This window comes from Nuphar pumila, chromosome 15, assembly GCF_984573655.1.
Source record: "Nuphar pumila chromosome 15, dmNupPumi1.hap1.1, whole genome shotgun sequence".
Taxonomy (NCBI): Eukaryota; Viridiplantae; Streptophyta; class Magnoliopsida; order Nymphaeales; family Nymphaeaceae; genus Nuphar; species Nuphar pumila.
Window position 1 is genome coordinate 24900801 of NC_143263.1, and position 275951 is coordinate 25176751.

The 275951-nt window shown below is 37.2% G+C and overlaps 5 protein-coding genes across 13 annotated transcripts; 2 read left to right on the forward strand and 3 right to left on the reverse strand.

Moving 5' to 3' along the window:
• Window positions 1-35601: 35601 nt before the first annotated feature.
• Window positions 35602-99305, reverse strand: LOC149814856 (Putative eukaryotic LigT). 2 transcript variants are annotated; one of them, XM_089988651.1, is made up of 14 exons: window positions 99222-99303; window positions 97862-97928; window positions 85352-85493; window positions 60776-61161; window positions 60313-60350; window positions 59142-59221; window positions 39845-39912; window positions 39171-39492; window positions 37009-37121; window positions 36861-36926; window positions 36705-36795; window positions 36520-36587; window positions 36082-36119; window positions 35602-35980 (listed from the first exon to the last, which is right to left on the reverse strand). In XM_089988651.1, exons 1-14 carry the CDS (start codon window positions 99245-99247, stop codon window positions 35752-35754), a joined length of 1734 nt encoding a protein of 577 aa, XP_089844777.1. In that variant the 5' UTR covers window positions 99248-99303; the 3' UTR covers window positions 35602-35751. The 2 variants fall into 2 exon arrangements, with proteins under 2 accessions (XP_089844777.1, XP_089844778.1); XM_089988652.1 differs by lacking the exons at window positions 59142-59221; window positions 60313-60350 and having other exon boundaries at window positions 60835-61161; window positions 99222-99305.
• A 14936-nt stretch (window positions 99306-114241) lies between these two features.
• On the forward strand, window positions 114242-120893 carry LOC149814857 (putative lactoylglutathione lyase, chloroplastic). Of its 2 annotated transcripts, XM_089989894.1 has the most exons (10): window positions 114272-114510; window positions 115131-115193; window positions 115400-115604; window positions 115684-115808; window positions 115939-116003; window positions 117764-117976; window positions 118087-118134; window positions 118283-118390; window positions 119313-119453; window positions 120604-120893. In XM_089989894.1, exons 1-10 carry the CDS (start codon window positions 114342-114344, stop codon window positions 120643-120645), a joined length of 1179 nt encoding a protein of 392 aa, XP_089846020.1. In that variant the 5' UTR covers window positions 114272-114341; the 3' UTR covers window positions 120646-120893. The 2 variants fall into 2 exon arrangements, with proteins under 2 accessions (XP_089846021.1, XP_089846020.1); XM_089989895.1 differs by lacking the exon at window positions 115131-115193 and having other exon boundaries at window positions 114242-114510.
• Window positions 120894-135575: 14682 nt separating this feature from the next.
• LOC149814858 (S-adenosyl-L-methionine-dependent methyltransferases superfamily protein) lies at window positions 135576-151078 on the forward strand. The gene is made up of 8 exons (XM_089990434.1): window positions 135576-135665; window positions 136664-136778; window positions 144523-144570; window positions 145800-146040; window positions 146198-146285; window positions 146459-146524; window positions 150770-150838; window positions 150970-151078. The coding sequence occupies exons 1-8, from the start codon at window positions 135576-135578 to the stop codon at window positions 151057-151059; spliced, it is 807 nt and encodes a 268-aa protein (XP_089846560.1). The 3' UTR covers window positions 151060-151078.
• A 24184-nt stretch (window positions 151079-175262) lies between these two features.
• Window positions 175263-251118, reverse strand: LOC149814859 (casein kinase 1-like protein 3). 7 transcript variants are annotated; one of them, XR_016427884.1, is made up of 18 exons: window positions 250695-251117; window positions 250549-250589; window positions 249349-249418; window positions 249113-249261; window positions 248487-248582; window positions 248314-248384; window positions 247399-247460; window positions 247244-247307; window positions 245030-245114; window positions 244812-244938; window positions 218291-218373; window positions 218120-218177; window positions 217798-217943; window positions 216763-216945; window positions 216528-216641; window positions 216112-216197; window positions 215945-216025; window positions 175263-176183 (listed from the first exon to the last, which is right to left on the reverse strand). XR_016427884.1 is itself a non-coding variant. In XM_089988848.1 (15 exons), exons 1-15 carry the CDS (start codon window positions 250768-250770, stop codon window positions 216636-216638), a joined length of 1317 nt encoding a protein of 438 aa, XP_089844974.1. In that variant the 5' UTR covers window positions 250771-251118; the 3' UTR covers window positions 216336-216635. The 7 variants fall into 7 exon arrangements, 1 of the variants encoding a protein (XP_089844974.1); XR_016427885.1 differs by lacking the exons at window positions 175263-176183; window positions 215945-216025 and adding an exon at window positions 177599-177844 and having other exon boundaries at window positions 216112-216247; XR_016427883.1 differs by lacking the exon at window positions 175263-176183 and having other exon boundaries at window positions 204066-216025; window positions 216112-216189.
• A 15083-nt stretch (window positions 251119-266201) lies between these two features.
• On the reverse strand, window positions 266202-267416 carry XTH26 (xyloglucan endotransglucosylase/hydrolase 26). Its single transcript, XM_089989796.1, has 4 exons — window positions 267248-267416; window positions 267011-267111; window positions 266754-266947; window positions 266202-266604 (listed from the first exon to the last, which is right to left on the reverse strand). Exons 1-4 carry the CDS (start codon window positions 267414-267416, stop codon window positions 266202-266204), a joined length of 867 nt encoding a protein of 288 aa, XP_089845922.1.
• Window positions 267417-275951: the final 8535 nt, after the last annotated feature.

Consider the following 275951-nt stretch of genomic DNA (forward strand, 5'->3'; position numbering starts at 1 on the left):
TTAAGCGTAAGTCGCTATTGCCTCGATATTATGCCTGTGTCGCCAATATTCTAACTTAGTGTGTGTCGTTGGTTGGTCGAGGTTCGCGGGTTCTAACTCAATTAATAAAACATAATGTGAATAAGATACATGTTGAGTTGTGTACGTGAATGCTCATGATCTGGCTTGACTTAGTATCATCAGGCAATAGTCAAGATTAACAACTAATTGTTTGCATTTAATCATGTTTATGCATTCAAAAGCAATGGTCATGTATAAGATAAAAGTTATTCATGCATCATGTAGTGTGTTAGCTCATACATAAAATATATGATTGATATCTATGTTAGTTCATGCATGGAATATAAGTCATGCATCTGATATGCATTGTTATATGCTTTGTGTAAGCGTTGAGAAATGAATCATGTTAGCTTTGCAAGTATGAATGAATGGATTGTTGCAAGCATGTTAGATTAATTTGATATTCAAGTATAATAAGTTTGTGTTATGTTGTTAATCATGTTACATATTTAAGGTTTTCAAATAAGGTATTTGGTAAACTTATACTTTATTCTCTACTATTGTTAAATCTATGATTTTGTACAAAGAACTGTGAGTTCTCACCCATATTTATATTTTCATATGGTGGAGCTCAAACTTAACTCATGCATGGTGGCGAGAACTGGTTGGCTGACGTGGAGAGGATGGTGGTTTTATGGGGCCAGGATTTCTAAATGTGTGAATGGTGTTTAGAATTCATAGACTTGACATTTAAAGTTTGAATTTTGGACTTCATTATTTGGAATTGTGTTTTGAACTATTTATTTTACATTATGGTTTGAAATAAATGGTTTGAATGGTGATATTAAATATGTGATAGATCCCAGATCCTTAGGTTATATTTCGCATTTGAAAAATAAATATAATGGTTTGATTTTTGACAAAAGGTCTTGTCTTTGGTGTCTCCTTTTCCAATTCAGTTATAGTAGGTTATTAAACACTAGCGTTTGCATACAAACTAAATCCCTAGACTTTAGTTTAATTGGAGCATGACCATAGATAGTCTTGGAGTCAATTCACTTCTTAAAAAAAAAAAAAATCTTAAATTTTTGGAGATGAATTTGAGGTTGTTACAATGACTAGTTTGACAACCACTCTTGAATCTTGCTCTTGTCAGTCACCCCTGGGAGGACGACGATTCATCTGGTGACTCCTTTTGGCTCAGCCCACTCCACTGTGACAGAGACACTGCCGCTAGGCACCAGCTTCGTTATGCAGCTGGCATTTGCCACTTGGCCCACTCCACCTGCATGCCCAGGCAACACTTCAGCCGGCTTTCACCGCTCCACCACCATCACCAAGGGTTTCTTGGAGGTCAGATTGTCCATGTTTTGATGCCACCACACTCTTTTTTCTCGAAATGAGCTTATGACCCGGGTCGAGCCAAGCTCGGTGCTGGGCTCAAGCCGAGCTGAACATTCAGGTAATTGGGCGAACCGAGATTGTAGGCTCGAACCCCGCTAGTGTGCATCCGTACGTATGATAGCCAGGACCCAAGCCCAAGCCTAACACCGTTCCGCCAATCCCTTTGGGGCTTTCCCGATTTAAACTTCTGTTGCTATATATATATGATCATGAGAAACATTAATGGCCATGATTGGTCTGTATTGCTTCGATTGGATGGACCAGATTAACGCTGGGCTAGCTCATCCTAAATATACGAGGCTTGTGCTCGTCTAAGCACCCCTCATTGAAAAAGGCGTAAATTACGAAAAAAGCCCTCGTTTGTTTTTTCTAAACGTTGGACAACAAAGAAAAGCAGCTTTTTAAATTTACGAAACAAAAATGACGTTAGCATGAAATGCTGGCCAACAAAGAAAAGACACACCGTTGAGGACACAAAAAATATAATAAGAAACTATTTTGTACATGTCTGCTTGTCTCATATGATCATGGCCCTTTACCATGCATTAGATGACCCTACGATATAGGCCGTCCATATTGAAAATCTGACGGTCCAGACCTGCCCATCTTCGTGGGAAGTTGAGCTTATTTTTGGTGGTCAAGATGATGATGAGATCATAGCCATACATTGGTGCATACCGTATTTCCATAAGCACACTGCTAATTTCCAAAGCTGATGGCCCCACATGGTGAGCTCATGATGGCATATAATATCAGCAGATGCCTCATGCCATGCTTGAAAGGGACATGATGAGATGGATCAGACATCAAGACTAAATCGAAGGGCATGATGTACTGCTATTGGCCATGTCCAACACGGGCCGGGCTTGACAGAGTCATGGTGTATTTGGTCTCCTCTCTACACTTAATTTACACATGACAAGTGATGTGTTGGTATGACATAGATGACCATCGTGTGCACGATGGAGTCACCCTGTCTGGTGAAATATGCTCTCATATGACTTCATATTTTTTTTTTTTTTTTGTGGTTGAAAGCAATCTCATTTTTCATTGTCTGGACTTACTACAATAATCTTGAGCCAGTGGTATCATTTCTCCCCCAGAAGTGACCCCACAGCTACATTTGAAAAACTTCCTCCCCTCTCTCACTTGAAGCCTAAAAGGTCGGCTAACAATCACCCCTCATGACGAGAGGAGATTACAATCGTGGAAAAACTGCTGTCACCACCTCCAAAATTTATTGCCTTTACAGGTCACAACAGAGAGAGAATAAAGGTGTTGTTACAATCTGGGTGCATGAATGAACCCCCTCACATAATCCTCACAAACTTTGACATTAAAAGAAATGATATATATATATATATATATAAATAAAAAGAGAGAGAAAGACTAACTATAACCATCAACATTACCATACGAAAACAGGTTCAACCAACATTGAATCTACCGGATAACCAAACACGGGCTCAAGACATGCCAAGGAGCCCCAAAAAAAAGGAAAAAAAGAGAAAATGAGAGATGAAAGGAGAAAAGGAAAAAAAAAGAAACAAGAAACAAATACAGTTAGGCGACGAGCATCACCCTGGATCATGAATGGTCCCTGGAGGCAGATGGTGATGCAGATCAGGGATGCTGATGCGGAGAATGGTAAAAAACGCAAGCTGAATATATTTTTCAGGCATTTTTTATTTTATTTTTAAATTTTAACAGTATAGATGCAATTTATGTTTTTGATTTTATAAGGATAAGCTCTTGAAGAGTTTGATTCCAATACATGGGTGGGTTTTTATAAAGTTCAAAAAATCAAGGGTTCAAAATCTTTGTAAAATTTAGAGGCTCCAAACATCATTTTTTTCATCTAAAACACATGATCCAGGTGTGGATTCTTAGTAAATAGACTATGCCCAACACATTTATGGAGCCAGAACCACATAAAAAGCACTGGAGAAGCCCGAAAAACCCATTTAGCACATGGTTTAACACCAAATGGGTTTAGCCCAGACCCATTTTCCTATATATATTTATATATATTTGTAGATTGTTTTCTTCTACCTGTTTCATTGGTAGGTAAACTACTAAAAAATCAAGGTCAATTTAGATGACACGGTATCAGTCTCCAGAGCAATACATGTGCAACCGCATATTATGGGAATGTACAGTACTGACAATGTTGGACAGGTAGCACATAGAAAATGCATATGCGATGAGAGTATGGTCTGTATCTATAATAAAACCATACCTTTTAACTTGGTATTGGTACTTGGGCTCGCAATGGACTAATGGAGTCTTTATCATGGTAGGCACGCTTTCATGGAACACAACCAAAATGTTGCCAGCGTGCGTTGATCAGTTGCGCTAGTCCATGAAAGATTTACCTTCTTACCAGGCTAGGCCGGGTCAGATGAGCAACGATAGATTGAAGTCTTAGGGCTTTATGAACCAATATACACCAACCAAAGAATTAGACAGATGTGATGATCTATGCACTTGGTTTTATAGGGATCAGCTCTTAAAGTGTTAGATTCGGACACATGGGTGGGTTTTTATAACATTCTAAAAATCAAGTCTAAAATCTTTGTAAAATTTTGAGGCTTCAAATATAATTTTTTATTGAAAATACATGATCCGGGTGTGGATTCCTCGTAAATCGACCATGCCCAACACATTTATGGGGTTGAAACTGCAAAAAAACGCAGAAAGAGCAGAAAACCCCATTTAGCAGATTTCATTTAGCTCAAACTCATATATATATATATATATATATAGGTGCTAAATGAGTTTTTAAGTGTTTTTTGTTTTACTTTTAAATTCTGACCATACAGATGTGATCTACGTTATTGATTTCATAGGGGTAAGCTCTTGAAATGTTCGATTCAGATATTTGGGTGAGTTTTTATAAGGTTCAAAAAATCAATGGCCCAAAATCTTTATAAATTTTTGAGGCTCTAAATATCATTTCTTTCACTGAAAACACATGATCCAGGTGTGAATTCCTTGTAAACCGACCATGCCCAACACATTTATGAGGTCAAAACTACAAAAAAACCCATTTAGCACGCATTTCTCACATATCCATTACTCTATATCTATATCTATATATATAGTCACTAGAATATGAGAACTATAAATATGGGCATTTCCAACACTTTTTTTGCAAATTCAACCATGCGAATGTGCTTGGCATGGTGAATTTGCTAAGAATCAACCATTGGATCGTGTATTTTCGATGAAAAATGCAATTTTTGAATGCTTGAATATTTATGAAGATTATAAGCTATTGATTTTAAAGTCTTAAAAAAATCTCGTTTATGCATCAAAGTCGAATGATTCAAGAGCGGGTTCTTAGATTCAAGAAAAATAAACAAAAAATCCATAAAAATCATGGTTCACACATTAGTTCTCATATTTTTAGTTCTCATATTCTAGTGATTATATATATAAGGTGGTAACTTATGAACGTGCTAATTGGGCTTTCGAAGAGTTTTTCTCATGTATTACTTAAATTTGGCCATGCATATGTGTTCGGCACAATCAATTTACAAAGAAACTACACCTGGATCACGTTTTTTTCAATGGAAAACATGATTTTTTAGCCTTGAATATTTAAAAATCTTAGATTGTCGATTTATTAAACTTTATAAAAACCTACCTGCATATCGAAATCGGATGATCCAAGTCTATTCCTATAAAATCAAGCATGTAGAATGCATATGTATGGTCAGATTTAAGGAAAAAATGAAAAAACCCTTCAAAAGCTTGGTTAGCATAACGGTTAGCTAAAAAATGGTTAGCAGCTACCGCCTTCTCTCTCTCTTTATATATATATATATACTTATTTCATACTAAACAAACCTTGTAAGTCACATCCATAAGGTCTCTATAAAAAATGCTTTTACAATATGAAAAAAATGTGATCATACCTAATAGTTCCATGCCTTCAATAGCAGCAAATATTAACTCATACTAAACAGTTCCATGCCTTTAATAGCAGCAAAAATTAACTTATATACAAGGAAAAATATTTGGTGCTATTAAAGGCATAGAACTATTGAGCTGGAAATTAATTTGACCAAATAGATGTCTTCAACAATGTTTGTTTGCTAATGATCATACCTTGAATCATGTTATTTCAATAAAAAAATATGGTTTTTTGAACTGTGAAATTTTAGTGCATTATAGGCCATTGATTTTTTAAGCCCTTAAAAGACTTGCTTACTTGCCACAATCACATTGTTCAAAACTCATTTCCTACTAAAAAAAACCTTGTTGATCACATCCATAAGGTCCAAACTTCAAGAAAAAAAAATTTAAATATAAAAAAATGTGATTCATACACAATAGTTTCATGCCTTCAATAACACAAAATATTAACTCATATATAAGGAGGAGAGAGAGAGAAAATGTGATGGGTAGCTCTTAAACTGTCCAAAGGACAAAGTTTTGATTACTTGCTTTATTGAAACTAATAGATTCATTCTCTATAACGTACTTAGCAGAAAACATATATTAAATTAGGCATTTTTCGTATTTAGAGTGAAGAAAAATCGATGGTTTATATTGTGCCAAAAATTGTTGAAATAGAAATCAAGGTTTCTCCTCAAATCAATTCAATCCAAACTATGGTTTTTGGTGAATAAGCAATAATGAAGGCATCTACAAGTTAGGAATAAGTAAAAAACTTGCAACTTTATTTTTTTGGAGGTGCTATGGATAGTTTAGGAGATAAACTATTTAGGAGCTACTCTGTCTCTCTCTCTCTTATGAGCATGTTCTTAAGGTTTTAAAAATCAATGATCCGAAACTTTCATAAGTTTTAAAGCCTCGTAAAATTATATTTTTTATCGGTCACTATCCAACAATCAATTTTTAGCAAATAAAATATGTTGAACACATCAATGAGGTTGAATTTGCAAAACATGAAACATTAAAAATAAATATTGTCCACATTGTATAAATTGTAAGAGTAACCAATTTTTCTCTTTCTAAGAGATAGTTGCCCCACTTAGAAATTAGTTATTGGTGCAATGGTATTAGTGCAACTTTATTGTCATAATACAATTGTCGCATGCTATGGGTGAGATTAAGTGATTCGATAGAGACCACCTTGAATAACCTCTTGACTTGATTTAGGCTCTATTGGACAAACTTCTTAGCTAAATCAAGGCTAATAAAAAGATCACTAGGGATAAGAAGAGTGAAAGCAAGGTTGTTAAATGCGATGAGGCGAAGCGAGGCGTTGAGCATGTTATGAAGCAAGGCGTTGAAGCGTAAGCATCATGATCAGAATAATAAAATATATAATATTAATAAAATGTTTCTTTCTAAATTATTTATTATAACTAAATTAATCATATAACTATAACTTTTTTTTTAAAGGCAAGCTGGGTTAGGCGGACCCCTATCAGATCCCATGTGGGGGATTTGATCCTGGGCCTTCGTCTTGACACTGGGCCCTCCAATGGTAATCGTATAACTATAATTGTTTTATATATTACAAATTATTATTCGAGTCCAATTCAATACAAAATTATAATATATAGTCTCTCTCTCATATGATTTGGAGCTTGACCCACCAAAGTGGTCAGATAGGTTTACTTGGTTCAGCCGTAGAACTTGGGTTCCATCCCATTGCGCCAAACCCTTTTGGGGCGGATCCTGGGTAGGTTGGGTGATCATGCATATAATTCAGGGTTTATTAACATTTAAATATGCATGATTTTATAAAATAATGTTTCAAAAACCCAATTTTATGTTAGTTTTCGAGTAAATGTGCTAAAATGATTTAAAAATAGAAAATGCATGAAAAATAGTTTTATTTTACATTTTTATACATATTTTAGTTTTTGTTATATTCATAGTAGTTTAGTTTTAGTTTTCAATTAAAAATAAAATAAAAAAATAGAGAAAATAGTTTTTAAAATCATTTTAAATGTTTGTTTTTTTTAGAAAAGAAGAAAAAATTAGTAGAATAATTTTTATTTTCCTTATAAATGAAATAAAGTTTTGTTTATAACTTTTTTGAAATTTTTTTTTCTAATAAACCGGTTTACACGGTTTGGTTTTTGAATTTTAAAAACTAAAAAAAAAATAATAGCAAACCGGCTGGAACCGGTTTGCGTTTTTTTTAAACTGAAAAAATCGGTTTCAAACCGGTTCCAGCCGGTTTGGGGGTTTTAAAACCCACGAAGAAAAAAAAATCATTTGTCTCCCCTGTACGCTTGAACCTTCCCTCTTTCCCCTCTTTCCCTCTCTTCCCTCTTTTCTCAATCTCTTCCACCATCGCTGGTGGCTGCTTCTTACCCTAACTTCCCCTTCTCCCTTTTTCCTCTATTGAAACTCCAGCAGCCGGTGGTGATGGATCCTCATTCCGGCGATGGCGCACGGTGGATGACCGACTTCTTTTCTAACCATTCCAGGTGTGATTCACGGTAAGTCTGGTTCTTCTCTTCTGATATCTTCTTCTTCTTCTTCTTATCCCGATTTTTCCTCTTATTCTTCTTCTTCTTCTTCTTTATTTCTTCTTCATCCGATTTCTTCTTTCTTCTTCTCCTTCAGATTTTCTTCTTCTTTTTCCAATCCGATCTTCATCTTCTATTTCTTCTTCTTCTTCCTCCGATTTTCAGTTCTTCTTCTTCTTCATCATCTTCTTCAGCTTCTTCCGATTTCTTCTTAATCTTCTTCTCTTCTTCTTCTTCTTTTTCAGCTTTGTTAATGTTTTTTCTTCAGCTGTATTGATTATGAAAAACAGAATAAAAAAAATTTAAAACAAAAGAAAAGAAAAAACCGATAGTTATGTTTCATATTTTTTTCCTTTTTCTGTTCATTTTCTGATTTGTATTTTGTTAAGTAGTTACTTAGATCTGTATTTTAGTTTCATAAGTAGTTCATTATTTGTTATTGAATTCTGTTTTTCATTCATCACATAGAGTAGATTTCTGTTTGAATTTCCTGTTTTTAAATTTCTGTTTGAAGCATAGCATGTTCTTATTTTCCTGAATGTTGTAATTTTCTGTTTTTCTTGCTTTTACATTCATTATATGCTTTCGTTAAATTCATTTTCCAAGTTTTCCATTTCATATTTTTCCTGAATTGTTAGTAATGTTACAGTATTTTTCATTGCATTAAGTTCCTGTTTGTTTGTTTTTTTTATATGTCTTGCATTGCATTAACATTCGGTTTTATTGTTCACTTGTTAAATTTCTGTTTCATTTACTTTCTTTTCTGAAATTCATGTCCTGATTTTCCTGTTTTTTCTCTCATATTTTGTTTTCTGAAATTTTTAAGTTTCTTTACCTTCATTCAGCAAATTCCTGTTTTACAAATCCTTGAATTCATGTTTTAGTCATTTAGTAATTTTCTATTTTCTGTTTTTTTTCTAACTTCCTGTTTTGTTTTTACATTCATCTTTTGTTAAGTAATCATTAGTTAGTAGTTAAGTAATTGTTAGTTAAATGTTTTCTAATTAGTTGGTTAGTAGATTTAATTAGAATTAGTTTTTCAATTGTAATTAGTCATTTAGATGTCTTTTATCATTTCTTTTATGTTCTAGATCTGGTACTGCTCGTGTTCTTTCTATTTGTGCAGGATAGCACAGGATTGGAGCGGAATTGATTACATGACACGAAGTACGAAGAATAAAGCTTCGTTTTACTTTTTAGTTTAGAATTAGAAATTTGAAATTGGGTTTGTAAATATTGCACTTTACGCCCTCTGCGAAGGGTATTCATTTGTTGTAATAGTTAGTTGTTTTTACTTTTCTGAACATTTTATATTTCAATAATTCGGCAATAAAGAATAGTTTAGACTTGTTTGTTTGAATACAACATATTCCCGTTCCCTGAGTTCGACCCGGTCTCATCCACTAGTGAGAACCGGTTTTTATTATTTGATGTCTGGTTTTCACATGTTTTTCATATAAAAATCTTTTCAAAATTACAACGATTGCATAAAGACATCAAATTTTTGGCGCCGTTGCCGGGGAACGGCGTAATATTAGTATTCGCTTTATTGCCTAGTGTTTGTGTGCATTTAGGTTTAGAACCACGTATGTGCATATCTTAGAGACGAGCTTACTTTTCTGCACAGCCCACCTATTAGGATCCCCTTAGAGGTGACTGTGTATGATTGGTACCGTACACATAGATTTTATATTTCTCATGCATAATCTCTGTTATGTGTAACTGCGTGGTGTTTTGTTTAGTTTTTGTTGTTTTTAGTTAACTCGCTTTGTGGTTTGCGTGGTTTGGCCGCTTAGTGCGTTAGTTAGGTAGAAAACCAAAGTTAGGACGTGTGCTACACCGGTCTACTCTAAGGTGTAAGCAATGGCTGATGATCATCATTTGATCCATCCTTTGAGGGAGTACTTCATGCCAAATACGTATACTCCCACCTTCTGCATCACAAGACCTGATGTAGGAGCGAGCCATTTTGAGATTAAGGCCAGTGTGATTCAAATGTTACCTTCGTTTTATGGCCTTAGCAATGAGGACCCATATCGTCATCTCGACGAATTCCTTGAGATTTGCTCGACTGTGCGAATCAATAACTTTGGAGATGATGCTATGAGGTTAACTTTGTTTCCGTTCTCTCTCAAAGATAAAGCCAAGCACTGGTTAAAATCTCTTGAGACGGTTTGTATTACTACTTGGGAAGGAATGCAAAAAGAATTTTTAAAAAAATATTTCCCGATTAGTAAAACGAATCAGTTTCGTAAAGCTATAATCAGTTTTTCTCAAATTGAGGGAGAACAATTTCACGAGTCTTGCGAGAGATTGAAAGATCTTCTCCGCAAGTGTCCCCATCACCAGGTGCCTCGTTGGCAGTTGGTGCAGTATTTTTATGACGGGCTTACCGAAAAGCATCGTCAAATGGTTGATTCGTCTTGTGGGGGCACTTTTATGCTCAAGAGTGAAGATGAGGCGTGGTCTCTATTTGAGACCTTGAGTGAAAACACGATGCATCATAATTTGTCTTCACGGTTCGATAGGACTACATCTCTGCCTAGTGGTCCTAGGAAAGTTGGGATTTCTGAAGTTGGGTCCGAGTTAGAATTGCGTACCAAGGTTGACCAATTGACTAGGAAGTTAGATCAATTCCTAGCCAATTCTTCGAGAAATCCAATAGAAAGAGTGTGCGAGATATGTGATAGCCCTGCACACTGTGTTGCGGATTGTCCGGCAGCGCCATTATATCCTGAATTCGTTCAAGAACAGGTGAATGTTGCCCAAGGTTTAGCTAAACCCATGCCCGATTCATTTACATCTTCATATAACACAGGTTGGCGAAACCAGTTCAGTTCCCCATTCCATCAGCCCTCCCAGACACAGTATAGACCTAGTAACCCTTCACAAGGTTACTCGCATCCTATATTTCCACAGGTTCATTCCCAGTATTGTTTACCTTCTCCTCAGGAGCCCATTCCAAGTTCATCATTTCAAGAAAAGATGTTAGATGCCTTTTCTGATATCAAGGCCACTCTTTGTTCCCATACGCAGTCAATAGCCAAGCTAGAGACTCAAATGGGACAATTAGCTCAGACATTGAGTAGACAAAGTCAGGGGAACCTTCATAGTCAATCTGTTGTCCCTAAGGGAGAGGATTCTATGTCATTTGACTTACAACCCACTGATTCACATCATGAACAAGTCAAATCTATTACATCCCTTCAGTATGGGAAGGCGTGTCACTCCACTCAAGAATCGACTCATGAACCTCATATCATTTCTACTGACGAGTCGATCTCCATGATACCTCAGCAGAAGGGGCCTTACTCACAACATACATTTTCATCATATAAAGCCTCATTTTCTCAGCCTTTAGGATCACCAATCGTTTTGAGTAAGCAAGAGGTGCAGATGCAGAAGGTGCTTGACCAAGTCAAGCCTGATCATATTCACTACTTGTCTGAAGTTGCATTAATTGAGACTCGGTCGGTCCTAGACTCTCGATTCTTGACCAGTCTCTCAGATGAGACTAATCTCCATTCTTCATGTCAAGAGAGTCATGGTGCTACATTTGGAGGTAGAAGGGATGGAAACACAGTGCGTAGTGTCACAGATGACACTCTTTTCTTCATAGAGCCCGGTTCCATTGATCTCATGGACGATGAAGGTTTTTCCAGGGATCCGTCTGGCTGGGGACGTGAAACTTAGCGCTTTATGGGAGGCAACCCATATCTTGTACATTATTCGGTTTACTTAGAATTTATAGATTTTATTATGTTTTTACTTTTTAGTTTTCTTCATGAGTTTTTCATATTCTTTTTGTTTCATTCATGGTTTCATGTTTTGTCATGTGTACATTGCATTCATTACATTCATAGAACGTGCATTTTTAATTCATGTTAGGTTATTCTACTCTTTTCCCTCATTTATTTTTCTCATGAGCAGTCACGTAGTTTCATTCAAGCATGGGGGAGTGCCACTGGGACAGTGTCATTCAAGCATGGGGGAGGGTGTAGTTTGTACACCTGGATATTTCTGTTTACGTTCTTGCACATGTTTACACATCTCTCATAAAAAGTAGATTTTTAAAGAAAAAGTTTGAACTTATATGAATGTTATTTCAAATCTGATGTTTTTAGAGGATTTTTAAGCCCCACGAAAAATTTTTTCTGACATAAATCTAAAAATTATGGTTGTTTATGTGGATTTCGAGGAAATGATGATAGATACATGTTAGAGTTTATTTTGAATCATAAATATGAATATGCATAGTTTTATTTTTGAAAAACTAAGCAAATGAACAAAAGCGTAAAAATGAGCTCAAAAAGTGAGAAAAAGCATGCGTTAGGTTGTTTGGATAATTCCACAATCCTTAGTAGATGGAACTTAGATGTAAGTTGAAACTTTTAATTCCATTTTCGAAAAGGAGAGTGAAAAACTTTGTGACCCTAAGTAACTGAGAACAGATACAAGTTGAAATATTTGACTCTCATGTTATAAAGGTGAATGAAGGAAGTCACTTTTATGTCTTAGTTGATATCTTTTGGTATGTATTGAAAAAATATAGAAGATATTGACATTGCACAAAGCATAAAAGCAGACCACACGCAAGCTATATGAGAAAAATAAGTGCGCAAAATGAAAAAGCGTGAAAAGAAAAAAAGAGATAAAAGAGCTTAAAGAGAAAGAAAAGTTCAATGCTTAGAAGTGTGATTGAGAAAACCTGTGCAGAAAACATGAGTGAGGATAAGTAAATAATAATATGTTTTTATTGGATTTTCTAAGAATAAAACATAAATAATTGTGATAATTTAGAAAAGTGAAAGAAATTCTTTTTCTGTGGTGGTACATAAAAGATTCTAATTATATTGTGATTTTGAAATAACAGGAAATATTTGTGAAAATAATGTCTTTAATTACCTACTGCTTATGAGGATGTGTAATATTATGCATACATGATAGAGATGTTTGTGGGTAGCATCACTGCAAACCCTCACGAGACCTTACTCGTCCACTGGGGTAACCCAGGGGTTGAAAGGGCTTGTTGCATGAGCTAAATGCAACCGTGATTCCTACGAAAGTGAGTTAGGTGATAGTTTGATTTCTTGCATTTTTCTAGTTTACTCGAGGACTAGCAAAACATAAGCATGGGGGTATTTGATCATGCATATAATTCAGGGTTTATTAACATTTAAATATGCATGATTTTATAAAATAATGTTTCAAAAACCCAATTTTATGTTAGTTTTCGAGTAAATGTGCTAAAATGATTTAAAAATAGAAAATGCATGAAAAATAGTTTTATTTTACATTTTTATACATATTTTAGTTTTTGTTATATTCATAGTAGTTTAGTTTTAGTTTTCAATTAAAAATAAAATGAAAAAATAGAGAAAATAGTTTTTAAAATCATTTTAAATGGTTGTTTTTTTTAGAAAAGAAGAAAAAATTAGTAGAATAATTTTTATTTTCCTTATAAATGAAATAAAGTTTTGTTTATAACTTTTTTGAAATTTTTTTTTCTAATAAACCGGTTTACACGGTTTGGTTTTTGAATTTTAAAAACTAAAAAAAAAATAATAGCAAACCGGCTGGAACCGGTTTGCGTTTTTTTTAAACTGAAAAAATCGGTTTCAAACCGGTTCCAGCCGGTTTGGGGGTTTTAAAACCCACGAAGAAAAAAAAATTCATTTGTCTCCCCTGTACGCTTGAACCTTCCCTCTTTCCCCTCTTTCCCTCTCTTCCCTCTTTTCTCAATCTCTTCCACCATCGCTGGTGGCTGCTTCTTACCCTAACTTCCCCTTCTCCCTTTTTCCTCTATTGAAACTCCAGCAGCCGGTGGTGATGGATCCTCATTCCGGCGATGGCGCACGGTGGATGACCGACTTCTTTTCTAACCATTCCAGGTGTGATTCACGGTAAGTCTGGTTCTTCTCTTCTGATATCTTCTTCTTCTTCTTCTTATCCCGATTTTTCCTCTTATTCTTCTTCTTCTTCTTCTTTATTTCTTCTTCATCCGATTTCTTCTTTCTTCTTCTCCTTCAGATTTTCTTCTTCTTTTTCCAATACGATCTTCATCTTCTATTTCTTCTTCTTCTTCCTCCGATTTTCAGTTCTTCTTCTTCTTCATCATCTTCTTCAGCTTCTTCCGATTTCTTCTTAATCTTCTTCTCTTCTTCTTCTTCTTTTTCAGCTTTGTTAATGTTTTTTCTTCAGCTGTATTGATTATGAAAAACAGAATAAAAAAAATTTAAAACAAAAGAAAAGAAAAAACCGATAGTTATGTTTCATATTTTTTTCCTTTTTCTGTTCATTTTCTGATTTGTATTTTGTTAAGTAGTTACTTAGATCTGTATTTTAGTTTCATAAGTAGTTCATTATTTGTTATTGAATTCTGTTTTTCATTCATCACATAGAGTAGATTTCTGTTTGAATTTCCTGTTTTTAAATTTCTGTTTGAAGCATAGCATGTTCTTATTTTCCTGAATGTTGTAATTTTCTGTTTTTCTTGCTTTTACATTCATTATATGCTTTCGTTAAATTCATTTTCCAAGTTTTCCATTTCATATTTTTCCTGAATTGTTAGTAATGTTACAGTATTTTTCATTGCATTAAGTTCCTGTTTGTTTGTTTTTTTTATATGTCTTGCATTGCATTAACATTCGGTTTTATTGTTCACTTGTTAAATTTCTGTTTCATTTACTTTCTTTTCTGAAATTCATGTCCTGATTTTCCTGTTTTTTCTCTCATATTTTGTTTTCTGAAATTTTTAAGTTTCTTTACCTTCATTCAGCAAATTCCTGTTTTACAAATCCTTGAATTCATGTTTTAGTCATTTAGTAATTTTCTATTTTCTGTTTTTTTTCTAACTTCCTGTTTTGTTTTTACATTCATCTTTTGTTAAGTAATCATTAGTTAGTAGTTAAGTAATTGTTAGTTAAATGTTTTCTAATTAGTTGGTTAGTAGATTTAATTAGAATTAGTTTTTCAATTGTAATTAGTCATTTAGATGTCTTTTATCATTTCTTTTATGTTCTAGATCTGGTACTGCTCGTGTTCTTTCTATTTGTGCAGGATAGCACAGGATTGGAGCGGAATTGATTACATGACACGAAGTACGAAGAATAAAGCTTCGTTTTACTTTTTAGTTTAGAATTAGAAATTTGAAATTGGGTTTGTAAATATTGCACTTTACGCCCTCTGCGAAGGGTATTCATTTGTTGTAATAGTTAGTTGTTTTTACTTTTCTGAACATTTTATATTTCAATAATTCGGCAATAAAGAATAGTTTAGACTTGTTTGTTTGAATACAACATATTCCCGTTCCCTGAGTTCGACCCGGTCTCATCCACTAGTGAGAACCGGTTTTTATTATTTGATGTCTGGTTTTCACATGTTTTTCATATAAAAATCTTTTCAAAATTACAACGATTGCATAAAGACATCAAATTTTTGGCGCCGTTGCTGGGGAACGGCGTAATATTAGTATTCGCTTTATTGCCTAGTGTTTGTGTGCATTTAGGTTTAGAACCACGTATGTGCATATCTTAGAGACGAGCTTACTTTTCTGCACAGCCCACCTATTAGGATCCCCTTAGAGGTGACTGTGTATGATTGGTACCGTACACATAGATTTTATATTTCTCATGCATAATCTCTGTTATGTGTAACTGCGTGGTGTTTTGTTTAGTTTTTGTTGTTTTTAGTTAACTCGCTTTGTGGTTTGCGTGGTTTGGCCGCTTAGTGCGTTAGTTAGGTAGAAAACCAAAGTTAGGACGTGTGCTACACCGGTCTACTCTAAGGTGTAAGCAATGGCTGATGATCATCATTTGATCCGTCCTTTGAGGGAGTACTTCATGCCAAATACGTATACTCCCACCTTCTGCATCACAAGACCTGATGTAGGAGCGAGCCATTTTGAGATTAAGGCCAGTGTGATTCAAATGTTACCTTCGTTTTATGGCCTTAGCAATGAGGACCCATATCGTCATCTCGACGAATTCCTTGAGATTTGCTCGACTGTGCGAATCAATAACTTTGGAGATGATGCTATGAGGTTAACTTTGTTTCCGTTCTCTCTCAAAGATAAAGCCAAGCACTGGTTAAAATCTCTTGAGACGGTTTGTATTACTACTTGGGAAGGAATGCAAAAAGAATTTTTAAAAAAATATTTCCCGATTAGTAAAACGAATCAGTTTCGTAAAGCTATAATCAGTTTTTCTCAAATTGAGGGAGAACAATTTCACGAGTCTTGGGAGAGATTGAAAGATCTTCTCCGCAAGTGTCCCCATCACCAGGTGCCTCGTTGGCAGTTGGTGCAGTATTTTTATGACGGGCTTACCGAAAAGCATCGTCAAATGGTTGATTCGTCTTGTGGGGGCACTTTTATGCTCAAGAGTGAAGATGAGGTGTGGTCTCTATTTGAGACCTTGAGTGAAAACACGATGCATCATAATTTGTCTTCACAGTTCGATAGGACTATATCTCTGCCTAGTGGTCCTAGGAAAGTTGGGATTTCTGAAGTTGGGTCCGAGTTAGAATTGCGTACCAAGGTTGACCAATTGACTAGGAAGTTAGATCAATTCCTAGCCAATTCTTCGAGAAATCCAATAGAAAGAGTGTGCGAGATATGTGATAGCCCTGCACACTGTGTTGCGGATTGTCCGGCAGCGCCATTATATCCTGAATTCGTTCAGGAACAGGTGAATGTTGCCCAAGGTTTAGCTAAACCCATGCCCGATTCATTTACATCTTCATATAACACAGGTTGGCGAAACCAGTTCAGTTCCCCATTCCATCAGCCCTCCCAGACACAGTATAGACCCAGTAACCCTTCACAAGGTTACTCGCATCCTATATTTCCACAGGTTCATTCCCAGTATTGTTTACCTTCTCCTCAGGAGCCCATTCCAAGTTCATCATTTCAAGAAAAGATGTTAGATGCCTTTTCTGATATCAAGGCCACTCTTTGTTCCCATACGCAGTCAATAGCCAAGCTAGAGACTCAAATGGGACAATTAGCTCAGACATTGAGTAGACAAAATCAGGGGAACCTTCATAGTCAATCTGTTGTCCCTAAGGGAGAGGATTCCATGTCATTTGACTTACAACCCACTGATTCACATCATGAACAAGTCAAATCTATTACATCCCTTCAGTATGGGAAGGCGTGTCACTCCACTCAGGAATCGACTCATGAACCTCATATCATTTCCAGAAGTGTTCCTGAGGAGATGAATGCTCATGGACAAACATTAATCTATGCTCTTCACAAACTCATGAGAAGCATGAATATTGATTTGGATGGATTTATGTCCTCTGTACATAGATTTGCGGTGAAAGAAAATTATGTTTCTCTCCAATACAATCCATATACACGTGCAGAGTTCAAATTCTTCAGCAGTGCTAATTGTTGCTATAAGAAAATGATACTTTGCTGAGTACAAAGAATTAAAAAAAAAAGATTCACTACAAAATACACTAATCGCATCTTCTTGGGTGATTCATCCCATAAGATCCTCCGCCACTTTTTCCCTAAATTTCCAATAATACTGTCCTCATTTGACCTCTTTACGAAAGATGGAACTGCTGACTTCCACTTCATATAACTTCTTGTGCTTCCAACATGATTCCCTCTAGCTATTCCCAGATTTCTGTTGAAGTTTGACTCGTGTCACTGGTCCTCTGCTTGAGAGTCAATGATGACTTCTACCTATGTATGGTGTCCATATTCCCTTCCTGCTCTACCAGCTTTGGTTAGAAGAACAACAAATAATCATGGGAAAGGTAGGGTCAAAATGATCATGAAAAACAAGTAACATGATGTAAAAGAAGGTGCCTGAGTCCAGACACTGGAATCTCAGTATCAACAGAGAAATTCTTCCTTCAAGTGGAGCCTAGCTGATAGCATGGCAATGAGTTCCATATCAATAGAAACCAAAAGGCATATTTAAGGACTTTAATTTGGACTTCATTTAAGTTGCATTTTATAGGCCATCTAATTTTTCGAACTTGAGTACTGGGCTGATATCTCAGAGCTTTATACATAGTCTAGGTTCTCAAACTGCAACCTGATTCAGTCAGAGTTTAGAGTCTTCATGACCTAGAACTTTGAGTACCAAGTTGAGATATTCAGTTCAAATATCAGGATTATGAGCCAGTACCATTTACATCAATAACACATAATAGATTTATGTCTATTTGTATCATGTAGCGCATAAGGTGCAAGTACCCATGCTCAGATATTCAAACAATATATGACTAGCATGGGAAACCTCCTATGAAGTTAAACTTAGTTTGTGGAAGTGGAAATCAAAGAGTCTTTCAAATTTTGATGTTTACAGATTCCTCCAAGAATGTTAACTAATTTAATTAGAAATAGGACAGTATGCCGAATCGATCGAACACAGGCGGCAGGGGGCATTGCCCCTCCCTTGCGAGCCTAACACAGAGTGAGAGAGGGGGAGAGGTCACCTGAGAGGAATGGATGCGCAGGGTTCTTCGGCGAGGGTCGTCGACGAGGTTGCCTGTGTCGATCTCGGCAAACAGAAGAAGGGGATGAAGGAGAGGAAGAACGAGAAGAAGAAGAAAAGACAACACAGAAAGAGGGGGTTACCTGCGAGGTGACCGGCGAGGGGGAGCCCAGGGACGGATGGGGTGTCAGGCGAGGGAGGTGGAAGCAGGGACTCGGGGAGGTGCTCGTCGGATTGAGCCTACCGGCGAGACGGGGCTTCGGCGAGGGCTCGAGGCAGAGTGGGCTCGAGAGTGAGGAGGTTCAGGCAAACAACGAGAGAGAAAGGCAGCGGGGATTCGGAGGGTACCTAGGGGTTGCCCAGGGGTGTCCCCGGCGACGGATTTTGGCAGGAAAGGGGTGGTCTACACAGATGCGTACGCTCTAAAGCGAAGCGCGTTTCGACTTGAGGTGTGCGCTTCACATGAGTGAAGCGTGTGTTTCAAGCCTGAAACGCCTCAATGCAACGCCTCAATACCTTGAGCGTGCGCTTCGCCTATGAGGCGTACGCTTCAGGTATTGAGGTGTACGCCTCTCACAACACTGAGTGAAAGCTCAAGAGCTTGAAAAAACAAAAGAGAGATTATGGTAGAGAGAAAAGAGAGGATAGGAGAGCTTGAGAGAGCAATGAAGAGAATGGGAGAGGGCTGTGGTATATATAGGCCCTAGCCCAACCATTAGTAATAAATGGTTTAGGCTGGCCAAACGGATTGGAGAAGGAGAATTACTGGTTGGGCTAAGTCCAAAGGCTAAAAGGGCAGTCAACATGTTAGAAATAACCCTGTTGGGTCTAAAAGAGTTCAAAAAAAAATAGTGTGACCAATGGTCATTAAGGTTGGGCAGTTCTAGAACATTGGGTCATTAATGGGATGCATGCAGGAACATTCGATATGTAGGTCATGGTTAAAGGTGACTTGGAACGATCCATTATGAGTAGGTTAAGGCCCTAAAATAGTTAGTCAATGGTTGATCAAAGACTTGGAGATAAAACTCATTCCAAGTACCAAAAAGAATGGTCAAAGGTTAGTCAAGACCAAACGGAGTTGATCCAAACCGAACCTAAGCCTAATCCTAAACTCAAACTCAAATTCAAATCCAAAGTTCAAGGTCAAAGCTCAAAGTTCAATTAACATGCCCCCTAATGTGCCTTGTCCATAAAAGCAAATCTAACCCTTATAAACCTATGTGTTGTTCTCTCATCTCTTCAATCTAATACTAAACTTTTTCCAAGAAGGTACAGGTTCCCTCCAAAACCTAAGTTACCCAAATGGTGGAAAATAGATAAAAAGCTAGGTTGGTTCCCACAATTTTGAGACAAAACCTCAACACTCCTTTGAGGAGGAGGGTGTGAACAACCTTAAATTTTCATTTACATATGTGATCTACATGTTTTGTTTAGTAAGAATCGACTTTTGAATCATTTGATTGTGATGTGTGAGCAGGTTTTTAAATATATTAAAAAAGCAATTGCTCAAAATTTTTATAAATTTAAAAGTTCATAAAATCATATTTTTATAAAAAAAATGTAATCCAAAAATTAATTCCTATCAAATGAATCATGTTTCACATGTCTGTAGGGTCTAATTTATCAAACATGGCTTGAAACACTGAAATTATATATTTATATATATATATATATATATATATAGAGAGAGAGAGAGAGAGAGAGAGAGAGAGACAGAGACAGAGAGAGATGATAACCTGCTAAATGGGAAATATACAAATCTCCTAAATGAATATGGACTCTCATCCTAAGATGATCAGATAGTCCATATAAGATCCTTTTATACCCCTTTTAACCATGCCCTAGTGGCCTCTTGGGTTGTGTATTTGGCTGGTCATAGCCGACTACTCACCCTGGATACGTTGAAAGGGTTTAGGGTAACGCTTCTTAACAGATGCCCTCTTTGTTTCAAGCAAGAAGAATCAGAGACTCACCTGTTGTTCACGTGTTCTACTGCTCAGCTGATTTGGAAATATGTTTGCAGCATTTTCGGGAAGAAGCGTGCGCCTCACGCTGATTTCATTTCAGAGCTGAAATGGTGGATGACGTCCTGCTCTTATCCTCCTTGGATAAAAGCTTGATAAGTTATTACATTCCACACTATCTGCTGAAACATTTGGTAGTTGCATATCATGAAGAGGTGCTGCCGATTTGATCGGTTTTAGCTGGCATTGTTTGGTCTTCATGTACGTAATTGCCCTATGGCTCATCAGAATTTTATTTTTCTGTTTGTGAAGAGTGGACTGATAACTGATAATTTCTGGATGGCTGAATTGACTATGTTAGTGATCAGATTTGTCCTTAAGAGGCCACAACCTTGTCTCCAATTTCTATGCATAGGGGGTACAAAGAGAGTTCAAAACTCATCATTCTTTGAAGGTGAGTGTACATGTTCTCTGGGATATTCAGCAGGGTTCACATGTTTCCATGGTTTCCAATAATCAAAAGTGGTACAAACCAATAAGGGATGTTGTTGATGGACATTGGACTTCTCCTTTGGTGCATGCCTTGTCAAGTTACTTTGTCAAAAAATGATGTTTTTTCGTAAGGGTCTTTTGTTGGGTCCGTCTGGGGGTTTTCCGGCAAGGCCTTATTCGGCATCCCTGTATGGCGGTGGCCCTGCAAAAACAGAACAAAAAAAACAGACAGCGTACCTGAGGCTGCCATTGACGGAGGGCGGAGGTCGCCGGAATTTTTCTGCTCAGTCGGACTGCAACCCTTCATGAGCCCAGGCTACCAGATGCAGTCGGTGAGTAGACCTTCGATTTCCTTCACACAGGGTCGCTCATGATACCCTGTTCTTATACGCATAGGGTGGGAACGGTTTGCATAACCGTTCCCCTTCATCCTATGCTGATTTATCGACAGGATCACCCCTCAATGGGGATGTATCCACATTGTGGATAACCATCACATTAATCATGGTGGTTAATCCAACATTCTCCCACTTGATCCGACGATAAATCTTTTTAACCAGAAAACCTTATGGAAATAACTTGATGAATAGATTGGCCTTTATAATCTATTCTAAAGGTCCTTAGTTGAATCTCTGATCCTTAGGAGATTGACAACAACCATAATGAGAATCAAAACTGAAAGTGATCACTTTATTTATATGCATATGTCAAAAAGAGTTTAACAATCACATCCTCATTACATGTTCGGAATATAATCCCGGTGCTAGCCCTTTAGTAAGAGGATCAGCGATCATCTTTTTTGTACCAATATTGACAATATGCACTAAATGATTCTTCGTCCTTTCTTTTACAACAAAATACTTCAATTCCATATGCTTGCATAACATAATACTTTTGTTGTTGTTCGAAAAGGACACCGCAGCTTCATTATCACAGTAGACCTTCAGTGGCTTCCCAATGGAATCGACCACCATTAACTATGATATGAAGTTCTTTAACCATATAGCCTGCGAAGTAGTCTCGTAAAATGCAATGAATTCTGCCTCCATGATGTGGGCAGCAGTGGTCGTCTGCTTTCCACTCCTCCAAGAGATCGCTCCCCCAGCAAGTAAGAAGACGTACCCAATAGTAGACTTTCTACTATCAAGGCATCCTCCTAAATCCACATCTGAGTAGCCAATGACCTCGAGGTGATGAACTTTATGATACGTTAGCATATAGTCTTTTGTCCCTTGCAAGTACCGCAAGACTTTCTTGGCAGCCTTCCAATGGGGTAAACCTGAGTTAGACTGAAATCTGCCAAGTACTCCTACTGCAAAAAAAATATCTGGTCGAGAACATGTCTGTGCGTACTGCAAGCTACCAACAACTGATGCATATGGATAAGCACTCATCTGTGCTTTGTCAATATCGTTCTGTGGACAATCCTTTAGGCTCAGCTTGTCACCTTTTGATATGGGTGTAGAAGTAGGAGAATAATTCTCCATCCCATATCGCTTTAACATCTTTTCTATATAGGATCTTTGGGAGAGGCCTAGAAACCCTTTTGCTCGGTCTTGAAGAATCTCAATGCCAAGAACGTAAGCAGCCTCACCCATATCTTTCATATCAAAAAGTGATGCAAGAAATTGTTTTGTCTCTGAAAGCAACTTTATATCGTTGGTTGCAAGTAAGATGTCATCCACATACAACATCAATATATTGAACTTACTCCCACTTTCCTTAAGGTATATACATTGATCAATAATGTTTTCTGTAAACCCGAAAGTCACAATGACTTGGGAAAATTTAATATACCACTGTCGAGAGGCCTGTTTAAGTCCATATATTGATTTGTTAAGCTTACAAACCAAACAATCATTTTCAGAGAAACCAAGAGGTTGTTCCATGTATACCTCTTCATTCAGATCCCCGTTGAAGAACATTGTTTTCACATCCATCTGATGTAGCTCTAAGTCATAATGAGCTATGAGGGCCAGAATAATCCTCATTGACTCCTTAGTTGAGACAGGAGAGAATGTCTCATTATAGTCAATGCCCTCCATTTGGGTGAATCTTTTAGCAACCAATCTTGCTTTATGTCTCTCTATGTTACCTTTGGAGTCCTTCTTGGTTTTAAAGACCCATTTACACCCTACGGGCTTTACTCCTTTAGGTAACATGACAAGATCCCACACTTGATTTTTAGCCATAGAGTCTAACTCTTCTTTCATGGCTTCAATCTAGTGCGAAGATTGTTTGCTTTCAACAACTTCCATAAAATTCAACGGGTCATCATCCATATCTATGAAATCACCAGGCTCTTGAAGGTACACCACATAATCAGGATGTATGACAGATCTCCTAATCCTTGTGGATCTCCAAACAGGTCGTTCCTCAGGCTCAGATGGAACCTGATCATCCTGTTCGTGCTCTTCCGCACTGTCCACAATAGGTTCACTTTGAATTTGTGCATTAACAATCGGATGATCAACCACACCATCATTAGGAATAACAATGTGGTATCTTTTGATGTTTTCCTTAACAAGTGATGAAACTGGATCCTGTATTTCCTCAAAACCAATGCTTTGAAGTGCACTCAATCCTACTAAACCATCTTCTAGGAATTTAGCCTTATCTGTTTCAACAATCTGTGGTGAGTGAGATGGGCAATAAAACATGTATCCTTTTGATCTTTCTGGATAACCAATGAAATATCCATTGGTTGTTCTTGGATCAAAGGCTTTAATGTGGGGGTTATACAGTTTAGCCTCTGCAGGACATCCCCATATGTGCATATAAAACAGTGATGGTTTTCTACCTGTCCACAGCTCGTAAGGAGTTTTAGGCATAGATTTCGTAGAAACCTTATTCAAAATATGTACAGTTGTCCTTAAGGCTTCACCCCACAACTTTATGGGAAGTGTTAAATAATTCAACATGGCCCTGACCATTTCTTTAAGCGTATGATTTCTCATTTCAGCTACACCATTCTTATAGGCACTACCAGGCATGGTATATTGAGGCACAATGTCTTCCTCTTTAAGAAATCGCGCTAATGGTTCTTCCCTTTGCCCCATCTCAGTAAATCTACCATAATATTCGCCACCTCTATCAGATCTGACTATTTTAATAACCTTATCGGTTTGTTTCTCTACTTCTTTCTTAAATTCCTTAAACATCTGAAAAACATCAGATTTTTTGAAAATCAAGTAGAGATACATATACCGAGAATAGTCATCAATAAAGGTGACGAAATATTTTTAGCCTATGTAACAGGGAGAAAACGATCCACATACATCCGTATGGACTATTTCTAATATCTCACTACTGCGTTTGACACCCTCTCTATATGTGTTTGTATGCTTAGCCTTTATGCAATCAACACATGAGTCATTGTCAGTAAAATCTAGAGATTGCAAGATCCCTTCATTTACCAGTCTCTTTATTCTCTTTTCAGAGATATGACCCAACCTTCGATGCCAAAGCATGTAAGATTTATCATCTGTCATGCTACGTTTATTTCCAATCAATGCGTATTCAGAAGTCAAAGACTCCTGAGTTTGGATCTTCACATTTAATCTATATAAACCATCATAAACTGATGCATAACCAATTTCAATTGAATTTCTGAATATGAACAATTTGGAATTTTCAAACTTAAAACAATATCCAAATTTATCTAACTTTGAAATTGAAATTAAGTTTCTACTATATGATGGAATATAAAAGACATCATGAAGATCTAAAACTACGCCTGTATCCAGAGTAATCCTGCAGGTTCCAACACCCTTCACATGTGAACACATCTTGTTTCCCGAATAGATGTTTTTCTCATGCATTGTTGGTTCCCTTCTGCTCAGGAACAACTGTAGACAGTTGGAAATATGAACAGTAGCACCAGAATCAATCCACCAGCTATTTTCAGGAATTTGTAATAAATTACATTCATGAGAAACAAATGACAAATTACCTCTCTTTTTCAACAACTTCTTGTACTTTATGCAATCTCCTTTATGTGTCCATTCTTCTTGCAAAAGAAGCACTTTATGGGAGCAGAGTTAGATTGTTTGTCTTGGGATGACTTATCCCCAGTTGGCTTCTTCCTAGCATTTCTCTTAAATGCATTCTTCCTTGGTCCTACCTTGGACGTATGAGAAGCCATATGTGCACTCTGCACCTTCTCACCTTTCATCCTCTCTTCTTCTTCAACACACTTGGACATGAGTTCATTAAATGTCCATTCATCATTATGTGTGTTGTACGAGATTTTGAAAGGTCCGTATTCCAAGGGTAAGGATGTTAGGACTAAATGCACTAGAAAAAAATTAGAGATGGTGAGATTCATATCATTCAGCTGAGACACAATGTTTCTCATCTCCAAAATGTGTTGGTGAATGTTTCCCCCTCCAGTATATTTCATAGATATCAGTTTTGACATCAGGGTACTGGCTCTGGCCTTGTTTGAACTCACAAACTGTGCCTCAATGGCATTCATGAATTCTCTCACTGTTCTGCATTGTGGGATAACACTTCGAATGTTCTTAGCTACTTTAGATTGCAAAAGCAACAAGCTAAGTCTGTTCGAGCGCTCCCACTTCTCAAAAGCAATCTTTTGATCGGCAGTGCTCTGATCTGTGAGGGCAGCAGGTTCATCTATCCTTAGGGCCAGATCTAGATCCATATACCCTAATGCAAAAAGAACAGTTTCTTTCCAATCATTAAAATTAGATCCATCTAGAAAAGGTATAGAGCTAGAGCCATCTAAAATCACAGAACTAGAAACTGCATGACAAAAGACATGTATCAGGAAGCATTCATACGAGACTAAAACTTTAGTGGAAAAAGCAAAATAATAAAAGCCCTTGATATGCTTCTTTCCAGGCGAGTGAAGGGGGTCATCGGAGTCCTATTTTGGTAAGAGCTCTGACACGCAAAATTACTTCGCCTACCGACCATATTTGGTAAAACTAAGGTTCTTGTGAAGTTAGACCATCAACACAAAGTACCTTTGGATACTCATGTGTGATGTATCTCGACACATTTACCTTATTCTACTCTACTTAAATTTCAAACACGATAAAACTACATTTGGGTCGTTTATCGTTTCATGAATATAAGTACAACATTAATATTGACTAAAACCATATGATAGTACAACATTTTGACAACATACGTGTATTCAGTCACTTTGGTGACATGAATACACTAAGTTATCTGACTATCCTTAATGCCAATATTATATATAAAATAATATCTTAAAATAGTCCGTAAACCGAATGGACTAGACATATGACTCTCGAAATGGTTCTAAAATTGAATGAACTTGTCATATGTTTGACGAACCGGTCTTAAAGCACTCTGAACCGCTCTGAAACAGCCCTGAACCGGTCATCCAAGGGTCTGAACTGGTTCTGAACCAGGTCAAATATGAACAAAAGTTTATTAAAACCCTATAACCGTATGCCAAAACCCCTGTATTTTCTTATATTTAAGAAAACAGAGTCTTAGCATCTCGGAACCGGTGAGAAACTGGAAGGAACCGGCCAAAAACGGCTCCGAATCGGTCCCGAAAAAGAGCTGAGTCAGTCCCTGATCCGGTTCAGGATAAATAGTGCCTGGACTATCCTGGATCCGGGTCAGACCTGGGGTTATCTGGATCCGGGTCGGACCCGGTGCAGGCTAGATCCGGTACAGGCTGGATCCGGGTCGGACTCGGAGTTATCTAGATCTGGGTCAGACCCGGTTAAGACCTGGATCCGGGCCAGACCCGGTACAAACCAGATCCGAGTATAATCCGGCTCGGATTGGATCTGGGCCAAACCCGGTAATACCTGGATCCGGTAACCGTTGGATCCGGGTCTTACCCATGGTTTACCTTATCCGGGTCGGACCCGAGCGGGTCCCCAACCGAATCCCGGATCCGATCCGAATCAACTTTATGGATCGGATTCGGGTGGGCGGGTCCGGTTCATAAAATGAACCTGACCCGAAACAAAAAAAATTTGAAAAAAGGGCAGAAAACCCGATCTTTTTAGAAAAGAGGGGTTTTCCCCTTCTTTTCATTGCCGGCGACCAATGTCGCCGGTCGGCGACCAATGTCGCCGGTCGGCGACCAATGTCGCCGGTCGGCGTTGCCCTCTGCTGTTGACCAACACCGCCGCTCTAGATAGTGTTTCTCCTCCGGCGAAAACAACCATCCATCCGCCGGCCAAAACAGATGCCGCAGAAGCCTTTTCAGAAATCCGGTGACTCAATAGTCGCCGGCAACAGTCCCAACAGCGCTTTAATGGCGGATGAAGGAGTGAAACACTGGCTGTGTTCTCGCAGACAGAAAACCCCGAAAACAGAGGTAACAGATTTTTTTTCTTTTTAATAAGTCTGTCGCCCAACGACGACAGTCGCTGGTGACCAGCAGCAGTGTCACCCCACGGTGACCTGCTTTGCTGGTCGACCCAGAGCACACCCCACAGTGGAAGCGAGGTGTGGGCCCATAACCCAATGTTGGGTCCGTCTGGGGGTTTTTCGGCAAGGCCTTATTCGGCATCCCTGTATGGCGGTGGCCCTGCAAAAACAGAACAGAAAAACAGACAACGTACCTGAGGCTGCCATTGACGGAGGGCGGAGGTCGCCGGAGTTGGTCGCTGGAATTTTTCTGCTCAGCCGGACTGCAGCCCTTCATGAGCCCAGGCTACCAGATGCAGTCGGTGAGTAGACCTTCGATTTCCTTCACACAGGGTCGCTCATGATACCCTGTTCTTATACGCATAGGGTGGGAACGGTTTGCATAACCGTTCCCCTTCATCCTATGCTGATTTATCGGCAGGATCAGCCCTCAATGGGGATGTATCCACATTGTGGATAACCACCACGTTAATCGTGGTGGTTAATCCAACATCTTTTGTTGGCTATGTAATATTTGAGATTTTTTTATGATTATTAAAAAAATAAAAGTAAAATTTTGCCCAAAATATGGTTTAAAATTTAAATTTATATTTAAAGTGTATTTAAATTTTGAGTGAAAATTTATTTGCCAATTTGATTTGAATTAGCATTTAGTTTTAGTTATATTTAAATTAGCATTTAATTTCAAAATTAGATGGCATTTAAATTATAATTTATGTTTAATTTATATTTTTAATTTAATTGGAGTTTTTATTAAGCATTAAAAATTTTGGTCTAAGTAATTGTATTTGAACCTAGATGGGGATCCAAGTAAGGGTCCACTCATAGGAGTTGGATTTGAACCCACTTGGAAGAGGATCCAAGTGAGAGAGGCGTATAAGGGCAGTGGAGTAGTGGAGGGGACAACCAATTAAGGTAACCCAAGTGAGAAGAGAAGAAAAAACTTCTTCTTTTCTCCATGATCTCTCTAGCCACCCCCCCCCCCCCCTATCCCTCTCTTCAAAGGCCGAGTTTTTCTCTATCTCCCTCCCTCATTTAATCCAAACCCTAGTCCTAATTTTCTCCTATTTCTAGCCCCAACTCTCTCTCTCTTCCATCTCATCTCTAGGCTCTCTCCCTCACATTGGAACAACCTTATAGTCTGCCCACCTTAAAATATCAGATATTTGTGACTATGATTTTACATCATAGTGGCATAAAGTTGCCCTCAACCAACTTAGCACATGTAGGCTAAACTTTTGCCGGATTTGATTGCTTGAAGAAACTAGAAGAAAACCAACACACTCTTAAGAAAGATAAGGACACATCCCTACAAAAGGAATTATTTTACAACCTCCGGAGATACATCTTTCTATCTATGTTAGTTGCATATTCTCGTGATATGTGAAGTTATAATGAGGGGGTGACCCTTGAAGGCGGGGTGGATCTTTTAGGTATAACATCACTAAACTTTAACAGATTAAAGTTGTTAAAATGAACTTTTAATTTGCCTTTGAGATGTATCTCTAAAGCACTTATAGTTGAAATTATCCTACTTCTATTTGTGACATTATCCTACTTTATTTGTTTCTCAGCAATGCACAAGATGTTCCTTCCAGTGAAATATCCCTTGGCTTTTTCCCCTTGTCAAAGCCCCAACTTGACTAGGAAAAAAGTGAAACCTTTGATATAAATAAACAATTCAAGTGGTTGTGACAAGAAGTGCTACTTTATCCTTTATTGCTAAAGCTAGCATCAAGACAACCAAGTAAGACTGTCAACTTAATTAGTTTAGCAACATTACCCTTTGGTTTTTTAATATCTGACCAGTTTGGTCTACCTCAGCTATTTGCGCAGTCGAAAAAGTTTGTGGCAATGAATTTAAAAGTTGTGGAATAAACTCAAGATATAGATTATTAAATATAATATGTTATCATGCCAAATATAAGACTATCTATTTAACAATTCAAGGTCTATATGTTTTATATCTGCATGTAACTATTACTGTATTTTGTTATATATTATCAATGCCTAGACAGGTTCTCACTGTCATTAAATGTTTATCAACTAGAGCTTGTGATATATTGAAAGTCAAACAAAGCTTAATTGTTCAAATTAATCTTTCTATAGGTTTCTGGGGAAACCATATGGTGGTTCAAAGCAGAAGATATTAATCTCTACTATGCGTTACTGTTTCATATGTAGTAAGACAACTTATCAGCTTGATTCATTGCTTACTTGAAATGTGCAAGACGACCATATTGTTTATTCCAATTTGTGGTGCTATAAAAAAAATCAAGATGTAATGATACATTGTAAGCAATATTTCAAAGAGACACGTGTCATGGGTCTTTAGTACAACAAAATAATTCAAAGAAACCCATGAACCAGCACTAAAGTGATCTGTACTTGTCCCATCTTGGAAACCATGTTCATCTAGATAAGCGACCCCATTAGAAGGATGATGTGCATCCATGCATAAAGTTATTTGGAAAAAAATACAACTGCTTTGAATTATTTGAGAATCATTAAAGCAGTGGGAACCTAGAAAAAAATGCAGAAAAAAGAATTGCCAAAATATGTTAAACTTAAATAGTTGGTGAAGCACCTAACTTCGGTTAGAAAGCTTATGCCTTCTTCGTTTCATAATGCGTGATTGTCAAGCATTAGATTTTATTTTGTTTAATCATGAGTTTGATGAAATAAAAAATTGTAAGTTTTACTTGGGATAATGCTAATATATAATGTCATGAAGGTGATCGAGACAGTATGATGCCATCGAAATCGACTTATTATTGAATACACACTATATATATAATGTCACGAAGGTGATGAGACCGCGTGTCATGCAATGTCATAAAGGTATTCTTGAATGGGAGCTAAGGGCTGAAACGCCATGTAAAAAATTTAAGTTTTACTTGTAATTAATGCCGTTGCATTAGTCAGGGTTAAATTTTCTTCTTTTTTTGAGGTAAGAAAGAATATTATTAACAAGAAAAGAATAGGACGAAGAACATTCGCCCGAGATACACAATTTTTTTTTTTTTGAGGGAGAATGAAAATCGACTTATTATTAATAATATTAATGGATTACAAGCTAGCCGGGTGATGAGATATCAGCCCTTAGATGAGCAAAAAGTTCAGGAAAATCAGAAAAGCGAGGGTGCAAAAGAGAGAGATCCAAGTTCGGCCATCGGATCATTGTCATAAGAAAAACGTTATTGAGGATGCTTTTGATCAAAACGCGAGCAAGAGTGTGGGATGCTTCGAAGGTCCTCACGTTCCTTTCCTTCCAGACCAGCTACCAAGCAGTCAGTAACCAACATCTTTAGATGAAATAAGTTCTTTGGACCTTGAAACGCTGCCTAGGCTTTAGTAACTTGGTAATGGATTGCTCATCAAAACATGGCTTGTAAGCCCTTAGTAATCATCTCGAAGACCAGCCAGCACCTTGAAGACTTTGTCTTCCTCAATGCACTGTTTATAGGTATTTGGATCGGAGGTGGATGGCATGTATTGCACAAGTTCGTTCAACGTGCTCAGGTAAACATGTATAGGCTTGTCATCCCTTGTGCATTTGGAGATTTCTTGTTGAAGCTGATAAACTCTTGCATTGGTATTTTGTTCACCTTAAAGTTTTTTAAGGGAGTCTCATACTTCTTTGGCAGTCCCCTGGAACAGAAAAGAGTCGGCAATATGTGGCTCCATAAAATTTAGAAGACAGCCCATAACTTGGTCATTATTCGACACCCAATCATCGTAGTTCAAATCTGTTGCTGCAAGTTGTTTGAGCTTTGGTTGACATAGCCAAACTTGGATCTGCCACTGAGAAAGAGATGGGCAGCCTTTGCCCAACTTAGGTAATTTGAGCCATTCAACAGATGGGTGGTGATCTTCAATGTGTTGTTGTTATTGTTATATTGATGATCATTTTTGCAGGAGCCTTAGTTGTTGTTGGAGTTCCCATTGCCAAGCTCTGAGGGATTCAAATCGTTGTCCATGGATGTGAGATGCAAGAACAAGGAACAAGAGACGAACACAAAGATCACAGGTTCAACCTAGCTCTAATACCATGTTAATGAACATAATAGAAACAAAACATGGCACAAAAGGTAACGTGGTTCAGCATTATGCTTACATCCACGGTAAAGGGAGCTTGTTGCTCTATTTTATGTTAATTGATTTTTTGATGAGATTACATTGCATTTTTATATAGGATCTCATAACAACCAGACCCAAGAAAATAGGAGTAAATGCAGTAACAGATTTCAAAAAAAAAAGAAACGAGAACCACCACCGGCTAAGAGGATCAACGTGAGATGAGAAACCGCCCAATAATGCAATATAATCTCAATCAACTTTGAATTGCAGAAATTACGCAGGCCACCTTGTCAATCATAACAATCTCTCTCTCAAGTTGGTGCGTAGATATCACATGGCCGACCCGATTGATGGCAGCAGCACTCACCTAAACTGAAATCAAATGTTATACACGATCTAAATTGCATCCAAACCTTGAACCATTGCACCCCCACCGGTGTACTCGAAGACCTCGACTCCCACTCACACGGATTTGCGGTTAAGCGATATTTAGAGTGAAAGTATACAACAATTTCACCTTCACTGGTACACAAAGACCACCACCATTTTGACACAAGTGTTGACGCAAACATTGAATGCCCAAGCCCCCCCCCCCCCCCCCAAGAAACGTGGGGCATCACCAGACAAGTGCTAGTTGATGAGCATTGCCAACAGAATCCCACAAAAAATATTTCAAGCATTTCTTTACGTATACAAGGTAGACATGAAGTAGGTTGGAATAGAGAACAACACTGATTTGATGAGTCCAGATCGGGTGCAATCACATGCACAGAATTTGTGCATTAAGCACCTGATTGACCTTCATCAGGCCTTGGCCCCTGACAGGCCCTATCCCCAAGATTGAGGGTGAGGTGCTTAATGCAAAATATTTGTGTATTCGTATTGCAACTGATCTTTGGGCATGCTTGGGAGCTGGAAAGATGTGGAAAAGTGACGCAAAATGAATAATCCTTCCTTTCAAACGAGAGACTTTTTGGCTGAAACAGTTTTTTTTTAAAGTATATTCTTTTAATAAAAGTGGAAGATTTTTTTTCTACTAGAAAATTTATTTTTACTCATCTCACCACCACCAACACCCACCATCACCACCACCCTCCGCTCTCTCATTTTTTCATATTTTCTCACTGTTTTTCGTGCTACACAAACAAGCAAAAAACTTTCTTTTGAAAAACTTCTCTTATAAAAAACTCTTATAGGCAAAACTTTCTTTTCCTATGAAAGTTTTTCTCTTCCAAACGTGCCCTTTGTGTTACTGCTCTCGATACTTTGCTTGCCATGCACATACGGGTTTGTTGTGTAGAGGAAGATCCAAATACGTTGCCGACCCTACAACCGAACAAATGAGCAGCAATGGTTGTTGCGATGTGGTCCGTATTGAAAAGAAAAAGCTTCTTAGCCTCATTTATACGCATCCCGAACATGTAAGCAAAGGTCTTAATAATGCAAAGAATTCTGGTCATTTGCTCGGTGGTGGCATCTTCAAAAATAACAATATCATCAACAAACATAAGCAACCTGAAATCGTAACCATGAAAGCACATAAGGGTTAGAAATCCAATTTCAACCGTCTTATGTTCAATCCCTCTGATGAGCAAATCAATAAGAAGAGGAGAGAAGGGGCAGCCCTGGCTGAGTGCTCTATGCACATTAAAAAAAATGACCATTATAGGGACATTTATATTAATGGAGGCCGAGGCGGACACCAATACAAACTAGATCCAACGACACCATTCACCAAATCCCTGCATTAGGAAAGACCACCACACTATGTCAAAAGCCTTGGAGAGATCGAGCTTAAGCATGAAAGCTGGCCTGTGAGATGCACTAGGTCTGAAGAGGAGCAACAAAGTCCAACCTCTTACCTTGCAGGCATTTTACCCTTGATAATTGTGCTCAGGTTAGTCAAACCTTTTTTTTTATGTATTTGTGCCATCCTCTTGTTGTTGCCCTCTTAGAGAATTTGTTTTTTCCTAGGGTTGGATTCTGAAAGTGGTATCAAAGCGGTATTTTTTGAAAGCCAATTGATTTTGCTCTGATGACATAGCAAGGGCTAATGCCCTTCTTGAATCCGTTCAGGTTCCTATCATCACATTGATTAAAACGTCAGGAAGTTTGAAATTCATTCAAGCAATGGAAAAGATTAAGGAGCCCTTCAACAATCTTAAGAGTTGCATAAATCGTCTCAAGAACACTGTAGATGAAGAATTCAACAGAATAAAATGAGTGTTGTAGAGGTTCCTGCCGGAGTGCCCATCTCTCTCCATCTCTCTCTCTCTCGACTCTTTACTATCGCCGCCGCCCGATCCCGTTCTCCCTCTCTTCAGACGAAGCCCGCTCGACACCTCTCCCTTCCTCTTACTTTACCAGCGACTGATAGTGCGTCCAGCCTGTGCTTGTCTAGTGTCCTTCCACCAGTCGGACCTAGTCAAACAACGGCCCCGCTAGTGGTCAAGCCTGAAGACTTAGGTGGGAAGGTGACAAACACCGCCTCCTCTCTCTCTCTTCTTCCCCTTCCCAATCGGGTGGGACATCTTGCGAGCGGGAGAGAGAGAAACAGTTTCAATTGAAACCAGTTCTTTTCAAATGGGGACAAAAAAACTGGTTTATACTCGTCCATAATCAGTTTAGACTCATTATTGATTGGTTCTGAGGTGGCCTAGACCGGTTCTTGCTGGTTCTCATACCCCGAATCATTTGCCACCGGTTTTGGACCTGGATTCACCTTTCCCTTACTTAAATTGGATCTAAAAGTCATTATAATTGGATCTTTTTACTTTGGATCATAAATTACAAGTAGATCCATTTTGAATTGTTTTGCACCCACCACTATCTATTTGGATTATCAACAAACTACATCCTTCCACTGCCAGTTTCTTTAAATTAGTGTTTGATCTGCATCTAATCGATCTACATCCATTGCAGATTGTGTTTCCTTCATAGCTTTTAGAAGTCAAGCAAAACTAGAAGAAACGAAAGCGGATCATACTCCAGGTTGAGCTGCGCACTAGGTCTGAAGAGGAGCAACAAAGTCAAAGGTTGAGGATGAATTATTGCAGTAGTACTCAAAGTCATCACCTTGAGGGCAACGAGTTTGAAAGAAGCGCATTGTTATGAACTACCCCAAATTTGACCCAACCCGAAGAGCCCCAACCGGCTAGCCCTGGGGGACGTCCAACCATATCTAGCTTCTACATCCTTTCCTTGGTTTCTTGAAGTTATTTAATTAGGAGTGTTACTTTAAGTTTCTTGGGTTAGGATTTTTGGTTTCTTTATATTTCTTGGTTGAGTTCTATAAATATGTATTTTTATCTTGATTAGAATCAATGAAATTTATTGAGAGTTCCTCTATTCTTCATTCTTGATCTTAGTTTCTAGCTTGAGGGATTGATATTCTCTCCACAAGTTCCAACATAACTCACAGATTAAGCGGAATTGAGTTTCTCCCTCCTACCCTAATGGCATCCTATCCTTGAAAATCATTCCCCAAGCCAGTTGACCCTCATTTTTCTTTACCAATTTGTGTTTAAGATGCGTTCTCTTTTTGCTCTCTAAAGACCTTTTTGTAGAATCTATTCCTCCCTAGGACCATATTCGAACAATAAACTAGAATTATTATAATATCTAATCAGAAATATTGGTAGGACTGCGGCAACAAGGATGAAAGGAAATAAAAGAGCATTCAGTAGCATCTTTTCCTCTGGAACACTGCAAAAGACAAGCATGAGAAAAAAGAGGCAATTTGAGGATTGAAAAGTTTTCCTTTTTTTTCCTAAAGGAAGCGGATCGGATGGTAATGAATGGTAAGAGGGTAATTTCAGGATCAGAATGTAATGAACAGTTCATCATACAGCATGTAGAACCCAAAGCTCGGATCAAAGACATGGTTTAGAAGCATTGAAGGAAATGGAATGTTGCAGAAACATATTCTTTATGAGAAACTTGGAAGAGTAAATTGATGTAAACTTGAGGAAGATTTGCCTATTCAGATAGGAACCAATTGGCTGTAGATCTTCCATCAGTGCATTAGGTTCCAACAGGCTAAAACCAGTCCAATAAGCAAAAGCAATCGTGGTCAGCAAATTATCCCTAGGTCATTTCACTAAATGAGTGTCAAACCCCTTACATTAATATTAATGAGGGCAAGGGATAAAAGTCAAGGGGTAAGCCCTTGCTTATCCCTTGCTCAGCTGAAGCTTGGAGACTCCCTGGGGGCAAGGGGTCACGGGTTTACTTACACCGTCAGGAAAGAGACTGTAAGTACAGCAGGCTTAGCCAGAGAGACTAGGTCAATGACCCCGAGGGTGGTTTCCCTGTCCTTCATGGAAAAAAAAAGATCACATCCAAAGTCGAGACAACCCATTGAGGAAGCAAGAATTGAACAGCCACAGTTTAGAAAAACCAGAAGGATGTACATCTCAAATCGAGTATAACGTGATACATTAAGATTGAATGCAAATCATATTATAGGCCACCAGTGCATTGGTAACACTTGCAGAAAGAAGGCAGTTGCTAAGACTCGGCTGAAGCCATACGCATAGCATCATCTCCTATGGCATCATCTCCGACAATTTCAGGAAAAGGTATCGAGGCACAACAATGATAATACCCGTTATCATCAAACACAAATCTCTGTGACAAGTGTGCTTCCCGAATCAGATATTCACCCCAGTCTTCAGATCCATATTGCTTGATTATTGTGCGTGCATCAAATGAATCATATTTCCTGCTTCTCTTCTTCCTGGATAGTTCAGTCACATGCTCAATGACAGGCTCAACTGCTGGTCAAGAATTTAAATGAAAAGAATAACATTCAAGATGGAAGCTACAGATGAAGTTTACCCTTTACTATGCCTTACATTCATCACAGTTGCATGCATCTGAAATTAAAAGGGAAAAAATGGTCAAACTTAATATAATAGATAACGGTCACAAATGTACAAAACAACATGAATTACAAATTGATGACTAAGGAGCACATACGCATGGAAGCATGTGCTGATGCATACACACATGCATGTACAAGCAAAAAGAAGGTAAAGAAACAGAGTCTGAAACATGCCCAAAAAAACATGAGATGAGAAGCAAATATGCAACCGAAATTTTTTCTTAGCTGAAATGGATCAAGTAGTTTAATATACAAACAGTAAACTAGTTCACCAGTTCCAGCTCTCAAACAGAATACTTGCAACATAGAATTTCCAAGTCACAGAGTTCAGTCAGAATAGAAGGTGAGTGAAAAACTACCAAAAAATTAAGCAAGGGATCTAGCAAAAATACCTTTAACTTTCGAAGACTATCCTTCTCAACAACAAGACCAGCTTCCGTGTATGCATCAATAATGACTTCTAGAAAAGCTCAGGAATCCATCAGATTTTCTAAGTTGCTAATTTGGAAGTAAATCTCTTAGAATGTTTATCTACATGTGCTATCTGCAAAATTTTGTTTTTAAATATTTTGGATACGACAGGCACGTAGCAAGCGGTCCTCTCCATCAATTACCTCGACTGGTGCATACAAAACACAAGCTTTTGATGGTGAACCTTTCATGCAATCCTGCAAACATGACTCATCACTATATCCATGTGTTTGTGTGCATGTCAAAATGACAAAAAACTTACCAGGCCTTTTAGTCGTATACAAATAGGGCGGCCTTCCAAGGCATCCCATACATTTGAGGACACCTTCTGCACATATGAGGATAAAGTATCAGAAAATCAAAATACATTCAGTAAATTCCCTATGTATTGAGATCACCAGGGCTCAAACCTGCAAAACTTCTGAAGCTGTAGCAACACGCTCCTTGTTCCACAATTTCAGCATAAGAACAGTTAAGTGAAATGTTTTTGGCTTAATAAATATGGATCTGTCAATGCCCAAGTCTGCAGAAACAAAACAGTACATTTGCATTGGTAATTTGAGCATGACAGGCAAACCTAAAAAAAAGGAATCTAGACTACATACATCAAAAAAGAAACCCACGAAAACAAAACAATACATAAACTCATACGTCATAGGGGATATTTAGCTTCATAGGAAAAATACACTTTGGAGAAAACTTATTTCATAGACGACAATGTTCACCATCACTTTGGGGAAAATCTATTTCATAGACCACAACAGTTATGCTCATCATTTGGTAGGACTTTTGCATGTGAGCTGCAATGATTTTTACGGGATCTTTGTTTAATTTCATCCAACATGAATTTCAGCCCTTTTCTCAATGCTTTCTTTACAAAAACATATGCAGAGAGACACTCAGAGAAATATTCAACAAACATTCCCCTTCAAGATCACTAACTTTTTACATCTTAAAAAAAAAATGGATACACAATTCTATTTTCACCCATCCTAGTGGAGAAACAGACAAAGGTTCAATTCCATCTTGTACCCTTCCAAGCTCCGTTTCTTGCAAATTTATTTCAAGATATGCCATAATTCCTGCAATCTTTCACACCTTGAAGTAGATTTCTTTTCATTGGTAGACTCCCAAACCTTCTCACTGCACCATTATGTTTCTGTTTCTATATCCCTTCAAAACAGCTTCTCCCCACCATGCTTGATCATCCATCCATTAGCATAGCCAAACTCCAATTAGGCCTCCATTTAGGAATGCTCGTCCAGTGCTATACTCTAAACTGTAATGGTCTTCAATTGTGCCCCATATTTTCACACTCAGACGTAATCTTCAGGCATCTTTTGCCTTCAGATGTTTCAAAATCAATAATTAGAGCTGCCAAGCAAGTGAATGTTCAAGAATCAAATTGAGCTTTGAAGTTGAAAATTTTCCATTGCTTTCCAACAGTAAAAGAACATTTAACTTATGATCCAACTAACCCACCTCTTGGTGCTATAAATTTGCAGTAAAACACATTCAGTGCATGACAGAATTAATCCAATCCTAAATGCTAAATAGTTAGCCTTCTTAAAGTAGGTATTTTCTATTGCAAGGATAAAGACCATTATATAATCAACACTAGCTTAATCCAATCCCCTTCTTTTTCCACAAAGCCACAGTGGTGTACCATCTTGTGCTGGGTTCTTATCTTTCCTATATCCCACTAATAGAATTTTGCTTACACTGTTTATTAGAACTACTCTTCTGTCCATGCCAAGTATTAAAATCACCTCCAAGATCCTTGGTTTTCTTGATTTTTCACATCATTGCTTACAATCATGATATAGCCTATGTCACATGGGTGCGGGTGCAGTTGCTGGTGCAGGGGTGCGGCACTTTCAAAAAACTTGGGTGCGGGGGTGCGGCAAAATATATATATATATATATATATATATATATATATATATATATATATATATATATATATATATATAAAGTCCAAAAAATGGACATAAATGACCCTGGGTGCGTTGACTGCACCCAGGGTCAGGTTGACCGCATCGGGTGCGGGTGCGGGTGCGACGCAGGTGCGGCACCTAGTTGAAGAGTCCCTGTGACATAGGATATAGCTCTTTATTATCCACTCATGTGGGGTCTTCCATGCCAATGCGTCCAAATTCCAACAGCAACATTTGGTGGTTGCAAACAGGCAGGTCCTTGCACTGAGGAGTAAATTTTTAAAAAAGGAAAAGTTGAAAATTTACACAAAATGATGTAAAGCATGATCATACTCATATCCCAATAGAAATTGCCAACTTTTTGCAAAAATAGACCTACATCCTTGCACTTACATTGGTGGGTGGGGGAGAATTATTCTGGTTAATCGTAATAAAGTTCCAACCTAATTTCACCACAAGTGATTTTTCTGAAGAAATTTATTCTATAAAGATAAGCAAGAGAAATGTCATAAAATAAAAAAGCAATGGCTTTGAAAGAACAATATGAACTCCTTTCAACAGTATGGTAGACAACTAACATTAATGACATGCCCATATAAAAAACTTGGCTATATATAAGCCTGATGGCCATTTACCAGATAAGGCACAGGATGACTTTGCTGATTGAGTTTTGTTCTTTTCAATATGTAAATTGCCTATCGCCACTTTGACATGTTCACTATCATCTTGAACCTTGAGATTAACAGAAACCGTAGAACTTTCTTCCAAAGGATAACTTTTATCTTCTTCTTCTGATACCTCTTCATTTAAATCACTCACTGTGTTCCCATCTAGTTGACAATTTGATACTCCCAAGATAGAGTTCTGAAAATTGATTAGCTTGTCGACAAGGCTTGGATAAATAGCCAATGGGAGAGAAACAAAATGGGAGTAGTCAAGTCTTGGGCTCTTAACTGCCTGCAACAGAAAGATTAGTGAGGTTTGGGCTAGATACCAATGTATCAATTAGATTAATTTAAAACTTTCACATGCCTTCGATAATTCAAAAGCTCCAGACAATTATTTACAGAACATCAAAGCATACAAGTTTAAAAGTAACATCACTTTAAGAAAGTTAGACTGAACCACCATATAACACAACAAAAACAATAGATGAAATTATCAAAAACCAACTTCAAAATATTAATTTAACAAAAAAAATACATTAACTATGCTTATTGTAATGAAAACACAATTTGCAGATATTACACAGCAATAGAACTGCAAACAAATGATTTTTTCATAGAAATAGCACCAGAATGTCACAGACCTCATCAAGTACATCTTTAATTCTTTCCACTGCTTTAGTTACATTCTCAACAGAAGCACCTTGAACAGCTGCAAGAAAAACAGTTCAATGATGATTGATTAAATCAAACTGCAAGAAAGAGACTAAATCAACTAATATTAGGGCGAGGTCAATAGTTGCATATTCCAGATGGTGCCCCGTTAGAGAGCCAATATAAAGCACCACTGAAGTTATAGTTTTACATATAATAGCATCAATCAACCACCTAAATCTAAGATGGGTCGTTTCCATAATCACCCCTAGCTTATGGGCCTATAGACAAATCCATCCTGACTTCCCTGCATTTCCTAAGAAACTCCCTAACTTTTCATTAACCATTCCAAAAAGTTGAAAAACGTAGGGATCTTTTTGAGAAATGCAAAAGGCAGGGATGGATTTGTCTATAGGCCCACAAGTAGGGATGATTATGAAAAAAACCTAATTAAGAACAAATATGAGAAGCAATGAAAAATTTGAAAGAATAGCTATAACGACCCCCCAACTTATCCTCATAAAAAGTGTTTTTTTTTAAACAATTGCGAAAACAAAACCCAAGGATCTGGAGTCTCACAAAATTAATATATACCAAACCACAACAGATAGTACATTGAATCAACAAAGAAATAATCAACTTTATTAATCAATAAATAATATGAATGTCAAGTAAGCTGAAATAGAAAATCGTCTATGTCAAGGAGCCACTCTGTCAAGAACACAGAACATGTCAAGCAAAGCTCGCAGTCTTCAGCTAGCAAGTCACCCCATCACTGAGCTTCCGGTCCTTTAAAACAGTTTTTTTGAAAACGGGAGTAATGAAATAGCATAAACCAAATTCAAGTATAATTCAGACGAATATCGCAACAACAATTTTCATAATCAACTTACCATTTAAGCATTTAAACAGGTATCATTCAATAACAATTATCATGTGAAACAGAATAAGCATGAATGCATGAACTAATGCAGAACAGTAAAGATGCATGATTCAATGCACATGCATAAAGTTGCTTTTGCATGCATGTCCTTATTAAATGCATACAATTTTAGTTTTTCTTTTTCCTTAAACCCGTTGATATTCAAAATGGTCACAAGTTTCCGAAGTCCAAGTTAGGTTCTCAGTTGTAGCTTAGCACACAATTTGTATTTTATTATTGTGTTTCGTACTTGTTCCTCGACCGATATCAGGAATCAACACCATCTATCTGAATATTAGAAATCAACATATAATGTTGGAGCCTGAGACATCAGGAAAATCAGCATCCACTGACGCTACTACTAATAACTACACTTGAGTCAACACCACCCCTAGGCAAAGCAGTTAAATCTCCCAAAAATCGTGGCTAAGAGGTGAACCACCATATTGAGTTCAGGAGCATAATCACACACGAAGTTTTAGTATCCTCACGGTCCCCAAAATTGTCATCCAAGATTCTCACACTATGGAAGGGACATCAAGGAAGAGATTAATAAAACGGTTTGGACTCTTTTACCCTTTTAAATAATTTCAGGTTCTATACACAAGAATCACTTTGCAAATCAACATGCAAAGCCAAATTCTGAGCCCTGGCCCGCATAATTTAACAGTGCAATTAACTTTGAAAAATCAATAATTTTCAGAAATAAATTTTGTAATGCATAAATTAAAATCAACATTAGAGCAACACATGCTCCTAACCCACACGGCCTGCAGTGGGTTACATCTGACCACAAAAGCATATCAAAGTGATTTATGTTCTTTTTGCAAAATTTATGTCACATGGACACTTCATTTTGCTCTTCGCACCCATGTCAACACGCGTGTCCCGTGTCGACACATGTCGACACCTGGACATGCCATTTTACCATCTGTACATAAAATTTTGTATTCAATTTATAATTTATAATTTATAAAAATATTTTCAGTATATAATATATATTTTAGATATAGCATACATATTTATGTTATATTCAGTTTATTTTGTATTTATGTGATATTTAATATATATAACCATGTCCCAGTACCCACATTTTTTGGAATTGTCGTGTCTACCCTCCGTACCCGTACCCGCACTCCATACCCAGGTGACAGCATGGGATCTTAGATCCTTGAATATGAGATTCAGAAATAACCTCACATGGCTATATCCATGAGAAGGGACGTGTCAGTTAGGTTTCCAACTATGTCGCATAGGTGTGGGTGAGGATACGGGTGAGGATGCGGCGATGAGGCACTTTAAAAAAACTTGGATGCAGAGAGGGTATATATATAATTTTTAACAGTTTTAAGTTAACACTAATGAAATAAAAACAATTATCATATTTATCATGCATAAATTCATGCAATAAATCAAATTAACAATCTACAATTGCTATTTCTCATCAATAACAAATAACACCACACTAGTGCAGAGGTGCGGATATATATATATATATATATATGTGTGTGTGTGTGTGTGTGTGTGTGTGTGTGCATTTGTGTATTTATATATATATAATATAGATAAAACTCGACTCGGTTAGGGTTAACTGAATCTACTTTTGGACAAAAATGTACCTCAGTGTGGTTGACTTCACCTGACATAAAGGAAATCGTGTCCAAGTGTCGCACCTGCATGGGTGCGGGTGCGGGTGCGGGTGTGGTGTCCTGTTAGAAGAGTCTGTGTTACATAGGTTGGCAACAATTGGATAGGGGTGGGTATGCACCATTTGATGGTATAAACAATATTTTAAGTATAACATTTGAGAATTGGAATCTCATGAGACTCAAAATCATATTATATGGAATCTTATGTGATTTTGTTTCGCATGTTTGTTTAGTGAGAGAAAGGAATCCCATTTGCATGAGATTCCACCTCACAAAAAGAAAAATAATAATAATAACAGTACACCCCTTTGAGCCCATCAGAGAGGGGATAGTGGAGCTCGCCAATGGTGATTTTTGGCAAGCTCCCTCGTGCCTTAGATGAATCAGATAAGCAAAGGGAGGGAGGGGACAGGAGCTCACTGGCTGGTGGGAGAGCCAACAAAAAAGGAAAACAACATAGGGGGACTGGAGCTCGTTGGTGATGATTTTTGGCGAGCTCCACTTTGCAAAAATAAAAAAAGGAAACGAAGGGGCTCCAAGAGCCCTTACATCGATTGTTATAGGGTTGTGGAGCACGTCAATGTTGATTTTCGACGAGCTCCACATCGCAAAAAAATTAAAAAAGGAAACGAAGGCGAAGAGCCCCTACATCGATTGGTATAGGTGATAAAGTTCGCTCTCATACACAAGAATAAGCAAAGAGGGGAGAATACGTGAGAGCTGCTGCAGAATCCTCAATAGCCGACTGTGGTATTGGGCTTCCCATTAAATACACGTTACAATTACTAGGGTACGAAAATACCCATAACACAACAAAGGTAATTTACAATATGCCATTAATGCCTTTAATGAACATGTGCTTAAATATGTAATTAGATGAACTTGAATTGGGTTTGGATAAGATCCAAACCCAGTCGTGAATACACGCTTCTTTTCATCCTCCCTCAAGTTGTACATGGTTTTGAACCATGAACAACTTGCCTTTCAACATCCAAAATTTGTCCTTGATGAGCCCTTTGGTAAACAAGTCAACAACTTGATCAGTAGTCCGAACAAATTCTTGTTCAATTTCCTTCTCTTCGACTTTCTATCTTACAAAATATTGATCAATTTCAATATGCTCAGCATGACTGTGGTAGATAGGATTGAATGACATGTTGATGGCACTTTGATTGTCGCATAAGAGAATACATTTAGATATCGATTCTCCTACTTCTGTCAACAGATGTCTGATCCATGTTACTTCAGTTGTAGCAGCTGCCATTGATCTATATTCAGTGTTTGTGCTCGACCTGGTAATAGCTCTTTGTTTTCTACTGCTCCAAGAGACAAGATTTAGGCCAACGAAAACACAGTATCCTAAGACTGACCTACGCTCATCTGGATCTCCTACCCAGTCTGCATCTGTGTAAACAAGGAGTTCATGCATGTGATGTTCACTCGTACTCTTTCTGTACAAAAGACCATCCCCAATAGTTCCCTTCAAATATCGGAGAATGTGTTTAACAGCTTCCATATGTCCAATACGCGGTTCATGCATGAACTGAGATACCTGATTGACTGAATAGACAATGTCAGGGCGAGTAAAGGCGAGATATTGAAGCATCCCCACTATCCTGCGATATTCTGTAGGATCCTCATACAAATCTCCATCTTGGGAACTGAGTTTCTGATGAAGTACACTGGGCATGCTTAGAGGCTTGCAATCTTTCATATATGCCTTGCTGAGAACATCAATAGTATACTTATGTTGGGTAAATGTCATGCCTTCAATAGTTCTATCAGCTTTCACTCCAAGAAAATATCACAGTTTACCAGAGTCCTTCATCTTGAACCTGTGGTAAAGATCGACTAAAACCATATTTGTCTATTTCAAGAGAAAAACTGTCAAACCAAGATCTAGAGGCTTGCTTCAAACCATATATAGCTCTCTTTAATCGACACACATATTCTTTGGAATTCCCTTCTGCATACCCTGTGGGTTGCTCCATGTACACTTCCTCCTTTAGAGTTCCATGTAGGAATGCATTTTTAAAATCCAGTTGACTAATAATCCACTTATGCTCAATAGCCAATGATAGGATGATGCAAATAGTACCCATTTTCACAACCGAACTGAAGGTCTCATCATAGTCTTGTCCTTGCTCTTGGGTGAATCCCTTGGCAACCAGTCTAGCCTTATATCGCTCAATAGTACCGTCCGACTTATACTTTATTTTATACACCCACTTGGACCCAACGACATTTCGATCATGTGGTCTAGGAACAATCTCCCAAGTGCCACATTCATGAAGAGTTTCTTCATTCATAGCTTCAATCCATCGCTTAGAATTTGCGACTTGATAAAATATTGTGGGTTGATTTTCCTTACTTAAAGAGGTTAAGAAGAGTAGAAAATCCATAGTGAAATTCTCATAACTTACCCATCTATCAATAGGATGTCGAGGTCGAGTGGATCTTCTGGGAACAGAAGAATGCATCTCCTGATCAGAATTGGGGAGAATTCCTTTCTCACGTCGAGAGTAAACAATGCCTTTATATCTTTCGGAAGGCAAGAGAGGATCGAAAATCACACTTTCCTGAGTCCTTTGTGCAGCATCAGACATGTTTCCCTCATCTCTTCGATTACATTCTAAAGGACAAACATCATTAATACTAGAAAAGAGATCAGAGTTCAACCAGGGATGATAAACTTCAATTTCAGAAAGAGTGTTAGCATTGTGGTCAAAATTCAATTCGTCAAATACAATATTTCTGGATATTTTGATATGCTTGTTCATGGGATCATAACATTTGTACCCTTTATAATCATCAACATACCCCACAAATCTGCACTTCAAGGCCTTATCCTGAAACTTGTGTTGCATTGATCAGTCAGTATGAACATAACATACACACCTGAATACTCGCAAATCATGATAATTTGGATAAAGACCATGTAAAGAAAAGTAGGGTGATTTGTTTTCCAGGATATTCATGGGCAATTGGTTTATGATATGAACTGCTGAATGAAACGCCTCTGCCCAGAAAGTAACTGGAAGGTTACTATCATGCATCATGATCATTGCACTCTCGACAATATGGCGATGCTTTCGTTCAGCAATCCCATTCTATTGAGGTGTATGAGGGCAAGACACCTGCCTACGTATTCCATTTTTCTAAAAAAAATTAATAAAGTCATTTGAGGAGAATTCACCTCCTCCATCACATTGGAAACAAAGGATATTATCAGAGAATTGATTTTGAACAAAGGAATGAAAATTCTAAAATAACTTGAATGTTTCACATTTATATTTCATAAAGAAAATCCATGTATACCGAGAATAGCTATCAACAAAAATAAGATAATATCTGATGCCAAACATGGAGGGAACTAGAGCCGGACCTCAAACATCAGAACAAATAATTTCAAATGGTCTTGAAGCTCTTTTATTAATAGAATGAAATGGAAGAACATGACTCTTACATTGAAGACAACTAGAACATTTTTTGTCATTGACATTTAAACTTAGACTTGACTTGAGAATAAGACTACTTGAAACAAGCTTTTCAATAAAAGGACTACTACAGTGACCCAGGCGACCATGCCAAAGATTCGGCTTATTACACTCAGAAAGACAAAACATTCTCAGAAGAAATTGAAGAAGATGGTGTGAGCTTCAAGGTGAAAGGATTCTCTTGAAACATGTACATATTCCCTTGTTGTTTTCCTTCAGCGAACGTTTCCCTCGTGTGAAGGTCCTTGACACGAATAAAAAAAAAAAGTAAACTCAACTAAAGCATTGATGTCATCTACAAGCTTAGAGACAGAAACAATGTTTTTCTTGATATTCGGAGCACAAGTGACATTTGAAAGAGCAAGAGAAGTAGACATAGGAATGACAAAGTTTCCAATGTGAGAAATACGATGGTGAGATCCATCGCCAGTGACTACACTATTTCTACCAGCATAAGGAACAAGAGTTAGAAGCTTACCAACATCACCAGTGACACGAGTGTTAAAATATAACTTGCGTATGGATCTGGATCCAGATCCATACGCATGGTATGTTAATGAAACACATGTTTACTTTCATTAATGGCATCCTTGTAATATCTCTGATATTACAAGGATAGTTGTATACTTGCTGTTTTATATAACATGGTTAGGGCTTGGTGGTCGTGCATAGTGAGCCGCCCCAGCCATTGAGTTCTCTCTCTCTCTCTCTCTCTCTCTCTCTCTCTCTCTCTCTCTCTCTCTCTCTCTCTCTCTCTCTCTCTCTCTCGCGCGCGCGCCCTGTTTCCTGCAGATCGCATGGTATGTTATAAAATCTGATATGGTATCAGAGCACAGGCCATCCTGTGCGTGAAGAATCTTCTGAAACAGCGTATCCTCTTTCAGTGTGTTCATCGAGATGGGGTCAGCGTGAACAGCAGAACTCCCTGTGCGTGAAGAAGTTCTGAAACAGCAGCAGCATATCTCCCTCTTCTGAAATTTCTGAAACAGCAGCAGCGTATCTTCCTCTTCTGAAATCTCTGGAACAGCAGCAGCGTGTTCCTCCTTCAGCGTAGAGCAGTGTCTCCCTCTTCTGAAACAGCAACAGCGTATCTCCCTCTTCTGAAATCTCTGGAACAGCAGCAGCGTGTTCCTCCTTCAGCGTGCCCATCGATCATCTTCCGTTCATCCTAAGTTTTCTCTTTTCTGTTACTCTATCATCTATGTTGGTTCCCATTTTTTTTTTTAACACATCACCGACTACTGTTTCCCTTTTTATTTCAAACCAGTTTTGATTCCACAAGTTTTCTTTCCTTCCTTCATTGCTGTTTTAGTGTTCTTTGTGCTGTTTTAGTGTTCCTTCATTCCACAAGTTTTTTTTTTGGTCGTACAAGTATCTGCCTTATTACAGTTTTCTGATTGATTAAGTGATCTCAAATCTGTTTATTTCTTTTCATTCATCTTGTTTGCTTATTCATTATTCTACTGATATGGATTACTCTTCGTCTTCATCATCCGGTCCCTCTGCCAATTTCTTGAGTCAGCTTGTTACAGAAAAACTTACTCATTCTAATTTTTTGACGTGGAAAAGGCAAATCCTTCCTTTTATACGGAGTCAGGATCTCGATGAACATTTGGATGGTTTAGTTCCTATACCACCACGGCTTCTTTTGCAGGAAACCAAGGATGAGAAAGGTGACACAATTACCATTTCCATTAAGAATCCAGAGTATACAGTTTGGAGGAAGCGGGATCAGTCTTTAGTTGCTTATATTACGTCAACACTCTCTCAAGAAGTGTTGGTTACTATTTCAGATGATTGCACTGCGGCGGATCTGTGGAGTAAGCTGTCACAGACTTACTCTCAGATATCAGAATCCCGAGTTATGTTCTTAAAAAATGAATTTCAAAGTTTAAAGAAAGGCTCCATGACAGTCATGGAATACATAGGCCGCTTGAAGAGTATTACTGATCAATTGGCTGTTGTTGGAAGTGCTATTGCAGATAAAGATAAAGTTCAACAACTCCTCAATGGATTGGGTCCTGATTTTGACATGTTTACTACAGCTTTATCATGTCTTCCTCACTTGCCCACTTTTGACGACCTCCAAGCGAAACTTCTCCAGCATGAGATGATTATGAAGCAAAGGGCAGAAGGACATGAATCAGCTCGTCCTCATTCAGTTTTGGCCATGGACACTTCTGTAGGTTTTGGACGATGGAATGGAGGGCATTAAGGAGGCAGAGGCCGCGGACGTTTTGGGCAGGGAGGACGGGGTATCTTGCCTACACCTAATATCTCAGGGGGTTTTAACACAGGGAATCAGAGGAGAGTACCCACTTGTTTCTTATGTAACAAAAGAGGACATGTAAAAGCTGATTGTTGGTTCAATCTACAGAATAGAGGAAAATTAAACAAAATTGAAAATAAATCCACTACTGTTGTGGACACAAAAGGGCCATCCACAGATGTGCAACAACTTTTGTTATGAGCATTGTCACAGATGACGATCAAGCAAAATGAACAAGGCGAATGGTATGTTGATTCAGGTGCCGCCACGCATGTTACGGGTAATGCGGGTAAGTTATCTCACTTATTGCCTTATTTTGAAAAAGGTAGTATAGTTACGGGAGATGGAACTTATCACTCCATTAGTCATACTGGCAATGCACATATCCCTATGTCAAAGTCCTCACTTCACTTGTCCAATGTCCTTCTTGCTCCTAATATTAAAAAGAACATTGTTTCTGTAGCTAAACTTGTTGACGATATGAATTCTTCTGTCGAATTTACTCCCTCTTCTGTTTATGTTAAGGATCTACGAACGAAGGAGACGTTCGCTAAGGGGGAGCGACAAGGAAACATGTACGTCTTCAAGGAGATTCTTTCAATGTCTTCGTCTTCAGTCCCAGTTCTCCAGTCGAAGTCGTCCAAGCATTCTTCAGTGTCTTCGCCTTCAGAGTCTTTGTTTTTTCCTTCATTGGCAGTTTTTAATTCATCTCATTGTAATAAGCCAGATATTTGGCATAGTCGTTTGGGACATTGTAATCGAGGTTTCGTTGAAAACCTTGTATCTGATGGTCTCCTTCCAGAGTCTAGTTTATGCTCATTTTCTGATAATAATCATAAATGTTCCTCATGCGAACTCTGCAAAAGTCATGTTCTTCCTTTTCATATTATAAATAAAAGAGCTTCAAAGCCATTTGAGATTATTTGTTCTGATGTTTGGGGACCCGCACCTATTCCTTCTCTTTCTGGCAGTCGTTACTATGTTATCCTTATTGATTCCTATTCCCGTTATACTTGGATATATTTCTTAAAACACAAGCATGAAGTTTTTCAAATATTTCGAGAATTCCATTCGATGGTCAAAACAAAGTTTGCTTGTGATATTGTGCATTTATAATGTGATGGTGGAGGAGAGTATTCATCGAACGATTTTATTGCCTTTCTTCAGGATAAAGGAATAAGTCGACAGGTTTCTTGCCCTCATACTCCTCAACAAAATGGGGTTGCAGAGCGGAAACACAGGCATATTGTTGAGAGCGCGATGAGCATGTTACATGATAGCAATGTGCCCGTTAGTCTCTGGACAGAAGTTTTTCACACATCTGTTCATATCATAAATCTTCTTCCTATGGCACTTTTGGATCGTAAATCTCCCTATTATACTTTATTCGGGCAACATCCCTCTTACGATGAGCTGCGTGTTTTTGGTTGTGTATGTTATGTACATATTGATTCATCTCTGCGAAATAAGTTTCAGGACAAGGCTGTCAAGTGCAGATTTGTTGGGTATGCAGATGAATACAAAGGTTATCGATGCTATGATCCTACTACAAAACGTATTAGGACTTCTAGAAATGTTGTTTTTGACGAACGAAATTTTCAGGCCAATGACTCTGCAGCGGTGCCATCTCGAGAATTAGAAGTATATGATCCATGGATGAGCGCAAATCTTTTTGCTAATACAGGAGAAACATGTCAGACAAATTGTTCTTCGGCTTGAGTAGGGAGTTGAATGACTCACAAATACATTTTGAATCATCTCCAGTTGAGACACCCCCAGTAGAACGCTTCTCTGGGCAGGTATACACTAGACGGGACAAAAATACAGAGCCGAGGAATGTGGAAAGCATCGCCAATGATCCGGCTCAAAGGCCGTCACGCATTAAGCATCCTATTCAACGATGGGTAAGTTATGAGACCTTCTCTCTTGATTTCCAGTTGTTTATGTCTCAGCTCACAAAACAGGCTGAACCCACTTGTTTTAACCAAGCTCTTCAATCTCGTCATTGGACTGAAGCTATGAATGAAGAAATGGAAGCCCTTCATGAATGCCAGACTTGGGAAATAGTCCCTCGGCCAGAAGGAAAGAATGTAGTTGGCTCAAAATGGGTTTATAAAACCAAGTATAAGCCTGAAGGAAGCATTGACAGATATAAGGCACGACTTGTTGCTCGAGGATTCACACAACAATATGGTGAAGACTACGATGAAACTTTTAGTCCGGTAGTCAAAATGGGTACTATTCGTGTCATCATATCTCTAGCAGTCGATCGAGGTTGGAGCCTTAGCCAGATGGATGTTAAAAATGCATTTTTGCATGGAATTTTAAAGGAAGAAGTGTATATGGAGCAACCTCCTGGTTATGCCGAGAAGGATCCTACTGCCTGGGTGTGCAAACTGAGGAAATCTCTGTATGGGTTGAAACAGGCGTCCCGTTCCTGGTTTGAAAGTTTCTCTATGCAAATTCAGAGTTATGGTTTTAGAAGATGCTCTCTGGATCATTCACTCTTTATTTGCCAAAAGGCAGACATTGTTATACTTCTTCTTATATATGTTGATGACATTGCGATCACTGAGAGTTCAGATAATCATGTGCAAGACGTGAAGCAGTTTTTAATGAAAACTTTCAAAATGAAAGATTTAGGGGAGTTGAGGTACTTTCTTGGTGTGGAAGTTGACAGACAACAAGACACATTGACACTCATGCAACAAAAATACACTCTTGATCTTCTGGAAAGAGCCGGGATGACGAATTGCAAACCAGTCAGTACTCCTAGTGTATTACATCAAAGGCTGAGCTCTGAAGATGGTCATCTTTGTGTCAACCCTACAATGTATAGAAGTCTCGTGGGAATGTTACAGTACTTGACCTTTACCAGACCTGATATAGTTTATGCTGTCAATCAGGTATCCCAGTTTATGCATGCTCCAACGGAGGGTCATATGGAAGCTGTGAAGCGCATTCTACGTTATTTAAAAGGAACTATAGGAGACGGACTTGTTTATCGCAAGAACGATAATTTGCATAGAGGACATGAACTCATCACTTATACAGACGCAGATTGGGCAGGGGATCCAGATGAGAGACGATCTGTCTCTGGATATTGTGCATATATTGGACACAATTTAGTGTCCTGGAGCAGCAGAAAACAAAAGGCAGTGGCACGATCGAGTACAGAGGCTGAATACAGATCGATGGCTGCAGGCACGGCAGAAGCCACATGGATTAGACACTTATTGAGTGATCTTGGGGAGACAATTATTCGATCTTTTCTTCTATGTGACAATCAAAGCGCAATAAACATTGCATGTAATCCTATCCAGCATAGCAGAACGAAGCACATTGAGATTGATCAACATTTCATACGGCAGAAAGTCGAGATGAAGGAGATAGAACTACGTCATGTTCGAACAGAAGATCAAGTGGCAGACTTGTTTACCAAGGGGTTAACAGGACGTCAATTTTGGCTATTGAAGAGCAAGTTGTACATGATCCAAAATCACGTACAACTTGAGGGAGGGTGTTAAAATATAACTTGCGTATGGATCTGGATCCAGATCCATACGCATGGTATGTTAATGAAACACATGCTGTTTACTTTCATTAATGGCATCCTTGTAATATCTCTGATATTACAAAGATAGTTGTATACTTGCTGTTTTATATAACATGGTTAGGGCTTGGTGGTCGTGCATAGTGAGCCGCCCCAGCCATTGAGTTCTCTCTCTCTCTCTCTCCCTCTCTCTCTCTCGCCCTGTTTCCTGCAGATCGCATGGTATGTTATAAAATCTGATAACGAGTGGTTGCACCAGAATCGACATACCAAGTGCCCTGATCATTTTGTTTTAAATTCAATTCAGCTAGAGCAGATAGTAACAACTCCTTGACTTCGTCACTGCTCTTCAATTTATCTGACCACTTTCTTGGCTCTGGTTGTTTGCCTCTATTTTGAGGATTAAACCAACAATTAGCTTTGATATGCCTCTTTTTATTGCATAGAAAATAGGTGGGTATTGATCTTTGTCTCTGACCATTTGGAGGAATACTGGGTGTAGGTAATATTCCACGACTTTCTTGTTCATTTCTTTCTTGACCCCCTCTTTCCCGAAAATCATACCTACCACGTCCTCGCCCATAACCAACTCCTGTGGCAAGGACATTGTGTGCTCCGGCTTGGACTTAAGTATTTTCAGAAAAGCCCTTCAAGGTCATCTCATACTATAAAAGCTTGGCACGAAGATCTTGAAATGTAGGTAAATCTGGCAAACACAATAAGAAAGTAACCATCACATAATAATCTGATCCCAGTCCACTCAAAGTTTGTTGCACCATATCTTTGTCACTAACATTGCATCCCACGACGACCAACTGATCTGTAATGGTCTTCATTTTGTTCAAGTATTCCATGATGGTCATGGAGTCCTTCCTCAGCATTTGAAACTCTTTCTTTAAAAACAATACTCTGGCCTGAGAAACTTGAGAATATGTCTGAATCAGTCGGTGCCATAATTGCATGGCAGAGCAGTCAACTGGAATTGCCACGAGTACTTCCTGTGACAGTGTAGAAGTGATATAGGTAACCAGTGTCTGATCTCGCTTCATCTAGGATACGTACTCTGGATTTCTAACATAAGTAATCGAAAGATCTCCCTCACCATTCTTTTCTTCTTGTGGTATAAACTCTGAAGGAACAGGGACAGAACCATCTAGATGTCCAGAAAGGTCTTGACTTCTTATAAATGGTATGATTTGTCACTTCCAAGTTAGGAAATTGGAATTGTTCAGTTTTTCAGACATGAGTTGACTAAGGAAGTTTGAGGAAAGACCAGACTCAGAGTGAGGAAATGAGTCCATACTCTATCGAAGCCAAAAATAAGGAGAGTTGCCAAAAATAAGGAATAAGAAGGTTCAATTACTATTGAATTCTAACAAAATTCAGAACAGAAACTCAAGATCAACGATTTCTGCTTCCACTGCCTTTTTTTTTTATAAACCCGAGGCAGAAAATCAGAACTACGTAGTAAAGATCTGTTCTGAATTAAAAATTCAATCAAAGGAGCACGTTATTTGAAAATAGCGTGTTTTCTTTCAAAATATGAGAGAATATAGATAAGCAGTATAAAACAAAAAACATATAGAATGAGTTCAAATATTAACCAAGACAGATCTGGGATAATCTAATGTATCGTCAACATGCAAAAGAATTTGACGTGATCCTATTCAAGCTTTCTAATCACGTGCAACAATATGGCAATATGAAGACGTGAACAAAGAATCAGCAATATGTTATTTAAGCCTTGAAAAGAAGAATATTAGGCAAACAGAAAATCAGAAATGTGCTATCGTGAACAAATACAACTTTGGGAAGAGAAATACATTGGATTTTGATACCTAGAGATAAGAAGAATGTAGGAGAAAAAAGAAGGATACCTTATCGGATGATACGTGACAGATTGAAGAAGGGGTAAGAGGAAAGAAGAAGATGTTGGAGAAGAAAGAAGAAGATCTGGAGATGAAGAAACCTTACCGGATGAAGAGGCATTACCGGATGTTCATAAGAAGATCACGATCCTTCTTGTTGCTCTGATACCATGATAAAATTCACTCTCATACACAAGAAAAAGCAAAGAAGGGAGAATACGTGAGAGCTGTTGCAGAATCCTCAATAGCCGACTGTGGTATTGGGCTTCCCATTAAATACACGTTGTTACAATTACTAGGGTACGAAAATACCCATCACACAACAAAGGTAATTTACAATATGCCATTAATGCCTTTAATGAACATGTGCTTAAATATGTAATTAGATGAACTTGAATTGGGTTTGGATAAGATCCAAACCCAGTCGTGAATACATGCTTCTTTTCAATAGGGTGTTGTGGAGCTCGCCAATGGTGATTTCCAGCAAGCTCTACCTCACCAAAAAAAACTAAGGGGCTCTTGCAAGGGTTCCTACATCAATTGGTATAGGGGGTTGTGGAGCTCATCGGTTTGACAAACTCCACCTCGACTCAATGCCAGTACCAGCCAACAAGGGAGGCAGAGCGGTTGTCTCAACGATTCCAACCAACCAAAAAAAAGGCTATAGCTGATCAACACCTGTTCCCCACGATTGTGCTTTCGACAGGCTTCTCCAACATTTTTTGAGGCATCTCTGACTACTTGGTTGGATGAAAACCCCAACCCTCTGCAACCTCCTTTATGCACAAAAAAGAAGAGAAGAAAGACGTTGGGGCTTGCCCCAAAGTTCACATGCTTTTTGCAGATGTGATTTCAAACCATTAGATTTGAAATCACACATGAACCCATGAAATTTCTAATCTCACGGGTTGAGAGAAACAGAATCAAATATGATTTGGTTTCTCATGGCTAACAAAAGTTTTTGTTTGGTTATTGGGTTAAATGAGATTCAAAATCTTATTTGGATCAGATTTCTAATCGCATGAGGCTCAACTAAACATACCCTAATTATTCTTGATATTTTCCATCATTTTTTAAAATGCTATAAAGGAGAAGAATGTTTAGTCATGACTAACTATGCTTCTCCTTTTATATTATATAGCCATATAACAGAAATGCAAATCCTTAGATCAATTCAAATTGGCAACCAAGACAAATGTTTTTAGAACAATTATCTAAACCAATGTTGTAAGTATCATACGATACGATACATATCGTTACTAAGGGAAATAAGGATACGATACACACTCGTATCATGGTAAGAGTGTATATCGTATTTGTATTGTATGTATTGTATGTATTGTATGATACAACCTTGTATCGTACCATATCGTACGATCCAAGGTGTATCATATAATACACCTTTGACGCACTTTAAAAATGGCCGAATCATAATTTTTTCTTTTTGGGTTTTAAAGACCTCATGAGGGCCAACTCCCTCATTTGTTTAGAGGACATTAAAAGGGTATCCACGCACCTTAAGAGTCGTTAGAGTAATTTGGAGGTTGATTCGTGTGCATGGGAGAGGGCTTTTGTGGTTTGCTCAAGTAAGAGTGCATTTTCACCATTTTTTCACTCAAGAAAGTGAGTTAAGGTAAAAAAAAAACATATTCTTTGATTCTTATTGAGCTTTTTTAGGGAAAGATGGCATCAAATAATCTGGCATGACAATAAGGCACTCATGTAATGAGTGAAAACAGATTGAAAATCTAGTGCAACTATTGTTACGATATTTTTTCGGGTAGTATCTTTCGGTTGAAGCATTATTTAGCTGGGACACATCTCAATGTTGCTCTTTGCATGTCAAGAAATTTGTCGGATGCCGTGAAATGGCAATGCTAGCAATTACTCACTGGTCTAAGAGAAAATAAATAAGAAAAAAAGATGAGTGAGGCAAAAATGGGGCATACACAGCCTTAAGAGGACGAAGATGAGCTCCCTAATCTTACAACCCCTAGTATAGCATCAGAAGTAGGAAGTTCTGTAACGAAGGAGAAAGGTGTGGCTGGTGCTAGTAGTAGTGTCACGGACAAAAAAATAAGAGGATAAGAGAGTTCTTTAAGAGGAGGTAGAGCTAGAGGCTCTATTAGGAGTTTTTTCCCTCCTAAGAATACCTCTTGGGTGCAACTCGACATTCATACGACTATAACTCCATTTAGTCAAGCAAGCGATGTCACAGTTGGGAGAGGCGATATCACAGTTGGGAGATGGTTTTATGATGCATGCATTCCTTTTAACGTGGCAAATTCTTTTTATTTTCAGGCAATGGCAGATACCATAACCAGTATCGAGTCTGGATATAAAATGCCTTCCTATCATGCTTTGAGAAAAATTTTAAATACTAATATGAATAAAGTGAAGGCATATATTTTGATGAGACGAGGCAATTATGAAGAGAAATTGGGTGTAGCATCATGACAAATGAGTGGACGGATAGAAAGTCCAGGACCTTGATAAATTTTCTTGTTTATTGCCCCCAAAGAAATTATGTTTTTGAAGGCAATTGATATGCCTGATACGCCAAAAACAACAGATGTATTGCTCAAGGTATTTGATCAGGTTGTGGAAGAGGCTCAACCTCAAAATATTGTCCAATTCATTACTGACAATGCAACAAATTATAGGGCAATAAGTAAAGAATTGACATAAAATTATGGGTCATTCTTTTGGACCTCGTGTGCTACCCATTGTATAGACCTCATGCTTGAGGACATCGACGAGATAAAACACAGTTAAATGCTGGCAAAAAGTTAATAAATGTATTTATAAGCATGCATGGATTTTGAGCCTAATAAGAAAGTACAATAGTGGTGATGAGTTGATTCGTAGTATAGTTACTAGATTTGCTAGTAATGTTTTAGTAATGCAAAATCTAGTAAAGAATAGAACTGCACTAAAAAACTTATTTTCATCAGATGAGGGGAATGCATATATCCCCATGCACATAAAAGAAAGTCAAGAGAAATTGTAGATATTGTATTTAGAAGTGAATTTTGGGATTCATGCATGAAGTTTTTGAGAATAATTATACCTTTGGTGAAAGTATTTCGATTGGTTGACAGTGAAAACAAAACAGCTATGAGTTATCTCTATGAAGCCATAAAGTGGTCATTAGAGATAATTTGAATGGAAAGAAAAAAATTTAGATGCCTATATGGAACATCATTGATCATAGATGGATTGGCCAACTTCATCAACCTCTTCATGTTGCAACATATTATTTAAATTCTTCATTTAGATATTTCTCTACGTTTAAAATGGACAGGGAACTCAACAAGGAACTTTTGGATTGCATCGAGAGGTTGAACCCTAATTATGGCATTCAAGATCAAATTCATAAAGAAATGAAAATTTATGATAATACATTGTATGATATTGGGAGACCTAAAGCAGTGTTAAATTGTGCCACGATGCCTCCAAGTAATTTATTTTCTATTTTAATTTTAATTTCATATTGTTATTTAGTTATGATGTTTTGTATGATTGTATTTGTTATTGTCTTATTGATTTCTCATTTTTTTGTTTTTTTTTCAGACATATAGTGGACCAAGTTTGGAAGTAATGTTTCAAATTTTAGAGTTTTTGCCATTTATATTCTTAATCAAACGTGTAGTGCAAGTGGATGCGAAAGAAACTGGAGCATCTTTAAGCAAATCCATACAAAAAGAAGAAATAGATTGGAGCACAAAAAACTCGATGACTTTGTCTACGTTCGCTACAACTTATGACTGAGACAGAGATATATAAAATTATAAAGTTTTATTTGTCATTTTCATGTGTTTATTTTAAAAAAATATATATCATACAAAACCAATCTAATTTTAATCTTCTCATGTCAGCATTTTAGGCAAATAGAAAAGTTGTCATCAAGAAGGCACAAAGAGCAATTTGATCCCATTAGTTTGAAAAAACTTTGATGTCTTAGATGCATGGATTAAAGAAGAAGCATGCATTTTGAATGAAGAGGACATTCAGTGGATCAACGTAGAAGGAGCACAGAAGGTAGATGATGAAGAGTCCACGTATATTAGAGACGATGTGAATGTCAAAGGAGAAGAAGAATAAGATGATTGAGGTTATATTTTTAAAAAAACTAGGTTATTTAATAACACTTAAGTATTCACAAATTTTGTTATTTTGTTTTTTGTTTATGTAATATGAAAGTACGAGTCTTGTGGCATGTTCTTAATTGCAAGATATTTAATATTTTGCATTGTTCTTGTGAGATAGTTGATGTTTTATGCAGCTCATAGATACATAAATGATTTATATGTGATTTTATGGTTGTATTTTGTGCAATTCATCATTGTTTCATGTGTTATATTTTTTTAAAAATTTTTGCTAATTTTTTTATTTTTTTGAAATTTTTGAAAAAAATTATTAAAAAGTTATGATTTTTTATGATCTGTATCTTATTTTGTGCCCGACCGATACAGGTAACGATACGATACTTACAACCTTGATCTAGACATCACTTTTTTTCTAAATAGTTATCAAGGCCTACGTAGTCAAAAGTTTAGTCGGCACCTATACACAAGTCCCCTAAAAGGCCTAGTTGACACCCAAGCAAGACTAGTCAAGTCCAAAAAAATAAAAAAATAAAAAATAAAAATATATAATATATTTTTAAAATTAATAGAAAATACATATTCAACACCTAAAACTGAAAAAAAAAACATAATTCATGAATGAAGCTAAACAATTAAAATACAACTACATTTTTGACATTCAAATCAAACAAATATTTGTTTGGCTGCATCGCCTGGACACCCACAAAAGAATATAGTTATTTAAAATAAAAATAAAAAACTGAAAAACTTAAATGTCTCAAAATACATAACCAAAACATGAATACAATGTTTTAAACATTATAAAAAAACAAATATAAAATACCAACCTCGGTGCCTCACTACCTAGGTGCTCCCAGGTGATAGGCTTGCACCTAGGTAGTCTAGGAAGCTTAGGTAAGATTTTGACTATTAAGTGCAAGACAGTTTGTGCACTGAAGAATCACTGTGTAGTTTCTTAAAAAAACAAAAGAAGAATTGCACTATATCATTAGATGGTTCGAAGGAAAAAGATGATGTGTAGAGATTTGTTCATACAATGGTCATAATGGTGCAGAGTTCTCAACTGATTCCCATCTTGAACTTTTGGAATTATCCTCCCTCTTCCCTGGCGCCCACCAACAGGGTAATTCTTTTCTTTTTTTTTCATGAAAAGGAAACTCAAATTTTTATAGTTTATGAAGATGAAGTACAAAACATGATTCACCTATATGAACAAACCAAGCATGGACTTCATACAAAACAAAGAAATAAACGAACATGGTCAGACACTGCACCATTCCACAAGTTATTTTTGTTTTGTCATAAAGATTAACATTTAACTTCTTTTTGCCGAAGGAAATATAAAAATGACATACTAGCTGCACCACTAAATTAAGCAAGTTCCAAACAAGATTAACCACTTCAATTTTCAAACACCTACTGATTTCCAAGTCCTTCTTAGACGAGGGAAAAGTGATTCTCACTCCTGTCTCCATCTCAATTTTCTTTTGTGTGATTCCTCTATGGAAAGAAAATATTTATTTTATAATTGCGAAATAAGAATACAACAACAACAACAACTACGCCTTCATCCCAAAACAATTGGGGTCAGCGATATGAACCAAAAAAGAAATTCATTTTGGGTCTTCCACATGAATCATATTCCTCCAATCATTTCTATCCAACGCCATGTCCTCGGTGAGGTTCAAAGCATTCATATCCTTTCCTATCATCTCCATCCAAGTCTTCCTAGGCCTACCCCGACCTCTTTTAACTAATATATTTTCCCATTTCTCCAACCTTCTAACTGGAGCATCATTAGGCCTTCGCCGAATATGTCCAAACCACCGTAAACGATTCTCTCGCATCTTATTTTCAATGGGTGCAACACCTACCTTCTTACGTATCTCTTCGTTCCGAATCTTATCTTTTATTGTATTTCCACACATCCATCTAAGCATCCGCATCTCAGCTACACTCATTTTTTGAATATGATGTCTCTTGGCAGCCCAACATTCCGTACCATATAGTAAAGCGGGTCTAATAGTCGTCCTATAAAACTTTCCCTTCAACCGCAATGGCATTCTACGATCGCACAGCACTCCAGTAGCACTTTTCCATTTCATCCACCCAACCTTTATCCTATGATTTACATCTCCATCAATTTCTCCATACTTTTGAATGATGGATCCCAAATATTTGAAATAATCATTCACCGGTATATCTTGCTCACCAAGCTTCACTACACTCCCATCACTACTTCGTTGCTTACTAAACCGACATTCCATATATTCAGTCTTACTCTTACTCAACTTAAAACCTCTAGCTTCCAATGTCTGTCTCCATAATTCTAACTTAGCATTAACCCCAGCTCTAGACTCATCAATCAAAACAATATCATCAGCAAACAACATACACCACGGTACATTTTCTTGAATTGATCTCGTAAGCTCATCCATCACTATTGCAAATAGGAAAGGGCTTAAAGCAGATAAGAATAATATTTTAAAATTACCAAAGGCTTGCACTAATAATCATTAGTCATTTACATGCTGATGTTATTGAAAGGAATTTATCTTATGTACAAGAAAAAAAGCTAGTAATGTAGGCACCCTTTTCCTTTGATGAAGCGAATCAAAGAAGCATCAACCTGCCCAAACATACACCCAAATGAGAAAAGCATAAAGCAGAGAAAATTTATCTATTTTACAACAATTGATGATTTTTTTCTAAGAACAAGAGCAGTTACTTCCAGGTGCTTTGATACAAAAGACAACTTTGAAGTGTTTATGCTAGTTGACACTTGTTTTTTGCTAATACTTTTGTGCTGTATATTCATCATGAATTTTAATCTACACAAGGAATATATCTCATTAATCATTATCCTATTCATTACCAAGAGTGAGAAGTGACAATTAAACCAGTTATGATGTTGCTGAACATATTTTCCAGTAGCAGACAGTCCAAGCATGAAAAAGGAAAAGAGAAATAGCTTTTCAGAAGAGGATGTATGCATCCAAGAAACTTGAATAAATGCTTGCTCCATAGCTAAGCATCAGAACTTCTTGTAAATACCTCAATAGAGGTTGAATGTTGTAAGCCGCCAGTGACTGGATAAGCTGACAATGCAGTACCTGAGTCATTGGAAATTGCCTCACTAATTTGACCTTGAGAACTGCTGTCTGGAAACCTGGATTTTCTTGGATAGTACGTAACAACTATTTCTTGAGAAACAGTTGATTTTTCTGAAGCTGCAGCCTCGACATTATTATTCAGAGGACTGGACCCCAAAGCTACTGATTCAGAAATTTCAGTGTGTGTTTCTGCAGCCTGAACGAGATTACTAATAACACAAGAGACTTCATGATGGTCTCCTTGACCTCCAACATCAAGCTCTGAATTAAACTGAGCTCCCACAGGAAGATTTCCACTGTGGATGTTTGCATCCTTAATCAACCTTCCTGCAATTCATAGAGAAAGTATCTGGGGTAAAAGAAAGCCTAGCAATTATCAACACCAGGAACACAAAAAGAAGAATTTGATATCTTCCACATACAAAATCTGTGGCAAAATTCTAAAAGAATTAATTGGTTATGTCACTAAAGAATAGATATCAACAGTGAGTCATAAATCGACCAATATTTATGTTGCCCATTTACTTCACTGAAACTAAGAACAAGCAGGGGATGACACCGGCTGCAGGAAGTATGTCTGTTAAAATATGGGTTGTATAAGCATATATACATATGGTTGTAATATGTATTACCCTACAAGGGTATTTTGGTCTTTTTAACCATTGTACTTTTCTGTAATAGGTGTCGCCCAATAGGGGCTGTTTTATTTTTATTTGTAATATGTTATATTGTCAAAGGCATTTCTGTCCCTGACAATATAACAGTAATATAGTTCTTGGAGCTCCCAACAGCTAGATTTCTAGCCGTTGGGGAGCCCCAACAGCTACATTTTGGGGAGCCTCTCACTCCCCTTTTAGCCTATAAATATGGGGTTTTGACCTCTTGTAATGCAATGCATTTTGTGTGCATTGTGTATGAAATAAAAATTATTTTTTAAGTGTTGTGTGTTTATCTAAGCCCTAAGTGGCTATTGTGTTTTTTTCCCTTTGCATGGGCTTTGTATTGGCATCTTGTTTGAGGTGTGTGGAGAACACTTGGTTTCATTACATAGTGGCAGAGCCATTGCAACCTTGATCGTGGTAAAGCTTGCTCGTGTGGACGTGAGATAGTGGATCGTATGATCGTGGACTTATGGTGCCCAAAACTCTTCTGCTTCCATATCTTCCTTCTTCCTATCTATCTCTCTATCTTTCTTTTCTTGTATCTATGGAGGATGAACGAGAAGTAGTTGTCACCATAGCCGTGAGAACTCAATGACACAAATTATGTGATGTGGACATCCATAGTGAAGCACAAAAATTGGGAAAAGGGTCTATGGGGTTTGGTGGATGGATCCGAGAAAGAACCAAAGTTTACACTTACTAAAAGTAAAAACGACAAACAAATTGCACTTTAAGGAGAAGAGATGAATAAAGTCATTGCCGACTATGAAAAGAGATGGAAGGAGTGGAGAATGAGTCATTCCAAAATCATGAGATGGCTCATTAATTGTAACGCCCCAAAATCATGGACTTGAAACCTTTTATGAAAAAGGTTGAAAGCTTTGAAATCAATCATTTATCAGAGTTTAAAACAGAAGTTCAGCGGAAGATCAGGTTCAAAACAACAAGTCCCTAGACCTTGAGCACATTACAACCAAAAACAGCTTCCCCCTTACAAACCGATTTGCAGTTCAAATATTTATTTTATTGAAATGAAAAGAAGAACCACATTTTGTAATACAGTTTTAGAAATCCAGAGTTGAAATCAAAAGAGATGTTTTCAAAGAAACCTTATACCGCATCTATCAAAAGTATCCCCAGGAGCGCAATGTCAGGAAAGGGCATTGCCTTGATTGCATCGCGTCATCATGCCATCGCAAGCTGTCTCAACCTGTTCACCACCTGCCTATGAAAATGGGTCAGTCACACAACAGACTAATAGAGGTGCAAAGGACAAGAAAAAGCAGAAACTGCAATAAGTAAGATAAACGCTAGCTCAAGCAGAAACAAGCAAGACTAACAGATCTAACCAAAAGTGCTGTGGAGTAAGCAAAGCTCCAGTAAAGCAAACAGCTACGTAAAAGAGCAGGAAGGATGAGAGTGCTGAACAGACAACTATAGCAATCTCACAAATATAATAGGTGAAGAGTAATTAACTCTATCCACCAGCCAAGCAAAGCAATTGCATAAGACAGGTATTCATAACAACACTCGTAATACACACAAGTACCATAAGATGGCTCAGTCCATCGACAAGTGATTACATTAATTGTGAGGCACAAGTTATTGCATCACAAGCAATTCATAAGCAATACAAGATAAGCAATCAACTAGTATGAGAAGCTAGTTATTACCAAGTAAGGAACTGCATAAGCAGTTTAACCAACAAGGGTAACGCCTCAACGGGCGTACCTAGCTCAACGAATAGCATACCGAACTACCGAGCTAACAAGCAAGCGAGCAAAGCACGTCACAACATGTGTATCTCACGATCATGTGTATAAGTTATATCTTGTCTCATTACTGAGCAGGCCGTTGTGGGTACGCACAAGGCAAAACGTAGAAACAGCCGAGATCGATTCGGGGGTCCATTATGCTATGTATTTTATTATACCCCGAATGACTGACTGAGTCTGCTTCCTAAGGGGACGGTCTGTGACCAAGAGAGTAAATCCCCAAAGGCAAACAAAGGCCCAATGGATGCGCATCCGTACTTCTGCAGAAGTGGCCCAAAGGATTTCCCCTAACCTCCGATGACTGGGAAAGGTCGGATCTTTGCCCGAGATTGCCATATATGACTGTCCATCGGAGTTTTGTACCATCCATCCTCTCTCTTGATGAACCGTCCCGAATGAGCACGACGGAGGGTTTCTTAACCGCCGTCCCATTCTCATGCTCTGGTCTTTCAACCCAAACGAGCATCTTGCTTGTGAAGGCGCATGATTATTATTTAGGTGAGTTATACGCGTCATTGCGCGTTCAAGGCAAGCACACAATTCACATCTTACTCACAACAGTACGCATCGTAACTATTCACATATACAATCACGATAAAAAGGGGGGTCAATCCTCAGTGAGGGTAGAAACATCACTCTTGTGATCTCAAACACATGCCATTGCATGTTCGAGGCAGACATAGGCCTCTCATCCTACTCATCGTAGTACGCAGCGTACATGTTCAAAAGTACAACCACGATAAGAGGGGTATGGATCTCTCGCAGTAAATCCCAATACTTCTGCTTTATAGAAGCCCGCAGTGAACTCATTAAGTTCCAACTGATCGTGCTCGGATCCTATAAACAATCGCGAGCAATCTGCCTATTAGGTGAAAATTAATATAATAGGATTAGCTTAATGTGTCAATGCACGCTTAGAAGTTACTATAGACCTCTTGATCTACTCTCGTAGTCCAAACATATCGTACGTGACTAAGGGTACAACTACTAGAGGAGGAATATAGATCCCTCGTAAAAGATCCAATAATACCTTCACGAAGGAAGGCGCTACAATCATGGTTGAACCAGAAAGCCCAGAAACTAGGTCTCGTATCAGAGGTGAGGTAACGTCGATCTAGTGATGGCGCAAGTACATCGCTAGGATCCCTGCCTTACTCGTGCACAGGATCCTACACAAGATTATCTGAGTCATATCGAAGAGGCAACTAAAGTTGTAACACATCTATCAAAAATACACCAATTTGGGAGGTCCGACCGCTACCTCTGTTTTACAAGATATACATCTTGAAAATAGGTTTGCACCTAAGACAATGTCTTTTGAGAACTTAAGTGCATAAGTGCGTGTCGTGGCCTGTAAGCCAAGTGAAACGATATATACTATACATTCGAAGCTGCACTCAGGGAGTGCAAGCTGACAAGAGGCAAACTCATGCACATACTAATACAAAGGCAAAACGAGGGACAAGACTCGGTGGGCGAAGCCGCACCGCGAGAGTAGAACGCTAAAGCTCCACATGAGGTATGAAATCATACCTCGATAATCGTAACGCACAAGCAGGCAAACACGTAAGCAACTCGTGAGGTAAGAGATCCTATACTGACCACGCGAGTGTAAAGGACGACTCACGAGGCATGGGGTTGCACCTCGACAGATCAATAAGCGCAAGTAAGAAAAGGAGCATGCGACAAAGATAGGATACATGCACGAACAAGGCATATGCACGAACAAGGCATATGCACGAAGCGCAGCAACAAGATAAAGACGAATACATACAAAAGGTAAGTGCAAGAGCAAGCACGACAGCACAGGAAAGTAAAATACGAAGAGTAAAGCAGAAGCAAAGTCATGGCGCATAAAGTGCAGGGCAACAAGTAAAAACAAGAAGTAAAGTGCAAGAACGTAAAGAAGGACCAGGCATCCTGGAGAACAAGGCAAGCATAAGCAAGTAAATGCCAAGGCGCAAAGCGCGGGGCAGCAGGAAAGTAAAGTGCAAGAAAGTAGGGAGGACAAGAATCGCGAAACCGCGTCCTTGAAGGTAAAGACATACGTATATATATTATACGTATACATATATCATCCTCTTTTAGTTATCTTTCTTATTTTAGCATTTATCAGTTCATTGTCCTTTCACGCAAGAATCCCCTACCTTAAGGGGTTGCGGGTCCTCGTACGCATGCAGCGTAGGCAAGCAAGAGCTCGAGCCACAGAGGGCGAGCTGGATCCACCGTTCAACCTGGAGATCTTAGAACATTAGTGTATGCCGCAAAAATAAACGAGAAGCAATAGAGGCAGCAAGGCCTCTCGCAGGCGAGAGTGCCAGAGGCAGGGGCCTCAGCCCTGCCTGGCAACAGCAGCAGAGGCAGGGAGCAGGAGCTCCCTGTCTGCCATACCTGTCGCACCAGGGGAAGGCAGGGGAGGAAGCAGAGGCTCCCTGCCACACCTGCCGCAACCAGGTAGAGGGGAAACACCCCCCCCCCCCCCCGACAGAACAGGAGACAGGGGGCAGCCCCCTGCCGGCGGCAAGAACAAGGCAAGGGGGGCAAAGCCCCTTGCCGGAGAACAAAGAGATGCAGGGGGCAAGCCCCTGCTCGAAAACAAGAAAGCAGGGGGGCTTCGCCCCCTGCTGGCACAACGCAGGAGGCAGGGGGCCTCGCCCCCTGCCGGCACAATGCAAGAGGCAGGGGGAAAGAACCCCCTGCCGAGGAACAACAAAGAGTGCAGGGGGGCTCCGCCCCATGCAGGGGAAAAACTCAAGGCAGGGGGGCTAACCCCCTGTCGGCAAGCAAAACAGCGACAGGGGGCAAGCCCCCTGTCGACAACCCAAACAATGGCAGGGGAGGCTCCGCCCACTGCCGGCCAACAGACAGCGACAGGGGGCCAAGCTGCCTGCCGACACACCAACGGTCGACAGGGGGCCGAACCCCCTGCCGACACACTGCCGACGACATAGGGCTGAACCCCCTGCCGACGAACCGCTGGTGACAGGGGGGGCAAACCCCCTGTCAGCACACCGACGGTTGACAGGGGGGGCGAACCCCCTGCCGACACAAGGGTGGCAAGGGGGCAGAGCCCCCTACCGGCAAAGCGGAAAGGCAGGAGAGGCTGAACCCCCTGCCGGCAAAGCAAAATGGCAGGGGAGGCAAGCCCCCTGCCGGCAAAGCAACGACGACCGGGGGCTCAGTCCCCCTGTCCACCGATACAAAGAGGAAGGCAGGGGGTTTAACCCCCTGCCGACAGGGGCTCATCCCCCCCCCCCAGACGTCTAACGGCAAAAAGAATGACAGGGGGCGGAACCCCCTGCCAAGAAGAGCCAACGACAGGGGGCTCAGCCCCCTGTCGACCAACAACAAAGGGTGGCAGGGGGGTTTAGCCCCCTGCCAACAAATGGTGACGACAGGGGGCTCAGCCCCCCTGTCGATCCACCCAACACACAGGAGAAGGAGGGGAGGGTCTATACCTCCTAAGACCGCAACGACCGGGGGAGGAGCGACCGACGACTCCAGTGTCGGGGTCAACAGCGTCAGCCTCCCACGAAGGGGAGCCGAGAGAAAAGGTGGTCGCCGGAGCTGAGAGGTCGACGGGGAACGAGATCGTCAGTGGTCGGCGCAGTCGACAGCAGACAGGAGGGTGGCGACGACCGTCGGCGGCTGCTGTCAACCGAGGTCACCGAACGGAGGGGGGCGCTGCTGAGGCTCAAGGGTTGCCGGAGTGTCTGCGGCTGAAGGGGAGACAGCGAACGGGCGGCCGACGCTGCCGGCTGCCGAAGACCACCCAGAGGGGAGACGAGGGGCGAATCACCGGCGCTCGGCGACTGCAGGGAGGAACGCAGGTCGTCGGCGGCTGAGGATGCCGGCTGCGAGGGATCCCTGGAGCAGCCGCTAGCCAAGCAGGGAGGTCGGCAGCGAGGATCGTCGGGGAGGCGTCCTGACGGGAACGCTCGTCAGCGTCTCTGATCGCCGACGGCAGCGTGAGGAGGGGGAGATCGGAGCAGAGGAGAGAGAGAAGGGGCGAGGGTTTTGCCCCTCGCCCGAGACACCTGTGTCTTTTTTAAAAGACGCAGGTTCTCGAGAGTTCGAGAACCCGGGGCGCGGGTCGGCTCGAGCTCGGGTCCAGCCCGGATCCGGGCCCGACACAAGAGTTCAGACCCTGACTCGTGTCCGACACGTGCCGAGCACGTGTCTGACACGAGTCGGACACGATTTTTTTTTTTCACGGGCTTTACATTAATAGTGTTGAAATAAAAAAATGTTCTAGCTTAGCAAAGTTCGAATTTGCTAATGATGCCATAAAATATCTCCAAGATATGTATTCTCTAAAGGATGTAGCACATGTACATAAGCTTCAAAAGAAAGAAAGAACTACGACCCAAGGAGATATGAGAATAAGAGACAATGCTTTTTATCTTTCCTTTGGGATGAATTAGCTCTCTTAGAGCCTAAGCGGCATTATCCACTTGACATTTAACTTCAAAAAAAAACAAATCAATACGGAGCATTTCTATCATTTCATAAATGGGCTTAAGCCCGAATTTGAAGAGACAAAATTGGCACTTCTTCATAGAATAGAGGTTGTATTCCTTTCATAGTAGAAACTTTGGAAGAACTAACTATGAAAGAGAATAGATTAAAGAAATCCTCTCCTAGCAAAGATTAGGAATCGATACTTGTTATTTCAAGACCCAAAAATCATACCAAAGCATATAGGCCTCCTCACTTTGAAAGAGGCCAAAATAACTATGAAAGAAATCTAAGTATGCAAAAAAAAATGTGGTAAGATAACATGTCACTTTTGCAAAGAGTCGGGTCACATCAAGCCATTTTGCCCAAAAAGAAGAAATGAAAAGAAAGTGGCCTTTATGAGATCATCAAGTGAAAGAGGTGATGTACATAAAGGATCCAAGAATATTTTGTTTGCTTAACTCATGAAAATCCTCCAACCACTAATCAAAGGCCAATCTTCCTCTCTCTCCAGTGCAGCCATATCAACATGTGTAGACCCCGGTAAGAACTCTTTAATTCTTGATTCTGGTGCTTCTTTTCATATGACTCTTAATGAGTCCATACTATCCAAATGTCTCATTAACTCCAATGATTCTTATGTTTCAACCGCCGATGGAACGTCTTTAAAAATTAATAGCTTGGGTACTTTACAAAATTCTTTCAAAAATAATCAAATTTTTTATGTCCCAAATATTAGAGTAGTACACAAACTTAATCTCAACCTTTTATCCGTTTCTCAAATTATCGACCATGGATGTAAGGTTAATGTTTCATCTAATGATTGTTTGGTACAGGATCTTCAATCCAAGAAGTTGATTGGGTCTGACTGGGTGAGGCCATAGAAGAGGTGACCTCTGCTACATGGACAATTTGGAACTATCAAATCAAAAAAATTGTAATTTTGTTGATAAGAAAAGTATTGAACATTGGCATAGGAGATTAGGACATCCAAGTATATCAAAAATGTATTTATTCCCTTTTCTTGAAAGTTGTAATGAAAAGGATTTTGTTTGTGAAGATTGTATACTTGAAAAAATGAAATTGTTACCTTTTGAAAATAGTAAATTTATATCTAAAGAACCTTTTAAGTTAATACATTCGGATGTATGGGAACCGACACCGGTTATGTCTAAAGAAGGAGTCTCTTATTATGTGAATTTTGTGGATGATTATAGTAGACACACATGGATTTATTTTCTTAGACATAAATCCAAAGTATTTGAGTATTTTCAAAAATTTCATAGTTATGTTAAAAAATCAATTCAAAACCTCCATCAAGATATTTAGATATGATTCATAAGGAGAGTTTTTTGTCAAAAGATTTTAAAAGTTTTCTTGATCAGATGGTATACCTATCGAGGCTTGGAAATGCTTGGGAGAGAAAGGTTTAGAATGGTTGACAAATCTTTTTAAATTGATTTGGCGAACAAATAAGATGCCTAATGAGTGGAGGAAGAGTACTTTGGTGCCTTTATATAAGAATAAGGGTGATATACAAGATTGCACAAACTATCGTGGTATAAAACTCATGAGTCATACTATGAAACTTTGGGAGAGGGTGATTGAGTCTAGGTTGAGGAAGGTTGTCATGATATCGGAGAATCAATTTGGTTTTATGCCTGGAAGATCAACTATGGAAGCTATACATCTTCTTAGACAACTTATTGAAAGATATAGAGAGATGAACAAAGATTTGCATATGGTTTTTATTGATTTAGAGAAGGCATACGATAGAGTACCTAGGGACGTTCTCTGGTGGACAATGATGAAGAAAGGTGTTTCTCTCAAGTACATTAGTATAATTAAAGATATGTATGAAGGAGTAGTAACCAATGTCCGCACTTGTGGAGGGGTGACAACCAATTTCCCGATTACGGTTGGGTTACATCAAGGATCTGCTTTAAGCCCTTTCCTATTTGCGATAGTGATGGATGAGCTTACGAGATCAATTCAAGAAAATGTACCGTGGTGTATGTTGTTTGCTGATGATATTGTTTTGATTGATGAGTCTAGAGCTGGGGTTAATGCTAAGTTAGAATTATGGAGACAGACATTGGAAGCTAGAGGTTTTAAGTTGAGTAAGAGTAAGACTGAATATATGGAATGTCGGTTTAGTAAGCAACGAAGTAGTGATGGGAGTGTAGTGAAGCTTGGTGAGCAAGATATACCGGTGAATGATTATTTCAAATATTTGGGATCCATCATTCAAAAGTATGGAGAAATTGATGGAGATGTAAATCATAGGATAAAGGTTGGGTGGATGAAATGGAAAAGTGCTACTGGAGTGCTCTGCGATCGTAGAATGCCATTGCGGTTGAAGGGAAAGTTTTATAGGACGACTATTAGACCCGCTTTACTATATGGTACGGAATGTTGGGCTGCCAAGAGACATCATATTCAAAAAATGAGTGTAGCTGAGATGCGGATGCTTAGATGGATGTGTGGAAATACAATAAAAGATAAGATTCGGAACGAAGAGATACGTAAGAAGGTAGGTGTTGCACCCATTGAAAATAAGATGCGAGAGAATCGTTTACGGTGGTTTGGACATATTCGGCGAAGGCCTAATGATGCTCCAGTTAGAAGGTTGGAGAAATGGGAAAATATATTAGTTAAAAGAGGTCGGGGTAGGCCTAGGAAGACTTGGATGGAGATGATAGGAAAGGATATGAATGCTTTGAACCTCACCGAGGACATGGCGTTGGATAGAAATGATTGGAGGAAAAGGATTCATGTGGAAGACCCAAAATGAATTTCTTTTTGGTTCATATCGCTGACCCCAATTGTTTTGGGATGAAGGCGTAGTTGTTGTTGTTGTTTTGTTGTTGTTCTTGATCAATAAGGGATTAACCATAAAAATCTTGCCCTTACACCCCACAACAAAATGGGTTGACCAAAAGAAAACATTGACATATTATTGAAACCACTAAGACTCTTCTAATATCCAAAAAATGTTCCAAAAAAGTTTTGGGCCAAAGACGCTCTTACGACGGTTTATTTAATTAATAGAATGCCTTCTACTATTTTTGAAAATATGTCTCCCATTGAAAATTTATTTAAAATCTCTTCCGATTATTCAAGATTAAGAATTTTTTGTTGTAAATGTTTTGTTCTTTCCAACAAAACGATAAGCTTTCTGCTAAGATCATTCCTTGTGTTTTCTTAGGATATGCCGAAAATCAAAAAGAGTTTAAGTGTTATGATATAGAGAAAGACAAACTTTATGTTTCAAGGAATGTAACTTCTCTTGAAAAAGAAAGTGGTTTTGGAAAAATTGAGTCAAAGAAACTATGTGAGTATCATTTTTTGTTTGATCTTATGCATGAGCATAATGATGATAATATTAATGGGAATGAATGGCATTCATGATATGCATGAGAGTGTTGATGGTAACACGTGATGCACATGAAGGTGATATGACTAATGTTGAACCTCACAATGAACTTCAAACATACTCTCATCGTACACAAGGCCAACCACCATGTACATTAGAAAGGTATATACAAAGTCAATACATAGATCAATCTAGTGTTAGAAGATCTACAAGAATATCCCAAGCAGCTAGTAGGTTTGTATCCTATGAATCGTTTGAACCCCACTATAGAGCTTGTTTTATGTCCATACACTCCTACGTCGAACCTACCTCTTATAATGAGGCCAAAAATCATCATGAATGGATTAAGACCATGAATAATGAATTAGAAGCCTTAGAAAAAGCCAAAACTTGAGAAATTCAATCATTACCTAAAGGAAAGAAAACCATAGGATGTCGATGGATTTATAAAGTTAAAACCAAAAGTGATGAAACATTAGAAAGATACAAAGTTAGGTTAGTCGTCAAAGGGTATAGACAAGAATATGAGATGGATTATGAGGAAACCTTTGCCCCAATAGCTAGGATGACCAGAGTTTGAACTCTCGTCACCATCGCATGTATCAGAAAATGACCTATCTTTCAAATGGATGTTAAAATTGTCTTTTTAAATGGAATGCTTAATGAAAAAGTCTATATGGAACCTCCACCCAGGTTAGGTTTGGCATATGGAAAAAAAAATCTTTTACTAAAGGCTTTGTATGGTCTAAAACAAGCTCCTAAGGCTTGGTATGATTATTTTAGTAATGTCATGATTCAACTAGGATTTAGATGTTATATTGATATTGCCTTGTTTGTTAAGTTCTTTGATGCATGTATGCTTATTTTGCTCCTCTATGTGAACGATATGATTATCACAGAAGGTGATAAACATTGAGTTAATCATATCAAGGATGTTCTCAAAAAACACTTTGATATGACAGATATTGGCTTTCTTCGATATTTTCTTGGGATAGGAGTTGCTTACTCACCCCGAGGGTATTTTTTTGTCTCAAATTAAGTATGCAGCCGAGATAATTGAAAGGTCGAGCCATACAGATGAAAATAGAGTGGACACACCAGAGGTCATCAATGCAAAATTGAAGAAAGATGATGGAGAACCTCTGAAAGATCTAACTCCATATCGCCAAATGATTGGCGCCTTAACTTAGCTTTTTATTACTCATCCTTATATTGCTCATGTTATTCATACTGCTAGTCAATTTCAGCATTCTTCCACTACAGTATATACGAGCATTGTAATAAGAATAGTTGGATATGTTAAAAATACTATCAATCATGGTTTGTTTTTATCATTTTCATCCTCATTAGATGTTATTGCATATACTGACTCTGATTGGGGAGGAAATATAAATGATCGTCGCTCAACCACTGGTTTTTATGTTTTTGTAGATGATTCCTTGATATATTAAAAATGTAATAAACAACTGAAGGTGTCCTTGTCTTCCATAGAAGTCGAGAATCGTGCGACTTTTGAATTGGTGTAGTTGCAACAGTTACTCGAAGACTTGGGGGTTTTCATATCTGCACCCTCAAGATTATGTTGTGATAACAAGAGTGTTGTCTATATCGCGAGCAACTATACATTTCATGAGCGAACAAAGCACATCGAAATGGATTGTCATTATGTCCGCAAAGAGTTCCTGAAGAAAACCATCACTCTACCATATGTGTTATCTGAGTATCAACTGACGGACTTATTCACTAAGGCGCTACCATCTCACAGATTCCACTTTCTTCTTGGCAAACTCTCGATTGTCATTCTGTGAGTTTGAGGGGGGGTGTTAATATATATATATATATATATATGGTTGTAATATATATTACCCGCAAGGGGTATTTTGCTCTTTTTAACCATTGTACTTTTTTGTAATAGGTGTCGCCTAATAGGGGCTGTTTTATTTTTTATTTGTAATATGTTATATTGTCAAGGGCATTTTTGCCCTTCACAATATAACAGTAATATAGCTGTTGGAGCTCCCAACAGCTAGATTTCTAGCCATTGGGGAGCCTCTCACACCCCTTTTAGCCTATAAACATGAGGGTTGGACCTCTTGTAATGCAATGCATTTTGTGTGTGCGTGTGTGAAATAAATATTATATTTTTTAAGTGGTGTGTTTCTCTAAGCCCCCAAGTGACTATTGTGTTTTTTCCCTTTGTGTGGGCTTTGTATTGGCCTCTTGTTTGAGGTGTGTAGAGAACACTCGGTTTCATTACAATGTCAACCTAATGGGCTCTTTCTAGGTTTTTGAAATTTTACACATCTTTGTAGCAGCAAAACCAACAAAGAATGCAGTGGTTATACCTGATTCTATTGATTGTTGCAGTCTGACATGCCCTCATATAGATGTTAAAATGTAAAACTGTACATATATGTATATATAATAATATTATATTATTATATATATATATATAAATACATTTTTCATTTCTTTCTTTTCTGTAATTTTTTTTTCTTTATTTTTATTTTTTGTCTTTATGTCATCTAGTTCAGCTTGAACTAGAATGACTGTTGCTAGTCAAGTCCTGTCCAGACTTGACTAGCAATAGAGCTGTTGGACTGACACATTCCAACAGCTCTATTGAGTCATCTTTCAGCTGTGTATATAAAGGGGTGCAGCCCCTCTTGTATTTCATTCCAATGCTTCTTAAGCAATTGGTTTTTCATATCAATAAAGAATACATTTTTTATTTTTATTTTATTTTCAGTTATACCCTTTTTAAGGGTTATGCTTTAGTGTCATTCTTGACACTTGCCCTTGTTAATCTAAGCTCGTGTTTCGAAGATCCCCATTTCATTTCAATAGATTCTCTCTTAATCAACAAGTAAAAGAGAAGGTTTTAGAAAGAAAAAAACATGCAAGTTTTATGTTTTTCTTCAGATAGGCAAAGTTCATCCATGAGAAACAAGAAGGATAACCTCCAGGAAGATACATAAACACCATCTACAAACATTAATCTTGTTGAGAAGTGTAATATGCTGATGTATAATATGTAGTATTACGTGTACATGGTTTCTTTTGTGATACCCTCTCAATGTTGCATATAGATTATTTAGTGTAGGGTATTTCTGTATTTTAGTAGGTGGTTAGAGTCAACAGTTTTTGTCTTGTAGTGTAACCATTAGGGGGGTCGTCCCTTTAAGTTGTATGGCTCTTCTTCTTTAGTGAATGAATGAAGTTCCTCTTTGAAAGACACTTCTCATCTTCTTCCTTAAGCTTCCTTTCTTCTTTGATATGGTATCATAGCCATATCACAATTGAGAGAGGTCTGGTATTGCTGAGAAGAGTGAGGAGGCTTCATCCTAAACCAGAGTTGCAGACACATTGGGAGATGTGCAGGGGGAGAGCTGACATCAGCAATAGCCAGGTACGGGTGACTGGTTTTCTTGCAATCAATTCAAGGATTTTGTAGCCCTAGATTTTAGAAGATTATCAAATCAAGAATCTATTAGGAATGACATATCTTGTAATTTACTGTTTATGTCATATTTAAGGGTATCCAGGAAATTATTTGTAATTTAGTCTTATCATATTGTTATAGGGTAGACAGGTCTTTTGTCTAACCCTAGGGTGTTGTATATTATGTCATTGAATAGAATAGAGCACCACAGAAAATCAGATGCTGGGATTGACTGCTCTCTCTCTCTCTCTCTCTCTCTCTCTCTCTCTCTCTCTCTCTCTCTCTCACACACACACACACACACACACACACACTAGAACTCGTGGAGATTGATCTTGTTATGGTATCAGAGCAGGGTTTCTCATTCAAGTATGTCCTTCATTCCAGCTCTCAATCCATTCATTATCCCTCTCCCTCTCTATTCCCTCTTCATCTATTCTTTCTTTCTTCTCTCTTATCATCCCACTGTTCCTCTTTCTTCCCGTCAGATCTGATCATCTCTGAATCATATCTGAGTTGATTATCTTTTATTTCAGACCTGATTCGAACAGATCTGTATCTGCAGTCTATATGTTGCATTAGCCCTGAACCCACATTAACCCAACCATAGGACTATCGATTGGGTGTACTCCTTTCCTGTTTGTGTCCGCCCCCTTTGTGTTTGGCAGCATAAAGTCATTTACATATATTGTTTTGTCCATCAAATCTGTGTGAATCAAGCTGTTAGACAGATTAGAATTTTGCTCTTATTGGTCTTCAACATCATTGTTGATTCAATATTCATTGTTTTAAAACATCTGGCATTCAAAGAAAACATATCATTGTTCATGTGACCGTATTGATCACGTTCTGATTGTTGCCCAAAAAAAAAGGGCACCAAATTGTATTTTGTTTATTGCGCGTGAGTATTTATTCTTCTATTCTTATTCCATATTTTTTTGCCCTATGCCTGCTTATTTTCTGTTATTTAATATGTTCTTCTTCCTCTTCTTGTCCTTTGATGGCTGCCAATATGTCTTTCCCTTTACCTATCAATTTGTCCTTTTCACAACTTGTTCCAGAAAAACTGACCTCTAATTTCCTGATATGGAAGTGCCAAATTACACCCTTTATTGAGAGCTTGGATTTAATGGAGCATCTGGACAACTCTGATCCTGCTCCTCCAAAGTATATCCTACAGACTAAGGGAGAAGGAGAGAGTGCTACGACAAAGCATTTACACCCAAATACACTTAATCTAGAATAATCTGAAGTTTGTTTATAAAGCTTTTCAGTGGGAGAAATATTGTTTATCAAGGATAAGGGCATTCTATTAATAAGATATACAACAGTTAAAATAGCTTCGGCCCAAAAAACTTTGAGAACTTGATGTGTAATGAGTAATGTCTTTTTTGTTTCTACAATGTGTCTGTGTTTTCTTTCAGCTAACCCATTCTGTTGAGGGGTATTTAGACAAGATTTTTTATGAAATCCCATATGAATTCAAATATTCTTTAAATTCTTTTGATAAGAATTCTCTTCCTGGATCAGTGTGAAATATTGAAATATCATTCTTAAATTGATTTTTGATCATATTGTGAAATATTTGAAAAAACAAAAACACTTCGGACTTATGTTTACGAAAATAAATCCAAGTATGTCGTGTAAAGTCATCTACAAAGATCACATAATACAGAAAACCACCTTTTAATATAACCGGTGCAGGACCCCAAACATCAAAATGTATCAACTCAAGTGGTCGTGTAGAAACAAAGGTTCTTTCCTGAAAAGGTAGTCTTTTCATTTTTCCAAGAATACATTTTTCACATGTAAAAGTTTCAAAATTTTAAAAAAAAAATCATGTTTGGAAAAAACTGAAACTTGGACATACAAGGATGACCAAACCTTTGGTGCAAAAGATCCAAGACTAATTTTTTAACATTGCAGCATAATGTATTCTTGGGTATTTCCAAAAAATCCATATAGTACAAGCCTCCTTCTCTATTGCCTTCCTCAATCAGTTTCCCTGACTGGTGATCCTATACTGAACAATCACGAGAAGAGAAGAAAACATTACACCCATGGTCAGTTAATTGAGAAACAGATAAAAGATTCAAATTAAGCTTAGGAATATATCTAATTTTTGGAACACAAAAACCTTTTGAGTTTTGAGAAATATTTTCAAAATTCCCTATTCCTTTTATCTCAAGAGACATTCCATCCACAGTAAAAACACGTGATCCACTTGAGGCATAACATTGTGATAGTAATTTTATGTTTGGTGTCATATGAAAGGAAGCACCTGAGTCAAGAAGCCAGAGAGATTAAACGGGATCGGAAACGTCAACGAAAGAAACAACGGCTCGAGCAGAGGAAGAAGCTCCTTTGAGAAGTGGTTGCAGTGCCTCCACCAATTGAGTTAGAGACATGTTTCCAATAGATGTCTCACGTGATTCCCTTGAAGATTCGACTGAAGCTACCTCATTTTCATAAGGCCTTTTTAGCTTTGGACAGTAAGTCTTAACATGTCCCGGTTCACAACAATAATAGCAAATGACTTTTCTTTTTTCAAAGTCGCTTTCTTGTCTTTCATCATTTGTCCTCCCAACATGTGGAGGTCTGAATGAGTGAATATGATTTTTTGGTCTAGATACGGCTAAAACTGTATCATCATCACTTTTGGAGACTCGTTTTTTGAGTTTATTCTCTTCCATACTTAGTTCTTCAATTGTGTCTTCAATAGAAGGGACTTTTCCCTGATGTAGAAGAGCAGATTTGGTTGATTCAAATTCTGATCTCAACCCACTAATAAATTGAAAGAAATGCTCCGCATTTACTTGATTTTGGTGAAGCTCAATGTCTTGTGGACAATGCCACTTTGGTTCAAGGAGAGTTAATTCTTCACATAGCTCGGACAAACTATTGTAGTATTCTCTAATACTTTTATCCCCTTGAACCATATTGCGGACCTTTTCTTGAAGATTACATATGTGGGCAATATCTTTAAGAGAGTACATTCTCTTGAGATAATCCCACGCATTATTGGCATGTTCAAATTTTGCAAGACTTGAACACTTCTTTATATCAACACTAGATATAAGCCAAGATATGATTTTGACGTGGCCCATTCTCCATTCTTTCCACTTTTTCTCATATGTGGATATGGCTTTGGCTTTCTACCTCCGAAAGAGGTACTTCTCTTCCTCCTTCTTTGGTGAGAATTAGTTTAGGTTCATCATCGGTTTCATCCACTAATCTCCATAGACCTTTTCCCCAAATAAGGTGCTTCATGATAGAAGCCCATGTTACATAATTTGAATCGTTGAGTTTTATGGGCTTAATGGTGACATTATCATTGTCATCCATTTTACAAACTTGAGAAGGAAAAAATAAATGAGTAAAAGAGGAGAATACTCTATCACAAAGAGCAAGAATAAGTAGCCCTCCAAGCTTTCAAGGTTACACACGACCACTCCTTTAAAGAGGCTTCACTCTCTTGAAGAAAACTTGAATGGCATGTTTCCCAATGCACGAAAAGAATTTGTATCGATTGCTTCAACCTCGTTTTGATACCATGAAAGAAAGAATAACCCACAATAAAAGTATTTCTCAACAAATACTCACAAGGAGATCACAAGGACCGAAAGGCTCCTCAAAGAAGGCTCAAACACAAAACCACACAAAATACCCCAAAAAGGGTATACACGAAAAAAGGAGAGGAAAAACTTCATTAAAGTGTGAGAAATCCCAACTAAAAGAATAATTACAAAGGGGAATAGGACCCCATATTTATAGAGGAAGTAGAGAAGCCTTTAAGGGAGTCATTGGGCTCCCAACGACTCTATTTAGAGTTGTTGGGACAAGGGAGTCCAACGACTCTCTTGAGGAGTGCTTTTTGACTATAGTCAAAAAGCACCTTTTTGATTAGTCAAAAAGCACCTTTTTGACTAGTCAAAAAAGGTAGAGGCTATGGATGTCTAAAAATGAAATCTAACCTAATTTCTAGTTAAGTTCTAACTAAGGCTAACTAAAAATTAACTAAGAAAAGAAAAAAGTGCATGCCTATGAGATTACATATTTTAACAATGTGGATATGGCCGCACTGAAGAGGAAAGAGGCTTGATTTTTTAGCATTGATTGTAGTGCCTCTATGAGTTGTACTAGTGACATTGAGCCAACGCTTTTGGAGCTTTCATGTACACCATTTCTTTCAAAAGATGGCCCTACGGAGGCTACTTTCTTTTCATTTCTTTGATCTTCTCTTCTCTTTGGAAAATTGGCTTGATGTGACCCGACTCATTGCAAAAATGGCATATTATCTCTTCTTGTATTCATAGTCATTTGAACTTCTTCCAAAGTGAGGAGGCTTGTAAGTTCTTGTGTGATTTTCGAGTCTTGACATAGTAATAATTGATTCTTCATCTTTGGAGGAGGTGGGTTTCTTTAACATATTCTCTTTCATAATCAATTCTTCTAGAGTTTCAAGTATGGTAGGAACACCCCCTCCATAGAGGAGAGCCAATTTAGTCCCCTCAAACTCGGGTCTAAGTCCATTAACAAATTGGTAGAAATGTCCTGTTTTGATTTGCTTTTCACAGATCTCTATGTCATGGGGGCAATGCCACTTAGGCTCTAAAAGAGCAAATTCAACCCAAAGAAGATAAAGAAAATTATAGTATTCGCTTATGCTCATGTCTCTTTAGGTATGGTCCTCACTTTATTTTGGAGGTTATATCTTTAAGACAATACATATCCTGGAGATACTTCTAAACATCACTAGCAAAATCGAATTTTGTCAAACTAGAAAATTTCTTGATGCCAACACTATTAATGAATTATCTCATGATTTTGAAATGACTCATTTGCCACTCTTTTCATCTCATTTCGTAATCAACGACTTTATTCATTTCTTCTTCTTGAAGTGTCAACTCTTTGCCATTTTCATTCTTTGAGAGAACAGATTTTTGTTCTTTTTCGGAACCATCCATTAAATCTCATAGACCCTTTTCCCAAATTTTATATTTTACTATGGATGCCCACATCAAATAGTTAGTGTCATTAAGTCTTACGAGAAGAAAGACGATGACTTCTCGTTCATCCTTCATTGATACAATAGAAGAGAGAGAGAAAGAGAGAAAGAAGCAATAGAAGCAAGGTTCTTTAGGACACCAGGCACCCACGATCCCACGTTCACACGAACAAGCTTTACACGATCGTCAATATTGATGGCTCTGATACCATATAATGAAACAAGGTGTGCACAAATACAATGCCACTAAATGGCTACAAGGTGCACAATCACAAAAGTCACTTATGGGCAAAATACACAACCGCAAAGTGCTATCACACAAAAGATAAAAAATATAATCTTTATTTAAGATTAAATGCACACAAAATGCATAAAAGAACAAGAGGAAAAATCCCCCTTTTTTATAGAGTACACAACAGAGACAGATACCAGACTTGTAGCCACCGGGGAGCTCCCAACGGCTACATGGCCAAGGACAAAAATACCATTGGCCAAAACCTAAAAACCTTAAAGCATAAAAATAAAAATAAATAAATATAAAAAAAGTAAATCTGTCCCCAGGATTCCTATTACAAAGGAAAATTACAGAAATACCCCTAGAGGGTCTGCCTATTACAAAGATGATATATATATATAGGAAATACATATATTCTTACAAAGGCGAAGGACCAAAAGAAAGTAATAGACTTTCTCATGGTGTTATGTCCTAAATTCGATAGTGTCTGCAACAATATTTTGTATCAATCCTTTCTTTCTACATTGATTCAGACCTTAGGTCAGCATCTTGAAGAGAAGACCAAGTTCTCAGACTGGTGTGTCTCCTATACAAAGTTCTACTGCTTATGAGCAGAAATCAGCATCAGTTATTGGAGCAGATGCAACAGCAGATTCAACAACTCCAGCTTCTCGTGCAGCCTGACACTGCCCCCTCCACCTTGACTACTTATGCAGGTATTCTTGGTAGTCCCCATGGTTGGTTGATAGATTGAGGATCATCTTGTCATATAATAGCCCATAAGTCTATCATAACTAATCGTCATCCCTGCAGTAGTGTTTTTTGCTCTATGTCAATTTTTAAAGCTGGTATTGTTTCTTCTAGTTTCTTTTCTAGAAGTAAACTTAATATCTCACAAGTTTACCATGTTCTATCCTTAGCCATGAATCTTATTTTTATTGGTCAAATAACCAAACTTAATTGCAATGTTATAATTCTCTCTTGTGGACTGTCAGGATCAACTATCAGAAAGGAGGATTGGATTTGGCCATAGGAAGGGTGACTTGTATTATTTGGATCGGCTAGACATGAGCAGACAAAAAAGGTGTGAAGTTGGCTTGGGAGCAACTAGTCTAGATGAGTACTTTTGTAACATCAGAGAGGATCATATCACCAGCTCTAGGTTGTAATACTTAGTTATTTCATGATGTTTAGAAAGTTTGAAGTTTAGGGTTTCTGGTCATGTTCAGAATTGTGAAAATTGTAGGTTGGCAAAGGGTCATGCCTTGCCATTTGGGTTGAGGAAAAGGGAACCAGAGAATTCATTTGAACTTGTACTCAGATGTATGGGGACCACCTCCTATCTTGTCTAAGGGTGGTTCGTCATATTCTGTTACCTTCATAGATTATTGTACTAGGTTTACTCGGATTTACTTTATGAGAAATAAAAATGAACTTTTTGACATTTAAAAAAAAATTGTGCTATGGTGGAGAATCAGTTTCTATTGCAATTAAAGCTATTTGTACCGACTCTAGTGAAGAGTATATTAGTGATATGTTTGAGAGTCTCTTGCAGGACAAAGGAATTGAACATCATAAATCTTGTCCATATATACATGAGAAAAATAGCGTGGTAGAGAGGAATAACAGACATATTTTGGAAACTACTAGAGCATGCTTTTTTATGGAAGTGCACCTAAAGAGTATTGCATATATGTAGTTTGTATGGCATTGTATATCAGATCAATTGCATTCCATCAAGTGTCCTTAAAGGTATATCGTCATTACAAAAATTATATGGATTTATGCCTAACTATAGTAAGTTGAAGGTTTTTGGGTGCACATGTTTTGTTCCATTGTCTAGTAGATACAAAGACAAACTTTCACCACGCATTATAAATTGTTGCTTCTTGGGGTTCTCTCATGGACAAAAAGGATATAAGTATTATGACCCAGTGAAAAAGCATGTATGGATTTCTAGACATGTAGTATTTCATGAGGACATGCCTTACTTCAGTAAGGATGAACTTAAGGAAAAGGACATTGGTGATTTCTCTTTCCTAATACCCTTTCACGTGGAAAAAGAAGTTGAAAAGAGTGTGGGAGTTCAGGGGGAGATAACTCAAAGGGAGCATAGTAGGTTTGGTCTATCCTGTTCCAGAAAGCAAGACAATGTGGTGGAAATATCATTTTTGGATCAAATAGAATTAGTGAAAGTAAGAAATCTAGAGGCCAATTTTGATCCCCTTCCAACTGATTCAGAGCACAAAAGTGAAGAATCTTCTCCTCCTACACCTCCTCCTCAGGTACATTATAAGCACTAGAATTTCTGTTGCTTTCACTTGTTTGTGTCCTATGATTCTTTCTGTCCTCAGCATCGTGATTTTCTTACTTTAATCTACTCTTATGTTGGGCCTAGTTCCTATGCAGAGACAACTTCAAAAGAGGAGCCGGAAGCTCTTGAAAGGATGCATACATGGGATTTTGTAGATCTTCCACTTGGCAAGAATGTAGTAGGGTGCAAGTGAGTATACAAGATTAAGACTAAGGTAGATGGTCGATTGAGAGATAAAAGGCAAGGCTTGTGGCTAAAGGTTACAACCAACAATTTGGTATTGATTTTACTGAGGCCCATGTCAAATAGGTTCGGGTGCAGATGTGGCGATGTGTCACTTTAAAAAAACTTGGGTGAGGGGTTGCGGGGAGGGTATATATATAATTTTTAACAGTTTTAAGTTAATACTAAGTGTATGTGTGTGCATTTATGTATTTATATATATAATATGGATAAAACTAGACTTGGTTAGGGTTAATTGAATCTACTTTTAGACAGAAATAGACCTCTGTGTGGTTGACTTCACCTGACACAAAGGAAGCCGTGTCCAAGTATCACGCCCGCATGGGTGCGGGTGCGAGGCAGGTGCGGTGCCCTGTTAGAAGAGTCCATGTTACATAGACTGAGACCTTTGCTCCAGTGATGTATATGACAATTATAAGGACTTTGCTTGAAGTTGTTGCAATTTGTCAGTGGAATCTTTGGCAACTAGATATGAAAAATTCAGAATGTGGACTTGAAAGAGGAGGTTTATATGGAGTTGCCTCAAGAGTATTCAGACTCTCAAGGTCGAGTATGCAGGTTGAGGAGAGCTCTATATGGGCTCAAAGAAGCACCACCTGCATGGTTTGAGAAGTTTAGCAAAGCGGTAAAGTCCCTGCTTTGTTTATTTCCTTTATGAGAAATGTATATTGCTTTTATATGTCAATGATATGGTCCTCATGAGAGATCATGTGCAGAATATTGTAGACACCAAAAAAGATTTGAAGTATTTCCTAGGTTTTGAAGTTGAATACTCAAGAAGAGGACTCTACTTGTCTCAACATAAGTATGAAACAGATCTAATGATGAAGGCTAGACTAGCAAATGATTGCAAGAGAGTTGCTAATCCTATGGAGGCAAAGGTCGGGTTGGAAGCTACGGATGGTGAGAAACTTGAAGACCCTGTGGTTTATAGGCATCTTGTGGGTAGTTTAATAAAATAGACTATCACTAGACCTGGCATCACATATGCAGTCCATGCAGTTGGAAAGTTTATGCACCAACTTCAGTTTATCTTACAGTTGTGCTCAGAATAATTTGGTATATGAGAGACACTGCATTTTGGCATGTTCTTTTCAGCTTCATCCTCTACAGATATAGAGCATATTGTAATTCTGATTTTGGAGGGTCAACTAGAGATCATCTCTCAACTATTAGATTTTGTGTTTTTCTTAGTAGTTACTTGATATCTTGAAAGAGCAAGAAGCAACGTGTTGCAGCTGAAACGGAGTATAGAACCATGGCACATGTTACAACAGAAATCATTTAGATAAGATGGCTTCTTAAAGAGCTTGGTATGAAAGTTTGCAGAAGAACCTCCTTGTATTGCAACAATATGAATGTCATTCATATTGCCAAGAATAATGAATCCATGAGAAAATTAAGCATATTGAGATTGATTCACTTTACAAGGAGGGCTTATGAAGATGGAATTATCTCAGCAGAGCATATGAGCTCAAAGGAGAAGGTTGCAGATGTATTAACTAAAAGTTTGTCTCCTTCACACTTTCAGCCCTTTCTTTCCAAATTTGGGATGATTCCTTTAGCATCATCTCAAGTTTGAGGGGGAGTGTTGAGAAGTGTAATATGTTGATGTATCATATGTAGTATTATGTGTATATGTTTTCTTTTGTGCTTTCCTCTCAATGTTGTATATAGATTATTTAGTGAGCAGCATTTCTGTATTTTAGTAGGTGGCTAGTGAGTCAACAGTTTTTGTCTTTTAGTGTAACCAAAAGGGCGTCGTCCCTTTAAGTTGTATGGTTCTTATTCTTTACTGAATGAATGAAGTTCCTCTTTGAAAGACTCTTTCCATCTTCTTCCTTAAGCTTCCTCTTTCTTCTTTGATAGATCTCGCATTGGTCTAATCAAGTGAGACCTCCATGAGCTAACTGACATGAGATAGACAGCTATGTCACAAATGCCATGATTCAGTGGCCAAGAGAATAAGATTTGTTTCATCTTTGGATAGCCAGAAGAAGGTGTAAGAGAGAAAGAACTCTCACATGTGCTCTTTCTCAAATGTATCTAAGATAAAATTTCATATTTTCCAAAAAAAGATAATAATATTACAACAGTAATTGTTTTGCATAAAAAACTTCAAGAACTTTCCAAAATTGTCTTTCTTGATGAAATTTAAAAACTATTTCAAATGAATTTGATTCTAGTAAAAATGGAATTTAATAAGACTATAGTTTTCAAAGTTCTAGGAACATCCCAGGGAGATCTTGTGAAACCATCACGTTAATAACACAATAAATATGATCTTTAAAATATTTTAAGATCCTTGCAGATACTTGATGGGATTTTCCATTTTGAGAGATCATGCCAATAAAGTCAGGAAAAGTTTTCTCACAGATACTTGAAAACCCAGGTACTTTTTAATACTTGCCATAATCTCTCTCTCTCTCTCTCTCTCTCTCTCTCTCTCTCTCTCTCTCTCTCTCTCTCTCTCTCTCTCTCTCTCTCTCTCTCTCTCTCTCTGTGTGTGTGTGTGTGTTTGTGTGAGTGTGTGTGTGCTGCCGAAGAGAAGAGAGGAGTTGCAGGGGATGGTTTAAAAAAAAGAACAGTCTGGGCATCGGGTCTAGGTCGGGATTGACCCAGATGTGACCCACAACATACCAAGTTTGTACCCAATACCCGTAACCATGTCAAGTGGTGTCAACACAGATATGGTGGCCCGGGCACATACCCATGAGACATAGCCCATTTCAAAAGCCCCTTTAAATAGTTGCCCATGCAATTTTCTCCACTGTTAAAGGAACGCCATGTAACGGTCGAGAATCCAACTCCAAATGAAATACTTCCATCTTCCAGTTGAAAAGACATACTTAAAGAAGCTTTAGGAGTTATCTCTAACTATCAATTAAAAGTTAAAACCAAGACTTTGAACCATATCTGTAAATAATTTAATCGAAAAACATAATAAAAGAAGTTTTTATTCTCTCCTTTTGAGTCTAGTAAGCCCAATGTAATTGAAGCAAACCTTCAACAGAGCGTGACTGCAAATTGACTGGCCTCCATATGGAAGTCGTTGTCTTCCTCTTCTTGTTCCCATCCATTTCATTTAGCCTAGGCTTCCATCCAGCGACTCCTTTAGCAGAAGAAAAGGTAGAAAAGCAGCATCCCTACCATATATTTAACAATTTGATCAAAATTCAATTTCTTAAGAACATATAAAGCATTGACACTTACGTAAGCCAAGACACAGTTTCAAGATCTAATGGAATTGGTCAAAAAGTTAAACTATACAAAGAATGTAAAGCAAAAGATAGGTTAAGAACAACTTGAACAACCATGTTACCTAGGCAAAGGTGCACGTATGTACAGTGCACGACACAGGTACAAAGGCTACAACAAGGGAATTTTTAAAGAGGAACTTCTGACCTTGAAAACTTGGTATTCTTTTTATCTTGGTAGATTATCATCTTGCATGTGAAACATCTAGGATGTTAAGCTTGAGGATGAAGATCTACTGGCTTACCAACAGACGCTGTTCTCTTTGAGGTCCTGTGCTCAAGGGCTGATTTGTCCCTTTTTAGGGTGCCATGTGTAATCACTGTTTTTCTGTTTCAGGTCCCTGAACCATTTCCTTTCCTTATTTGTGATTTGTCATAGAAAACAAGATGGATTTTTCCTGTACTATGATGAAGCTCAGGCAAAACTCAACAACCAGGTAGTGAAATTTGATCCGCCAAATGTCCATGTTTCCATTGTTTTCTGAATAGTTTGAATCAGGATCTGTCACAGACTTCACCAGAAGGCATATCGCATCTTTAATTACTTAGCTTAAGTCCAATCTACAATTGTGTTATCATTGCTAAATAAGTCTATTAACAACCAACACAGGCTTTCAAGTCCCCGTTCTTAGTCTACTTAATGTTGCATGGTTTCTGTCAGTGTGAGCTAAAAGGGATTATCTCCTATGTTTATGAAGTGTATGGATTCTCAATAGATGATAAAAAATCTGTAGCTACAAAATGGATTGTTCTAGACCATTGCTTTCAAGAAACTCAATCATAATGGATTGTTTATTCTGTTGGTTTGCAGTATTAAACAAAACAAAGAATTCCTATTTTTTTAGTGTGTCCTTTTTAGTAACACAGAGTGAAGACTTTGAAACACAGAAACAGCTCAATTTCAAAGCCATGGGCTTTTTGATTGCCAGAATTTGATGGGTCTACAGATTCTTCCAGTGATGAAAAACTAGACGGCTGTAAATGCACCAAACTTTGTTCTAAGGACATCATATATTGCTCAAACACAAGTTGCGGCTTCCAAGTTGTTAAACCATGCCTATCTGTCATCAGTAGGTCATACTCTTCTCTCCACTGTAAGGTTTTGATCTGACAACAGGTTTATAAGGTCCAGATAATATTTCACTTTGACACACACACACACACACATAAGGCCACTAGAATATGAGAACTGGAAACTTCTTCTTCCACACATGCACACACACACACACATAAGGCCACTAGAATAACTGGAAACTTCTTCTTCACACATAAGGCCACTATTCTTTACATGTATGCATGTGTTTTTCACACACACACACATATATATATATATAATGTTTTATGTTTAATGTTATGTAATTTTATGAATTTTGCGATCTGTTACACTGAATTACATACTTCATTCATAGTTACAATCATATGTTTGTTACTAAAGTTAATTATTTATTATAATAATTTTGCTTTTTTTGGTGTTTTTTTTTGTCCTGCCTAGGCCCCGACTAGTCCTTTTAGGGGTCTTCCGCCTAGGCCCTGACTAGTCCTTTTAGGGGTTTTACGCCTAGACTCAGACTAGCATTTTTGACAACTAAGTTTATATATCACGATAATATTGTGATATATATGCACAAAAACAGTTCTTTTTAGCTTTTGATTAAAACATCTAATATTTTTATAAAAAATAAAAAAATATCAAAAGGAACTAAAGTGAAAAAGAAAGAGCAAAGAAGAGGAGCCAGAGAAGGAAGAAAGACAAGAAAGGAGGAAGAAAGGGAAGGAAAGAGAAAAAGAAAGAGGAAAGAAGAGCTAGAGAAGGAAAGGAGGATGAAAGAGGAGAAAGAAAAAAAGGAAGAGCAAAAGAGCAAAAAGAGGAGCACTAGAGACGGAAGGAAGTGAGGAACGAATGGAAAGGAAGGAAGAAAGAAAGAGAAAAAAGAAGAAGAAGATGATGAAGAAAAGAAGAAAAAAAAGATGGTAGGAAGAATTTTTCTATTTTTATCATATTTTTTATTTTTATATTTTTAGAATTTTTATGTGAATTTATAAATTTTTGATATTTTCCCAATATTTTCTAAAGAAAAATCAATTTTAGAAAAAATTTACAAGAAAATGCTCGGCGAGAAATTGCTCAGACTGGCACTGGTGACTATGATATATATATATATATATATATATATATATATATATATATATATAGTAGGGTGCATCATCGAACAGAAAATGAGACGTGCGCATGTGTAGTTAAAAAAAGACCTTTAGCAGCAGTCACAACCACCGCTTTTTTGCCTACACTTGGTGTTGCGATCTCCCTGAATGCAACCTACTCAAGATCTCAATGTCGCGGGACACCACAAAGCAACCTATGCTAATAGATGCAGGTGACTTCTGGTGCAGTAATTCGCTCAACGAATACAACACAATACAACACAATGGAAAAGCTCTCGGCAACACGCTCGAGGTACTCACACAATCTGTGACTAACCTAATTGAAGCAGCAAGCATGCAGACATCGTTGAGCCTCGTTCAAGCCTCGCGGCACACAGATCATGAACAAACAGGAATGTGTAAGGAAAAAACTCTCACAACAGCACAGGAAATGAAGCATTTGATTATGCACTTAACTAGAGTTGAGATAAACGACGAATCTGAGCTAATGCAGCTCAATCGCACGTCGGATGTTGTAATGTCGCATATTTTTTATACTTAGTCATTTTACGATTTTGTCAAAAATTTGGCTAAGTCTAGGAGAAAAATTGTTTGAGCCTCGATTTTAGACCGATACTTTTGAGTCTAGGCTTGGCTCAGGTCTCATCGACAAGGTCGAGGCGAGCCAATCGAAGCGTAAGAAAGAGTTTCATTTTCGACCTTTAAATTCAAGCGAAATTCAAGCAAAATACGGGTTATTTTCAGACAAAATTCAGAATTTGATATTTGTGTAATATGTCGTTGGATGCGTCTCAGAATTCTGAGCGCAATGATATTTTACTTTTATGAATTCGAGTTTCAGTTGGCCCGAAAATCACATTTTTTCCAAAAAATAAGCATTTTGTCGAACTGGATCCGAAGTTGGATCGGATTGGATCCAATGCTTATGATCTGAATTAATATGGATTTGGATCTTATTTAAGACCCATTTTAATCTGGATTTAATCCAAATCATGATCCCAATTTCGTTTTGGATATGGATTCGGATTCAGACCCAAATCCATGTCCAATAAAAATTTAGCTTTAAATTCAGTTTAAAGCTTTAAATTAAAGCTAGCTGGAGTTAAGAAGACTCCTAAAGTAATTAAACTAACTTTGGAATTTCGAAAATATTTAATTAATTATTAAATAATTAATAATTATTTAATTAAATTTTATTAATTCAGAAATTTTATTTTAGGGTTGATTAAGACTTCTTAAAAGAGTCATTATTCTTACCTAAAGAGAGCTAAGAGAGATTAAGAAGGGACTTTTAAAATAATTAGAAAGCTTTAAAAAGTCAACTTAGTGGAGTTTTTAAAATTTTGGAAACAAGAGAGAGAGTTTCAAATTTTGGAAACTCTCCTTCTCCAGCCCATTTAGAGAGGGCGGGAGAAAGGGGGGGGGGGGGGGGGGGGGAGGCGTCACTCCCCTCTCACTCTATATATATATATATATATATATTAAAAAAGGGGAGGAAGGAAAGAAAGAAAAGAGAAAGGGGAAAAAGAGAAGAAAAAAAAAAAGGAAGAAGGAGATCAGTGGATCTCCAGCCATCCGGTTTTCCACCATTGTTTTTCCTTGATCTTTCAATCTTTGCAAAGGTATGGGTCTCCTCTTTTGGATACAAATGAGAAATCGAATGCTGATTTGATTTCTATGCAATATCTTGGATGGAAATCCATGAAAAAACATTTATGTGTTTGTTCTCTCAAAAACCCATGGAGGATGATTCATGGATCTTCCTCCATGGCTGTATTTTTTATTTCTTTCATCCTTTCCATGAAAAAAAAATTATGTACATGAATAACAGAATTTTTATTGGTGATAGGAGTGGTTCTTTTAGAATCCCCTTTGATGGATATTGATTTCTATGGATGGATCATGATATGGACTGAGTATATGCATGAAAATATATGTTGAAACCATGTGTTATGCATGTATTTTTTCAAAAAACGTGTGTAATGGTGTTATCATTGAAAAACATTGAATATGCATGCATTCTTGAATAGGTAATCACAAGTAGGCTAAATGTCCATGTTACATTTTTGAACATGCACATGGTTTGATTCGTTTGTAACCTTATGTGAATGAGATCATTGTTTAAACATGCATATTTGAGCCATGAATCTGTAAATGCATGCATGTACAAATCTGATAATGTGTAATACACATTTTTCATTCATAAAGATATGCATAGTTCATGCACAGTTTTAAAGAAGAAAAAGTTGGGTCGTTAGTGGACCCACTGTTTTTTTTTCTTTTGTTGGGACCTCACGGTCTGGCCGAACAGACCAGCCAAGCATGGCTCTACTGGCCAGACCTGTCAATGTATGGATAGATCTGCCAGGCCCAGCTGGCCTGACAGAGTCTGCCGAGCTGCAGGGCTCAGCCGAGCGCCTCAGATCAAAAAAAAAAATGTGTATTTTGTTTCTGTTTGGGGGACTGTCCGGCCCTGATAGCACACACACAAGCCCGGACTGGGCCTGTGCATGAGCTGTTAGGCTCGGCTGGGCTGGCTCGGCTAGCCCGGGCTGGCAGGGTCTTGCCAGGCCCAGTCCAGCCTTTGGGCAGGACTGGGACAGATCTGGCAATCCACTGCCAGGTCCGACCTGGGGTCTGTCAAGCATAGACCCAGCCAACCAAGGACGGCTGGGCCTGTTTGGGACCCCAACCGATTGGGTCGGCTAGGTGTGACCCCTTTAGAAAAAAAATGTATATATATATATATATATGAATCTAACACAGTGTGTGGGTGTTTTCAATCCAGGGAGTTGAATCAAACATGTATACAGATTTTTCTTGATCTTGTTATGAAAGCATGCACTTTGATGTTGATCCATATTATGAGCTTAATCTCTTACGTGCCTTGGTGGGATGTGACATGCTTATGTATTATGCTAAATACAAAGTTTGTGTATGGTGCATGAGTATACACAAGATTTATGTGGGTTTACAACTTTACATGTATGCAATTGCATGAATATTCACATGTGTGAATCGTGAATGGCGAGTGCATTTGACATGAATATGTACACTATAAGAAAACATGCATTGACGTGAATATTAGTAGCAATGACAGTATGCAATCGACATGATTGTGCGTAATGAATGGAAGCATGCAGTTGACTTGAATATGTGCATAAGATAAAAGCGTGCACTTGTCACTATCATATGAATTGAATAAAAACATGCTTATAAATATCCTTGTTTCATGCGCATAGTTAAAATTTGCATATATGAATGTGCATTTGGAAAGCATGTGATTTATTTCATATATGGTATATTGTTATAGTTTTTGCATATGGTGCATCGGTGATCATAATGAATCATCGTAGGCCTGGTGAGCCTTCAGCTTTGGTTTACTTATTTCAAATGCATCGCAAAAATCCCATTATTGTTGCACTGTATTGTACTGTTCTATGTTTTTCCGCGGGTGGTGGTCCCGTGCTAGTTCTCGCAGGGAAATATGCGAACTTGTGCATTTGCTTTTGCATGCTGAATTGCAAACTAAATAATTGGCCTTTAATAACAAGATAAAGAAAAAGAACAGTGTAATATACGTTCTAAGATCTCCTGTCGTTAGAATGAGAATCTTAGAGCTTCGGTTTTGAGAGACCACGAGGATACAAAAACTCTGTGTGCATTATTGATTACTCCCGAACCCGATATTAAGGTTTTTTCTCCTGGCAACGGTTTTAAGGAGAGTCCATCATTTTACCTGGGAGTGGTGTATAGACAGTTGTTATTTTGGTATATCAAGAAAGTGACACTATTGGATATGGAGGTCCTTAGTGTCCCGACATTAGATGTGGAGATCTAATGTTCCGAAGATAATTCGGTCGAAAGCTAAGTTTAGAACCCAGTAATAAAATACAACTTGTGTGCTAAGTTACCCTGAAAACCCTACTTGACCTCGAGAATTTCTACCTGCGGGCAACGGTAATAAAAATAGGAACTTAAATTGTGTGCATAATAATAGGGGCATGCATATACTAAGAGAACTTGATCAAAGATAATAAAGTATTCATGCATGTGCACAGACATCATGCATTTTCCTGTTATGCATTAGATCATCATATTAACTTGTTTCTCTACTTGCCTTGTATGATTGAATGCATGATATTATATCTTATTGCATGTTGAATGTTCTAAATGCTTATTTGAACTGTGTTCTTATTGCAATAGTATTCCTCTAAATTATTGCATGAATTCTTATTTGTATTCTTTATGCTCATTTATTTCACTAGAGGGATTCGTACACAGAATTATTTGGAATTCTGACACCCCTACTTTTGTGATTTTCGGAGCATTAGATCGGAAGTGACTGGCTTCTGGGATATGTTACGAGTGCTACACGTTTGCTAGACAGCTTCACAGATGGACAGTGTGACTCTGCTTTTCTTTCATTTTCTTTACATTAAATTGTTCATGTACTCTGATTCTTCTTATGCAATTGTCTCGAGACTATTCTTACTTATTTAATAAAATTTGGCTTTATATGGTGTTGATGATAAATGTAAGATCCCTAGTGGTTTGTTTAGATATACAATTGTGAGTGGAACTGTAAAGGCCCTGAGTCTCTGAAAATATTTCCGCAATGGTTTTAAAAAAAATCGTGTTTTTAAGGGGTATGAGTTAGGATCGTTATAGATGCACTTTAATCAACTCAGCTACAGATCTGAACACTATCAATGCGACTAAACAGCAGCTCGAACGGTCCTGACATGGCAATTACAAGAGTATGTTGTAATCAGATATACAGGAATGCGAAATACAAAATTGAGTGTGTGAATGCACTTAGCTGAAACTCGATCAAGACAATCTGGAGCTGCAAAAGCTCATCCAAATCATCTGAGCCGAATGTGTGATCAGACGCACATGAATGTCACACAATCCATTGTTGCAGCGACGAACGACTGCAGTTCTCCTCGCAGGAGTGTTGCAGACGCAACACGAACTCACGCTCCTTTGTCCTTCTTTAACGCACAATCTGGCATCTCCAAAACAAGTTGTGGTTACTGAAGCTTCAGACAGCGTCAAATTCCTCATATCTGGTGTGCATCACGTTCAGGCAATCAAGAGGCGTCGTTCCTTGGATAGAAGATGTCTGATTGACTGGAATCCTCCGACACTAGCACAATCTGTAATTGACTAGGGATTTCCTAATTGAAGTGAAGAGCTTCAAGAAGAAGAGAGGATTCCTCAAAGAGGAGAATTCTCCAAATCTGGAGGGAATTCAAATTCAGAATTGTATTAGACAAAAGATCCTTACAAAGATGGCTTAAGACTGTACTTATAGTCTTAGCCTAGCTTGCCCTGTTGGCAGCTGACATGGACCGAGTCCAGATGTTGCCCTTCAGGCGTGTGGTCCCTCTCCCATTGTTGACTTCTCAGCTGAGCTGGCGTGAATGGTCGTGACGTCCTTCAAGTAGCTATGTTCAGCGTCAAACGATCTGACTATGTGGAGCCTGGGTGTGATGCAGTGTGTGTCTGTGTTGTGCTCAGCATAGGCGAGGGGCAACAGTTCTCCTCCCCTTGAAATCTTCCTAGTCCTCTAGGAAATAACTTGGGATACTTCCTGCGCATGTTGTGCTCAAACTCTCAAGTAGTCGATGCTTCACCTGCTCCGTACCATTCAATCAGATATTTCTTCAACATACGTCCTTTCACCTTGACCTTTCACACCTTGAGGATACAAGTGGGGTGCTGCCTGTGCATGGTTGGTTCCTCGATCGGTGTTGGGCCATAGTATGGATTTAATCAAGAGACTAGATGTGCGTAGACTGATGGAGGTAGTTGTAGTTTGTAGGTTGTTGTTATCAGCTAGTCAGCTTTGTGACAGGGCCTTTTGCTCAAGGAAAACTATCCCTTTGGGATTCGCTGGAGCCAAACCTAGTCCCCTTTGGCAAACCCATGATCCTTCCTTTGTCGGTTGTAAATCTATCTCATGCATGTTTGTGCCTTCTCAAGGTTGTGTTTCAGCACCCTCAATATCTCATCATGTTGCCTCACGTGTTGGTCCACAAGAGGGGACTTCGCGCTACCATTTTCGTAGAACAGTGGTTGCGGTGGTGGCACGCCATAGAGCACCTCGTATGGTATCATTTAAATGGCTAAGTGGAATGACATATTATACGATCACTCTACTCACATCAAAAACTCAGACCAGCTCTTTTGCCTCTCACTCGCAAAATAGCATAAATAGGTCTCTGGGTACCGGTTGACCACTTCGGTTTGTGGATGATGCACTGTGCAATAGCATATCTTTATACCCATGAGCATGAAGAGCCCTTTCCAAAATTTACTGACAAAGACGAGGTCTCGATCGCACACGATCGCCTTCGGCATCCCATAGAGTTTAGCAACATTTTGCTGAAATGCCTTAGATACAAGGTGTATGGTATAGCAGGTTGGTAGAGCAATAAAGTGTGCGTAATTTGTAAAGCGATCGACAACAACGAATATGACCTTTTGGCTAGAGGAGGGTAAGGACTCGATGAAGTCCATGCTAATATCCGCCAGGTTGTTGACGTGGAAGACTGGATGTGCTTGAAAGTGCGGAGGAACTTCGAGCTTGTAGGCGAGGTTGCCTACTCGCTTGATGATAAGAAAGAAACCTTCGTATTTGCGGACCAGGCCCTGATGGAGACCCCAGAAGATCATGGTTATCTCGGGGTACAACTTGACAAATATTAGGTCTCCGACTTTGAGCTCCGCAGGGCGGCGCTTCTGATATAGCTGATAGAGGCTTCAAACATTGTAGCATTCATCTCCTGCATATCTCACAGGAGTCTTTCCACCAATCTCTCTAACTTGGTGGATTCTGCCAAAGGAATTTCCCAGGCTTCTTCGGCGGCGGACATCTCAGTCCCCTTTCCTTTCTTGCTCTTTGGCTTCGATAGTATCACCACACCAGAATCTTCAGAATCCATGATCAACGATTGTTGCTTGGTCGAGCGAGACTCAACAGACTTCACCTTGCCCAGGATGAAGTAAGCTCTAGTAGCACTTGTCACGGACTAAACTTCAAAGGCCTGTGCGGCATTGGGCGAACCTTGAACCAACAAGCCTTAACAAGTTCCAAAAGCGAACGCAGCGGATCTTTTCGAAAGCAACAAGTGCACAAGCAGTATTGCATGCAAACATACAATTATAAGGAGGCAACAATCGCATAGAATAGACAGAGAGTAGAGAGAGAAGGAGAAAATAGAGGGAGAGAGAGGAACGTTCAACAATAATTAATTCATTGAACACGGAGAATATACAATAGTGTCACGCACCACAATCTCATTAAGGAAAATGCAAAAATACAGGTATATAAATCTATACAAAGGGTTACAAGGACGATAGGCCGTTATGAGCCATGCAGGGCTTTCAGTAGGCTATTACAAGGCAAAACTTTACGCAAAAAGTTTTGGGCCTAACAGCACGATCCCGCAATCGCAGCGATGAACGACAACAGTTCTCCTCGCAGGAGTGTTGCAGAGGCTCAACACAAACTCAAGCTCCTCTGCACTTCTTTAACGCACGATCTGGCATCTCCAAAACAAGATGTGGCTACTAAAACTTCGGACGACGTCGGATTCCTCAGATCAGGTGTGTGTCAGGTTCAGGCGATCAGGAGGCGTTGTTCCTTGGATAGAAGATGTCCGGTCAACTGGAATCCTCTGGCACTAGCACAATCTGCAATTGACTAGGGATCTCCTAATTTAAGTGAAGAGCTTCAAGAAGAAGAGAGGATTCCTCAAAGAGGAGAATTCTCCAAATCTGGAGGGAATTCAAATTCAGAATTGTATTAGACAAAAGATCCTTACAAAGAGGGCTTAAGACTGTACTTATAGTCTTAGCCTAGCTTGCCCTGTTGGCAGCTGACATGGACTGAGTCCAGATGTCGCCCTTCAGGCGTGTGGTCCCTCTCCCATCGTTGACTTCTCAGTTGAGCTGGCGTGAATGGCCTTGACGTCCTTCAAGTAGCTCTGTTCAGCGTCAAACGATCTGACTATGTCGAGACTGGGTGCGATGCGGTGTGTGCGTATGTTGTGCTCAGCATAGGTGAGGCACAAGCACAACACTTGGTGTGCAATGGGTGCATCTGATTTCTAGCCAATTTTTTTTTTTTGGGGGGGGGGGGGGGGGGGGGTTGATTATACTCATATAATCAGTTTCTCAGTTATATAATCAGTTTCTCAATTATACATTTTATATATTTAATTAATTATATAATTCTGTGTGTATTTGTGTAGAAAACAGATATACATACACGTTAGGACAATGTAGTTTTTTTCAAATCTATATGATTTGTTTCTAAGTTATATAATTAGTTTTTAAATTATATAATTAGTTTCGCAATTATATAATCAATTTCTTAGTTACTTTTTATAGTTTTTTTAATCCTGCTATGCTGTGTTATTTTTTTCACAACTATATAATTTGTTTCTAAGTTATATAATTAGTTTCTCAATTATATAATTAGTTTCTCAATTATATAATCAGTTTCTCAGTTATATAATCAGTTTCTTAGTTACTTTTTATAGTTTTTTTTTAATCAGTTTTTTTAATCTTGTTAAGTTGTGTTAGTTTTTTTCACAGCTATATAATTTGTTTCTAAGTTATATAATTAGTTTCTCGATTACATAATCAGTTTCTCAGTTATATAATAAGTTTCTTAGTTACTTTTTTATAGTTTTTTTAATGAGTTTTTAATCAGTTTTCTTAATCCTGTTATGTTGTGTTAGTTTTTTTCACAGCTATAGAATTTGTTTCTAAGTTATATAATTAGTTTCTCAATTATATAATCAGTTTCCCAGTTATATAATCAGTTTTTCAATTTCTTAGTTACTTTTTTATAGCTTTTTTTAATCAGTTTTTTAATCCTGTAATGTTGTGTTAGTTTTTTTCACAGCTATATAATTTGTTTCTAAGTTATATAATTAGTTTCTCAATTTCTTAGTTACTTTTTTAGAGTTTTTTTTAATCATTTTTTTTAATCCTGTTATGTTGTGTTAGTTTTTTTCACAGCTATATAATTTGTTTCTAAGTTATATAATTAGTTTCTCAATTATATAATCAATTTCTCAGTTACTTTTACATGTTAATCTCATATTTTTTAGTACTTATTTGAGATTTTCTATTTTTTATTGGTTGTTGCTTCATCAATAAAGCATTTTTTTTATTTGTATTTTTAGATATTATTTTATAGTTTTTTTTAAGTTTTCAAAAAAAAATTTGAGGCTTACGCTTTATGCCTCGCCTCAGTTTTTGGTGGAGCGCCTCGCTAGACCTCAACGCTTTTCACAACATTGCTCCCAACTGTGTGTGTGCGTGTGTATATATATATATATATATATATATATATATATATATATATATATATACATAATTCATTTATTTGACTTTCCAAAAGCTCATTAAAGTCGGAAGAAAGTTGGTAAAAACCCAATAAAGATCATGTTACAAACTATGTCATGTAGGTATGGGTGCAGGTATATATGGTACAACAAGTAAATTTCTGAAAGTATGGGTATGGGAGTACTGCTATTATATTTACATACATATTTTTTAAGAACATATATATATGCATGTGTTTATGCACATATGCATTTATGTATGTATCTATGTAGGCATGTGTGTGTGTGAAAAACATAGTACAAGAATGGATGAAATGATCCGACCTAATAGGTAATGGATCAGGTATGAATCGAGTCGAATCCAAAAAACCTGACCTATGCCCATGAAGCACGAAGTGCCAGTACCAATGTCGACAAGGACATAGCACTAGTCTGGAAGTATCCATGCTACATAACTAATATCACTGTATTTATCCTATAAGATTACATGGCCAGAGTATTTCATATCACAATCTTATAGTTAGCTTATAAGAAATGATAGGACTGTCATTGTGCTTACACTTGGTGATGATCACACGGAATTGCCTAGTTATAATGGATAGCAGGTATTGCAAACACATTGAACAAAAATAATTTATTAAAGAAAAGAAAGATCAGTGTTGCACGATACTAGTCAAATACAAGACTTCCAAATGCTTGCCAACCTAAGCAATAAAAGCCTCAAACCTGAAAGCAGCTTGTATGCTTTGTGAGAACAGTAGTAGCATTTGTCACATTGAAGGCTTGATCAATTCTGAGATTTTTTTTAAAATAAAAGAACAGGAAAAAGTATCAAAAGTTAAAAACATGATAAGCATGTAACTCACAATCAATGGAACAAAATATGCTCAAAACTAGTCACATGATGTGTTGTCATTAAATAAACAATGAAGGTACAACATAAAATCCTGAGCGGTTGACATAAGGGCTTCAATAATGATTTGAAAAAAATTACCATAATGCTTGTCCATGAATCCAAAGAGCTTAAAAAAAATCAGATATGGATTTCTATAGCTATTTGAATAAAAAAGCTCTGTCCAATCAACATAATCTATGTAATAATGGGATTTGAAGGATTGAAAGCTCAAATGTAATGGATAGTACAAAGACAGTTAGTATAATAGAAAGCTAGAAATTACTATAGGTTAAATTAAAAGCATCACGTGCTCTCATGCTCAATCTGTTGCAGAGAGCATGGAACATTGACGTTCCTCCCAAAGTTAAGAACAAGCCTTGCAGTTCAACAGCTGTTGGTTTCCCCTCCTTGGAATGCATTGAGGAAGCACCTCGCTACAGAACGTTCAACGGTAATGAAGTTTAACGACGCAGATTCTATTCCAACTGTTCAACAAAGTCTATCGGAGGCTCATTGAGATAATAGATGAATAGATTGCTGGCTTTGAATAGTTCTGTGCCATGACATCCTCCAAGCGATTAGGGAAGTTGCATTTAAGATGAAGATCGGAATCAGTTTTCAGAAAGCACCACCACTCCCATGGAGGAGATTTTGAAAAGGGGGGTTGTAGCTAGTGCAGTGCAGCAATTACCAATCTCACATAAATAGTCTAATTTGCCTCATGTTTTTTGAACACAAAAGTAATCACGGAAATAAGTAGAGATTTTTGTTTTTTGGGGAATTTATGACCCGAAGAAACCGCACCCGGCACTAAGACCTGGTGGCGCTGGCTCAGCCTGATACCTACGGTCGTCGTGCCGGCACCGTAAAACTCCGAGGCTAGGACCCCTGCCCTGGGGCCTATGCTAAGCATTGGCTTGCGCAGATGGGCGACTCCCATGAGAATCGAACCTTGACTGCCCGTCTAGCAGCCAAGGTCCCACCCCACTATGTAAGTAGAGATTGAATTCGACAAAACGAATTTACATTAGAATATGGAGATATCATCAATCAGCGGAGAAGAAATGCAGAAAGTAACAGAAAATGAAGAAGCGAGCTACGCAAAGACTAGTAATGTGTTCTTGGGAAGTTTCCTTGAGCAGCTTATGAAGAAAAGGAAGAAGAGATAAAATGAAGGGAGAAATTTTTTACCTCGAGAATGAACGAGCGACGATCATCTGAGCCAAAGGAAGAAGAGGAAGAAGAATCGTTTCTGGTTTTATATCTCTCTTTTGGACATTTGTGGGAACGACCGCAGCGCGGAGGTAAGTGGAACTAGCGAAAGGGTTTCTAGGTAGCGATACAGCGACGCAGGTGAGAACTCGAAAGTCAAGGTCGATGTCAAATGCACTGCCAACTCTAGAATTCTTTTCTTTGAGGATTAGGATTAATTGTTTTAAAGGGAGAGTTTTGGTAGAAAAACTCAACGACAAAAAACGTGGCGCGTGGAGAGCTATTAGACTTATTTTTCAAACTCAATAACGTAATTAATGATATCAAACCGGAGAGTGCCGGTTGCTTTCCGCGAAGTTACAAATCTTGTCTTCTGAAAATATGAGCGTGGGAAAATCTCTCGATATATATATATATATACTACGTAATTAATGATATCAAATCGGAGCGTGCCGGTTGTTTTCTGCTGTCTTCGGAAAAATATGGGCGTGGGAAAATCTCTCGATATATATATTTGCGTTCCTTAGGCCTCCTTCAAAATCATACTTTTAAGTATTTTTTTCTCACATCTAACACCGTAGATGCGATCTATAGGTTTTGTTTAGAGGGGAATCGGCTTTTGGATTGCCGGAATCTGACCTGTATACATGTTTTTGTTGTGATGCAAAATCAATGGCTATGAAGGTACCAGATTTTCCCAACTCAGAAAAACATGTTTTTTCCATTGAAAAACATGATCTAAGAGTTGATTCCCACTAAATATTGCATGATAAACACGTCTAACGGTTCAGATCTATCATAAAGCACATAAAACCTATGGAGCATAATGGGGCAGAACGAGAAATGGGGTCTAATATGTTAGATTCTCATATATATATATATATATATATATATATATATGTATGTGGCATATTCGGTTGGATCACATAAAAAGGAAAGTTGTGAGAAAGTGAATCTCATTTGTCTTTGCAAATGAGTCACTTTCTAATTTGATTGAGACTCAAAATCACATGAGACCCCACTAAATCACTCTGAATCAGGTTTTGGAAGGAGCATCCAACGTGCCCATATATATGAAAATGGAAATGAAAATCTACTATCATGTTTCATTTAATAGGTTTGTATTTTATAGGTTTTTATTTTATATATATATATAGTTACTAAAATATGAAAACTGGAATATGAGAACTTGAAATATGGGTATTTTCAACATTTTTTTTCAAATTCAACGATGTTGATATGCTTGGCATGGTGAATTTGCTAGGAATCAACCATTGGATCATGTATTTTTATAAAAAAAGTTGTTTTTTTGTTTGTTTGAATATTTATGAAATTTATTAGCTATGATTTTAAAGACTTAAAAAAAATCTCGTTTATGCATCAAAATGGGATGATTCAAGAGCGGGTTCTTATAAAACCATGCATGTAGATCACGTTTGTATGGTTTCTTTTAGAAAACGTCTCTAAATATATAAAGTCTATTTTTAAATACAACGGAAAGATGGCGGTTGATCGTCAGTTTAGAAAACATCGGGCGGGTCACAGTTGTGTATCCAACAACATACTTGAACTTTGAGCAAACCCAAACATTTTATTTACAAGTCTTTATTATAAAACAATACTGCATGATAAAGCAGTACTACAAAACAAAGTCTATAAAATGTCACAATCTGGTGAAACCCTCGATCTCGATGCCGCTCTACTCAGTACCTCACAAAGCAGGTCAACTACTTGTATTTCCAAAAAATAAGGTCAATGTCGTACCGAATTAGTAGAAAAGCATTATAATTCCAACAAGTATAATGTGTTAAAATACAATTGGTCACTCAAGGACCACAGTTCAAAACATTCATTTCGGATTGCAGCTCAAGTCTTTGTGACTTAGCATAGTAACATTTACAAGTACCTCTTATACAAAAACATTAGCTCCTCAAACTCATCTTAACCAAGTGAACACAACTTGGGTCTTTCACCCATTTGGTCCAACAGTGTACTGAGATAAGTGTCTTACATAAGGCGATGCATGAATAGTACTAACGTACATCCACTCATTCATTCATTTGTTAGTAGACCTACACTAATCCATTGTTTTGATATTTAACTCGATCACCCCTCATATGCGAGGAGAAATTAACTTCGGCATTACACAAAATATCTTAGTGTCTTTTATGCTATATATTTTTGTCCCCAGATACCTAAATGACTCTATATGTAGCAAGATGACATATTTTGTAGAGAGAACCCAAGATAGGTTATTTTGGATGCATCCTACTACTACAGTAGTTAGGGTTTATCACATAGGACAAATGGATAGCCCGACATCCTAACCTCCGAGTGACGGAAGACCATTAAATACTTTGGTCCATAATAATATATGTCACTTGAGTGGTACCACCATCGACTCTATGATAAGCATAAGTCCTGGAAGAATTTGACGACATAATCTTGATTATAGGGACATTGAGTACCTCATAGGCAACCAGTGCATCATGCACGAAGGGCAATATGAACCCAACCCCACCCAGTCAATTCCAAATCACGAGCCTTATCTCGTGTGGGCAACAACTATCATTATGTTTGTTTAAAATTTGAAAGGAACTCTGGTATTATTATTTTAAAATTTGAAATTGACTTTTATTAATATGTGAATGTTGAAATTTAAGTTGATATGTTGAATAGTGTGATAGATCTATAACTCGCCCAAACCTTTTGTCCAATTTTTTAATTTTCGCTATGATTTTTAAAACCATTTAAAAAAAAGTTTCTACGAGTTTTGGGATAAAATTTTGGGACATTACAGAGATAAATTCTATAATTTTTACCATATATCCTACCACTTGTGGTTTGACACGTGTAAAAATTTTGACCCCAAATTTTGTGTATATGTAAATAAAAAATTAGACATTGAGCTGCATCTGAAATAGTCCTGCAAACTCAAACATATTTATCGTATTGATTTGTGTTGGGTGTATCTCTCAAACCGTACCACCTCTGGGTCCCGACTTTGTTTTGGGACTTCTTGTACATGAGTAGAAGACCTCCAAGAATTTTGGCAGCCTTTGGGTTCCCGGTTTGAGAGTTACAAGCTTAATCTGAAAATCAGTTTCAATACTTAGTTCAAAAACATAAAATGCATGAACAACAAAATTAATACAACTCATATGCATGCAATTTTATGAGAAGAGACATGATTTAAATGTGAATAAACAGTACATGGTCATGCTGAAATAAAAAATGTGAGCCCTTTAATCTCCGAGTTACCCAATAAACCCGAATTCACTCATTTATCTAATTAAATCGATATTTAATTATGAATGCATATCAACCAATATTAAAACATAATTGCAGACCTAAGTACAAGTTCCAAATTAAATATACATGTTACACATGCTTATATAAAAAATTAAAACAAAAAATTCCAATAATGTAGTAGCCTCCCTATAGGTATTTTCCTTCTTTTTTTTCTTTTTATATTTTTATTTTAACAAATGATTTCACCAAACCCCCAAATCGATCAATTCCTATGTTGCTACAGACTGACATGACCCCATTCATCAGGGGTTTCACACCTGATCTATTCCTAATTTAGTTTTTTTTCGAAACCGTTTTCAGGAACTCTTGAGTTTTCATAAAACCGCCCTTTGTTAATTAAACTATTTATTTTTATAATATATTTTTGTAAATCATGAAATTCATCAGCCCTTGCTTGGTCAAGGATTGATCTGGACTAGTTCTAATAAAACATCTATGACTGATGATCAGTCCTTCAAAATTTGATTTTGAAAACAAATTTATGAAATAACCAATTTCAAGGGTTTATTAGGAAAACATTTTTTCCAATCCATAAACCTTATCAATCCTAACTTCGTTAAGGACTGATACAATTTAGATTTCGTAGGGTTTATGACTGTTACATATATACATTAAATCTCCAAAATTGTTTTTTGAGAAAACCTCTTCATTTTGTCAAAATTGGAGTTTTACTTAAAACTGATTTTGGGTTCTCGTATTCCTGAAACTTGTATTAGTCACAAGAGGTTTATGACTGATACGAAGTTTGAAATAACAATCCTTGAACCCTTAGTATGCTCATGCATACTGATTCTAGCCTACACATATGAGCTTTAGAACCCCTACCTTGTAAAAGTTGAAAAAACATAGTTAGAACCAAACTTTGGATCGCATGAGCACACAACATGAATGGACCAGCCAGATCTGATGGTTCATCTTTCATCTTTACAACAGATCTACCAAGACCAGCTGCACCTCATCACGCTCCACCAGAGCCTCTTCCCAAAATGTGAGGAAGAAGAAGAGAGGAGAGAAATGAGAAAAAAAAGAGAGAGAGAGAGAGATTTTAAAATAGGGAGCATGTGATGCTCCTCTTTATTTATAAGAAGTTTGACTCAAAGCCCAAGGAATAGGAAACCTTGAGGGGTTCCTATTCTCAAAACCCGAAGGCCTACGGTCCAGTCAAAAGTGGCTCTCCAAATACGTGTGAAGGAGGTGAGTTTTCTAAACTCACCCCCGTTTATTATATTTTTTTTTCTTAAAATGTTAAAAAGAGGGATGAACCAATACTTTTCTTCTTGAAATTTCTTTTTTTTATCACTACAGGGAATGTAGGGAGGGTAGACATCTATTTATGAGACTCCTCTTAAATCTTCTCATATTCATTTAGATAGTCTAGATTCTTAGAGTTTTATTCCGAATTTTAGGTAAGTTTTAGATTTTACTAAGCTTGCTTCTAGATAGAAGTTTCAGCCACACCAAGAGGGCCTACTAGGGAGTGACGTCCTACCCTAGGGGTCCTTCTTACCTATTTTAACTAGGCACAAACAAGTCTAAGTCTAATTTTATCACCATTTGACATAGGTTTTTAATTTAGAAACCTTAGTTATTATTTTTGTTTTGATGTAGATACTTTCTAGAGATTTTCAAAAATTTCATAGCATAGGCATTACCAAGTAGAATGTGCCCGAATAGGGGGACGTCCCATCCTCTTGGGCCCTTTCTTGCAATTAACTCAAATTAAATTTCAAATTCTATTTCATTTTAATTTCTTATTTAAACTATAATAGATTTCTATATTTGATTTCAAATCCAATATAGATCCAAATTAATTTTGGTAAATCCATATCTAATCCATATCCAAATTTGACTTCTAAAAATCCAAACCCAAATTCACATTAAATTACACTCAAATAAAATTAAATTCTAAATATAAATGCACTCTTAATTAAATTCTTATTCCAATTAAATTTTAAATTCAAATTAAAGTGCAATTCAAACTCTAATTGACTTTCAATTAAATTCTAATTTAAATGAAAATTTGAATCAAATCTTAATTCAATTATAACATCCGAGACCTATTTATGAAATTCAAACTTAAATTCCCAAATCGAAATTTAAATTGAATAAAACTCCAAATTTCAAATGCACACTCAATACCAATCCAAATTAAATTGAAACTCAAATTCAATTTGCAATAAACTTTAAAATTAAATCCAAATTGAGTCTAACTTAAATCCAAATTAATTCTAATTTAAAATTAAAACTCGATTCAAAATAAATTCTCAACCAAAAATTCATCTTAGATTCAAATTGGAGTTCAAATAGCAATTAAATCCTAACTTACATTCAAACAATATTTTCACATTAAATTCACCTTTATTCATCCTAAAACTATAAAAAAAATGGGTTTACATTGAGAGGTGCAGGAAAAAGAAGACAAAATGACTAAATCGGGTACGAGCGATTTGGACCCGATAAGTGCTTCGGGTATAGTTTTGGTCTATAACTGAAAGGCTTTGGTCTAGGAGTTCTAGGGATACATAAGAACATGTGTGAGGGTCTAGGATATGATCTAAAAATAAGAAGAGATTGCTGACAGTCAAGGGTTATCGGTTCAGGGAATTCAGGCATTTCGGTCACCAGGCAGGATGCAGTTTCAAGTTATAGGAAGGCAACAAAAGCTAATATAAGGCTAAAGAGGGGTTGTGGAGGTACCTTGGAGGTCTATAACAAGTTGTGATGGAGTTTCCCACATTATGAAACTCGTACACACGATTTGCAATGCGGATAGGCCACCTGGCTCGTTAGGAAAGCAAAACGCATGGTCTGGGCACTCAAAAAGCTCATACTCGATCCATTTTCATTTTTTTAGTTAAACACCATTTGGATACAAAACCATAGTATTTTCATGTCTATTTTCTTTTTATTTTCCTAGGTAGATACCATAGGTAGATTGCTTGTTTACTTTCGAGAAGGATATATTTCAACAATCCTAGGATCATTATCATCAAAGGATATTGCAGTTGCTTACACTGTCTGGATTTTGTAGAAAACCATCTCCACCATCCATTCAAGAACAATACTCTGAAGCAGTCATGCAAATCTATGCTCACTGGAGATGATGTCTTAAGTGATGGAAAAATCCATATTTAAAGCAAGTGGTAGAACTCGACTACTCGAATTGAGAAGAGGATCTAAAGGAAGCATATTGGTCCAAACCCACAGATAGTTGAGAATTCCAACTATGAGAAGCACTCTATCAATTGGATATTGAAGCTGAAGCACTCGCTCCAAAGTAGGAAGCAGAACATGTCAGCCTTGATAAGGCCGATAATGGAACCAGTATTGCCCAAAATCCCAGACTTGAAAATTTTAGGAAAATTTTGAAACTTTGCAATCAATCCTTTTTTAGAGTTTGAAATGGTAGTTCAACGAAAACAATGTTTGAAAGAACAAGTCAACAGACTTTGGGTGCATTACAGACAAACTTTCCTTTACACAATGAATTTGCATCTCCATACATTCATTGAAACCACATAGATTCAAAATAAGGTTTTTAATAAATAAAGTTTATACAAAATGAGGTATTAAAAAGGAAACCCTTATACAAAATTACAAAATGTACTCATAAGCAAAACAACAGAGAGAGTGGGTTCTTGATATCATCATGTCATCGCATCATCTCCTGCCGCATCAACCTAATCATCACCTAAATCCCATAAAATGGGTCAGACTTGTGAAAGCCTAGTGGGTGCATCGATAACAAAAGACAGTACGAAACTAACATGTGTTATAACATGCATAAATGACCTACATAGTTGTTGGTAACAGGAGGCTATGTGGCACTTCTCGTCACCACCAGATTTACTCGCATTGTCTATAACAAACATTTCAATCTTTGCACGTCTCTTCCATCTTCGCATTACGTAAGACTCAGGTATTTCTTGTACCTTCTCTTGATTGAGTGTCTTTAATGCATGACAACATAAAATACCTTTGAATTCATACATTTTGCACGAACATTCAACTATTCCGTTGTCAACATTGTACGTGACATATGCTTCTTGCCTTTCGTGATGTTTTTCGCTCTGCCATAAAATATGGTATTTGTGCATATTCTCGGTTTGCACGAGTTCTTCTATTTTGCAATTCATGACATGTAACACCTCTTTCTTGATCCATTCAAATACAGTTAGTGTATACAGAGCTGCAGGTCGCATCAATATCTTCATGCCAAAAGTTAGAGGTCGTGTATTGAAGCATTTCACGTCTTGTTCAAGCTCATTCTGTCTTAGACCGTCTACAAATAGTTCATATTGTTTTATGAAACGGAACATTGTTAAACATGAATATAAGGTTTTCTTCAGCGTGGCACGCATAGATTTAGCTATTTGTGTGCTTATCATACCTGCACAAAAGTATTGTCTTCCATATGCCAATGCCTACTTCTCTTTTTCTGTATATAAATTTTGTAACCAGGGATAGTCTTTAAGGTCGTATGTCTTAATCATTTCCTCCCAATCTGACATAAAGGTGACCTCGTCTACGCTATGAACTACACACCTTGTAAACTTTTTGTCAAACTCTGTCTTCTGATTAAATATGTGTCCTATGTTCTTTGCTGCATTTTGAAAGATATGCCACAAACATAGTCGATGATGTGCATCTGGCCACACATGAAGCACTGCAGCTGCAATTGCGTGATCACCATCTGTAAGTACAACTTCAGGTTGCTTCCCGTTCATTTCCTGTGTAAATACTCTAAACAACCACTCAAAACTTTCCTTGGTCTGGTCATACAAAAACGCCCCGCCTAATATACAACTCTGCGCGTGATGGTTCACTCCGACAAACTGCGTAAATGGCCACTGTTCAGTATTAATCTTTATTGTGGTGTCAAATACAAGCACATCATTGAAGCATTCATAATCTACTCTTGACTTTGAATCTGCCCAAAACACATTCACAACATATCCATCTTCATCCACTTGTATTACACTAAAGAAACCATGTTCATTGCTTGATTTCTTCTGTAAGTAATCAACCAAAAAACATATTTCTCCATTCTTCATGTTATCTGTCATCTTCCTTCTCAAGTGGTTTCTTAGATCCAAATGTGTGAATGACACATTATCGCGACCACCATCTATGTGGGTAAACAAATTGTATGTCTTCCTTGGTGCAATGCCGGTGCTATCGACTATTTCAGCCATTGCAACATGCGCTACAGTTACTTTACGATGTGACTATAGCATATGAGTCATAAATGATGCAGATAAATCATGATTATGATCACTGATTAAAATACGAACTACAAATTTTCCATTCGGATGTCTTCTCAAAACCATTCTCGCTTGACATCCACATCTTGATTCTGGCATGCTCCTTGTTGGATTTCCCATTGATTTCTTCCAACCTTGCTTGAAACAAACATATGTCTTTCTAACCAAGACACCCTGTGCATTTTTTGACCAAGAAAACCTTCTCACACTGAAGCCAACTTTTAAGGCATAATCATTGTAAAATTTATATGCAGTTTCCTCATTATTAAACTGCATTCCTTCTACAGGAACAGAGTCAAGTGTAATTCCACGTACATTCTCAGTTCCTACACTTTTATTATGTGTACTGACATCAAAATCTACCTCATTATTGAATTACATTTCTTCTACTGAAACATTCAAGTCAAGTGTACTTCCATGTACATTCCCGGTGCCTACACTTATATTATGTGTACTGTCATGATAATCTACCTCATTATTGAATTGCATTTCTTTTACTGGAACATTCAAGTCAAGAGTGGGTCTAATGCCTGCACCCTTCTTTTCATGTGAATCATTAGTGCAAATGTTCAATTCTTCAGTTGCGTCATTAGTATAGATGTTTAATTCTCCAGATCTTTCAAGTGATTGAGCTACATCATCTTTATTACAACCTGATGATAAGCTCAACAATGTTTTAAGCAATATATCAATTTGTGTTGGCAGCATAATAGCAAACAAATCGATGATATTAACTAACAAAAATATATCTCACAAAAACGAGAGTATGTTACTAATACAACGGTTTGAGATACAATGCATATAATGAGAGAATGTAGGATACCTGATGGTGTAGAGGCCCTTTCTAGCATTTATAAACAAGCATTCTTGTCAACAGGTCCCAGCGTCTTACAAATATCGATAAGTTTCCAACCATCGTAAGAACAAGATCTACCTACAATAACCAAACAATGCCTTAATGGCACACAAGACGACATGCCTTCTTCATCGATAGCATGATGAGATGGAAAGCTACTCACGTCGCCTTAATGGCACTGGTTGGAATGTTTGTGCATCATTGCTTTATTCCATAATGCCTAACAACAACGAAAAAGAAGAGAAGACAGTGAAATGTTTTGTAAGCAATATATCAATTTGCGTTAGCAAGCGCATACGCTTACTACAATTTAATCAGGATGCATATAACAACAAATACCGATAAGGTTAAGCAAGTCAAAACAACGATTTAATGAATGACATTATCAAAGCAAGTGCGGTTTGATATTTGCTTATACTGAGCATCGAGTTGTCACTTACCATTCCAATAAAAGACACATGTCGTACATGTGTGTTGACGATAACGCTCTCATTATATCCACGAGGCTGTAAAGCGAGTTCAATAGAAATCGCTGACAGAGCAGCGATATGAATGCGAAAATCGCCCCCGCATGCTTGTAACGATGTGTTTTTGCACGCACACATTTTCAAAGTCTGTGTACAAATATTTTAGAAATACATATTACAAAACATATAATATCTTATAAAGCGATATACATAGCGAATAATATATTGAAAATCGATACGGCAGTTCAGCATAATAACTTACAATTCGACAATACAAAACCATAATATCTAAAAGGTCGATAAATATATCGCACAATAAATTATAAATCGATACAAAAGAAATTGAGCATAATAGCAAACAAATCGATGATATTAACTAACAAAAATATATCTCACAAAAACGGGAGTATGTTACTAATACAGCGGTTTGAGATACAATGCACATAATGAGAGAATGTAGGATACCTGATGGGGTAGAGGCCCTTCATAGCATTTCTAAACAAGCATTCTTGTCAACAAGTCCCAGCGTTTTACAAATATCGATAAGTTTCCAACCATCGTAAGAACAAGATCTACCTGCAATAACCAAAAAATGCCTTAATGGCACACAAGACGACATGCCTTCTTCATCGATAGTATGATGAGATGGAAAGCTACTCACGCCGCCTTAATGGCACTGGTTTGAATGTTTGTGCATCATTGCTTTCTTCCATAATGCCTAACGACAACAAAAATGAAGAGAAGACACGAGAATGTTTTGTAACACAAGTCATGCACGAGAAGGCGACAATGTGTTGTAAAACAGGATAAAAAACAAGGTGGAAACTTCGACTGGAGACGAAGGCAAAGTTTGGGTTGATAATGGGAGTTACTGTTACAGCAGATGGCGCAGAAGTTTAATGAATAGGGAACGTCTTCACTTTAAATAGTTAACATCAAACTTTCTGGATGGAGGACTTTTTTGTCCTTTTCTCGAACCGTATTTCCCAACTTTTGAATGAAGGATATTTTTATCATTTACTCGAACCGTCATTTCAGGGTAAGAATAGCAAGAAAGGGTATTTAAGTCTTTGCAATAGCACCAGACTACAATGCAAAGTTATGTCAACATACACGGGAATACGAGCCCCATGTGCGTAAATACGTGGCGCTTGTTCGACCCCCCGAACACAGACGTGGGATTCAGTGAATCATCGGGGGCGAACATACACCACCCTCTCCATAAAAACACAAGTTAAAGAGAGTGGCTTAAATTTATTTTTAGCATAATGCCTTAGATACGGATAACACCGAGTTTCAAAAACAATAAGATATGAATATTCAGGGCTTATATTAAAGAGACATTCATAAGAGGAGTCATGTTTAACACTGAACTTGGCAGCCTATTTAGAAGCCAAACCACAGTATAAAAGGCTTCAACCCAATATTTCTTGGGCGTGTTAGCTTGGAAAATCATTGAGAGGCTAAACTCAATGATGTTTCTATGTCGCCTCTCAGCCCAGCTATTTTGTTGGGGGGTGTAAAGGCATGACATATTATGGTGAATACCTTTTTCAATAAGATAGTTTTGAAATTCTTTTCTGATGAATTCACCGCCACCATCAAGACTAAAAGTTTTTGATATTCTTTTGAAAACAGTTTGAAACCATCTTATGAAATGAAACAAAGCTTGCAAAAATATCAGACGTGTTTCAAGAAAAAAAAACCAAATAAATTGAGTACAATCATCAACTAATATGGCAATATTTAAACCCTTAAACCGTAATCGATTGGTGCGGGGCCCCATAAATCACAACGAATCTTTTCAAATGGCTCCTTACATCTATATTCTGATAAAGAGAAAGGAAGCCGATGTGCCTTGGCTGCCATACAACTAGAGCAAATGTTATTAATTTTTATTTGGGAGCTAATAATAAAATTCTTTCTTTGCAAATAATCAACAATGTCTAAACTTGGGTGTCCCAATCGTTAATGTCAGATATCACGAGGAACCAGCACACCGAAAAGAGCACCTCTTTATTGTTTTCTCTAGTCTTTGGTTCAAGCAAATATAGATGTCCTCATCTACACCCCAAAGCCATCACTTGCCTGCTCCTCTTGTCCTTTATATAAAAAAAAAAATCAACAGAAAATTAAAAAAACAAGAGATTGATCGGCAGTTAGTTGGCTAACCAAAATAAGATTTCGTTTTATTTTCGAAACCAACCACTAAAACATTTTTGAGATTTAATTTTCCTTTTTCAAATTCAAGAGAAGTGGATCGATGTGGGTTATGGCTAACCTATTACCATCACCCACCAAGATTTTCTCTAGACCATGGTATTGAAAAATATTTTCAAGCTTACCTGGGTTGGCAATAACGTGGGAACTGGCACCAGTGTATGGGAACCATCCATAATCTTGGTTGTTGGATACAGACATGACTGCAAGGGCATGAGGAATATCAGCGGCTTGATACATTTGATTAAATCGATGATAACATTTTAACACCGTATAGTTTGTCTTGAAACAAATTTGGCAGATCGAACCTTTGTCCTTTTGGTTTAGATTTTGTTTGTTTTGCGGAGACTGAAGTTGTTTACCTTGGGTATTGTTGGACCCATTCTTTCTGGTTTTGATTTTGATCAAATTGCATTTGCTTAGATGATTGTTGACTCATTTGGGAGAACCCATGCCCTCTTGACGTGAATTGATTATTAAATCATCTTCATCGGTTAAATTTTTTTTCTTGGCGTTGACTCAAAAAAGCCACATTTTAGTTTATCGAAATATTACCTTTTGAGCTTTTGATGCTCCTCATCATCTCATGACTCGGAAGAAGTGGGTCCTTCTCCTTGAAGGTTGAAACTGGTGGCTTAAGCATAATAGCGATAAAGGCTTCATATTAATTCTTGACCGAGCTCATTGAGGAGGAAAAATGCCCTGTGGCAGCGAATTCATGGCAAATGCCTTTGAATGATGTGATATATTCAACAACAAACTGATTTTTCTTATGATGCATTTGAATCTTTTGCATGGGACAACATTCACGCTATTGGGAATCAAGGGCAAAAGCTTCTTCAAAGGCGCTCCATACCTTTGATGCAGTTTTGAGCAGTGTTGCGAGAGGCGTACACCTCAGTACTTGAAGCGTACGCCTCACAGGCGAGGCACATGCTCAAGGTACTGAGGCGCACACTCAGTACCTGAAGCGCTGCCTCCTCAACGGGGATTTTGAGATTTTCTTTTTTTAACAGTCATGGTCAGGTAAAAAATGATGAAGATATCAAGCATTAAATTCAATCCATTAACATTCCCTACAAAAATGCCACATATTTTTACGATATTTTAGATATACCACGGATACTTGAGAGTCTCATGTTGTGAGAGGCGTACGCCTCAGAGGCGAAGCGCAGGCTCAACGCCTCGCTTGGCCTCATCGCATTTAACAACCTTGTTTTTGAGACCATCAATGAATATGAGAACTTCCTCGGATAATGTTCTTGTTATCCAGCCACGTAGTAATCTATCTGATCTTTTCCACAGGGTGTGATCCTGATTTTAAACCTTTTCTCCATTGCTGTCAATGAAAAATGGTTCAAAGATAAAAACACTTCTATTGATAAAGCCTTGAAGATCTTGACATTCAATCAGACAGCAGGTAGTTGGTACTTGGTATGGGACAATTTGATGGATACCAAGTTGGCAACGTTAAGAGTGTTTCGATACGCATATTTGAGTAATAGAGACTGCACCGAGGATAAGGTCATGATCAACTGATAGAGAGTCACAGTTGTAGCTCTGATACCATAAACAAAACATGTTCAGCCAATTGAGCCTACGTCCAGATGGAAAAGATATTTCTTCTATATCATTTCACTTTTTTCAGTAATACAGTATAAATAGCACTCATCCGACTATTTTTTTCTTTTGAGAAAGATGACTCGATTTTAGCAAGTCTTTTACATTTCTGTTGGTTTTTCTTTCGACATATGTGCAGAAATCAGGTTTGTGTTGGCAAGATTTGTGCTGGCTAAGACTTCCATATGCGGCGTCCTCTCTTGAAACCTTTCATTTTTCATCTGATATGACTTTTATCTTCTTATTGGAAACACGTTCTTCTTTGATTTTTCTTTCCCAACTCTTCACATATTTTGAACGTTCCTTCTTAGATGATTTTGCTGATTTTTTTATGGCCTGCAGACTTACCTTCTTCGTAGGATAACCTTTGTAATTTTTTTATCAAGGCTATGATTGTTCACCTTTCTCATTTTGATTTTCAACAACTCAGCATTTGAGCTCAAAATAGTGGCAAGCAAACCAAACTTATCCTAAAGTACAAAGAGACGACATGGACGTGCAAATGGAAAATAGAGCAAAGGACAAGTGGACAAGAGGAGCAAGGGAAAATCTGTGGGCCGTGTCCTTTTGCCACAAAGGGTGGGGATGAGCTTGTCCTTCATACCAATGTTATCAGTATTGGCCTGTATTGACCGATACGTACCTTATTGGCAGAAATACGCTTCACCTAAATCGATTATTTTTTAATAAATATAAAAATACTTAATATTATTTTAAGAACTCGTTGTGATTGACATATAATATTTTTTAATTAGTTTTTGGCTGATTCAGAGCAATTCACTCGAGTATGGGTATCGGCCTATTTACGTGAATCATTGCTTCATACAGTGGCACCCCCACAAGATTTTAGAGAGAGAGAGAGAGAGAGCGGAAGAGGAATAATATAACACAGACCCGAAAAACTTTTTGAGAGAGAGGGGGGAGGGGGGGCTTGGTATCAACTATCACGATCGGATTTGGGTCGGATATTTGACTGAATCCAATTCAATTGGTCGTGCCATTGGATTAATAATTAGATTCTGATCTACTATGAAGCTTGCATATAATCCAAATCAAGACTAGTTCAAGTTTCGCCGGAAAATCTAACCTGATTACATGTAGAACGTGTCTGATTAACTAATCGAATTCAATATATGTATTTACTTTTTTCCATCAGTCTTCGATTCTGCACGATCTGATAATATCGGATTTAGTAGTTCCTAGATCCGCATCCAGCCGACCCGTTTACATTCACGTAAGGTGAAAGTATAACACACTAAAAGAAAAGAAAAAGAAAAATTTAGAGAGAGAGAGAGAGGGAGGGTTGAGAGAGAAAGATCACAAGAGGAAAGGAGAGAGTGAGCCAGAGAGAGAGACAGAGATGGGGAGAATCCCTGTAGCGGCCTCTTCTTCCCTACACCACGCTACCTTTCGGCCTCCTCCCCTCTCCTCGCTCTCTTCCTTCAAATGCGCAGCGACCACCCGATTCGGGATCTCGCTCTCCGCCGCCCGCCCTTCCCGGAGGCTCGCCCTCTTCCACCTCGGCTTTGGTACGGCAGCCACCACCCTCCACTCCACTCTCCTCCGTATTCTCTTCTAAACTCATGGTTCTTCTTCCTCTTTTTTGGTGTTGGTCTTTTTTGCTTTTCTCGTTTCTTTGCGGAATTGCTCGTCCCCATCTTGGGTCCAGGATTTTGGGGTATCGCCAAGTAAGAGAGTTCGTTTTCTTATGGTTGTTTGAGCTTGGATTATGGTGAATTTCAGGATTTGGAGCCTTTGTTCATCTGTTGGGATCTGTATGACCTTTCTTTCCTGGTTCTTCCTGCAATTATGCTTAGTTTGCGTTTGGGATGTGAGAATTGGGATTGTTCTCCGACCGAGTGCCTTTCTCTGACGATGAATTTGCTTTTCCTTTTTCTCCTTTTGCTTTTTAAAGGTTTTCCCCTTCAGAGTTTTGGGTTTCTTATTGGAGGGTCGAAACTTCTATTGGAATTTACAGAACAATTTCATGTTTGAAGCAGATGAGGATAAGACGAACTCGTTATTGTAGAAAGCTAACCAAGAGTCTGTAAACTTAACTGTGTCTCTGGGGCATTATCTTTGCAAATAAAACTGCATTTCTCAATAAATTATCCGTGATAATTTGTGATTTTTATGTTTACACTTACAGAGCTTGAGCTAGAGGATTGTGTCCAGTCGTTCTGCGAATTAAGCTGCTATCTAGTCCTGTTTGGTAGGACTAGCCGTGTAACTTGACTTGTTATTTGCTCCCTTCTTCTTTCTCTGAGGCACATTTTCGACTCCGGCAGGGCTGAGAAATGGGATGAATGCTATTCTCTCGCATGACATTGTCATTCATACATGCATGTGTGCGTGTTTGTTCATTCTGCTCCTATTAACTGACTGGCATGTTCGTTTGCCGTTGTACCCACTACCCAGCTATTCAGCAAGTACAGCTGTTTGGATTCAGATCTTCAAATTTGTTAAGAGTGGAAGGAAGAGCTATAGAGGGTGGAACGACTGGAAGCATGGCACAAGCTAGCACTGCCATAAGTAAGGAAGTTGACCTAAACTGGGTGAATAAGGATAAACGTAGGCTACTTCACGTGGTTTATCGTGTTGGGGACTTGGACAAGACCATCAAGTATATGCCTTTATTATGTGGATTTCTAGTTTGCTTGCTTTTCTGTTTATCCTTTCTTAATTGCACATAACGTTATCAGATTTTACACGGAATGCTTGGGAATGAAATTGTTGAGGAAGCGTGATATACCTGAAGAGCGATACACAAATGCTTTTCTCGGATATGGACCCGAAGATTCACATTTTGTTGTGGAGCTCACTTACAGTAAGTCCATTTGATTCAATATTTTGCTTTCCTTAAATTGCAAGATGGTTGGCATTCTTGTGAACTGCTGATTAAACTTGCACATTTCATGTGAAGTATCTTATTGCATTTATTTACTTGATGTTTTCAGACTATGGAGTGGACAAGTACGATCTGGGAGCTGGTTTTGGACACTTTGGTATTGCAGTTGAGGATGTAAGATTCTATTCTTAAAACTGGCTTATCATTCCACTAGCATGGTGATATTTTATTTTGCTTCCAGAGAATGTGTTTAGGTTACCGATGTTTATTTACACATAAGGCATGCCCTTTTGTGTCATTTCGGAAGATCTTACTGAAGTCGTTATGTATGCTCACATGTGAGGATCAATATTCTTGAATCTGTATTCACACATGGGAAGGAAGAACGATATGAGTATGCGGGGCCTAAGATGAAGTTATATGATTCCAAATGCAATTTTTGGTACTTACATCATTTTCCAAGAACTAATTTAATGAAGCAGAGGAAGACTGTTTTGAAGTGGTGGCATCTGAAAGTTATCATCTTGAAAAAAATCCATGTGTACACTGTAGGAATCTGTTCATTAGTATCAGGCCGAAAGACACTCTAACCGAAGATCCTTTAAATTTTCATTGTACAGGAACAGTAAAATAAGGCAATACTTCAGATAAGGTGAGCACATTATCCCTTTTCAGGGGTGTTTAGAATAGATACATTCTTAGAGATACTGAAAGGTGTTTAAGTATGCAGTTCTGGGAATCCGAGCTAGTTTCTATATGCTAATAAATGTGGAAAACGATATCACTGATATTTGGATGGTATGGTGTCTATGGATGATTGTTGCAATTGGTGGATTTGATGACAGTTCGCGGTCAGCGCTGCCAAGTGGTCCTCTTTGTGATTGGCCAATGTTTGCCCAGTCTCATACCTTAACTATCCTAGAGATCAGTCACGCTTCCATGATATCAGCCACACCAGGGTGGCTTGGCTTTAAGGTCAGGTTAACTAGGATGTGTTACAGTTGTTTTCCCAGGCTTCTTACAATACTTTGAAAATTTGAATTCTTTGACCCTTTTTAAGAGAACTACTGTTTGTTGGAGATTAGTATGGTTGATAAGAAAGTATCTGATGCCCTTGGTGGTTAAGTGGCATAGTTGTTGAACTTATCTATTTGTTGCTATATTTCTATGCTCTAAAGTCAGATGCACTGGTAATGGTTGGGCCATTATTGGTGGAGTTACAGTATTGATATGTAATGTGTCAATAATATGTTATTTTCAAAATGATGCCTTTTATGGTCTCCATGGTAGAAGTTACCCAAGTTTTTGTGGCAATTAACTTGTCATGGGATGTAACTTTATATCATGTAGTCATTATCTAAAATCCAAGAAAAATATCACACCTCCAAGTTCCATCCTTTGACCTCATGATAAGTGATTTTTTTCTTTCCTTTTTTTTATTACGAGGAACCCTCACCGAGAACCGTGTCACTTAATGGGCCTGCCTTCCTCCGAGGTGAACCCCAGGTGGGGTCATCGACACCCAAGCCCTTATGGAGCCTACCAGTTAAAGGCACCCACACACTTGGTGGGAGTCGAACCTGGGACAAAGGGATCAGCACCTCCTCCCCAGGCACACTGCCACTCGGGCGACCCGGGTAGGTGTGATAATTTTTCTAATGAAGTTTAATGTCCAGAGGGCAGAGGATTATTTTAGGATTAAGACTGCATCACTTCATGTAAATTTCAATTTAATGAAGTTTTTTTCAGTTCACCAATGTTGCATTTATTAGGTGATATATTTCCCCTGTTCAGTAAATAATTTGAACTTTTCTATCACATGGCCAGAATTAACAGCGCCTCTAGAAGGGCCTCTTTGCAAGAGACTGATTTGTTTCATCATTTCATTTGCTTTTGTTCTTGTGCTTACCTGAGTTTCTGGGGTTTTGGCGAAGGTTTACAAGACAGTTGATCTCATAAAAGCCAAGGGAGGGAAGGTCACTAGGGAGCCTGGTCCTGTCAAAGGTGGTAGTACTGTGATTGCTTTTGTGGAAGACCCCAATGGATATAAATTTGAGCTTATTGAAAGAGGACCTACACCTGAACCATTGTGTCAAGTCATGCTCAGGGTTGGAGATCTAGATAGATCTATTGAATTCTACAAGCGGGTTTGTATCATTTTATAGACATTTAATAGCTTAATAGTTGTAGTATTGGTTGACTGTTTTTTCATCCAACTTACACCTATTTCTTATGTTTAATTTTCATAACCATAAAGGCTTTTGGTATGGAGATTCTCCGTAAGCGTGATAATCCTGATTACAAGGTAACCAAGCATCGTTAAGATACTTTGTCATTCTTCTCTTTCAGCCTACATACCCTTGAGTGTTCTGTTATATTCTGGATCATTTTGACCTTCCATGTATATTGTGTTTTTTGATTCTATGCTTATTTTGCAATTGTGTTCATATCAGTATACAATTGCCATGATGGGTTATGGACCTGAGGATAAAAATGCTGTGTTGGAGTTGACATACAACTATGGAGTAACAGAATATGATAAAGGAAATGCTTATGCACAGGTATCCTTTATTTGTTTATTTGATATGCAATATTGTAGGAAAACTTATCAGCCTTTTAATTCTGAGTACTGTGATTGAGCCGATCAGATGGCATCCCTTCCCTTGCTATCCTTTAACTGATCTCTGACACTTGTCACAAATGATTTTCTTTTCTCCTCCCATAGCTTTAATAGAAAGACAAAAGAATATGAAGCATGCGTTTTACTTACCAAAACTGCAACCATAATGTGGTGAGGGTCCAAGCTAAACGTCCAAAAGCCACAGGAGGAAAGCTCGTATCATCTCATTGTTGAGCATCGCCATGCTGGGTGACCAAGGAGGTCTTCTCTCGGAAAGCGGCCGATAAATAGATCATTTATTAGAAGAGTGGTCTCCACCACTGACCCACCACATTTTGTCTTTATAGGAAGATAGCGAGATGGATCCATGTGCTCTGATTCTTTATTTATATTCTGATCCAGGAGCAATACCAAAGTGTTTCAAAGGATTACCTTGTTTTAACAAAAGATAAATTCCAGCTACAAGATTACTGTGGGAACTTGATTCTGCTAGGTTCATAGTCCGAGGCAGTGTCGCTGTTGTGCTAGAGATGATTCTTATCGACTCAGCCTTGTCAAAATTTAGAATCCTTTTAACTTGATGGCTAATTTGAATCACTATGGACTCTGCAAACCTGACCATGGACTTGGAAGAGAACATGCATTGTCAAGCCAACCAAGGGGACAATACCAATTGGTTTAAGAAGCTGTGTCGATCAGGACTTAGGAGCGCTTCCAACTTGACACTGAATCCCTATGTTTGAAATTTCTATTGTACTTCTGTTTATTGTTGTCTTGTCTCTATAAACTTTTAAATCATTCTTAGAATCTTGGATTTCTTGACATTTTGCGCCTCTGAAATACTTAGCAATGTTTTTGTGCAGATTGCCATTGGCACAGATGATGTTTACAAAACCGCAGAAGTGATTAAACTTGCTGGGGGGAAAATTACACGAGAACCTGGGCCATTGCCAGGTATCAACACCAAAATCACTGCCTGCTTAGATCCTGATGGTTGGAAAACGGTAGTTCTCTTCTCCTCCTTCCAATTGTTTGTATTTGTAAAGATATCTTGTACTTTTCATTTCTTCATCGCTGATCCTGTCCAACTAGGTAGCATCTCCTAGTTGCGAATCTGGGTTAACATATACAATTTCACAGATATTTAAAACTAAATCTGCATGACAAGCTTTCAGATACTGATACTCTCATGCAGCCTTGTTCATGGTGGATACTACATATTATTGCTTTACAAAGTTGATGTTGCCTATGAATCAAATGGGCATGCCTTTGGATCTGGGTTTAGTTGACAAATTGGGAATCAAAACATAGAAACTTGTAATGACAGCCTGATTTCCATTGACTGGATCAAACTTGGTCATGATCATCTGAACAGGCCTTGTAGGTTTGCATCTGGGGATAATTTAAGATCCGAGTTGTTAGGGAAGTCAACCTGGAAACTTAGGTATAACCTTTGTTTTCTCTTTTGGTTAAAGTGGATGGTACTGGTAGTGTTGAATGGGATCTGCACCAGGGTATCTGGTCTTCTCATCCTTTAGCATTTTAAGCATAGAAAAAGACTTGGAATTTTTGAAAATTTGTTCAAGATTTTTGGATAATCTAAGACAATAGGTCATTGAATGGTATACAGGGACTAACTGGAGTGTGGAGTCTTTATCACAAGCTTGATTAATCAAATCTCAGGTGATTAGAGTATGTCCTTTATGTCAGTGAAAGGCCAAATGTTTCATCCCGACCCTACATTGCTAGTTTCACTATCCCAGCTGCTGCCAAGAGGCCAAGCCATCTTTAGATTGAAGATGCTGTAAAAATGAGAATGTGATGCTGACACCAACTTGGTTTCTATTGAATTACCAATTTGATCATTGTATGGTTAAACTGAACCAGTGGTTGTCATTAGTTGGACAAAGCTTGGGTTTTCACATTTCAGTAACTTGTCTGTCTCAGAACAAATCACCATCTGTCTATGTTCGTTTGTGTGTCAAACAACCTAGACCTGGTCAGAGAGCTCAGTGCGGGTTGATAAGACCCAGTCACTTTTTGTATTTCCGACAGTTCGGTTGATGATGCTGTTTTTACATGGCTCAGAAAGATGGCAATATTTTTTTGTGAACATTTTTGCTTAAGTCTCATGTTGAGCTTTTCTTTTTTCAGGTGTTTGTTGATAATGAGGACTTTGCAAAAGAACTAGAGTGAAGACTCGAAACATTCAGAATGTTGGCATAGAACTGTTGCAATGCTTTGCCATTCTATTTTGTCACCTGGATCGGAGTTTCTTGCTAATTGTTTTCTGAAGAGTGGGAATCCCAGAGTTCCAAATTATCTAAAAAAGCCCTCTCAGCGGTCTCTGTAAATCTGGAAATAATCTAAGCTTTGCACTGAATATATCTCTTTTCATGAATGTTTCGGTTTAAATTATTAAATCATAATATGCATTTCTTCAAGCTCTAGCTGTTGTTCACAAATAACCACGGATGGGCATGAATTCATGCGTTACTCTCTCTCCAACACATGAACCGCCCTGTAATGGACCTATCCAAATAAGGCATATTCAAATATGCTTCATCTGGATAAACATTCCAACGGATACCGCTTCTTCTAAGGAAGGAAAGTCGGCAGTATCCCGATAATGCTGGGTAACGGCTATCCATGGGAGGCGCAGTTCCAAAAACTCTCTTTTATTAAGTTTGACTTTCATTCAATGTAAAAAAATAAAAGGAAATATTGAATAGAGTCCTTGAAGAAGGCCTTCTGCCAAGCTCAGCTCTCTTCTTTTTTTCTCTTCTCTCTTCATTTGCACACTACAAGGTTCTGCCATCCTTCAGTGGTATCATAGCCATACCTCTAGTGTGCATATCCTTTGCTCACATGTTGTCACTTAGAGCCATTGATCGCCGATCGTTCAACCCTACCGGAAATCAAAACAGAAAATTGAAATTGGTTAGTTCTTTTTTTTATGTGTGGGGATGTAGAAAAGAACGAAGGAAGGACCCAAATGGGTTCGAACCGGTGACCTCTCAATCTGCAGTCAAATGCTCTATTATTGAGCTATAAAGCCATTGGAAAAACCCAAACCTTTCTCTAGGAGAGACTGCCTTGCCTGGATCTTAACAAAAAAAAAGTGGGGAATTTTTTTTTCGATCAACCCAAATAAGGGCTTTTCTTTGTTTCTAGCCCTGTAATTAGATTTCCAACCACAATCGGTGGAAATCCGACCACTGAAGAAAAGAATACAAAAAAATAAAAAATAGAGAGGAAAGGTTTTTTTTTGCTCGAATAAAGGCTTTTATTTAATTTTTTTGTTGTTTAAAGCCCGTAACCAGTTTCCCTTGACTCGGTGTGTATATGTGTATATATATATATATATATATATATATATATATATATATATATATATATATATATATATATATATATATATATATAACCATTAGGTCGCTGGATCTTGGCGACCTCTATTTCTAAATCTTAAACAAAACTGAGCCATTGGTAGTGCCTTTGGGGTCTACTCGGACGCCCCTCCATCAAAAACAAAAAAAAGACAACAAAAAAATAAATAAATAGTGAGGTAATAAAGAATCCCTCACCTGATGTCGAATCTGAGCCACTCGTAGTGCTTTTGGGGCCTACGCCGACGTCCCAATTTTTCTGGACTAGAAGGTCGCTGGACTCCGACGTCCCAATTTTTCTGCAACAAAAAAAAATCAGTAACAAGGGAGGAGGAATGAAACCCCTCACCTTTCCTCTTCTTTGATGTCATTTTTTTCGGTCATTGAGAACTCTTTTTTCCTTTGATCGTCGATGTCAGAGGTGAATCACCTTTTTTTTTTTTTGCCATTGAGAGCGGAGAAACAAAAAACCAAGGTCGATTGGAGGTGGTTTTCCACAACTCATCCTCCGATTTGTCGATTTTTCAATCATCGAAGATAAAAAAGGAGTGACGGGACTGAAAGCAACATCGATGAACAAAACCAGACAAAAGTTTGTTAACACTAGGGTTTCCTCAAATCGACTTTGTCAGTTTTGTACTCTTTGAAGGTAAAATTATGAGAATGCCCTTTACATTTTATATAAATTTTAGTTATATCCCTTTGCGGTTCATTTGATGTTCTACCCCTCATTATTTTTGTTAATTTTGGTTTTATCCTGCTTCTCTGATTTACTTTACTGCTCTCTATTTATTTCTATATTCATAACTATACCCCTATTTATAGAACAAAGGCTTCAATTTTTGGTAAATTGTAGAAAGACACTTGTACACAGGAAAATACACGTGATAGACTCCTAATTTCTTGTAAAATTTTAAAAAGTCTCAATTCAGACGCTCTAATTACATCATTTGAAAATAATTTTCTTGTCATTTTTCCATAAATACATGAATCTCATATATGAAAGATGTTTCTTCAAAGTTAGGCATTAGATTTAATTTAATAAGTTTCTTCATTTTTTTAAATTAATATGTTCTAATCTTTGGTGCCATACATTCACATCCACATTAAAGACATTATCAATATAAGTAGAAATAGATGAAATTTTATTTATTTGAGAATCTGAAATTTTAAACAATTTATGTTCTTTGTCAAAGACCCCATCAAACAAAACCCGACTGTGTTTTCCCCTAATAACCTTTCCAGGTAAAAACCTAACTTCAAAACCCTTATTGACCAGTGCTGAAACAGACACTAGGTTTTGTTTCATGGACAATACAAACAAGACATTGTTTTTTGGGGTTTCAATATGGTAAGTCTCAACACCTATAACATCAGAGTAGGTGGTATTTCCCATGTACACCCGATGTTTTCCAGGTTTATACTCAACCATTTATACAAATTTTTCTTTGCTCTTGGCTATATGTCATGTCGCTTCAAAATCCACCTACCATCCAGAAAGTGCCTAGTCTGCATATGACCACTATGATATCTCTCAGATTATATCACACATCTCCTTTTGCCTATCATTTTTGTTGTTTAGGTAACTCCAGCAATTTTTCTTGAAGTGCCCAGATTTTCCACACTTGAAACACTTTCCTTGGGAGGTGGCTGTCCGCGGCTTGCGAAATATTAGACCCGTTTTCTTATCAAATTTATCATTATTTTTAAAAGATTTTCTTTTGAAATGTGGGTGCCTAGAAGGATTATAGTTACTGCTAAGAGCATCTTCAACAAAATATAATTCACTATTCTTGTCTTGTTGCATATGTTGTTGCTTAATTTTCAGTTGAGCTGGTAGCTCTTTCAATGCCAGTTTTTTAAAGTTCAACCTAAGGGAAGTTTAGACAATCTTCTATAAAGATAAAAGTCTATGCAAGATAGTGGACAACTGCATACTATCAAGGGTTACATTTCCAATGATAGCCAAGTCCTTTGCCATTACCAACATTTTATTCACATGATCAACTACATTGTTATTTTCTTGTATCTTACATGAATTATATTGCTTCGAGAGCAATTGAATGTAGGTTTTTGAGGTAGTGTCATATTTCTTTGATATAGTTTCAAGCATCGATTTTGCATTAGGGTAATCTTCGAATACCCTAATTAAATCATCATCTATGCATGTGAGCGTGATTGTTTTGGCTAACATGTTATCATTTTTATATTTGATGTAAGCATTTTTATTTGCTTCTGAAGCTTTATCACCAAAGTCTCTCATTTCAGTGTTTAGGGCATTCTCGATGCCCTATAAGGTCAAAACAAGAAGAATTCTCTTCTTTCAGATATGAAAATTGATTTCATTCAGTTTATTGGTTTTGGTTAACTCGGTAGCACAAACCCTACTAGATGTTTTTCTAGTTTTAAGTATTTCATGTTGACAAAAAATGATAAAAAAATATGTTCAACATTTAATAAGAAGATAAATATCACAACATAAGTCATGAACTCACAAAATATCATGTTCATAATAAAGAAATACATGATATCAAACATATTTTATCATGAAAATATATAAAATATAAAAACAATCAAATCCTAACATATTTTAGTCAAAAGAAAGGGCTTATGAGGTAAATTGTATACACTAACCACTTTTTTTGCAATTTCAGAAAAGTTAAGGGACAGTTCTGTGAAAGAAAAAAACAAAAAAACAAGACGCTTAAAGAGAATAAATTGAACTTTCTGAGTTAATAAGAAAGAACCCCTTTAGGACCCAAACTCATAAAGGAATATAATATTTGATATCTTTTATTGATGATTATTCAAGATATAATTATATATATCTTATAACATATAAGTATGAAACATTAGAAAAATTTAAAAAAATATCATCGAAAATTTGAAACACAACTTGATAGAAAGATTAAAGTTTTATGGTCTGATTGAAAAAGAAAATATACCTCAAGTAAATTTTCTAAATATTGTAAGGCTAACAGGATCAATCCTCAAACTACAACTCCGAGAACACCTCAACAAAATGATGTGTCTGAAAGATATAATAGGACTCTTCTTGACATGGTAAGATGCATGTTGTCTAATGTTTCATTACCCAATGTGTTTTAGGGAGAAGCGATACATATATCGACATATATTCTAAACAGGGTTCCATATAAGACTATTGTCTCTAAACCTGATGAGTTATGCACTAGAAAAAACCCTAACCTAAGTCATCTTCGTAGATGGGGTTCAGTAGCTCATATATAAGATGTATCTTTATTGGATATCCTCAAGGATTCAAAGGTTGTAGATTCTACCATCCTAATAAGGGTTTGATCGAAGGTAGAGATGCATTCTTGGATGATCAAAACATGAAATCAATTATTCCTGAAATAAATAAAGATGATCCATTTGATTTCTACTATGACTCTGATGATTCACAAGAATATTCAGGCAGTGATGAACCAAGTGTTAGTACTCATTTTATTCCTCATTAGACTCAGGTTGGCTGCAAAAGGTCTAGAACTCCTCTATCATACTTGAATGACTATTATGTCTACTTGTCGAAGAAATTGTGTTATACCTTAGACCTTGATGACATGGAAGATAACTTGTCGTATAATGAGACAATAAAATCACTTGAATCAATAGACTGAGTAAAAGCCATGAACGGAGAAATGCCATGGATAAAGAAATTGACTCCATTAAGAAAAACCAAGTCTGATAATTGACTGATTTAACTCAAAAAAGAAAAGTCATTGGATGCAAATGAATTTTATTGATAAAGAAGAAATTCAATTTCGATGGTAGTATTGATAAACTTAAAGCTAGATTGGTAGCTAAAGGTTTTTCTCAGAAAGAATGGTTAGACTATGTTGATACATATTCATCCATTGCAAAATTTGCCTCAATAAGGATCATTTTAGCTATTGTAGCTCATTACGATCTAGATCTACATCAAATGAATGTTAAAACTGTGTTTTTAAATGATGAGCTTAAGAAAACCATTTTTATTTGACAACATAAAGGATATGTTGTTAAAAACCAAGAAGATAAAATATATATGTTAAAAAAATCCTTATATGAACTCAAGCAATCACCATGTCAGTGGTACTTAAAGTTTCATAAGACATTTACTTTATTGGGATACATGACAAATAGATTTGACCATTGTGTTTATGTTTGAAAAAGTGGAAGCAAATTTTTTATTCTCTCACTGTATGTGGATGACATACTTTTGACTGAAAATGATAATAATATAATTGTCAAAACGAAGTCATGGTTAAAATTTTAATTCGAGATAAAAGACATGGGAGAAACATCTTATGTTCTTGAAATTAAAATCACTTGAAATAGAAATTCTAAACTTTTGATCTTGAGTAAAAAAAGGTATATTAATCATATACTAAAAAAGTTTAGAATGAGTTATTACAAGTTTGTTAGAACACCTGTGGTAAAATGTGTCAAATTAAGTAAGAATGATTGTCAGGGTGAAAGACAAGAAAATCTGAATGTCCCTTATGCATAAGTTGTTGGAAGCTTGATGTATGATATGCTATGCATGAGGCCTGATATCAACTTTATTTTTAGCCTTGTTAGTTGCTACCAGAGTAATCTTGATTGACCTCACTGGCAAATAGTGAAGAGAATATTTCACTATTTAAAAAGGAATATAAACTTGAAATTGTGTTTTCAAGATAATGCCTTAGAACTGATTGAATATTTTGGTACTGACTATGCTATCAGCAAAGATAATAATAAATCCACTTTTGGATATGTTTTCCTCCTTAGAAGAAGAACAATTTCTTGGTCATGCAAGAAACAAGGTTGTATATCTCAACATACTCAGGAAGCAGAGTATATTGCTTGCAATGTTGTTGCTACATTTGTCATTTGGATAAGTCGCTTCGTTAATGATTTGAAGCATAATATAACCAATAGGCTAGTATAACTTTATTATGATAATCAAGTTGTCATTTCTTTTATGACGAGCAGATAGTTCTAAAAGTAAACATATAATGGTGAAATATCATTATATTCATGACATAATTGATTAGAATAAAATTACTACCTATATCTAATATGATTGTTGATCCTTTAACAAAAGGCATTTTAGAGGAGATGCTCTCAAAACATGTATTATGTATGGGATTAAGATATGTCTAATGAGACATCTAACTGGATAAGTAATAAAAAAATAACTAATTTTAGGAACCTTGATGCAAGTGAAATACTCTAATAGTGAGAGGTAAAATCGTGCATCATGATGTTATTCACATGGCCAAATGAAAGATATTAGTCAGAAAAAAGAAGAAAATATTAAATAGAATCCCCCCTAAAGATATCATTTTATTTAATTTAGAGTAGGAAAAAAGAAGAAAATATTAAATAGAATCCCCCCTAAAGAAGACCTTTTGCCAATCTCAGCTCTGTGCTTCCTTTTTCTTCTCTCTTAGTCTGCACACTATAGGTTTTTATGATCCTTCACCACCTTCCTTTCTTTAGCATCTTTTAGGCTCCATTTGGGATCCCATTTTGGGATCCCATTTTGGGAGGGAGTCAGATTAGATATGCCAGATCCCCTTCTTCCACCTCTATTATTTGGAATCCCGGATTGCAAGAAAGACAACGGAAGACGGGAGGACAAATCCCTTCTCATCTCTGAGTTTCAACTATGTGGCCATGAGTATGTTGTTGGTGTTGGTAACACCATCCTTTTCTCCCCTCATCTCTCAACTCCTTCCCATGCACCTCTCAACGCTACCCACCCACCCGCACCTACCAGCCATTGCACAATTCCAAGAAGCCATTACTTCTCTATCACCTTTTACAGGGCATATATTTTGACCCCTTCTCATGAAAGGTCCCAGCATATTTGAGCCTCTTGTCTCAGCGTGCAATTGCTTGTATCATCATGTTGTTTGATTGTTTTAGTTTTTTTGGCTGATGTGGTATGAAAAAACACATTTTGCTTACAATTTTCAAGTCTTTTGGTATTGTGTTCGACACCTATCTATTTTTTTTGTGAACAACTAACAATTTTGTAGCAAAACATATGATTTAACCAAATCCCTCTGTGGTGGGCATGCTTCAAGCAAGATTAACTGTCCTACTACCTAACTTTGGAATTATTATTGAGAGAGAGAGCATGCTATTAAAAATTGAACATATTGGTGGTCATAAACGTCTATGAACCAGAGAAGCAGGTGTTAGTGGAGGGACACAGATCGACACCTGATGGCCTCTGTATTCAAATTTCATAATTATGTCCTCACCCTTGATCAACAGTACGATCATGCTCGTGCTCATGATTGTTACTTGGATCTCTAGCCGAACACCAGGGCAAAGGGCGGTGTATCTAAATTTGTTATCATTCCCAACTACTATCTTAAAGGGTTATTGAGGGAAGGTTTCACACTTGACCCTCTTTGAAGATGTGCATTAAATCGATGTCTTTTAGCATTGAGATAGACAACTGATTGATTTTACCTGACACTCATCGTTTGTTGTACCTCCACACCGACTAGTGCGTGGTACAAAATCTTTGAAACCTCCTTCAGAACGTCATCACCCAGGTTGGACAACTTAGCCTCGCTATTCTTGGCTTCACTGTCACACATGTATAGATTCATGACCTTACACTTATAGTTCTTTATCCATACCTAACAAGGGCACTTCTTGCAGTGCTCCTCCATATGCTCGAGTGAGAGCTGCTTCACTTGAACCTTAGGGTGTGATTCTGACATACCCCTAGTTATGGAGGGTGATCTAAGGCATGATTAGCATGCCTCTGAGGGATGGTGGCCCATACAGGACAAGTCACAGACTTATTAGGAGACGAGTTCACCTAAGGCCTGAACCTCTGGTTGGACGTCCCACTAGTACAGGTCTAGCGGAAGCTCATCCTAGAGAGTTTCTTCTTGGCTACACATGCCAATTCGAAACCCTGCATCAAGGAGATGAGTCTCACAGCCTGCACATCGATCTATAGGTCTGACTTGATAACCACAATAAAAGTCTCAATCAACAATTCCTAAGACCATTTGGTAAGGAGGTTGTTAAACCTCTCGAACTCTGTTTAGTAGTCGATGATGTTGCCCTGTTGGTGGATCTTGGACAACGTAAATGGTATATAGGTAGATGGTATGAATGTTATCACCAAGGCTCTCAAAAAAGTCTCCCAAAAAGGTGTTCTCAGTTGAATTTCCAACCAGTGGAACCAACAGATAGCCTCTTACTCTGAGCAAATCAAGGTGAATGCAACCCTCCTCCCCAGACCTCTTTGCGATTTGAAAATATTGCTCAGTCTGGAACAACTAGCTTGTGGGGTCCACTCTGACAAACTTCAGAAACTCCATCCTAGGTTGGAGGGCTGATAGGGTCTGTTTATAGAACCTGAAGACTGGACACCCGAGATGGGCTTCTTGTTACAATAGTTTTAATCGTTCAACTGGTTCTGGATAGAATCCATACCCATGAGGAGTTGTTGGAAGCTCTCATCTAATTTTTCATTGAGCACCTCCACACTATCCTCGAGGCCACCCACGGTCCGTGTCAAGTGGGTGATTTGGGCATCCACTCGAAAAAAATGAGTTTGGAACTTCATACTTATTTCCCTTCCCATCTCTTAAGCCCTCATCATGTCGCAAGTTTCTAGGGTTATAGATTAAAGAAGGGCCTGGGCCCTCATTTTCGAGACTCGAGAACACAACCACTGAGACTAGTCTTAGGAGAACACGACCACTGACATAACACACAGGAAGTATGGTAAATATCATCGGTTATGTCGAGGGCACACACGATCGGGGTAGGCATGGGGCTCCTGCACTCAAGGCAAACACGTCTCATGACAACTATCAGGCGCTTGGATTGGGTAGACCCTCCCAAAAGCATCTAGGCTGCACTAGAATACAAATCCAAACTTGGTGCAAGTTGAGAAAAAATCATCCACATGACTACTAGGCCACCGAGACTGTCCTCTGACTGTAGAAGATATAGAAAAAGTCTTGGGGGACGTGAACCAAATCAAATCCTCGAGATTCGATGTAGATCAGCATTGTGATTAATCGAAACACCACTCACAATAAAAAATCTAACGCAACTAAATAAAATACGATTCAAAAAATAAATATGGGCATCAAACTGAACCAGTATGAAAACCGTAAAGGGTGTGGGCCCTTGTCGCATGATCAAAAGCAAACGACTCTACGACGTGGTTCCTAAGATAGCTACACAAAGATCGAGAAGGTTACACAAGATTTGAGACAGATGCTCTGATAGGATCCAAACTCTAGGAGAGAACGACCCTACAGATTTGGCATGCTGAATAGGACACGACACATGCACAAATTGTGGAAAAGCCGAGCGTGGCCTCAACAGCAGGCAATAGGAAAAGGAGGCATGTTCGGCAGGGAGGATACGTTGTTGGGGCATGTGTCCACTAGGGAGGACACGTTGTAGGCAACAACGCCGGGTGACACACTGCAGGCGAGCGGTGTGTAGAGGGAAGGACGTGTCTGATCAAGCAGACACGCTGCAGCACGGGGCCACGAAAAAGTGTGTCACAGGGTAGGGACACGGTCAGGGAGAGAGAGAGAGAGAGTAACGTCTCTCTTGGCTGGCACAGACTGCAAGGCAAGTGGTGAAGGCAACAACCAAAAGGGAGAAATGTACTCTCGATAGGCCGACAATGAACAAGGATGGACGGTTGTAGGAGAAGAAATGTTCCCTAGAAAGATAGGCACTCACACGAACACAAATAAAGAAGAGAGGAAACTCTCAATAATTTTATTAAGAAATGCATAAACTAAGTACGTCTACTTATAGACATTACAAGGAGCAAGATGGTAAAAATATAAGCAAAATACCAACCTAGATGGAATTTAGGGGGCTGTCCCACCAAAGTTTCAATCAGGAGAGGATTTTAGACTGGATGGGTTTCCCTAAAATATATCTTGGGGCTGGGCGGCTACTTCAGATCAAATCCAGTGCTTGGGCTAATCCTCTAGGTCGGGCCTGAAGCAGGAAAGGGTTTGTAACAAAATGGTTCAGAGTTTGATCAAAATCTGAGTTTGATTTGACTTATAGTATTGATTTGAATCCAATCTAATTTTTGAAAATAATCCACATTGATAGATCTTAATATGATTTAAGTACGCATTCAAATCTTACTTGAAGGAACCAAATCTAGAATCCAATATGTTTGCACCTAATTTTCTTTCATTCAAAATAAAAAAATTGCTTGCACCTTTATTTTGGCAACTCATTGTGTATTGGGCTGTTTGGGAGCTTGGTGGTTAGCAAGGAGATGACATCTCCAGCAGTTGGTTCCCAAACAACTCAAGTGATTGGGCAAATCCCATGGCTTTGAAATCCTGGATTTGGTATATCCAACCCCAAAACCGGCTCCCAAACAGAGCCTTATTACCCTTGCAAAGTAGCAACTGCTGAATTCCTTTTTGATTCCAAACAAGTGTCTTTTTTTGTTTTTGCACTCAACTGTGTTAATCAATGCCCAAATAAGCTCTGTGTGTGCCACCCTCTTCTTTCCATCATCCTACACTTGGACTAACATAAAACAATGCTTGGTAAAAGGGGAAAAAGCAAAGAAGCTCTACGTTGTCAAGAAAGTAAACAATCCAGAAGTCTTCTAGTGACTGCTTTTTAGTCTAAACATCAACAGCAAACATTTTCCTAGAAATTGGTTGGTGATAGAGCGTATGATTGTGGAAGCGGTTGGGGGAGTTTTATCAACCTTGCGTCGAAGTTGGCGAAGATGCAATGAGCTCTATTTATATTAGAGCAACTATGACATCATTGAAATCATAAGATTTTTAATTCAATGCTTCATATTTGATTTTAAAATTAACGAAAAATAACCGTAGTACTCTTGAGAATATTGATACTTCACCAGTTCACAAAATATAACTATTCTTCCTCGGATCAATAGTTCGCTTGCTGGTGAATTCAAAGATAGTTGTGATGATTTTACCTTTTAGTTGGAGATTGCTTCCCGACTATCTTTTCGGCATACCAAGCTGAACTCTTGAGGCCACCAAGACTTAGCAGTACTCGTTCGACACCGATGAAAAATGCCTTGACAATGATAGCATCACTTCTCTACGCCCCCATGTACAATGGTTGCAGTTCTGCTACTCAACCGCCAGCAGAGGTCACCGTTGCTAAATAGTGGAAGCGACACCCTTCTTTCTGTCATAGACATCATCAGGGTAGTCACCCATTATCAGCGGATGCCATTATTCAGCAAGCGATACTTTTTTTTGAAGGATTCGTCAGTGTACTTAGTGCTCGTCCATCACCAGCAGAGGTTACCGTTATTGAAAACTGGCAAGCGTCACTCTTCTTTCAATGTTTGGTGGTGACTGTCGCTTATCAATTACAATATAAAAGCAGAAAAGTAAAAAAAGGTGAAATTTAAGAAGTCGAAAAAGTGCTTCTAATATCCTGACCTGTACTCTCCGGTGACCGTGACCATGCGCTCCCCGGCGATGCTTTTAGGTGACTCTTTTCAGTGACTCTAGTTGTAAGCTCAAACACCGTCACCATACCATGCAGAAAGTGTCGCGACTCATAGTGATGTGTGTCGCCATACTATGCAGACAGTGATTGCATGTTTGGCAGTTCAACATAGAAAATGGGTGTCATTACTTGTGGGGATGCGTGTCGCTGGCCACGACGATTGTTCTAGAGGCGGTTTAGTATAGGAAGTGAGTGTCACTAATGATGATGTGTTGTTGGCCATGACGCCCGCTCTAGAGGTGGTTCAATGTAGAATGTGAGTGTCGCTACTCGTGGTGATGTGCGTCGCTAGCCACACGGCTGCTCTAGAGGCGGTTCAGTATAGGAAGTGAGTGCTACTACAGGTTTCAATTTTGTAATTGGTAAGTGACAATCACTTAGGGTATCACTTGTCGCTGCGCTAGTGATGGACGAGCAGTGGCTGAGCCACATTAAGGTTAGGGTGGACACGTGCTCACCCTAGCCCAAAAACCCCAAATAGCGGGGTGGGTTTTGGGGTGGAAAGTGCCCACCTTAAAGTGATGAGAGAAGGATCAGGGTGGTAGTGCCCGCCCTACCCCCACCCCCTAGTTTTTTAGGCCTGCCTCCCCCTCACCCTAATTCTTGATGGCCTCAAGAGTTCCGCTAGATAGGCTGACACAACAGTTGAGAGAAATTCTCTAATGAAAGAGTAAAATCATCACAAATGCCCATAAATTCACCCACAACGGCTTGGCAGAGGAGGAATATTGTTATATTTTGTGAGTCCGGATGGGGTGCAATATGACTGCACAAAAATTTATGCATTAAGCACCCCCATCACCCTCCATCAGCTCTTGGGTCCTACACCTGACAGGTCCCATCCCCAAGATGGAGGGTGATGAGGTGCTTAATGCACAAATATTTGTGCCATCATATTCCACCTGATTTTGTGGGTATGCCGAGAAATTGTCAATATTTTCAGGGGTAGTATGATTATTTTCAATAAAATTAAAGTTTCATAAATAATTATTTATTCATCAAATATTATTTATAGACTTGCAATATATTTATATAATTATTTATGAGGGGTTTGACTTTTAAAATTAAATCTAAACTGCTGAATTAAAACTAATCTAATGACCTAAAAGAGAAAGAGAGAGAGTCTCATTTTAGAGGTTTTTTGCAATTTCTAGGAAAAAGGTTTGCATATGATGTTTATAAGACTTTTGGGTTGTTTACTTTGTGAACAATATGAACTCTTTGCTCCTTCCCGTCCTTTGTCGGTTTGGGGAGAGAATTTGTTATCTTAGTGTGTAAGGAACCTGTTAGAACTCATAGGAAGAGGTTGTTTCGACCAAATCTGACCTCATGGTAAAAAAAGTAAGAATATATAAACCGTCGGTTAGTTTTTTGGTATAAAAATATTTTTTTTGAGATTTTAATAATTTGGTGCATTGTAGGCTATTGATTTTTCAACCCTAATTGGTCTGACAGAAAAACATCCAAAGATCAGTTTTTTTATTAACTTAAAATATAGATCACAGTGAGATATGCAAAAAAAGCAAAAATAAAAGTAAAAAAAATATATATATTTTTTCACTAGGTTCCTTACTTGGAGCTAGGGGTCAACAGGTTGGGTTGGGTTTGGTTTAGTATAAATTTTCACAAACTCTATTGGGGTCCATCTATTAATCAGACCTTAGGGTTTGGACCAAGGTCTTATTAGGGTCTTCTTATTTGTCACTATGATTTTCCAAAAAAAATGAGTTATTTGTTTTCTTTTTAAAATAAGTACACAGTGAAAGGAAAAACTATTTCAAGTTATTTTTAAAAACCAAATAAAAGAAAATTCAATCAAAATGAGCAATACCATATACGTGAATTCTATATATTGATATTCAATTTGCCATTTACAAAATCTGATGAACTATAAGTATGTTTATAAACTTTTCAAAACATGTACATCAATGACAATCCCAAAACACACAGAAGACCAAAGACTAGAATGAGTTCATGATCTAGTTTCAGAGATACTCTTGAGTCAATCACATTCATCACCACCAATGCACACTTTTCCGTGGGTACTTGAAAAAAGAAAAGAAAACAAGGGTGAAACCAAATAACAAGTCTCACTAAAAGATTTGACCTTTCATTTAACGATAACGAACATGAATATGTCCATGAGCCAAACTAGACTCCAACCAAGTCCACAGCTCAACACAAGTTCAACTTCCAACTCCCTGCATCTTATTCGACTCTACCTCTAATTTCAAGAGAAAAAATAACATGGAAACTTAGTTCACTCCCAACACAACGTGACCTAAAGGCTACATATCAAAAGATTAACCAATAATTCATTCAAAACCCCAAAAGAAATTAGCAAAATCACAAAAACTTTTAATTGAGTTCAATTTCCATTCAAACATAAAAAAAAATGTTTATTATTCATTTAATGCCACATCCAACCCTTCGTGTAGTTGACTAAGCTGGGTCAACTCTAGGTTGGATGATTATGACCCCCAAGATACAAATGCCCTAGAATACTCTTAAAATGACCACTATGCCCTCAAAACTTGTCTTAAACTTGTCAAAAACTTGTCTCAACTCTGATTTTGATGAAATAAAGGCTGTTATTCTAAAAAAAAAACTTTAAGAATGCAATTATATGCACGGAATTCATAAAAAATGCCTCAAAATTACTATTATTCAGATAATAAAAAAACCAAGAAAATATCAGATGTTATAGTCACCCAAACTCGACCCGTTGGCAAACACTACCCTTCAGTTTGGATGATATATTATAATAAGACCAATGGGTTTGGATATGTGAGAGGGCAAGATGATGTTGGCTATAAAAAGGCATGCTCACTATCTCGCCTGTATCACAATTGATTCTGAAGTTGGACCCGACCTCATACCGGAGAGTCAATTTAAATGGGTTAGGTTGGTTGAACATGGGTTCGATTAGTTCACTTGTGCACCTAATCAATTCCGAACACTAACTTGGCTTGTCTATGTTGCGATCCGTAGTTGAGCAACCAAGTCCAAGCTAGATATGCCCAACGGCCGCTAGGACCCAAATTGGCCATATAACACGGGTCCACCATTCTTCGGACCCAACCCGATCCGATACCGCGAAGCCTGAATGCTACTTTGTTCCTGCCGTCGCTTTATTTTGACATAAACGGCGCGCCTTTCTCCCCCTGCCTCCGAGCTTCTTCTTCTTCTTCTCTCAAACGACAGAATTTGTGGGCGATGCCGGAGGACGAGAAGCAGAAGACCAAGAAGAGAAAACCCTGTCCTGTCTTCATCTATGGCAATTACAATCGTTATTATGGCTACCGGGTGAGTACCCACGTCTGCTTTTCCATCAATTCCTTCAATTCTGTACTCCCCATTTACTCAGCCGCTTCCCTTTCCCCCTCTAAGATTCTGTAAAAGAAGGGAACGAAAGTTGGGAAGGTTGGACTTTTTTTTAGTGGTGAGTTAGTGTTGTGTGTGGGTCATTTCCCTTGTTCTTTGCATTTCTACTTTGAAATCTTGCAGCTTATATAAGTACTAGTAAAATTGTAATACCAGTAACAGTAGTAATATAGTTCCTGAATACCTGTTGCTCAAGGATAGATCCCTGGCTATCTGAATAACCAGAAAGGAAGTCGGTTTTGCTTTTGTCCTAAAGTAGGTTTTCTTATATTCAAGCTTGTTCATGTCCTAGAGCTTGAATTTGAATTGACAATCCCGAACTTGTTATTCAAAATCTAGCGGTACAATCTTAGGAATTTTCACAAATAAGGTGAAAGCTGAAATGATTTTGTCCCACACGAGAAGGGAAAGCTACCATCTCAGTATACATGAATGTAGAGCATTTTCTGGCATGAAGGTTGTTTATTAGTATGAACACCACAAGTTCCCGAATGTAGAGCATTTTTCTTTTTTCACCTCTTATTCCCGAAGTAGTAGACAATTGAAGATTTTCAGTTGTTTCTTTCTATGTTTTAAAGCAAAACCTGATTTACAAATAAAGATGTTGCTGTCAGATGAAAACACAACCAAAGAGCAAGAAGGTTGAAGTTCAGCTAATGCTGACTGAATATTTCGATATAGGTTGGATTTATGATGCAATGATACTGTATCGACATGAGGACTTGGTACATACACAATGAAGATATTTCTGCATTGAACTGTGAAGGCACCTTTTAGACGAGAAATTCAACTCCTTGTCTCATGTGATATTTATTGAGCTATAAATTGCATCTTTAGCAAGTATATTGATTCATCAATTTCTCAGTGTTGTTGAGTTGGGTCAATATTCTCTTAGAATTGACGTATCGTATATTCTTCAGGTCAACAACATATCAAAGGAAGATCCTAGACTGAGTGTCATGACCAGGGAATGGTTTGAAAACAAGAAATGCCTTGATATTGGATGCAATGAGGGTGTAATTACTATTGATATAGGTAAGTGTGATACACCATGTAACTGTTAAGTGTTTTTTTTTTCTAAAAGAAACTGTTAAAGAGTTTTGAGCTTGTACATCTTTTTTCCTACTCTTTAAAGTTCATGTTTTCAAGCAAAGTCATGGAATAAGTATCACATGAAGCCTGTTATTGTGAAATTTCTCTTCTGCAAATCTAAATTGTCAGGTTGTGTCTTTTCTTATATTTTGTTCCTTTGATTTTTGACCATCTATTGTATGTGTTGGAGTCTGTATGTATAAGCATGCAACAGTGATAAAGCAGCAAAATTCATCTAGCACTGGGTTCACTAAACTCTTCCTTGGACTTTACACCTTTAAGACTACAAATGTTGATAGCTACACCCTACACCATGTAGTTAGCTTCCCATCAAATATGTAGTTAGTTTGTATTTTACAGACAACATTTCCTCCATTTCTTTTCCTATTGATTTCCTTGCCATTCTAAGTTATCATTTGATCCCTCTTATTGAAGAGGTGTGAGTTCCATTTCAAATTAATCTAGCATCTTTTTTTTTTCAGAATGTCATGAGCATGCTGCATGGCATAACAGGTTTTCTTATGCTTGAAGGTTAAAGTATCTGGAATCTAGCCTTATGTGTTTTTCACCAAAGCCTATTCTTTGCTCTCTTTCAAAAAGTTTAGGTAATTGTGCATTGTAGGAATATGTAGAAAGTGTTGAACTATAACATCATCTGGCTTTGTTGATATCTACTAGTGTCAACCATTCATCTGATGCCAAATAAAAGTGGTTGCATTTGTTTAAAGTGTTTTTCCTTTTAAATGAGGTTTTGAAACAATTTTCCGGTCTCTTTTTGAGATAAGCATGATGAAGTTATGAGTTTGAATGTAAACTGAAGAAAATCATGACAAGCTGTTTGTGATCTTAAAACCCTCGTAGAAATCTTTCAGTTTTTCTCTTAACTACACATCCAAATCAGGAGGCTTTGAAAGTTGATTTTCAATAATTTCTGCTAATGTTAAATCAAGAAAAATGATCAAGTTTCAACCTCTATAAAATTCTCATCTACTAGCCTTGCAGATGGTCCAATATCTTATAGCCAACATGCTTTCGTTCCTAGGTTTTGTACTCGCAACTGCAGAATCATTGCAATAAAGTTATCCACTTAGTTTAATCATTAATGTGATGAGATACCTGTCTTCATGTTGAAGATAAAGATAGGGAAGGCTTTTGACCTTTAAATCCATGAGAATGAATAGAAGTGTTATGTAACAGCCCCAAAACTCACCTTAAATATCATGATTTTTTTTAATTCTTGTTACAAAATTTAAAAGAAAATCTTTATATGAAAACAAAAATATCTCTCACATATCCGGGACACATCACAAATTTTGGACCCACATTCCACCATCAAACCAACCATTCATTTCAAACCATTGATGAAACAAAATAGTTCAAACTAATAAAGAAAAATTAATAGACTTCAACTTAAGTTCATAATTTCCATCAAATCCATCCTGTTTAGAAAAAGAACACCCAACTGTTCCTTAGGGCGACATCGGGCAACACCCTAAACGACCACTGCTTGGTATACCAATGCTTAACAACTGAAGCCCAAAACCACACCATTCCCGGATCTCGGTGGTGGCAAATGTCCCCTACTACCTTGGCCGAGGACAATGAGCAATCTATCGTGCTTTTGGAGAAAATTCCACGAGTTCAGAATCACCCTGTCACCTACGACAACCATCCAAGGTTCCTACCTTCTTAGACGACAACCAAGGGGCAAAAATTAGTATACTTTTTGGGTATCTTTTACATCTTTAACTTTTATACGTTCTTTTCATAAGGAACGATTTTGGATCTACAACATTCATAGCATGCACTCATGCCACATGAGCTCCATTCAACTCAAACATGCATATCATCTCATGCATTATCTGATTGGGTTATCTCCTCGCTCGGACACAATTGTGTACCCATCGTGTATCAATTGTGCCATTCATCGTATGTATGATGACAAAATTTAAACTTTGCATTCAAATGATTTTCATAAGAGATTGCACTAACACACCGCCTCAATAGGCTTACATGTTGCTTAACAGTATGCCACAAATTCATTCGGTTCACCTCTTGAAACATCTCATGCATACAAGCAAAACAATCCACTAACTCGGGACTGATAATGCAAAAACTTACCTGACGTTATAAATTTCGTCATAAATCGTACAAAACGATTTAGGCTATGATATTTTAACTGAAGGTACTTATGTATGTTAAAGACCTTAACTCGTTACAACACATGCAATAAAATTTCTAGAACACAGATTGTTTTCTTGATTTATACAACCTTATCCAATTCAGTCTTTTAATAAACAAATCCGTTATAAATTGTCCAGGAAGAATTAGATGTTGGAATTTTTACTTTAGGCGGCTTGATATGTCAGATTCAAACCCACCAAATTCCATAATTTAATTGGATTCCAGTTGAGAGATAAAATTCTCAAAACACGTACTCTTTCTGTTACTCGACATAACGTGTTTCTGAGAACTATAGATTTCAAACCATCTTTCGTCAATTTTTGTCTCCAAACCGTGAGGAGTCGACTTTTGAGATTTTAACCATGTATTCTTCCATATCTAGACTAACATATTAAAAAATTAAGCCATCAATCCTAGGTATTTTTGGGGATATGATTTTTACAAAATACTCTATCTCTATAGGCTTACAGGCAAGACAAAATATCTGTTTCGTCTTGAAGATAACATATTTCTCAATCCATAATTCATTCGAGTCTGAAATTTGTTCTGGAACTACTTCCACATATTTTTAATATCCCTACCAAATTTCAAGATTTATGAGTTTGTGGTTTGGGAGAATTTATATTTCTGACTGGTCGGGCTAAAATAACACAACAGTGACAACACAAATTATAGTTTTTCAAGAAATTTAAGATAACTTCAAGAAATTTATTCAACGAAATAAAGGTATATGTGAACATCAAGAACAACATCAAAACAATTTCTACATGCATTAAACATGATGTATATAACAAAATTCGATCATCTAACATAAATATAAAACCCAAATCCAATCATTTTTCAAAAGAAGACGAGTTTGATTTCTTCTATAAATCAAAACACTTTTTACGAAGGAAATCTTGGTTTTAAAATTTATCCAACCTAGATTCTCTGTACTCAACCCATAGAAACACGGTTCAACTTTGTTGCCATAAAGCTAAATTTACATTTTGAACATTATAACAAAAATTGCTTTTCAGAAGAAGAAGACTATCCATGTAGTAAGGGTCTCCTTTTCTATAACCTTCCCCAATTTGCTTCTCGGACTGAAGATCCTGTACAAAATATTTTTTGGATAAGAATCGATGATTTGTAAAACAAACAAAAGATTTAAATTTAGTTTTGGGATAAGCCTAACTTTTGAAATAGAGAATTTTGAAGTGTTTTCAAAATTTTCAATGCTTTGAATACTAAGAAAGGATCCGTCGACTTTAAAAACATTTTTTGGTGTTGAATTAATGTAACATTCGAAAAGTAAGGAAAAATGTGAAGTTATACGAAATGAGGCTCCAGAATCCAAAAGCCACGAAACCTTACCGGGAGGTGATGATCTAGAGACCGCGACACCCGAGAGAGAAAAATTCTTGATTAGTGGATGAAGGGCCTCTATGATTTGAGAGAACATGGTTCCAATAGATTTAGAATCTTCACTCGTCCTACTTCTTTCTTCGTGAAATGCTCCGACGGATGCCACCTTTTTTTCTTCTCTTTAAATTTGGGACAAAATGGCTTAATATGGTTTGGTTCTCCACAATTATGACAAATCAATATAGTTATTTTTTTATTGTCATCATATATAGGCTTCCCTTTGTAAGGTTTTGAAAAATGGGGTGGTTTGTAAACACTGGTATTGGCTCCCAGTCTTGAGACGGGCAACACATTATCCTTTGTCTCCTTAGATTCGAACATAGACTTTAGTTTTGTCTCCTCCATGCATACTTAAGCCAAAACTTTATGTAAGAGAAGAAGATTTTTTCTATGAATAATATTAACCCGAACTTGTTCAAATTTGGGTCTACAGTCTTCTAAAAAATTGGAAGAATTGTTCCTCATGTTTGTATTTCTTCCATTCTTGAGCATTATTTGGGGTCTCCCATCTAGATTCAAATTTAGCTAATTGATCTCAAAGCCTCTTGAGGGTACTATATTATTGCCTCATGGTCTTGTCACCTTATTTACAATTATGTACCTTGTCTTTGAGATCTCATTTGTGTGCCACTTCTCTTTGGGTATATGTTTGTTTAACATATTCTCAAGCCTCATCAACTCTTTTAAATTCAAGAATATCAGAGCAAGGCTCCTCATGCTTACTACCCATAAAGAGGGAAAGAACCTTGGCATGACTTACTTCCCCCTCTTTATAGGCTTTTTTGTAATCAATTATAGCCTTTTCCTTTTCAACCCCTTTAAGGCTTTCTTCCTTTAATCCACCATCGGCTCTAATAACCAATTTTGTGAGAATTAGTTCTGGTTTCAATGCAAATTCATCAACAAAATGCCATAAGTCTTTTTCCATGAGTATTCTTTTCACCACCACGGCCCACATATTGTAGTTTCTCCCATCAAATTTGATGGGAACCACCCTTACAATTTCTTTATTGGCCATAGTGGAGGAAAGAATGGAGATAAAAATAAGAAGAAAGAAGAGGATAAAGAGGCAATAAAAAAGTGTTTAAGAAGTTTGATAGCGTGATTTCCAAGGCAACAAACCAATCCTCCACCAATCCCACAAATCTTCTCTTTAAGTTTTTGTCCAAGAGCACTAAAGGCTCTGATACCTTGTAATGAAGCAACAAGTGCACAAGGTGGCTACAAATGTGCACACTCACAAGTACAAGAGCCACTAATGGGCCAAATACAAAGAGCCATTAAGGGATAAGCACAAAAACTCTCAAAATGGAGCAAGAACACAACAAAAAAGAGTTTATTCAAATAAGCTTGGCATCAAGCATACTTATTACAAGGGGAAGGAGTGCCTTTAAATAGGCACTCCATGCAGTTGGGCCAGCCCCAATGGCTAGTTGGACCAGCACCCAATGCTGTTCAGCTTTACAAAATAAAAAAGAGAAATAAAAAAACTAAAAACATTAGGTCATCAGTCCCTAGTGGACTGACACCTGTTATAAGATGATTTTACTGAAATGCTCCTGAGGGGTATTTCAATTTACATACATACTAGATACCCCTAAGGGGTATATATATATACAATACATTTTAACAATGGCCTTAATTGATGCTTGAGTAGTTACAAGGTTCAGTTTGATTGGAGCAGGACGTGGGATGATAGTTAATTTTCAATAGTTTTCTTTCTATTCAGGAGGTTTAAGGTACATTGTGGCATGAAAGAATGTGACAATTTTCAGAAAGACACCTAGCACTAACAATGTTAAGGCTTGAAGAACTCTTATATGATTTTTTTTCCTAAAATACTTTAGAAATTAAAGTTGAGAATAAAGTTATTGTAAGGACAAAATATTCAATGGAAATCAGAAAATAGGTGGTGAATCTGAATGAGTATTAGTAAAAAAGTGCTACCTACATGAGGGCATTGATAGCAAAAAAGGTTTATGGCATGAAAAGTTTTCAAAGCATGCTTGAAAGCTTGTTTCTCCTCATAAATTGCAGAACTCCTTTTTAATTCTACCACTTGTTGCATAAGTTTTAACTGTTTCATGTAAACTTCCTTCCCAGGATTTCCTTGTAGAAAAACGTTTTAAAATTGTATATATGCAGACCCAATATGGAAAATGGAAGAAATAACATGTTTTCATCGTTTATTCAAACCATGTTCATATGTAGAATCACGAGTTATAGTGGCAGCGTTCTTGTCATTCATTGAATCACCTCTTTTGCTCCATATGATTTTTCAGTGAACTGGGGCATTTAGGTGGATCATTAATTCATGACCATATACTAAAGGATTGAGGCAAGTTTGAAAGTGTAAATGACATGGTTTGAAATGTTGTAGTCAGAACCAATAGATTAATGTTGACAATTTTTGGACAAAGAGCAGGCTCGACCTCCAGCTGTGTTATTTGACAATTCTGGCAAAGGTATTATGTGTGCATAGATTAAGTGATAATGTTGTCCAACTGCAACATAGGTATCAAGTTGATGCTATTGTCACAAGACATGTAGAAATGAGACAATGGATCTTTGGCTTGCCTGTTTACAGTGTATATGCTTTTAATAGACTGAAAACGTTAATGGATAAGTTAATTGTGAAGGTCTTCCTTAATTAAATATCCAAAAAACCACTCTCTGTAAGGTATCAGAATGGAAAAACCACATGAGCTGCTGCTCATGAAAACTAAGTGTCTTGTAAAAAACTCTTGCAGCGAGTTAATTTAGATGGCTTTTCCCTAGTAAGTGACGACTTCACTCAAGGGTTATGTATGTTTGTGTGTGTGTGTGTGTGTGTGTGTATTATATATATATATATATATATATATATATATATATATATATATATATATATATAGAGAGAGAGAGAGAGAGAGAGAGAGAGAGAGAGAGAGAGAGAGAGAGAGATGCGAAACTGATACATGTTAAATGGGGTTTTCTGCCCTTCCGATGTTTTTTTCGCAGTTCCGACCCCATAAATGTATTGGGCATGGTCGATTTACGAGGAATCTACACCTGAATCATGTGTTTTCAATGAAAAAATGGTATTTGGTGCCTCAAAAATTTACAAAGATTTTGGACCATTGATTTTTCGAACCTTATAAAAGCCCACCCATGTGTCGGAATCGAACACTTCAAGACTTGATCCCTATAAAATCAAGTACTTAGATCACATCTGTACGATCAGAATTTAAAAATAAAATGAAACCCCCCCTGAAAAACTCATTTAGCACCTATCATTTTGCACCTATCTATTACTCTCTCTCTCTCTATCTATATATATAGTCACTAGAATATGAGAACTGCCATGTGAACTGCAAATTTTATGGACTTTTTGTTCTTTTCTCTCAAATCTAGCCATATGGCTGTGATCTACATGCTTGGTTTCATAAGGATCTGCTCTTGAATCATCCGATTACGATGCATAAATGAGATTTTTTTAAGGCTTTAAAATCAACGGCTCATAATCTTCATAAATATTCAAGCATTCAAAAATTACATTTTTTTCATTGAAAATACACGATCTAACAGTCTATTTCTAGCAAATTTACCATGCCGAACACATCTACATGGTTGGATTTGCAAAAAAATTGTTGGAAATGCCTATATTTTTAGTTCTCATATTCTAGTGACTATATATGTATGTATGTATGTATGTATGCACGTTCTTATTTTTGTGGCATACTTTCCTACAAAATGCAAGAGTAGTAGAATCACGTTTTGTTTGTTTGGTGGAAACATTTCTTATTTACTCGAATTGTAAACCTATGTTATATAAGAATTGTTTTTACAAAGCTAGTAATTATTGATTCAACACATCTACGATGCCATTAGTATTTGCACCCGACTTATCCTTTCAACCATGTCAGTCTCAATCTTCTTCCCTTTTTTCATAGCATATGCTTAAGCTAGATTAAATTTTTTATGGTGCTTAGCTTTTGAATATTTTTCCTGGGATAAATTTGTTAGCTTGTACCCAATCTATTAGCCATGATTATTCATGCATTTCTAATATTTTTGGAAGTTAAAAGTAATGGTTGTGTTCTCTCTTTATGTGCAGCAAAGAAGTTCTCTTGTCGAAGTATTCTTGGAATAGATATTGATGATAGTAAGTTCCTTGAAATTTACTTTTTCTAATAACAATTTTATACAAAACACCATGATTATTCAGATTTCTTGATTAGAAAGACATGCTTCTTTTGATTCTTCACATGGTTTTACCTCTAAAGTTCTAAACTACCTTTGGGTGTGTTCCGTTACTCATTTATTGCATATTGAGTTATCATTACTATCACACAGTCAATGTGTAGAAAAATTGAATATGATACATAAAAAAGCATTGTTGAATGTTAATATAAGCAGCATACTATGATCTTGTTGCAAATGTAAAAAAAATAGTGATTAGATTTTGATGAAAGCTACTTCAAGTTTGGGAAAGTTTTCTATAAGATGCCGGTTTTCTGTTATTATTCAATTTATCCTTAAACATATGTTGGTCTATTCCTTGCAACCTAATCACGTGTTGTGCTTGTGCAAGAAATATATATCTTATTGTGCATTTTAGAGATTTGTCTTTTACAGGGTCTCAATTTGTTTTGGTCTTAAGGGTTTTTTGATCTTTTGTTCATTTCATGGTTTTATGTAGTTGTAGGACTTGGTGTAATGGTGTGATTTCTTGGGGTTGGCATCTAAACCTTTTCCATCATATGGGACCATGATTGTTAAATGCATCATATTGGGAAGAATCTCTGGAATAAAACTTTGTCGTGGGCTAAGTTATGTTTTTTTCGTAAAACATGTGATAAGGTTTTGCTGAATTAAAAGGCTCAGTTAGGCTTTGTTCAAGACTGTACTTGTGTCTTGGCCTTTGTAATTACATGACATAGATTTCACTATCATTTAATAATTGTAAATACTTAATTTTAAACTTTTGCAATTTCTTAATTGAAATGTTACAAGGATATGACTACAAGTTGTGGGTTACTGCTATCTTTGTGAGCCTCTTCATTGTCAATAATTTGTAGTAGTACACAGGTTGAAAATGGAGGATCCATTCGATATTAACAATGGATTGACTCCATTTTTATTTGTCTTCTTTACCTCTTTTTTCTTTTGATTTTATTTATTTGAATACTGTGACTGCTTTAGAATTGTTTGCTTTGCTCTTTTTGGCAATCACAAACTTTTAGCATGTTGTGCTGTATGGAAAAAAATGCTTTTTTCCTTTTTAATGTTAATTAGTTGGGTTAATTTGGAGTTACTGTTGAAAGTATAGTCAATGTTGCATGATGGCAGCTCATATGCTTTCTATCTGAACATGGTGTCTCGCTTTCTTAGGTTTAGTGCAGATGGCACGTCGCAACCTCAAAAGGATGGCATCAAAGGTGGATGGGCTTCCAAAACATACAAATGGTTCACATCATCTTCTCAATGATTCAGTTGATGAGAGAAGAATGCATCTTCCAAAAGAGCCATCCACTTCTGGGGAAAGGGATTTGATAGAAAGAGTGGCATTTGCAACAGAAAATTTTTTAGAGGATTTCTATTCTTACAGAGAAAAATATGACACCATTCTTTGGTAAGTGCATGTTGGTAACTGTTGCTATTGTTTGTTTAAATGTCCTGCCGACATTATTTCCTGCTGCCTATTGAAAAGTTATCTTTGTTGTTTGTCCATGCATTGTCTGGACTCTGGATAGCTGGTAACCATTTTTTTTTTCATTTTCTAATTTCAGTTTGAGTGTGACAAAATGGATTCATCTGAATTGGGGTGACAATGGGTTGATTACGTTATTTTCGAAGATATGGCAATTACTTCGACCGGTATATGGTTTTTTATTCTCTGAATAGTTTTTGTTCAGAAATTCTCTGGTTAATGATGAAAGCATCTTAAGTACATAAATGATGAAAAACTGGTGCTTTCGAAGTGACATATGGTTGCTTTGTTTCTTTTGGTGTTCAAGTGATGATGAGAGAATTTGTTTTATTGCTAGCAGGGTGGCATTCTTTTGTTGGAGCCACAACCTTGGAAGTCGTATGAGAGAAAACGTCGTGTATCTCAGGTAGACTTGTTTCCTTTTAATCGTATGTTTTTCCTGTTGTATTTTTTGCAGCTGCATTGATCTGGTCTTGTCTGTTGACTCAAATGAATTATCAAAAGGAAACTGACTTTTATGATTTGAATATATACTTTTCGACAAGGGATATTTTCCTTATATTTGTTGTATTTGTATTTCATTTGTATAGAATTTTATTCATGCTTTTAATCTTATTATAGGATTGTGAAAACCTAGCAACTTAGTGCTCCATTAAAATTGTGGCAGCATGAGTTCTTAGGTGTACATTTGTAGTACTTAGTGATCAGTACTGACTAGACAAAATCATCATCATCATCATGTCATCAATAATCATTGCCCAATCCACGGGGTTTGGCTTTATTCATTGTGAGTTTGATTTTCCCATTCATTCCTATGTAGTGCTGAAATGTATGTTCCACACTCTTGTCTATGATTACTTCTTGAAGCCTTGACTAATACCACCATTCATAGTTTTCTCGATCTGCATTGTTCTCTTTCATAATTTCATATTAGAGTTGTGTCATGTCTGAATTTTACATGCCCAAACCCCCTTTAATTACGTTGATTGAATTTTGTTTGTTGGTGACACTCTTAACCCTTTTCTAATATACTCATTTTGATGTTATTAGTCTTTCTTATTGTAGATATATACTTTAGCATATGACCTTAAATCTTAGGGGAGAACAAATTGATCACGACCATATGCAGTCTCTCATTTTGTTACTTCTTCACAAACCAATACTTAGCAGTGCAACAAATGACAGTTAAATCTTGTTGCAATCTTATAGGCAAGAATTATTTGTTTAATTGTGTTTAACAAAATACAGTTACACACACGTTATTGTTCATGACCTCCAGCAGATGTTAATAAGTTCACGACATTATTTGAAACATCATGGTGTTTCTTTACACTAGCTAGGGATGGCAGTGGACGGGGAAAACGGGGCCCCACCCTGCCTCACCTCGTTTGGACTGGGGATGGAGGACATGAAACAGGGATGGAGGTGGGGATAAAGGTTAAAATCAAAACCCGTGCGGGGATGGAGGCAAGGATGGACTTACGCTTTCCACTGCCCCATCCCCGATCTCCGTTAGTAAAGCTACTAAATTACCTTTAGAGATGGCAGTCGACCAGGGAGAAATGGGGCCCCGCCTTGCCCCGTTTGGACCGGGGATGGAGGATATAAAACAAGGATGGTGGCAGGGATCGAGATTAAAATCAAAACCCTTGCGGGAATGAAGGGCAGAATTTTGGTTCAAAACCCTTGTTCCCCGCCTCCGTCCAGGTCCACTGCCATCCCTAACACTAGCTGTCATTGCCAAGGGTATTTTTGTAAATTTAAAAAAAATGAACCAAATGCTTGAATTCTTAATACAATCTTTAAATGTGCTGTGTATTTATTTATGAAATTATTTTTATTTCCCTTAGTGGTTGCAATTAATGAATAAGAGTTACCTTGGTATTTTGATCTGGTTAGGGGCAAAAAGGGTATGTGCACTTGTTGACGATCCACTTATGTGTCTATGTGTGCTCTATAGTGGATGTGGTATGCCTAGTTATTTCCTTCCATTGCAGGTATTATTGAGCAGTTTATGCACTGTAGCATATACACAACTGATATAGTTCCTACTTGTCAATTATTGAGGGGATAGTTAACAATATTGTGGTTGATTTGTGTTGATTTATGTGATATTGTAATATATCATTGTTTATAAAAATTTTGATTGGGGTAAAGAGGGGACTTACCCTGATTCGTTGAAATCTTTTTTGAAATTGTGGGGACGCCATATACGAGCCTCGATTGTCCTTCGCTTGACGAGAAGGTAGGATCCAGGCAAGTTCTTCGATCTCCATAGCCCGAATTGCACTGACAAGATGCTCGAATATGTAATAAAGATCAAAGTGTATTAGTATCCATTTTATAATAAAAATCGAAATAAGAGGAACAAATACAAGTAAATGATTTGAAAAATTACCTTTTTTGGACTTGAGGGTTCGTTAAATTTTTAGGCTCTTTTTTGGTTCGATAGTATCTCCACGCAGGTACGAGGGTTCTTCAATCGCTTCAGTAGCACATCTGCGTAGGTATGACCACTTGAGAGAGAAGGGTATGATAGGGCTAGGGCTTGTTCTCTCTAGGGCCAACACTCAAACAAGAGATTTCCAGATGATCAGGTTCTAGGGAGAAGTTCCTATTTATAGTTTTCTGAATGAGATATGATTCACCGGATTTTCCAGATTCGGATCCAGTCCCAATGGGTCAGAGGCTATCCTTAATGGGGATAGGACTCATCCAATAGAGTACTCCCCTCCTTAAAATCGCGTAGGAGGGGGCTGGATAGGTTAAGATCAAGTGAGGATAAGCCAAATGGCTTATCCTTTCGCTCGAGGGGTGGGACGACAAAATAGTTTAGTTGTCCCAGTCAGGGATGGCGAAACAGACAGTCGTCCCATAAGTGAGACGGCGAAACAGTTTGATCGTCCCAGCCCAAAAACCGGGGATAAAAGTGGCAAGATTGGGCAAGACGACATGTCTGCTGTCCCAACCCAGGGACGATAACAACCCGAGAAGGGACAAGACGGTAACACTGTCTGCCGTCCCAACCCAAGGATGAAAAAACCCTCTCTTGTACCAACCCAAGGACGACAGAACTCTCTGCCGTCCCAGCCCAAGAAGGGGGGGCAAAACTGGGCAGGATGTCCCAGCCCAGGGACGGTAGCAACACTATTTGCCATCCCATCCTAGGGATGGCAGCGCTGTCTGCCGTTAAAGACAAGGACATCGACGCTGTCTGTCGTCCCATCCCAAAACCAAGATAAATAAGGGGGCAAGACTGGGTAAGGAGGACGGACCAAAGACATGGGTAAGACAGGGAGGTCAAGCTGGATAACACAGGGGACGACAACATGGGGTGCTATCCTAGGAGCAAGATGACGCCTTGAGGTGCCATCCCAGGGGCAGGATGACACCTTGGGGTGCCATCCCAGAAGCAGGATGGCAACTTGGGGTGCCATACCAGGAAACAAGATGCTTGCAATCCCAGGAGCAGGATGGCAACTTAGGGGTGCCATCCCAAACAGACCTCAGAGAGTCTGCCCGAAGGGAGACAAAAGAGAGGTAGGGACGACCCTACTTGTGCCGTCCCCATGAACAGGACGACACATATAGGGTTGTCTAATATCAGGACGACAAAACTGTTTCTGCCAAGCTGGCCAGGAGAGACAGGGGCGACAAAACCTCTTCTGTTGTCTAGGACAGTGAGACAGCAAGGGGGGGGGGGGGACAGATGTCAACAACCTATGTCATCCCATGGTCAGAATGGGTGGACTTCTTAGGGTTTTGGGCATTCTGGAAATTTGGGTGTTTACAATCGCATAGGGAAGTAGTTCGTTGTTGTGTATCATCATTACCCTTCTCCCATCTACGTGATTGATTTAATATTGTCAATTGTTCATGTAATTCCTATTGGAAAATGGTCATACTTTTCTAACAAAAATCAATCCTAATTCTCAAGTATACTCTTTAGCTAGTTGATCATTGCTAGTGATAGACTCTAGGTAGATGTATTCAGGGTGTTCCATGCAATGCAATTTGTCCATTGGTATTGTAACCCGTGGATAGATCAATAAAAGGAAATTGGTGAATAGAACACAACATGGATAAAAGGCAAAACTTCTTTGTAAGGATGATTGTAGAGCCTTGTGGTTTATGCTTCGTTTTCAATAATTGGAGTTTTTGAATTTTTATTAGTTTATCTGCCAATTATTATCAGTGGCTTTTGGAAAAAAACAGTTAGCATAATCTTTGATTCAGAGTAGGAATACTTTCAACTCAGATGATCCGTTTGTTTTGTTATGATCCTTTTGCTTTGTCTATGTTTACTAAAGGCATGGGATATAGAGCATTATGTGGATATCAAGCATTTTATTTACAATGTTTTTTGCTCATTTTCTTTTCCAATTGTAATATCCAGTTATAGGTTTATTTTTCGAACTGGACTATTTACATTCGCCATGAAATATACATGTTCTTTGTTTATCCCCATATCTAACGTTGTTCCTCTTCCCTTCTACCATTATCTCTTTATTACTTATTTTTCAGATTCTTCACTGTGGTAAAAGAAATATAAAAAAGGAAAATAACTTGCACTTCATTTTTAGCCTTTGGACTATAAAATTTCACTGGAAATGATGTTTTGGGAAAATGAATTTTATATATTCTGTTGCAGATCTCGTCGTCGAATTTTGATTCAATAAGATTCACTCCAGATCTCTTTCCCGATATTATTCTTGACAAGGTAAATGTTACTGATCAGTTCTTGTATATGTTGATTTCTTCGAAATGCTATTGTGAATTTTAATTCAAATTGTTGCTTTCAATTGTAGGATTAAGTATAACTACATGATTTTGATGTTTTGATTGAAACAGATCGGTTTCAGGACAGTGGAGAGTATTACCAACAACTTACCTGGTACGGTTGCTGGATTCAACAGGCCAATTTACGTTTACACAAAGTGATTGTCGTGTAAAACAGTGCGAAATACCCAACCTTCTGTTATGTAAATGTAAAAGTTTTGTTGTTTTTCCCTTCATGCTATCAGTCAAGGAGATATTTACAAAAGGCGTTTAGTTTTATTCATGACATTACTCTTCTTGTAATCATTTATTGCTTAAAGGAAAAGGTTTCAGATGATTTGAGTCATCTTTTGTTGGTGGAGGCTAGAGTAACCATATGGATGCCGACTTGTTAGCCTCTCTCTCTCTCTCTCTCTCTCTCTCTCTCTCTCTCTCTCTCTCTCTCTCTCAGACACACAGATATCTATTAGTCAATTTTGGGTACATTCTTAGCTTTCATATGTTTAAATTTTTTTGGGTAAATCTAGTTGTAAAGATGTGATCTACATCTTATTTTATGGAAAAATGACCTAACTGTACAGCAAAAATGATGCGTTTCTAAAAAAAACCCCACAATTTGCCAAATTTCGCCCGATGATCAAAACCGTAAATATTGGGCGTTAAAATAACCATTTTAACTTTCACATGTTGTAACCTGTTGAGGATAACTACTGATTTTCAACCTAAAACTTTAAGGATTCCAAATAAACATAGAAAAAAATAAATAAAAAAATTAGACAAAAATACTTTTTGAACGATATCTAAATCATTGAAAAATGATGAACGAACACTGAGATACAACCTCAACCACATTTTGAAAAAAAAAAAGATGAACTGACGTTAAGCCCGGTTATTCTATGCTATTTTTTGGTTATATGCATAAAAAATCTTAAAAAAACAATACAAATGATTGACAAATTGATGTCGTTAGCTTTTCAATGCCACCAATATTGTCTTGATCTAATGAGCGGTTTGAGAGAAATGTTTTCTCGAAAATAGACTTTTCTGTTATATCGTACATTCTGACTAAAATGTAGATTCACACAATTTTTTTGCAAGCTTCACGAAGTCTGCATAAAATATAGGTAAAAAATGATAAATATTTACAAAGATGAGGAAGTCTATATATATTTTATGCAATAATGAGAAAATCCTTCCGGTAGTAAGAGACTTAATTTTTATTTGTTCTAACTGTCAATTAGTTAAGAATAAGAGACTTCCATTTGATGATTTAAATAGACTGGTATATCATCCATTCACGGTAGTTCATTAAGATATTTGGGGTTCATTACATACTGGAAATTTTATTATATTATTTTCATTGATGAGTTCCCTTGATATGCTTGGCTCTATCCTCTTGAACTGAAATCTAAAGCTCTTGATTGATTTTAGAAAATTGTTAACATGGTTGCAAATGTTTTGTCTACTCGCATTAAATATTTTCAATGTGATCAAGGTGGCAAGTACAGTAAACCAATTCATGAATTCTTTGAGTGAATGGAATTTAACCACGATTTTCATGTTCCAAAACTCTCAACCAAAATGAGATTGTTGAGCCAAAGCATCCGCATGTGGTTGAGACAAGTCTTTCACTTTTGGCTCACCCATCTGTGCCACAAAATTTTTGGGTTAAAGCATTCTTAACTGCTGCTTACTTGGTCAACTGTTTACCTACTCCTTTGCTGCAAAATTCTTCACCGTCTCAAAAACTTTTTCATGAGTCTTAAATACAAAATTTTGAAAACTTTGGTTGTCTATGTTATCTTTATCTAGGTGATTATCGTCGACAAACCTCTGTGTTTTCTTGGGTTATAGTCATTTTCATAAAGAATATCATTGTTGGGGCATTTCAAAGAATCATATATACATCTCCGTCATTCTTTATGGGTCAATTTTTTCCTTTGCAAATGAAGTTGATTCACCAAGTTAGTCTACTTGTCTTCCTCCTATTCCGTTGCAGCATGTCCAAAATTCTGGTGTAGTCAACTCTACTGAATAGGTTATAGAGTCACCATCCCCTGTGCTACATCATCTTCTCCTCCTGTTAGAGATCGTCCTTATCCAGCCGTTGGGGCTGATAAGGACAACAACCTTAACATAACCGGTCTCTGGATATGGTAATGTCACATAACAACAAATGTGCGCTAATGTTGTTGTTATGTGGTAACTGTTTATGACAAGGAAGGTTTATGATAAGGAAGACCTTATCTAGGCGATGGAAATCATCTCTGGATGTGATAACATCAAATAACAAAATGCGCAAATGTAATAACAGTATCGTCTTCATGTTTGTCGCTAATGTGATAACCGTGAAGATCGATGTTATCGTTTTACACATTTTATGGTTTGTTGGTTTTTCTCTATGTATTGTATAAAGTATATCAGCTACGTGTGTAATTGACAACATATCAAAAACAATTTTTTTCCATCTTAGTCTTGGCGTTTCCTTTCATGGTATTAGGGCGGAAGCCAAATCTGTTTCCTTAGGCTCGTCATTCATGGCTTCTAGCGATCAATTGCAGAAGGATGAAGATGCAATAGATCTCATTCCCTTCTATCTACATCATTCTGATAATCCAGGAGTGTTGCTTGTATCGCAAGTTCTTACGAGAGAAAATTATTCGATGTGAAAGTGGATGATGTCTATGGCGCTCAATGCCAAAAACAAGATAGGCTTCGTCAATGACACCATCACGAAACCTGCAGACCCACCAAAAATGATAGCCGCCTGAGAGAGGTGTAATGATATGGTCCTCTCTTGGATTTTAAATGCCATTCATAAAGATTTATCGAAAAGTGTTGTATATGCCCAAAGCACCACCCAGGTATGAAAGGACTTAAAGGATCGATTCTCTCAATCAGATACTCCAAGGATCTATCAGATCCAACATCAAATAATTAACACAAAGCAAATACAATCTTCAGTGGTAAAATACTTTACAAAACTGAAGGGCCTATGGGACAAACTTGATTCACACGCCCTCCTTCCTGAATGCGCTTGCAGTGCCATGAAGACCGTGCACGACCGTCAACAATTTGATCGTCTCATCCAGTTTCTAATGGGACTGAATGACAACTATGGCACGATTCGTAGTAAAGTTCTCATGTAACCACCCCCAACCGTGCCAAAGGCTTATTCTTTAGTCATGCAGGAAGAGCGACAACATGGCACGCACACCGCTCCTAATGCCATGATTGATACCCTTCTTGCTGCGACAGTCGAGACACAAGAAATATCACGTAAGGGCCGGTCTCGATCGAATGCTAAATGTTTCCACTTACATGGTTTTTCTAATCGATAGAATGAGAGGTGCATAAATCAATTAAAAACAAGTGATGAGACACCCAATACAAAACAAAAATCTTTGGCCTATACAAGCATAGTCAATGAATCCACACCAAACCCGTCATTCATCAAGGATAAGGTTGAATAGTTTTTTACTTTTATCAATAAAGGTAATCGAGCAAGTCCACAAGTGCATTTGGCAAGTAATGTTTCAAACTTCATTGCAATCGTCCCTCTTTCGCAACAATGGAATCTTGACACCAGTGCAACTGATCATATGACTAGATTTTTTTCATAATCTCACCTCACTAATATCAGCGTCTTGCCCCCTTGTTAACCTTCAAAATAGGATTCTAACCCATGTCTCCCATATTAGAAATGCCAACATATCTTCCAAAATCAATCTTTCAAATGTCATGCATATTCCTGAATATAAGTTCAACCTAATATCCATAAGCAAACTAACTCAAGATCTAGATTGTATAGTGATATTTGACAATGGCCATTGTTTATTGCAGGACCGTGTCTCAAAACTGACGATTGGAGCAGGTAAGAGGTGGAATGGCCTTTATATTTTTTAGAATACCAATGAGATAGCCTTGGCTGCCCTAACGCCTACCCACATTTGGCATTTGAGACTGGGTCACATTTCTAATAAACGTTTGCAAACTCTCATTAATTCTAATAAAATAGATGCTTATTCATTTGATGTAATATTTGCCACTTTGCCAAACAGTCTTGTTTACAATTTCTCGTAAGTTTCATTTCAACTAGTGCCCCTTTCCAATTGATACATTGTGATTTGTGGGGAGGATACCAAACTCCCTATACTTTGGGTGCTCATTATTTTTTAACCATTGTTGATGATTTTTCAAGAATTACTTGGGTTTACCTAATGAGATATAAGTCTAAAACCTTGCAACTTATGCAAGATTTTTTTTTCTATGATCAAAACCCAATTTAGTACCCAAATACAGCATCTTCGAAGTGATAATGAAATTAATTTTTTTTCTAACAATATATAGTCTTTCCTTCATAATCAAGGGGTAGTACATCAATAGAGATGCATCTAGACACCCCAACAAAATGGAGTGGTAGAACACAAGCATCGTTATGTCTTGAATATGGCATGTGCCCTTTGATTCCAAGGTAATCTTCCTATAAAATTCTAGAGAGAATGCATTCTCATGGTTGCATATTTACTTAACCAAGTTTTCACCAAAGCCCTACTTGGTAAAACTTCTTATGAGGTTCTTTTTGGCAAAAATCCTAGTTACAAGCATTTACACGTTTTTAGATGTTTAAGTTATGCCCACAACATTCATCATTCACATAAGTTTGACAATTATACGAAATGATGCGTGTTTATTGGATATTCTCATGGTCAAAATGCTTATCGAGTATATGATCTTGACAATTAAACAATTTTCATTAGTAGAGATATGATTTTTCATGAAAATATTTTTTCCTTTAAAAAAATAATCGATACACCAGAAGATGATAGGGGTGTGGTTTTACCTATACCAATTTCTGATGTACCCCAAGCACCCAATGGTGAACAAATTTTGTCAACTGACACCATGACGTTTCACCACAATCCAACTTCAGATCCTAATAACATCGTGCTACCTGACCAAGCCCCTGCGCAAGACTCATCTCATGATTCAATCCAAGAGCCACATACCGATTCAAATCTGAACCCAAGGCGTTTGACTAGGCCAAGATCTCAACCTAGGTATCTCAAAGATCATAGATGCTACAACACCATACAAGTCCCTTCATCCGGGATGGACATGTCCAAAGAAACTCGGTATCCTCTCACTAATTTCTTATCTTATGATAATTTTTTGCATTTTCACAAAGCCTTTTTAGCAGTCATCACCCAAACTATTGAACCTAGATCATTCCTTCAAGCGGCTCAAGATCCTAAATAAAAAAAGGTGATGGCAGTTGAGATTCAGGCATTAGAAGCTAATAACACTTGGATGCTTGTTTTCTTATCTGTTGATAAAAAACTCATTGGCTATAGATGGGTTTATAAAGTCAAGTATCATTCAAATGGATCCATCGAGCGATATAAGGCCCGCTTAGTCGCAAATGGTTATACTCAGATTGAAGGGCTCAATTACAATGAGACTTTTGCACCAATTGATAAACTTGTTACTATAAGATGTCTTCTTGCCCTTGCCGCCATTTTTCAATGGGTTATCTACCAATTTGATGTCAACAATGCATTCTTGCATGATGACTTAGAGAAGGAAGTATATATGAGTCTTCCTCTGGGATTTTTGAGTCGGGGAGAGCCAAAAGTTTGTCGCTTGAACAAGTCCATTTATGGACTCAAGCAATCTTCACGCAATTGGTTTACAAAGTTTTCATCATCCCTTAAAAATCTTGGTTTAACATAGTCAAAGGTGGATTACTCATTGTTCTTTAGAAACACTTTAGTTGACCGCGTGTTCAACCTTGTTTATATCGATGATTTCATTATTATCGAGGATGATATTGCATATATTAAGAACCTCAAAGCAATCTTGAACAATTTATTCCACATTAGGGATCTTAGGAAGCTAAAATACTTTCTGAGACTTGAGGTGGCATAATCCAAACAAAGTATTTTTCTCTCTCAACAAAAATAACTTTTGGATATCCTCACTGATAGTGGTTATGTTGGAGCGAAACCACTAACCACACCAATGAATCCCTATACTAAACTTGACAATGAGCATGGAGACATTCTACACGATGCTACCACATATCGATGGCTCGTTGGGTGACTCATTTATCTCACCATCACCAGGCCTGACATTGTTTATTTTTTACATATTCTCAGTCAGTTCATGCATCAGCCTAGAGTTCCTCATATGCAAGCAACTCTTTGTGTGTTAAAATACCTTAAGGGGATGCCTGACCAAGGTATACTCATTTCTTCCTCTTTGAAGATTCATTTGACTAGTTACTGTGATTCAGATTGGGCCTCCTGCCCGATGACCTGACGCTCCATATCAGGTTATTTCATCCTCCTTGGTAATAGTCCCATCTTATAGAAAACGAAGAAGCAGACCACAGTTGCTCGGTCCTCGACTGAAGTAGAGTACCGAGTTATGGCCTTGGCATATTGTAAACTAATGTGGCTAAAATTGCTACTCATTGATCTTGGCATTCGCCATTCACAGTCCATGATGCCATATTATGACAATCAAGCTACCTACATATTGATGCTAATACAATATTTCATGAGCGAACGAAACACGTTAAGATTGACTGCCATGTTATTCGTGACAAAATCCAGTGCAGTGACTTATGTACCCAGTTTGTTCCGTCTGTTTCACAATGTGCGGATATCTTTACCAAACCATTGGCTCATGATCCTTTTCATCAACTCAAGAGCAAGCTGGGGTTGTTGAACCCACATAACCCACCTTAGGGTGAGTATTAGAGATCATCCTTATCTAGTCGTTGGGGCTGATAAGGACGACGACCTTGTCATAACCAGTCTCTGGATATGATAATGTAACATAACAACAAATGTGCACTAATGTTGCTGTTATGTGGTAACTATTTCTGATAAGGAAGGTTTCTAATAAGGAAGACCTTATCCAAATGATGGAAATCATCTCTGGATGTGATAACATCAAATAACAAAATGTGCAAATGTAATAACCGTATCATCTCCACGTTTGTCGCTAGTGTGATAACCATGAAGATCGATGTTATCGTATTACACATTTTATGATTTGTTGGTTTTTTTCTATGTATTGTATAACGTGTATCAGCTATGTGTGTAATTGATAACATATCAAAAAACATTTTTTTTTCATCCTAGTCTTGGAGTTTCCTTTTACCTCCCCACAACCCACCTGACTCACCTATACTTGATTCGTCCTCCTTTCCATCTAGCAAGTTGTCTTCTTCTCTCCCTGTGTCTTCACCTTCTCTTGTTCAACCTTACACATTGCGTACTTAGTCCATGGTTATGCACTCACATATCTAAAGCTTGACTCACTCTCAAACATCTCATTCAAATTTGTTTTTTTGCCCATGCCGTCCCCTTTAAGCCTCATACCTTTAAGTAAGCAATTAAGAATCTTGAATGGCATGCTGCCATGACAGATGAGTTCAATGCGCTTCTTAAAAATCATTCATGGATTTGGTTCCTGCTTCTCAGGCTTCAAATATCATTTATTATTATAAGTGGTTTTACAAACTAAAATTCAGATGTAATGGTACTTTGGAGCGTCATAAGGCTTGTCTCCTTCTTGTCATTTTCATCAAAGAGAGGGTATTGATTTTAAAGAAACTTTTTTGTCTTGTTATAAGGCCTATCGGCCTACTACTGTTCGGTTGCTTTTATCCATTGCTATTTTCAAACATTGACTTATTCATCAAATTGACACTAAAAATGCATTGTTGCATGGCTACTTGAATGAAGAGGTTTATATGTAATAACTTCTTAAGGTCTCGCATCTGAATTTTCCTCATCATGTTTGTCATCTTGGTCATGCTATTTATGGTCTTAAGCAAACTCCTTGGGCATGGTTCCAATGATTTAGTGAGATTTTGCTTCAGTTTGGCTTTCAAGAGAGTATTGTTGATCCTACTATATTTGTATATCATTTAGCCTCTTGTACTATTGTGTTGTTGCTTTAAGTTGATGATATCATTTTTAGTGGGAGCAGTGAAGCTTCCATGCATGTCTTGTTTTATCTATCAACTAAATCATGAGTTTGAGATGAAGGATCTTAGGGATTTATATTTTTTTGCTTGGTTTAGATGTTTCTTGAAGCTCTTTGAGTTTAAAACTCACTCAAAACAGGTATTCTATCAATCTATTGCACAAATTCGGGCAGATTGGGGCCAAATCAGTTTCTACTACACCTATCACTTCTGATGGCAGACTCTCCTTGCATGATGGAGATCTTTTAATGGATTATTTGGAAATTAGGTAGATTGTTGGGTCCTTGGAATACTTGACTATGACCTGTCCAGATATAAGCTACGTTGTTAATCAAGTTAGTTAGTTTATGCATGCACCTACCTCTTCTCATTTAATGGTGGCTAAGCGTATTTTACTGTAGGTTAAAGGCACATTGAGATATGGTCTTCATATGTGACCCTCTTCTGTTTATTCTCTAAATGCCTTTTCAGATGTGGATTGTGCTAGTTGTCCTGATACTCGGCGTTCTACCTTTGGTTACTGTGTTTTTCTTGGACCCAATTTGATTTTTTGGAGTGTTAAGAAACAAGCCACAATTTCTTGATCTAGTGTTGAAGCGCAATATAAGTCAATGGTAGTTACAGTTGCAGATCTACTTTGGGTTTGTTGTTTGCTTAATGAGTTGTGGATTCTTTACTCTACCAACATATTTAATAAGGAAGAAAATGTTGAATCTAATAAGGAAGAAAATTGTAAAGGAAGAAATTTGTTTTCTAATGCATCTAATGTATCATTTTTTTTTGAGAAGGCATCTAATGTATCCTTTGATTGTAGGAGACTCACGTAAATTGTGGTGCAAGTGATCTCCTTTTATAAAAATTATTTTATAAGAAACCTACTCTCATGTGCCATTGTGATTGAGAGAGAGAGAGTCGTGGATGTAGGCCAAAAGCAGAATAGCTCAAGCCATTCAAGTGGAAACTTGTGGTTAATCTACGACAAGACAGTCTCAAGAAAGACTACATTTTGCAGGTTGATCCTAAGTTGATTGAAAATATTGAATTTAATACTGGTGATCTATTTAGTAGCATATTGGGATTGAAATATAAATCTACGTTTTCCTTATGTGAAGCTAGAACCCATGTTGTTGTGAAGAAGGTAATGGCAAACAGAGGAAGACTGCATAAAAATTGAGTGGTTTTGGGACTAAACGAAGCATTTAAAGAGCTCTCAGCTTGTTATTTGACAACACAAGTGTGCACTTGTTATTGTGTTTGGGATGACCTTCCTTGTAATGCATAGAATTTTCAAAACAAGACTTTGTTCAAATTTTATGATTTTTTTTTGCAATGAAATTTAGTAAAGACTTTTACACAAAAAAATAGAGGATAGTTAGTTGCTGGTTTTAGAAGATGTCGAAGCAAGTCACAGGTATGTAGACAATCCCTTATTGTCCACCAAAATATTTCATTTAAGCAAACCAAAATGAGTTATTTATTACAAATAGTACTAGATAAATTGGGTTTGTAAATGAAATGTTCAACAAAGTCTGGAGAAACTCTGAATCTTGATGCCGCCCTACTCCGCATATCACATCGCAGGTTCAGTAATTATATTCTCCATAAAACAAGGTCAGAACCATTTCTGGTATGGTAGAAAAATATTTCAATTCTTTCAAGTATAATAAGTTGAAGATATAAAAAACCACTTTAGGGGCGTAGTTGAAAATACCATAACTCAAGTCTACATGACTTAGTGTATAGGTATCCCATGGACTGAAGCAAGAGCTCATCGCACCTAGCTTAGCCATGCAATTATAATTTGGGTCATTTGCTCGATCGATCCAACAGTGTACCAAGATCAGTACCTTACATAAGGTGATGCATGAGTAGCACTAACATACATACATTCATTCATTCATCGATATACTTATAGCTAATACATTATTTCGATAATTATGAGTTTACCCTCTGGTATGCAGAAGAACTTATCTTCGATGTCAAACGAAGCTGTCTGGGTGTTTATTATGCTATGTATTTTTGTATGCCTAAAAGCATGAGTGACCCTGTCTGTAGCGGGACGATAATTTATATGTCAAGATAAACCCCGATAGGCTGTTTCGGATGCATCCTTCTACTGCAGTAGCAAGGTTGAATCCTTAGATGTTAGGGCTAACTCAACCTCTTAACCTCTGAGTGACTTGGAGACCACCCGAACTCTTTCGTTCATCAGATATAATATGTCACTCGAGGTGGTACCATCATTGTCTATCTCAATGAACATAAAATCTTGAAGGGGTTCAACGACATAATCATTCTTATTAGAATGTCGAGCGCCATATAGGCAATCCAGTGCATTTTGCACAAAGAAAATATGAACTCAACTTCAATCAATTTTTTGAAGCATGAGCCGATTTCTGTGTGAATAGAGACTGCTGTTATGTTTTGTTTATATGCATGTAAACAATGTTTTTTGCGTCTATGACCTTTATGAGTGCTTCACCCCTTCTAGGTGGATAACCAACTCTAGCACAACGACGCTTACGAGTATTCAGTGGTTTACAGAGATATGCATAATCAAGGATTACATTTGATCGACTGCTCAACGTATTTAGCCACAATAAACACTGACCTAATAAGATGCAACAACTACTTTGGCGTAGCGGCCCTTACGAGTACGATGCCTTTGAAGGTAGAAATAGAACGAGTCATCCTGACAGGGTTTCAATCATCGTGCTATCCATACTAGCTTAGGTGAGTATTTTGTCATAAATTTTGTCTGCATCTCTCCTGTTTAACAGAGAAAGCGCTACATTTTTTTTACCTTGGAGATCATCTTGTTAGAAATTTTAACAGCATCTCCCTTGCTTAACGGGAAAATCGCTACGTTCATGTTTGGATAGATGTAAACCATTGTGCGAACTTTGCATCTCCCATGGTTTATTAGTAACTTAAGCCTTACGCTGGTGATTTAGATGTTTACGTTAATACGATTTTACGTAAATTTGAAACCTTTTCAATAGAGGTTTCTTCGCCAAATAATATTTTGAATGAGACAAACCTTTTGAATCGCTTTGGGCGATAAGGATCAATCACTATTTGTACGCCTATTATAGTGCAGTTATATTTATTAAAAGCAGGAGTATGTGCACATAACAATGTGACGACAAAATAAAGTACGTAAAGTAAGGCTCGGTGAATGAAACCACGCAACGGGTTAAGTAAAATACATAAAACAATATATATATATATATATATATTTATTTACTTATATATAATAAATAGGGAAATAGTCATAAGGATGAGCGCGTGGATACCGAAGCAAGCTTGCGGTGGCCTAGAGGGCGTAAACCAAGGATGAAGACCCTATGACACATAATTCATCATAAATATCGAGAGATAGTCGCAAGGGCACGTGCGTGAACGCCGAAGCAAGCTTGTGATACTCTAGAGGGTGTGAACGAAGGACTAAGACTATATATTATTTTTAAAATGTGTACGGTAAGAAAAATTCTACCGTACATGACAGTTAATCCAACAAAATAACTTGAAAGAGAGAGAACAACGTGCAAACCTAAAAAAGTCTGGCAGAAATGACTCGGTGCAGCATAGAGACATTCTTAGGTCATGGCCGACATGTCCTTACGTCCGGTACGATTACAACTAAGAGCATCTCATTTTGAACTTGTAGGCGTGGCGAAACGATGATGTATAAGCCAAAAACAGATCAAACCTAGTTTAGGTCCAACTGGGTTTGAACCTACCTCAAGTAGGCTAGACTAGGCCAGATGGGTTGGACCTAGTCAAGAAAAAGATATAAGTGGTCAAGCTGTCAAGGCCAAAGGGTCTTGACTCAACTGAGTTCAATGTAGGTCAGGTGGGTCGAAGCTTACCTTAAGTGAGCTCGGTCTAGGTTAAGTGGGTTTGACCTAGGCTAAGACAAAAAACAAAAGAAGAAAAAGAAAAGCTAACCTGGTAGGTTAAGTAGGCTTAACCTAAGTAGGCTTAGGCATATTCAAGCTCACCTTAAGTGAGCTTGGTCCAGGCTAAAACCAAGAGAAAGAAAGAGGAGCGAGAGACTATAGAGAGAAAGTAGAGAGAGAATATAGAGACTTATTTTCTAAAGGAGGTGAGGGGTATTTATAGGCCTTAGGTGTAGATCCCATCCCAAGGGATAAACATGCCTTTTGTCTCTTTTTACTCTTATATTTTTGGATAAGGCTGACTACGTTCCTTGTAGAGCTTACCTAGATATTTTTATGGGATATTTACGTGGAGCTTACAAGATATTTTTTAGAGATATTTATGTGGAGCCCACAAAATATTTTTATGGAGCATGTGCATTTTTGGAGTTTCATCGATATTTTTTCAAAAAAAAGTAAGTATGACATTCTCTTCGTCTCGACGAAACAAAATGGATTGACTCTGCAAAATTCTCTCATTTTGCACAATGGATGAGATATGACTCCCTGAGTGTTTGTGCATATATCCTTGAAGATATATACATCCTAAATATAATTAACTCAGTGGAATTTCTTTGATTTGCATTTCAAATCAATATGACAAAATTATATAAAAATATCTCTTATTTTATTTAATAATTTACTGAAAAATTACAGGTCTTGCATTCCTAATAAGTGAACGGTGAACATGCAACATTTGTATATTTTATTAGTACATAGCATTCATTGTGTTCTTTGCATGGTCTTAAGATCCCTCTCCCCTATTCATCCATGGGCGCGCGCGCGCGCGAGAGAGAGAGAGAAGTTAGATCTAGCCATAAATATGCATAAAATATTGTACACATATTATGTTAAGTAGCTTTATCCTGTATTCAACATACCATCAAAATTAACATTCAAGAAAATTGCATGGCACACAATTCATTAAGATATGGATGATTTAAAAATAACCCAAAACACCATGTAGAGTCGATTTACACACGAAAATAGAAAATAAAAATGTGGCAAATACTACACAGAAGCTAGTCTTTGTTTCTGGAGATTAGGTCTTTGGAAATCAAGTGTACTACCATACAGCCTTCTGCTTGGCCTGCAAATGGATCGGATATGTGGTCGGATATCCAATCTGAGTCTGAATGTTGTTTTAGGATTTGAATCCTTTAAGTAAAATCCAGACGTGCATTCAGGTCAGATTCGGATCTATTCAATCGAGTTCCTTTCCAGATTCATATTGGATTTGAATCAATATTTATTTCAGATCTGGAATTGATCCGAATCAAAATTTTACCCGTTTGCATGTCTTCTATTTTCTGTGGATCCAGTATTATCAATTGTGCTTAAGATTTGGATTCAACATTACCTCAGCAGATTTAATTTGGATCCAGATTCAGATTCGAACCTATTGTTTGCATTTCAGATTCAGATTTGGATCTAGCAGGATCCAGCCTGAATCCAAACCGTTAGCACCCCTACCTTCAGCAGCGCAACAACATGCACACTATATAAAAAACATGGAACAACCATTGTTCGAACTTCGATCCAATGTTGGCAATATCGTAGTGGGCCTTGAATCGTTTTGAGTGAATCGGCCAACTTTTAACCAGAAAAAGACACGCGTCACAAAAAATATTTAAAAATATAAAAATTATTTTAAACCATTTTTTTTAGAAAATAAGCCCAATCAACCTTGTACCGCATCGATTTCTGGCAGATACGATGCGAATGGGCCGATTCAGGCTGATTTGTACCGATACTGGCTTGATCTATATTCATGACTGGGCCTTATCGGGTCCTAGGTCGCACAAGAAGTCCGAACGAGCCATCCTGGGTTGGGTATCCACAAACTCAATGGGTGGCTGACCCGATGTTCTCCATTACTAGAGACGGCACCCATACCTGGACCGTTTTCATTTCTATGATTCGGACCCTTATCAGCTTTCCCAAAATCCAGACGACAGCCCGGGTTGCAACCATGTTCTGACTGACCCAGACCCGACCTGTTTCAACCACAAGTAGCACCTTTGACTAGAGGGACAAAAGTCAGCGTGTGTGAGTGACGGGAATATCAGGGGGCAGAGAGCTGACCCACCCGGGTCGGGTCAGTGAAGCCTAAATCCGCGCCGAACGTTGCATTGGTGGGACCGCTCCGCACGCGACGTCAGATTGACCTTCATCAGACGCGTGTCGGCGATCTATTGGGTAAGAACCCTCGCGTGCTGCCCGGCGTGCGAGGCCGCGGAGTCGTACAGTCGGGCACGCGCGCATTTAATCCTCGATGCGGGCTCCTCATCTCGTCCGTACACACGCGTGACGAAGTCCACAGCTCGCGCGTGTGAAGAGCACGCCAACCCCCCTGCCCTGCCCTCTCCTTTGTCCTTTGAAAACCCATACCTTCTTCCCCTTGACATTGACCAAATTACTGACGGTTTGTTGCCAAATATTAGCGCCGGGTGGAAATGGATCAGATTTTTGTCGGATTCAGATCCGAACTGGGTGAATTATTATTCTCCAACATGGGTTACCAAACTCTATACCTGCATCGGATCCTGGTGAACTATGTATGTAATCATGCCTTTATGAACTTGGATTGTGGAGTTCAATTGTACTACCTTGATTGACTAATGAAGGGCAGTGAATGGGTCAGATTACGTTTGGATGTAGGCATTAATGAACCCGGTTCCTGTAGGGTGCCTAAATAGCTTAGCAGTCATGCATTTTTACGAGTGATCAGATTCAAGTACCCGTCGGATTTGGATTGTAACGTGAGACTGGAAACTGAAACTCGGGTCCCACATATTTGGTCAGATACATATCCGACTCCAATTCAAACCAATGACATCCGTAGATCGAAGTTCAATCCAAAAAATCCAGACCTTTGTTTTCGGCAGAGGCATAGAAGTCGTTTCCTCCAGGAAATTTTTGAAAAAAAAGATGGACAAAACATTTTAAAAAAGGATAAATAAAAAATGGGTACGGGTCAGTGGTGCACAAAAGGATCCGCACCACATTAAGGGACAGTTCGGTCATTTATTGTTTGGTGACGGGGTTCAAGGAAGAGAAGCGTCTCGTCCTTTTCGAGATCTGATACTCTGATGATGTGATAGGTGGATCTTTGTGACAGATCTTCCTGGAACGTCTGCGAAAGGACAGAGATACCCTTTTTATGACACCCCGTACACGGTACAGGTTCCTCACGCGAATAGTAAAATAATTACGAGCTGGGGGTAGTTTAGGGAAGAGACCACCTTTCGTTAGTTTTCGATATTCGGGTCGGACTGCGGGCCGGTTCTCTGCCTAAACGCTGGTCAATTAAAAGTCCATTACCTAGCCCCCGCTCCCAAGCTACGTTGCAAAATATCGTCAATAGTTTGAAGTTTTCGGAGACCGATATAATCCTGAAAATCTGCGATATTGTTAGACATCCCTTATTTTGAATATATTGCAAAATCAAATTAATATTTCCCAAAAGGAATCCGCTTTTGCATTTTTTTTTTTTCAATTTTATATTTTCTTGATATTTTTATAGTTAATATTTATTGATATTTTTTTTTGAGATTTTAAATGAACTTTTAGGAGCCGTTTGATACATCCAAACGCATCTGTGGGACGCCCAACACGCGGATCCCATGGACGCAGAAACAGCATCCACTGCTGTTCCTCTCTCCCCGACGGAACATGGGAGGACGGTGCCAGACTCACCCAAAAGCTTTTTTTTTTTAGAGAGAGCACGTGGACAGGGCCCGGACAGGACAGCGTATCCTATCCTTGTCCATCCGCGAATGAATTGCCCCTTTTAGGGTGCGTTTGTGTATCTTGGAATAGGGATGACAGTGGATCGGAGAAATGGGCCCCGCCCCGCCACGCCCCGCCCCACCTCATCCTGTTTGGACCGGGGATGAAAGACATAAAACGGGGGATAGAGGTTAAAATCAAAACTCATGGGGGGATGGACATATGTTTTTTCTCGCCCCGCCCCGTCTCCGAACCTTCTTTAAAGATGGTAGTAGATCGAGGAAAAATGAGACCCCACCCCGCCTTGCCCCGTTTGGATCGGGGATGTTGGACATGAAATGGAGATGGAGGCAGGAATAGAGGTTAGAATTTTGAGACGGAGCGGGCCTTGTCCCTCAACAGCGCCCCGGTCCACTGCCATCCCTATCTTGAAAGGGAGCTCCTCGGCAGCCTTTTGATGAAAGACAAAACCAAAGGAGGGAGGTGAAACATTGAAAAGTAGCTTCTCTTTTTGCGGCAAATATGCATGGGGGGTTGCATGCATTTTAGTGAAAAGCCCTCCTTTTCGTGACATTCCAACGGCCTCTTGGTCAGTCACAATAATTTCGTCGCTAATCAACGGGGTTCGAACCCCAAATGGTATGGTTGTATAACTTGTAGGCATATAGTGACACACGTTTTTATCGGCAATTTCTCGTTTTTCAAAAACTCGTGAGAAATTGAAAAAATGTCATAAAATCTTGCATTTTTTTGGCAAAAATCTTGTCAATAAAAAATAAATAAATAAATATAAAAAGATTTTTTATAAGAAAATGTTAATAAAAATTAATTAAAAATAAAAATACATGAAATTTTTCTCGATAAATAGCCATTTAAAATGTAAATATCGCATTTAAATCGCGGTATTTATGTTTTTTTTTTCAAATAAAAAAATATTTTGAAAATCTCGCAAGAAATCACCAATTTTTTTATCTTTTTGATTGGCAAGTTGGGGATGTGATTGGTATTTTATGTCAATCATGCAGTCAATAGGTAACAACACCTTTATTGACCATGGGCCCCATCACTTCGTTGTTCAACCATGTTTGCTTTGCCCGGGCGAAAAAATGGGTGGAACCGTAAAATCATATGAAAAACCACTCATTCTCCCATGGAAATGGCTTGAAACAAACAGTCCCTTAGAGACCTTGGTTATGGTAGTGTGACTTTAGCATTCAACTCATTTCATCTGATGCAAATCGAGACGTGCTGACTCTTGAACTTACTTGCAAGGTCTTGACGAAGCCTAGTCAACCAAGTTGGTATGAGCTCAAGTAGTAGCAGCCTAGCAGGAGTGCAGATGGATTGGATTCAAATAGACATCTGATCCAAAAATTGACACATTGCATAAGGGTGTAGACCTTAAAATCCGATTGAATGAACATTAGGATTAGATCCATGTTTAACATAAACAGCTTTCTCCGAACCTGTGCAATAATTTGGATTGACACTTTCTGTCAGATCTGGATCCAGATGTAAGTTGAAATACCTGCCAGTCCATGGCTTATCCAAGTTATAAGCCAACTCTGAATTGAGTACGAATTAGATCTGATAATTAAGTAGAACTGAATCTGGATCCAACTTTTATACGGTTAATTAACCATCAGGCAACATGTATTTAACATGCAATTTAAAAGCACAAACTGGTCCAATTTATTTGGAAACTGGGTGTTAATCCGATGGAAAATATCAATCAGAATCTGTAAAGAGTCCAAAGTCCAGATCCAGTCTGAAAACATATTTTGATTCAATTTTGAGACCCACATCCCGGAGTAATGTTTGTATGCCACACAGTCATGTTGGATACCCAACCAAGTCGGGTCCATTTGCAGTCCGGTGTATCGGTACTGATTTTACATGGGAGTGGTTGATATCTCAATCGGGTCTGGATTTCTCGGATGCAAAATAGAACCACAAAGACGGATGTGATGTGAATGTGAATGTGATGGACTATTTGGGTTATGGTAAAGAGGTGGGAGTGGTACCCGTTCACGTTCAGGCCTGGTGGGTCGGACGACGGAGGCGTTGTCTCCGCCGTACGATTCGCTAGAATCGCGGGGAGGGAGATACGGCAGTTGGCGTGGCGCCGGGTTCGGGTCGATGGCGGATCTCAGGAGGTACGGCCCGCATTCATTGCCGTCCGCTTATAGGTAGCGCTCGATCGGCAGTACGTTCTTCCCTCTCTCTCTCTCTCTGCTGCTGCTGCTGCTAAGAAGCGTAAAGAGCGGCTCTGCAGATCGGCGGTGGCCGTCTTGAAGGACTCGTTCTTCTTCGACCATCGGATCTCTCCGGTATTTCTCCTTCACTTTTTCTAGTGCATAAGTTTCATTCGGTTTCTACTTCTTCAGTCTCTCTCTCTCTAGTGTGAAATAGTTTCGTAATGGTTTTGGATGAAAATCGTGAACATAATCGCGTTCGTTTTCTCCTATTTTCTTAGAAACTCTGTGTGAAAAGTTTCGTTATGGGTTTTCGATCTAATTCGTGAAGAAAATCGCGTTCGTTTGCTCCTCTTTTTCTTTTTTGATCTCTCTCTCTCTCTCATGCAATGATTTTTTATTTTGGTTGTGTATACCGTCATGTTCGTTTGGAATTTATGTAACGATTGTTTGTTTTCCCTAGCTTGCTTTCGTTATTTTTTCTTCCCTTCGAAGTGTTTAGTTTTTATTGATTTGCTAATTTCGGGGTTCCTGAGCCTCAGTCATGCATACTGATCATCATCTGTATTGTCGTCTCTCCGTTTGACTCCACTTTTGTGCGTTTTGTCTATATACTAGTAATAAATTAACAATATCGAGTTGGCAGCAATAACATGGGATTTTATTGTTGTTATTTTCTGTTATTTTAGACCGATAATGCCCCTTGGGATTCGAACCGGGGTCTCCTCGATTGCTGTTTCCTTCTTCTGACGCTTTCCCGTCTTCCTTTTTCTACCCCGTGGTTCCTAACAAACAGATTTCTACTGCTGCGTTTCTCTTCTTCCAACAAATTGTTCTTTTTCTCTTTTTTTTTTCCATAAAAAAGATCGGTTTCGTTTGTAACTTTTGTTTGCTATTCTTTGCGGCCTTTCTTTTCTTTTAGTACTAATTCTTTTTGTTCATATTTATGACTGGCGATCTCTCTGCAACTTGGCTGTCTGATTTTTACTTGTGCGTGATCGTGACCATAGAGTCATACATCTTTTGGAATTGCAACTTTGCCATTCCGTACGAGATGGCACGCCTCCGACCGGCTTGGTCGGCAAAGACTCGATTGGTGTGACGGTGAGGGTGCACCTTGATCATTCAAATCAAATTAGGCTTGGTCGATTGGACCTGCATTCCTTGGGCTTCTATTCTACCTAACCAGCTGGAGGCTGCATGGGATGCTTTGGTTTGCTACTCAACTGAGCGCATGGGGATGTAGGGATATGGATTCGGGTTGACATACATAACTAGGGTCCATTCTGTTGCATTTGGTAGACTGGAAGCCAATTTTAATTAGTTGATTGGTTGGATCCAGAACAGAATCTGAAACGTTGCATCTTGGACCTGGCGGCCCACATGGGTAACCAGGTCCAAATCTGAAACCCGCTTCCTGGGAACACTAGCCACCGACTAGTGAAGCTTGGTTAGTGTCTGGTTGCTAAAACCAAGGGCTCTTGTAACCTCTCCGAACTAAGTATTTATGTATAGAATGAGAATTGTCCACTTAATGATGCTTAATATATATACCTTGTGTCAAGATTATGATCCAGCATGCTGAAACCTTCTCATTTGATCACTGTTTGGCAAGACATGTATAGGGTAAGTAACTAATGAGTAGAACTAATTTTTTGTAGATCAAATTTTGTGGATGTATTCTACTTGGTTTATTTATTACGAAACTTATTTTGAATCATGTCTTTATGACAATTAGGTTTTTAAAGGGGTCCAGAAATCAAAGGCCTACAATGTGCCAAAATTTCATAACTCAAAATATCACTCTGTAAACATCAGAAAAGCACGGTCCAAGGCTTGAGCCTTCGCAAACAAACCATGCTGAACACATCTACGTGGTTAGATTGAGTCATTACAACTTGCACCTGTAATTTCTAACTCATTAGTAGGGGTGGCAATCGGGTAGGCGGGTTGGCGAGCGGGTCGGGTTCGGGTAAACGGGTTGGCAGACAGGTTGGCGGGCTGGGTTCCGTTGAACGGGTTGCCCTGCCTGCCTAACCCGTTTATTAAACGGGTTCGCCGGGTTGGCGGGTTGGCATACCCCTAACACGAACCCGTTTAATAAATGGGTTAGGCAGTTACGACACGAACCCGTTTAAGCCAAACCCGAACCCGGCTAAGAAGCGGGTTGGCAGGTCGTGTCAGATTTTGCCACTTCATTAGTAGCAAATATTTTCTCTCACACACACATGATAGGTTACTCCGGGAGTACCTACTCCCACCCACTAGAAGCATTAGATTTTCAATCTTCTGTAGATATGATTTATGAGTATTATTTAGTAGAAAACAAGTTTTGGATCATGTGATTATAGCATACATTTATATTTTTCATGACCTTTAAAAATCAACGGCTCGCAATGTATCAAAATTTATTGACTTAAAATTTTTTATTTTTATTTAAAAAAAATATGAGCCAAAGCATGATCACTGTCAAATAAACTAGGTTGAGTACATCCATAAGGTCTGATTGAGAAGATACAACCTACAACTATGATTTCTAGTATGTGGGAGTAGGTGCTCCCAGAGCACAGTAGCATTACTAGTCTCTCTCTCTCTCTCTCTCTCTATATATATATATATATATATATATATATATATATATATAATTTTGCTTCTATTTGTATGCTTTAATTGACAGTGTTTGATGGATTCCAGCAAGGTTCAGAAATCCGGCACAGTGCTTAGAGAGAATTTGCCGTATGGAGTGTTGAATTCACGGGCTTCTGGCATGGCAAACCGATCATGTTCCTTGTGTGATACCGAAAATTCTAATCAGACGAAGACCATGGATGTTGCTGCGTTTAAAAACGCTAAAATCGATACATCGGACTTGTTTGATTCCCAAAGGATGGCCGAAAAAAAAACGGGGTCTTTCGATGCTACAGAGCTAGAAGATGGGAATAATGCTGTTTTTTCTGCTGATGAAAAATCCGGAGATAGTTCCGGTCTGAATTGCCAGAGTTGTGGTTCAGAGGAATGGGATGATGAAGGGTGCATTGATGATATATTCTTCAAAGAGAGTGTGAAGAGGAAGTTGCAGTGTTTGGGCTATATGGTTGGGATGGATTGCAGCAACCCAGCTGAGGTGCTCTCTGAGGTTGTGAGGGTCTTGAAGGAGTTGAGTGGTGCAAGGTGCTGCCACTCCATGCCATGTTAAAGCGAGTGGGTGACACTTCTACTCTGAGGGAAGGAGGAGGGGGGAAAATTTTCCCTTGTGTTTCAGGTAGATGATGTAAAGCATGATTTTGTGTTTATTCATATAAGGGATGTTAATGGGTTGGTTTTGGTGGAGTCCTTAATCTCTATGCCTCTTGTTTTTTTAGTGGTGTGGCCTTCACGAGTGATGTGGGGATTGTGGCAAGAGAAATATTGAATCATTAGTATTGCTGTTTTGGAGAATTGGGGATTATGAAAGTTTGGAATTTTGAATGAATGGATGCTTGCCTCCCTTTGGTTCTCAAATGATGTATGGAAAAAAACTCAGAGCTCATAATAAGGAAAAGGAGCCTTCCTTGGTGGCTGTCGTTCAGCACCAAGATGAAGATGCCGTCCATACGATGAATGCAAGATGGCCGTTTATTTTGTAGCCACGGACGCCGTTCATCTAGAGAGTAAACCGTCACTGTGAAGGCTCCTGAGGCCCATCCACATGAAGTCGGGTTTGTATCGGGTACCCGACCTGACCTGAATCTTATTTGGGTATGACCGGACTCGATCCGAGCAAGCAATACGTTTGGGGTTCAACTAACCCGGTTCTTTTTTGCCGAATACCCGACCCGAACTGAGTGTTTTATACAATTTTTTAGTAAAATTAAACTTCTCAAAATTATATGGATCTGGATTTGGGTTTCATTTTTGTGATCCAACGAAACATGAACCCAAGCTTGATAATTTGTAATTTGGGTGGATTCGGGTGCACTCTGATGAGTAGGGTACCCAACCCGTTGATAGCTCTACATGAAGGGCATTTGATTTAGGAGGATTTTTAGGCACCTCCCATCTTGAAGATGAATGGTATCAAAAGTCTCTTGGGCAATTTTCTGTCCGAGCACCTTGATATTGTATTTTTTGGGGGCATTGCTTTGAAGCTCTTGAAATCAGTTAGCTGTGCGTCCCTCCAAAACCAAAAAAAGAAAAAAAAATGTTTGGGGTTTGTTTAAGAGTTGAGAGTGGAAGGGAGTTTGCTGATTTGGAAACATGAAGCCAATATTAATCCCAGGGATTGGTAAATAATTCTGATTATGAGTACAAATACAAATCACTACTTTAGAATTTCCACAAATTACCTTCTCACTGTTCTCATAGTAATCTGACCATTCCCAAACCCTTAGCTATCAAAATTAGTTTTTCTAAATCAAATCAATTTTTCAAAAAGATTCAGACAATGGCTGAATAAAATCAGGTTGAGTTGGTCAATTATTTTTTAAATTAAAAAATTTGCAAAAATAAAATATAAAAAAGAACTGAATCAACTTTCTGCCTATGTGAGGTTTAATCTTTTAAGTTTTTAGCAGGGCCTAATTAGACCTTGAAGTGAATCGATCTGGGGTCCGCTTCGAATTAGATGATGATACAAAAAATGATCGTACTATACGACAAAAATGACGTGTTTTAAAAAATGTCTTACAATTTACCAAATCCACAATTCTGCAGGTTCTACTTTTTTTTTACGGTTTTACATTTCCCAGCTGCAAATTTTTTATTTTCAAGGGTCGCGACACTAAAAGTGAATGGAGTCACAAAACTCGTCAACAAAATTGCATATGAGGCTGTGATATTCCAAAAAAGATTACAAAATTTTAAACACTTGCGAAAATCCTTAAAGTGTTACGGAAGTCCATACCTTGCGAAATTCTAAAAGAGTATTGCATGAGGTATTGAGAAATTACAAAAAACTTGCAAAAAGTCTAATATTGTGAAATTGCGACGAGTATCTTTTTTGGTAGTGTGTGTACCGATAAGGCTTTATAGTTATAGAACTCGTGCCAACCTTCAAGAGGATACAGTGGTCTTGGGACCTCATAGGCGGCGGTCTGCATGGCTCATCGAATATATCAATGAATCCGACCAACATTGAGGCTAGATTTGTTGAGACATCTAAAGGGAATGAGATCCATTTCGACTCTACTGCTTGGGCAGTGAGTAGGTTGGCTTACTGGGTGCCTTTCAACAACTTCAAGGCCACCTTTGGGTGAATCTCCTTTGCTGTAGGAGGTCAGATATCATCCAATATAACCTCTTCTTTGCCTTTTCGAAAAGTCATCTTCATAGTGAAAATTTTCTAAGCTACCTTCCCTATTGTCCGTAGCCAGTGCACACCGAAGACCACATCTACACCATAGATAGGTAAGACGTATAAGTTTAATACAAACTTAACTCAAACAAACATTCAGGCAGACCTCAACACACTTGAGGTGTGACCCACTTTCCACCATAATATTAAAAACTGGGTGTTACTTGAATTTACATTCAACTTTTCGAACAATGCTTTCACGAATAAAGTTATGACTACTATTTGTAATGATGAGAACGTTTACCTATCAGGAGTTGAGGCGGTTGGAGACCCGCATAGAGTTGGGGGCGGAGATGCCCGAGAATGCATGATAGGAGATGCCATGGTTAAACTTTTCCTCGCTATCCTCTGTATCTAACGCAAGATCATCAAGCAACTTATCTTTTTTAGAGTCGAACTCTACCACGCAAAAAATGTGGTAGCGCTTGCCTATGTGGCCTTTGAACCACTTCTTATTGTAAAAATTTCATAACCACCAATGCGAAACTCTTGACAAAATTCACACTAATCACCTATATATATATATACACATAAATTCACACCCTCAAATAGAATCTTGCATCACTTAAAGTCAATCACATGCAAAAGTTCATGAATTCCACATCGACAAATAGACTTTTGCAACAATCAATGCAAAGCTCTTAACAAAATTCACACTCTAATCGCCTTTATATATACACATAAATTCACACGCTAAAATAAAACTTCGCATGTAAAGTCCATGAACTATGCAAAAGATGAATTTCGCATCGACAAACGGACTTTCACAACCACCCACACGAAACTCATCAAAATTAACAAGCAAGAAAATTTCGCAAGTGTCACAATTTTTATACTATTTTTGTAAAATACATTATTTCTTCATAAACATCTTAAGAATTTCATTTTTAATGAGATTTAGCAAGGTCAAAAGGGTGTTGCAACGTAACACACTAAAATCGAGAAGTTTTGCAAGTGCCAAGAGTAAAAAGGTCTTGAAAAGTCAACTAGCAAAATTGGTCATCCAGCACATTTTGGCAAATTGTATATATTTTTTTTAAATGTCAAATTTATCGTACAGTACAATCAATCATTTTTCAATTTTTTTTACTTCACAAGGATCTGCATTGATAGATGTTTTATTTTTTAATATGATAAACTCTTCTTTGAAGTCAAAAGAGATATTTCAATAAGATTTTAACTCACTATTGCTTGCAAGCCAAACACTTCAACTATTTATCCAACACTATACATATGCTTTAAAATATATCCAGATAAATCCTATTACTACTTAAAAGAGCCTACATGAGCTAAGCCCAGCCAAACACTCGCCTAAACCAACTGGGCAACACCGTGTGTGGAGAGAGAGAGAGAGAGAGAGAGAGAGAGAGAGAGATGCTAAACTTCAGGAAAAGGATACATGTTCCCGTTCAACACTAATAGAAACACAAAACCTGCAAGCAAACCTCTCTAGAGATTCTTCAAATTCTAAACCGCCACATGAAGCAATGAATCTAATGCCCATTTTTTTTTTAAGTTTGCCTCAATGACTAGTAACGGATTCATGGCATGCCTTAGAGGCCTCTTACTGTGTCGTCATGTTCATTCAGTAAAGGATTACATACTGCTGGTTTTGCTTATTACCGCCATTATTGTAAGCCTAAGGGTTCTCCTATATATCATCTATGGCTTCTGCAAGTATAGACTCGACATGAGAGAGCGACGACAAATCGAAATGCAGGAGCAAGAGTTCTTTGAACAGCAGCAACAGGGAGAGCGGCAGCAGCAGCGGCTGCAACAGCAACATTACCAAATGAGAAATAGCATCTCACGAGCCCATGGAGAGAGTAAACTTGTGATTGTTGCAGGCCACGATCATGTGTCATTCATAGCTCAACCATGCCCTCTTGTTTTGCAGTCCACCAAGGAGAATGTATTGCAAAGCCAAGTTTGATGGTAGGGACATCATGCAGCCTCCTAGACACCAAAAACATTGTGTATCCAAGAAGTGGAGACATCTCTTATCCTTCCAGGCTGATTTGAGAGCTCAATCATTTAACTTGTAAATTACCATGAGAGTAAACTGTGAATGGTTATTCATTTACCTGCATTTTGAGAGAGGGATACTTTTTATCACACAATTGGTAATTTGTTGCCTCAAATGAACTAAAGACCACATACATGTGCCCCATAATGAAAGAGCATGTAAGCATCAATCAATTCATGCAATCGTGTAAAACCAAAGCAAAAATGTTAGACAGACAACGCAGCTTGGCATTCAACCGAATGATGTTTCTGAGAATAGCAAAAACGATAAGAACGTGGAGAAAGAAAAGGCTTATTTGCCATTGTATGCTTGATCTGAAATGAAAGGAAAGAAAAATATGTTGTCTGGGACATGGCCAGGAGCTTTGCTTGGGGACAGGACAGAAGAGCCTGAAAAGCAAAGGAAACCCAACCCCATTATAGGGAAAAGGAAAAAAGACAGCCCTCACACTAAGGTTTACAAACAGCATGGAACAAAAACTTGAAACACAGCAATCTCAGCAGCATAGAGTTTCCCTGCGAAGGAGACTTTGGACCTCAAAATAGCAGGAATTATTTTCCCCAGGAATTCAAATAGCGTGTCCACTGAGCCATTAAATTTGCTTGAGACAAACTGCCAATAGGAATTACAACAAAAATTGATAATGCATCAAGGGATAAACAAAAAAGGGGATCAGAAAACAGCATTTCTCCCATCTAATGATGCCAAGTCGTTCTCTGAATGGCAGTCAAAACTCAAATGAGCTACAAAAACTAGATGGAACAGATTGGCGATCAAACACATACCAAAATCGGGAAATGCCAGCAGAACAACAAAGTTTCAATCCACTCTCATGCTTCAAGAATGAGCTGCACCAATGTTGGCTTGCACATTTACACGATCAGATGAAGCACATACTCCACACACAGTGAGAAGGTAAATTGGTTAAGAATGACATCTTTTTGCAACATGTAACGCAATGGTTAGGGAAAAAGAGAACACTTTTAGACCCATGGCAGCAACTTGTAATTCAACAATCAGAGCATGCTACTCGAGTTCACAGTTATGGTTCATAGATAACTTGAAATCAAAGCTAATACGCTCTCTTTCACCCCACCTCCTCCGAGTGGGGAAGTACAGGGTGCGGGGTAGGGATGGGGATTAACATCCAGTAATTGCATAAACCAAATATTATTGAATGACCACAAGAAAATCCTGTTGAAAACCCACACTGCATTTGGATATAATCTTTTATTTGCCTTCTTGATTTATCCACAAGTATAATAGCAATTAGGTGGGCTGTTAGAAACCCACATGGGAAAATGTTTTTTAAAACGCCTAATCCTTGGCTATCCAATATCAATAGCCAATGCAGTATACGTTCAATTGCACAAAGGGAACAACCACATATTAGGTGATAAGCCACCGGTAAGGCTGGTTCTAAAATCATCGGTTCTACAAAAGTGTAACCTGCAGTTAGTAAAGCAGCACAGATTCAGAATATCATGCATCGTCAAGAGCACATTCACCAACAAGAATATTTGAACGGACAACGACATTTTCTTACATGCAACACCAGTAAGAACTACAAGGGGCAAAGTTCTCACACAGAATAGTATGTAATACATTCAACCACACAAAATTGGGGATCCGTGGAGATGGGGCATGCACAGCCTGATCATCTTTCGAGCATAAATCTCCCAGTGAATTTTGGCAAGTAGAATCTGCAGAATCACCTAGCTAGGACACATAACATGCATCCACATGCACACTAAATGGTAATGAATACAGGGCGTACAATGAGAAGCAAGTTGGATAAATAGCAGGGTAAATAACTAGAAAACAGATTGGACAAAAAGTAAAGGCATAGTCGATGTAACAAGTTCTTTTATGCCTCATTACCTACTGCACAATTTAAAGGTTTCTGTCTAGTTTCATTGGTTAGTGTCAACAAAATTTTTGGTAAAAGAAGCAAACCTAAAATGACATTGTAAAATACCATTTCTTGTCCCACCTTAATATATGTAATTTAATACCTAGCCACCTTCAGCACCCTATGAAGACAACATGCATAGTTTATCGTGTCGTGACGTCCAATCCATGAGTTACATAAAAAACATTAGGCATTTCTGAGATTATTCATAGAACAGCCAAAGGAATCATGAAATGCAATTTTAAACATGTGGAACAATCAGAAGATTTCATATGTAAGCAAGAAAGAATTTGCCTTCATATTGAAGACCACAACAAAATCGGTGTTTGAAATAATTTGTCTTCAAAATGAAGAGCAACCAGAATGAGTGTTTCAAAAGAATGGCAATTTATAAACAAAAGAACCTCTAGGATTATAGTGAAATTCTAGACAGCACGTCAATTCTAAAAGGAGCAGTAGCAAAATAAAGAATCCAAGATCGCTTAAATCATCAAGTATCTTTGCTATCTTTCGCCCAATAATAATTTATAAGCTAAGGCAACCTTTCATTTAGCTGTGGCGTTAGGGAAAAAAATGTTCTCATTTGGCACTTGCAAATCCCAGAAGATCAGCACTCTGCTTTCAGGAGCAAAAGTGCATTACGGAAATAATACGAGAAGAATGTTAAGAGTGCACTAATCTTTATACCAAGGAAGAAGTAAAGGCCCATCAGATGATATGCCGGTAGAGCAAACAGCAATGCAAGCCCATGGCAGGTACAGATACTACATTTCCAAGATTCCAATGAGCAATTTGTAAATGTTGGTATGTGATGCAAAACCTTTCTATCTGAAGCACAATTCTATCTATGCTTGGCAGGAAAGTAATCATGGAATTTAATTATAATAAACATAGAGTTGCCTGGATATGAAAACAACTGCCAGTTGATCCAAAAATTTGTGAAGCCCAGAGAAGAAAAGAACTACAAGCCCCTAACAAAATCCTGAAATAAAAAATGAACAATAAATTATTATCTACCAAGGTGTTAACGGGTGAGGCTTGCTCCAGATTTAAAGGATTTTGTTCACACACAATTAAATTGGATCCCATAGTCCAGTATTATGATGCACATAGGCGGGTAGAGGGGTTTGTCAACTTGCAAAACCCAGTAGACACTGTTCAGTGGAGTATAAAGGTCACCGTAGGTGGAAGAAAAATTAAGGTCCTCCCATCTAAGGAACACGAGAGACATTTGCATGGATACTAAATGGAATTTAATGTCACAATTACAAACATGAAAAGAAGGTCCAAAAGAATCCAAAATCATACAAAATTGGTAACCCACAAACACATAGAGACATGCTAACCAACATACAATTAAAAAGAAAAGGATATGTGGTTAGCTCTCTCTCTCTCTCTCTCTCTCTCTCTCTCTCTCTCTCTCTCTCTCTCTCTCTCTCCTCAATTAAGTATCAGCAGCCGCCGCAAGAAATCATGCATTCACAAACTAATGTAGTATCCAATCAAATCACCATATTCCATGTGACTAGTTTCAGGCTGCGGCTATGCACAAAAACTATAGGATATTATGTATGAAAGCAGAGCCTCAAGCCAAATGCATAGAAAAGTAAATGGTAGGACATCAAGGAAAAGAAAGTTGAGCATTTTGCCACATTTACATAAACCAAATCCAAGCAGGCAACTAATATAGACCGCTCTGTGGAGATGGTTCCTGGAGAACAGATATGAACAGGTTTGTGCACTTTTCAAACATGTGTTCCTTTTGTTTGTCCAAGGTGCTACCAATACTGAGCAAAACAAACATGTTTTCTTAACTAAACATGGTTCTAAAGCTTCACAATAAAAAAGCTCTGGAATAAGTAGTTTCAGCACTGCCCCAGCATTGCGAGACATAAATCCAACAAACGCCTATAGGAACTGATGGAATATGTACCCTACCAGAAGTATTACACTTCAAAAATGAGAGATCTATGAAATGAATATGGAACGTTCAAAGAATGAACTCTCTTAAAGGAAAACCTATATTGATCATATGTGCATAGGACATAAGGAAGATAGTCGATCTTAAATTATTATTATTTCCTCATGAAACCAAACGTGTGTCAATACAAATGCCTAATCTTGTAACCTGCAAAGACTATGTTCTTTATGAACATTAACCCAACAATGTACATGCATTCCCTAGGTATCCTTTCAAAATGAACTCATACTCTATTGGACCTGCTTGATTATGCCCTCCAGTACATTTCAGTAAATTACTTATTGATCCATTTCTACCATTGACGAGTCATGACCAATTCCTTGCATGTGGAGGTACTGTAGCATGACCATGCTGGTTGTGCAGATACAAGACCAAATTCAATTACAGACTAACCTACCGTGCAGAGTTCTATATGAGTAAAACTCAGATATCATGTCAACAAAATGACAATGTTGCATTGTAGATAGGCTGCATAAGCCAAGATAGTTGGATTTGATAGCCAATGATAAAAGCCAAAAAAGCGCAAATACATCCACTGTACAAGCATGAACAGGTTATCCTCTGCAGATTTCTCCAATGCAAGCAAGCAAAATATGCTTGCAACTATCAATCATCCTACTTCTGTGCCATCAGTTTAACTTATGGCCACACATCAAGGTTACTTCCATATTGTACTCTACAACTGATCTGAACCCCCTTCAAGCATCAAGATCACAGATAACACTTCATCCAGGATGAAGAGCAATCAACCATGTGTTAGTATCAGGCCATAATTTCAATATGGTCAAGCAATGGATGACTGGTTTAATATGCCTAAATCAGCTACACAGCCCACATCAATACGATGAATAAGTATAGATAATCCTCTCTCCAAGGGTTCAAACTAGATGCTTCCATAATAATTCTTATAAACTGTCATTTGAATGCGCTGTGGCAGACCTCAGAAAAACATATCAATGTATTGTTAATCGATAGAACTACTCAATGTGGGATATCCTCCCACTTGGAGGAGGTAAATGAAACTCTAGGGCCCTAGAGTTTCATTTACCTCCTCCAAGTGGGATCAATCTTGGACATCTGCCTAGACTCTACGCAGATGTCCAAGATTGATCCTCTTTCCTGCAGTGGATATTGACTACAGTGCATCAAAACATCAAAAGAAAAAAATAAAAATGGTCATCAAACAATTAGAGCATGCCATATCTAATGCATTTATGGAAAAAAAACAAAGAAAACAAAAAAGCTCAAGATTGTAATAAATCTACCAGGAGAAAATAAAAAGACTGCAAGTATTCCAGCAACCTTCCAAGAGAATGTCAAGTGGCAAAACAAGCATTTCTTAAGATCCTCTCAGTGTCGGTGAAACTGATTAATCGCAACACAATATATGACATTACAATAAATCCAGATTCATGATATGCATGCACCTTTAAAAACAACCTCATTGATTGATAAAAATGTGAACCAGTTCTCCCATTTTCACTTGAAAAGGTCTACAAAAGTGAATCAATCAATTAGAGAGGCAATATCAGAGCATGCTCGCTTTTGGAAGAGCATATGATTGCAGATAAAGGTGAAGCACTGAGAAAAAATAATTTTTTCAGGTAAAATGGAAAGGGGCAATAAAACCAAGGAAGCCTGCAAGCAGCAAACAATCTAGATCTTCTAATGCAAAAGCAAAACTTAATGGCTTAGTAGAACTCAATGAGCTTGCTCTGTATGTCCTAGTTAGATGCACATCCAAAATATATTGATGGCTTTCGATAATTCCAAATCTGATACAGGCAAAATTCTAATTCAAGTGTCAGAAACAGCAGCTCACAGTAGTATCCAATAACCAACCAACATGAGGTTCCCCTCTTCCTATGTCTAATTTGGCTCTGTTTGGAGACAGTGTTGGATAGGAGAAGAGAGAGGTGATGGCAGTGGAGAAGAAAATGGAAGATGAGGCCAGAGTAGTAAGCTACATCCTTGTGAGGATGTAGTTGAAAATGGCTCATCTCCACTCCCTTCTCCACTCTCAAAACCATCATCATCTCTCAAAACAGGGTTTCCCAAACACCTGTGGAGGTAGGTGGTATTAATTAAACCCCCATTAAATACCATCTCCAGCTCCCAAACAGTCTTAATGGAGAACTAACCCTAACAAAAGAACATGACAAAGCACTGTTAATATATATATATATATATATATATATATATATATAATGTGGGCATTGAGGTAAATGGGATTTAGAGTCGTTGGGACCTCCCCAACGGCTTGTGAGTGTGTGAAGTGTATATGTAGGGGTGAGACCCCTCTTGCATCCCTATGCTTTCTCAAGCATTTTAGTTATACAAATCCTTATATTTTTATTGTGTTCTTGGCTTTTAAGTGGCCTACGTGAATGTGTTTATGTGATTGACCCACTTTGTGCTCTTGTAAGCCCATAAAAGACACTTTGTTGTTCTTGTTTCATTACATGGTTTCAGAGCCTTGGTGCTCTCAGGTTGCGATTTGTTCGTGAAGATCAAGAGGAGGATCGTGAGATTGGTGGAGCATTGGTTCGTTGCCTCAAAAAGTGCACCATCAAACCTCTTCAACAAATTTCTTGTTATCCTAATCTTTTCTCTTCTCTTTCTAGCTCTCTTTCTCTCTATTCATTCTTATAAAAAAATGGAGGATGAAAGAGAAGTCATCTCCATTCTCGTTAAACTTAATGATAAAAACTATGTGACGTGGGCATCCATAGTAAATCACAAAATATGAGAAAAGGGTCTATGGGGTTTGGTTGATGGTACCGAAAGATAGCCTAAGCTTATGCTCACCAAGATTAAGAATGGCAAGGAAATAACACTTAATGGCAAATTAATAGTGTATATATCAAAAAGTACTCAAGTTAGGCAAAATTTGATTTGCTAGTGATGCATTGAAATATCTTAAGGAAATGTATTGTCTAAAGGACATAGCTCATATATAATGTACAAAACAAAGTTAGAACCATGATCCAAGAAGAAATGAGCACTGGACAATACTATAATGCTTTTTCTATTCTTTGGAATGAATTGACTCCTTTAGAGCCTAAGTGGCATTGTCCTCAAGATGTAGAACTCCGTGAAAATCAAATCAAAATAAAGCATTTCTACCAATTTATAAATGGGCTTAGACCCAAATTTGAAGGGACCAAATCGGTATTGAGACTGGTTTATTCGGGTTACGGGTTTGGATTTGGACCCGGAAACATGAATCTATGTAATACTTTGTATTTGTATTCGGGTCTGGAACAGATGTAATGTTATGTAATATCTAGACCCGATCCAGTTTGTAATACATATATATGTTGAATATAGGGTACGATCCCCAGTAAGTGGGATTGAACCTTCTATTGCAGCAGTCCCCTCCTCTCTCAATGTCTCTCCCTTCTTCTGCATCAACGATACTCCTGGAGACAAAATCTTACATGGTATCAGAGCAGGGCTTCGTCTGATCTCTGTTCAAGGGCGTGAAGTTGATCCCAGAACGTGTCTCGAGAGATCGGTCTTCAAACTCCAGGTTAACGTGATTCTGCCCTTCATTCCAACTTCTTCTATTGTCTCTCATCGTGGGTCTCATTCTTATTATTATTTTTTCAAGATAGATTTATGTTTGCATCTTTATCCCATCTTTCAAATCTGTTTTCGATTTCAGATCTGTGTCATCATCTTCTTCTTTGTTTTCATACCTAATTCCATATGCAGATCTGTTTTCGATTTCAGATCTATCGCCTGTTACTTTGTTTCCAGATTTCCCACTTCGATTTCTGTTTTCAGACCTGACCTGATTATTTCATCAAATACGAAATCTGATTGTTTTTCCCAGATCTGTGTTACTTTCTCAAACACGAGATCTGATTATTCATCTCAAGAATATAGATATATATTTTATCATAAATCAATCTTTGGTCCCTTTCTCTGTCACGGTTTCAGCACGCGTGAAACAGATTGTAATTTGTTCACGCTCCATCAGTTAAGATCTGTTTCTTTGTTCGTTACCAACATTGACGTCAGCAGCACGTTCGATTTAATTTTTTTTTAATCAGATTGCTATCTTGATTGCCCTTTGCTGAATACTAGGTAGCACCAGCACAGTTGGGAATATTCGATCATCTACGACTAACTAATCTCAAAAAAAAAAAACTTTGATTGTTGGAATTTCTGCTACGTTGAAATTTCTATTTATGCTGTACTGGTTGTTGCCTTGTATTGCTGCTCTTGTACTTGACGCTTTCCTTTATTCATCCTACTTCATATTATTTCGTCATGGATTCTCCTTCTCTACCGTCAAGTTTCCTTGGTCAACTCATCTCTGAAAAACTGAACAATTTGAATTACTTGACCTGGAAGAGGCAAATTTTGCCCTTTATCAGAAGTTTGGATCTCTCAGGACACATCGACGGGACCGTTCATGCACCTCTAGAATTTGTGATGCAGGAAGAGCGAGACGATAAAGGGAAGGTTTCCAACAAATTGATTCGCAATCCAGAATTTGGGACATGGAGGAGAAAAGATCAAGCAGTCATTGCTTACATCACATCTACTCTTTCTCAAGCAGTATTAATCGGCATTCTCGACGAATGCTCGACAATGGAGTTATGGCAGAGGTTGGCGCAAACATATTCACAGATTTCAAAGGCCAGAATCCTACATTTAAAAAGAGAATTTCAGCTCTTAAAGAAAGAGAACTTATCAGTTACAGAATACATAAACAAAGTCAAGATCCTCACCGATCAACTGGCCATGGTGGGTTGTGAAATTCCTGACAAAGAAAAGGTTCAATAGGCACTTAATGGACTTGGCTCCAATTATCACATGTTGGTCACTTCCCTTCTATGTCTTCCTTCATTGCCAAGTTTTGAAGATCTTCGCGTGAAGTTACTACGGTACGAAATTACCATTAGAGGAGAGGAGATGGCCATCAATTTCAGCAATCATGACGTATTGGTTACAGGGATGATGTCAGGAAGAGGACGTGGAGGCTTTCGAGGTGGACGCAGCCAAGGAAGGAACAGTCAAGGAAGCCGTGGGTTGTTGCCCACGCCCAATATGTCACTCAATTCCTTCTCAGAAAACCAGAGCTCCAGGAATATACCAACATGTTTTCAATGCAATAAAAGGGGGCACATCAAAGCTAATTGCTGGCACAACCCACAGAACAAAAGCAAATTTAATGGTGCAGGATCCCCCCACAAAAGAAGAATAGGAGAAGACTCGAAGGACGATGAAAAGGATAATATGAAGAATCTTTTAATATCTGCTCTCTCAGAGATAAGCTTCAAGCAGAATGAACAAGGAACTTGGTACATTGATTCCGGGGCTGCAGCACATGTAACAGGTGATGTCGGTAAGATTTCGAAACCCATTCCTTATCATGGAAAATTTTGTATTAAAACTGGAGATGGTACTCTTCACTCTATATCTCACATTGGAAATGTTGATCTTCCACTTCTTAATTCTTCGTTAAATTTATCTAATGTCTATCATTCTCCCAGTATTGTCAAAAATATTGTTTCTGTCTCTAAACTTGTTGATGATACTAATTCTTTCGTCGAATTTACTCCTTCTGTACGTGTCAAGGATCTTCTCACGAAGAAGACGCTCGTTGAAGGAGAACGACAGGGAAATATGTATATCCTCAAGGAATCTTCTCCTTCTGTTCGTGGTGCTTCATCGAGTTCGTCAGCCAGTCAGTCAGACCATCCAGTGTCCTTCAAAGATTGTTTTAGTTTATCTCAGTGTAATAAGCCAGAGATTTGGCATCGTCGTTTGGGTCATTGTAATAAATCATTCATTGAGAAACTTGTGTCAAGTGGACTTGTTCCACGGTCTAGTTCGAGTCTGAGACTTCTCTTTGTTCCAGCTGTCAATTATGTAAGAGTCATGTTCTTCCTTTTAGTTCAATAAATCAGATAGCTTCTGCGCCATTTGAAATTGTCTATTATGATGTTTGGGGACCTGCCCCACAATCTTCCTTATCTGGTAGTCACTATTACGTTATCTTCATTGATAGTTATTCCAGATACACTTGGATTTATTTTATGAAACATAAATCTGAGGTGTTCAAGCTCTTTCGCTCGTTTTACGCCCTAGTCTGTAATCAATTCTCGTCCAAAATTCAACATTTCCAATGTGATGGGGGGGGCAAGTATTTATCAAAGGAATTTACTGATTTTCTCCAAGATAATGGAATAAGTCATCGTATATCTTGCCCACATACACCACAACAAAATGGTGTGGCGGAAAGAAAACATAGACACATTGTGGAAAGTGCCTTGAACATGTTGCATGACACTCACATTCCCATGAGTTTATGGACGGAAGCCTTCCATTCTGTTGTGCATATCATAAATCGTCTACCCATGAGATTGCTAGAGAATCAATCTCCTTATTTTGCACTTTTCAAGGTTTAGCCTGATTACAATGAATTACGAGTGTTTTGTTGCATATGTTATGTTCATATTGATAGCTCTCAACGTGACAAGTTCCAAGACAAGGCATGCAGGTGCAAGTTTGTTGGATATGTTGATCAGTACAAAGGGTATCGATGTTATGACTCCACCACTCATCGCATTAGAGTCTCACAAAATATTGTGTTTGATGAAAACACTCTTGAGAACTCAGAGAATATAGATGGACACAACAAGGATGTCGAGTGGTATCAGCCATGGCTTACCGCTAAGTTACTTAACCAGTTGGACACAATAGGGACACATAATGTCACCTCATGCCATACACCACCCGTTGAATGGAGTGAGACCAATGTAGAGCCTCAGCCGGAAGGGCTGAGAAATATGTAGGTTTTTGTCATGCCTACTTCAGATGCCGCAAAATTCCAAGGAGTCGTCTATGAACGACGCCACAAGAACAGTGTTCAACACATCGATGTGCAACCCAGGAGAACGGGAGAATCCGGCATCCTATTGAGCGATGGGTCAGTTATAACAACTTCTCCACGGATCTACAGTTATTCGTTTCACAGATTGAAAAGCAGGATGAACCCATCAGCTTCACGCAGGCATACATGTCAACTAAGTGGGTTGAGGCTATGAATGAGGAGATGGAAGCTTTGCATGAATGTGGAACTTGGCAAATTGTTCCTATGCCCTTAGACAAAAATATTGTAGGTTCTAAATGGGTCTATAAGATCAAGTATAAACCTGATGGATCCATTGAACGCTACAAAACGAGACTTGTAGCCAAAGGATTCACTCAAGAATACGGACAAGACTATGATGAGACCTTTAGTCCTGTTATTAAAATGGAAACCATTCGATTAATTTTATCTTTGTCAATCCAGTATGGATGGACTCTCAATCAACTTGATGTCAAAAATGCATTTTTGCATGATAGTCTGAAAGAAGAAGTGTTAATGGAGCAGCCCCCCGTTATGCAGAACACAGACCCAACACCCATGTTTGTAAATTACGAAGAGCCATCTATGGGCTAAACAGGCCTCCCGTTCTTGGTTTGATAGCTTTTTTGTTGAAGTTCAACGGCATGGGTTCATTCGGTCTCACCTCGATCATTCTCTATTTATTTTTCGGGATCGTCAGGTTAGTACATTACTTCTCATCTATGTGGATGATATTATCATTACTGGGAACTCTGATGAACATATAGAAGTTACAAAAGCTCTCCTAAGTCGAAAGTTTAAAATGAAAGATTTGGGGATTCTGCATTATTTCTTAGGGGTTGAGGTAGATCGACGTGATAGTTCTCTTTCACTAACTCACCACAAATATACCCTGGATTTATTAGATAAGACAGACATAAAGGATTGCAAGCCCCTATCCACTCCCAGTGTGTTGAATCATAAGCTTAGTGCTCAGGATTGAGAGGTATATAGAGAACCCCGACAATATCGCAGCCTTGTGGGTATGCTTCAATACCTCACTTTCACAAGACTAGAGATTGTATATGCAGTGAATCAAGTCTCACAGTTCATGCATGATCCACGCACAAAGCATATGAATGATGTCAAGAGAATCCTTTGATACTTAAAGGGTACTCTTGGGGATGGCTTAATCTATCATCAAGCTAAGACCATAGGGGAGCAACATCGACTAGTTGTATATGCAGATGCTGATTGGGCTGGAGATCCGAACGACAGAAGGTCAGTTTCTGGGTATTGTGTTTTTATCGATGGAAACTTAGTAGCATGGAGTAGCAAGAAGCAACGTGCAGTTGCACGATCTAGTACTGAGGCAGAGTATCGATCTATGGCAACAGCCACAACAGAGGTTACATGGCTAAGACATCTTTTGATGAAAATAGGAGAAACTATTCTACCCACTACTCTCCTATGTGATAATCAGAGTGCTATACAGATTACTTTCAATCCCATTCATCATAGTCGTACAAAACATATAGAGATTGATCAACATTTTATTCAGCAAAAGGTAGAAGAAAGAGAAGTTGAACCAGCCTACGTTCGAACGGCGGATCAAGTAGCAGATTTGTTCACTAAAGGCCTTACCAGCATACGATTTTGGTTCTTGAAAAGCAAGTTGCCCATGGTGCACGACCATGCACAACTTGAGGGAGGGTATTGAGACTGGTTTATTCGGGTTACAGGTTTGGATTTGGACCCGGAAACATGAATCTGTGTAATACTTTGTATTTGTATTCGGGTCTGGAACAGATATAATGTTATGTAATATCCAAACCCGATCCAGTTTGTAATACATATATATGTTGAATATAGGGTACGATCCCCAGTAAGTGGGATTGAATCTTCTATTGCAGTCGTCCCCTCCTCTCTCACCGTCTCTCCCTTCTGTTGCATCAACGATACTCTTGGAGACAAAATCTTACAATCGGCCCTTCTTCGTAGAGAAGGAATACCTAGCATAATGGAAATACTTGAAGAATTAACTATGGAGGAAAAAATATTGAAGAATCGGTGCTTGCTATGTTAAGGCTCGAAAACTACACAAGGGCCTACAAGCCCCCTCACATTGGGAGAAGCAATGATTATCGGAGAAACTTCAATGATTATAGAATAAGCTCAAATGATCATGGAAGAAAAGACTATGAATACAAAAGTGACAAATTGATGTCATTTTTGTTATAAGTCAAGTCACATCAAGCCTTTTTTTCATAAGGAGGAGAGAAGATCAAAGAGATGAAAATAAGGTGGCTTCCGTGGGACCATCTTTTTAAAGAAATGGTGAAAGCGTGGGCTAAATGTCTCTAGCGCAACTCATGGAAGCACTACAACAAATGTTCAAAAAACAAACATCTTCTCTCTCTGGTATGGTTGTATCAATATACATACATTGATCCCAATAAGACTTCTTGGATTCTTGATTCCAGATCTTACTTTCATATAACTCCAAATGATTCCATACTATTCGAATGCCATACTAACCCAAATGATTCTTATGTTTCAATCGCTGATGAAACTTCTTTAAAAATAAAAAAATTTGGAACCTTAAGAAAGCATCAAACTTTTCATATACCAAATGTTAGAATATTGTCAAAATTGAATTTAAAATTTTTATCTGTTTCTCAAATTGCGGATCATGGGTGCAAAATTTTTTTCTTACCTAATGGTTGTTTGATACAAGATCTCCAGTCCGAGAAGCCGATTGGGCGAAGCCACATAAGGGGAGATCTCTATGTAGTGAACAATCTTGAATTATCAAACTATATTTTTTATAATTTTGTAAAAAAGAAAAATATAGAAAATTGGCATAAAAGACTAGGACATCCTAGTATATCAAAATTACATTTGTTTTCATTTCTTGCAAATTATAAAGAAAAGAATTTAGTATGTGAAAATTGTACTTTTGGTACAATGAAATCCTTGCCATTTGGACCAAGTCATTTTATATCTAAAAAGCCATTTGAGTTAGTGCATTCAGATGTATGGCGACCGGCTCCGGTTGTGTCCAAAGGAGGAGTATCATACTATGTTATTTTTTAGGATAATTATAGTAGACACACTTGGATATATTTCTTTAAGCACAAATCTGAAGTATTTGATTATTTTCAAAAAAATTATTATTTTGCAAAAAATTCAATTTAATACTAACATTAAAATTTTTAGATTTGATTCCGGAGGAGAATTCTTATCAAATGAATTCAAAAACTATCTTGATTTACATTAGATTATCTATCAAAAATCTTGTCTCTATACCCCTCAACAAAAGTCCAAAGGAAACATAGACATATTGTTGAGACTACTAGAACACTTTTTATATCAAGGAATGTTCCTAAAATATTTTGGGCCGAAGCCGCCCTTACGACGGTCTATTTAATAAATAGAATGCCTTCAAATACTATTGAAAAAGTTGCCTCTATTGAAAAATTATTCAAAACTCCTCTCGATTATAAAAGGTTAAGAGTTTTTTTATTGTAAATGCTTCATCCTTACCGACAAGAATGACAAACTTTTCGCTAAAGTTATTCCTTGTGTCTTCTTGGGATATGCCAAAAACCAAAAAAGGTATAGATGTTATGAAATAAGGACAAACTATATATTTCAAAATGTCACGTTTCTTGAAAACGAAAATGGGTTTGATAAAGATAAGACGAAAGAGCATTATGATTATACATTTCTTTTTTATCTTGCTAATGAGCATGATAAAGGTGTTGATTATGATAGTAATGACAATCACGACGTGCATGAGAGTAACAATGAGGACAATCATGATGCACATGAGAATGGAAATGGTCTTGACGACATAGACCATTCACATAATGAAGTTCAAACTTATACTCGACGTATCAAAGACCATCCTCCATGTGCCCTAGAAAGATATTCCCAAAATCAAGACATAAATTCATCTAGTGTTAGAAAATCCATGAGGATATCCAAAGCTCCAAGTAGATTTATGTCATAAACTCCTTTGAACCCAAATATAGAACACGTCTGATGGCCATCTACTTGTATGTAAACCATCATCTTATAATGATGTTAGGAATCATCAAGAATGGATTAGAGTCATGAATGATGAATTAAAAGCTCTAGAAAAGGAAAAAATTTGATAAATTCAAACATTACCCAAAGAAAATAAACAATAGGGTGTAGAAAGGTTTATAAAATTAAAACCAAAAGTGATGAAACATTAGAGAGATAAAAAACTAGACTTGTAGCCAAAAGATATAGTCAATAATACGAAATAGACTATGATGAAATATTTGCTTCAGTTGCCCCGTATGACTATTGTTAGAACTCTTGTTTTTATAGCCTCGATTAAAAAATAGCTTATCTTTCAAAATGATGTTAAAAATGCTTTTTTGAATGGTGAACTTAATGAAGAAGTTTACATGAAACCCCCACCAAGATTAGGCTGGCACATGGAAAGGTTCTTTGGTTGTGCAAGACTTTGTACCATTTAAAAAACCCCCTAAGGCTTAGTATATCGATTCAGTAATATGATGGTACAACTTGGTTTTAAATTTTGTTATACTAACACTGCATTGCTTGTTAAGTTTTTTAATGCAAGCATGATAATATTACTTCTATATGTTGATAACATGATTATCATAGGAGGTGATAAGTAGGGAGTTAGTCATATCAAAGATGTTCTCAAAGCTCACTTTCAAATGACAGATATTGGTTTTTTACGGTATTTTCTTAGAAATGAAGTGATTTACCTCGTGGTTAGTATTTGTCTTAAACTAAGTATGCAACATAGATCATAGAACAATCAGGGTTTTTCGATGAAAAACAAGTTCATACTCCAGATGTTATCAATGCTAAGATAAAGAAGGATGATGAAAAACCTTTGAAGGATCTAACTTCTTACAAATAGATGATTGGAGCTTTATCTTATCTCTATTACTCGCCCTGATATTGCACATGTTATTCACTCTTCTAGTCAATTTCAACATGCACCTACTACAGGACATATGAGTGTTATAATGAGGATTATTAGATATATCAGAAACACTATTAATTATGTTTTGTTTTTGTCATCTTCTTCCCCATTATAAGTTACTGCATATTCAGACTCTGATCGGGGAGGAGATGTGATCGTCGCTCAACTATGAGCTTTTGTGTTTTTTAGGGGATTCATTGATTTCATGAAAATGCAAGCAACAAAAGGTGTCTTTGTCATCTACAGAAGCAAAGTACCGACCTATGGCAACCACTACTTTTGAGTTGGTATAGCTAAAACAATTGTTAGAAGACTTGGAGTTCACGTAGCAAAATTCTCAAGATTGTGTTGTGACAACAAAAGTGCAGTTTATATCACCGGCAATCACACATTTCATGAATGGACCAAACAAAGAGAAATGAATTGTCATTATATCAGAGAAGAATTTTTTAAGAAAAGCATTACATTGCCATATGAATCATCTGAGTATCAATTGCGGACTTCTTCATCAAAGCACTTTCGTCACCAAGATTTCAATTTTTTCTTGGCAAACTCTTGGTTGTGGCACCGTGACTTTGAAGGGGGGTGTTAAGATATGCATAATTGCATATACAAGTTTATATATATATATATATATCATCATTGTAATAAGTTAAATACCCAATAGGGATATTTTAGTCTTTTCATAACCTTGTAATAGGTTGTGCCCGTTAGGGATACAACAGTCCTTTTATATTTCTACCTTTTTTTATTTTATTTATTGTATTTTAACTTTAGGTTAAGGGCATTGAGGTAAATGGGATTTAGAGTAGCGTGTGAAGTGTATGTATAGGGGTGAGACCCCCCTTTATCCCTATGCTTTCTCAAGCATTTTAGTTATATAAATCTTTATATTTTTATTGTATTTTTAGCACCTAAGTGGCCTATGTGTATGTGTTTATGTGATTGACCCATAAGTGGTCTTTGTGCTTTTGAATATTGTGTTCTTATAAGCCCATAAGAGGCCCTTTTTTGTTTTTGTTCTTGTTTCATTACAAGCAGACTATGTCACATAGGTGTGGGTATGGGTGCGGCAATGCGGCACTTTAAAAAAACTTCAGTGCGGCGGTGTATATTGTAATGAAATACAAGTGCCAAAAACAATGTTGCAAAGTGACTACAAGAAGGCACAATCACATAAATACAATGTCTCTAATGGATAAGATACAATATGCCACAAAGGGCAAACAAAAAATATACACAAGGGAGAAGAGAACTTGAAATAATATGGAAGCCTTTTATTGAAATGCTTAAACAAGCATTGAAAATAATGGGGGAGAAATCCTCTTTAAATACATCATAAGAGGGGGCCGAGGGGAGCTCCAAAAGAGTCACTCGGAACTCCCCAACAGTCACATTTGTGACCATTGGGAAGGGTCCCAACTAGGGATGGCAGTGGACCGGGGCGGGGGCGGAGGACAAGGTCTTCACCCCCGCCCCATCTCAAAAATTTAACCTCCATCCTCGTGGCGGGGGCGACTTTGGACCTCCACCCCCGTCCCGTCTCAAAATAATTATCTACATCCCTGTCCACGTTCCTGCCCCCACCCCACCCTATAGACACTCAGGATAATTGTTAAAATGTATCTCTCTTTATGTAAATATTTACATGTATATATAAAGAGAGATACATATACATATATATATCACGTATATATGTATATGTATCTATCTTTATGTATATATGTATATGTATCTATCTTTATATATATATGTAAATATGTATGTTTCTTTTTGTTTCTTTTCTTTTCTTGTAAAACCCGCAAGGGTATTTTAGTCATTCACCTTTTGCGCATATTCATAATTATGAATATGCTGTAATTCTTTTTGCTTTTTCACTTTTATTCTTTTTCTTTTTTCTTTTTCATTTTTTGTCCTTTTTTTGTGTTGACTCAAAGTCAACTTGGAGGGCTCAACACTAGCTGTTGAGCCTCTCCAACGGTTAGAATTCTAACCGTTGGAGGGGCTCCAACAGCTAGTGGAGCCCCTCCAAGGCTTCCTTTCTCATTATAAATAGGGGAGTTCCCCCTTTGTAATACTTACTTCTTGGAGCTTTTGTTCTCCAAGCTTCTCAATAAAATTCTTTATATTTTGTATGCCTTTGTACATTTGAGTTTCTTTATTGTACCTTTGTGTACATTTGTTCTAAGTGTTCTTGTGCATTTGTGCACATTGGTGGTGTTGTGCTTATCGCACACTTTATCTCTTTTTGAGATATTTTCACATGGTATCAGAGCTAGGCTTAAAGGAAAAGAAGATCGTGCTCTTTTTTCTCTTCGTTGGAATACCTCGTAAAGCGTACCATTAAGTTGTGGTGGTTGAAGTGAAGACTCGGCTCTTCATTCTATATTTTGGAAGCTTCCTACATCAAGAAGGGACTCATTTCGCATTGTGGTACGCATTTATTTCTCTTTGTATCCTTTCTAATGGGCGAAAAGGATTCTCACTTCTCTCTTGGCTTCAAATTGAATGGAACGAATTATCATGTATGGGCCGGGAATATGGAGGCCCATATAAAAGGAAAGGGTCTTTGGGGATATGTTCAAGGAACTATTCCCGAACCCGTACCAAAAATTACTACCCTTGACAAAGGGGAGATCAAGGTTCTTGAGGGAGAAGAAAGAGAAAAGGCTTTTGAAGATTACAATAAGAAGCATGAAGAATGGGAAATGAAAAACTACAAAATACTCTCATGGTTCTTCTCTTCGGTTGAGACCAAAATTAATGCCAATATTCTAAAGTTCAAAAAGGCATGTCAAGTATGGGAATATCTTGAAAGAATGTATACTTCAAGAGATTTGTCCCATAAATACTATCTCCAAAAGAAGGCCTTAACCCTTCAACAAGGAGAAATGTCCGTTAGAGAGTATTTCGCCGAGTTATCCACTATTTGGGATGAGCTTGCCCTCCAAGAATCAACTTTCTCCTTAGCAAACTTTCGGTCATTGTGCCCTAAGTTTGAGGGAGGGTGTTAAAATGTATCTCTCTTTATGTAAATATTTACATATATATATAAAGAGAGATACATATACATATATATATCACGTATATATGTATATGTATCTATCTTTATATATATATATGTAAATATGTATGTTTCTTTTTGTTTCTTTTCTTTTCTTGTAAAACCCGCAAGGGTATTTTAGTCATTCACATCCGTTGGAAGATGTGCTTACCAAATTAAGTGGAGAAGAAACTAGATTGAGAATGAATAAAACCAATCTAAGTGTGTTGGCCGTCCCCTCTAAAGATGAGGATGAGGGTGCTTATGCCGTCTCAAGACCGGGGAATAATGTTAAAATCTATAAACCCCCTCATTTTAACAAAAATCAAGGAGGAAGAGAAAATGGTGGGCATTATGGAAGGAGAGATTATAGTAAGATCATATGCCATTTTTGCAAAGAACCGGGTCACATTAAACCGGTATGCCCTAAATGGAAGAAGATGGTGGCTATGTCTACTACTTTCCAATCAACCAAGGAGGAAGGTCCTTCTACTTCCAATCATGCTACTTTGGCTCTCAATCAAATCATGGAAGCTCTTCAACCACTCCTCAAGGGATCCGTTTCCGGAGCCGCCATGACCACCTTCTCTCCTCCCGGTAAGACTCTTTGGCTCTTAGACTCGGGTGCATCCTTTCATATGACTCCAAATGTTTTTTCACTTTCTAAATACTCAAAAAATTTGTCACCCTCTTTTGTCTCCACCGCGGATGGGGCTTCTCTTGAAATAAAAGGAATTGGTGATTTTGAAAGACAAGGTTTTTTTATTCCAAAAGTTAGATTTATACCAAAACTAAATTTAAATTTGCTTTCCGTCTCTCAACTATCGGATCATGGGTGTGATATCAAATTCTCATCAAATAAATGTTGGATACAGGATCGCCGGTCCGGGAAGTTGATTGGGGAAGGCTCTAGGAAGGAAGATCTTTATCTCATGGAGTTTCTTCAAATTCCAAAAACCTCTTTTTGTAATGTTGCCCAACATAAGGATATAAATGTTTGGCATAAACGCCTTGGGCATCCAAATATTGTCAAGCTTTCGTATTTACATTTTGCTAAAACCTTATGTAAAGACAATTTCAATTGTAATGATTGCATTCTTGGTAAAATGAGAAGCTTACCTTTTGGACAAAGAACTATGTTTTCAACCAAACCTTTCGAAATTGTGCATTCGGATGTATGGGGACCGGCACCCGTTGTGTCTAAGGGAGGTTTTTCATATTATGTTATGTGGATGATTTTTCAAGGTATAGTTGGATATACTTCCTCAAACATAAACATGAGGTTTTTTCTACTTTCAAGATCTTTCACATGTTAATACAAAATCAATTCAATAGTAAGTTACAAATTTTTAGAACCGATTCCGGGGGAGAATATCTCTCAAATGATTTCAAAAGTTATATTGAAAATAATGGGATTGTTCAACAAAGGTCTTGTCCCAAAACTCCCCAACAAAATGGGTTGGCCGAACGTAAACATAGACACATAATTGAAACTACAAGAACTTTACTAATTTCTCAAAAAATTCCAAAAAGATTTTGGGCCGAAGCGGCTCTTGCATCGGTTTATCTCATCAACCGACTTCCATCCAAAAACTTGAATCAAATATCTCCATATGAAATCTTGTATAAAAAAGAACTCGACTACAATAGGTTAAGAATTTTTGGTTGTAAATGTTTTGTTCTCACCGATAAGAATGATAAATTATCTCCCAAAGCTATTCCTTGTGCTTTTTTGGGATATTCGGAAACTCAAAAAGGGTTTAGATGTTATGATATTAAAAATGATAAACTATATGTTTCAAGAAATGTAACCTTTTTAGAAAACATAAGTGGTTTTGAAGAACACAAAAATCATGAAGATAATGCCGATTATTCTTTTTTGTTTGAACTATTATCTAGAAATGAAGATTTTTTTAGCGATAATGAATTAAAAGAGAATGAGGATATAAGTGAAAGCATTCCTCAAACCATTCATGATGAAGAAGAAATGATAAATGAACCCATTACCTATACTCATAGAGATAAAGGCACTTTTAGAAGTGCAATAGAGAAATATAGTGATCTTAGTGAATCTTCCAACAATTCTCGAAGAACTGAAAGATCTAGGAAAAATCCTTCTAGATTTATATCCTATGAGTCTTTTTCTCCAAAACATAGGGCATGTCTTAGTGCCATTCACTCGTATCAAGAACCTAGAAATTTTAAAGAAGCTAAGGAAATGATTGAATGGAGGGATGCCATGGACAACGAACTTAGAGCCCTCAACAAAGCCAAAACGTGGGTTTTTCAATGTCTTCCAGAAGGAAAGAAAACAATAGGATGTAGATGGGTTTTTAAAGTCAAAACCAAGAGTGATGGCACTCTCAAAAGATATAAAGCCCGTCTTGTCGCAAAAGGATATAGTCAAGAATATGGCATCGATTACGAAGAAACCTTTGCTCCTGTTGCACGAATGGTTACTGTAAGGTGTTTGATCACCATTGCATCTATTAAAAAATGGAATATTTACCAAATGGATGTTAAAAATGCATTTCTAAATGGGGATCTTAATGAAGAAGTCTACATGGATGTTCCTCCTGGTATGAACGTACCAAAGGGGAAAGTCCTTCGTTTGCAAAAAGCGCTTTATGGTTTAAAACAAACCCCTAAGGCTTGGTATGATAGATTTAATGATGTAATGGTTCAAAATGGTTTTTCCTCATGCTACACTGACACTGCTCTGTTTGTCAAAAAGTCTGATGCAGGAATTGTGATTTTACTGTTGTATGTTGATGATATGTTGATAACAGGTAGTGACATAAAGGGCATCAGAAACATTAAAACCACTTTAAAAGAAAGGTTTGAAATGTCAGACCTGGGGTATCTGACTTACTTTCTTGGTATCGAGGTAGCCTACTCTCATAGAGGCTATTTTTTGTCTCAAACTAAACTTGCCTGTGAGATTCTTGACAGATCAGGTATTACTGATGATAAAATCTGTGAGACCCCTGAAGTTGTGGGATCAAAAATGAAGATCGATGATGGAAAACCTTTGGAGGATCCTACCCCCTACCGGCAACTTGTGGGATCTCTAATGTATCTTAGCATCACAAGGCCGGACATCTCTCATGCCGTGCATACTGCAAGCCAATTTCAGCATACTCCTATATCCGTTCATATGAGTTCCGTTCTCCGAGTTGTCAGATACTTAAAGGGAACTTTAAACAAGGGAGTTTTCCTTTCCTCTTCTTCTGAGTTGAATTTAATTGCATATACTGACTCTGATTGGGGAGGTGACCCAAATAACCGTCACTCCACTACAGGCTTTTGCATTTTCTTAGGTGAATCCCTGATCTCATGGAGATGTAAGAAACAATAGAAGGTGTCTCTATCATCCACCGAAGCAGAATATCGAGCCATGGCGTCTACAACTATGGAGATTGTATGGATTCATCAGTTGTTGCAAGACATGGGGATTCCAATTCAAGAACCCACAAAGTTGTGTTGTGATAATAAGAGTGCAATCTATATTGCTAAGAATCACACGTTTCATGAGCGGACAAAGCATATTGAGATGGACTGCCATTATGTCCGAGAGGCATATCTACAAAAAGTCATCGACCTTCCTTATGTAACGTCAGAATATCAGTTGGCAGATTTCTTCACCAAGGCGCTTTGCTCTCCAAGATTCAACTTTCTCCTTAGCAAACTTTCGGTCATTGTGCCCTAAGTTTGAGGGAGGGTGTTAAAATGTATCTCTCTTTATGTAAATATTTACATGTATATATAAAGAGAGATACATATACATATATATATCACGTATATATGTATATGTATCTATCTTTATATATATATATATGTAAATATGTATGTTTCTTTTTGTTTCTTTTCTTTTCTTGTAAAACCCGCAAGGGTATTTTAGTCATTCACCTTTTGCGCATATTCATAATTATGAATATGCTGTAATTCTTTTTGCTTTTTCACTTTTATTCTTTTTCTTTTTTCTTTTTCATTTTTTGTCTTTTTTTGTGTTGACTCAAAGTCAACTTGGAGGGCTCAACACTAGCTGTTGAGCCTCTCCAACGGTTAGAATTCAAACCGTTGGAGGGGCTCCAACAGCTAGTGGAGCCCCTCCAAGGCTTCCTTTCTCATTATAAATAGGGGAGTTCCCCCTTTGTAATACTTACTTCTTGGAGCTTTTGTTCTCCAAGCTTCTCAATAAAATTCTTTATATTTTGTATGCCTTTGTGCATTTGAGTTTCTTTATTGTACCTTTGTGTACATTTTGTTAAAATGTAAAACTGTACATATATGTATATATAATAATATTATATTATTATATATATATATAAATACATTTTTAATTTCTTTCTTTTCTGTATTTTTTTTCCTTTATTTTTATTTTTTGTCTTTATGTCATCTAGTTCAGTTTGAACTAGAATGACTGTTGCTAGTCAAGTCCTGTCCAGACTTGACTAGCAATAGAGCTGTTGGACTGTGCCCAACAGCTCTATTGAGTCCTCTTTCAGCTGTGTATATAAAGGGGTGCAGCCCCTCTTGTATTTTACTCCAATGCTTCTTAAGCAATTGGTTTTTCATATCAATAAAGAATACATTTTTATTTTTATTTTGTTTCCAGTTATACCCTTTTTAAGGGTTATGCTTTAGTGTCATTCTTGACACTTGCTCTTGTTAATCAAAGCTCGTGTTTCGAAGATCCCCATTTCATTTCATGGTATCAGAGCCGCGGAAGTACTAAATCTTGAGGAAAAGCTGCCTCGATTTCCGTGCCCATTTGCAAAAGTGTTCGCCACTTGAAGAGAAGTGTTTTATCACTTCATTGGAGAAGATTTCACATCTTGTTTTGTTTTTTTTTTCTTTCTTTCTCATTTTCCTTCTTGTTTCTCTTCTATCCCTATTCTTTCTCTCCTTGTAATCGATGGATGACAATGATAAAGTCACCATCATGCCTATGAAACTAAGCGATACGAACTATGTAACATGGGCTTCAATCATGAAGCACCATATATAGGGAAAAGGCTTATGGGGGATTGTGGATGGTTCCGATTCGGAACCTAAGCTATCTCTTACTAAAAAGGAGGGAGATAAAGACGTCCCTCTATCGGAAGAAGAGAAAATCAAGGCTATTGCCTCATACGAGAAGAAATGGAAAGAATGGAGAATATCTCATGCGAAGATAATGTCATGGCTTATCAATAGCGTTGACATTAAAAAATGCTCAAGTCCTGCCAAATTTGATCATGCCGATAAGGCATGGGAATACCTTAAGAATATGTATTCCCTTAAAGATATTGCACACGTGTGCAACCTCCAAGAAAAAGTTCGAATGATGACACAAGGAGACAAAACTATTCGTGAATATTACAAGGGGTTGTCCGAACTTTGGGAAGAACTTTCCCTTTTAGAACCAAAGTGGCATTGTGCCGAAGACATCGAGTTTCGTCAGAAACAACTCGATATTGAACATTTTTACTAGTTTATCACTGGATTAAGGCTGGAATTTGAAACCACTAAATCGGCCCTACTTCACCGGGGAAAAATTCCTTCTATTGTTGAAACTATTGAAGAGTTAACAATGGAAGAAAATCGTCTCCGAAAAGGTTCTTTAAAAATTGAAGATGATTCTGTTTTAGCCGTGTCTAGACCAGGGAATCATGTTCGATCATATAGGCCTCCTCACTTTAACCGACAAAATGGTGACTATGATAAGAAGAAAGTTATTTGTCATCACTGTCATGAACCGGGACACTACAGGCCACAATGTCCCAAACTTAAGGAGCTGAGAGAAAAAAGAGCTGCAATTGCTGCATCGGAGCCTAAAGATCAGGATGCACCAGTTTCCCTGGCCCAACTAATGGAGATCCTTCAGCCTCTCATCAAAGGTGCCTCTTCCTCATCTGAAGCTTCAACCGGCGCAGCAGCCTCATCTTTTTCTGATTTAGGTAAAATTTCTTGGCTTCTTGACTCTGGTGCATCTTTTCATATGACCCCAAATAATCAAAGTCTATCCAAATGTGTTAAAAATAAAACAAGTGTGTCAAAGGTCTTTACTGCTGATGGGACTTCTCTTGAAATAGAAGGAATAGGAGATTTTGAAAAAATTTATAAAACAAAAAATTTTTTTATTCCAGAAATTAGACATGTTCCCAAATTAAATTTAAATCTTTTATCTGTATCTCAAATTTCTGATTATGGGTGTAATATTTCTTTTTCTTCTCATGGTTGTTGGGTACAGGATCGCCAGTCAGGCAAGCTGATTGGGGAAGGCCATAGAGAAGGAGGACTCTATTACATGGATTTTTTGGAAATGTCGAAGAAAGCTTTTTGTTATAATATTCAAAAAATAGAGTTGGAACTGTGGCATAAGAGACTTGGTCACCCACATATAGCCAAAATCCAACATTTTCCAAATCTAGGGAAATTTTGTAACTCTGAATCATTTGATTGTAAAGATTGTATTCTCGGCAAAATGAAAAGATTACCATTTCAGAACAGAACCTTTTTCTCTTCAAGACCACTTGAATTAATACACTCGGATGTTTGGGGTCCTGCACCAGTAATTTCTAAAGGAGGATTTGTTTACTATGTTATTTTTGTCGATGATTTCTCCCGACATACGTGGATGTACTTTCTCAAACATAAGTCTGAAGTATTTTCATACTTTCAAACTTTTCATAATATGGTTAAAAACAAATTTCAAAATGATATTACTATTTTTCGCACAGATTCAGGGGGAGAGTTTTTATCCACAGATTTTCAAAATTATCTTAAATTGCATGGCATCACACATCAAAGATCTTGTCCTTATACACCTCAACAAAATGGACTGGCAGAACGAAAACATCGCCATATTATAGAAACCACTAGAACTTTATTAATAGCAAATCAAGTCCCTAAAGACTTTTGGGCAGAAGCTGCCTTAACTGCCACCTATCTCATTAATAGGATGCCATCTTCTTCGTTACAAAATATCACTCCCATTGAAAAACTTATGAACATTTCTCCAGACTACTCTAGATTAAGAATATTTGGGTGCAAATGTTTCATATTTACTGACAAAAATGATAAACTTTCCCCTCGTGCGATTCCCTGTGCCTTTTTAGGATATGCTGAAAACCAGAAAGGTTATAGATGTTTTGACTTCAAAAATAATAAACTATATGTGTCTAGAAATGTTTCCTTTCTTGAAAAGGAGAGCTTCTTTGATTTTAGAAAATTAAAAGACGTCACTGAGTACTCCTTTTTGCTAGATCTAACATCAACATCTGATGAATATGACCTTGATTGTAACTTTGATGATGATCCAAGAATTATTGATCTTAATGTTGAAAATGAAGAAGTTCATAGAGATACTAGTATTCAATATTCCAGGCGACAAGAGTCTAATACTCCATGTGCACTTGAGAAATATTCTAACATTCCAACTAGACAATCATCCCGAATCTCGAGGCCTCCAGAAAAGTTTGTATCATACGAGTCTTTCTCACCCACATATAGGGCAGTTATTGCATTAATTCACTCATATGAAGAACCATCCACATATTTTCAAGCAAAAAATGATATCAAATGGATAGAAGCCATGAAAGTTGAATTAGATGCACTTGAAAAGGCTTCTACATGGAATATTCAAGATCTTCCTCCAGGGAAGAAAACTATAGGATGTCGATGGGTTTATAAAATTAAAACCAAGAGTGATGGTACTCTTGAAAGATATAAAGCCCGTTTAGTAGCCAAAGGTTATGCCCAAGAATATGGGATTGATTATGAAGAAACCTTTGCTCCGGTGGCTCGTATGACTACTGTCCGAACCTTAATTGCCTTAGCTTCTATCAAAAAATGGTCTATTTTTCAAATTGATGTCAAAAATGCTTTTTTAAATGGAAAGCTAGTTGAAGAAGTATATATGGAACCCCCTCCTGGTCTAAGTATTCCTAAGGGTAAAGTCCTTCGCTTAGAAAAAGCTCTTTATGGACTTAAACAAGCACCAAAAGCTTGGTATGATAGGTTTAGTCGTGTTATGATTGATATTGGTTTTCAATTCTGTTTAACTGACACTGCTTTGTTTATTAAGAATTCTGATGCAGGGATCATTGTGCTTCTTCTCTATGTGGATGATATGATCATCACCGGAAGCGATAAACAGGGAGTTGAAACAATCAAAACACTTCTTAAATCTCATTTTGAAATGACTGATTTGGGCTTGTTGAGATATTTTTTAGGCATTGAAGTTGCTTATTCTCCTAGAGGATATTTATTATCTCAGACTAAATTTGCTTTTGATATTGTTTTCAGGTCTGGTATTACTGATGATAAGAAAGTTGACACTCCAGAAGTTGTTAATGTTAAAATGAAGATTGATGATGGAGAACTTCTTGCAGACCCTACTCCTTACAGACAGCTTGTTGGGGCACTTTCCTATCTATCCATTACCAGACCAGATATAGCACATGTTGTTCATACAGCAAGTCAATTTCAACATGCTCCTACTTCTATTCATATGGGAGCAGTCATGCGTATTATCAGATACATCAAGTCCTCTCTTTCACGAGGACTTTTCTTATCTTCCTCCTCTTCTCTTGATTTAATTGCATATACTGATGCTGATTGGGGAGGTGATCCCAATAACAGACACTCAACCACTGGCTTTTGTGTCTTTTTAAGGGAATCATTAATCTCGTGGAGGTGTAAAAAGCAGCAGAAGGTATCTCTCTCATCCACCGAAGCTGAATACAGAGCCATGGCAACCACGACCATGGAAGTAGTTTGGCTTCGACGACTGCTTGCTGACATGGGAGTTGAAGCAACAAAGGCTTCACAAATGTGTTGTGACAACAAAAGTGCGATCTACATTGCCAGTAACAGAACATTCCACGAACGCACCAAACACATCGAAATGGATTGTCACTACGTCAGAGAGGAATATCTACACGGGATAATTGATCTGCCATATGTCACTTCAGAATATCAGTTAGCAGACCTCTTTACAAAGCCTCTCGCTGCTCCCCGATTTCACTTTCTCTTAGACAAACTTTCGCTCATTGTACCGTAAGTTTGAGGGGGAGTGTTAAAATGTAAAACTGTACATATATGTATATATATGTATATATAATAATATTATATTATTATATATATATATAAAAATACATTTTTAATTTCTTTCTTTTCTGTATTTTTTTTCCTTTATTTTTATTTTTTGTCTTTATGTCATCTAGTTCAGTTTGAACTAGAATGACTGTTGCTAGTCAAGTCCTGTCCAGACTTGACTAGCAATAGAGCTGTTGGACTGACACAGTCCAACAGCTCTTAATAGAGCTGTTGGACTGTGCCCAACAGCTCTATTGAGTCCTCTTTCAGCTGTGTATATAAAGGGGTGCAGCCCCTCTTGTATTTTACTCCAATGCTTCTTAAGCAATTGGTTTTTCATATCAATAAAGAATACATTTTTATTTTTATTTTGTTTCCAGTTATACCCTTTTTAAGGGTTATGCTTTAGTGTCATTCTTGACACTTGCTCTTGTTAATCAAAGCTCGTGTTTCGAAGATCCCCATTTCATTTCACATTTGTTCTAAGTGTTCTTGTGCATTTGTGCTCATTGGTGGTGTTGTGCTTATCGCACACTTTATCTCTTTTTGAGATATTTTCACAATAATATCAAAAAAACAAAAACAAAGACAACAACACAATAAACAAAAGCACGAAAAATCCAAAAACCGAGAGAGAATAGGGGTGGGGGCCTACGATGTAGGTGGCTAGAGGGATTCAACGGTGGTGGACTCTGCTGAGAGAGAAAGAGAGAGAGAGATCAGCTCAGATAAGGCACCGAAGACTGTGGTAGCCGGCGATGATGGTCCTGATCGACTAGCTATGGTGGATAGAGAGAGGGTTGGTCCCGATCTATTCTCCGAGACGAGTGTGATGGAGGTGTCTGGCGCCAATGGTGGACGGAGAGAGGGTTGGCGATGATGGTCACCAACAGTGATGGAGAACCATCATCGCCGTTGGTGAACGAATCTGGTGCCTACGATGATGGTCGTCGATGGTGGACGGAGAGAGGGCTGATGAACGTGGTGCAGGGAGAGAGAGGAAGGTTTGGGAGTGTGATCAAAGGGGGTCGAGTGTGCAATAACCCTAATACATTAACTTTGAACCCCAAGACTTTTTTACTTATATGATTTAGGGTTAGTAAGTTAGTATATATTATTATGGTTTTTTAGTAATTTTATTAGTTAGCTTTAGGTATTTTAGTAATATTATTAACGGGGATGGGGCGAGGCAGGGCGGGGTGGGGGAAAGTGTAAGTCCAACCCCGCCTCCATCCTCGCATGGGGATGAATTTTAACCTTCATCCCCGGTCCAAATGGGGCGAGGGCGGGGCCCCATTTTCCCCGGGTCCATTGCCATCCCTAGTCCCAACGACTTTTAGGGAAGCCCCTTTTTAACCCTTAATCAAATAAAAAAGAAAAGCAAAAAAGAAAAAATACAAAAATGTACCTAATGGACATGAATATTTACAAAAAAGATGAAAAGACCAAATTGCCCCTAATGGGCATTACAAAAGATATATATATATATAACATCCATATGTTTTAACACCCCCCCTTCAAACTGACAGTGAGATCACCGAAAGTTTGCTTAGGAGAAAGTAGAAACGGAGGGATGGAAAGGCTTTGGCGAAGACATCTAATAGCTGATACTCTAAAGTAACATATGGTAGTTGAATGGTGCCCCGTAAAACTTCATCTTGAACATAATGACAGTCCATCTCGAAGTGTTTTGTTCGTTCATAAAAGGTGTGATTGCTAGCAATGTAGATGGCAGTCTTATTGTCGCAACATAACTTCGAAGGAGTAGAGATAATGACCCCCATATCTTTGAGCAGACTTCTCAACCAGACAAGTTTCGTGGTAGTTATGGCCATCGCCCTATACTTAGCCTCTGTGGAAGATAGAGACACCTTCTGTTGTTTCTTACATCTCCAAGAGATTAATGATTCTTCAAGAAAATGCAATAACATGTTGTAGAAATACGATCATCGGAATCATTGCGGTTACCACTCCAATCAGAGTCAGTATAAGAAATTAAATTAGGAGATGAAGAAGAAGATAAGAATAGTCCTTTGGTTATAGTTTCCTTCAAATATCTGATAATTCGCATGACGACAGCCATCTGAATGGTAGTAGGAGTATTTTGAAATTGACTTGCACTATGAACAACATGAGCAATATCTGACTTGGTAATAGACAAATATGTTAGTGATCCAATCAGTTGACGATGAGTGGGGTCTTCTAAAGGAGTTCTATCATCGGCTTTCATCTTAGTGTTGATTACTTCTGGAGTTTTCACTTTCTTTCTGTCAGTTAAGCCAGACTTAGCAATAATATCGGATGCAAGTTTCATCTGAGACAAAACATATCCTTGAGGAGAATATGCAACTTTGATCCCTGAAAAATACCTTAGAAATCCAAGGTCAGGCATATCAAAATAGATTTTAAGAATATTTTTAATAAGCTCAATGCCCTTTTTATCATTTCCAGTGATGATCATGTCATCAACATATAATAATAAAATAATTATGTGATCACCTGCATACTGAACAAAAAAGAGCAGCATTAGTATAACAAGAGGTAAAACCATTATCAAGAACAATTTTACTAAAGCGATCATACGAAGTTTTTAGAGCTTGTTTAAAACCATAAAGAGTTTTATTGAGTTTAAGAATTTTTCCTTTCTCAATCACAAGACTCGTCGGAGGATCCATATAGACTTCTTCACAAAGGTTCCCATTTAAAAAAACATTTTTGACGTCTACTTGATAGATAGGCCATTGTTTAATAGACGCTAAGGCTATTAAGGTTCTTAAGTCATCCTAGCAACCGGAGCAAAGGTTTACTCATAATCAATTTCATATTCTTGTGCATACCCTTTAACAACAAACCTACCTTTGTATTTTTCTAATATCCCTTCACTCTTAGTTTTAACTTTATAAACACGTCTACATCCAATAGCCTTTTTCCTAAAGGAAGACCTACAGTTGTCCCAGTGTTAGCTTTGTTGAGTGCTTCTAACTCAAGTCTCATAGCATCAATCCAATGTGGATGTTGCTTAACTTCTTTAAAATTGGAAGGCTCATGATAGGAATGGATCATATTAGACAAGTTCTATAATTTGGGAAAAATGAATCATATGACAAATTTTTCAGGTCTACTATTCCTAGAATATCGCCTAGGTAGGGATTCTTCAACTTGACCTTCTAAAGAAATGTCTTGAGAATATATATCAAAAGTATTTTGATGTTCGTTGCCCTATCGCCGAGTATACACATGTATATCATTGGGATTCTCATTGTGAGAATCATTATTTTGATGCAACAAAGCATCATTTTAATGAGAATTGTCATCACAAATAGCATCATTAAAATCTTTAGACTTATTTCTCGGCAATAAGTCAAAAAGAAAAGAATAATCAACCGCTTCCTTAGATTTTTGAAATTCAAATCCATTTTGTTTTCAAGAAAGGTCACATTTCTTGAAACATAAAGTTTGTTATTTTTAATATCATATCACCTATACCCCCTTTTGATTTTTACCATAGCCAATAAAAGTGCATTCAAGAACTTTTGGTAAAAGTTTATCTTGTCCTTGAAAAATAACAAAGCATTTACAACAAAAAATTCTTAGTCTTTTAAAATCCGGAGACATTTTGAACAATTTTTCAAAAGGAAAAACATTTTTTAAGGATGAGGAAGGCATCCGATTTATAAGATAAGTTGCAAAAAGAGAACAATTTTAAAGACAAGAAGAGTTCTTGTAGTTTCAATAACATCCCTATATTTTCTTTCGTCAAGACCATTTTTTTGAGGAATTTTAGGACAAGATCTTTGATGAAAAATGTCATTTTGTTTAAGATAGTTTTGAAATTCATTTAACATATATTCACCTCCGGAATTGGATCTAAAATGACTATGTTGTTTTGAAATTGATTTTGAGTAAGAATATGAAATTCTTTAAAAATAGAGAAAACATCGGATTTGTTTTTAATAAAATAAACCCGTGTATCTAGTAAAATCATTAACAAAGACAACATAATATGAATATCCTCCTTTAGACATAACGAGTGTCGGTCCTCATACGTCCGAATACACTAATTCAAATGGTCTCTTGGAAATAAAGTTGCTATGTGAATAAGGAAGATAATGCATTTTTTCAAGGATACAATCATTGCATGTAAATTGTTTTTCATTACAAATTTTTTTCAAAAAAGGAAAAAGATACAACTTAGAAATACTAGGGTGACCAAGCCTCTTGTAACAAGTAACAATATCTTTAGATTAGACATGATTACAAAATGATTTTGATGGCAAAGACAAAAAATCCATGTAATATAGGTCTCTGCTTCTATGGCCTTGCTCAATCCGCTTATCGGACCAGAGATCCTGCAAATAGCAATTGGTTGATGAAAAAGAGACACTAAATCCAAAATCGGTTATTTGAGAAACAGAAAAGATATTTAAGTTAAGTTTTGAAATAATCCTAATTTTTGGAACACAAAATTCTTTACCTTGACCAAAAAATTTTTTAAGGTTTTTCATCCCTTCAACATCTAATGATGTTCCATCGGCCGTGGAAATAAATGATTTAAAAAAATTAAGACTTGGTTTGGATAAAAGAGATGCGTTTGGAGTCATATGAAAGGAGGCACTCGAATCAAGGATCCAAGAGGACATACTAGGAGTTGATGAGATCGCAGCAACGAAGGTGAAAGGTGTGCAAGAGTTGATTTTCATGAATTGTTGGAGAGTTTCCGTAAGTTGAGCAATGGAGTCCTTTATGTATTTGTCTTTCTTTGATTTTTCACTTGATTGCTTGGACTATCTCCAACGGAAGCCACCTTCTTTTTAAGCTTAGGACAATCGGGTCTAAGATGACCCGGTTCAATACAATGGCGACAAACAATTTTTCTAAAAATGAGGAGGTTTATATGACCTCATGTTATTTCTCGGTCTAGATATTGCATGAATCTCATCAGATTCCTTTTGAAGAGCTAAGTGAGTTTCTTCATGGCATAAGTCGTTAAGAATTTCACTAAGGAGAGTAGAAGACCTACGAAGAAGGAATCCTCTTAGTTGTTTAAATTCGGGACGAAGCTCATGAATAAATTGAAAAAATCTCTCTCAATTTGCTCTTACCTCATGGCAATATTGCTTCCTTCCTATTGTGGTTTAAGGAGAGCAAATTCATCCCATAAAGTGGATAGAGTACTATAATAGTCTCTAATACTCATATCTTCTTGCTTGGTTCCTCGTATTTTTTTTTGTAAAAAAAAATGTCTAGCAAGGTCCTTTTGAGTGTACATACCTCTCATGAAGAACCATTCTTTATTTGCTTTTTTAAATTTGGCTAGATTAGCACAAATCTTGAGTTCCACATTATTTATAAACCACGCCAATATGTTTGCATGCTCACTTTCCCAATCTTCAACTTTAGATTGGTATTCTTGAATAACTTTGGCCTTTTCTTAATCGCTCAAAGTTTTTTCTTCATTCTCCTCCTTGGTGAGCTTCAATTGTAGTTCCGAAATGGTTTCACATACATATCCCTAAAGTGTCTTACCTTTGAAGTTGTTTTCCATAGCGGTCGCCCACATTCTATAGTTGGTCACATTTAATTTGAATGAAAGGTCGATCTTTGCATCTTTTTCGGCCATTGTGGAAGGAGTTGAAGAACAAGATTTTGAAGCTTAATACCACTCAAACATAAGACAGAGAAGTCCCAAGAGTGCTTCCAACACCTAGTGGCTCTGATACCATGTAATGAAATACAAGTACCAAAAACAATGTCACAAAGTGACTACAAGAAGGCACAATCACATAAATACAATGTCTCTAATGGACAAGATACAACGGGACACAAAGATCAAACAAGAAACATACACAAGGGAGAAGAGAACTTGAAATAATATGGAAGCCTTTACTGAAATGCTTAAACAAGCATTGAAAATAATGGAGAATGAAAAGACGTCATTCACGACTCCAGACCCAATTTTTTTTATTTAACTCTCGTTTTATTTAAACACATGCTCATTAATGGCATGTAATTTTAACATATCATGTAATGGGTATTTTCGTACCCTAACTATTGTTCATGTGTATACTTGAAGAGAAAAGCAAGCAACCGAATACCCTAATTGGGTTTTCTCCAGCCACTGATGCCTCTCTCCCTCTCTACTCTTCCTCTTGTGATTGATGGTGGAATACTATTTTCTAACATGGTATCAGAGCTTCAGATCCTTCATTGAAGATCGTGACCACCTAGAGCATTTAATCCAGCCCCTTCGTTCTCTTCTAAGGTATTTTTCTTTTCTTCTTTTCCTTCACAATCCAAAATATTCGATTTCTTCTTCTCCTGTTTGTTTCTTCTCTCACTGTTTTTTTTTTCATACTGCTGCATCTGATTTCACCCATACAATACTCTTACTTAACCAAGCAATATCAGAATCCATGTTTGCGTGATTTCAAAGATTGAAATCACGTCAAACTCGTCCTTTCCTTTCTCCCATATTGACGTTAGTACAGAATCTGACTTGAATACAATCTCTATTCTGCCTTGATTGATTAACATCACTCCATCTCTGTTCTACTTTGAAATTTTCCCTTTTAGAAAGAAAACACATTATTTTCATATTAACGTGTTTTCTTACTGATTGAATATTTATTCTCCCTTAAAGCAGTTTCTTTTTTTTACTGCATATTCTGTTTTTTTTTTCTGCCTCGGGTCTACAGGTTATTATTAAAAAAAAAAGACAGCCAAGTTCTCTGAACTTCAATTATCTATTCTAAAATTTTTATTTTGTTTGCTCAAGTGACTTCTCTTTCCGGTCTCTTAGAAAAGGCAGCCCCTTTGTTATGGATTCATTTTCTTCTTCGCAATCTAGCCTTTCTTCCAACTTTCTCAGTCAACTTGTGTCTGAGAACAATTCCAATTTTCTAACCTAGAAGAGACAAATCATCTCATTCATAAGAAGTCAGGATCTTTCTAGACATCTGGATGGCTCTGTTCCTGTTTCTCCAGAGTTCATATCACAGAAAGGCAAGAATGGGGAGGGTGACACTTCAATTACCTTTGTTAGAAATCCAGAGTATGTATCCTGGATGAAGCGAGATCAGGTTTTGGTTGCCTACATCACTTTCACTCTATCACAGGAGGTGTTTGTGGCAATCACAGATGACTGCTCAGCTATGCAGTTGTGGCATCGTCTTGTTCAGACATATTCTCAAGTTTCTCAGGCTAGAATTTTATTTTTAAAGAAAGAGTTTCAAATGCCAAGGAAGGACTCCATGACTGTCATGGAGTACTTAAACAAAATGAAGACCATCACGGATCAGTTGGCCATCGTGGGTTGCACGATCAGTGACAAAGATGTGGTGCAACAGACTTTGAGCGGGCTAGGACCCGATTATCACATGATAGTTACTTCTTTGTTGTGTTTGCCAAACTTACCTACATTTGAAGACCTCCGTGCTAAGCTCTTACAGTATGAGATGACCTTGAAGGGATTCTCCGAAGGTATTCACAATCCCATTGGAGCACACGATGTTCTTGCCACAAGAGTTACCTGTGGTCGAGGACGTGGCAGGTATGAATCTCGGGAAATGGGAGGTCCAGAGAAGAATGGATAAGGAGCCCGTGGAATATTACATACTCCCAGTATGCCTCCTAATTTGCAAAGGCAAAGGACAATACCTACCTGCTTTCTCTGCAACAAAAGGGGGCACATCAAAGCAAATTGTTGGTATAACCCGCAAAATAGAGGAAAACAATTGGAGACAAGGGTACAGATACATTGAAGAATACTGGAGAAGTCAAAGAATTGTTATTATCTGCCTTGGCTGAATTGAATATCAAATAGAATGATCAAGGTACTTGGTATGTTGATTCTGGTGCAGTCACTCATGTCACTGGTGATGCTGGTAAGCTCCTAAATCTTGTTTCTTATGTTGGTAGAAATAGTATTGTCACTGGAGATGGGTCTCACCACCATATTTCGCACATTGAAAATTTTGTAATTCCTATGTCCAACTCTTTCCTTGCTCTTTCAAATGTCATTCATGCTCCTAATATCAAGAAAAATATTGTTTCAGTCTCTAAGCTTGTTGATGACATTAATGCTTTAGCTGAATTTACTCCTTTTTTTGTTCATGTTAAGGACCTTCACACGAGGGAAACGTTCGCTGAAGGAAAACGACAAGGGAATATGTACGTGTTTCAAGAGAATCCTTATTTATGAATGTATTGAGCCGCATCTTTGGCATGGTCATCTAGGTTATTGTATTAGTCGTTTTATTGATAAGCTTGTTTCAAGCGGTCTTATTCTCAAGTCAAGTCTGAATTTAAGTGTTGATAATAAAAAATGTTCTAGTTCTTTTCAGTGTAAGAGTCATGTTCTTCCATTTCATTTCATTAATAAAAGAGCTTCAAGACCATTTGAAATTACATGTTTTGATATTTGCGGTCCGGCTCCAGTTCCTTCCATGTCTGGCACTAAATATTATCTCATTTTTGTTGATAGCTAATCTCGATATACATGGATCTTCTTTATGAAAAGTAAATCTGAAACCTTCAAATTGTTTCAGAATTTTCATTACTTTGTTCAAAATAAATTCTGTGAGAATATTACTTGTTTCGAATGTGATGGAGGGGGTGAGTTCTCTTTAAATGACTATTAATTTCCTCCAAACAAATGGAATCAGTAAGCAGGTGTCTTGCCCTCACACCCCTCAACAGAATGGGATTGTTGAACGGAAGCATCTCCATATTGTCGAAAGTGCAATGAGCATGATGCATAATAGCAATCTTCCAGTTAACTTTTGGGCAGAGGCTTTTCATACAGCAGTCTATGTCATAAATCGCTTGCCCATGAACATCTTGGAAAACAAATCACCCTATTTCTCTTTGCATGGTGTGCATCCAAATTATCATGATTTGCGTGTATTCGGGTGTGTATGTTATGTTCATGTTGACAGTTTAATGCGGCACAAGTTTTAGGATAAGGCCTTAAAGTGGAGATTTGTGAGGTATGTTGATGATTACAAAGGCTACAGATGCTATGATCCCGTGAGTAAGCGCATCAAAATATCCAAAAATGTTGTGTTTGACGAATCAAATTTTGGTCATAATGCTAACACTCCTCCTGAAATTGAAGTTTATCACCCTTGGTTGAACTCAAATCTTTTTTCTAGTATTGATGTTGTTTGTTCTTCTGAATGTAATCAAAGAGATAAAGGAAACGTATCTATTGTTGCGCCAAGAACTCAGGAAAGTGTGATTTCGGGACCACTATTGGCCCTCAAAAAGTATAAAGGCATTGTTTACTCTCGACGTGAGAAGGAGATACCTCCCAGCTCTAATCAGGAGCAGGATTCTCCTTTTGTTTCCATTCAATCACCTGCTCACAGAAGGTCTACCCAACCTCGACATCCTATAGATAGGTGGGTTAATTATGAGAACTTCACGATGAATTTTCAACTCTTCTTAACTTCTTTGGGCAAGGAAGATCAACCCACAACATTTTATCAAGTCATAAATTCTAAGAGATGGATTGAAGCTATGAACGAAGAAATAGAGGCTCTTCATGAGTGTGGCACTTGGAATATTGTTCCCAGACCACACAATCGAAATATGGTTGGGTCAAAGTGGGTGTATAAGATAAAGTATAAGCCACTATGATGAGACCTTCAGTCCGATCGTGAAAATGGGCACTATTTGCATCGTACTATCATTGGTTGTTGAGCATCAATGGAGTCTCAGCCAATTGGATGTGAAAAATGTGTTTTTACATGAAACTCTGAAGAAAGAATTATACATGGAGCAACCCACTGGGTATGCAGAAGGGAACTCTAAAGAATATATGTGTAGGTTAAAGAGAGCTATATATGGTCTGAAGCAGACATCTTGATCTTGGTTTGACAGTTTTTCTCTTGTAGTAGAAAAATATGGCTTTAGTTGGTCTCTTCTTGACCATTCTCTTTTCATATTCAAATGCAAAGATATAGTTACCCTGTTATTGATATATGTTGATGACATTATCATTACATGTAACTCTAATGAACATATTAAACAGGTTAAAGAATTTTTGAACCATAGATTCAAGATGAAGGATCTTGGTAAACTGTGATACTTTCTTGGAGTAGAAGTTGGCAGGACTCCTGAAGGCATGACACTTACTCAATGTAAGTATACCGCTGATGATGTTAACAAGGCAGGTATGAGAGATTGCAAGCCTCTAAGCACACCCAGTGTACTTCATCAGAAACTCAGTTTCCAAGATGGAGATTTGTATGAGGATCCTATAAGATACCGCAGGATAGTAGGAATGCTTCAGTATCTTACCTTCACTCGGCCTGACATTGTCTATTCTGTCAATCAGGTATCTCAGTTCATGCATAAAACGCGCATTGGGCATATGAAAGTTGTTAAACGCATTCTTCGATATTTGAAGGGAACTATTGAAGATGGTCTTCTATACAAAAAGAGTATGCATGGTCATCACATGCATGAACTTCTTACTTACACAGATGCAGATTGGGCAGGAGACCCAGATGATCGTAGGTCAGTCTCAGGATACTGTGTTTTTATTGGCCTAAATCTTGTCTCCTGGAGCAGTAGAAAACAAAAGGCCATAGCTAGGTCGAGCACAGAAGTTGAATATAGATCAATGGCAGCTGCTACAGCCGAAGTAACATGGATCAGACACCTGTTGACAGAAGTAGGAGAATCGATTTCTAAAAGCATTCTCTTGTGTGACAATCAAAGTGCTATCAACATGTCATTCAATCCTATCTACCACAGTCATGCCAAACATATTAAAATTGATCAACATTTTGTAAGACAGAATGTCGAAGAGAAGGAAATTGAACCAGAATACGTACGGACTGTTGATCAAGTTGCCGACTTGTTTACCAAAGGACTTATCAAGGACAAATTTTGGATGTTAAAAGGCAAGTTGTTCATGGTTCAAAACCATATACAACTTGAGGGAGGGTGAAAAGACGTTGTCATTCACAACTGGGTCTGGATCTCAGGATCCAAACCCAATTCGTTTTATTTAACTCTTGTTTTATTCAAACACATGCTCATTAATGGCATGTTGTAATTTTAACATATCATGTAATGGGTATTTTCGTACCCTAACTATTGTTCCTGTGTATACTTAATGAGAAAAGCAAGCAACTGAATACCCTAATTGGGTTTTCTGCAGCCACTGACGCCTCTCTCCCTCGCTACTCCTCTTCCTCTTGTGATTGAGAGTGGAATACCATTTTCTAACAAAGAAGTCCCCTTTAAATACACCACAATAGGAGGCAAAGGGGAGCTCCCCAACGGTCACACTTGTGACCGTTGGGGAGGGTCTCAACTACTCTTAGGGAAGCCCCCTTTTAACCCTTAATGAAATAAAAAATACAAAAATACAAAAATGTCCCTAATGGACATGAATATTTACAAAAAGATGAAAAGACCAAATTGCTCCTAAATAGGCATTACAAAAGATTATATATATATATATAGATAGATAGATAGATAGATAGATAGATAGATAGAATAAATATAAAGATGGCCAAAAACTCCCAAATCAGAAAAAAGACTGATCTTGTATTCTATCACGTGACTGAACGTCCTTGGTCTCCCCAACCAAAATACAGACAATCTATAATGTTTGGAATGGGTCAATGGCCTTCATCCCATTACATCTGCTCCCATGTGTTGCTTAAATCATGAAAGTTCAGTTTTTGTTGCTTCAGAATTGGATCTATTCTGCAACACTATCAAGGGAAGACAAGAGAGCAAACTAAGTTCTACCACAAAGCAACCAATCATTGAGATTAATCAGCCACACGATGCCAACATATCTAAGCAACAGTTGTAACTAAACTTTTCGTCTCTCCATGGAGCAAAATGCCAACAAACAACTTTCAACCGCTCTCAGTAATGGAGACTTTTCATGACTGAAATGAGCATGATCCCGATGCATTAAAATTATTTTCACCAGTTCATCACTGTTTCCTTTTCACCAATGCAGCAACACAGTCTGGCAACAGAAACAGCTGCCAGATAAGATACTTGATACCTGAATGAAATAAAATGCTTTTCAATAAATGGCACAAAAATATGTATGCTTTAAATAATCACAACTTATATAAAGAGAAGCAGTACCTGATTGGCCCCCAACATAGATAACAAATAAATATCTCAGCACCTGAAGCACCACATTCATTTTACTTCCTTCTAAACCTGACGAACTTGGTAACCAAAGATTATAGTAAAATGACCCTGATGCATAGCCAAGAGCCTAATTCAAAGTAGTAAATCATGAAAATAAAGTCGTAAGAATTTGACACTACAAATAAATGGGCCAAGATATACATTTACAAGGGATATAATCAAAAGCACAACCACAACCATGTGATCTATTAACAGAAAAATGGGAAAGAGTGCATCATGTATCATCAATTCATCATGTTACATGGACAAAAAACCAGCAAACGGTGTTAATTAAGGGCAAGAACAAATCATGCAACAGACATGGAGCTTCGACAGGCTGATTTTAGCTTTTCTTTATCAGTAGTCACCTTAAAAATTACAGTATGAATGCTGATCTCCAGAATTCAATCCAGGTAGACTCATGGACTTTCACAGCCTTAGCACTTGACTGCTGAGGGATTGTTCTCCTTACATATTCATTCCTGGAGATATTGAAAACCCCAATTAAAATACGCATATGACAAGAGCAGTAAGGGCACAATTTTAAATTTTACTTCAGTGAGAGAAACATGTCAAGAGTCTAGACAAATTGAAGAAAAATACCATTCTTTTGGCAGAATTGTGCTGTAATGAAGATAACCAGGCACTTGACGGACCAATGTTGTCATCATAGGCACTCTCACATGGACCAATTGGTTTCCCAGTGATGACATTTCTCCTGGAGGTACTTGGTTGCACAAATGATGTCGATGGCATCTGCAGTCTATCAACCAGAGCTCCAACTCTCTGCAAATAATCAAAATCTATCAACAATGAAAATAAAACATACAGATATTTTTATTTCATATGGTAGATGCTGACATGTTTCTGGAATGCAAAAGCAACAAAGGAACCAGAGCCACATTTATGTTCAACTGAGAAGAAAGACAGCCATATGAAGTTTTGCATGATCCATCTTATAGAATGTCACACAAATTACTACCTTGTCAATGTTTGGAAAAACCAAAAGGCACCAAAATAACACCCCTCCTATAATTTTTACCAATATCAAAGTCGCCCCAACACAGGGACATGAACACATGCACAGAGGAAACCCTGACCCCATGAGAACACAGTCCCACAATTCAACTAATATAGGATTAGCATGCCATGAAAAAATATCCAAAATAAACCACTCACGAAGATTTAAGATTGTAACTGAACAAGATGCTTTGATGTTGTCCTGATCAATAATCCAAATAACCAAATAAATGCTAGGAATTGGTAACTTCAAAGCAAGAAGCAAAAAAAATAACAACTGCCTGAATGATCACAATGTAATGTGATAGTCGGTAGGCCTCAAAGCTGTAGAAAATGAAGCACAACATGCTCTCATGTGATGGAAAGGAATAAGCAATCACCAAAATGGACAAACAGCTTATCAACTTGTACAAGAGAGACAGGCTTGCTGTTCTTCATAAAACTGTTTCCAATCTTTGAGATGGCAAGAGGGTGCATGAGATCATAAAAGTAAACGCTACATAGACAAATTACTCAACTAGCACAAAGTTGATAGCCAAACTTTTGGCAAGCAGATTAACATAGTTTCCAAATTTAGAGTAGAAAGAAACCCAAACTTGAATACAGGATGGAACTTACAGTTTTCTCATGGCGGCCACGAACATCAGCAAATGTCCTGTAAGTTGCTGGCCTAAATTGCATCCGAACATCAGGGTGAGGAACATTACCATCTATGTGTCCAGCACCTTTAGAAACCTCAACTGAATAAGAAATATCATTTCCACCTAAAAGGAACACCACCATGTCATGATGCAAAGTATCGTAGAATTAAAAACCAGACACTAAACTAAGAAATTCAGCTCAAAGTATCTAATAAATGAAACAATCTTGTATACAAAAACTGAACTCCATAAAGAAACCAGTTGGAAAATATTGACCAAGATTTACATTTAACACCAACCTCGATTTTTACCAGGATCCGGTAGCATGGCGTGGCTGCTAGTCCCTCCAGAAACTGGCTGCAAGTAAAAAAAAGGTTTCATCAAGTACAAAAATTGAGGACAATCACATTGATATGCATTCAACAGACTTGCACAGAAGAAAAACAGCAGGCATAAGTATGAAAACTAACAGAAGAACGCTGGTGAGATTTTGTCCTTTGTGCTTGTTGATATTTTAAGATGGTCCAATCAAATATATAATCAAACTCATAACCTGTTGAACATCAAACAAAAAGTCTAATAAGAGAGTCACAGATTAATGGAAATTCATCCCAAGAAAATACATACAAAAATATATAATAATACCAAAAAACTCCAAGTTTCTACTATACAACTCAAGCAATTTAATCATAATAATAATAACTGGACCAAAATGCTGATTGGGCAATGCAAGTATTTAAGGGCCTCAATGATCAAAATACCCCTGAGGAACTGAAAATCACATAAATGACACTGGAGAGCAGAAACGGACAAAACTCCCCAGAATGTTCAGAACACTATTTAAAACTCTCCACAACGTAAATACACACTATTTCTCACAACTCTGTACAAATCGTGCATTGGATAAAACCATGCACAATTTGTTCATTAGATTCTAATGACTTGAGGAAGCAAGTGGTTTGGTGAAAATGTCTATGACCTGCTGCTCACTATCAACAAAGCTTGGGGCAACCTTTTGATCTTCCAGCTTTTCACGTATGAAGCTATGTCACACGGATATTCCATTTTGACTCTCGCACCATATCCTCTTGTATATTAGTTACATTCAAAACTTCATAAAAGTAGATGTATTCCCATATCTTCAGCCATGTCCATGTGACATAGGCATGAAGTGTTGATCCAGCTGAATATGCTTGGTTTTTTCATGCTGTAGAGCATAGAAAAACATAACAGCCCATGACTGACATTCTTGTAGAGGGATCACCAGCTCAATCTGCATCTGAATATGCAACTACTATGATCGCGAAGCTATATCTGTCATTAGGAATTCCGCTTAACATAGAGTGAAATTTTCTCCACAGCTTCCATATGACTATTTCGAAGCACGCACAAACTGTGCCACTTGATTAACCACATAAACTCCGTTTGGCCACACACAAGTTAAAGATTGTAATCCACCAGCAATATTTCTGTCCCTCTCAGGATATGGCTGCAAGTCATCAGAGTCACCCACAAATGTGTGTTCAAGGCAAAAGGGGTAAGAATAGGTTCTCTCAAGCATACCAGAGCATCCCAACAAACCAATGGCATGCTTATTGCTGACTTAATGATAAGTAACTTCTTCCATTATCAACTTCAATCCCAAGCAAGTGTTGGAAGCATTCTGATCATGCATACATATTTGCATTTTATTCATCTTTATTTATGCATGATTCATGATAAAATTGCATTAAAAACCCATCTTTATTGTTATTTTCGAGAATTTGCTTCGAAACTCAATTTTTGGGAAAAAACGTATTTTTCGATTCGGCCCAGTGTTTTTCGGTATTTTTATTAGATAGAACCTTTCTAATTCATAAATTAGATTAAATTAAAACTTAATTAATCGTTTGTAATTAGTTTTAGGAAAAAACCCTTTTGAAAAACTCATTTTTCAAAAGAGACCTTTTTGAAATTATTGGAAATTTATCGTATCTCTTTTCAAAATATGGTTTTTAACCTAATTAGGCTTATAAATAAGATTAAGAGGGCTGAAAACACGTTTTTCCAGCAGCCTCAAGCTCTCCTTGCTTCTTGCCTCCCTCTTCTCTCTCTCTCCCTTGCTCTCTAGCCGATTTCTTTCTCTCCTTGTTCTCCTTGTTCTCCCCTTCTTCTTCTTCTTCCCATTTTTCTTCAAGCTTCGAACCCTTTCGTCATCGGCAACTTCTTCCTCTTCGTCGGGGCAGCACGTGGATGCAGCTGGATTGACCATCTTCTCTTTTCAACCCTTCCATTGGAGGCGATCCGTGACAGGTCGTTGTTTTCTCTCTCTTTTTCACCGTAGATTTAAGTTTTGCATAGCATAACGCATTGCATCGCACATATTTTTAGTAGATCATCATAACATCTGCATATTCATCTAGTTTATTTTGTGTTTTGTATCTGAAAATAAAATAAAAAAAAAAATAATATATGTCGTTTTGATAGTATTAGCCTTCATGATTTACGCGTAGACAAATCTTGATTTAGGTATATCATAAGTCCTAATCTGAGTTTTTTTTTTCTTTTCTTATTGAATCTGCAGTAGTTTAGGATTAGATTTGGTTTAGACCAGGCCGTAGTAAGTTTTAAGTTTTTGATTTGCCATCGTTTTGTTTTGATCCATTAGCTAATGTTTTTAGTTTTTAGTTTTTTTTAGCCGATATGCATCATTTTTCCTAGAATAGTCTAAATTAATTTCTGTTTAGTTTTTTTTGTTAGACAAACAGTTAGTTTTATTCCAGAAGTCGTTTTGTTTAGATTAAACGGTAGTTGTGTGATTTCTAGAATCTTTGTTTTGAATCAAATTAATTAATGTAGCCGATTTTGGCTGTTTGCATTAAACCGCATAGTTCTGTGTGAATAGCCAGTGACATCTGTTTATATTTTTCTATTTGCAGCTTCAATTCACGTCATGTTTTACATTTATCAGTTAAATAATAGTTCTTTTGTTCCAAAAAAATTTATTTTCAGAAGATAAGGTAGAAATAGTTGCTTTATACAATTATCGTTTTTCTTAGTGTCTTCATTCAGCCGATTTTGGTAGTTATGCCCTATAGTCTAACGTAGCTCTTTGATTTACATTAGTAACCTCTCTAGATTCACGTGTTAGCTGCTAGGGTAAGTTAGTAAGTTAATTTTTAGCTGGCACATAAGTAATAGTTAGTTTTATTTTATTAGAAATAGCCCATTGCCTTTTGTTTTTACTAACTTGATCTTTTTCATACATAGGTTAGATTATTTAATTACATAATTTTGTCTCATAGTGGGTATTAGGACCAGCATGTTGTGTGATTCACGTTCAACTAATCTAGTCTTCATGTTATTATCCACCTTGCATATAGTTAGCATTAGCCTTAGTTGATGATTCAAATTAACTGAGTAGCATGGCTTCATTTAGCCGATTGTTCTTTAGTCTTGCTAATTGTTTTTCTTGATCAACTTGTTAATTTTAATTAATTAATTAGTTTAGCTGAGTGCTTTCTTGATTTCTTTAGAGTATTTTAGTTTCTTGAATTCTTGATCTCTTGCATTTAGGTTAATACTTGGTTTTAATTAATTCGGGTTAGCCGATTAGCGTAGTTTCTTGCTAGCCGACTTTCTTTCTTAGTTCGTGTTAATTGTTTTTATCAATTTGTTAATATTAGATTAAAGTCATTAAGTAATTTATTAGGTTCGACTGAGTATGTTCATGATCATTAGGTTCTTAAATTGTAGTTTTCTTGAATTAACTATATCATTAGTTAGTTTTTCTTGAATTAGTTTGCGATAAGTAGTTCTTGAATTCTTGTTAGTTAGGTAGTTTTACTATTTTGTCTTCTAGTGTAGGTTGTTACAAGTTGATTTCTTGAAATAGTTAGTTCATGTTTAGTTTAGTTTAGTCAATTCAAATCTTGTTTTTGCTGAATATTTTTAGTCATTAGCTATTAATTTTTTGTCTAGTTTTTGTCGTATTGCTTCGTTGTGTTTTTGTGTTTTGCAGGGAAGCGTTGAAAAGTGTGGTAGAACCCTTTTCGTGCCCTAAAAGTACCCTCTGAGGTCCCCTCAAGCCCTCAAAAGTGTCCTCAGGGAGCCCTCCGAGGGCAAAAGAAAACATGCATTACTTGTTCCATTAAAGGGAACACAAGGGGACTACACAAGAACTCGAAACACTAAAGACCCCCCATTTAGTTTTAGATTAGGATTTTAATTCTTTTATTTATTAATTGGGTATGTAATAAAACCATTTATTATTTTTTTGTTTAAGCCTTCTGTGTAGGGCAACACTCGCTTGTTTATTTGTTTAGTTAATTAATTCTTTTTATTTTGACAATAAAGAATAGTTTAGTTTGTGTGTTTGAATACAAGTATTTCCCGTTCCCTGAGTTTGACTCGGACTCAACCACTCGTGCGAGCCGGTTTTTATATTTTTGGTGTTTGGCTTTCACACTTGTTTTCATTAAAAATATTGTTTTAAAAATTGTTTTACAATACTCACACCAAATTTTGGCACCGTTGTCGGGGAACGACGAGCAATACAAGTATTCACTTTATTGTCATTGTTTGTTCACGTTTAATTAGGTTGTTAGTTATTTTTTGTTCTTTAATTAGGATTGTTTAGTTTACTTTTCCTATTCATTGTTTAGGATTGCTAGTTTGCTTTCTGTATTTAGGTTTAGAACCATGTGCTTGCAGACCGTAGAGACCAGCTTACTTTTCCTGCGCAGCCCACTTACTAGGATACCCTTAGAGGTGACTGCGCACGATTGGTACTGTGCTCATGGATTTCATTTTCTGCAAAATATTTGTTGAGTGCAATTGTGTGGTACTTGTTTATTTACTGCTTTCCAATTTATTTTCTTTTTTGCCTGCTTATGGTTTGTTGTGGTTTGGTCGCGTAGCACGTTAGGTAGGTAGAAAACCAATGTCTTAGGACGGTTGCTACATCGGTCTACCCTCTGGTGCATGCACAGGCGACGCTCGCTTGACCCCGAGCTTGTTGAGTTAATTAAGGACCCCTAGTCCCTTATTAGGAGAGCTCGTCGATCCGGCCCCATGGCCCAAGATCAGCAGTTGACCCGTCCTCTTAGGGAGTACTTCACTCCCAATGCTTACACTCCGGCCTCCTGCATCGCGAGACTCGTTGCAGGAGCGTCGCAGTTTGAGATTAAGGCCAGCATAATCCAGATGCTCTCGTCTTTCTATGGCCTGAACAACGAAGACCCCTACCGTCATCTCGATGAGTTCCTCGAGATCTGCTCTACGGTGCGGATCAACAATTTTGAGGATGACGCGTTGAGGTTGACATTATTTTCATTCTCCCTCAAGAATAAAGTCACACACTGGCTGAAGGCCCTCGATATTGTTCAGATTACCACTTGGGAACACATGCAGCGTAAGTTTCTCAAGAAGTATTTCCCAATTGGTAAGACAAACCAGTTTCGTAAAGTCATCACCAGTTTCTCTGAGATTGAGGGAAAACAATTTCACGAGACATGGGAAAAGATGAAAGATCTTCTCCGCAAGTGCCCCCCATCACTAGGTGCCCCGTTGGCAACTGGTGCAGTACTTTTACAATGGCCTGACCGAGAAGGACAGGCAAATGGTTGATTCTTTGTGTGGGGGCACGGTTATGCTTAAGAGCGAGGACGAGGCATGGGCCCTATTCGAAACATTGAGCGAAAATGCTATGCACCATGCCATGTCCTCGCAGCTTGATAGGACCACACATGTTCCTAGTGATCCTAAAAATTGAGGAATTTATGAAGTTGGGTCTGAATATGATTTGCAAATCAAATTGAACCAGTTGACTAGGAAAGTAGATCTATTACTGGCCAACCCAGCTTCGATAAATCAAGTAGGAAAAGTGTGTGTGCTATGCGCTAGCGCTGGACACTTTGTTTCTGAGTGTCCGGCGGCACCATTTTATCCTAAATTCGTTCAGGAGCAAGTGAATGTTGCCCAAGGTTTCGTCAGACCGATGCACGATCTTTATGCACCCACCTATAACCCGGGATGGCGAAATCATCCCAACTTTGCGTGGAGAGATCCACATGATCCTCCCCATCTGCCCTCCCAGACACAGCACAGACATGGTAACCTTCCATAAGGTTACTCGCGTTCTTTTACCTAGAGTATTTCCTCCAACGAGGTTAACTCCATGAATTTAAGAGTCAAATTCAAATTTTTAACGCTGATGATTTTCTTTAAGGAAGCTATCTATTTCCTTGACATGAAAAGAAAAGAAAAGAAATATTCTCAATTTCATAAAAGCAAGTAGTGAAAAGATATTGATGAAAGAATTTTGCATGAGAAAAGATAATTCTTTGCAATTTTAGCAATTTGATATCCGAGATATACTTTTTGCACTTTCTGAGACATAGAAATGAATTTTTTTGTTGGAGTTTGGCGAGAATTTCATCACATCAACCTTCAACTTGAAGATGCTCTGATTTTCCCTAGAAGAACACTTTGCCTTTTCCTTAGAAGCCCACATCGAGCTCATCTTTTCAGGAGAAGTTGTTAGAGGCCTTTTCTGACATTAAGACCACCGTCTATTCTCACACGCAGTCAATAGCGAAGCTAGAGATGCAGATGGGACAGTTGGCTGAGGCCTTGAGTAGGCAAAGCGAGAGAAGCCTCCCGAGTCAGTCTATCGTCAACCCAAAGGGTAAGAAACCTATGTATCACGGTCTGCACCCCACAGAGTCCCACCATGAGCAGGTCAACTATGTTATGTCCCTTCAGAGTGGGAAGGCATTCCACCCTACTCAGGAATCGACTGACGAGCCCACTGTCATACCCACTAACCAGTCGATCTCCTCCACCAAGCCCAAGGAGAACGGGCAGGGCCCACGGCCTGTGCTTTCTTCGTATATCCCCGCAGCCCCTTTTCCTCAGTCCTTAGCCAAAACGCATGATTTTAGCAAGCAAAGAGCACACATGCCCGAAATGCTTGACATATTCAAGCAGGATCACCTCAACCCTCCCTTGCTTGATGCTGCCTATATTGATAGTAGATCGGTTCTTGGCTCTCCATCATTTGAGAATAGTCTTCACGTGGAGACTAAACTCCTTCCTTCCAGTCTGAAGAGTTATCGTAGGGTGCATAGGGATAGAGTTGGAGGAAACATAGTGTGCAGTGTCACAGATGACACCGTCTTCCTTAGAACCCCTGATTGAGTGTGACTTCATGTCAATTGATCTCATGGACGATGAAGGGTCACCAGAGATCCATCTGGCTGAGGACATAAAATTTAGCGCTTTATAGGAGGCAGCCCATACTTGTGATGTACTATTAGTAGTCTTAGTAGTTTTCTGGTTTTTAGGTAGTTTTCTTCTTTCATGAGCGCAAATGATAGATTATGTATGCATTTCATTTTGTGGTGCAATTTTTATGAGTTGCAAACTGTCAGACAGGTGGAACCTCTGCAGAGCCATTCATATGCCACATCAGGTAAGGTTCCCCAGTGTGGATCAGGTGACTTCTACTCCTTTCCCCTTATTTCTTTTGTTATCATGTGCATTCATATAGCTTTATACAAGCATGGGAGAGTGTCACTGAGGATAGTGTCATTCAAGCGTGGGGGAGGGTGTAGTTTCCACACCCAGATTTTTTTGTCTTTGTACTTGTATTTTTATGACAACTCATATAAAAAAAATGGTTTTTAAGGAATGAGTTTGAACTTATATGACTGTTTTACATATTCTAATGTTTTTAGAGAATTTTTAAGTCCCACGAAAAAAAATTTTGACACGGATCTAGAAAACCATGGTTGTTTATGTGGATTTTAAAGAAATGATGATAGATGCATGTTAGAGTTTATTTTGAATCACAAATACGAACATGCACAGTTTTACTTTTGAAAAACTAAGCAAATGAACAATATTGCATTTATGAGCTCAAAAAGTGAAAAAGAGCATACGTTTAGTTGTTTAATATCTTTGTATTCCCTAGTATCTGGGCTCAGACACAAGTTGAAGTGTTTGAGTTCCATGTCGAAAAGGATAACGAAGGAAGTCACTTTTTTGTCTAAGTTAATATTTGTGGCCTATTTGGTTCGAGCAAGTAGAGCCTAAGGGGTGTTTACACCTGGTACCCTAAAGCCATCTGGCTCGGAAGCCACCGGCCCGAAAGCTCGTTACATGGACTTTATAGAGAGCCTAATAAATATTGACATTACACATGACAGAGAAGCAGACTATACGTAAACTATGAAAATTGAAGGTCTAGTGACTCGAGCAATTAAGTCTGAGGGATACTTTGTATCTGGTGCCCTAAGGTCATCTGGCCTGGGAGTCACTGACCCAAAGCTCGTTACACGAGTCACGAAAACTGAAAATTTGAAATAGTACTCAACAAAAAAAAAGTGAAAATTTTGAAAATCTAGAAAAAGAAAAGACCGTAAAAGAGAAAAGTTCACTGCTTAGAAGCAATTATTGAGAAAACTTGTGCAGAAAGCATATGAGTAAGGATTAGTGAATAATAACATATATATATTTGATTTTCTGAGAATAAAGCATAAATAATTATGATATTTAGAAAAGTGAAAGAAAATATTTTATTCTGTGGTGGCAGGTAAAAGACTCTAATAATGTTTTGTAAATGTAATGGCATGAAATATTTGTAAAAACAAACTCTTTAACTGCCTACTGCTTTTTGAAGTTGAATTTTTATGCATACATGATAGAGATGTTTGTGGGTAGCAACACTGCAAACCCTCAGGAGACCTTACTCGTCCACTAAGGTAACCCAAGGGTTGAAAGGGCTTGTTGCATACGCTAAATGCAACTGTGATTCCTACGAAAGTGAGTTAGGCTTTTATTTTAGTTAGTTGTTATTTTTGCTTGTTGCTTCAGTTTGCTCGAGGACTAGCAAACGATAAGCATGGGGTATTTGATCATGCATACATATTTGCATTTTATTCATCTTTATTTATGCATGATTCGTGATAAAATTACATTAAAAACCTATCTTTATCGTTGTTTTCGAGAATTTGTTTCAAAACTCAATTTTGGGGAAAAAACGTATCTTTCGATTCGGCCCTGTGTTTTTCAGTATTTTTATTAGATAGAACATTTCTAATTCATAATTTAGATTAGATTAGAACTTAATTAATTGTTTGTAATTAGTTTTAGGAAAAACCCTTTTAAAAAACTCATTTTTCAAGAAGAGACTTTTTTAAAATTATTGGAAATTTATCGTATCTCTTTTGAAAATCTGGTTTTTAACCTAATTAGGCTTATAAATAGGATTAAGAGGGATGAAAACACGTTTTTCCAGCAGCCTCAAGCTCCCCTTGCTTTTTGCCTCCCTCTTCTCTCTCTCCCTTGCTCTCTTGTCGATTTCTTTCTCTCCTTGTTCTCTCCTTCTTCTTCCCGTTTTTCTTCAAGCTTCGAACCCTTTCGTCATCGGCAACTTCTTCCTCTTCGTCGGGGCAGCGTGTGGATGCAGCTGGATTGATCATCTTCTCTTCTCAACCCTTCCATCGGAGGTGATCCGTGACAGGTCGTTTCTTTCTCTCTCTTTTTCACCGTAGATTTAAGTTTTGCATCGCATATATTTTTAGTAGATCATCATAACATCTGCATATTCATCTAGTTTATTTTGTGTTTTGCATTTGAAAATAAAAGAAAAGAAAAAAATAATATATGTCATTTTGATAGTATTAGCCGTCTTGATTTAAGTGTAGACAAATCTTGATTTAGGTATATCATAAGTCCTAATCTAAGTTTTTTTTTTCTTATTGAATCTGGAGTAGTTTAGGGTTAGAATTGGTTTAGACTAAGCCGTAGCAAGTTTTAAGTTTTCGATTTGCCATCGTTTTGTTTTGATCCATTAGCTAATGTTTTTAGTTTTTAGTTTTTTTTAGCCGATATGCATCATTTTTCCTAGAATAGTCTAAATTAATTTCTGTTTAGTTTTTTTTGTTAGACAAACAGTTAGTTTTATTCCAGAAGTCGTTTTGTTTAGATTAAAAGGTAGTTGTGTGATTTCTAGAATCTTTGTTTTGAATCAAATTAATTAATGTAGCCGATTTTGGCTGTTTGCATTAAACCGCATAGTTCTGTGTGAATAGCCAGTGACATCTGTTTATATTTTTCTATTTGCAGCTTCAATTCACGTCATGTTTTACATTTATCAGTTAAATAATAGTTCTTTTGTTCCAAAAAAAATTATTTTCAGAAGATAAGGTAGAAATAGTTGCTTTATACAATTATCGTTTTTATTAGTGTCTTCATTCAGCCGATTTTGGTAGTTATGCCCTATAGTCTAACGTGGCTCTTTGATTTACATTAGTAACCTCTCTTGATTCACGTGTTAGCTGCTGGGGTAAGTTAGTAAGTTAATTTTTAGCTGGCACATAAGTAATAGTTAGTTTTATTTGATTAGAAATAGCCGATTGCCTTTTGTTTTTACTAACTTGATCTTTTTCATACATAGGTTAGATTATCTAATTACATAATTTTGTCTCATAGTGGGTATTAGGACCAGCATGTTGTGTGATTCACGCTCAGCTAATCTAGTCTTCATGTTATTATCCACCTTGCATATAGTTAGCATTAGCCTTAGTTGATGATTCAAATTAACCGAGTAGCATGGCTTCATTTAGCCGATTGTTCTTTAGTCTTGCTAATTGTTTTTCTTGATCAACTTGTTAATGTTAATTAATTAATTAATTTAGCTGAGTGCTTTCTTGATTTCTTTAGAGTATTTTAGTTTCTTGAATTCTTGATCTCTTGCATTTAGGTTAATACTTGGTTTTAATTAATTCAGGTTAGCCGATTAGCGTAGTTTCTTGCTAACAGACTTTCTTTCTTAGTTCGTGTTAATTGTTTTTATCAATTTGTTAATATTAGATTAAAGTCATTAAGTAATTTATTAGGTTCAGCTGAGTATGTTCATGATCATTAGGTTCTTAAATTGTAGTTTTCTTGAATTAACTATATCATTAGTTAGTTTTTCTTGAATTAGTTTGTGATAAGTAGTTCTTGAATTCTTGTTAGTTAGGTAGTTTTAATATTTTGTCTTCTAGTGTAGGTTGTTACAAGTTGATTTCTTGAAATAGTTAGTTCATGTTTTGTTTTGTTTAGTCAATTCAAATCTTGTTTTTGCTTAATATTTTTAGTCATTAGCTATTAATTTCTTGTCTAGTTTTCGTCGTACTGCTTCGTTGTGTTTTGCAGGAAAGCGTTGAAAAGTGCGGTAGAACCCTTTTCGTGACCTAAAAGTACCCTCTAAGGTCCCCTCAAGCTCTCAAAAGTGCCCTCAGAGGGCAAAAGAAAACATGCATTACCTGTTCCATTAAAGGCAATACAAGGGGACTACACAAGAACTCGAAGCACTGAAGACCCTCCTTTTAGTTTTAGATTAGGATTTTAATTCTTTTATTTATTAATTGGGTCTGTAATAAAACCATTTATTATTCTTTTGTTTAAGTCCTCTGCGTGGGGCAACACTCTCTTGTTTATTTATTTAGTTAATTAATTCTTTTTATTTTGACAATAAAGAGTAGTTTAGCTTGTGTGTTTGAATACAAGTATTTCCCGTTCCCTGAGTTCGACTCGGACTTCACCACTCGTGCGAGCCGGTTTTTATATTTTTGGTGTTTGGCTTTCACACTTGTTTTCATTAAAAATATTGTTTTAAAAATTGTTTTACAATACTCACACCACATTCCAAGATCTTTTATAATAAGTGTTATGACCCTCCTTCAAGGTCCAGCAATGGTGGAAACTCAAGGGAAATAGAGGAGAGATGAAGGAAAGGTGGGTTGATTAGTAGGGAAGAAACAAGGGAGAGAAAGTATAGGGGGGTGACTTTGGGAGTGAGTGAAAGAGGGATAAGGGAGGAGATGGTTAGGGGGTTGAGAGAGAGTTGAGAGGAAGGAAATCTCTAACCAAAAATGGTTGGAGCCAATTCTCTAGCCAATGTGGTTTAGAGACCAAATTCTCATTAAGAGACCATTGGAAATACAAGCCAAAGAATAATACAAAGAGAGAAAGAGAGCTTGGGTATTTATAGACCCATAGCCAACCACCCACCCACCTCAACTTAGCTAACCTCCCACACCAACTCAACCTTTTTATTGCCCCCTTTTACCCTTTACAAATCTCATATTCCCAGCCAATGCCCCCTTGGACCCACCTAGGTTAGACACTCTAGCCGATCCACCCAAACTTGCTAGCCGGCTAGTGATTGTTGACTCTGTTTGGTGTTGGGTCATATCAATTCCCCCCTTCTTCAAAATGGCCTTGTCCTCAAGGCTTGAAGTCCGGAAACATGCCATGAGTTAAGTCTTCCTTGTGACTTGAGTCCTTTGTTGGGTCTACGAGCTTCTTGGTCTTCGCTTCGTTGCTACTAGCCCTTTGCTTCAAAATTTTAAAGTTTTTCTTAATTCTTTCCCATGTTGAGAATCCACGGGTAGTGTGAGAGAACACTTGTTCCTTATTTCCTGGGGTAAATCCCTGAAAAGAATGAGAGCATACATGGTCTTTTACCCTCATCATCTCCTTTTCTTGCATATATGCTTCCTGCTTCTTGACGACTTGAGCTTCTACTTGGTAAGGCACCAACATGTGTAGCTCTTTGGAAGTGGTTGCCTTGGATTGGTTTTTTTTCTTGCAAAAATTTTCACTTTCTTGTTGTATTGCTGGAATTCCATAGTCATGTTCTTGAAGTCCCAAGTCACCTTTTCAAAGTCTTGAAGCCATTGAACTCCTAAAACCACATTGGATCCTTTCATGGGTATCACATATAAATTCATATGAAATGTGTGACCTTGAATGTCAAGAATCACATTCTTGCACACCCCATTGCATTGCAATGCATCCCCATTTCCCACCATTACCTCAAATTGACTTTGAGGCTGAACTTGGATATTGGCTTTTTGAGCCATGGTGGGAAATACAAAGTTGTGTGTCGACCCAGAATGAAAGAGCACGATTACCGGTTGATTGTTAATTTCTCTGGTCACCTTCATAGTTTGGGGAGAAGCCACTCCTGTCATGGCATGGTAGGAGATTTCTGGAATGTAATCCGAAGACTCTTCATCAATGTCCTCATGCTCACTCTATTCACTTCCTTAATCATCATTGACAATGTACAAATGAAGGGACTTGCATGTGTGGCCCGGCATCCACCTTTCATTATAATAGAAACATTGTCCCAATCTTCTTTCTTCTAATCGGGATTTGGTCAAGTGCCTGATCTTAGGTTCTTTCTTTGGAAGCCTTTCTTGCGGCAACTTAGGATGGGAATTCAAGGGCTCTTCACTAGCTTTGTGGTGGCCATGACTGCCATGACTACTTGTAGATGCCTCCCTTTCAATTCTTAAGGGTGGCTCATTCTTTGGTGCTCCTTTTGTTTGGTTTCATATCATGGCCATCTATTTGGGGGGTTTTCGGCAACTCTTGCTAACTCATAGAATTGCATCAAGCTTGTTGGTCTAGAGGGTTGCACTTCAATCATAATATGTAATATCGCGTATTTTTCCATGATTTTTTAAGTCGAAAAATATAATTTTAAAATTATATATTATATTTAAATTGATAAAATCATGGGAAAATAATCAAAATATAAGTGACGTCAATAGAGTCTGCGCATTTATAATTTGAGAAATTTTTCATTTTTAACCTTTAAATTCGAGCGAAATCCAGGTTAAATTCAGGCAAAATTCAAGTATGACCACTGTTAGATCCGCCTCTAAATGTAGATCACGTTGGCGACTTGTTTTTCCGAAATCGGATTACGGTTGGCCCGAAAAAATGTATTTTTCAAAAACGACCAGCCTATGTTTTTTGACATTTTTTTTTATTGGATCAAACTGGATCTACTTTGTTTGATCCAAGTTAATATAGATCTGAACCCGATCCAGGATCCATATTGACTAGGATCTAGTCTAGGTTTGATACATTTGGATTTGGATATGGATTTGAATCTCGAATCCAAATCTGGATCCATAGTCCAACTATAACAATTTTAAAACTGAATTGAATTTAAAGTTTTAAATATACTTTTAAATAAGAGCTAGGATGCCCCATGAGGAGTTCCAGAAGGGGGCATCCCCCTCTAGAATATTCTCTTAGTATATTAATTAAATAAAATTTAATAAAAAAAATTAAAAGGATAAAATCTAGAAATAAGATAAGGGGAGTAGAGTTCTACATTAAGTAGAACTCTACCCACTTAGAAGATTTATCTAGAGGAGATGTCACCCCCTTCTAGACTAACTTAGAATAAATCAAAAAAATATAAAAGGGGTCATAGGTCTCCCTCTCTATAGAACTTTGTTCTAGAGAGAGAGAGAGAACAAAATTCGTGTGGAGAGAAAAGAAAAAAAAGAAAAAGTGGGAAAAGAAGAGGAAGAAGAAGAAAAGAAAATTACTTTTTCTTACATCCATCAAATTTCTAACTTCGATTCAAGGTACGGGTTTCTCTCTTAATTCGCACGGGAAGGAACATGCATAAATTGATTTGGGCATAAGTTTAGAGGGAAAAAATGGGATTCAAAATTTAAAAATATAAATAATATATATATATATATATATATATATATATATTACATGGATGCGAATTTCTTGAAATTGAAGAATGTGTTTGTATTTCAGATTTGTTGAATCCCTCTTGCTCACGCATATTGAGTACATATATATATATATATATGCAAGTTAAATTTTGTTTGAGTTATCACGCTCAAGCGAACCTCAATATATATATATAAAGGTGTGCCGAGTTTTCTTGCTCACGCAAAATCTGGATACATATGTATATATATATTCCACCTTGTCGAGTTTGACAAGCATGCATCTGAATATATTTCTTTGATTCAAATTTACATAACCATGCATCTGAATATATTTCTTTGATTCAGATTTACATACCCATGCATCCGAATACGTTACTTTGATTCAGATTTTGTCGAGTTATATAACCATACATCTGAATAAAATTCGTGTTTCAGATTTGCTTATTTTTCCTGATTATGCATGCTATATATATATATATATATATATATATATATATATTCAGTTTCAGCGATCGGTTGATCATGCTTTTGAAAGTTACATGTGTTTCTTGAATAGCCGATTTCATATTCATATGCATTTCTGGTTTTGCCGATGATATTGCTTCCGAAATATGTATATGATTATTCAATGTTATATACATGTTATTTTCAGCATGCTGCATACATGTTATTTTTCAGCATGTTGTATACATGTTTATTTTCAGCATGCTATATACAAGTGCATTTCAGGTCTCGCCGACCCATGTACATGATTATGATCATACACATGGATCAGCCAGCAAGCTGATTACATGTGCCGACCCATGTACATGGATCAGCCAGCATGCTTAATACGGGTTTGTTTCAGGTCTGGCCGATCAGCCAGAGCATGCTGTTAACACGTATATTTTAGCTTGGTCGACCAATGTACATGGTTCCGGTCATGTAAATGGATCAGCCCAGCTACTGGCTTGATCATTTATGATCAGCTGTGATATGTTTACCTTTTGAGTGGCTGATCCATGTACATGGATCAGTCTAGTTGGTGCTATGCTTATCTATGAATCTGACAAGCCGTGGTAAATTTATTGCATAGCTTATTTGAGTATATGAAATTGGTCATGTACATAAATCTGATAGGAATATGTATTCTTTTTTAGATAATACATAAATCTAATCATAAATGGATCAGTTTGCAATTATGTATCATACGCATGAACCTGAAATTAATTTGATGTTTGCAAGACTTTGATGTTTGGTTGCTTATGCATGAAATTGATCATGAACTGCAAGCATTGTATTCGCATGTATATGTATATTTTGTGTTTTGAATGTGCATTGTGAATATGTTTGGAAACAGTGTGTGTATTGCATGTTCACTGAAATTTTGTAAGCTGAATAAATTACTTTTGAGATGTACCGGTGGTTACATGTGAACCACGCCAGGAGCTTTTATAGCTTCAATATTATTGATTTTATTTATGCATTGCAAAATTTATTTCTAAAAATTATTGGCTTTCCAAATTTAATTACATTGTTAAATTGTGAAGGCTAGGGCCCAAAATTATTTTTGCATGTTAATTTGCAAAACGGTTCTTGTGTAAAGAACTTGAAATTTATTTGAAATGGTAAAAGAGACCAAACAGTGTGGAAATCTTGGATGACGATCATGGGGGACCGTGAGGATACTAAAACTCCGTGTGCGATTGTGCCCTTGAACCCGATATAGTGGTTCATCTCCTGGCCACGGTTTTAGGAAGATTCAGTCACTTTGCCTAAGAGTGGTATTGTTGACTCAGCTGTAGTTATTGGTATATCAATAAAGTGACGTCAGTGGATGTTGATTTTCATAATGTCCCGATATTAGATGTTGATTTCTAATGTTCTGATAGATGGTGTTGATTTCTGATATCGGTTGAGGAACAAGTGTGGAACCCAGTAATAAAATACAAATTATGTGTTAAACTACAAGTGGGAACCTAACTTGAACTTCGAGAATTTTGTCTGATTTGAGTATCCGCGAGTTTAAGAAAAAATGAAAATTTAAACTTGTATGCATTTAATAGGAACATGCATGCAAAAGCAACTCTGATAAATAACTTAATAAGTTATTCATGCATGTGCATTGAATCATGCATATTTTACTATTCAACATTAGTTCATACATTCATGCTTATTGGTTTCATATGATATTTGTTTCTGCATAATATTTGGTTGAATGTTTGAATGGTAAAGTAGTTGTGATAAGTTATTGTTAATGATTCCTCTGAAATTTATGCATGAATTTGTTTATGCTATTTTCTTTCTTGTTTGGATTTTTAGAGGAATTTGTATGAGGAATTCGGTTCTTACCCGTTTTCTTAAAATTGTTTTACAGGCACAAATGCTCAATGATGTCTCGGACTGGCTAGTTGGAGGCTACGAGAGTTGTGATTGGTGTTCTGGGTTCGGAGAGGATGGCTCGAATTGATATAGATGATTTTTATGTCTTAGACTATTTGACAATTGATTAAATTAAGAAAGTTTGATTTATTCTTCAAGTTGATTCAATGCACGGTATGGTTTGTGGTTTGGTATATTAAATTTGTGATGCTCCGGATCCTTGGGCAAGTTTCCATAATTGTTTAAAAAAAAATTCTACTGTTTTTTTAGGGACAGTTGGGGTCGTTACATAATATATGCCTTAAGACCAGCAATTAAGGTGCCCATAAGTGCTTCTTGTGACCATCCCATCATAAGGTTGCTAATCTTCTCAAACTCCACTTGGTAGTCCATGATACTTCCAACTTGTTTGATCTGATGAAGGTTGATGGTCCAAACTCCAAACCTCAACAAAATGGCTTTTGCTAAGGATTCCCTGCTTAGAGTCCCAATTTGAGACTTGTACCATGAGTACCACCGAATGGCTTCATCTTCCAAGTGGATCTTCTCTCCCTTGGGTAGTACATTCACAATTTTGAAATATTGTTCCACTTTGAGTATCCAACTTGTAGGATCCTTTATACTTTGGAAAGCCTAATTTTGATTGCCTTGTATGTTAAAATAAGTACACTAATGGATCGGGTCAGTTTAGATCCAGATCCATATATCCATTATGTACTTTTAACATAATAGTCATATAAATAGAGAAACACGCCACCCACCTAGGGTGACGCCTCTTTTCGGATTCCTCACTTTCTCTTCCATCTTTTTTCTCCTTATTTTGTTGTTTGTGCAGGGAATCGTATTCCGGAGGCGTTCTCACATGGTATCAAAGCAGACAACAAGGTAAGTCTCATTAAAAACCTGACTGCACATCTCCTCTTTTCTAATCAGATCTGATTTTTCATCTTTGTCAACTTTCTCTCCCTAGATCTGGTATAAAAAAAAATCAGATCTGCGTGTTTTCTCCTCTTTTCTAATCAGATCTGTTCGTCTTCGTCGGCTTCTTTTTCTAGATATGATAAAAAAAACATTTTCATTTCCTTTTTCTTCTCATATAAAAAAAATTGATAAGTTTATTTCTTCCAAATCTTCTTCGCTCTTTCTCAAATCTTTTTTGCATCGCATCAGATTTGTATAGATCTGATCGATTTCCCTATTTTTCATACTAGATCAGATCTCATCAAAACAAAAGCAAATAAGAGCCTCTTATGGGCTTATAAGAGCACAACCAACCCACAAAAAAGCACTTATGGATCAATTCACACCACCCACACAAGGGCCAAGAGATTAAACATAAATGTTTTTGTATTACAAGGTGCTTGAGAAAGCTTAAAAATATAAGGGAAGAACCCCTGTTTATAACAAGAGAGGGAGAGTGGGGGCAGCCCAACAGCTACTTGGAGCTGTCCTATCATCATTAAATGACAAAAAAGATAAAATGCAAAAGAATAAAATAAAAGAACAAAGTCAGCCCCTAATGGGCTGACCATTAGTGCAATATGAAATGACTGAAATACCCCTGATGGGTATTTTGGTTCTCTCTCTCTCTCTCTCTCTCTCTCTCTCTCTCTCTCTCTCTCTCTCTCTCTCTCTCTCTCTCACACACACACACACACACATATATATATATATATATATAACTAGGTTCAGGTCCGGTTTTTAAAGGGATGATATAGGTTCAGTTCTGGCTAAGCTTAGGTCAAGGCTTGAGTTGGCCTTCAACTATGGTATCTTGTGGGTCTTCAGTCAAAATTTGGGGTCAATTGGTTAGGTTAGGTCTGGTTTTGATGTCTCTCAAGTGAAACAGGTCGGATTCAGTTGGTCACAGGCTGGGAAAAACAGGGATCACTGAAGAATTTTTATCTCCGTGTGTAGGTAACAAAAAAATCTGAAAATTTGTGGGTATGAAGTAGACACGTGTAGGAATGTACAGTAAAAATTTCAGGGGTAGATTCCACTGGGTTTGGGAGATATGAATTTTAGGAGTTGGCTAAATTTCTGGGAATGGTTTGGGTTGGCCTGGACTGAATAGGCTCATTCACAAATTCAAGAACTTGGTCCTCTTCCTCCAAACAAGATCCCAACACCAAAATTCGACCACCAACACTCATTACTCCAAGAAACACCCAATTACAGAAAATAGTAGGAACTAAGGCAGAAACACCAACCAAAATACTGATCTCAAGTGAACAAGATCAAGATCTTGAGAATATAAGCAAAGCCTTGTAAGAACATTGCAAATTCAATCAAGATTCAACCCAACTTTGATGTAGATCACCCAAGACTTAAATTCACACACCAATCTACTCCTTATGTCGTGCTCTTTCACATATATCAGACCCAAAAAGAAATTCAAGCACTAACAATTCTTCAAAAATCAGTAGTTAGTGGGGTCTCCAACATGGCTCTATTGCATGCACACGTAAGTCAACCCAAGTAGCACCGAATTTCTAAAGAAACTTCAATTCTCTCAATTCTCAGCATCAACAAACATCTAATGCACTGTAACACATCATATCACAGACCCAAACACATCATACATAGTTGTAAATCAAGAATTTGGCCCAAGAATTATGTTGGCATCAAACCACTGCTAATCTAACATGCATAGAGCCCTTGAGTGATGTTTTTCAACATATCTAGGACCCAAGAATTGATTGAACACGGGTTGAGAACAATTCCACAAAAACCGTCCTTAGCTTGGAGCTCAATTGCGGAGCTTGTAGCTCACACAAGAACTCAACAAGATGTATCTCCCAACTCAAAAACTATTACCAGATGTGAGTTTACGCTTCAATTCACCAATTTTCGGCCCTTGGTACACTGATCCTCACGTGAATTGGGAACAGCACCTCCTTAACTCTATTCTTGGAATGGAGAGGGCAATCTCCAATCTTGAACCGGTTTGAGCTCCCGGATGAAGCTCTTCACACTTTCTTGGAATGGATTTGAGATGAATCACAACCGTTGGGGATCAAGAGCTCTGATAGCAAATTGTTATGAACCTCCTCAAAGTCCAAGCAATGGTAGAAGCTCAAGGGAAATGAAGGAGAGGGGAATGGAAGGTTGGTCAACTAGTAGGGAAGAAACAAGGGAGAAAGAGTATAGGAGGGCGACTTTGGGAGAGAGAGGGATAAGAGAGGAGATGGTTAGGAGGTTGAGAGAGAGTTGAGAGGAAGGGGATCTCTAACAAAAAATAGTTAGAGCCATTTCTCAAGCCAGTGTGGCTTAGAGACCAAATTTTCATCAAGTGACCAATAAAAAAACAAGCCAAAGAATGATACAAAGACAGAGATGTTAAAGTATATATGTATATATATATAATGAATATTTTTTTCCTGTTGTAATAAGTAATGCCTAACAGGAGCATTTTGGTCATTTCATCTCTTGTAACTAGGTCTGTCCTATAGGGACAGTTTAGTTAGTTTTATTTTTTGTTTTTTATAATTGTAATTATTATAGTTTTGAGGGGCTCTATGGTAAACTACCATAGAGTCGTTGGGATAGCTCCCAACAGCTATAAATATAGTTGTTCGGAGCTCCCAAAGCTTCTTGCCTCTTGTTTGGATGTGTATAAATAAGGACACCTTGTCCCCATTCTTTTATGCTTTTTGCTATGCATATTATCAAGTCATATTTTTTATGTTTGTTGTAAGCCCTTGTAGGCTCTTTGTATTGTCCCTGGTGGACTTGTGATTGTGCACATTGAATTGTGTTTTTGTATGCCCTTAGTAGGCTCTTATTTATCTTCCCCTCATTTCATTACATGGTATGAGAGCCATAGTGTTATTGGTCTTGTGAAAAGTGGTCACAAAGTGTTCATGTGTCCATGGTGCTTGCAAGTGGACATATTCTTCCACACTTTTCTCTTTCTCGCTCTCTTCTCCCATTCAAAATAGAGCATGATCATAAAATTGATCTCTCCTTCGAACTCAATGATACCAACTACCTGAAGTAAGCCTCTGCTATTGAGAACAACCTCAAGGAAAAGAAGCTTTGGGGACAAATGATGGGTGTAATGAAACCTTGAGTGCCCAAGAGAGATGTCACAAAGGGCTATGAAGAGTGAACAATCACACAAATGCAAAGCAACTAATGGGCAAGATACAAAGAGCCAACTAAGGGCTTAAGCACAATATCACAACACAAGAATATAAAAATAAATAATGTATTTATTAAGAGTGCTAAAAAACATAGAATAGAAGATGGTCTAACACCCTCTATTTATACACAAAGGGGGGGGGGGGGGGGCACATGGAGTTGTTGGGAGCTTCGCAATGGTCATATTTATGACCTTTGGAGAGTCCCAATGGCTCTATGAGATGCCCAAAAAGTCCTTGGTCAAAAAGAATAAATAAAATAAAAAATTTACAATATAGTCCCTAGTGGATTATTCTAATTACATATTCCAAAAAGACTAAAATACCCTTATGAGTTATGACTAATTACAAAAGTATATATATATATATATATATATATATATATATATATATATATATATATATATATATATATTTTAACACCCTCCCTCAAACTTACGATAAGATCACCGAAAGTTTGTTGAGGAGAAATAGAAACCAAGATGCAGGAAGAGCTTTGGTAAAGCAATCTGCAAGCTAGTACTCTCTAGTGACATACGACAACTCAATAATTCCTTTCAGATACTCATCACATACATAATGGCAGTCCATCTCAATATGTTTTTTTTTCATGCAAGGTGTGATTACTTGCAATGTAAATGACACTTCAGTTGTCACAACACATCTTCGAAGATTTGGAGGTGGAAACTCCCATGCCTTAGAGAAGAGTCCTTAGACATACCAGCTCTATTGTAGTTGTAGTCATTGCTCGATATTCGGCCTCAGTTTTCTTACACCTAATTAAGGAATCTCCTAAAAAAACACAAAAAACTAGTAGTTGAGATTTTATCATTTGGGTTACTACCCTAATTTGTATCAGTATAAGCAGTTAAATCTAAGGATAAGGAAGAGGATAAAAAAACCTTTCAAGATTGTGTTTTTAAAATATCGAACAATCCTTATAATTGCAGGTATGTGCACTGTGGTAGAAGCATGTTAAAACTAACTTGTTGCATGTACTGCATGAGCGATATCAGGTGGGGTGATACAGAGGTAGGTGAGAGATTCAATCAATTGGCGATATGGAGTAGGATCTTCAAGCAATACACCATCTTCAAGTCTTAATTTGGCATTTATGACTTTTGAAATCTCCACCTTTTCATCAGAAACTCCTGACATAACACACATGTCAGCAGCCAATTTCATCTCAGAGAGAATATATCCTCTGGGTGAATAGGCAACCTCAATTCCTAAAAAATATCTCAAAAACACCAAGTCAGATATATCAAAACTTTTCTTTAAGACAAATTTGATTTCAATAACTTCTTTGTCATTTCTTGTGATGATCATGTCATCAACATATAGAAGAAGAATCACAATTTCTGTACTTGTTTTCTTGACAAAGAGAGTAGTGTCTGTATAACAAGAGATAAATTCTAAATTAATCAAAACATTAATAAATTTATCAATCTAAGCCTTAAGAACTTGTTTAGGATCATACAACATCCTTTTAAGTTTTAAAATATTTGTATTTATATTAACCCCAAAGGGGGGTCCATGTAAACTTTATCACCAAGTTCTCTATTTAAAAAGGTATTTTAACATCTAATTGATAGATGGATCATTTTTAGATAAAGGCAATGGCAATTAGGGTTCGAACACTAGTCATTTTTGTGACGGGGGCAAAAGTTTCCTCGTAATCTATTCCATATTCTTGGGCATATTCTTTGACAACCAATCTTGCTTTGTAACTTTCTAATGATTTGTTACTTTTGGTTTTTTACATTAAACACACATCTACATCCTATAGGTTTCTTGCCTAGAGGAAAATCAACTATTTTCAACGCATTGGCTTTCCTAAGAGCATTAAGTTATATTTTCATTACTTCAATCCAATGATGATATTGTTTGGTTTCATTATAATGAGATGGTTCATAATAAGAGTGAAGAGTTATTAAACATGTTCTAAAATTTGAAAAAAATGAGTCATATGATACAAATTTACTAGGAGCATTAGAGATTATATTAGATCTTCTAAGTTGGGATTCCTCTAAAGGTATGTTTTGAGAGAACTTGTCAAGTGCACATTGATGGTCACCTTGACCACACCGAGTATATTCATGTATATCATTAGATGCATTTTCATTTAAACTTTTATTTTGATGACTAACTTCATCAACAACCAGATGTTAATACTAGAGTTATCAATCAAGCGCCAAACACATCAATAGAGTTAAACTCACCATGTCTTGGCAATAGATCAAATAGAAATAAATAGCCAAATTTTTTGTTAGTTCCATTGTTATCAAATCCATTTTTCATTTTCAAGGAAAGTGACATCTTTAGAAACATAGAGTTTATTGTTTATTGGATCAAAACAATGATACCTATGTCACATGGGTGCGGGTGCGGGTGCGGGTGCGGGTGCGGGTGCGGATGCGGGTGCGACACGGGTGCGGCGCAATTTTAAAAATTTTGGACACGGGGACTCGGCTATATATATATATATATATCCAGTGTGTGCATATGTCTATATAAATTTTGGACTCGGCTCGTGACTCTTCCAGGTTGTCTCAGATCCTGAACTAACTGAGTTAAAATAGTAGTATAACTGGGTTAGAACCAAACTAGGCTGAGTTTATCATTGACTCAGCCGAGTCTTAGCTACCATGGGAATAAAACATCATCAAGGTATTAATTAAAAGCATTAACTAAAAGCATGTTCTGGTAAATGCATTAAATATCTTTTGCTAAAATTCATAACATTAATTAAAAGCATTAAAAGCTTTTAATTTTTCAAAGCTAGATTTGAAAAAGAGAGAGAGAGAGAGAGATCTCGGTGGATGAGAAAGTGTTGCTACTCGTGGATGAGAATTTATTAGCTTTTATAAGAGAGAGAACTTGGTGGATGAAAAGTGTTGGTACTCGTGGATGAGAATTTATTAGCTTTTAAGATTGAGAGAGAGAATTAAATGATAATATTTAAGAATAATTTTCTTTTCTGGGCCTAATGTTTAAGACTCATGCTATATATATTTTAAAAAAATATATAAAAAGATCTTTTTTTTTATTTTTTGTACTAAAAATGGACATTTTTGGACTCGGTCAACGTTGACCGAGTCCAAAATTAAGACAGACTCGGCCTGGACTCGTTGACCGAGTCCGACTCGGCGTTGACCGAGTCCGACTCGGCGTTGACCGAGTCCGACTCGGCGTTGACCGAGTCCAGGCCGCACCCGTGTCGGGGCGTGTCGACTCGGGTGCGGCACCTCCCTAGCCGAGTCCGTGTGACATAGAATGATACCCTTTTTATTTTCCCCATATCCCAAGAAAAAACATTCAATGGCTTTTAGAGATGGTTTATCATTTTTATGAGTAAGCACGTAACACTTACAACCAAAGATTCTTAGTCTTTTAAAATCGAGTCATTTTAAAAAGTTTTTCAAATCGGGATGTCCCTAGAAATGAGAAGGGTTCTAGTGGTTTCTACTATATGTCTGTTTTCTTTCCGCTAACCCATTTTGCTGAGGAGTTCTAGGCAAGATCTTTGATGACAAATTTTATTTTGTTTCAAGTAATTTTGAAAATCATTTAACATATATTTTCCTCCCGAATCTGAACTAAGTATAGATATGTTACTAAGAAATTGATTTTTAATCATTATATGAAATTCCTTAAAGAAAGAGAACACATCGGATTTAACATTTAGAAAATAAACTCATGTGTATCTAGTGAAATCATCCACAAAAATAACATAATAGAAGTAACCTCTTTTTTATATGATCGATGAAGAACCCCATACATCCGAATGCACTAATTCAAAAGGTCGAGTATAAACAAAAGATATATGAGGAAAGGGAATGGCTTTCATTTTTCAAAAATGCAATCTTTATAAAATATTTTTTTAGTACAAATATTTTTCAAAAAAAAGTAAGAGATCTTCAAAAATCTAGGATGTAAGTTTCTTATGCCAAGTATCAATATTTTTGTCTTCTACATAATTACAAAAATGACTTGGGTGGAAGTGACAAAAATCCATAAAGTAAAGATCGCCTCTCCTATGCCTTTGTCAAATCAGCTTCCTTAACTGGAGATCCTGTACGATGAAATCTTTAGATGAAAAAGAAATTTTGCAATCATGATCGATATTTGAGACAGAAAATAGATTTAAATTTAATTTTGGAACCACCCTTATTTTTTAAACAAGAAATTTTTTAGAATTTTGAGAAATTTTAGAATCAAGAGTTCCAATACTATTTATTTTCAAAGAGGTTTCATCGATGGTTGAAACATAAGATGAAGTAGAATTAATGCAAACTTCGAAAAGGGCATTCTTATGAGGGGTCATATGAAATGAACCCAAATAAAAAATCTACATGTCTGGAAGAGAGGAAGAAGATGCAATAGCGGCACCCGAAGTAGATGATTTAAGAAGTTGTTGAAGTGTCTCCGATATGTGAGTAAGAGTGTCTTTGATGTCTCCTCCATTCTTGCTAGATTCTTCTTTCTTGGGTGTGATTTCTCCAACGAAAGCGATTTTGGCTTTAAGCTTTGGGTAAACCGGTCTAATATGCCCTTGTTCATTACAAAAGTGACAAATGACACCATTCCTATATCCATTATTGTAGTTGGATGCACCATGTGCACTTGAAAAAATTTCTAACTTTAGTAAAGATGAACTGCAAACTAGGAAATCATCTAGAGTATCAAAGCCCCTATCAAAATTTGTATCCCATGACTCCTTTTCCTCAAAATACCGTATATATGTATATACATATGTATATGTATTTATGTACTTACGTATATATATTATATTATTTCTTTCTTTTTTATTTTTTGGACTGATTTGGACTTAGTCAACCTAAGTTGACTAAGCCCCCAACAGCCAGATTTCTAGTTGTTAGACTCTCCCAACAGCTAGAAATCTAGCCGTTGGGAGTAGTCACTCTCTTTTGACTCCTTACCCTCTCTCCTCTCCTCTCCTCTCTTGTGAGAAACAGAGAGAGAGAGAGAGAGACTTACCGTCACTGTTGTAGCCGCCACCATCGGAAGAGGAGGGGCCGGTGGGGAGGCGAGGGGAGGAGTCGTGCCCTAAACAACAACAACAACAACAACAACAACAACAACCCGATAATTTTTTTTTAAGTGGACCCTGGGTGCAGGTTGACAGCACCCACATCACGTCGACGCAGGACGCAGGTGCGGCATGATCTTTAGCAAGTCCTTGTGACATAGGTGATGACATAATGCTGAGAAGGAAAGGAGACTGTCCTGGGACTCCTAAACCAAAATAAACAAAATACACCTGCAGAAACTGAAAATTACAGAAATGCTACTGGGGATCAAAACCCGCCAGAATCTGTCTGAAACTCTCCAAAATGTTTATAAACACTATTTCAAACTCTCCAGAATGTTCAGAAACATTATTTCACACAGTAGGTGGACAAACATCTTTAAGCAGGTGTTGCAACTCTTCATCATATAGACTCTTGAACAAATAGTTGCAATGCCCTCTCTCAAAATCAAGAAAATCTTACAAGGTAATCTTCATTCACTAAAACAAAACAAGGTAATTGTCGTTCTTGTATAAAGACAACATTCAATCCTAAAAGGCAATCAAGTCTGCAACATCCTGTGTTCATTACAGATGCACAATTTTCCAGGTTACAAGAGAATTGCATATAGAAGACTAGTCCATGGACCATGCACCTTAAGTTCCTTAACAGAAGAAACAATCAGCTTCTACACCCGCATGAAGCATAGATAATTCGGACATCAGAACAAGAGCATGGTATAAAAAAGCTGGTCAGGAACAGAGGCTACTGCTTCAATTTAATAGGCAACTAGTTCGGACAGAAACACCAATACAAAGATGCATTATTTAACCAAAGGCAATCTCTTAACCACATATTTTTCACAAATGAGTTTCCATACAAGACCAAGCAATGATTTCAAATGTAAGAATAATTTTTGTATAGACCAACCTTCACGAGTAAAGAAGTCTCGAAACAGGCGCTTCAAGAACCCATAATCTGGTCGTTGATCAAATGTCAATGAATGACAGTAGTGCAAGTATGAAGCAAACTCCACTGGATAAGACTTGCATAAAACCTGATCAGTATAGTATAATCCAACTCAGCAATGAAACATAATTGGTGTCCAGGAAAATAATTGAGCATGTGAACATTGTGAAGGAACATACTTCAATAGAAGTTGACACCTTTTTTTCACATATCTTGTCATATTTTTGTTTCTTTGTAGCAGCCTTCAAGCCCTGCCAAGGAAGGCTACATGAAACAATGCCATGTTAGCAGCCTATAAACGCAGGCCAGACATGAATGATTCTCTAGCTTGATGCACAAACAGCCTCATGATGCACGATCAGAAACTATCCTCTGTATAAGGTAACAAACTTCACAATCAATGAGAGATGGACTATCAAACTAAAACCTACTTTCCAGAAGAACATAGATGTAGAATCCAGATGAGAGACAGGTCCATTGTTATGCATGAGAAAACACCATAAATAGCCTAAAGCATGCACTTTAGTCCCATCCTCATGTCCATTCTATGTAGCATGGGTACTTATACCAGGTCCCCACATTGGTGTTGTAACCGTGTCCTACCCGTACTAATACAGGGTACCTATATATATAGGCTACACTTGTGGATTCCAAATCCCCTAGTTGAGATAAATAGAGCTAGGTCATGTTGAACAAATCTGACCCTGTGGATGTGCTTGGAATGATCTGTTTAACAAGGATCAAGATCAACCCTTGGATCACGTTTTTTCAACATTAAAGCACTGTTTTTCAAAAGGTGCAATTTTGGTACATTGTATGCCATCAATTTTTCAACCCCTAGAAAAACCTGTATAGATTCAGGCAAAACATGACTCAAAGGCCCCTTCTTGGCGTTTTTCACTAGTGGGTTTGGAAACCATGTATATATAATAATATAGGTTCCAGCAAAAAATGTAGCAGCAAGCGTTTTTTGTCGAATCTGAACCTGTGGATGTGTTCACAATGGTTTATTTACTAAGAAACATGCTTTGGATTGAACCAGATTATCAAAAAATTAGAATCTTCTATCACCAAGTTTTAGTACAATATTTTTTTTTAATTTATTACTCGAAGAAACGACGTCTGGTATCAAAAACCTGATCGCACTGGCTCAGCCTGCCATACCTACGGTCATCTCCCAGAGGAATAACTCTGAGGCTAGGACCCTCGACCCCAAGGCCTATGCTGGGTGTCAACTTGCGCAATGGGGTGATGTCCACAGGAATCGAACCTTGACCACCCATCTGATAGCCAAGGCCCAACCCCCTTGGAGCTCAAGTTTTAGCATAATACATAAGACGTTGATTTTCCACCCCTCTAAAAAAATACATGTGCATGAAAAATACCTAATTCAATGCATGTTATTTACTGAGTAAACTATGACAAACACATCTATCGGTTTAAATCAAGCGAAAATCACCTGCAGCCATGTTTTTTGCCGGGATCTAACTTGGGAACTAACGAAAATGAGACCTGACTAGAGCATTCCCAGAGAGAGAGAGACATGGGTGTGCACACGCCCTGAGTGCATCAGTGTCAGACACCGTTTTCCGACAATTCAACCTTATAGATGTGTATTCCATTTGGTAGGAAGTAGCCATTGGTTCATGTTTTTTGATGAAAAAACATGATTTTATAACATTTCAATTTTAGAAGATTGTGGGACATTGATTTTCCATCCCTTAAAAAAGTCTCCTTACATGTTGGAATCAGATGAATCAAAAGAGGGTCCCTGTACTCCATTTTGGCCAAGTGTATTGTGTCCTCATATATACTAGTCATATTGAAAACTTCAAAAAATGGCCACATCCCCGTACCCACAGCCGTATCCATGTGACAAGTTTTGGCCTTCAAAATCTTGAATCCTTTCTGTTAAATAATAAATAGACAATTCAAATCAAACTAACCGCCCTAACATGCACCCCTTTGGATTTAATAAGCCACATCTTCAAGTATCACACACACAAGGCACCATGCCCTGTGCCACAGCATAATATGAAAAAGGTTCACCAGGCTTATTTGCAAATTGGCACATATAAATCTGCCAATGATGATGGCATACACAATTAAATCAGACCATAACTAATCCAATTATAAAATAACACAGCACAAATTGAAAGCAGACCTTCCTGGTGGTAATATTAAATCCCTTGGACCAAAGTCTCACTCTCACGCTTTTACCTATGAATGCCTCAAAAATTCTAAAAGTCGACTCATTAAAAATTCTCCTACTTTAAGGAACTTGAAGTGTATATCCACCAGAATGGAGTAAGAAGCACATTTCATAAATTGCAAGGAGAAAACTCCATAAATACTAATACAAGCATGTGATTGACTCCATGGAAAAGCTTTACCTTCCTCTTAAAAAGTATAGAAGAACGTAACCGAGAGATTCCAAATCATCCCGCCGACTTTGCTCTAGAGAGAAGAGACAATGATGTACAAAATTTACATTGTTGTTTCCATGCTGAAGGAGTCAATAAGTAGCAGAAAATAATTATATGCTCACCAATGCCCAGATGAGTGTTGCAACTTGCATATCGTGCAGTACCAGTAAGGTTTTTGTTCTCTCTGCATGTGATGAAGAACAATACGAGCAGAAAATTTAAGCATTGAACTAACTGGAAGGCTTTTGGGATTTTCACAAGATAGAAAGTAAAATGATGTAAAGATAACACATTTATCTAAGAGGGACAAAAGAAAAGGGGTATTTAGTGAACCATGGAAGAAATGCCTTCAAGGAATTCACAAGTAAACAACAAAGAACTAAATAAAACTTGCCAAACATTTCTTTATAAAACAAAAAAAAATATTTCACATGCATAGGTCTTTTACCGCTGAATCCAACTGAACTCAAAGATGGATGCACTGTTGACAAAACAAAGAAAGATGGATTGTTTTCTAAAAGAAGTCTTGGCATCCAGACCCATGAGAGCAATGTTGCATCTTCCATGATATGTGTAATGCATCAACACTAAGAGACAACTGACTACAATAGAACGGTTCCACAAGTATGCAAGCTCTTCCATAATTCAATACTTGTGATTCTCATTGCAGCCAAAGTTTCATGGCAGGATTTGCACAAGATCTGGCAAACTAGAACTTTAATAATAGGTTTTCTGATAATCAAATGCTTAAAATGACAATGGCACCTTGGTTTCTTGTCTTCTACTATAATAACTCACACATTTGAAGCACTAAAATTGACTTTTATCAAAGAAGGTAAGATCCCACTAGAAATAAATAGAACTTGCTCGCTCCTTCAATGAATCAATATCTTGAGGGCATTTTGTTCACATTGTTTCATATATAGCATCCAGGAAATTCCACATAGTATTTGATTTTACATTACAAGCTTAAATATGAGAAAACAAAGAAATAGGGCTCGAACAACTAATGACTAAACTGCAAAGAGCTTGTTTACCTATAAGGAATGTGGCGATTGGTCGTAGAATCTCGGTATCGTTTTGCAAGTCCAAAATCAATTATATAAACCTGGAATTAAAAATTATATATATGAAAACTGTGTAGTAGTAAAATAATATGAAACAGACAGCCAGGTTCCTGTGTTACTCATAAAGATAGAAGTATTATTACCTGGTTTGCTTTCTTACCAAGGCCCATAAGGAAGTTATCAGGCTTGATGTCTCTATGCAAGAATCCTTTGGAGTGCACGTACTCTATTCTAGTTATCTGAAATATGGTATAAAGGACATTTTAGTGGGACTTCTCCATCATAACTATACAGATGTCAAGCTTTAAAGGAGCAACAACACACGTGGCTTGGTAATTTGCCAACTGAAGTAACTTCTTACACCAATCAAGCAGCACAACTCAGGTCATACAAGTAGACATAAAGTGCCTCATTCAAATAAGTTTTTCCACAGCTTGACCAGATATAAGTCAACTTGTGAGCAGGATAAACCAAAAGAACCCCACGAGATGGCTAGATGCCCAAACTGGAGGTTAATAAAATGTCACAGGGCACATTTCTGCTTTTGCTCTCTAGGCCAAATTCAGGAACATATGCACTTGTTATCAAAAGGACAGTCTAAAGAAGAATACCTAATGAGCAAATGCACACAAATTATTCATATCATACACCTATAAAACATCAACATGGCGCACTAGACTCCCATAGAAAACCAGAAAATGGCTGGATGTGAGTGACTACTAAACAAAAAAAACATTGTGAAGTCCTCTAATCAGGATGATATATTTACCATTTGATCTGCTAACATCAAGACAGTCTTTAAGGAAAATTTCCTTCCACAGTATACAAACAGATCCTCTAGACTTGGTCCCAGCAAATCAAGCACGAGTATATTGTACTCCCCATCCACTCCACACCATCTGATGTTAGCAAGACCACCTGCAAAAGGAATACAAAAAAATAGGCCACTAAAATTCACGATCTAGAAGAAAAGAGAATGGCATAATGCAATTTTCTCATGCATACTTCCTCCCTGGAGAAGTTTATAAAGCTTGGCTTCATAAAGCAGCTGTGGGTGCTTTGTCTTGCTATTTTCCTGCCACCCACAAGAGGTACAGACAGATCATAGTCATAAAAATGAGATCATCAGATAATTATACAATTTCATCTACTTCAACAGTGATCAAATTTTGAGACAACTTTTGTACTTGCAGAACACATCCAACAAAAGTTTTTAGATGCAAAGTATGTAATACAATGCTTTACAAAATCAATGGGTTGAATTCATACCAGAAATCCCAGCCATGCCTAAAAGAGCCAAGTGGCTGCCGTCTACCAATGTGGAGAGAGCCCAACTAATTATTATAGCCCCCCACCCCCCAAAAAAAAAAAAAAACTAGACACCAGATCACCTAAAGCCAAAGTCTCAAGATGTCAAACTCTTCCTAGCTGAAAACACCAAACTGAACGATTCTATTATACAAATTGATGACAATTTGCACATCCATTTCAGTCTAGTTTATTAGATTTTAGCTGGATGAAGTGGGTAAAAGATCATGCGACATCCCTACCATGAAATGCATGAGACTAAATGTTCATCCATACCAGGAGCCAGTACTAGCAGCACCGATCGACAATGAAAATGGTGATAAAGACTTCAAATGAATTAACGAAAAACATGATGCATAGAGCAGTAGCAATGAGAAAACATACACAACTACATATAATGGCATACCAGCAATATAGAGACGCTAAAATAAACATACTGCAACTTCTTTCAATATTAAAAAGCTGATCAATTTGATGGCAGAGAGAGTAAAATTCAGGACGATACCATGAACCCTCTACTCAAAGAAAAACTCAAATCTTTCAAAACCTCCCAAGCATTGAGCAAGAGGAAATTCGTATGCTCCAAATTCAACAAAAATGATCTAGAAATCCTGAACCTTCTGCTCAAGGAAAAACTCAAATTTTTCAAAAAAAAAAAAAAGGATATACGTCTGATCCAAATTCAGAGAACTTGAGGTAAAAATCAAGTGAAACACCATCTTAGTTTCATATAATTATCCAGTCCAACATCCCAACACTGCCATGCACGACATAAAACCGCCAATTCCCCATCTCTTTACTCACAATTCCCAACCACAAAGCACCAAAACCACGAAATCGACAAAACACCAAGATGGAATCGATTACACCAGAAGAGGAACGAAGCAAGAAACTCACGAGTTTCACCGCGACGGCCTCGTTCGTCTCGATATGTGTCGCTGAAACAATTTCCATGGAGAAAAGAAACCAAACCAAGTCAGCCAAACAAGAACATCAGCGATCGCCGATGGCAAACACCACGAAAGCGAAGCAAATTGTCTCACCCAGATAAATCTCCCCAAACGATCCGCTCCCGATCTTCCGACCTAACTTGTATTTCTCCCCTACGATCCTTTCCATCCTCAGACGCCGAAGATCATCAAAGGAAAAGCGCAAAATTAGGGCTTTCCTTCTCTTCTATCACAACGAGAGAGAAAGAGAATTAGGGCAACAAATGAAGAAGAAGGAAAATCAGGGAAGGCTTTGTGGTGGTCGAAAACGGCGAGAAGCCTTTACGGAGCTTCTCTCCAAGCAAGAGGTCATTTTCGGAATTATGCAAATAGAGTCAGTGGAGGAGACAAGGTCCCAGCCCTGAGTCTGCATACGTCAATCGAACAGGTTCACTTTTATCATTATCTTCTGTTCTACGACAAGTTTGGATCGTTGTGGAAAAATGTAAGAGAAAGAAAGATGGGTCGACTACACCCAAGAGACAGAGTCCTGAAAATGGATGTGGTGGGAGGAATATGAAAAAATGTGAGAACTTGAAAAGTTGAAAATGTTATATTTTTTTCTAGTATTTTTTTCACTCCCCCACGTGTCACTTATGTAATACTTTTTGCCTGATTTAGATCTGGGTATTACCAAATCCAAAAGATCCGGGTTTGAACTTGAATGTGTACTCTGCTTATTGAGTTGGACTGGATCGATACTTTAATGGATCTCAATTTAAGTGTAAGATGCGTATCAATATTCCTGTTGGATCTAAATTTACGTGGCAACAGATGACCCCACCACTGATTGAGAAGATCATGGCATGGAATGAACAAAAAAAGTGAGTCTTTTAGGAAGCATAGAGCAAGCGATAAAAAGTAAGAAGTTACATAACAAAAGTACTTTAAAGTCCCTATGGTTTTACTCAAGGTGGTTTTTGAAACTTGTCCAAAGTAATCATAATATGTACAATGAAAACATCAAATGTAAAAAAAAAAAAAATTACAACTTTTAAGCATAAAAACTTTTGAAAACTTTACAAAAACTCGCCTAACTTTACAAAGACATGCCTAACATTTAAAATATTACAAATGGGCTCCTGAGTTGTGAAAGTAAACCCTCAAACACTCACCTCCTCTAACTTGAGTGGGTTTACCATGGTCAAACAGTGCTTTTATTTGGTGGATTTTACCAGCTTGCCCTCCCTCTGTCTTGCCATCCTTTTAGTTTTTTTTTAAGGCATTCCACATGTTTCCATTCACTTGGGAGAAAAACAACAGAAGCGTGACATCAAGGTAATCGACATCATCCCAACTACTCTCTCATTCATAAACAGGTGTTATTACACAACATCCCATCTATAAGGCTCCGCTATGAAATTCATAAGGAGTTTGTATTCATCTTAAATAAACATTAGTACAATTAGAAGTAGGAGTGCACAGCACTAACAGTTTGTAGATTATTTTACATCTTTGAGATTCTTAGCATATATACATTCATATCCTTTTAAGAAAGCCATTTCTCAATATGCATTTTCTTATGATATCTCCAAATTCCATCATTTTTTTAAAGGAAAAATAAACACCCACAAAATTTTCAATTATTTTCAATTATCTTCAAAACTTTTGATTTGCTAGATTTTTACTAGGGAGATCTAAAAAAAACATACCAAAGCTGAGATTTAGGGCAAAAAAAACCAACAAATCCTTGATTGAGTTGAGAGATGATAAATAATGGCCAACCAAAAAAGGGCTGGCTCTTTCTCTGGCCTGAGAGAGAGACTATCACTTTGACAATCCGTGGGAGATGGGTTGAAACATGTGAAAGATGGTGACAGAGACAAAAAAAGAGGCGGGAATCAGTATTTTCACCAATTATAACCACGGTTTACTCACCCAAGTTAGAAGAGGCAGGTGTTTGAGAATTATTTTGGTAACCCAGGTGTCCATTTGTAATATTTCAAAGGTTAGGTAGGTCTTGTAATTAAGTCAAAAGTTAGGTGGGTTAAATTTTTCTAAAGTGTTTTATAAGAAGAGAACTTGCTTTCCTAATAAAAAAGCAAGTTTTCTACTTTCCTTTTCTCAAGGGAGTGGGCTTGAGGCAGTGGGCTTCCCACAATGCTTCAAAAGCATGGAAGAAGTGTGCAATTTGGTGCTTTCAAAATGAGCTTCCAAAAGAAAGTCGTGATCGTGTCAATAAATAACTTATAGAACTTAAAAAATATCAATAATATTGATTTGTTTGAATAACACATGTCATTAAAAAAAATTAATTTATTTTGAGTAGTACAGATTACTGAAATAGCAAGAAACGTTGATATGTAATAAATATAATAACATGATAGCAATATTTTCTTTTAGCTCTTACCAAAGTTCAACATAATTCTAAATATGAATAGCAGTTTATACGACAAATTGACTTTCAAGTAATTCATGAACATTGAAAAAATTGCTAAGATGGCCTTCCATGTTTCACGTCATCACAAGGTGTTAGACACACACAAAAGAAGCATAGATGGGTTCGTCCTTTTTTTTTCGAGCACGGGAAGGCAAATACACAGATGGGTTTGTCATGGCCTATGGCCATGTGAGCATCCATTGGTTTACATGTATGCATGGTGACAACAACTTAACCACCATCTATGCAATGAGAGTGAGAACATGATGTAAAATTTAATATCAAGTTGAACCATCTGTCTTTTAAGTTTTGAAACATATTTTTCTAGGAAATGAGCATCTCTAGACTCACAAGATTTATAAGAATATTCTGAATATCCGATAAAAATAGTTTTTTTATTTTGGGATATAATTTGTCTCTATGCTGACATAAAATCATAATATGTGTAAAACCCGCATCTTTCAACAATTATTTAAATAAATAAAGATGATTTGTGTTTTGAATATAGATTTTATTTATATAATTATGCATGTGAGTTAGAATTAATTGTGTACATTACTTCAAAATCTAATTCCAAGTGAATTGAAATTTTATCTAAAGTTAAAATGGAATTTGAATTTAACTCATGGTTAATTTCACGTAAATTAGAATTTAAATAAAATTTATCATGAATTTGGGTTTGGATTTAATTTTAATTAGGTTTGAATTTAGTATGTGGATTTCGATCCAAATTAAGTTCATAAACTAATTGGGTATGGATTAGGTATGAAATCTGATAATGCATGAATATACATTTATTTTATTACATAAAACATGCATTTAAGTGTATTTTATCGGTTTACATTTCATGCTTATGATATTTCAGGGTTTCGGTTTGAATCTTGCAAAATTCAAAGTTAAAACAAAGAAGTTACGGTTGTTTTACGGTTCTAAACCGAATCTCAAGGTAATTTGGATCATGATGCAGTCCAGAACACATTAATTGGATCTTGGATCAAATGCTAATGTGTTCAGCAAATGCTAAATCCCAAATTCATTTCATAAATTCTTTAAAACCCTTTTTAAAAATGGTGCCACCCCCTTTTTAGAATTTTTAAGTAGTTAGGTACTAAAATGTAAACAAGAAAACTTTAGGTAGTTAATTTATAATTGTTAACTAAACCTAATTTTTAGTTTAAATAGCACTAATGGGTTGGAGTGAAGGGTCGTTGATCCCATTTCAAGCGAACTCCATTCCTTTCTTCCCCCTTCTTTCTCTGTGATTTTTTCATTGCTTTCTTGTTGTTTCTCTCTTTTCTCTTCATCTTCTTCCTTTCTTCTTCTTTTCTTCTAAATCAGCAATGGAGGAGTACTTGAAGCCAAATCTGTAGTGGAGTTGCATACATTTACAAGGTTGATGATCAATCGAATTCACTAGATCTAAGGTTTGGTTAGTTTTCCAATCCCTCACTTCTTCTTAATTCTCTATAATTTCTCTTTAGTTTTTTCTTATATTTTTTTTATTTCTTTTATTCATTCTAAAATTTGTTTGTTGCAATTTCTCGTTTGCTGTAAATTTTTTTTCTTAAGAAAATCCAAAAACAATATGGGGATCTATGCTTGATTGATTTCGGTTCAATTAGGGCATCAGATCAATCCATCTAATAGATTATATTTTAATTTCTATAATTTTTATAATTTAATTATTATTTCTTTATGTTTTTTCTATAATTAGATTAGTTAAATAGACATATCTCATTCCACAAATTTGGAATTGATCATTCTTTGATCTAATTCAATAGATCAAAGTATGAAATTTTAGAATTCTAGAATTTTTTTTTTCTAAATTTTTTTAGCTTTTTGTTTGAGTCATAAACAGAGTTTTCAAAATCCAAATCATGATCCGTAAATTGGATCTGGTTTGTGCTTGAATCTAGTTGCTCTCTAAAAAAATCTAGCATAATCGAGGTCTGATTAATGAGTTGTTCTGAGCTTTTTCTAACCATATATTTTGGCATCTCTGTTTTCTATATTTTTTATAGTTTTTGTTTTTAATATATCTGGAGATTTCGAAATTTAAATCATGATCTGTAAATTGGATCTAGTTTGTGCTTGAGTCTAGTTTCTCTCTGAAAAAATTTGGCACGATTGGTGGGTCATTCTGAGTTTTTTTCAATCATATATTTTGGCATCTCTCCTTTCTACAACTTTTATTTCTTGCATTTTTCTAGTTTTTTGGTTTTAGGTTATTTGAAGCTTCTGGAATCCAAATTCAATTCTCTAAAATGGATTGGATTCATGAATGGATCTAATTTTTGTTGTAAAAAATTCATTCATTTTAATATGTTTTGCTAGACTAAATCTATTAAATTCTAGAAGTTGGCAAAAGTTTTGATAGCAATTTTCACAATGTTGAAATTGTTGTTCATTCGTTAATAAATCAAGTTCTACTTTGAATTCTTTAATTATGTAAATTGGATTCTCTTTATTCATGTTCTGAGAACACATCTGAAAAATATGAGAAGGATTGAAAGCCAATTTTTATCTGATTCTGTCAAATTATAGAAACATGTTCTGACAAGAGTTTTTGCAATAGCTAATGGCAGAATTGTAATTTCAAGTAAAAGTTCAAATTAGATTAGATTTTGCATTTCGTGTGTTTTTGTTCTTATTCTTGCAGCAAGTGGTGCCATTTGCTGATTCTACATGATTGAAATGATGTGTATTCAATGTTAAATCAAAGAAGAAAAGGTAAAGAAGTTGTGTTTCTAGTTTTTTTTGTATTTTTAATTTCTAATTAATTAGGTTTTTTTTTTTTGCCACATTCAAACCTTATAATTAATTTCAATTTCAGCATTGTTTGGGTTTGTAATAACTCTTTAATATTCAATTTGTAAGCACACTTAATTAGTTTATTTTTTTTAAGGCAATAAACAATTCACATTTGGTAGAATATAAAGTTTATTTCAACCCGTTCCTTGTGTTAGACCTGATTCTCTATCTAACTTGCATAGGTTTCTATATCAGGAAAATTTAACTTGAGATATGAGGGTCAAGGGTTATGCCTAGGAGAAAAATTTTGAGAATTGAAATAATTTAATTTCAACCCTTTATTTCTTGTAATTGATCTTAACCATTTATTTAGAAAGTAATAATTACTTTCTCCCTATAAATACCCAACAATTTCAGAGTTCTAAGCATCCAAGAGTTCATCTATTCCTTCTCTCTCTTTTCACGTTTTTACAGTTTATTCTTTCTTCACTTGACATTAGTGAAGAGTGCCTCTTTAATAACTCTTCTCTACCCTCTTAGTGCTTTGAAAGATTCAAGAGAAGGAGAAGCTCAAGCCTAAGTTCACAAGTCAAGGTAAGTAAATTTATTATTTATGCATCTTGATATTTATTCAATCTTTTACCTCTCTCTCTCCTCAACTATATAAACGTGTGTTTCCATAACACATATGGATATGACAAAGGTACATGCACATAGCTATTCTTTCTCTCTCTTATATTTCTCTCTTGATCTACTCGATTATTGCAATATTTATGTTTGAAAGAAGAGAAATGATAATTCCGATTATTATTTCTTATTCCAAGAACCATGGAAGATTAGCTGATTTTATGAAAGTTTTTTTTTAAGGATTCTAGGCATTCTGCGAATTTTAAATCCATCAAACCCTACTTAAGAAACTTATGCAACTTTTCAAATTGGGCGATTTTTGGGAAATCCATGTGAATATGAGAATTAAGAATCTTGATTTCATGAAAAATCATAATGAAGATCATAGGGTTTGTTTATAAGAAATGCATTCTTGAAATTAGATAATGTGAATATGAAAATTGGATTTTTTAAAATTCTTAAAATTTGTATAGATACAATTGAGAAAAATACATTACGGAAGATCCGTACCAACATTATCAAAATTATAATGGGGGTCAATATTTTGAGTAATTCATGTAAGTGATTAGAATTAGTTTCTCCAAATCCTTAGATCAATTCATAATTTAGAGGAATTTACAAACAAGGGAAATGCTATTTTTTTAGAATATCATATACTTAGAATAAGCTCTAATCGATGAAAATGAATTTGAATTTGGATGATTACACTTTAATCAATGAAAATGAATTTAAAAAATTCGGATGATTACACTTCAATTAATGAAAATAAATTTGGATAACTATACTTTAATCAATGAAAATGAATTTGGAAAATTCGGATCACTATATTTCAATCAATGAAAATGTAATTAGAAAATGTGGGTATCTAGGATCCATTCAATAAAAAATGAATTTGAAAATATGCATAATTACAATTTGCTCAAATAAAGAATGAGTTTAAAAATTTGGATTCATTAAAATGGATTTAAAGAAATTTGGACGATTGTGATTCAATAAAAATAGATCTTTGAAAATTTGGATCCACTCAAAGATTTGAAGAAATTCAGATAATTATGAGTCATTAAAAATAGATTTTTAAAAAATCAGATTCACTCAATGAAAATGAATTTGGAAAATTTGGATGATTGTGATTCACTCAATGAAAATGAATTTGAAAATTTTGGATGATTATGATTTACTCAATGGAAATGAATTTAAAAATTTAGATGATTATGATTCACTCAGTGAAAGATGAAAATTGGGATTTTGGATAAATATGATTCACTCAATAGAGAATGGATTTGAGAATTTGATGAATATGATTCACTTAATGGAAAACAAATTTGGAAATTTAGATTAATGTAATTTCCCAAAGTATATAGCCACTCGAATTCTTAAATTTTTTTTGATGGAAAGCTAAAGTGATTAAAAAGGGTAGTATATAAATGGTTTCTTTGTGAAAGTGTACAAGATTTTAGAAAGTGTATCAATATGAAGCTCATACACACTTTAGAAACAAAGTGTTCAAACTACGAAGAAAAGAAAGGAGTTTGTAGTCAATACTTGATTGGGCCCAAGTAAACTGATATAGCATGATTCGAGAATCAAACAATTATGAGTGTATAATGTTGTGTCTTAGAAAGACTTGATGCATCTATACTTAGACTCTAGTTAATACAATTCAAAAGAATTCACAAGTTTATGTGTGTGCAAGAAGCATGACCAAACTATAAATTCTGTTACGAAAGTTAGACAACAATGCGATGAAAATGCTTATGAGATTCGCCAAACCCCGTATACATATGCTCCCGAATGTGATAAATACACATTGTCATAGAATAACGTACTTATGATTGATATCAATATGCAAACGACTATGCATAGGCCAAGTGTCACATTTATATAACACTTGTGTGATAGTGTGCTATATTGCCTACGAAATGAAAGATTAGGCGAAGAAGAAAATGTATAAGTAGCATATGTTGCATAAAGGCTAATGGTTTTTATGTTCTTGTTCTTACGAATTGTCTCTATATGACTATGATGCCTATATAAAATAATAGCACATCTATTGGCGTCTAAATTGTTATGCTATGAATTGATATAATGAGGCATGATGAACACCTCCTGACTTATGTGTAGAATAAACTAACTGTAGAAGGCATTAGTGCTCTAATGAGAGCTTGGGTGGTCTCACTATATATATACTATACCACACATTAAATTTTGGATATATGCCTTCACTGATAAGGTGCTTGTTGAGAAACACGTGATTTAGGCTGGGCATAGACTTTGTCATGACATACTACCCTGGGAAGAGTATGGGGCAATTGAGTCTTAACACCTCGTATGACATGAGAGCATGACTACTAAAATTACCCATAATGAAGATGAAGTTGTCCACGTCACTCATCCACACAATGATTCACCTAAGAGAGAGGGGATTGTATGATAATCTATCGTTTATTCTAGCGTACCGAGCTACACGATGATTTTACCTTCTTGATATCAAATTATGTGAAAGTTAACATGTGGTGCAAAAAATATCTCCCAGAAATACATATGATGTTCCTCTAGTAGTAAGTGAAGCCGAAGAAGAAGAATTGTCAGAGGAGAACAAAGAGGATGGTTATGATATTGAATTTGATGATGAATATGTTAATCCATTAATGGGTGATGCTGTAATTGATCTATATCCAAGTTATATAAAGTTAATAAAACTAGCTTTCATTCTCAAGTTGTTGCATATCAAACCAATGAACATTTGGAGTAATAGATCGTTCAATATGCTTATTGATTTGTTAAAGTAGGCATTTTTCGAGTGGAAAAGATTGTCAAACTCTTACTACTAGGCGAATAAATTTATACATCACACCGATTGTGATTATATGAAGATAGATGCTTGCGTGAATGACTGTGTGCTTTTCTCGAAAGAACATGAGAAGAACGTAATGTGCCCAAAGTGCAATGCTTTAAGATAGAAACTACACAAAGGCAAATGAATGAAAGTTTCTCAAATGATGTTACAATATTTTTTCGTAAAGCTGAGGTTGTAGTTTGTTTATGATAACAAAAACAACATCAAACATGAGGTGACACAAGACCCGACATGCAAGCAATGAAAACATACTAATTCATCCATCTGATTTTGCAGTGTGAAAGGAGTTTAATAGAGAACATATATCATTCATGGCGGAACATCACAATGTTTGTCTCGACTTGGCAAGATGTATATGTTTCTTGCATGCTTGGAGAGGATATAAAAATTATAAAGGGTTTATAACGGAAGTGTTTTATTGAAGGCTTGAAGAGGATGTTGCAATTTTCAAGTTGAATGTTTGAGGATGTATGTTTGAAGTGTATATTTGAAGTGTATTTAAAGTTTTTGTTGAATGCATGTTTCAGTTACTAATTTTAGTATATTTAAAGTTTTTGTTGAAGTATATATATATTTGAAGTATATTGGAAGTGTATGTATTTAAAGTATAAATGTGAATGTAAAAAACAAACAAACTAATTTTTAGTTTTAAATTTATAGGTTTATAGCCTATAACAACGACATTCATCTATAGCGAAGCAGAGGACATCTTTGTAAGTAACTTATACTTTGTAGTGTCTATGTTTTGATTTTTAAACTCTTTCCTATAATTGCGATAATTAAATTTTGATTTATGTGAATTATAGAAGTATATGTTTATTGCAGGCATGGAAAGGATATAAGGAGTGTAAGGGGCTTGTATTTGAAGTGTGTGTTATAGGCTTGGAGAGTATGTAGTGGGTTTGAAGTTGAATGTTTGAGGATTTATGTTTGAAGTGTATTTGAAGTTTAGGTTGAATGCATATTTCAATTACTAATTTTAGTATATTTAAAGTTTTTGTTAAAGTATATGTTTAAAGTATATTGAAACTGTATGTATTTGAAGTGTAAATGTGAATGTAAAAAAATATTTAAATTATTTTTTTGTTTTAAATTTGCAGGTTTATAGCCTGTAACAATGATATTCCTGTCTCACCATTATAGGCGAGATCCATGTATCGTTGTTATAGTCATCCTATAATAGTGAGTTAATTATCCCGGTTATAGCTGGCGACATTGAGTTAATGCTCGTCGTTATAGGATATAATGGCGAGACATGAATATTATAACCTACATGTAGTTTATAACAACGAGCCGGAAATATCACCGTTATAGGGTTTCTCAACGTTAAACTAACCTCGCTATTATAGGTTACCTCACCGCTATTAGTGCTTTCAAATTTGGTGAGTAATCTTGCTAGTATTGGGTCACCATTAATGGCAACCTTTTAAATATTGTTGTTATTGGTCAACAAACGTCATTTCTTTACGGCAACTTATCGACAAGAATTCTCACTATTATAGGTCAATAGTGGTGAGAAATAGAGCAATATGATGAAGAAAGGTGTTTCTCTCAAGTACATTAGTATAATTAAAGATATGTATGAAGGAGTAGTAACCAATGTCCGCACTTGTGGAGGGGTGACAACCAATTTTCCGATAACGGTTGGGTTACATCAAGGATCTGCTTTAAGCCCTTTCCTATTTGCGATAGTGATGGATGAGCTTACGAGATCAATTCAAGAAAATGTACCGTGGTGTATGTTGTTTGCTGATGATATTGTTTTGATTGATGAGTCTAGAGCTGGGGTTAATGCTAAGTTAGAATTATGGAGACAGGCATTGGAAGCTAGAGGTTTTAAGTTGAGTAAGAGTAAGACTGAATATATGGAATGTCGGTTTAGTAAGCAACGAAGTAGTGATGGGAGTGTAGTGAAGCTTGGTGAGCAAGATATACCGGTGAATGATTATTTCAAATATTTGGGATCCATCATTCAAAAGTATGGAGAAATTGATGGAGATGTAAATCGTAGGATAAAGGTTGGGTGGATGAAATGGAAAAGTGCTACTGGAGTGTTGTGCGATCGTAGAATGCCATTGCGGTTGAAGGGAAAGTTTTATAGGACGACTATTAGACCCGCTTTACTATATGGTACGGAATGTTGGGCTGCCAAGAGACATCATATTCAAAAAATGAGTGTAGCTGAGATGCGGATGCTTAGATGGATGTGTGGAAATACAATAAAAGATAAGATTCGGAACGAAGAGATACGTAAGAAGGTAGGTGTTGCACCCATTGAAAATAAGATGCGAGAGAATCGTTTACGGTGGTTTGGACATATTCGGCGAAGGCCTAATGATGCTCCAGTTAGAAGGTTGGAGAAATGGGAAAATATATTAGTTAAAAGAGGTCGGGGTAGGCCTAGGAAGACTTGGATGGAGATGATAGGAAAGGATATGAATGCTTTGAACCTCACCGAGGACATGGCGTTGGATAGAAATGATTGGAGGAAAAGGATTCATGTGGAAGACCCAAAATGAATTTCTTTTTTGGTTCATATCGCTGACCCCAATTGTTTTGGGATGAAGGCGTAGTTGTTGTTGTTGTTGTTGTTGTATTGACCCTCATCCTTGTAGTTAGAGTAATCTTGCTCCATCAATCCTTCACATCAAACCCATTAACATGAAATTCAAAGAAACAATTATTATCATGAGAAAACTAAGCAACTGGCATAAGATTTGTTTTCATCATTGAAACATGCAACATATTTTTATGAACAAAAGAATTCCCTTAGGAACAAGAGAGATGTTACTTATGTTGGCCACTAGGAGACTTGCACCATTGCCAACCGCCATTCCTTTTGTCCCATTGTAGGTTGTCTTATTGGTCATACCTTGGTCATCAAACACTACATGATGTGTTGCCTTAATGTTTTGGAACCATGAGTCACCTTACATTGAGTTCATAGCCATGGCCGCAAAGGCCTTCGGGATGTCATAACACATGCAGGCTGTATAATTTCCTTTTCTTGATGAACTCACACACAACTTGTCCATAACGTTGTTGAGTAGTTCATGATGCTTGGCCTTGATTATCTTTGCTATCAATATTTTGAAAACCTTGAAAATTCTATCCAAAACGTCCACCACCACCTCTTCCTCTTCTCACGACTACGAGCATTGCCCCCTTGTCAAAACAAAGCAACAAAGGATGACTCACTTTCTTGGGACTGCTTGTGTCCTAACATTTGTAATATTTTCTCTTGATTGAAAATGAGTCATATATTTCCATGAACGTGGGCAGCTTCTTAAGAGTGGTCAGGTGGTTATGAAACTCTCATAATCACTAGTTGATCTATTGTGTGATGGTTCATCCATGCCACATAAAGAATATGCATGAAACTTTAACATGATCCAGGTACTCGGCCATTGACATATCTCCAAATTTGACACCTTTGAGGTCTTCATCTGAAGAATGTGTAGGCTTGACCTAGATGCATATGATCATTCCAATGTGAGCTACTCATCTCTAGTTGATGAGACGAATGATCTGGCCAAAAAGAGACTTCGTTACCATTGTTTTGATCCAATTTAGACCAAGTTGTTTAGAGCACTTCCAAATAGCACATTTAGGATTCAGTTTCGATTGCTCACCTTCATTATTAAACTGGTGCAGGGAAAAATACTTTAACAAACATGATAAGATCTGACTATACATAATGGACTGAGTATTTGAGCGCCACAAAAGATAATTATTGCAATCCCATTTGATAGACATGATAGATGAGAAGGCATTCCACTGCACGACTGTGGTGGGTGCTAATGACGACGATGTTGCTGAACGCAATGCCATGACAACATAAATAGGTTTCACATAATACTAATCACAAACATGATATGAGTTGAGTGTTTCTAATACCATATAAATAATTAAGAATGAAGAGAACACGCATGGAGATTTTTGAATGTGTTTCCGTCTAGCGTGGCCAACGCCCTCTCTCTCTCTCTCTCTCTCTTAATAGATAGATAGATAGATAGAGCTTTGAGTCTCCATCTCTCTTTTTATTGATTTGTCAAGGTTTACATGTCCTTGTAGGACTCTTTCGATTAAGGGAGGGTGGTGTGTGTTCTCCCCGAAACACAAATTGTGTGTTCCTATGTGTATGGAGGAATATCTTGGGACCCGCGATAATTCATATGCCAATGTTGCCCACGATGACTTTATAATAAAATAACATATAAAAAAGGTAGATATGCTTTTGACAGAAATGTCCTCCGATAAGATAGATATGCGTTAGATGAAAATGTCCTCTTGCTCCCTCCCCGTAAATAGATTTGCATGTTTCACCTTTGTTTTTAGCTTGTGTTACAACACATGGTTGCCTTCTTGTTCCTGCCTGATGAGTTATGGAGCCTGATTCAAAGTTTTTGCCCTTGCAAGAAGGGGGGTCCGGGGGTTCCTCCGGTGCGGGTCCCGCTGCGCGGTCAACAGTCGAGGGGGCTGCCCCTGTCTCGGGGTCATGGGGGGCAGCGCCCCCTCGGAAGATTTTTTCTTTTTGGCTTATGTTTGAGACTCGGTTTCTTATGGATCAAACCCAACTTGTTTAGGTTTAGGTTTAGGGTTGTCGCAATTGCCTTGTATAAATTCTTTTTTTTCTTTCTTTCTTGTAACTGTTGAAAAGAGCAATAAGATTTCTCTGGCCGTGGTTTTTTTTATTCTCTCTCAGTTAAAAAAAATGTTTTACAATAGAAATTATCAAATCAGAGAGTAGCGATTTACAATAAAAATCAGATAAGAGAGTAATGATTTACAGTAGAAATCATATCAAAGAGTAGCGATTTATAGTAGAAATCAAATCAGAGAGTAGCGATTTACAGTAAAAATCAGATCAGAGAGTAGCGATTTACAGTAGAAATCAAATCAAAGAATTGCGATTTACAGTAAAAAAAATCTGATTTTACTGTAAATCGCTATTCTTTGATTTGATTTCTACTGTAAATCGTTACTCTCTGATCTGATTTCTACTGTAAATCGTTACTCTCTGATTTGATTTCTACTATAAATCGCTACTCTTTGATATGATTTCTACTATAAATCGCTACTCTCTTATCTGATTTTTATTGTAAATCGCTACTCTCTGATTTGATTTCTACTGTAAATTGCTACTCTCTTATCTGATTTATATTGTAAATCGCTACTCTTTGATTTGATTTTTACTGTAAATTGCTACTCTCTTATCTTATTTCTACTATAAATCGTTACTCTCTGATTTGATTTCTACTGTAAATCGTTACTCTTTGATCTAATTTTTATTGTAAATCACTACTCTCTAATTTGATTTTTACTATAAATTGCTACTCTCTTATCTGATTTTTACTGTAAATTGCTACTCTCTTATCTGATTTCTATTATAAATCGTTACTCTCTTATTTGATTTCTACTTTAAATCGCTACTCTCTTATCTGATTTCTACTGTAAATCGCTACTCTCTTATTTGATTTCTGTTATAAATCGCTACTCTCTTATCTGATTTTTATTGTAAATCGCTACTCTAATCAGTTTGACGTTGCTATCATTATCTTAGTTGTAAATCACTATTTTCTGTCTACTCAGTTCGATGTTTGCACCCTTGTATCATGATGAACAATAGACATAATGTTGATTTTTCTGGTAGTTCAACTATTTCTCATGAACAGACAATGACAAAGGGTGCTCCAGCGATAATAGACGACGATGACGACAAAGGGTGCTCTGACGGCAGCAAACGATGGCAAAAGGTGCTCCGACAACAGCAGACGACAACAAAGAGTGCTCCGATGGCAGTAAACGATGGAAAAGAGTGTGTCGTTAATCGGAGCTCCTGTTACAACAGATGGTGCATCGCCAAAGGGTGATCCAGAATGTTTAGAGTGACATATTGCGAGAAGCTTCTGTTAAAGCAGAGGAGTTTACTCCTTAGGGCAAAAATGATGATGATTTTAACCATTTCTGATGGGAGGACATTTTTGTCCTTTACTTGAAACATCATTTTATGGCACTAATGGCCGGAAAGGGTACTTAAGTCTTTGCAAACGCACCAGACTCTGATGGTAAGTGATGCTGACACACACGAGGAAATGAGCCCTACGTGCTTACATACGTGGTGATTATTCAGACCCGAGAACACGCACCTGCGTGTTCCAAGGGGAAACAACATATAACGTGCTTCGTTCGATTAAGGATAGCCAGCACATATTACATGTAGAGCAACTACATTTAAACTTAGAAAGTCCACCTCTAAGACTATCCTTGCCAATACATGAAAGACGTTGGCTTGGTTTCTGATTTGACCTTCTCTAGAATCCTTCTCCAAGCTAGACTTGCTACCTTGAACACGTCTAGACTCCTCCACACATTGGAAAATTGCCATTCTGATCGGGTCTTGACTCTTCTACATGGATTAGATTAGGATCCAGTATCTTCACAGTAATAAGTTTTCATCTAAAACCCATCATACTTTCAACTATCATGAAAAGCATCTTTTATTACATATACTCAAAGTGTTTATGATGCGGGTCAGAGTTCAATTTTCATTTATAATTAACAGCTGATATAATTTGAAGTGTTTGATTTCGATGTTATAAACGACTTCATATCGAAATTACGCTATGACATGAGAAACACTCAATCGGAATGTGAACATGAGACATAGATTGATTGATTTCCGTAATCAAAACCACCACTTGAATAATTAAATGAACCTGCAGGTAGTTACCTTTACCCCCCTGCTCCAAGATTGATCTCCATGAACTATGTGTGGACCATAATTTCTGATATGAAGTTGGCACGAAATGATCAAACAAACAAATGGATATGAATGCCTGATATGTCATGTGGTGTGGTGTCCAATAAAAACCAACTACAGGTGGAATCCATTACACTTCATTTTTTCTTTTCTTTTCGGAATTAACGAAGAAATCCATTGTACTTATTGAAGGTAGCATTCTTGAGGCAATCGACCTTGGAACCTTTTTGTATCCTGGCAATAGTCGTAGATCATGGAGTTATCTCTCACCCACTTCATTTGCTCCATCTGAGCATCGCTGAGACTCTGGAAGGAGGGATTGGTCCACCAATTACGGGGAGTAGGTGAAGAGCATTCGGAGATGCTTCCTGGGCCTTGCCATTTGCATGCCCTTGCCCTGAATCGATTGTAACTTGCAACGAATGGTGCGTTGCTCCAATCAACCTTCACACTTCCACCTTGGGTTGCCCAATTATCACCATTCCATAGGCTAGAGTACATCCTCATCCCTTTCTTGTTTGGGTAAGGAACGCCAGCACTCTCGTGGTTCTCAAAAACCCTGATGGGTAAGCCATCAATAAACCACCTGACCATCATGAATTAACAAATCAACTAATTACGTCCAATCTGATACAAAAAAGGGTTTACGATGAAAAAGTTGCATGCATGCATTCCAGTGGATGGTATGTGTATGCATGTACGCACGTGTGCGTGCATGGGAGGAAAAGAACGCACATAATTCGGCTGGGGTTCCAGTGGATGGTGTAATTGTGAAAATCGGCCGTGGGATCGAACCAAGGTTTGAATTCCTGCTCTTTGTAGCCAACGCCCTGGACGTAAACGTTTGTGTGGATTGAATATGGTTGGCCTGATACGTTTCCCAGGAATTCAAAGTCAATCTCGTCATGAGCATCTCCTTCTGATGTTAACTGCAAATAAAATGTAGATTCAGAGAGAGAGAGAGAGAGAGAGAGAGAGAGAGAGAGACGTACATAATATGCCGTGACAGTGCCTGCAGAGTTCCCTGGGACGAGTTTTATATGCATCTCCAGACTACCAAACAAGAATGCCCTCTTTGATTTTATTGCAGACCCTAATTAACAAATAAAAAAAGGAAAAAAGAAGAAGAATAAACCATTAAAAAGATATGACTGAAAGAGAAAACGGCTAAGGTTAGGGCAGCATATGTAGAAAAGGAGGACATGATAAGAAAGTGAAATTCAGGCAACCTGAAGCTTGATCTAACCGAAGCTCCAGATTCCAGCCATTGTTATAAATGGTAGCATGATCCTGCCCCCATACACAGACGACGCTCTTATAAAAACTTGCTTCCACAGAATTTTGTCTTAGAGAAATCAGAGCCATCAGAGCTACGAAGAAGAATTGAAGGCTGGCCATGGCCTCAAGAAAAAAAAAAGGAGGAAGATATTTGCTAAACAGCCATAACGATGACGGGAAGGCTGGCTTCCCGTTGGAATTTGCTACGACTCGGATCCCAATTCATTTATAGAGATTTCGATAACTAAATTACCCCTTTATTTACAAGGAATCATAAATACACCCTTTATTTTCCGGTCTGTCATCTCGTGTTTTTTTTTGTCAATTTTGAAATATCAAAAGCTTCCTTGTTTGCACTTGACTCTTATTTTGACCTTTATATATATATATATATATATAGTAATGGTAGGTGCTAAATGAAATATGCTAAATGATAAATAAGTTTTTCAAGGTTTTTTCATTTTATTTTTGAATTCTGACCATACAAATGTGATCCATGTACTTGATTTTTTCTTGAAGTGCTATATTCCGACACATGGGTGGGTTTTATAAGGTTAAAAAAATCAACTGTTCAAAATGTTTGTAAAATTTTTAGGCTCCAAATATCATTTTTTTAATCGAAAACACATGATCTAGGTGTGGATTCCTTGTAAATTGACCATGCCCAACACATTTATGGGGTCAGAACTGTAAAAAAACTCTAAAAGAGAAGAAAAACTCATTTAGCACCAAGCCATTTCTCTCTCTCTCTCTCTCTCTCTCTCTCTCTCTCTCTCTCTCTCTCTATATATATATATATATATATATATATATATATATATATATATATATATATATATATATATATATATATATATATATATGTGTGTGTGTGTGTGAACAGAGGCATCTGTTTGGATGTGATCAAGTGCGCCTGAGCAGGGAATAGGTCTGACGCACATAAAAAATTAAAAAATCCCAAATTAAAAATGGGGCGTTTCTGAAAACATTTCCAAGAACTGTGTACCAGGTTTTGTATGTATCCTAAGCACTAGTGCTGTCAATTTGTAGTTTGGGTTTGAGTTTACTTCTAGGTATGTCTTTGTGTACTGTACTTGTCAGCTCATCCGATCCAACTGAAATGCAGTTTGGATCTGATTACACTGATTTGATTCAGATCCAGATCCAGGTCCGAGTTGATTGGTTCTGCACGGTTATAATTTACAACCTGTACTTGGTGCATACGTCGTCGGGCTAAGTTAAGAGGGCAACTGTGTTCTGATCTGGATCCCAAATTTCAGACATTCCTAGGGCTGCTCTAACCCTCATTATCGGGATTCCATATGAAAAGAAGAGGCATACATCTTTTTTCACCCATTTAAGTCTGAAAATAGTGAAAGGCAAAACGCAAGTCGGGTTTCGTTGAACACTTGTGGATGATAGCAATCTTAGAACTGAATCACGAAATGCGAGATTGTTGTATGGTCATTGTTAAGCTTGTGCAAGTCTAACCAATGATTTAGTTGTAGCCAGATCTTCATGATTAATTTATGGCGAGTCTGGATGCCAGCTATTTAGGGGTGCAAAGGGATTAGGCCAGTTTTCCATTGGATACGGATCTTGACATGAGATGAATAACAGGATATGATTTGGGTTCACGTGATAGTATTTTGTTCAGATTCAATCAACAATTTCTGTTAGAACTACAGTTGAATCAAGATAAAACTCAATCTACCAATGGGGGCTCCTGGTAGGAGTAGCTAGTGCACGTCACCTTGTGTTGGGACGTTGAAGGTACAAAACCCAATGGTATAGTTGTATAACTGGTAGGGGTATGCTTAACCCCAGCTTGTCTTTCAAAAAAAAGAGACAAGCTTTGTGTGTACCCATAGAGCGAGTTAAAAAGAGAAACATAAAATTTATCTTTGTGGTTCAAGATATTTGTCAGTTAATATCGTATTTACTTTGAATCATGCTATGGTTGTTTTGAAGTATTAGTTTAGGAATAATCTTATGACATGCTATTAATGAATGAATAAGTTACCTGAATAAATTAAGGTTTGTAAGAAATGATAGGCAGATGAGATACACTTACATGGACTCACTTGACACCGTGAACAATTTTAGTGATGTATTTTTCTACTCAGACTGGGTTGTAGTATGATCCTTTCTTCTTCTTATTATTTTTCAGGAAGTGAATGATAGCTCTGAAGCGATTATGGGTATTGTTGTGGGTGACATCATGGAGCCTAGATTTCTTATGGATGTCTTGTTTAAACTCTGAATAATTCTTTGTCTTTCAAACACTTTAAAACTCGATATTAATCCTTTGGGTTGTAATAAATTTTAGAATGATGTTTCATTTCCTATTTCCAACACTTGTAACTCGCCCAAGGTATTCACTTTGACTTGTTTAATATTTTTGCTGTGATTTAAAAAAAATGATAAATTTTGAGTATTGGGGCATTACATTTTCTCTCCAAGGAAGACATGAGATTGTGACGGACCCAACCATCTCCTTGAGATCATAATGGATACAACCATCTCTGAGAGCCCAGTTTCACTGGTGCCTTATTTGGACCCGTGGTCCCAGGGTTATCTTTTATTAAAGTTATAGGTCAAATTTCAATGTCATTTTCTCACAAGATAACCCTGTCATGCCCTTATACATGATTCATGTCATATTTAATTAATGCTCTCATGCATGATACGTGACACATCCAAATATGATGTGATGCATAATACATCTCATGATCTATTCATTCCCATATGCATGATTCATTAAATTCAAATTCGTATGCATGGTACATTCATTGCATACATGGTGTGCTTCATATGCAAATATTTGCGTAAATATCCAATTTAGCCATGCATTCATATCGTTCATGCAATATTTAATTCAATCGTGTGTATGTACTTACAAAACTGCTTCATATTCTGCTATCTAAAATTATGTCAAGCATAATATCCAAAATCACAACAAAAGCACATTTTTATTCCCATACATTCAATGAACTACAATTCAAGGTTTGCGTGATGTTTTGCATCACACACACCATGGGTAATTTACTCAATTTTCTTAAATATTGCATTTATTTTCTTTTTGAATGTGCATTGGCTCAATTGCGGCTTTGTGATACTTAGCATTAAGTATCATTTTATTTGTGGCTCCTGCATGATAATTCATATATTCACAAGGTATATACATTTAAGCATTTATACAAAGTGTCTTGAGAGCACGAATTTATGTGTTGCATATATTTATGTGTTTGTGCAATAAGGTGTGTAGGTTCAAAGAATCACTAAGGTGTCATGTGTGCATGACTATGGGGATGCGATCAAATCATATTCTTGTGTTGTAAAGCGTGTGTGACATGCAAGCATATTTTACTACTACATTGTAAGCAAGAGGTTGTGAACTCATGAGATGTTGATTGTGCATCAATTTATAAAAATATCATTGACTTATGGCCTTAATGAAGATAACCCCACACTTGATGGTTTCTAGTACCTTAAAAGAGTACCGAAATATATAGGATCCAGCATCCCAAGACTACCTTCAAGAGGGTAGAGGGTACAAGTTTCTAAGACATTGTTGTTGTTTTGCAGAGAGAAGGTCTCACTTGGACTCTAGTCACGGGAGTTAGGGGGGCGGACTACCAATTTATCCTAGGTGGTATGTCCCTATCTCTGCAGAGTTATATAAATGATCCCATTTGTGTTAAGCCTCTAGAAGTTTACTCTCAGTTGTGAACCACCTTCTTTGGATTGTTGATTTTAGTTAGTCATTTAGATTATTAAATTATAAAGCATAATAAACACCCGAGTGATCTCGATTGAAGCAATGATGTGAGCTTGCAAGTATCTGTAGTGGTGCAAGCAAGAGAAAATAATAACTAGTTGATTATGATAACTTTATAATTATGCAGTTATGTTTATTTATTGTTGTGGTGAAAGCATGTCTATAATGATATGATATTAAATGATGATATGTTATGATAATTTGTTGCCTGAATTTAATTGTTGTAGTGATTTAGTTGAATGTCAGGTGATATATGTTATTATTCTTGATACATGCTTGTGTATGCTTAGTATTGTGTGTGCATGCAATGTTAGTGTGGGTCCTACTAAGACTTAATTGTAGTCTAACACCTTTTATAAATGTGCAGATGCTATTGAATGAACTGTGGATTAGTTGTGGGATGCTACGGGGGTGCCATGCTCACCATTTATTTTATTTAGATCCCATGGATATACACTCTAATTTAGTATTTATTTTTTGAACATTTCATATGAACTAATTTTTTATGAATGGATTAGAATAATTATGGTTTGTTAAAGCTATTTTTAAATATATGTAACTTGCCCAGAATGTTTAACCAAATTCAAAAAGATGTTTTTTCTATGGATTTTAAATTATATATGGTTTCAAATATAAATGGTTTGATCACTTGAACGTATTTTCTTGAATTCATTTTTAGAGATCTATTAAACGATGGTGATTACGCAGACTAACTCTTTAGAACTCAATTTGATTAAGGCAATGTTATAGATGAGACCTCATGTTTTAAAAAAAATCTACATATTTTCTGGTTAAATTTTGGGGGTGTTACACCTTCACCAAGACTCAATTTGGATTGGGTGTTCAACAATGGATAGAAAGACACAATCAAGCAACTGCAAAATCATCCTAATTCATGAAGATGATCAAAACATTTTATTTGATCCTAGAGGTGTTACAATTCAGAGGGATGTGGACTCCACTTTGGAGGCAAAGTGGTGCGGAGCATGGTGGTATGTTATGGCCCAAAATTTAAATGATAATCCAAATCTAGTGCCTAGGATTTAGACGCCCCCTTCAGAGCCCCATGAGGGTCAACTAGCAAAGTATGAGTCTCAAGTTACTGATATGGTAGGTGATGTGACATCTCTAATTAAGGAATGACTAATTGATCCGAGTCTCAATCAAAAAGAAGATAAGCTAGACACGTGGCATCACCAGGAGGTAGGCCAATTAGCAGAGGGGCCCCACATGAGGGGGGCACGAATCCAAGAGTCCTAGAAGATGATTTCCCCTTTTAAAAAGTTTATTAATTGTTTTTTTATTAAGAGTCCTTAATTAGTTTGATTAATTATTATGAAGTTCTTAATTAGTTAGGAGTCTTAGCTTAGATAAGTTATTGACTTTTCCAAATTAGATGAAGTGCTGAATAATAGGACTCAACACCAACCCTTTCTATATAAAGAGGTCTACGGGGAGCCTATTTCATTGTGGAAAAAGATTATTAAGTTCTCACATCACTCTCCATAATGTATTTTTTTTTCTCTTCTCCCTCTCTTGTTTCTGTCTCTACTCACTCTTTTCTCATGACCTCTGGTATTCCCTAGACCCTTCAACATATCAGTCACACAAGGGGTGGATGGTCAACCCCTTAACTTGAGCCAGAATGCCTGGACTATGCATTTTGCTTTTCTGACAAGACATGTGACCTCTCTGCATTACATATCGTGTGTCCAAGTTTCAGAACATGGGGAACTCTATCTCAACCTACCACTGACCTCCAAGGTACTTCCATAACCCCTCTTTAGCCTTAGATTATTTTTTTTGTCCTACTAAAACCTGAAACCGCATCTTGTCAGGTACCTAAAATGCCCAGATTTCCTAAACTGATAACCCCTGACTATTAACAATCTTTCTATGTGTTTAAATTATATCCCAGATCCTTACACATGTTCCTATGTGTCCCTAGAATCCTTGGACTAGCGCCCTTCATTTCTAGACCAAAACTACATCTAAAATGCTTGTCGAAACCGAAACTGCAGCTACTCGATTTAGCCATTTGACCATATTTTTTTTTACTTCCCAAATTGCTGAGGTGTACCACAACAAAGATCTTGAGGTTGCAGATAGTGACCGCAAGAGTACTCATGCACATACTATGTTTTCTCTCCAAAAAATGAATGCAATGTATGAGTGACTTCATTTTGTTAAAGAATGAAATGAATGCAATATATTATCATTCATTCATTCATTTTGTGAAATGATGGCATGAATGCAATGTATGAACAACTTCATATTGTAAAAGAATGAAATGAATACAATATATGAGCAACTTCATTTTGTAAAAGAATAGAATGATTGCAGTTTACAAACAACTTTATTTTGTAAAATAATAGAATGAATACAATATATGAGTGACTTCATTTTGTGAAATAATGAAATTAATGCAATGTATGAACACCTATATTTTGTGAAATAATGAAATAAATGCAAAAAAGTCTTCATATATTTTATGTGAGGATGTAATACAACTATTGATCCACATATATTTTATGCAAGGATGCGTTATAAACAAGTTCATATATATGCGACTTCGTTCTCACATATATTTTATGAAAACTTCGTTATCGTCACAAATATTAGTCATTTTTTGCTTATATTTTAAGCAAACTTCATGAGGTCCAATTTTTTTTGTGTGTAAATTTGTGTAATACAACTTCATTCAAACTAAACGCGATCATACATATATTCACAATATTCATTTTATTCATTAAAAATTAAACAAGCTCATACATATATATTCATTCTAGTCATTAAAAAATAAACTGATACATAACATTCATTTTATTCATTTAAAAAATGAACATGCTCATACATTGCATTCATTCTATTTATTCAAAAAATGTAACATGCTTATAGATTGCATCCATTTAAAAAAATGAACCTGCCTATACATTGCATTCATTCACAATAAAAAATGCTCATATATTGCATTCATTTCATTAATTCAATAAAATGAATATGCTCATACATTTCATTCATTCAAAAAATGAACCATCTCATACATTTTATTCATTAAAAATAATGAACATGCTTATACATTGTTAGTCGTCCTTTCATGAATCCATAGACCATGATCCACATCATTGGCCTTTCTTACGAGACATATATGTGTAGTTCAATTCTTAGTTTTTTGCCTAAGTATTGCATGTACAGTAAGCTAAATATATCACAATCATACATGTAACAACCATATACTAAGTCAATACATCCATAATATATACATAAAAGATATAAGAGTTATTTGAACAATTTATTAAACAAGTCCTAACAAATCCTATATTTTGTAAAGCATATGTACTTAACTTAGGTCGCTCTGCTTTACGAACCACTTTTGATTGATAAACAAGTATAAGAGTTGATGGAGCGATGTGTGAGATATTATTCTCTATCGAAAATAATAGATATGCATTATATGCAGCTTGATACGATTCAAGTGTGAAGAACTTGAAGTAATCCTCTAGGGGCTTGCCCTTATACAAAATATATGTGATCATATATTCGCATGAAATCCCACTAACCTACCACTCTTCACAAGAGCACAAGTGCTTATGAAGATCAATACTGTAACTGTAAGATTAGCCACAGACTTCGTACTGACGTCCGTGACAATGCATTAATTGCACACATAGTTGTTATGCCTTTTCTCTTCAGCTTCTCTAGCTTTTCTTTTACCTTCAGCACCACAACACATCTCATATGCTACCTAATATTCTTCATTTTCTTAAAAAGTTTCACCAGTATGAGACAAAGCCTTTCAATAGGATAAATTAAGGACTTGTCTTGTATGACAAGAATCCATGAATTGAAGCTCTCTACTATATTTAGATGTTAAGAAATTATATATTTTTGTTGAAAAGTGAATGTTAGCCCAACGTTCTGGTCTCAAGTCAATGACAACATAATTGTATGTGGCTTCATCTTTGTAACACCCTAAATTTTTATACAAAAATTCACATAAATTTTTTTAAATGATTTTTAGAAATCACAGTAAAAATTCAAAATTGGATAAAAGCTTTGAAAGAGTTACAGATCCATCACATCATTTATGTATAAATTTAAAATTCAACATCCACATTTAATAAAAGTCTATTATAAATTTTTAATTAATAATATCAGAATCTTATTCAAAGTCTTTAAAACAAATGTGAATATTCACATTAAAAAACACTAGAATAATTGGAAAAGATTTGGCTCAGATCCCACCACAACCTTCTGCCATCACATTGGTCATGTATTCATTACTTGAAAAAAAAGTTTTCATAATAGGGTCCTACCGCAACCTCCTGCCATCGCATGTATTTAAATTTCTTTTTTTCTATATACTTTACATTGCATTTTTATATATATATATATATATATTTATTTAATTGACATAGGTTAAGTAACCATGTGATGTATATGACCTAATGTCATAATGGGAGTCCACAAGGCTGAACGTCTCTCCCTTGTGTGGCTTTCTTTCCAAATTGCAAAGTAGTCAAACTTGCTTGCTTGGCAAACAAGTTAACTTAGTCCTCTCTTTTTCTTCTTCTTTCCTTCCTTCATTATTTTTCATATTTTTTTATACTTCTTTGCTATTCAACTCATCCTAGAACCTTCTAGGATGGGACAACCCCTCTTCCCTATGTTTTGGTAACTTTTGACTTAGTCTTTAAAACTTGATTTTTTTTTAAACTTTTAAAAAGCTTGTAATTTAAAGTTTGAAATAAAAAACTTCTCAATTAAACCTTGAGGTGCTGCATAGGATGGGCCCCATAGGGGATGACCCACCTATGGACCTCTACTTCTTTATTGGTTTTGGTTAAATTCAATTTTCCATTACATAAAATTTG

Excerpts from the sequence above, each read along its gene's own strand:
- LOC149814856 (XM_089988651.1), bottom strand. The coding sequence starts at position 99,247 with ATGATCGTCGCTCGTTCATTCTCGAG. Across the intron at positions 37,122-39,170 it reads GTCATCCTGTGCCTTATCTG|ACTTGGGCATTGACAGATCC; the intron begins GTAAATGGCCAT and ends TTGTTTCTGCAG. Across the intron at positions 36,588-36,704 it reads CCGCTTGCTACGTGCCTGTC|AAGTCATTATTGATGCATAC; the intron begins GTATCCAAAATA and ends GAGCTTTTCTAG.
- LOC149814857 (XM_089989894.1), top strand. The coding sequence starts at position 114,342 with ATGGGGAGAATCCCTGTAGCGGCCTCTTCTTCCCTACACCACGCTACC. Across the intron at positions 114,511-115,130 it reads CCTCTTCCACCTCGGCTTTG|AGCTTGAGCTAGAGGATTGT; the intron begins GTACGGCAGCCA and ends TTACACTTACAG. Across the intron at positions 117,977-118,086 it reads CTATTGAATTCTACAAGCGG|GCTTTTGGTATGGAGATTCT; the intron begins GTTTGTATCATT and ends ATAACCATAAAG.
- LOC149814858 (XM_089990434.1), top strand. The coding sequence starts at position 135,576 with ATGCCGGAGGACGAGAAGCAGAAGACCAAGAAGAGAAAACCCTGTCCT. Across the intron at positions 135,666-136,663 it reads ATCGTTATTATGGCTACCGG|GTCAACAACATATCAAAGGA; the intron begins GTGAGTACCCAC and ends TATATTCTTCAG. Across the intron at positions 146,286-146,458 it reads TATGGCAATTACTTCGACCG|GGTGGCATTCTTTTGTTGGA; the intron begins GTATATGGTTTT and ends TATTGCTAGCAG.
- LOC149814859 (XM_089988848.1), bottom strand. The coding sequence starts at position 250,770 with ATGGAAAGGATCGTAGGGGAGAAATACAAGTTAGGTCGGAAGATCGGG. Across the intron at positions 248,583-249,112 it reads TGATGTTAGCAGATCAAATG|ATAACTAGAATAGAGTACGT; the intron begins GTAAATATATCA and ends ACCATATTTCAG. Across the intron at positions 248,385-248,486 it reads TTGGTAAGAAAGCAAACCAG|GTTTATATAATTGATTTTGG; the intron begins GTAATAATACTT and ends TTTTAATTCCAG.
- XTH26 (XM_089989796.1), bottom strand. The coding sequence starts at position 267,416 with ATGGCCAGCCTTCAATTCTTCTTCGTAGCTCTGATGGCTCTGATTTCT. Across the intron at positions 266,948-267,010 it reads GCACTGTCACGGCATATTAT|TTAACATCAGAAGGAGATGC; the intron begins GTACGTCTCTCT and ends TTTTATTTGCAG. Across the intron at positions 266,605-266,753 it reads TGGAACCCCAGCCGAATTAT|GTGGTTTATTGATGGCTTAC; the intron begins GTGCGTTCTTTT and ends CATGATGGTCAG.